Source organism: Carassius auratus, chromosome 19, assembly GCF_003368295.1.
Source record: "Carassius auratus strain Wakin chromosome 19, ASM336829v1, whole genome shotgun sequence".
NCBI classification, from domain to species: Eukaryota; Metazoa; Chordata; class Actinopteri; order Cypriniformes; family Cyprinidae; genus Carassius; species Carassius auratus.
The window spans coordinates 11,738,718-11,956,750 of NC_039261.1; the positions used below are offsets into that span (position 1 = coordinate 11,738,718).

The 218,033-nt window shown below is 39.2% G+C and overlaps 7 protein-coding genes across 37 annotated transcripts; 5 read left to right on the forward strand and 2 right to left on the reverse strand.

Annotated features, from left to right (window-relative positions):
• Window positions 1-1,558: 1,558 nt before the first annotated feature.
• Window positions 1,559-168,950, forward strand: LOC113119418 (microtubule-actin cross-linking factor 1-like). 25 transcript variants are annotated; one of them, XM_026288897.1, is made up of 104 exons: window positions 1,559-1,760; window positions 6,754-6,988; window positions 67,630-67,691; window positions 69,712-69,801; window positions 70,458-70,553; window positions 71,953-72,030; window positions 72,680-72,772; window positions 80,778-80,944; window positions 81,051-81,163; window positions 81,288-81,394; window positions 81,507-81,626; window positions 82,326-82,421; window positions 82,691-82,818; window positions 82,903-82,996; window positions 83,334-83,488; window positions 85,091-85,511; window positions 85,717-85,794; window positions 86,164-86,325; window positions 86,640-86,744; window positions 87,439-87,534; window positions 87,619-87,744; window positions 92,479-92,631; window positions 93,404-93,415; window positions 94,154-94,308; window positions 94,893-95,019; window positions 95,110-95,293; window positions 95,375-95,541; window positions 96,865-97,043; window positions 97,149-97,287; window positions 97,690-97,883; window positions 97,961-98,120; window positions 98,205-98,288; window positions 98,414-98,521; window positions 98,632-98,730; window positions 98,869-98,988; window positions 99,122-99,213; window positions 99,492-99,627; window positions 101,359-108,987; window positions 109,078-109,239; window positions 109,339-109,554; window positions 109,652-109,801; window positions 109,883-110,173; window positions 111,172-111,321; window positions 111,443-111,676; window positions 111,751-111,921; window positions 112,008-112,349; window positions 112,437-112,628; window positions 112,709-112,885; window positions 113,055-113,178; window positions 113,436-113,635; window positions 113,743-114,060; window positions 114,174-114,340; window positions 115,570-115,726; window positions 115,825-115,936; window positions 116,493-116,555; window positions 118,693-118,931; window positions 119,452-119,581; window positions 119,878-120,077; window positions 120,333-120,840; window positions 121,146-122,140; window positions 123,188-123,688; window positions 143,688-143,849; window positions 143,943-144,113; window positions 144,280-144,446; window positions 144,611-144,770; window positions 145,207-145,533; window positions 145,789-145,873; window positions 145,959-146,185; window positions 146,322-146,528; window positions 147,162-147,389; window positions 147,615-147,833; window positions 148,371-148,574; window positions 149,094-149,102; window positions 149,866-150,091; window positions 150,186-150,412; window positions 150,930-151,052; window positions 151,137-151,238; window positions 151,327-151,428; window positions 151,532-151,705; window positions 152,063-152,218; window positions 152,306-152,503; window positions 152,756-152,884; window positions 153,727-153,909; window positions 154,040-154,195; window positions 154,801-155,007; window positions 155,090-155,209; window positions 155,301-155,470; window positions 155,568-155,727; window positions 156,504-156,698; window positions 156,793-157,065; window positions 157,173-157,361; window positions 157,464-157,575; window positions 158,149-158,303; window positions 158,425-158,587; window positions 158,672-158,826; window positions 158,912-158,986; window positions 159,704-159,721; window positions 160,804-160,921; window positions 161,308-161,370; window positions 161,996-162,028; window positions 163,539-163,750; window positions 165,085-165,198; window positions 165,612-165,717; window positions 167,327-167,565. In XM_026288897.1, exons 2-104 carry the CDS (start codon window positions 6,766-6,768, stop codon window positions 167,563-167,565), a joined length of 24,966 nt encoding a protein of 8,321 aa, XP_026144682.1. In that variant the 5' UTR covers window positions 1,559-1,760; window positions 6,754-6,765. The 25 variants fall into 25 exon arrangements, with proteins under 25 accessions (XP_026144682.1, XP_026144683.1, XP_026144685.1 ...); XM_026288898.1 differs by lacking the exon at window positions 70,458-70,553; XM_026288901.1 differs by lacking the exons at window positions 1,559-1,760; window positions 6,754-6,988 and adding an exon at window positions 12,547-13,433.
• Window positions 168,951-171,167: 2,217 nt separating this feature from the next.
• LOC113119420 (bone morphogenetic protein 8A-like) lies at window positions 171,168-180,347 on the forward strand. Its single transcript, XM_026288911.1, has 7 exons — window positions 171,168-172,340; window positions 178,025-178,217; window positions 178,379-178,527; window positions 179,103-179,294; window positions 179,389-179,468; window positions 179,759-179,869; window positions 179,959-180,347. The coding sequence occupies exons 1-7, from the start codon at window positions 171,845-171,847 to the stop codon at window positions 180,106-180,108; spliced, it is 1,371 nt and encodes a 456-aa protein (XP_026144696.1). The 5' UTR covers window positions 171,168-171,844; the 3' UTR covers window positions 180,109-180,347.
• Window positions 180,348-181,193: 846 nt separating this feature from the next.
• Window positions 181,194-187,326, forward strand: LOC113119423 (proteasome subunit alpha type-2-like). 2 transcript variants are annotated; one of them, XM_026288914.1, is made up of 8 exons: window positions 181,194-181,279; window positions 185,272-185,348; window positions 185,629-185,761; window positions 185,902-186,024; window positions 186,106-186,187; window positions 186,291-186,364; window positions 186,454-186,511; window positions 186,594-187,326. In XM_026288914.1, exons 1-8 carry the CDS (start codon window positions 181,209-181,211, stop codon window positions 186,708-186,710), a joined length of 735 nt encoding a protein of 244 aa, XP_026144699.1. In that variant the 5' UTR covers window positions 181,194-181,208; the 3' UTR covers window positions 186,711-187,326. The 2 variants fall into 2 exon arrangements, with proteins under 2 accessions (XP_026144699.1, XP_026144700.1); XM_026288915.1 differs by lacking the exon at window positions 181,194-181,279 and adding an exon at window positions 184,397-184,502.
• Window positions 182,311-183,968, reverse strand: LOC113119424 (zinc finger protein 706). 2 transcript variants are annotated; one of them, XM_026288919.1, is made up of 4 exons: window positions 183,887-183,968; window positions 183,173-183,315; window positions 182,948-183,078; window positions 182,311-182,854 (listed from the first exon to the last, which is right to left on the reverse strand). In XM_026288919.1, the coding sequence occupies exons 2-3, from the start codon at window positions 183,305-183,307 to the stop codon at window positions 182,983-182,985; spliced, it is 231 nt and encodes a 76-aa protein (XP_026144704.1). In that variant the 5' UTR covers window positions 183,308-183,315; window positions 183,887-183,968; the 3' UTR covers window positions 182,311-182,854; window positions 182,948-182,982. The 2 variants fall into 2 exon arrangements, with proteins under 2 accessions (XP_026144704.1, XP_026144701.1); XM_026288916.1 differs by having other exon boundaries at window positions 183,173-183,393; window positions 183,887-183,952.
• A 1,668-nt stretch (window positions 187,327-188,994) lies between the features above and the next one.
• LOC113119421 (forkhead box protein Q1) lies at window positions 188,995-190,188 on the forward strand. Of its 2 annotated transcripts, XM_026288913.1 has the most exons (4): window positions 188,996-189,287; window positions 189,367-189,462; window positions 189,556-189,883; window positions 189,947-190,188. In XM_026288913.1, the coding sequence occupies exons 1-4, from the start codon at window positions 189,087-189,089 to the stop codon at window positions 190,096-190,098; spliced, it is 777 nt and encodes a 258-aa protein (XP_026144698.1). In that variant the 5' UTR covers window positions 188,996-189,086; the 3' UTR covers window positions 190,099-190,188. The 2 variants fall into 2 exon arrangements, with proteins under 2 accessions (XP_026144697.1, XP_026144698.1); XM_026288912.1 differs by having other exon boundaries at window positions 188,995-189,287; window positions 189,556-190,188.
• A 6,989-nt stretch (window positions 190,189-197,177) lies between these two features.
• Window positions 197,178-207,341, forward strand: LOC113119425 (protein NDRG1-like). Of its 2 annotated transcripts, XM_026288920.1 has the most exons (16): window positions 197,178-197,322; window positions 200,210-200,281; window positions 200,389-200,424; window positions 202,831-202,936; window positions 203,038-203,158; window positions 203,267-203,329; window positions 203,409-203,469; window positions 203,694-203,780; window positions 203,864-203,920; window positions 204,013-204,116; window positions 204,208-204,270; window positions 204,349-204,400; window positions 204,509-204,556; window positions 204,946-204,981; window positions 205,253-205,304; window positions 206,033-207,341. In XM_026288920.1, the coding sequence occupies exons 2-16, from the start codon at window positions 200,225-200,227 to the stop codon at window positions 206,239-206,241; spliced, it is 1,152 nt and encodes a 383-aa protein (XP_026144705.1). In that variant the 5' UTR covers window positions 197,178-197,322; window positions 200,210-200,224; the 3' UTR covers window positions 206,242-207,341. The 2 variants fall into 2 exon arrangements, with proteins under 2 accessions (XP_026144705.1, XP_026144706.1); XM_026288921.1 differs by lacking the exons at window positions 197,178-197,322; window positions 200,210-200,281; window positions 200,389-200,424 and adding an exon at window positions 201,792-202,152.
• LOC113119426 (WNT1-inducible-signaling pathway protein 1-like) lies at window positions 207,036-211,959 on the reverse strand. Of its 3 annotated transcripts, none has more exons than XM_026288923.1 (5): window positions 211,879-211,959; window positions 209,624-209,915; window positions 209,108-209,362; window positions 208,264-208,457; window positions 207,036-208,169 (listed from the first exon to the last, which is right to left on the reverse strand). In XM_026288923.1, exons 2-5 carry the CDS (start codon window positions 209,880-209,882, stop codon window positions 207,870-207,872), a joined length of 1,008 nt encoding a protein of 335 aa, XP_026144708.1. In that variant the 5' UTR covers window positions 209,883-209,915; window positions 211,879-211,959; the 3' UTR covers window positions 207,036-207,869. The 3 variants fall into 3 exon arrangements, with proteins under 3 accessions (XP_026144708.1, XP_026144707.1, XP_026144709.1); XM_026288922.1 differs by lacking the exon at window positions 211,879-211,959 and adding an exon at window positions 211,644-211,842; XM_026288924.1 differs by lacking the exon at window positions 211,879-211,959 and having other exon boundaries at window positions 209,108-209,568; window positions 209,647-209,718.
• Window positions 211,960-218,033: the final 6,074 nt, after the last annotated feature.

A 218,033-nucleotide genomic window follows, 5' to 3' on the forward strand; every position in this document is an offset into this window, starting at 1 on the left:
GTCTGCGGTCCAGCTCACCCCTAAACCATCTCGATTGGGTTCAGGTCCGGTGACTGTGGAGGCCAGGTCATCTGGCGCAGCACCCCATCACTCTCCTTCTTGGTCAAATAGCCCTTGATGCCTTCAGTGTGACTCTACAGTTTTCATAGTCATGAAAATAAAGAAAACTCTTTAAATGAGAAAGTGTGTCCAAACTTTTGGTCTGTACTGTGTGTATATATATATATATATATATATATATATATATATATATATATATATATATATGAAGAGTTAAGATGCAAAAGCCTTCAGCTTCCAAAATTGTAGACAACATTTAGAGGCTTTTACATCTGAGCTCTTCATATATACACAGAATTCATTTGATCTTGAATTTATCCTGTAGGTAGCATGAGAGCATCTGATTATTTGTAACGTTTGGTACAGAATATTCAATCTGGTTTTAAGCCTGAACTGAATGTAACTGTCTTTAAATGGTTTGCTTAATCTTCCCATGGGACAGCTTCCATCTGAAAGCTTAATATGAATACATCAATCCATTTGACATCCCAATCACATTACCAAGCCAAGATTAGTTATTTGGTATGTTGCTCAGTAGGTGGCAGTAAAAAAACAACACGATTTTTGAGCTTCAATAAACTTGAACTATTGATTTAAATCTAATAAATGAAGCATCACACTAGTAATAGCACAACTGGGAAATTACTTTTATACTACCGAGACATTTCTGGAAATAATTATTCATAAACTGCTAGATATTTCTGTTAAATATGATAGATCAGCTGAGCTGTCTGAGTAAAGGTCAAATCAATGACTGTAAAGTCGAGTGCATCACATGAGTTCAGTTTAGCCTATTTAAGGTCAAAAGCTGCCTTTATACAAACTGACGTCATTTTAGATATTGTTTGTCTTCACGCTATAATAATCATTCTAGAGTTAAACTTGGGAAAGAGTGCCCACAGGATGTCCACTGGTGTTTTTAGCAGGGCTGCTCCACTGTGAGGGGTTTTGTTGGATCAGTTAATCCTTCACTGTCACACTGAATACACTGCAGCTCAATGAGGACAGACAGATTCATTATTATGCTTTTATTATTTTATGGGTAGCTAACTACAGTGTAGTTTCCCAGTGTTAAAAAAACATACTCGAAACCCAGTCAAGAGTCCAGAATGGGAGACCAGCAAACACCCTTTAAAACCATCACTGGTTTAAGTCAAGATGCTTCTTTTTTTTTAACAGTGATGGCACAAATGCAATCTTTCTCATGTTAAAAACTACATTTAAAGTTTGTGCATCCTGTTGCGTTAACAAGAATTAGAGGTATACCCTTTCCTTTTATTGAATTTAAGATGGAAATTAGATTATTCGATTTAACTGATAGGAATTTAGATTGAATTTGATATGCCCTGTGTGATTTTTATGTAATGCTCATAATGAATCATTATTAAAACCATCATCATTGAAGAGGGATGGGCTTAAGGGTGGATGAAAAAAAGAAGAGAGTGAGGAAGAGGAGGAGGAGGAGGAGGGGGCCGGAGAAAGAGAGAGCGGGAGAGAAGGAGGGATATGAAAGGAGGGGAACAGACAGCCATTACCGAATCACGGTCTCCATACTGCTCCTCTGTCTACCGGGTCTGTGCAGAACGGACCGAGAGTCAGTGTTTCTGTGTCCGGCTGAGAGGCGTGTTTGTCGGGATCGAGCGCCAGCGCATCTCCGCCTCTGTCACGCTGCGTGCGGTAACGGACTCCGCCGTTATACGGTAAGAAGGTCCAAATGTCCGTCATTATTTTGTCCGTCAGCCTCAGGGTGTATGTGTCTGATAATCTTCGTTTTTTTATATATAATATGTGTGTCACCATGCTTCTAGTGCTTGTTACAATGATAACGTTTGAATACTAAACGCTTAACCATCATGTAAAATCACTATTTCCTGCAAGCATCCTCTTTTCCATTTAATAATCGGGCATCGGAAGTGCTTCTCTCTGCAGGGAGAGAGCCGAGGCGTTAATTTCTCACGTTAATTAATTACAAAAAAGGTAATGATTTATTCATCTCACGCCCGCATGAATGGGTCTTTATAGACAGACCGTTATTCAGTGTGTTTGGACAAAGAGGCTCTGCACACCTCTGTGGTCACTCTCCTCGGTTTCCGCCACATTACGATGTCTGATGTGTGAACGAATCGTTCTTTGGAATCGGATCCTTTAGTGGTTCTTTTGAGCCGATTCACAAATTCGTCAACGAATTGGACTGAATCCGCCCGAGCGGTTCTCGAATCAACAACACACTGACAATGTTTCGAGTTTAAACGTAAGGAAACATTGTTATTGTAAGTTTTGACAGTTGTATTAGAGTTTTTTTTTTTTTAGTAAATCCTATTTTTAGAAACAGTACACAAAACGTTACATTTAAACTATGGTGGTTATAGTATATTAACTTTAGCGTTTAAAATGTAGATCTTTTCTTTGCATACAACTGACTAGTTCGTGAGCTAAATGCAGAAACTCGAACAATAATTCCGTCATGACGTAAAACGCCGCTAAATTCGATTCATTTAAATGAACTGTTCGAAAGAACCGATCCGCGAAACGAGTCAGATTTTCCATCACTTTGCAGTAGTAGTGGTAAGTGCTGAAAGAAGGGGCGTTTCTAGGGAAATATTTATGATTCTATGCAAATATCTTTCCTTTCATAAATGGTGAATATTCATTCATATCTCCGAGAGACTAACAAAGGCTTGTGCTCAATGTGTTTACATAATCACAACCATTCAGTGGCTAAAATGGGAAAGTACAGAAGGTTGAGTGGGTAAAGGCTATTTCTAACATGATCCACAGATGGTTTCCTGCCCTGTGCTCCTGTAGAGATGCACATACACCATGTTTGCCTGCTGTGTATGTGTAATCATTCTGCTCATTTCAGTTTCAGACAGTCCGTTTAGATTATGGTGCAAGGTTTGGGGCACTAGCCCTTAACGGTTTTTGCTACATGCTAAGTCTAAATAATAAGATACATAACAAATATATATATATATAAAAAAAAATCACAATTACAAGATAGTTGCAACTACGGCATCAAAGCTGCAGAAAAGTGTTCAGAGGCTCTGATAATATTGCAACGTGGTACTTCATTTACATCACATTCAGGCATCGTCCATGAATGAGTTTGACATCTCGAGGTTCCTGACAGTTGGAGGCTTCAGGCACTGGCCACATTGGCCTGGTACGTAATCCATCCTTGATCTGATCAGATGGGGCTTATTGCAGCTACTGCCCTTTGGCAAACTTGCAAAACCTCAAAAATAGGACAAATAGTGTCTGTGATTGCAGCATGTCTCGTGTTTTTTTTTTTTTTTTAGACTCCAGCACTAATTAAATCCAATCAAACATTTTAGCCAGTAATCAAAAAATGCTTCTACCCTTGCAAGCAGGATTGTCTGTTTTAGCACTTTATATTTACTGTATCTGTCTTTTGCAGGCTGTCTTTTTCCCAGGTCAGATTTTTTGAAATAGATCAGTGGTTTTCAGCTGGTGGGTTTGTTTTGACCCACTGTCCACAGAAAAGACCTGTGGCTCAAAACAAAACTAGAAAGTAACATAATACAGCTAACCACAGAATTACAACAACCTAGACTACATTAAATATGGGTTCACAACAAAAGTAAGTTGGTGTTTACCACAATGTAATTTGTGTTATATTAATGCATTTTAGTGATTTATTTAATCCTCGTGTTGTGTTTCGGTCATACCTTTTTTTATTGTTTTTTTTTTTAATGTGATTTATCAGCCATTTATATATGTGCTTATAATTATGTTTATGTTTGTATTTCTTTTTAGAACTCAGTTTTGATTGAATATTGCCAAAATGATCATTCCTACAAAAGAAATGTAAAACCTCAAATTAGGTAAAGGATTCTCAGCACAAGGCAAGGTTTTAAAGGGATAGTTCATCCAAAATGAAAAATTCTGTCATCAACAGTTCACTCTAGACATTGACTTGTGGAACTTAGCTACCGTTTGGTTTCTCTTATGTTCAACAGAATAAAGTAACTCACACATGTATGGAACAACTTGTGGGCGAGTAAACATGACAGAATTTTCATTTTTGGGTGGATTGTTTTTGTTGGTTTGATGGGCCCTGAAGCAAAACCAATTTAGAGCCCCTAATCTATAAAGACACGAACTGCTCTAAACTTGCAGAATGCTTGACCATGTGATATTACGCCCAGATTAAATGTCATATTTTCCAGAAGAGCTAATACCTACATGCCCACAGTTCTCTGAATAATGCAAAGCCATTATTTATTGCTATGATAAGATCCCCTCCTCCATAACCATTCCCAGCAAGTGTCATTACTGAGTGAGTGTGTCTATAGTGATGTGTCAGAGTTACTCATAGCAGATGCTTCTATCTTCATGGGTGAAAGCGCATGAACACATCTTTGCACACATTGTATAAACACAGCAAGAGAACGAATGCCACAAGCCTCCGTTACACAAACTTATCATTTCTCTCAAAGGGAAATGGAGCAATGGTGCAATACTAAGGCTGTTCTGGGACACGCTTGGCAAACGTTGTGGGAAGCCAGACTCTTTGTGCAAATGCGGACCCAGTTGCACACAGACTTTAAATCAACACAACAGCACTCTGTCAGTGCACTGGGTGCATTCAGCTGTAGTGAACTTACTCAGTGTGGTGGTAGGAAAGAAATGAGAGATGAAATAATGTAAAAGAGAGCAGTAGTTTCCTTCATAGGCATAATGACATAGCAAGACTTTGAAAGCAGTATTGCCTCTATTTATATCTGTTGGCTGCCACTGAACCACCATGCTGTCAGGCAACAGCGGGATGGCACAGAGATCTAGCTTCAGCAACATGGTTTTGAGTGAACTTAGTCCTGCTTTCGAGAACCAGTAATGGACATATATGATTATATGCAGGGAATATACACTTTCTGATGTATAGAAATGGTTTCCAGGACAGACTTGTTCACATCAACATTACATTTAAGCATTTTACTGACACTTTTCCATCCAAAGCAACTCACACTTCATTAATACAACATACAAAGATACCTTTTGTCAAGTTATTTGTTATTTTGAAATCAAACTAATGACACTTAAGTTGCATGATAACAAGCTAGATGATATTATACAGATTATGTATAATGTTATGAACATACCTAAATGGCAAGAAAAACTAAAAGAATCACTGAAAGAAAGAAAAATGCATGAATACATAAATATAAATCAAGAAGTAATTTACTATTTTCTTTTTTATTATTTTTATATTTTTGAGGAAATAGAACTAGTAATATTTGGGGGGAAAAATATGCATCCATCAATCCATCCATTTATCTGGGTCACAGGAAAAAGATTCATTAAAAGTAAAAAATTAAAAATAAAAATACATGCATGCGTACATACGTATATCTATAGATATACATTTAGTGTATGGTAAAAAATTACAATTTATTTGAACTATTTTTAAGGAAATAGAGGATAGCTTTGATAAAAGTGTTTTTTGATTGTTGTGGTTAATGTCAAATTAATGAAAATGAATTTAAGAAAAATATTTATGGTTACACCCAAAGCGTTGCCTCGAGAGAAAAAAATAAATGTGTGAATCCCCTTCCCCCTCTACTTAATTCGTAGGCTATATACTATAGAAAACCCACTCATCACACGGCCTGGGACAACATTCCCGGCTGTCCCCTCGACAACGACCCTGGTCCCACCACATTTCAAGAAGTTATTAAATCAAAGCTTTTGTTGAAGATGGTATAAAAGCTTTTAAAAACCATATGACGCCAGCACAAATACAGAGAATTTTACACAATTTCTTTATAAAATAATTACATATTTTTACATAATTTTGGACACCCTTATTTGTCATTAATTAAGATCCTTTAATTAAGAATTTAAGTGAATAATAAAATAATAAAAATAATTGACATTTTAAAATACAGTTACAATTGTAAATATATATATATATATATATATATATATATATATATATATATATATATATATATATATATATATATATATATATATATATATATATATATATATATATATATATATATATATATATACACACAAACACACAAACACGTATATAATGTCTATCAATACATAAAATATATGAATATTTTAAATATATATAAATACCATTCCAGAGTAGCCATAGCTCTTCTAGCAAGCCTTTCATGAATGACGTGAGTAGATTGGAGAACACAGAGGCACATCCCCAGACAGCTTTCACTGAGTTCACTTGTATTGATGAGTTCAGCTGCTGTGGAGTAATGTGACGGACAGGAACCTACTCTAGCCCCCTTGGGCCCCATTCCTTCCAGCTGATCACAGAGGAATGCTCATCAGAGAGGTACTGCCCAGCCAAATGCAATGTCCTATACTGATCAGGAACAGGTCTCTCTTCAAAGAGAGTTCGATCCTCCTGCCACTTTTCCTTCTCGTCATCATTGTTGAAGTGATTCAGCGCTGCTCACCTGGTCTCCAGAAGCATCTGTCTTTGTCTCGTTTACTTTCATTTTATTGCAGAGTGTTCAAATGAAATGTTCTCACAAATCCAGCCTTATTTTCCACTCATGTATTCTGGTGTATGGTAGTAGAGCGTCGCCCTATGGGTGATGAATTATACATCTCGCACACTTACACGCTTCTGTTGCCGTCCTGACCTTATTTCTGTTTCCCTTTTTACCCTGCCGCCCCTCGTATACCTCCTCCCAGCCCTCTGGTGAGATGTCTTCCTCAGACGAGGAGAGCCTGAGCGAACGTTCGTGTATGAGCGAGCGTTCATTCCGCAGCGAGAGGTCTGGGGGCTCTCTCTCGCCCTGCGCCCACAGCACAGCCGGGCCTAAAGGGGACACTCTGCCATGGAACCTATCCAAACACGAGAGACGCAAGCGCAAGAGCCAGGACTCAGTGCTGGACCCCGCAGAGAGGGCAGTCGTGCGAGTCGCAGGTAAGAGATTCGACTATGATACTGAAAAGTGTGTTCAGAAAGTGTTCTTTAGGATATCATTGACAAACCCTTACGTCGTTCCAAAACTGACCCTCTTTCTTCTAAAGAACACAAAAGGAATGTTTCAACTCTTATAGGACCACGTTGACTTGCATTATATGGGCAGAAAACACTGATACTTTTTTTTTTAAATGACCCCTTTGAGCAAAATAATGAAATCACTTTAAATCAAATCTAAACTTGCCGAGCAAGTGGCCTTTGTTTTGTGTGTCCCGAGGCCGTGATTTGATTTAAAGCAGTCTGGAAGTTGACTGAAGTTGGAAAGGAGGACATGCAGTGCTTTCTAGATAGATACTGTCTAAACATTAGTGTTCTGGGATTCGGCATTGATACATACAGCTGCATGTGGATCAGGTTCTGTGAAATAAACTGTGATTGGGCTCGTGTGGGAGAAGAGAGGCCAAACGTTGGGAGCCAAACTCTTTTTAGACACGCTGGCTGTTGGTCTGGCTTTTCCTGCTGATTTCATTACTCCTGACAGACTGTGTCTGTGTTGCTGAACTGAACAGTTGTTGAATACAGAGAGAAAACTGGTTAAAGGGAAAGAGGTTTAGTTACTTTTTTGTGACTTGGTGTATATGCGATTAAAAGTGGGAGAATACACTAGTCACTGTTTAAAAAACGGATACAAGTATATCCAAGGCACATCTGGAATGCTTTGCAGACTGTCACGCTATGGCCTCAACAGAGTTTTCCTGCCAATCCTAACCTCACATTTTTTACGACCATGTGTCGAGCTTGTGTCCCTCTAGATTTGCCTTCTGTCAGACATGATCTGTGTTTGTTCCAGCAACGTTTGGCCTTTTTTGTTTTTGGTCTGGAAACCTTGTTTGTTGTAATAGGGGAATGCGGGATGAAACTGTAGAAGCTTTATGATTTTTTGCAAAGTCGTAAAGCCAAAATACTGCGACTTGACAGCAATAACCATTTTTGAAGTCTATATTAGAGTCAACGATATGTCGCACAATTAATTTCTATTTTTGTCTGGATTTATTAATTTATTAATTTATTAATTAATTTATTAATAAATACAGGTACATTAAAAATAGCGCTGTCAATAGATTACAAAAAAATTAACTGATTAATCACACATTTTTATTGCAATTAATCTCACCTAACATTAAAGTTTTTAAATAAACTTTTATATAACTGCAATAATTTCATGTGCAATCTTCAAATTAATGCAGAAACAACATAAAGACTGTATATTTGTAATATTTGTTTAATGCCATTATTTTCATGAATGAAGGTGAGTATCATTGATACAAATACTACTAATGTCTCTAGGAATGTTTTCCCCCGAAATGTAACCATCGACTATAGCCATTCAATATTACAGTGTAATTGAAAGCTATTCATTTTAACATTTTTTAGACTTAAAAAAATAACAACTTTTAATTTAAGTGAACAATCTTCATGTAAAAACCCATTAACCCATCGAAGCCATTAAAGAGGAAATATACAGAAATTGAATAAAGTTATCAAATACAAAATTCTAAATTAAGTATATGTGAATCCTTAAAGCTACAAAAGTTATTGATTTCCTTTTTTTTAAACTGCTGCTGCTGAACATGTATTAAATACTAAATGCACTGTTAAACCGGAAGAATTAATCACCTGCATTAACACGCTCATTTTGACAGCACTAATTAAGGTACATGCACACAATTACTTGAATACACCTCTTCTGTGATGAACATGCATTCATTTTTATATTTCAAATAAAATATGCAAAATTTGAAATGATATGAATCAGGGTAATATAGCTGTCCTGATATTATAACAAATAAAAAGCCTCATTAAAAGGATGAAATCCTTGAAAACCGAATTTTATTGAGTAGTTAAGGAATCCTTATTATTATTATTTATTATTTCTTAGGGAGAAAAAATATTAAAAAAAAAAAAAATTCTACAAAAAATCATTCTTTTAAAATCTGATAATTTGAACTTTTTCAAATGATACAATAAAGGAGTATGACATGTCAAAACTGACTCGGACCTGTGTCCATTAAAACTGCTCCTTTTCCAGGCAGCTGAAAGCGTGACTCAGCCTGAATCCCACAATTCCCTGGTTGCCTGGGTTACCTGTCTGCTTCTCCAGTCCCCCTTAGTTTCCATGGTTATGAAATAGGAGGGAAAGGGAATTAAAAAGCCCGAAAAACAAGTAGTGATATAGTAAGCAAGATCATTTGAATTTCAATTTGAGTTTCAGAAAAGAAAGAGTAGTTTTGTGAAGCTCAAATCATGTAAAAGAAATGATTGTAAGAATAAAGAGAAAATAAAAAGAAGGTGATGACAATGGATGAGAGAAGAGAGAAGCGGCAAAACAAAAAGGAGAAGGCAAGTGATGGCGTTTAAAGGGACGAGGTAAGAGAGACAATGAGCATGGAGGGAATAACTGGAAGCAAGGCAAGTGTGTGTGTCTGATTTACTGCACTTCAGTCTTGGAATGCCATGCTGCAAAACAGTTATGACAGTTGCCTAGAAAACATAGCGAGTTTCCAAGCACATGCACACAGATCTCCGCTCTGACCACCTTTCATTTGATGTGTGCGTGCAGGTGAAGCCGTTCGAACCCGAGCTGCAGTCCAAAGGCAATAAATTGGCTAAATGAGTCTGGGTGGCCGTTTACTGTTGTGAGCGGGGTCTGAATCAGTACACACCACAGAAAGAGGATGAAGCCATCATTTCACACTGTTTAAATGAGTCATGACAGGGAGCGGCACAATGGAAAAACACTTTCAAAGATCTTCCCATCAAGGTTTATTGTTGTTGCCCACCTACAGAGTAAGACAAGAAACAAAATGTGTGCTGTTTTCCATTGGAAAGAAATTGTTTGTTCGTAGAGAATTAATGATATTTCACAATACATATTTTTGCCCCTCGTGTCATGTACAGGGCTCCGTAGAGACAATTTTTTATATTCATAATACCTTTGCCTTCATTTACTGCTCACTTACTGTAAATCTTTAAAAACAAAAAAATTTTATAACACTGAAACATAATCAAATCTCAAAATGAGCATTTTTTTCATTCTGTAAGTTGTAATATTGTGCTGCTAAAAATGTATTGTAGCATTTAACATGATTGAAAGAATAGTTCACCCCAAAATGAACATTTGCTGATAATTTACTCACTCTCAGGCCATCCAAGATGTAGATGTTTGTTTAAAATGAAAGGAATTGATGGACTTCAGTCCATCAATTAATGTCTTGTGTAGTGAGAAGCTGTGGGTTTGTATGAAACAAATCTATCAACTATTCCTTCACTTCCAAAATATGAATCCATAATCCATAATTAAAATCCACAGACATTGTTTAGAACTGTTTTGGACTGCTTTTGCTTGTAAACGGTGCTTAATCTGTGCTCAATCTTTTTCTCCTGATTTAAACTAGATTACTTTTTCACTTGAGAAAGCAATATTGATAGAGGACTAGAGGATTTAAAAGCAAAGATGGATTTTATTCTTGCAAACACACAGCTTTTCACTTCACAAAACATTAACTGGAGTCATGTTGTGGACTATTGTGGTTTTTGATCAGCTGTTTGAACTCTCATCCTGACGGCACCCATTCACTGCAGAGAATCCATTGGTGAGCAAGTGACACATAATGCTAAATTTCTCCAGATCTGTTCTGGTGATGAAACCAAATCATCTTTATCTTAGATGGCCTAAAGGGACCGAGGCCTGAATTTTCAACAAATTTTCATTTTTGGGAGACCTGTTCCTTTTAAGTTGTAGATTCTAATGTTTCATTTCGACTTCATTCAGACAAAACAGTATTTTAATAATGGCCTTGTATTGGTTATGACTCATGAGCCAAAACATGACAATAATAATTGTTGATTAATAATCTGTACTGGTCAAAATTTTATTGGTCCACCCCAATGTGAAAGTATAGGAGTCCCAAAGATAATATGGCATGTTTTTGAAAATGGTCGGAGCTTTAATGCACCACTTCAATCCCAGAACTAAACTCCATTACTTCTGCATATTTCATATTACTCCTGCATATTTTATAAGGGTATCTGTTTGGCAGAGACACATTTATGTGGTTCAGTGTAAACAGAATGTGCATACCTAGTCAAATTGCAGTCCGATCGATCAAGCACTTGAAGTGACTAATATTAAAGAGACCCTTAAGAGCTTTTAAATGTAGACTAACTGTGAATGCTATAATGTTATCCTCTTATTCTGAGCTGGATGAGAAGAGGGTTTTATTTATATATAAATCAGTAAAATGAGCCACTGTCACTGAAGTCAATTGCCAGAAACATAATCCATAATAATCGTGAGCCTAAAAAATATTGTGCTTTTAAAAATGAGTTTTATGATAATTCCACCTGCAAGAAATGAATGACATTATAGTTATTTTATTAGAGCCAGAATACTTAGGCAATCTTGCTTTATTTAATTATGATGCCCTCTTTTCCCGGAGATGTGTTATGTGTCTCAGTGGTGTGTGTTTAGGGACTCATTGGGCCAAAAGTAATATCCGCTGTCAGGCTAGCAGTTGTTAGATGTTCTGTGGGTTATGTGTGCCTTCTAGGTCTCACACACTACTTCGTTTTTTTAGTGCAAGTGTGTGTATCTTTGCTGTATTAGCCTGTGGTATAGGATATAGAGGAATATGGTCGGATCTAGTTTTGGAAAGTCTGGTCTTCTTATGAAACTGATATGTTAGGAGTTTGGAGGGGTTGTATGTATTTTTTTCCTCACTACTAGTGCGTTAATGTGGGAAAAAGCCTATCCACTGATTTTTGAACACTGGGACAAAAAGAGGCTACAAATTTGAGAAAAAAAGTCAGTATATAAAGGAAGTATTCTGGGTTGATCTGTTCAGCATGCTCTGAGATACTGACCTATTTTTGGATGTCCAGCTACTTCCATTTTCTAATAAAATATTATTTTCATTGCCTACCACGCAATATATTTGTGTTAATAATATAATGTGGTTCAGCACTGCCAAATCCACAAATGATGTGGTTATAATAAAATAAAAGTATCTAGCATTCCCTTCAAATGAATTAATTATGACTAATCAGTTCCATCTATCACCACAAGCAAATCTAATGGCATAGGCAAATAATCATACATATTATATTCAGTAGACATGTTATTTTACCAGTGTACTATGATCTACATATATTTATGTTACTAATAGGAACATTTCTCAAATCCCACATGATTTATTTACAATTTGTGTGACAGAGTTGATATGGCTGTGACAGAAAATATGACTTAAAACAGAGCCTGTGGGCGTTTTTACATAACAGTAAGAATATAAAAGCTGCCTTTAATTTTTCCTGGTTTTATAAAGGTTTCCATACATTTCTGACAATGTTGATAAAAATGAATCTGTATCAAGCAGGTGGTTGTAGTGGTAGTAAGAGATGCGCCTCTTTGCTTTAACCAGTCGGGGGCGACAAAACCCAAGAATCAGACTCAATAACATCAGCCATCGTCACCGTGAACTTCCTGCGCTGGATCTGCCTGGCGTGGCTGTGGAAGGAAGGGAGGGATGGAGGAGAAGAGCGCAGGCACTGCGGGAAGAATAGAAGAAACCTGAACCCCATTCGCACTGGGGGAAAGCGAGGGAGGAGTGAGACACACGCCGTGCGATTATTATAGAAGCGGCCATACCATTGATCAGCACGGATGGAAAACACATAATATAGCGGGTACCGGCAAACCAACAGCGCATTGACAAAGGAATATAAGAAGCACTGTCCGGATACCGTTTCACCGAGGCCTCATATCTGCTTTCGGTAGGAGCCGAACGGACCGCCCACCGCACAGAGACACACACAGACTCGAGAAGCGCACACATATAAACCCAATCACCGGCTCGCACGCGCTACAATGGACTTTAAATTCGATAACCGTCTGGATTCTGATCTACACCAATGAAAGATGGGTTTATATGGCAGTACATCTAGATTTAAACCGTTTCAGATGTTTAACCGTCATATATGATGCGAGATATTTACTCTAAACATAGATGTTTACGTATTGTTATTTATCTTATCTTTTTATGACGGCACGTTTATAGGAACCGCCGGTCCTAAGTAGCTTTATAACACTCGCTTTATTTATTTAATCGCGTTTACGATCACCAAATATAATATAATACGCTTTAGAAACACAGTGAAGCGTCAATAAGTGCTTATCCACTGTGAATATTTAACGCAAACAGACTTGACAGCTGTTGTCGGAGGACCGAGATCCACCGTCCTGGATTACTCTATCGGCGGGCCGCTGTAAGTCGGCCAGCGGGACTGAGAGACGCTATGGCCGGCTACATCCCGGGCTTACTGCCGACGAATCACTCCCAGGAGAAGGAGTTCGCACAGGCGTATGAGGATGTGCTGGAGAGATATAAAGGTAAAAGACTCACTAAAGCTCCAGTTTTTTTTTGTTGTTTACTTTGGGAAAAGTCTGTATGCGGTTGCTGTAGCTGATATTTTGTGCCTGCTTTACTTTTGCCATTTGTTGTCAATTGTCCAAGGACAGTGAAGATGGTAGGTCTCTTTTCCCACGGGTTTGTGACAGGACAGAGGACATCAAGTGCCTCCGTGCAATGTTAGATACAGGGAATGTTGTTAATTAGCAAATTTTCAAAGTGAAAAAAAGAGGTGTTTTTTAAGAGGCCACACTAAATGGTGAATTAGTGAACAAATAATAATAATAATTTATACCACAAGCCTATCCAGTATTCCATTGCTTCCAGTTCTGGTTCAGATTTCCACCGTTGTCGGAGCTTGTCCAGAATCCTTCAGTGTGTCTAGTTGTGATGAGTTTGTCCAGTTTTCCACTAGTGCAGGGTTCCCAAACGTTTTGTTTTTGTCAGCCTGAAACCTTAGATGAAAAGGGAAGTACCCCCTGAGATTTTGTGTTAATGTTTCAATAAATTAACAATACATTCAGATGTTAATTTAATTTAATTTTTTATATCAGTTAATGAACCCACAACAAATATAATAATAATAGTAATAATAGTAATAATAATAATAATAATAAGTATTATTGTTCTTGTTAGGCATATCATATTATTAAATGGAACCCTAATTAAAAGTGAAATTTCAATTTTACAGTAAAATACAAAATAAATATATGACAAAATATATTTTTTTAATTGTATTTAGATTTCTATATATTATAATGACATATAAATCATAAATGTATATTATTTTAAATAACATTGATCAGGTGCTCATTATGTTCCCACAGCTCATGCAGAGATTGATTTCACTGTATTTACTGTGGACCAAGCAGCTGTGTGACTCTGAAAACACTTGTGCGTAAATGATCCCAGTAACATGCAGCGCAACATACAACATGCTTATTTAATTAAACCACAGTGTTTGATTTGATCAACTGAAATATCAGTTTATTTAGTTTAGTTAAGCTGCTTCATTTATGTTTGCAATAGTTTATTAGCTTTTCCTTAACTCTCAAACCTCCTTTAGAGAAATCTTTCCCTAGTGTGTTAGCTTGTCCACTGCTGTCTGTGGATGTCCAGTTGTTGGGAATCAGTGAAGGATTGTCCTCAGATGGACAGCAGTGAACCCCAGAGGGCCTCAGACGGCTCTTGTGTACTTCTGATGACAGTGTTCCTGTGAAATATGAATACCTCAAATCTAATTGAGCATGATGCGAATACAAGGGAGAGCGAGTGATGTCAGTTGATTCGAAGAGCATCTGTGATGCAGCCCTGATGAAAAGAGGCCTTTTAATTATTGATTATTGTAATGAAATGCGATTCTGTCGGGCCATTGGGACAGGGGCCTAAGATAACACTGGGAGCTTGTTTTGTAGACCGTGATCTTAATGGATCCTCTGTTTATTAACTGTTTCGTCAATCTAACACTTTTGAAACAACAAGGCTAATATGAGCATGAATGCTGCCCTCCACAGAGAGCATGGTAAATCAGGCTTAATTAATTGTATGCATTACACCTACATTAGCCAACAGAAAGTTTCAAAGTGGTTGCTAAGGGAGTTGTTTTATTTTGATGAATGAAGGACTAAGGGCAGCAAGATCTGAACTTATGCAACCCTCGACTTCCTTCTTGTAATCTGTTTATGCCTCTCATTTATTCTTATTCTTTATGTATTGACGCAGACAGCCTAGCTCTTTTCTTCCCAGGCTAGCTTTGTCAAAGGTCAATTGATTTAACTTTATACGCCCCACTGACTCTCAATTGGACGTATGTCTACGTATCTTTTGTGACATGTACTTTGTTTAATGCTGAGTAATGTTTGAATGTGCAATTATTTATTTTTTGATTCATTAAACACAAACACACTATCAGTAAAAAGTTTGGACATACTTGAATAATTCATGGTCTTTTGATTCTAAAAGCTTAAAATTAAATTACTAGGTTCGTTGCTAAAACATTCAATTTTTTAAATGTTTAAATAGGTTTGCTGGACTGCATGTTCCAGAATCTTACGATTAAATCCTTGAAATAGTTCGATAAATATAGATTGCGATTAAATTTAATTGCTACAATATTTATTTATTTATTTATTTATTGGTTAGTTGATAAACTTGGCTGCATAGTAAAAGAGAAGGACACTGGAACTTTAATACTGTTTAAAATACTTTTTAATGCAGAACTGTTGAGATATTACGTTTTTGATTCACTAATCGCTACATTATTTTAATATATGGAATGTGTCAAATATTACACATGGGTGTCAATATCTTGCAGACTTCCCCTGCTGTATACAAATGTATATATTCCTTATTATTTTTTAAGGCTTTCAGTTGTGTCACTTGTGGCAGTTTGGCGAAGAATAGGAGAGGAAATGTGAGAAATGTGGATTTGGTGGCTTGTGAAGGTGTCACTTGAAGCTGTAATCTGAGTTGGACACATGAAACTGGATTAAATAATTCATGTACATGAGTGCATGTCTGTTTATAAGAGGGTGGTGGTTATTTGGACCATATTTGTATTTTGTTTTGAGCTTAAGTTGTTTTTCCGTATGCATTCAGTTAACTGAAGCTCAGAGACAATTGCAGGATATGGAAAACCGACTACTGTCCAGAATGAGAATGAGACAGAACCTAGGGTCAGAAGAAAACAGACTCGTTCAGGGTATACAAACCACAGCAGCTTGCAAACAGCAGACAGGGAAACAGCCCTGGTACCGGTGGTCTGCTGTCGCTCCATAAGATAGATACAGTTGATATCCTGTATTTTGTACACAAGTCGAATTCTTAATGAAATGCATTGGAAATGTGCTCCTTTATTTTTTTATGTAGATGCTTGTAACTGAAGGTTTTATTCTGTATCCACTGCAATGCAGTTTTTTAATTTGGCTTTGTCTCATGATTTCTCTTCCCCCATAATATTTCCCTCGCTCAGTTTTACTGGCCTTTGGCCCGTTCACCCTGTAGTCCCTGATCCCAGTGACCCTCAAACAGAAAAAAATCAGTTTCCTCTTGTGAGCCAGAGGAAGTGGCCGTTTGGAGGGAAGCCTCTTCCTGCTGTCTCGTCAGTTTCTTTGTTTGTGCTGTAAATACCCCAAAGATATTCCTGCTGCTTTTGTCTTTAATCCAGTTAGAACGCTTGTCATGTCACTTTCATATTAAGTCTTTTATTTTGAAAGCTGTAGTTGTGCTTTCAAATCCCTAACTTTGGTATTTATGTTGCAATGAAGTGAAAGTAGACACAGATCAATTTTGTCCATATTATGACGGATGTCTGAGTGAAACAGATTATTGAAAAAGAAAAATGTAGAGGACTAGGTTGTATCCATCAGTTTTGACTGGATGGAGGAAGATCTGAATGTCTACTTGCCATCAATTGGTTAATTGTAAGAAAGAGGGCGGGTTTAAGTGGATGAAATTACTGAACAAAATCCACCATACGTCACCAGAAAAATGTCTGTCGGTTCAATTAAGATTAGGACATTTTGTTCTCAAATGATTGTTTCACCAGTTAAACTACTAAAATGAAATTAGCTTTCTATTTAAAAACTTCCTATTTTCAGACGGAAAGTCCCAAAACCATTCCAGTGTTTGTTTATAGAACCTTCAAAGTTTTGCTAGTTTGGAGGGGAAGTGTGAGCTTGAGGCAGTGCACAGAGGCAGACAAATGATCAAGGATGGATCGGTACAACTGTATTTTTCCACATGGCCTAGTTTCCCCTGAATCCTTGACATTCTTCCTCTCACGGTAGACTGCGGTGACCATGAGTACATTCAGCCTTGGCCTCTGTCCTCCTCCCTTTCTCTCTTATTCTCTCTCTCTCTCTCTCTTTTCCTCTATACTGCAACGCTGCAGGATTTCCCTCCTTGTACTTCCTGTTTGGCCACATTCTGCACCGGCACCTGACTGTGTCAGTGGGGAAGAAGCCGTCAGAGGGCTGATCCTCTTTGGTTCAGGATGTTGGGTTTCATGGCGGAGGCGTCCTGTCAATGCTAATTAGACATCTTTCCTACGTAGCAGATCTGACATATTAGTGTCTAAAGTCTGGAATACATTACATGACTTTTAAGATCTGAAAACATTTTATAAAACTAGGCATCAAACGACTTTGTAAATAATGACAAAGGAAAACTGTACATCATACAGTACACGAGCGAGGATCATACAATACCAGATTTTAAAGTCATTCCAATCAGAACAAACTCAGAAACGTGCGCCATATTGCCAGTAGACAAATGATGACACATGAAAGCAATATGTGCTCTAAAATTGTCTGAAAATATGTTTGATATCCTCCGACTGGATGGGATGAAAGTCTGGAGCTACAAAATCGGTGTCTGTGACCATCATGCACTATGTGATTTTTCTTTGTAACCTGTCAGCTGAAATCTGCAGACTGGCTCTGACTTTCGGCATATAGCATCAACTTCTCCAGACTGTAAATCGGCAGGAAATAGGGTGAAAAACTGCGTAGTGGATTCCAGTGTTAACATTGCATTCATTACAAGTAATGGTCTGAAAACGTCATGCTCATTCAAAAGCTATTCTTGATATGTTTGTAATGGAATACATTTGTGCTGCTTGCTGCAGCATGGAGCCAAAATAACATTTGGCTACAGTGTTGTCCATTAATGGCAAAATATTGCATGTTCAGTTATACAAGTCCCTTCCATTCATTGGATATATGGATATTTGGATCCAAATGGACTATGCGAACAGTATTAAAGTTATCATTAAAAATATTAACATATTGACATTAACTAATGGGATGCTTTTAAAAAGAAAATGGGAAAAAAAGCTTTAACTATGCAGAGGGAGAGATTTACCTCTAACAATGAATTTTATATATATATATGTGTGTGTGTGTGTGTGTTTAAATATTTTTTTGTGAATAATCAATTAGGTTTCATTCATTCTCTGTTTTTTTTTACACAACATTAAATGCAAGGTGTTTTCAATGTTACTTTGAAAAATTATTTAAAGAACTAATTAATTTATCCACTGAGCCACAGATTACTGTAGCTGGCGTGAAATTCATGAAAATTGATTCACAGAAATGATGTATGCAGAACATCTCCAATCATTTTGCTTGTATTAACCCTGCACTTTTCTTACAATCGACTGCTAGCTCTGCCTCCATCCAATCAATAACTAATGTACAGAACCTAGCTCTACATTCTCTTCTCCTTCCATAATTAACACATTGACTCTGTGTTTCATTCCAACTTTAAACACTCACATCATGTTGACAGATGCTTGATTTGAAAGTAACTTCTGTGAGAACTACTTCGTACATCTTTACACTGTTAACAGTGGACAATGGACCTGTGTTTGAATGCAAAATTGACTGCACCTTAAGCCTCCTATATACTGAGCATGACTCAGTTTTCTAATTTTGTGCTAGTCTGGTCCTGTATTTAAACTCTTTGTCCTCTTGGTGCATGAGCAAGCTGACTGCCCCACTCTGCAGTAGTCGGCCTATGAAGAGCTGTTGTGTAATGAATCCTCAGCTGACTTTAAAGGATACCTTTAACTCCTTCAGTGACTTACTTTTGCACTTAAGTCTCACAAACCTATTGCTGAGCTGTGTTTGACATGGTTCCCCCTTACAAAATGTCTCTAGCCCTTCTTACACAGACGTCCTGCTGGGGGGAGGCAGTGCTGGTGGGCACTGGGTGCTGAGCTTTCAAGACAATCACTGATGATTCTCAGAGTGGCAGGGTGTTCAGATTTGAGACTGTAGCCGCTGTGCTCTAGTACCAGGCTCTGTTAGACACACACACACACGCACACACACTCATTGCTGTGTTATACCTCAGGGGTTGCTGCCAAAAAGAAAAACTGTGAGGAAAATGAGCAGGAGCTGAAGAGCTGTTTTTGAGTTGAGGGTGCAGTTGAAGATGGCCAGATCTGCGATCGTGAATTAATCATGAAGGTTGTGTTAAAAGCATGAGGCCACGTTGGCTTGGAGAGAAATTGATTTATAATAGATTGACAGAGAAACCCTGCTCATGTTCCCCTTTTATACATTACAAAAAGCAGATGACTTCTCAACATTACACACTGTGAAATCATCCTACCTGGAATATTTCCTGCTTCGCTGCTTTTCTACAAATGCAGCACTTTTATTTTTGTGATGATTTATGTCTTTTAATACTTTCAAGCACCATTTGAAGGATTTTCTGTATTCCAACTCCTCTTTTTCTTGTATTGTCTGGTCAGATTAGCTCAGTAAAATATTAAGGGCTGATTACAGTAGATTTTAAGCATGCAGTATTACCTCAGAACTCTGTTATACGGTCAATTGGAAGTGATTCTGTTTTGAATGAACAATGAATTATAAATTCAGAAAATTTAAAGAGCCACAAAGGTAGGAACTCAAAAATTACCTGTATTACAGTGTATGATGTAGCTGTCCATCAGTGTAAACAATGTCCAAAGTAATTAAACCAAAAAGTACACGATTTATAAAGTTATTGGCTTCTAAAGTAAGGAGTCGACTCTGAATCGCTGAAACGAGTCGTTATAGATTTCAAATCTTTTGCCCATCTCTATGTACGTCACTAGGACACTTTGCATAATAATCTCCGCCTACCGTCAGTATGTCGCGCTAGCACCCTCTGGAGTCGATTAAAGCGGATACGCGTTATGAGTCATTTTCCCCTGATAACCCCGAGAAGAACTTAAATTACACTTTCAGTTTTAATCGTACAGATAGAGCAATACATCAATCGAATCTGTAAAGGGTCTATTTCTTTGGATACAGACATAACTTTGTGCACTAATAAAATAAAGATAACAAACAAGGTGTGTTGTCAGCAGCCTTTGTCTGCGCTGATCTTCATTTACAAACACGTCATTAAAATGAAGTGTAACTCAGTGAATACTCAACGAAGAGACATGAGAGAGATATCTATAGAAAGCTTGACATGTCTTCTTTAAAACTAAACAAGTGCTGCCGAACGCGCTGAACGCGCTATTCAGATTCAAACTGAAGCGCGCGGCTTGAATACGCCCAGACAGAAGAAAAAGCAGCGAGACTGTTCTTCAAGTTTTTTATTTTACTGTTTGCTTCGCGATGAGAGGAATAAGACATAATTCACCCCAAAAAGATGCTAACGCATTGTTTACCATGAAGTTGTGTGCGGAACAACCAATCAAAACTGACTATGTCAGTTGACCAATCAGAACACAGTATGCTATAGAAAGATGCTGAATCTTTTGAACAGCTTCGCGCGAACCGTTTGGGGATCTCTGAGAATTGAGGTAATTTTAAAATGATATTTTGACAAAATGACAATGTTTTTTAACCTTGGATGGATTTAAACCTGTTGTACAGGACTTATAAACAGTGATAGGAAGCTTAGAATTTTCTTCTTACTGGCTCTTTAATTATGCAATCTTCTGTAAACCTTGCAGCCTTTTTAGTCTAATTAAATTATTTTTTCTATGGGTGAGTCTTTTCACTATTTTGATTTGCAGGGCCAAGTTCACTAAAACTTTGCAATGTACAAAAATATTAATAAATTAGTTTCTCCAATCTCCTGAGTTCATAATAATGTGAAAGGAAGTGAATTTAACACAATCTAGTGTGACTCTCCAGACGTAAGCTATAAAACTGAGATTACATGACATTTCCTTATCCTCTTCAGGTGGTGGGAAGCACCTGTGTGTGTGTAACAAGGACATTCACTTCACTCATCCTCCCCTGCTCTTGAAAAGAGTGTGTGCATGTGTGTGCTTTTGTAGGAAACCCTGTACAGAATATTTCCAGTTCTTTTAACTCCATCCGCTGTTTTAACAATTTCTGCTGTCCCTTTTGGAAGAGTGAATGTGTACTGGTGCCGATTATTAATTTAAGTTTAATAATGTTTGATAAATTAAGTTCAGTAATACAGTTAAGGGCTTGAGGTACGGTCTCAAATTTTATTCAGAAGTAATGTACTGATGAAATTGATCAATAGTGACAGTAAAGACATTTATAATCTTACAAAATAATTTTATTTTGTCCGTGTTCTTTTAAACTTTCCATTTATCAAAACAAAAAAGCAGTTTGAGTACCTGAAGTTTTAAAATATATTAAAATACAAATGGTTATTTTAAATTGTAGTAATATTTCACACTATCTACTGTATTCTTAATCAAATACATGCAGCCTTGGTGAGTATTACAGACTTCTCTAAAACTTATGAATGATGATGTGCAATGAATCCCCGTGTGCAAATATTTCATCAGATCAAGGTAACCTGATGACAAGTATTTTTGTTTTTTTATCCTATATTATTTACATTTTGTTAAGGACGGTTAATAATGGTGAGGTTAAAATGCTGGCTCTAATGCTAATAGGGTAGCTTGGAAGTATCGTGCTTTATTGAAATACCTTGGAGCACCATGGAACATGTAATATGGTAATCATTCAACTCTTGTGAAGAATTATGATTTATAGCATAGCCAGGCTCTTCACAACCAGATGAATGTTTTTGATGTTCTGAAAGCAGTTAGGCGCATGACTCTCAGCTGAGAGTTGCAGTGGGAATGTTGCCCGCTGATTGTGGTGGCATCTGATTCTTTAGCCACACCAATGAATGCTGGGACTGTCTCGCAACAGGGTGTGGATCTTAGAGAGCTTTATACCCCAATTAGATTACAAATAGTTTCCACACAGGTGAGTATTTTAAGCTTTAACATTACCTTATTAGTTCCAAATGGAATGCTAAAGAGGAAATGCTGAATGTGGTTAATAGAGGATGGTAAAGTTTCTTATAATTAAGACTTCCATTAAATTTTGCATAGATAGGTTTGTCACATAAAAGCCAATGTATATAATTCTTTAAAGTTCTTACCTCTCTGTTAATGATTAGTTTACTTACATATTCATGATTAACTTTTCATTATACTGTTACACAGAACTGTCTTGTAATACTGTAAATGAACAGTTGATGATCCAGAGAGAGAATGAGAGGGCATTTGCCTGAAAGCTGAGAGATTTGCCATTCAAATCAGTCCTGTTTGCTAATCTCTCTTGCCGGATATGTGCCTTACAGTCAGACCTCCTGCAGGGGCAGCACTAATCTCACTTATCCACCTACTGCACGTAATTATTGCCATATTAGAAATAAGACCAGCATCTCTACTCGCCTGCACAGTGGGCCGACCCACACTCTATTGCTCTGTCTGTGCTTGAAGTTTTTGATTGAATGCCCTGGTAAAGAGCTCCACTCTTAGTGCCTTTTTGTGTCTTTTTTTTTTTGTTTTTTAAGGATTTCTGTCTTTCCTTGTACAGATAAGGGCTTCCACACAAGGTCTATAGAGTCTGCTGACAGTGAAGCAACACATTCAGTCAGACCTGTGAATTTGGAATGTGAAGTTAACAAAACTGGACAAGAATGTCTGGGTCATATTTAAGGCATTATTTTTGCAATTTTGTTTCACCATTAAGATTAGGGGTGCTCCGATCACGATCGGCCGATCGTTAATGCGCATCTCGTCAGTAAAGCCGGTTCTCTAATCAGCGGTTAATTCCATCAGGTGCGTGATTTCTCATAGAGCAGCTGTTACTACACAGAGCCGTTGTTAACTGAGAAGATGCACCATAAAACGCTGAAAATGAAGTGGATTTGCGCATCTTTTCTATTAACCACAGCTCTGTGTAGTAACAGCTGCTCTATGTGAAATCACGCACCTGATGGAATTAACCGCTGATTAGAGAACCGGCTTTACTGACGAGATGCGCATAACGATCGCCCGATCGTGATCGGAGCACCCCTAATTAAGATACCTAAAGGCGGCATACACGGTGCGATTTTTCGCTGTTGTAGGAGTTTCAATCGTGTGGAAATCGTGTATGCTCGTATGGTCGCGACTCATATCATGTCCGAGGAATTGTGAGCCGAGCAGAGTGCCTTACGAGCACTTCTGACCTCCAGATCATTTTTAAACCTGTCTAAAAAGTTTGTGAGCTATCGGTTTGAATTTATGACGTGTGCGGTTGAACGAGCTGATTTGTTGATCTATCTGAAGTTGACAAATCACAGACCTCATATAGTGCTGTCTTCTTTTCTGTGTGAGGGGCACTTACCATAGACACTGAAGGGATATGATTCTTCTTTGTAAGAGCTGGGAACCAAGAGTCTCCAGTTTTGTCTTCTCATCCTTACACTTTTTCAGTGACTCTGAATAGTAGGTCATTAGTTACCGGGAGTTGTAATCTGTTTTGACGAGAGCTGTGTTAACAAGATTTACCCCTAACTGACGTGGCTAAAATTATCAGTTTACGAGACACGGACGTCTGTGAAAGGCGGCAAAATCATTTTTGCCATTGAAGCCCTTTTCAGTCAGTGTTTATCTCCTTAATTTTGGTTTTTGGCTTCTTTCGGGTTTTGGACAATATTATTTATTGTTCCATTTCAATGAAGAATAATGGAATTTGGCTGCAGTGTTCTAAAATCTTTGCATTTTTTTGTTTATTATATTAGATGTTCCTTACCTCCCTAGCCTGTCCTTAAAAGTGCTTTTATAAAAATAAGAGGTGGCAGATGGAACAGACGTTTGGTGACGTGAATGGAATAATACATTCGCATATGTCTGCAAAGTATCCAGCTGTTCACTTTCAGATGTGTTTCTCAAATATGCTGTCTTTGAACAAAGGTGAATTTGGAAGAATATCCACAAATTTCAGGTCACTGTAAACCTGTTCCATGCAAGATACCATTAGCCTTTAAAATGCAAACATAAAAAAAAAAAAAACAATGACTGTTGTAACAGTCCGTAAATCAGACCTTTCTGTAACGCTAACGCTAATAGCTTAAATGAAAATAATGAATTGTGTAGCGTAGTATTTTTTTGTACACAGTGCCGCGTACTGTCAATCACTCCTGTACGCGTGCATCACTGTCCTCGCAGCTGCAGAAACTTGCGCTCTCTTTATCAAACTTTAAAACAAAAAAGGGGACAAAAAGGTCATATTTTCTTTGTACCTATAGATTAATTAGATAAATGAATATCTAAATTCGTGCCTAGCCACATACAGTATTTTTTTTTAGAACTTAGAAAAAAGATGCTGCAGCCAATGAGCAGCCGGCGGGGGCTGGTTGCAGGATGACTCAACCTCCGCAGACAGTTCTTAATGTTTATCAGACAATAACTACTCAAGATTTTGCTTAAGTATAATTTTCGGGACAATTAGGGACAGATTCGGGATTCGGGACAACAGTTTAGATTTCGGGCTGTCCCGAATTTTAGGGACGTCTGGTCACCCTATTCAGGTTAAACAGCTATCATGCTCACTTTGTCGTTTGGGGTCTTTTTTGGTAATGTGTTTTGCACATCTGGCCCTGTCAATAGAGAGGAAAGGGGTCAGTCAGCCCTTCTGGTGAAGGATGACCCACTCCATCTGTCTCCGGTCAGGTGGGTGTTTATGGTAATTCCATAAACTTGTTTGGGGGGGGGGGTATTGGGGGGTATTGGGGGAGTTGTGCCTGAAGCATGAATCCTTATAAGGGAAAACAACTAACGATTCCTAACACCATGTCTACACCGGATGCGAGCGGCGCGGCACCACAAAATACTATAGAGATTCATTATATACAGATCAGTCAATAGAATTCATTTTAATCAGTGATGTTGTCTACACTGGATGCGGTGTGTCATGACAACACAAATCCCTGACAGTAAACTGCTGCTGCATTATTTATGACGTGCTGACACAAATTTCAAATGAGTTTCAACAGTGCCTATATTGTGTCCAGGTGTGGTGCCATGCCACAAGACAACTTTTGCATCCAGTGTAGACACGGTGTAAGGAGAGATGACTGAGGATGATAGCAAATGATTTTAATATACTCGGTACCTCTGAAAAACATATAATCTTGTAATATGTGTGGTAAGTACTGCATGCTCCATAGTATAAACAAATTTTGTGCGATCGCGAATCATGAAAGTGATAGTGTAACTAAAAAGCGATCATGCATTCTAAAAGGTGGGGTTGGGGGGGCGGCATCACGATGTTGCGCTGGCATCGTGATGTCTATCAGCCATCGCCATTGGACAATGGCATTGTCTGTCGGCCTAAAACTACTAAGAGTATTTTTCTAGTTACTATTATGACTTAGTGTGAAAAGTTTGTCAGTAATGGAAACTCTCAATAACCTTTCAGTTTCAATCTACACATCATTTACTGTCTTTTTTGCTGAATGTAATAATGAAGTGACAGGAGGTAGCAAGAGAGATTTATAAAGAAAGTTAACTAGAAATAATTTTGACTGAAATATATCCAGTGGAAGGCTGAAAGTAAGATGCCACTCGGTCACTTTTCCTGTAGCATGTGTGTGCCTGTGACACACTTGTTTTTGAGTGGGCTGTTAATGAAATGTGATGTGCTTGAGAGGGATGTAAATGGAGGTGTCTGTCTAAAAACAGCTCTGCACACTGTATATTTGTCCTCCAGCTGAAGGAGTAGGAGTGGAGGAGTGGTCAGGGTGACATAGCAACACACAGCTAGAAGCAGAAGTGGGACCAGAGCTGCATTCCTTAAATAACAGCAAGTTTTGGGAGGTGACGGGAAGGAGGAAGTCACTACATAGTCCTGTTTCTGCTTGGGCCAGTATAAAAATACCGACTAGGATTACTTATCTTGACTGTGTTTAGCAAACTGGCTGTCTAGATAGCGTTTTTTGGCATGTTTCAAGTCAGCTAAGATCACAAAGCCTCGCGTTTAGCTGACACAAAACATGCCTCCAATGCCAAAACATGCTGTCTAGGTAGGTAGCTCACTAAGTTTTAAACCCAGTCCTTTCACTACTACCTGGCCTCATTTTGGAAACTTTTAATTAAAAAATTTTTCTACCCTTACTGCTTTTCTTTTTCTACACACACTTCTTATTGATTGGTTTATGCGATGACTTATGTTTCATATTCTTCTTGTAAGCAACAGCCATGTCAAGAGCTAGTCTTAGGTCTACCCAGAAACAGATCTTTTGTAAGCACCCCAGACCCTGCTGATGAAATTACTTCCATCCTGATGAAGCTGTTTTATGGAGCCAATCCAATCCAGTGTCTCTCCATCACTCTGTCCCACTTTCGACCCTCAACCTTTCGTACTGCTCTATCAGAGACAGTTCTGTTCTGCTCCATTGCCCCTGCTAATAAACACGCCTCGAATGGATCTCAAGTTTAGCAGTCTGCATGGAGTCTATGGACCGAAATGGATGGTAATTCTTTATGATGTAATGGGTTGAAACCAAATATATTCTGCTTCTTAAAAATATCAATTTCTCTCTTTTTTTTTTTTGTGGGATTATGTCCAGGGTCAGAAACTTTGGGGATGTCTAATATTAGCGATTCTAATATACATGATATATGTCTGGCCTGGACCTTTCTTTTCAACAGGTTCCTGCAATATTTTATCAAGTTTCAGTGTTATTGTTCAGTATTTATATATAGATTTTTGAGGCTCTTCCAAATGACACATAAAGCTGTATTTGTTTATGTATTACTAATTGAACAGATACAGTAAAAATTATAATGTTGTGAAACATTAGATTTTGAAATAACCGTTTTCTATTTGAATTTTCAGCAGCAATTTTGCCAGTGTATATCATCAGAGAAACCATTGTAATTTACTGATTTGTAGTGCTTTCACACTTAGTTTGCTTGCCTGGTCCGAACCAGAGTTTGTTTGCTTCCCCCCTTCCCCCTGCCCCGTGCTGGATTTTGTTCATATTATTTTATTGGGTCCGAACCACAGCTTGTTTGTGTCATCAAGCCATCAGCTGTTTACCCAATTGCTTAGTAATGACAGCGCAGGAATGGCACAAGGCGGCAAAATGCAGTTGCTCTCTTCATTTTTATATATTTATGTTTTTGAACCATTGGTTTTGTTTCCAAAGCTTCAGTACATAACTCCATTTAACTGGCGTGACCACTGTGTTGTTCAACTCATAAGATCTGCCTTTTCTGTTGCCTTTGAGAAACATCAAATGGCAAACGAAATGAAAACGAAACTAAATCGCACTACATTTCAGCTGCACAGCGCGGACCTTTTTATCAGCTCGGACTGCGATGCAAAGAAACTTGTCCAAGCTCAGAACAGCTTTAGGGGCCAAAGTTGATTTTGCGATACAGATGCAACAGTGCTGTTAGATGCAGTGAGAATCATTCAAATTCTGCACAGAAATCTCTGTTATAAACAGTGCTGACATACGTCAGGAAACCTGAAGCAGTAACGCTAACAGTAACCATGGTGGTGTGGTAGAAATAGTCAAATGCATTATATAATTAATTTCAGGGTTTGTACAACCTTTTGAGAGAGAAATTCAAGCTCTTTTCAATGACTTTCAAGCACAAGCACAATGATAACCAGTAGACAGCAGCAGAGGAGCACTTATTGGCTTATTAGTGATTCATTTCTACTTTTTCTCTATATTTTGAACCACCATCTGTAGAACTTTCTGGCGCTGGTGCCACTGCTCTCAAATATTAGTCTGGAGCCCTGCCCTACCTTTAATAGTGGTTCACTTCTGCAATTTGGTACGATTGTGTTCACATCAGCAGCAAACTGTAGAGTTCACATGAACTGTACTCCAGACCACCCTTTTTAAGCGGACTCGGATACGGTTCGCAGGTGCGCACCCGAGTTCGGAAGACAGTGTTTACATCATCCAAACGAAACGAGCTCTGATGTCACTCGAACCCAGGTGTGCACCAAAATTGCTAGTGTGAAAGCACCCTTAAATTTGATGTGTTTGATGGAATTGAATCTGTCTGCATATGCATTTTTATGTTTTGACATGTTGGATGTGGGTAGTGGAGTGACTGCATACCCGAGAGAGACGCCCAAAACACCTGCTCCTGCTTTTGGCACACCTGGATGGGCTGCTGTCCTACAGCATGGTTATCTACACACTTTCTGTGTATCTCCCAGTTAGTTTATAAGGAAATGAAAAGACAGGGTTCGACATTAACACTTGTCAGCTTGTCTGGGACAAGTGGATTCTGTGACCAGGCAAGTAAACTGATTACAATTTGAATAACAATCAGTAACTAGGGCAGTACTGAAACTTTGGCGAGAATGAACGAATCTGTTGAATCTGATTCACTCATTAAGACAATGACTTGCCACCGCCTACTGGAGGTTTAATTTCATATTTAAAAGTATCATTGCATTTTTCCAACATTTCATATTTGTATGTCAAAAATGGAAAACATTAATCTAATAACATTATTTATGCATTTGCAATTTTGAGTAATTTAATTTATGTAGCCTTTTATCTTCATTAAACTGTCTGAGTAAATACATCTAAATGGCACTTTCGATGCAGCTTCAGTTGTTCCACTGCAGTCGAAAGATGGAGTTTGTTGATACAGATTTCATTTGAATAGTAACAACCACACAGTGTGTTATTGTTCTAACTTTATGTATTGATCAAATTTAAGAATTTGACGTAAATGGTGACATGTACATTTAAAGTTTTTGAAAATATTGTCCTGCATAAAGTTTAAAAGTGTTACAGCAATCAATGTAAGGCAGATATCACAAATATGCTAAAGTAATACCTGAGCACTGATGAGACCATTGCTTCAGAATAAATTACATTTGCGCAAAAAAAACAAAACAAAAAAAAAACACACCTTTTTTCCCCCCGGACAAGTAACTTTTTTACTCTGACAAGTGAATGACTGATGTTTCAAAGCTTAATTTCGAGCCTGAAAGAGAAAGTACAGATGTTGCTTTGAGCGGTTTGCCACTCCCTTTAACACACACCTTTATCAGCCACACCTATAGTTGAGAGTGTAGACAGTTATTTCACTGTGTTTGTTATTACAGAGACCGAAAGATGTGGTTAATGGAGTAAAATGACTTTATTGAAATGTCTTTATTGCATTAACATAGATTAATGAAGTTTCATTTTATATTGACTTGTGCTGACATGACAGTTAGGAAGATAGATGGGAAGGGTTAAGCAAAGGACCTCCCTGATCTTTGACCTCTCACACACTGATCCTGGAGATCTGCCTGTGTGGGTTTCCCTGGGGCCCCTGTGCTCATATAGAAATGTGCAAATAGTGCTTCATGGCTATCTAATGACCGTCCGTTGATGCTCAAGTCTTTAATTTAATCTGCCCCTCCTTTCTGTGTCTCTCTAATGGAGTGTTTTTTTCAGATTTATTCTCCATTTCCCCCACACCTTATCAAGTTATGTCCATGCGCCTGCTCATTTGATGACACAGAGCATTCTCTTCAGTTGGCATTGTTTCCCACTAAAGGCTTATTTTTGGATCATCTCCCATTCTTTATTTGCATCTTTGAACATTTTTTAATTGTAGTTCTGCTGCCTGCACTTGCCCTAATTAAAATGATAACCTGTAACTTGGAGGTGCCAAAAAGTGATTCTGCCATTTGTCAGTTGTGTGCCAGTTTTCCTAAACTAGAAATCATTATGTTAACAATCGATTAAAATGGGGGAAATAAGCCACTGATGATTTATTAATGGATGTGATGTAAGAAATTAAATCTGTTCCCTATTCCAGAGGGATGTGGGTGGTGTCCCTTATGATGGTAAACTACTAGATGGTCACTTGCCTGTTTGGTTCCAGAGTTATAATATCTTGATGAAAAGATCTATTAAATAATCTATTTAACCAGTAATATGCACTAGTATGCAGTAATGGATTATGCAACATAACATCAGAGGCATTCATTATTAGGAAAGTAAAATGGATTGAGTTTAATTAGTTTTTAAATACTTGAAGACGTTATCTCTTCATCTGTACTAGTCAAGCAGGCTAATAGTGGTTTGTTTTGGGATTTGTGGCTGATTGGGCTGTTTTGCTGCCAAATTGTGTGTGGGATAGAGTGCAACAGTCGGATTCCAGAAGTAAAATCTCATTCATTTTCTCCATAGGGGAATTGATTATTAAATGTATTAACCATTAAAGACAGACCTGCTTTGAGTGCTGAGGTTATTAATCAATGATATATGCTTTTGTTGAAGCCATCAGTTTGCGATATTTTAACTTATTTTTTAAATATATTTTTTTTAAAGCAAAATTCCTAGTAGAAAACTACATTACCCATGATTTTGCAAAGAAATATCCAACAGTCAGTGAACTTAAAAGTCATTTTGCAATGATAAACTTATCACCCATCCACTCTCATGAAGCACTGCAAATGACATTTGAAGTGACATAAATATTTGTTTTTGTGCGTGTGTGTGTGTGTGTGTGTCTGTTGATGGTCCACTTTGGACTTCCATAGTATTTTTTCTATACTGTGGAAGTCAATGGGGACCATCAGCTGTTCTTTAAATCAATCATTTAGTTGAATTGCATTATATTGTTTGCAATGTTTCACAGGATTGTAGTTATTTCCCTCATTGTAGTAGTTTCCCCTCATGCCATAGTTTTAGATTCATACCTCCATGTTAAGATGAGCTAGAGTTAGATCTAGAGCTAGATCTATGAGCTTGATGGCCTGTCCTGCTTCTTCCTGTTCTAAAAGTCTGATTGAGAGTCTGGGGTCTTGATGCAGTTACTCACAGTGTTGGAAGAGTAAACCAGTTCCACATCATTACATTACAGCACTGCATTCACCTTAAACCGCCCTTAAATCAATACAGAGAGCGAGGGAAGGAACAAAGGCAGTGAAGAGAAGAGGAGGGGGGAGAAAGGAAAAGGGTTGCTGTGTTTTTCAGGGGACAATGAATGAAATCTTTCTCTGGATGGATGGAGAGCTGAGAAGTCTTTATTTCTCTCTCTTGTTCTTGTACCTTCATTCTCATCAGGCCCTCTGCTGGCCTACACTGATCTCTCACTCATCTGCTGCATGCTTTTTAAACCATTTCCTTGTTCTGGATTATACCATGACTCCTACAATGCTTGTTTATAAACTGTAATGAAAACAAAACCGATGCAGCTGTTTAATGAGTGGTGAAAGAGTTATTGTAATTTATTTATATTGTAATAATGCATCGGTGGAATGTGTGGGCATGTACATGTCAGTAGTGTGAGGCACTGACAGGAAACCAAGGAATGTTGTAATGTAAGAGGTGTGTCCTAATGGGAAAAAAATAGTTACAATTTACTGGAAAGGAAGATAAAAAGGACAATGTGAGAGAAAATGGCAAAAGTTATCACCGTTACAACTGAACTTTGACATTTTCTGAAGAAAATGTAGTAAATGTTTGCCTATTTGCTACTGTTTTGTTAAGACATTGCTGTGTGTTTGATAACGTGTTCTGGGTGGCTGCTTACAGGTTAAAGGAGTCCATCCCCAAGTTCGATATATAACGGTTCATAATAATTTTTCATGAAGTGAATATCGTGAGTCTGATCGCTTAAAAAGGTTTAAACTAAAATGTTAAAACTAAAACTGAAATTAAAATAAAGACAACAAATAAAGATACTGTATGAAAATAATCTAATTCAAAATATGAGTAAATACTCATTATGAATGAAAATGCTAAAATAACACTTGATCATTCATGTATGTTGCTAGAGGTGTGAACCTACACTGGTCTCACGGTTCGGTTCGATTACGATTATCAAGTCATCGATTCAGTTCGATTCAATTATCTCGATGCATCACGATGCATTGATGATGCACTGCATCCTTATTTTTCAATTTTGCTTCACATGTATACAATTTTGTCAATAAATACAAGCAGTCAGATATATGAACTGAACCTTTCATTTTACCTGATACACGCTTCTTGAATGAATCAAACATCAAATAAAACTCAAGTCTGGGCACAGAAGACAACAGCAGCATTAGATTAGAACACACAAATGTAAGTACTAAAAGTGCATAATGCAGGGAGTGTACTTAAATACTTATATAGTGCAGTGTACTTTCTTGTAAAACATTTAAATATTGACAAATGTATAAACATGAAATTAATTTACTGCACTGTGATTCAGCCCAATTCTGCCCAAAATCCTGGAGAGCGCGCCCACTTTAAGCGCGCGCTGGGATGCCAGATTCAGCGTATGCGCAAAGCATGTTACGTGAGGAAATTTTCCGAATTGAGCTGCGGCGATCATGTTCGACGCATTATCTGTTACAAGCACTACATCCTTATGTGATAGCTGCCATTCATCCACGACATGAGACAGTAGCTCTGCCAGATGAGCACCCGTGTGAGACTCATAAACGGCCCTCGTTTGCAGCACATGAGACAAAATCTTCCAGTCATCGCTAATGTAATGAGCCGTTTTCCACTACAGAAAAGGGCCGTATATCCTTTGCAATAAAAGATGCCACTGCTCTGGTAATTCTCTGCCCTCTCACTGAGTTTGGCGGCAACGTTGATATAAGTTGATCAATTTTTGGCTGAGCTGGATCCACAATGGCACTGACAGGCGTTTGCAGCTCGGGGTGAAGACGACTGACGTGGTTTCTCATGTTGGTGGTATTACCCCCTGCATATTTTATTTTTGCGTGACATGATTTGCACACAGCGTGTGTCTTGTCAAGGTCGGGCTTAACGTGTTGTTGATAAAAGCCGAAATGTGCCCAAATGTCGGCTTTTAAAGTGGTTGGAGCATTTTTTATTGCACGCTCAGGCGTTTCGCCTCCCTCTGCCATTGTATGCCGCGACTGAGCACGCGGTGCTGACGTCAGAAATGCGTCAGTACATTATAACCGGTTATGGGCTATTACTGAACCGAAACCGAATCGTCCTCGTCTGCATCGCGATGCACCGTAGAAACGATTAATTTTGACACCCCTATATGTTGCACAAATTTTATGAGCTAATAATTATGCTTGCCTTGGCAGGTGTAATTGATAAAGTCATTATTCTCTTTTCTATTTTAATTTTAATGCTTTGGATTTGCATTCCGTTTTATTTATAAATAAAAAAAATTATTAAAAAAATCAATGGCCACTGTACACCAGACACTCCATGATGCTGTTATAATGCTGATCCAGTTCATTTACTAATGTTGAAGCTTTATTGAGTTTTAAACAATGGGGAGAAGTGCAAGTCCGTTAAAAATGCCTGTGAATGAAGAACTGTCTATTTGCGCTACACCTGCCGGTTTGAAGTGTTTATTTAAACTACTTTTAGTAGTGAGAGCTATAGACACTGAGCCTTTACTCTGAGAGGCAGGTGATCGACGGCCCCTGTGACAAACACATCTTCATAACAAAGTCTTTTTGTGTGTAATTGCTTTAACCCTTCCTGGCTTTTGTAGGGAGTACAGAAAAACAGACAGGTGCAATTAGAAGTGGATCCTAGGCTTAAATGAGAGCGTGGATGTGAAGTGCATGTGTGTAAGGAGAGATTTAATACACTTAGAATTTTCTCTCAGCTGTCACCCTGCCCATCTCTACTAGAAACAGTTGTTTCATAAAATGCATGTCAGCATTTTAAGGGTGCCTTTGGATCGACTGTTTCGTATTGGTTTTCTGCATCAGGGTGTGGTTTCTCCTAGTATGGTGTGGTTGCACAGAAGAATGACAGCTGCTGAAGAGAGGAGAACAGGAGATGGAAGGATGGGTGGAGAAAATGGAATTCAGGGGATGGTCGTCATTAAAACAATCTGCTGAGATGGCTGCACGCTGTCTGGAGTGTTGAGTGGAGATGAGGTCATGCGTGTCATCCAATCGGAGATTGATTTTCGAAGGTTGCATTTGTGAGGTCGATGTGATCTGCTGCCCCACTGTTAATCAAACGTTCATTCTCGCGCATTAGCACAGTGCTGTTAATCGTCTAAATGAAGCGTGGCCAAAATAAGCCTAAGCGGTCATTGTTTGTTATAGTGCAAATGTAATATGTGAATTTCTGTAAACACAGAATTTGAAATGAAACCTATACACTACCATTCAAACATCTGGGGTCAGTAGGAGATGTAAAGACATTCACATCGTTGCAAAAGGTTTCTGCTTCAAATAAATGAAAGAATACTAAAAAGATCTAGGTTACCATCAAACAAATAAAGGTTTAGGTCACACAAAAATGAAAATTAGCCTGTTTTACTCAGCCTTGAGGCATCCTAGGTGTATATCTTTCAGACGAATCCAGTCGGAGTTATGTTAAAAATTGTCCTGGCCCTTCCAAGGGAAATAATTGCAGTGGGTGGGTGAGCCTCGAGGGTGAGTAAAACACAGGCTAATTTTCATTTTTGGGTGAACTAACCCTTTAAGCACCAAAATTAAGCACCAAATTTAGCATATTAAAATGATTTCTGAACGGATCATGTGACACAGAAGACTAGAGTAATGGCCATTGCAGGAAAAAAAGTGATATTGTTTTTAATATTAAAAAAGCGAAAAAGTAATATATATATATATATATATATATATATATATATATATATATATATATATATATATATATATATATATATATATATATATATATATATATATATATATATATATATATATATATATTACTGTTTTTACTGTATTTTTTATTGTATAATTGCAACCTTTGTGAGCATCAGATATACACACAGAAATAGTCATATTTTTAGAAAATGAAAATGTATATACTTTTTAACCACAAATGCTTTTGGCAGTTAAAGCTGAAAAGCAGCATCCTGTCAAGAAGTAGTAAGTAACTTTTTTAATATTTTACTGTAATATTGCCCAATCAACATTTGTCAGTTTCTCTTACAGTTCTTCACAGTGAGTTTGTGGAGCAGGTGTCACCTGTTCGTTTTGAGCAGACAGCTGTGCAATTGAACTCCACGGATGACTATGAACTATGTTAAGATACATTCCTGTATATGGCTGACACTCCAGCTGCCCGACGAGATTCTGTCACACTAACGTCTCTTGTCTGTTACTTATGTTGCTGTAAACCATATGTGACCCTGGACCACCAAACCAGTCTTAAGTGTCAATTTTTTAAAACTTAGATGTATACATCATCTGAAAGCTGAATAAATAAGCTTTCAATTGATGTATGGTTTATTAGGATTGGACAATATTTGGCCAAACTATTTGAAATACTGGAATCTGAGTGTGCAAAAAAATCTGAATACTGAGAAAATCGCCTTTGAAGTTGTCCAAATGAATTTTTAGCAACACGTATTACTAATCAAAAATTACGTTTTGAATTATTTACAGTAGGAAATTTAAAAAATATCTTTATGGAAAATGATCTTTATTTAACATCTTAATGATTTTTGGCATAAAAGCAAAATCGATAATTTTGACCCATAACATGTTTTTTTTTTTTTTTTGGCTATTGCTACAAATTTTGTGGTCCAGGGTCACATATTTTTGTATTTTTATACCTTGCTTCACCTGTTTCTCAGTCTCTGTCATTCTCTCTCTTTCTCTCTGTCTACATCACCCATTTTAGGTGACATCTCTCGTATTTCTCCTCTTTATAGCTGCTCAGTCTTGACAGCAAACGGAAATCTCTCAGTTTAATCAGTTTTATGGTTGGTGTTTCTCCCCCCATCCCCATGTGCCACGACACATCTGCTGATATGTGGGGGCTTGTCAGGGCCTGTGCAGAGTATTTGGTCTGTTCTGACCCGTCGGTGCTTTGTTCTACCCCCTGGTGTCTGCAGAAATGGGTCAGTGTCTCGAGTTGTATGTCTCAGGCATGTGTCTGGGTGCCAGGCTTTGAATTGATTCGTGCACAGGAAATCACAGCTTCTGTTACAGAAATCCTAAATAGCAGCAGCCCAGACACATCATTGTATGTGTGGTGTGTGTGGATGCAGTATTTATTTCACAGTCACTCCCAGTGGTTTTCATCACCGGCGGGCAGCTGTTCACAGTCCATAGAACTGAACAATATGCGGTTTCTAATCAACATTTGCACATGTACTGTTTATATACTGTATTGTATTCTTCATTTGTATGGTTTAGAATTTTGTTCGCATGTTGCAATTTTAATTTGCATTTGTTTTCTGTAAACTGTATATTTACAAAGCTATTATAAACCTAGGCTGGATTCCAATTTGCATATTTTTACTAAAGAACAAAACCTTCTGTGTTGATGATGGGAAAGCACACAGTTTCTGCACGCCATTTCTAGAATACTAGATAATAATGTCATCTTGATAGAGAAGCTATCAAGAAGCTTTGCTCATCTCCGGAACCCAAATTAAGATATTTTTGATTTCTGATCGGCATAGACAACAATTCAACTGATATGTTCAAGGCCCAAAAAGTTATAGGAGATCGGTAAAATAGTCCAACGTTAATTTTCTGAAGCTACAAGAATACTTTGTGTACCAAGTAAACAGAAATAATTGTATTCAAAATGTTCTTTCTCTTCCGTGTCAGACTTTGATGCATGTTCACAAGTACCATGACACATTATTTTACATTTAAAACAGTAATTTGCATTGTGCCTAAAGTCAAACTTAGAATTTTACATTGTTTCAAAATTTACTTAAGTGTATAAAATGTATTCTTCTTTTAAGCACACTTTTGTGGCTAATTTCATAAATATTTTAATATCATCTAGTACAGTTTTTTTTAAATGCACTTTTGCTATTTAAAGTACACTACAAGTGCACATTCAGTGTACTTTTTAATATATTGTAATTTGGAATACTCTGTCTAATCAGGATGGATATTGGATAGTATATGAAATGATGTTAAGCCCTAGCATGTTTTACCCTTTTTTAGCCCAACTCTTTTTAACCATTTTAAACTGTGGAACACAACACCATACTGCAGCTGTAGTCTTACGTGTGTGTGTGTGTTTTCATATGCACACAGTTATAGACTAGACTGGGGCTGCTTGGATCTGTGCAGGTAAGCAAAATAAATCCTGAGTTGGGCAGTTAGTGGACAACAAGGGGTTTCAACACCTAAATGTGAGCAGCCAAGCAAACCTGCCACTTCTGAATCAGCATTACTTGACCTGCAGGATGCTTCTTGAAGACATGCTCCTAAATGGACTCATTGCTCACTTGATTGTGTAGTTCGCTTGCTACATTCCCTCCAACCCGGTGAGCATGAGTTTATATGTTTATGAAATATCAGATCATCTGAAATGAAGACAGCAAGAATGCATACGCTCATGCAGGGCCCCTAATCCACAGCAATCTGCTCTGGGTGGGATCTGAGGAGAGACTTGGCTACTCGCTCAAACGAGATTTCCCGAAATGCGTCTGAACAGACGCCCACCCTGACAGCAGGTAGCCCGCTTAAATAAGCGCTCATTCTTCCGTGCCTAGGAGTGTTTTTACATAGCCATGTCCTGTTTGAGATCAGCTTGATCTTTTGTTATGCTTTTCAGTGAAGCTTGATAAGACTATTGTAGAGATTTGTGTGGGCCAGAACAGCTTGGAACCTCATAGGAACCCGCTAAAAACACTCAGAACACCTTAGCAAACTTATAGCAGAAAATATTGAATATTTTTTAGACCAGTCCAGCATCACTCTTTGTTTTTATACAGAAAATGTATCAGACAATTTTTTTGATACACCGTTCTCTGTCTTTTAGTATTCTTCATTCTCTCTCCGTCTGTCTTAATCAGGCAGATCTTATCGGCTTCATCGCCTCACCGTTCGTGACCTACATTTTGGTGTGGCTTCATGTCTTTCTCTCTCTCTCTCTCTCTCTGTACCTTTCAGTATTTTTCCAGATTTCACTCCATCCCCCTCTCATCTCTTACTGGCCATGTGAGACCTCTGCTTTGCCTGTCTATCAAGAGGTTTTATCATCCTTGTCTGTCTCTTAATTTTTTTTTCTTTCCATCCTCTTTTCTGTTCTCTTTTCAGTTCTTTATTTTTGAGTTTGGAGAAGGCAGCATTGGGCTCTTTTGATGAAAGCTTCTTTGTATTTGAGGACATCTGAGTTTGTCTCTATGCATTTTTAATGTATATGACATACTTACCTCCCATGTCTTGTGTGTCACTGAAGCCGATGTTCGAGCTAATGCATAGAGATGTCAGGGAGTGCTGACTGTGTTTTCATTATGGTATTTTCGTATAAAATTAAAATCAAGCCTAGAGCCTTTGGGTGTGTATGTCTTTAAGATGACAATCACTTTATCACTTGAATCTGGCACCATATTGTCAGACTCTGCCCATGATTCACCTGTGTACTAGTCAAAACCTGACATTTTATAATGTCAAGCAGTTCTTAGAAGTGGTGTTTACAATTGCAGTGGAATATGTGTGTAGTGTATGTGCAGCATTGCATGCTTTGCTGTGGGGAGGGGGGTGTTTCTCTACATCTGCACTGATGCATTGTGGGAGATCCAGTCCAGCTATAGCAGAGAATATTAAAGCAGAATCCAGTATGTCACACCATTACTCTTTCCCATTAATGTCTGATACCACTGACCTCTACCAAACAGAAAAAATCAATGATTGGTTCAGTGGAGCTTAAAGGCTTGCCATAATGGTTTGATAGGTTTTCTCCGTCTGAATTTTTAATTTTAGGTTGGTCTGCATCCAGACGACATCTTTGCAACATGCATTTTGACAAACAATACTTCCACACTGTGTGGAGGCTGTGGCTTTTTTCCCAGACAGATGAGAGGTTGTCACTTGGCTTTTGCAAGAGTTCAAGCGTGTTTGCATATGTCTGTGTGTGTTTGACCTTATACAACCTTTAGGATTCTTCAGTGTATGCCTTTGTTGTCATTTCTAATTTAATGTAGTGATAATTCTCTTATTCTAACATGTTTCTTTTTCTGTCTTTCTTTCATGTTGATGCTGCGCTGTTGCTCTAAATCAGGTAAGACAGATCTCCTACACCGCACATGAGCATTCACATTTAAGCCCCAAATGGTTTCTGTAGGGAAAGCAATTTCACTGAATTGTTGGTTGTTTTGTTTTTTCCTGCTGTTTGTAATTATGTTTGACCAATCTATTAGATCCAATTTGGTAACTCACCCATAAAAAAATAAAATAAAATTGAACAGAACGAAACAATGCGATCTGACACACCTGTCAGTAAATGTAACATAGTACATAGTTATATAAACAATAAATTGTATTGTTTATATTAAACCAGGAGCTATCAAAAACTCAACTTCCGGTATGCTATTCTGACAAAGTATGCTACATCGACAGAACACCGGTCACCGATCCCAGCCGATCATGAAGAAATGGCATCTCTACCAGTGGCTAATATTAGACATAATATTAGAGTGAAGATTTGGTCGGATATGCTAATGATTTACTCTCAATGTGTAGGGTTGATTTCCATAGATATAATTACAATAAAGATGCGTTTTCTATTTATTTATGTTTTATTTATTCAATTTCCTGCATTTGAATGTAAAGCTTATCACTATTAGTTTAGGCAGTGACACAGCTTTCGGTGTTTACTCCAAAGCTACCATTTTTGTAAAAAGTGTCAACTTTTTCTTTTATTATATGGTTTTATACAGTGGCAGTTAACCAACAATTATATATAAAAAACACATTGTGGCTATACTTTTAACATTGTAATGTTTATTCTTACATTTGCCCTCTAGACCTCCATTTTCAGTGTGTTGCTGTACATTTATTTTTTATTAGTTCTTTATAAATTAATGGGGTGTTTTTTAATAATTATTTTTAGTGGGAATTAGAGCATTCCTTGAAGACTTAAGAAAGTATCCAATAGTTGCAATAAATTTGGAGCTTGCAGTCGATTGTAAGAAAAAGGTTTAATGGTCAAGTCCTGAATATGTCAACAGAGAGAAATCTGAAGACATCACTTGAATATTAAGTTATGACATTTTGATTAAACATTACATTAAACTTCATTAAAAGACAGAAAAATACAAATGTAGCATATTGTACATGGATAATTCATTCACAGTAATAGCTACAACAAATTAGGGTGAATTTTTATCTCATGCCGACTTAAAAATGTAATGAGACACCTCTTATTCAGTATTATATATTATGGAGTTACACTTCATATATTTGCTCTCTTCATTGCACTCCTCCTTGGGCTGTTTATTTGCATCCAAGCTCTCTTTCATTACATGATGAATGGTGTAATGTTTTTTCGGTCCTTTTTAGCTAATCACTGCTAATTGCAGTCAGTCTTACATACTACATGAGATTTTCATTCTCACAGGCATTAGCGACTGCTGGTTGTTCAAGAGTGCTTTTTGAAACCGTGTGTTGTGAAAATGTTGAGGTGTTCCGTCTGTGAAGTCTTTGACTTTAACAGTTTGTTGTGTCTGCAATAGCTTTGTTGTTTCTGTTGAAAGTTCACAGATTACAAGGCTAGCGGATACCTTCAAAGGCCATTTTTTTTCTTTTGTAGATTAGGCCTCAAGTAAAAGTGTTGTTGTTTTGGAGTGACATTTTGAATCTTTTTTTAACTATTGAACTCCACATAGAAGGTTAAAGCACAGGCTGTCGGGTCTTTCGCTAACTTATTTACCTTCTACCAAGATAAAAAGTAACTAAAGGGACTGCAGTCAGTTGTTACGTAACCAGTTTGGTGGACGAAGAATGAGAGAAAGCCCTTTCAAAGTAGTTCAGTTTTAAATGCAACTTATTTATTAAAAATGTTAGAAGTGTTATTCTTACATTTCACACTCTTGAATTAAATTATTCAGTGCGGTCTTAGATATGCTTTCTCATAGATTGATAAAGCCAGAGGACACAATGACTACCATGAAATAGAGATAGGATTTATTTGTTCAACTACACACAGCCCAGCTTATTGATGCAAAAATTTCCTTAGAGATTAAACACACACAGAGCCTGAGTCACGCAGGGAGAGCAACACATGCTCGAGCTCTGGTAGTGACATCACCTGTCTTGTGGTCAAAGTACAGTTCCTCTATCCGGCTCTAAAACACGCTGCTCTCTCAGAGCTACCAGGCAGCCGACTGGCACACACACACAGTGACTTGAGAGCAAACTTCAGCGGTTAACTCAAAGAAAAACTTCAGAGAGAAAAGAACAGGGAAGTGAGCGAATGGATTTCCCTGCTGGCTTTGGATTGGTGACTTGTTGGATTCCATGGAGCCTTTATAGTGACCTCTCCTGCTTCTTTGCCTTTTAAACAAACTTGGAACAACCTCTTGGTTCCTTTCACTTTGAAACCTTCCATTTCTGCCCTTAGAGTCCCTCTCTGCAGTTCCTTTAGGTTTGTTGTTTCTTTTGCCGTGGCAAAATGAGCGCCACGGCATCATACCGACAGTATCTTCAGGACCTCGAGGGAAAAAAAGGTTGGTTTCATTTGATTTTTTTCTTTTGTCACTGGTTGGTCTTTTGCCATGTATAAAATATCCCACATAACTTATACTCTTAGTCTGTGCATTTATTATAGTTGTTTGCAAAGATAGCTCACATTGGCACTCCGTAAATTGAAATCCTGTGTGTTTGTGCCTGGCCTCGGGTGCGTGATAAGTGCTCAGTCAATGGTACACTGCAGGCAGGATTCAAATGAAGAGGTCGGCTGTTGTACATTAGCTTGTTAACTCTATAGTAACCGTGTTTGAATGCAGATACTTGAAGACTCTAGTCCTTTGTTAAAGGGAGATTTTTGGTCATATTGAAATACTAGGGTCACTATTGGGTTTGAGCAAATGCACCAACATGTGAATCAAGGCTATTGAGATTAACATCAAAGTAAACTCATGCCTTTCACCTTCCCCTAGGCACTCCAAGGCATTCAAATACGTTGCTATGGTAGCTTTGAGTCATTCTCCAGTTATTAGTGGTTTTGAGCCATGACATTTGAGGTTGTTTTGGTAATTGATGCTTTGCGCGTGTCAAAAGATGGTGTCGTTCATCTTATTATCCTGCCCTCAATAATGGCTTAGTGGCTGAGTTTATACACGTGTATGAGTGTGTGTTTTGAACAGGGAGGGTGTATTCCTCTCCTGCTGTGCTGAATGGTCATAATTTGGTTAAAAGGGAGTAGTTCGTCTTCATTCAGCACCCATCTGTTTGAACCTTCGTATGACACCCGTTGTCTTGAATGAACACAACCTAGGCTTCCTGCAGACGGTGCCAAAGAGTCACCTTCCATTTTTTATATTGTTAATTGAAGATAGTATGGTATTTATTTCCTCTGAAATTCAATCCCAGATCATGGGGCCCACATTTGCACAGGCTTTTAGTGGATGGAATCAACTGCAAGTGTGTTGACCATATGGAGCACAAAGGGGTGGGTGGGGGTTAGACCTATTAATACCTAGACAGTAATGCTATTGTCTAAGGCCTGCTAGGTCCTTTACAAGGTAAATTCCAATATTATGTTGAGAAAGGTCATTGTATGAAACTTAACTCACTGAAATAATAGTTTTATCAGGGTAAGCTTCAAGAAGATTGTTTGAGGATACTACAGTCTACTTGGTGTCAGTAAAAGCCATATACTGAGGCCACTAAAGATAGCAATGTGTTCTCTATGGTATTCACTCTTAGAATAAAGTTTCCAAAAAGGGGGTTTAAGCCATAGAAGAACCAGTTTGTGTTCCACAAAAACTTCTAGTGAACAGATCTTAAAAGAATCATTATTTTCTTAGTGTTAACAACCTTCTTCCACTCTAAAGAACCATTTGTGTAAAGGAAATTATTTGTGTATGTTAAAAGATTATTTGTAAAACCATAGACACGTTGTAGAAATAGGCAATGTATAGGCTAGCTGTGGTAAGTTGTTGTGGTGGATGATGTTTCAGGTTGGAGCCACTGGACTGAGCTTGAAGACAGATGGTAGATGAATGAGTGTAGATTAGAGCAGCAGGTATATATGCGACGGCTAGTGTTTGTCTCTTGAAATCTGGTCACCGTGGCTTGACTTGCTGTGTTGTCTCCCCCAGAACTATAATCCACCTAACCCTGATTAGTCTCAATCCCCCTGAACCCTGGCTCAGACTCTGCAAGCTCACCACCAAGCTGCAGATAGTCCATTCTCTAAATCACTGAGGTTTTTGTTGTGGTGCCTTTTGGTCTTCTCCAAGGTCTAAAAACAGATTGCATTCTTCACTTGAGTTCATACTCCGCATTTATTCATCAAATACACACCCCACCTCTCACATGTACAGTCAGACAGCTGGCAGAGAATAATAGCTTTGTACCATCCAACTTCCCATTTATGCAAACATAGGATTTATCACATACTGCAAAGCTTTGTGAAGATGCTTCATAAATGTCAACATGTGCCGTAGGCGCTCACACACTACTGAAAACTCGGACACAGTGTTTGATGAATAGGAATGTGTGAGGTCTGTTGTGAGGATGTGAAAAGGACAAGTCAGTTTGAAATCAGGTGGATACAGGGAATTGGATTTGGGTCAGTGATATGATGCTCTTTGTGATGCTTTAATCATTTTTATTAGAGCCCTGCACAGGCCTCAGATTTAGGCCCTAGCCTGGTCCATGTACATGTACGTCATTTTTACTCATAAAGGTAAGAGTAATCATTCGTAACTGCAAAGGGTCTACTTTTATTTGTGTGCACTCACAATATCAACAAAATATTGTGCTTGTATAAAATAAAGAAAACAAACATGATGCGCTTTCTGCCGTCTAGTCTTTAACCCTTTCGAGTCGATTAACGCGTATACGCGTTAGGAGTCATTTTCTCCTGATAACCCCGAAAAGAACTTAAATCACACTTGCAGTTTTGATCGTACAGAAAAGAGCAGTACATCAATCGAATCTGAAAAGGGTCAACTTTTTTGTATACAGACATAATACCAACAAAACTGTGCATTTATAAAATAAAGATAACAAACAAGGTGTGCTGTCTGCAGCCTTTGTGCCTGAGGTGATCTTCATTTAGACACGCGTCATTAAAATGAACTGTAACTCAGTGAATACTCAACGAAGAGACATGAGAGATATATCTATAGAAAGCTTGACATGTCTACTTTTAAACTAAACAAGTGCTGCCGAAAACAAATATTCTGTGATAAAGTAATCCATATGAAAACAACGCGATGTCCGTTTACACGTCTCCCTTCATTATCTCCTAATACGACCACAACCCCGCGCTGAACGCGATTTAGTTTGAACTAGTTTTCACATCATGTGTAAATTTCTTACTAGTTAGACTTTTTCCAAACTATAATTCCTGACTAAATGTATAATCAAGTGAAACATTATGAAGTTTCAATAACAATATACACTACTATATCATTCAAAAGCTTGATGTAAATAATATAAATTTAACAAATAAATGTAAATGTAACAAATGTAGCAAACAATGCTATTCTTTCAATTTATCCACCCCCAAAAAAACTGAAAAAATATTCTCAGCTCTTTCCAACATTAATAATAATAATAAATGTTTTTTTTTTTTTGTGTAGAAAATCAGATTGTTAAAAGGATTTCTGAACAATTGTGTGACTGGAGTAATGATGCTAAAAATTCAGCTTTGAAAGTCAGCTTTGATTGTTCCTTATAAACTGTTTAACTGCACTCGCAAGTGGATATTAAATTACGCTGTGGGATAATTAAATATATTCTAAATAAACTACAAACATATAAATAAATACATTTATTTTGTCCTCACATTTTTTCTTGTAACTCCTCCCCTCTCAGTGACAAACCTGACTGAAAGGCTCATTATGCAGCTCATTATGCAGGCCTTTGTTTTCTCAAGTGCAAATCCCAATGATATTCATGATAGTTGACACCTACTCGCATATGACTTTTACAAACAAAAAGTGTCTTAGAAAATTTAAATCAATATATTGTTTTCTGTGAGTGAGTAAACAAGATGGTTTTCACATAATGTAGAAAGAAAAATTCTAGGATACAAGCTCCAGTTCTCAAAAGTCACAGGAACCAATATTCTGTATGTGTTTTATAATCTTATTCAAGTGATTTTTAACATTTTTAGTTTTTTACTAACCACGCATAATATATATATTTTTTTCCTCAAAAACACAATCATGTACATATATTATTATAGCCATGTTTGTGCTCATTACAGTGATATTAGACTTTAGCCATTTAGACTTTAGCCATTTAGCACAAATGTCAGGGCATGACAAAACATCTCCAGGCCCGAAAAATACCCTTAGACCTCAGAGGGTTAACCGGAGTTAAAAAATGAACCGAAACTTAGCAAATACATGCCTCAAAGACATGACAAATATGTTTAAAGAAAATAAAAATTGTTCATTATAATCATAATCTGTAAAGATTCACGTATCTCTAAAAGTGCTTCTAATGAGTATATGACGATTCAGGATCGGCAACTTCATCCTTACGACACCAACTCAGAAAACACTAGTTTATTAGCAAATAATTCAAATATCTTCATACTATTTTCCCCGTCACATTTATGGTAATTAATTTTGCCGGTGCTTTGCAGAAAGCTTGAAAGGAAAATTTTAACACATTGTTTATGCACACTGGCGGCGCCATTCAAATTCCTGCCGTGCCACAGAGCTCCATATGCATAGTTTTATATTAAATAAGATGAAAATATTTAGCTAGTGCGTATAGAATGTGCGCGTCTGTGTGCGATACCTCAAGATGTTCTAGACGCGGCACAGCGCTTCTCGTCAAATGTGCAACCACCTTAAGCTTGCTGCCTAAAACAGGCACAAAGCCATGCCCGCATCTAAACTATGACGTGAAAATTGTCCCAAAGCCCAGACCGAGGGGCTTAAAAAGTTGCAGGGCTCTAATTTCTTTTTTTTTTTTGTGTTTTTTTTAAAATGCATTTAATAAAATGCTATTGACACATGATGTGCATTTCTAATTGGCCCGTTTATGAAAGCAAAACTGCCTCTGTCTGTTTAAAATTGTCATTCAACAATAAGTGCCTACATCAGAGTGTGTTAAAAGTTAACAGAGCGTCACTTTCACCTTCTTTTTGACTTTTACCAGAGGCCATCTAATTGGATCACCTTGTAACATTTTATTTCGGTTAGTACATGACCTAATATCACATGCTGCTCCCTGTTTGTATTCAGTAGTATTTCTACGGTCTCATGTAAGTCTGTCACACATTCTGAAACTACAGAAAGCACTGACTTTAATTGCAGGTTTCCTGGCTGTTTCAAGTAAACAGCCCTGATGTGTTTCTTATTCTTGATTTTATCATCACATACCATAACGATCCTTTCATCTGCCATCAGACCTCACGGCAAACCAAATTTACTCACACAACCTCTCTGTCATTGGTTCTTTGACTTCATGCCTGTTCTGGATCATGGTAGTTACATTAAGAGTTATAAAATATGAGGTAATTTGATAACGGACACACAGCTGGTGAATGAAGGATGATTTCATGTCATCTCTCACTGATTTCACAGTGTTGCAGTTCAATTGTTTTTCGCCATTTTTCCCCCATAGAGCAAAGTTCAGAGTAGTTTGTTTATTTGTGTATGCATGTTTGCGTAATTTTGTGTGTGTGTTCGTCTGAGATATGCAGATTATTTATTTGCTTAATTGAAATATCCATAAAGAAAATATAAATAATTACCATGATAGAATTCTACATTGCAGATAGAATTGTTCCCACAAATGACAAGTTTTAATTATAAAACACAGATTCAGTTTAATGTTTAACAACACATTTGGTTTTGATCAGTAAAATTTTTCTTCCACTCTGGTTACATTTGACATTTCATCTGCATGCTCTAGTTTGAAGTTTGACAAGTCAGTTACACTTTAATACCTTTTTAATTTGTTTTCACTATTTTAAAGCAACCACTGGGGAAGGTTGTCTGTATGGATAGCACTGAATAATCATAATGAAGTTTTTGATTGTTATTTGCCTTTTAAACGGTTGTTGTTGCAGTCCTAGTGGAGATGCATAGAAGGCGCGAAGGAATAGTATGCCAGTGCATGCAGGCTCAGGCAGTGACAGAGATAAGCACTATGCATATCTCCTGTGTGCCAGCTGGGTGTGGCAGATACAGATGAGAAACCAACTTAAAAACAGCAAAAACACTGCTAGTGAGAAGATGAAGGTGTTATTACACAGTCCTGTCATGCCCTCTGTGGGCATGACCTAAGTTTGGCTTAACTGTACATTTCGGGGCTGATTCTGCAGTCCTGTTTTACTGCTGTTCTTAAAGTTGATCTCTTTTAAAGTGTATATTTCATTACCTTCTCTGTGTATCCATTCATTTGCTGTGTAATTAGGGTGGATCGTTACTACATTTTGGCTTGAGTAGGACAACAGGCTCTGGAACTAAGGCAGCAATTAAACTGCTTCACTCTTGGCTGATGAAATGATTTAATAGATTTAGTGTTAATAATTTAGGATTATTCGAATAGTTCACCCAAAAATGAAAATCTGCTGTTAATTTACTCGCCCTCAGGCAAACCAAAACTGTTGTTCAGCAGTTAATTTGTGCGAAACAAAGTCAGTATGAATTTTTTAAAGAAATGAATACTTTTCAGCGAAGGAATATAAATTGGTCAACAGAGACATTTAAAATGTTACGCAATATGATATTTCAAATAAATTATGTTTTGAGTTCATTTATTCATCAGAGAATCCTACAAAAGATGTCACAGTTTTCAAAAATATCAAGCAAGTTAAATCATGGATGATGGATGATGTGATGGCAGCCAAAGGACCAGTGCGCTCACCATACACCAGCTACAGATAGAGGAGAGAGCGAGATAGAGCCAATCAAGTGGTTGGGTATTATTAGGAGGCCATGATTGACAAAGGCCAGGGGGGTAATTTAGCTAGGACCTTGGGGTTACACCCCTACTCTTTACGAGAAGCTCCATGGGATTTTTAATGACCACAGAGAGTCAGGACCTCAGTTTAATGTCTCATCTGAAGGACGGTGCTTTTTGTAACTACAGTGTCCCCATCAGTATACTGGTGCGTTAGGACCCACGCAGACCACAAGGTGAGTACCTCCTGCTGGGCTCACTAACACTTCTTCCAATAGCAACCTAGATTTCCCAGGAGGTCTCTCATCCAGGTACTAACCAAGCTTAACCCTGCTTAGCTTCAGTGAACAATCAGTCTTGGACTGCAGGGTGATATTGCTGTGAGACTAAGAGATAAAATCATTTTTGATATATTGCTTTTTAGTACTACACTATTATACTTCTAAGCTCTACTATATAATAATCTTACCATATAGTGGTAATCTGCTATCTCTTAAGGTTGTACGACCAAGTTAAGTGACTGGTTGCTGTCTTCATAATCATAGAGGATAGTTGGAGGGTAATTATGGGTGTAGAGATCGTGGTGGGATGATCTATTGTTCCAGGCTTGTGATATGCATATTGGGTGTGTTTGTGTGTAGGAGTTCCCAGCAGTCCCCTGAGCCTTGCTCATCTTCATAGTGCAACTCTGTTCCTCCCCTACTGACTCAAACGAGGCATTACTGATAGAGCCTCCTCACGCAAACGTTTTGTCTTTCCGCCAGTCCTCCCATGTTTCAGCTCACAGGCTTTGGTTTCAAAACCTGTCATTTCCTTTTCAGACCAGTCTTTGTTGTTTTTAAGATTTATTTTTTGTGAATTATAGTTCAGTTCTTATTGGTTGGTTTAAAAAAAGATTTAGGCTTGCATGTGTTTTTGGTGCTTTGATATTCCATTTTGTCTGTAGTGCATATTTTTCCTAATCATAATTCAATTAAGTTCAGTGAATGTGGTTTTGCTTAAATTGACCCAATATGATAATTCTAAAAGGTCACCTGATGTACGTTATCTTGAATGTGGCTGATTTGTTAAAAGTCCTTCAGGGAAGCTAATTTCATGAATCAATAAAAACATGTCAATAAAAACATGTTTACCACACCTTTGACCTTCTGGCTTACACATTTTTATTCTGTTCCTTTATGTTGGTTCTCCACCTTGACATTTGGTCTTTGTATCTCGAACTAAATCACTTATAAAGCTATCAACTGATACTAGCAGATGTTTATTACTGATAAACAATGAACTGCAAGTTATTGCTCTGGGTTCTATTATGGTGGGTGATTGATTAGTTCTCACTGCATTGTTATTACCTTCAACATTAAATTTTCTTGGCAGTTGACTTATCAAATCATTCTTATACATTTTATTTGCTTGCTTGTAATTTCATTTCTATTGGTCAATGTAAACACCTACTGAACCTAAAGTTTTTCAAGAAAATTTTAGTAGGCTATGCAAAACTGGCTGCAACAGCTATGAGTTGCCAAGGTGTCTTGAGTAATCTTAGCTTAGGAAAACCCCCTAACTTCAAGTATGAGCAAAAATAACATGCATTGCGCCTTCACCAAGATTGTAGTCAATTAGTCAGAGCTTAGTGGCATCGCTCGGCAATTGATGAACAAAGATAGAGAAGTGTCTTGGTAGTAAGCACCTTTCATTTGAGGAGAAGCAAAAGACAGATCATCATCCATCAACAATCCACCATCCTTCCCTTCTTGTCAAGTAGAAATATTGCTTTGGGTAGCAGCTTTATTTTGGGAATCATCATACTTGCTGTGTTCCAAAACCTCGGCAGCTATTGAAAGGTATCATAGTCCATTTTCTAAATGCATTTGAGCATACGTTTCTCACGTCAAAATTCATCTTCCAACTAGGGGTGCGCGATAAATATCGTCCGATAATTAATGCGCATCTCGTCAGTAAAGCCGGTTCTCTAACCAGCGATAAATTCGATCAGGTGCGTGATTTCACATAGAGCAGCTGTTTCTTCACAGAGCCGTTGTTAACTGACTAGCTGCGCAAATACACGTTCATTATCAGCATTTAATTCATACAACTGACCTGATGGAATTTACCGCTGATTAGAGAACCGGCTTTACTGACGAGATGCGCATTAATTATCGGACGATATTTATCGCGCACCCCTACTTCCAACGTCAAAGATTTCTCTCTGGTGAAGCATGTAGGACATCTCTAATCAATTAGTCTGCGTTAACCCTGAACCTTTCTTACAGTTGACTACAAGTTTGATCACAAATCAACAGCCATTGTATAAAAACAAATATCCCCCTTATTTTTCAACAGAGACAGTAAATGAATATTTTTCAATATTCAGTTTCACTCATCAGTTATGTCAGAAAACATCTGCCACCTATTTCTGTTACGTTGCTGCTTGACACGCTCTTTTCACAGCAGCGTGGGAAAGATTTTATCACTTGAGCTGAACCATCCCAGTAAATCATTGCAGACATACCTTGCAGTAGGTGTGTAAAAATGGAGAGAAAGCAAAAGTTACTGACCGTGAACATTAAAGCAGGAAGTTGTGCCGCATAAGAGTTAAATAGTGGTAATATTTTATGGTTTTCTTTAACCTTATGCCTGCTAAACCATTGCCTTTAAACATGTATTTTTTTATCTGTGTTAGAGAGTTATTCATGGATATTTGTTTGTTTCTTCTGTACTGGTTGGGGCCTGTTGATCAAATGAATGGATGTTGGGGCCCAATGCTTCTCTCATTCAGTTTCCCTCTCATGGCAATGTCTCACTTAATTCTCTTTCTTCTCACCATTTTCTCTGAACTTTAACTTTTCATAATGGATAATTTCATTTTAATGCTGACAACACATGCAATTAAAACACTGTAGAACCTCTTCCCTTGTTCTTAGCTTCTATAATCTTAGTCTTTTCCCCTTGTTGCCCTATGTCTCTCCTGTCCTTTATAGTTAGTCAGTGTACTAAACTTCAAACAAGCCAAATCTCTCAAGTGCCCAGTCCTTCTCAGCAAGTCTTGGGCTCCAGGCATAAAGTGGCTCGTTAAAAACGGATTACCTTTCCTTAATGAAGCAGCTGCTGTCAGACTCATTAACAAGGTGACTGGTCATTCAATGCGTTTTCATTTTAAGAAAACCTGCATTAGTGTTCGACAACATTTAGACCTCTTTACTAATAAGATTTTTCTTTTCAGGAAAATCTGACAACTTCGGTTTTGTCCATCCTAATAGAACCAAGTGATCATACACAGGATAAACTAATGCTAATGGACACAAGGCCTTTCTTCTTGTTGAAGTGGACACTCTTGGTGGCCCTTTCCCAGGGTCCAGTGCGTGACAGGCTGCACTGAGCACACACAAAGCTCAGCTGTGAATCCCCTCTTGCTAAATGCTTCCCGCACTACACCATTTCATATCCCAGTGAAACCTGTCTCAAACACCACATTGCATTTAAGTTTAGCCACAAGTTTCTTAACCCTCTTTCAGACAGAAATTCTGGAAAATATACATAGATAATGTGTCCTGGGATTTGTCCCGGTATCGTTTGATTGTGGTTCATTCACACTGCCAGTGATTTTCCGGAATCTGTGTGTGCGTTCACACATTCACACACATCCTATAAAGGCACGTGACATTACGATGTAATTTGTAATGTGATGCGTTCACTTTAGGTGGCGAGCGATCACAACTTCAGCGCAGATAGTGAGGAACCACCTGATCTCTGCTTCATCACAGTTTACCCATATTTTTTTGATGCAAACGTTGATCTGCTTTCAAAACACCCGGTAAAAGAGTCACAGGATAACATGCGTCATCTCTACGACACACCCTTTATGCCATTTTGGCTTTTGTTCACACAGTGCTCGTTATGTTATTAGGGCCTCAACCCGGGATTGATCCCGGAATCAATCCTAGGACATGTTTGCGTTCACACAGAAGGCACTCCGGCACCATTTTCCGGGACCATTTTGCAATGTGAAAGGGGCCTTAGAGACCAATGCAACTGAAATGCTCAGGCCCAGAAACGTAGTATTTTCTTTTTTTAAGGATTGCACACACAAAGTGTCATTCTCACTTTTGAAAACATTGACAAAATTGAGCGTCAGTGATCTGTCAACTTTCCTAAGTTACCGCCACTGGAAAAGATTAATCAACTGGACTCTTTTGGGTCCCTCACAGGGAAATAGAGGTCTTTAATGAAGGGTCAAGTAGCTGACAGAGGGCAGGGCGGGTACCTAATTTAAGGGTTACCGTGGTGATGACAGGAGCCGGGGGAAAATGGAGGTGATGGTAACGTTCTTTCTTTAAGTCTTCTATTTGTGTATCCCACTACAGTCCACCCCTTCTTTTTATCTTTTCCGTCTTTCTTTCTTTCCCTGGTCTCTGTCCTTTCCCATCCTCGACCTCTTCTTGAAATTTGTCTCTCTCACGACCTTCTCTTTCTCCACATCCCCTCCCCTACTCCCTCTCTTCCATTCTTTTCCAACTATTAACCTGTGATTAAGTAACCCTGTCGTCAGCTTGGGAGATTTGGCTCCTGGGTAAAAGAAGGATGAGAGACTTGCGCTCTTTCAACACAGAGGTGTGAGAGTAAATCTCTTCTTTTTCCCCCCACTTCATTCCTACCTTATGGACCGTCTCTCTGTGCTTGCCTAATGACGTTGTGCTCCACTTCCTGGCTGCAGAGGCAAAGTGGCTCAATAAAAAGCACCTTTTAAACAGCATTGAAGTGAGTCCTGGCAGCTCAGCCATCGGCTCTGGCGCAGTCATGGTGTCAGTGTCTACACACAAACACGTCACGTTAGGTTCACTGACTTCATGGCAGATGAACTTTAAAGACGAACTTTGTGTTGACAGTTAATGAAAGGGTGACCCCTCAAACTGATGCTGGAATAGTTAGGTTGGTTTATTTATGTTAGTCCATTCACATTTGTCTAAGAGGCCCAATCCTGCTATTAGCTCACATTGTATCTGTCAGCACCAGCAGTGCATGGTCCACCTGGTGGTCACACTGCGATTATCAAATTATTTCTCCTTTATAATTTTTAAGAAATAACCATCTTTAAGCATAAATGAACCCAATACTTTTTTGGAGAGATGTATTCTAGAGAATCATGTCTTCAGCTCTTAACTGTCTCTGTAGGTTCTACAGTGGTGGTTCATTCATGTAATATTTAGAGTATACGCAGACTGTCCGCACAAAGTGTTTGTGAAGAATAGATGGTCTCATGCGCTGAGAGTAAACCTGTGTATCCTTTCCCCTGTACCGTGTCAGTTGTGTTTGTTTGTGTTGGAAGCATGTGTGCTGTCTGCTGTGTAGTATCATTAGATCAGCCCTTGTCTGAATTCAGTCCACAGATCAGTTTGATGTAATCTTTTAATGGCACCTTCAGGCATATTTAAACAGGGCTGGGTTTCACTTGCTGAGTGCTGCCCATTCACCTTGTCAAAACAAGCACACTCTACCTGTTACTCTGCAGCACGCCAGTCAGTATAAAGAGCTTCATTTAGACTAAAGACTTTTTTATCAAAATCTTATTGTCTTCATCTTATAGGTGTGTTACTTGAATTAGGCTGATCTCTTTAAATTCCAAATGAGTAGTCTTGTGGTTTTTCCTGTTTCAATGTTCAGCAGTTTCATCATCATGATACCTGCCTCTCAGCACGTGAGTTTCTGTGTTGCTTCACCTGTGCCATGTCTGGCACACTACTGACGTCTGTCGTCATTATCAGGCGGGTGAAAAGCAGCAGATCGGAGTGAGATCAGTTGAGAACGGTCATGTCAGGTCTTGTGTGACTATGGTTGGCATTACAAGTGGCAGGCACTGGCAGTGCAGCCTTTGGCTTAATAATGAGAGGAGTTGAGCCATGCTATTCACATGTTATGGCTGTTACCACACTGCCCCCTGTCATTATTTCTTAGTATTACAGAGAACTCTGTCAGCACTATGAGAACATTATTTTCAATTCACTTTTTGTATTTATTATTCATTTTTATTATTGTGTGTATTTAGAAGGTTGTTATGTACTTTCCATTATCCACAAGCAAGAATGTTTTCATGGAAATTACCCCCAAAAATTCGACCAGAAATAAAGATCCAAACCGTCATTTCTTTTTTCTTACCACAGCTGTCAAGCTCCTAAAATGAGAAAAAAGTGCACCATAAAAGTATCATAAAAGAAGATTTATTTTCTAAAGCTACGCCTTATGACAATATTATTAGTCCACATTTGTTTTTGAATTCTTTTAGACCGTAGCTGAGATACAATTTATTCTTAGGGGTCCATCACAAAAAATTTATTTTTCCATTCTGTTGTGCACCTTATCTATTTTTTTTCTATTCACACGCTAGATGGACATGTTTGAGCATTGCATTTGCATCTTTAGTTCGAATCTTGAGACCTTTTTTTTCCATTCCACTAGCCACATCTCATGTTTTTTCAAAGCATTCTGTGTGAATGGCACCTTAACGGGTTGTGGACACAGGTGGAGGAAATGACTGATAAACTAGCAATCTTACCAGGAAATAATGTTGTCTGTGACCAAAATTCTATTTTTTGAGCCATATTGTTCATGAATGTGCTTTATCACAGTTGTATTTTTTTCCATCTCCCTACGCCCTGCCTTTGTTTGCGGTCAGCATATTTCCTGTGACCTTGTGTTTGATTTGGAGGAGGAACTCTATGCTGAAATGGTGATGACATATTCTAGTGCAAGAACCAAATTATATTTTAGACCTCAGGGTGACCTTGTCAGCTTCCTCGTTTAATTTCATATGTAAATTTGCAGGAGATCTCTCGGTTTCTCCATGTTATCTGTGCCTGACCCTCAGGGGAAACGCCTTTTCCTACAGCTTACCTGTGATGTCATGCATCACATACTGTTTGTCCTGTAGATGTGCCTTATGCACTGAGCAAACAGACTTCATTGTGTTTCTTCTACCTAGCAGCATTTGAACCGGACCTTCAGGAACACCTGACATCTTATGACTTGGGCTTTCCATGTTGTCTGCTTCTGACATTTTGTTGTGTTTAGTTGACCTTGACCTTTCCTTTTTCTGGCGTTTTAGAGCTGAAATTTTGATTCTGCAGATCATGTTGCTGTATTGATGTTTGTTGCTTTGTGGTTCACTGTCTGTGTTTTGGTCAATAATGAGTTAGTTGTTGGGTGAATCTTTGCAAACTGAAACGCATGAACATGAAATGTATGAGCATGTACAGCACTCAATACTTAGTTGGGGCTTCTTTTGCCTGAATTACTGCAGCAATGCTGTGCGGCATAGAGTCGATCAGTCTATGACACTGCTCAGGTGTTATGAGAGCCCAGGTTGTTCTGATATTGACCTTCAGCTCTTCTGCATTCTTGGGTCTGGCATATCGCATCTTCCTCTTCACAATACCACATAGATTTTCTTTGAGGTTAAGGTCAGGCGAGTTTGCTGGCCAATTAAGAACAGGGATACCATGGTCCTTAAACCAGATACTGGTAGCTTTGGCAAGTCCTGTTAGAAAATGAAATCTGCATCTCCATAAAGTTGGTCAGTAGCAGGAAGCATGAAGTGCTCTGAAACTTCCTGGTATACGGTTGCATTGACCTTGAACCTCAGAAAACACAGTGGACCAACACCAGCAGATGACATTGCACCCCAAACCATCACTGACTCTGGAAACTTTACACTGGACCTCAAGCAGTGTGGATTGTGTGCCTCTCCTCTCTTCCTCCAGACTCTGGGACCCTGATTTCCAAAGCAAATGCTAAATTTGCTTTCATCAGAGAACATAACTTTGAACCTCTCAGCAGCAGTGCAGTCCTTTTTGAAGCGAGACGCTTCTGACGCTGTCTGTTGTTCAAGAGTGGCTTGACACAGGGAATGCGACAGCTGAAACCCATGTCTTGCATACGTCTGTGCGCAGTGGTTCTAGAAGCACTGACTCCAGCTGCAGTCCACTCTTTGTGAATATCCCCCACATTTTTGAATGGGTTTTGTTTCACAATCCTCTCAAGGGTGAGGTTATCCCTATTACTTGGACACTTTTTTCTACCACATCTTTTCCTTCCCTTCGCCTCTCTATTAAAGTGCTTGGACACAGAGCTCTGTGACGGTCAGCCTCTTTTGAAATTACCTTTTGTGTCTTTCCCTCCTTGTGCAATGGTCGTCTTTTGGACAACTGTCAAGTCAGCAGTCTTCTCCATGATTGTGTAGCCTACAGAATTAGACTGAGAGACCATTTAAAGGCTTTGCAGGTGTTTTGAGTTAATTAGCTGATTAGAGTGTGGCACCAAGTGTCTTCAATATTGAACCTTTTCACAATATTCAAATTTTCTGAAATACTGAATTTGGGATTTTCCTTTAGTTTCCTTAGTTTTTAAAATAAATAAACATTATAATATGTGAGTCTGTATGTAATGAATGAATATATTATAAAAGTTTCACTTTTCGAATGGAATTAGTGAAATAAGTCAACTTTTTGATGATATTCTAATTATATGACCAGCACCTGTGTGTGTGTGTGTGTGTATGTACATGTGTATATATATGTGTGTATATGTGTATATATACATGTGTGTGTATGTGTATGTGTGTATATATTTATATATGTATAAAATAATTAAATTCTCTCCTTCTGCTTCATAATTAAAGCCGATAGCTGAGTGCACAAAGTGCCCAATATTGCACTCTTAGTTTTTTTTTTCAGTAATTTTTTTTTAAATTATTAGTATTTATTTATTTATTTTCAGTGTGATCACAATATTCACACTATTTAAAAAAAAAGGTTTAAATAGTGCTAAAGCATGCAAATTGGGATGCACAGTATGTTTCTCTTTTACATTTACATTTCATTTTCTCTGTTTTCATTTTAGTTAAGGTCATCTTGTCACACTTGTTGCCAGCATGTAAACCCCAGAGCCTATGGTTCAGCACTGCTGCCACAGATTTGCAGTTGTTACTGATTTTTAGCACACATGCCCTCAAACACTTTCTTCCTATCTCTTCTTGTCACGCTAAACTTTCATTTTGTAAAGTCCCCTTCTCTCATGTTTCCCCCTTTAACTTTTTTAAGTACATGATACGACAGCAGAGAATGTGCAGACGATGAATGACAAAATGTGATTGGACAGAACTATAACACTGGAAAAATATGATTGGATGTCCCCGAAATGATCATGTGACCTCGTATGACACGTCCCAGTTAGTTAGCGTGCTAATGTACCCACCTGTCATCGCAAAACCACAATGATTCCACTGATAGCTTCATGCCGTTGCACACATCTTTAGGCACACCAAAAACGACATGCAGTTGGGAGTCACAGCGCCATCTGCACAGAGTGTAAGGTCAGCTAAAATACTTCTATTTACAGTCAAAGGCACTAACCGTAAGCATTCAGCATTCAGCATGTAATGCATACAGCATTCAGTACGGTCAAACTTCGTTGATGCCAGAATGACTCTGTAACATCAAGCACAGTTAGCTCTCATGTCATTCACACATTCAGTGAATGCAGCTTGCCCCAGATGAGATCACGGGGTCAACGGTCACACACCCGTCAATGCTATTTGCCTCTTCCCCCTCAGACAAGTGCGCAGGTCTCATGTAAATATGGAAGAGATGACAGAGCTTACTCATAGCAACAGAGATACACACGCGTAAACATAGTCATCCACGTCGCATTAACATGATACACTGTCTCATACAGGAAGGATAAGCAGCCAGCCTTGTGGTCAGATGTAGAGAAGAGAAACCTGGTTGCTCATTTTAGTTTTTCTGTTTTTTGCTCATGTTGGGGGTTTATAACGGCTCATGGAGCGATAGCTAAAAGCATGCTGCTTGTTTCAGAGGAAAGGAATTCCAAGTAAGCGTGTCAGAGAGAGAGGAGGGAGTTGAGACAGAGGAAGACTGACTTAGATGATTCGTTTCAGAAGTTACTTTTTCAAAGTAGGTGAAGCTGAGAGAAAAATAAAACGTTTTGTTAATTTCCAAAGTGCAGATTAACTTCTGAAATCGGAGAAGAGAAAAGAAAGGATGCTAAAAGAGGGATCCAAGTTATGCTGATTATAGTGGACAAGAATTATAAAATTCAATTTTGATTTGACGTGATAGAGTTTGAGATCAAGTTATGGACCCTTTTGATCCAGAAGTCTTTTTGCCGGTGCTCTTTGTGGCAGCTCACCTTCTGACGGCAACTGGAGTGTGGTTGTGCTGTAGACGCCGGAACGCTTGGAGAGCTGTTCGTCTTGGTAATGCATGTGTCTTTCCCTGTGACTTTAGCTGTCTTTGGTAGGGGATCTCCTGGCTTCTTGTTTCCTTTTTTGGGCTCCGCCTCTTCCTATTACATTAATGCTTTGTAGAGTATGTTGACATGAAGTCTAAAGAACGTTAATGTGTGAAAAAAAAAAAAAAAAATCTAATTTATTGATTTGTTTAACCCTTTCTATTTGCAAACATTATTACATTAGTGTAATATTGTTGACATTTCTGCATTATTATTTTTTTAAAGGAACACTCCTCTTTTTTTAAAAAAGTTCATTTTCCAACTCCCCTAAAGATAAACTGTTGACTTTTACCATTTTCGAATCCATTCAGCCGAGCTCTGGGTCTGGCGGTAGCACTCTTAGCTTAGCTTAGCATAGATCGTTCAATCTGAATAGACTGTTAGCGTCTCGCTCAAAAAAGACCAAAGAGTTTCTATATTTTTTCTATTTTAAACTTGACTCTTCTGTAGTTACATCGTGTACTAAGACTGACGGAAAATGAAAAGTTTCGATTTCCTAGGCTGATATGGCTAGGCACTGTACTCTCATTCCTGCGCAATAATCAAGGAACTTTGCTGCCGTACCATGGGCCTGAAAGTAAGTGTGAAGGGTTATGAGGAAGCTACAGACAGGTGCGGATTAATTAGGGTTGGAGCTGAACTGTAAGGCTGTGGCTCTCCAGGACCGGAGTTCATCACCCCTGATCTAATCCGATTCAATGATCTATGGTAAGCTATGCTAAAAGTGCTACTGCCAGACCTGGAGATCGGCTGAATGGATTCAAAAACAGAAAAACTCAAATGTTTAACTCTAGGGGAGTTGGTAAATGAGCCTATTTTTAAAAAAGGGGGAGTGTTCCTTTAAGTTGTTATTCATTAAACGGGATTTCTAATGCTATTTCAATGCATTGTGAATGATTTAATCTGCTAAAGAGTAGGATACTCATACTAAACATATAAAAAATGAAAAAGAAACCGAGTTGGACCTATGATAGTGTTTCTGTGCCAAATACACTCTTTCAGGGTTCATAAAATCTTTTGAAAGTTTTTTTTGTAATTCCTTTTATGAGCACTTCTCCTGCACATGCACACATCAACCAGAGCAAGAGCAAACCAATCAACGTGCTTCGTTCGGGTTACAGAAGTCATTGCGGCAGCGCTGCATAGGTCTTGCTCAAAAAGGATTTGTCTTTTTGTTTTTGACCACAAAATCAACAGTGTCCAAAGTTTGTTAGGGAAAGATAACCTTGTTCAGCATCCCAAAGAACCCAGCGTTATCAGCGTTGAGGGAATTATTTATGTCAATGTTACTGATATGTGTTGTCCTACGCAACGATGTGCATGCTTGTGACTCGTTAGCTCAACTGTTGTCTTTTATAGATAAAACTGAAGACTAGACTTTACTTTAGTACAAGGAAAGATCTGTCCGTGTCCAGTGACATTTTAAGAGTTTCTGTTATGTTGAAGTTTTTGTGGTTGCCATAGTTGCATAAGCAATGACTGTGCAAACACCAGTGACTAGTAATATCTAACGTTTTCATCAAATTTACATAACTTACATTTAGCATGTACTAGGTTAGCTGTTTATTTAAATTCAAATAGATATTTATTGGTTCTAGGGCCATTGCTCAGTTATGTTGAAATTAGCTGGAACAACATTTGTGTGTGTGTGTGTGTGTGTGTGATCGACTTAAACTTAATTTGTCTTTGCTACATATTAAGTTTCTGTAAATCAATGTACTTTATTTCATTAGAAGTTGTTATAATCAAAAAAATATTGATGCAAACCTTTAAAAATGTATTTTTGTTGTTGACTTCTAAGAGTTCCAAGGTACTTTTTATATTTGTGCTGCATGCTGTACTGTAATAAACCTGTCAGCATATCACAGTACAGCATGTTATTTTACATTCTCACACAGTACTGATGCTCATGATCCTTACACAAGCTTATACATTATAGCTCAGCTGTAATTTATACAATCAGCTCACTGTCATGTGCCACATTACATACTGTAATACTGTTGTAAACATGACAGCAGTCTGAGCATGTGAGATAGGGATTTGTGTTTTGCACCCATGTGGCTAGTTTAGACTTTGACTGCAGAGCTTTTGGGTGAAGGACAGAGGTTGCCCTGGGTAATGTTGAATGTCCTGGTGAGCATTATTGGTGATTGCTGTGAGTCAGGATGGATCAAGTCAAATGGGGACGGTGCAGGCTTGTGTTCCCATGCAGGTTGGGCACAGTATTAGTATCTATACTTCACTGGTGACAGCATAGGATTCTTTGAACAGTAGTACTGTAAATGTGCGGTGTTGTATTAGGGATGCACAATTTATTTGTACTGTTAGTTATGGGCCAACAATGCAGTTTTTAATTTAATTTAATTTATTTATTTTTAACACTATTTAAAAAGATTGGGGTATTTTTTTATGTTTTTGAAAGACATCACATATCAAGTCAAGTCAAGTCTGCTTTATTGTCAATTTTTCCACATGTACAGTACATACCTGTACATACAGAGATTTGAAATTGCATTACTCTCAGACCCCCAGTGCATACAGATAACATTAACATTAAAGCCTAAAAATCTATATATCTATATTATCTATATATTTCTATATAAATTTGATAGACAAGAATAAATGGTACAAGGAAATGCAGGCATCACAACATTGTCTAACATAAAAAATGGATATTAATTTGGAGATTTGCTAAAGATTACATTTAACAGTGTTCTTTAATTGTACAAAACAAAATATTTGGCAATATATCAAATATGAACCGATACACACCGTTTAAAAGTTTGGAGTCTTTAAGATTATTATATATTTTTTTAAGATATTAATACTTCCGCAAGTATGCATTAAATTGATCAATCATGACAGTAGAGACATATATAATGTTACAAAATACTTCTACTTGAACCGGCGTAATGAAACTGAAAATTCAGCTTTGTCATCACAGGAATAAATTAGATTTTAAAACAGATAAAATTTTATATAACTATAACAAACTGTTATTTTAAATTGTAATAATATTTTAAAAAATATTAGTTTTTATTGTATTTTTATTAAATAAATGCCGACTTGGTGAACACATTATGGAACCATTTATGGAACCCGTCTCACTCGCAAAGCCCTCTGCATCACAGGTGATCCCACCCACCCATCACACAGCTTCTTCAGTCTGCTGCCATCAGGGAGTAGACTGTGTGGTCTCCAGGCCAGGACAATATGGAGATTTTATTTGATACATTTATGCTAACTTTGACAAATTTTGTGACTGTCCATATTAAAATGTAAGTGTGATTTTCATGACTGGATTTTGAGATTCCGTCTGCCTTTTCTGCTTCACGGAAATCATAGTGTTGTATGCGTCAAGAACCGGGTTGACTCAGGCACCACCGGTACTTAAAGAAACATGGTACCGTGACATTTTAATTTTTTTAGTACCGACTTGTTACCGAAGTACCGGCTCTTTTGACAACACTAATTGTGACACATTAGCTGCTATTATACCGTAAGATGTGATTAAGGTATCATGAGAACCTTAAAGCAGAAATTGTTAAAATCGGTTTGTCTGTCAGACAGACAATGACTTACTATGTAACTCTCATGCGGCCTGAGCTGTTGAAATGTCTGAGTGGAGAGGGGAGGCTGTTCTTTTGGATGATTTGCACCCATGCATATGTGTATGAGGGTGAGCAAGTGCTCGGTCACACAAGGTCTGTTTCTCTAGTGTATATGCTAGCTTTCATAGCCTGTGTGTGGTGGAAGGATTGAAGAAGGAAAGAGATGCAACACTGCTCCACAGAGGTTATTATTAGCAACAGCAGGAAGTGTAGCAGAACATGGGTGTGGGTAAAGTGCTGGGGTTGGGCACATTCCGTTATTAGCTTTTGTATGTGTCTGTCTGTGTTTGGTTTGCACTGGCAGCCTCCTTTTGTCCTTGCGGTAAACCTCAAGTCTAGGCAATTAATTTGGAACGTAAATACAAAACAAACTCCATGCAGAGTTCTGCCCACTGTTATCCATCAATCCCAGTGTCCTCTTAGGTTAATGCTTGTCTGAATTCCGGTACAACACCTCAATTCTAATAGAATTTGTTTTAATGGGTCTTAGTGCTTTGGCTCCTCCTTCAGAGGCTTACTGTTAGTTACAGTCCCAGCACTTCTTTATCCCTGAGAATTGTCCTGAGAAGAACATTCGGCTTTCACTTCCTCTGCCAGATGACATTAAATATTCAGGACAAACAGCATGAGTTTGTGATGGGTTTTTTAACTGCTAAATAAAAGTATAAAAGTACAACCTTGCATACTAAATACAAGCAAAAGAACCTCGGATATTCTTGGAACGCAAGCTGTAAATGACTAATGGTATTGTAAATGGAAAAGTATGTCCTCCAGATTGGTGACCAAATATCAGATGGTTTTTGGCACTTTTGGGTCGCTTCAATTTTGTTAAAATAAGCTTCTTTTTCTCGCCAAGGCTGCATTTATTTGATTAAAAGGCAGACAAAACGGTAATATTGTAAAATATAATTACACTTTAAAATAACTATTTTTAAAATATAATTTATTCCTGAGATGGCAAAGCTGAATTTTTAACATCACCAATCCAGTCTTCAGTGTCACATGATCCTTCAGAATTTATTCTAACATGCTGATTTACAGACCAAAAAACATAATATATAGATTGCTGAAAACCATAATATACAGATTTTTCAGGGTTCTTTAATAAGCATAAAGCATAAAAAAAAAAAAAACATTCTGGAAATTTCAATCTTTTGTAACATTAGTCTTAACTGTGTCACTTCTGATTAATTTAATAAATGTTTGTTAAATATATATATTTTTCCAAAATATGTGCTACTGACCCCAAACATTCATACATACACAGTATTTAAAATATTCTGCATAAAAATAATATATAATATAAAAATACAGATATCTATTTATCTGTCCGTCCGTCTGTGTCTGTGTCTCTGTTTCTAAAACATCAACCATCCATGTTTTCACCAAAAAACTGTGGTCTCTACACATCGTCATTGACCATTTTAATAAACCCTTATCGGTCAACCCCTGTTTCAGATGTTACTGTGCTAACAAAGTTTTTGCTCATTAGAGCACTGTGGTCACATGGAAACCAAATTTAATATGGGCGTAATCGGATGAAGTGGGCTGTCTGGGGGGGAGATCAGTTAATTGCATGGATTATACAGATAACGGAGTATGAAGAGCCTGGCTCTTATGCTTTTTCTCATTCCTCTGTCCGGTTTAAAATGAGGAGCGTTATCCCCCATTTCCCAGAATCCCTTGGATTGAGCTTGTTGTTCATGTGGAAAGACAAACGCAGAAGAACAGAAGTAGTGCGTGAGGGAGGGAGCGAGTGAGGAGAAGAGGACACGAGCTGTGCCAGCCTCAGAGTGCCACCATGAAGAGAGAGAGAGAGTAACAAATCTAAATATGAAATGAATGAAAAAGAAGAAAAACTGGACTCAGAAAACTGCAAAACAGGAAGAAGAGAACACACGGAGGAGGGAGCTCTGTCCAACTGGACCTGATGAGAGATTAGACGTGATAACCACGAAGAAAGAGAGGGAGGGAGAGAGAGGACGGATAAACACTCTGTGTGGCATTAGGAGTGTAAGCTCTGTCTGGTATTTATAGTTCAGAGGGCCGCAGGAGGAGAGAGCAGCCGAACAACGGTGTCTTCAAAAAAACCAGATGAGAAACTGGGAGACGGGAGTAGAGAGTTCATTCAAAATCAGCTGGAGGAAGAGACAAAGATGTGATAAGTGGAAGGAGCACTAAGGGAAATCACCTGTCTTCTGTCCCTTCAGGAAGGAAGAATGAGAAAAGCTGGCATTGTGAGTGAACCAGTACTCTCAAAGGATAATCGGGGTCTTTCCGTGCCTCCAGCATCATTGCAGGGATTTACAGACCTGTTTAAATGGGACACCGTGGGATCAAATGTCAGATCACTTCTGCCTGCCGATTGGCTGCTGCTCTCTGTTTGGTTGCAGCTTTATGAGATCATGCAAGCATCGTGGTAGTTACTTCACTGCTTGTTTTATTGACTCCCATGTCTATCACCTCGTTTCTGCAGTTGGTGATCATGTGACCGTGACAAATGGAGATTGAACTAGGGCTGCACATTTAATCACATTCTAAATGTGATCACAATTTATGTTTCTTATGTTCGTCCACGATGTTTGTGTGTGTGAAATCCAAGCATGAATCTTACCTAAACCGCTGTTTTAATAGATAGATATTTCACTATTTTGGCTTTTGGAGCTTCTTACCAGTGTTCATAATGAGAGAACACTGGCAAAGAGAAATTAGGTAAAGTTAACATTGCGCTTGAGTTGACGTTTTCTTTGTGCTTCACGAAAGAACAATAATCGAATGAATCAATAAAAGAAATTTAAGGAGAAACTTCTTCATGAAAACAATTATTAGTAATTGTGATTTATCATTTTTCAGGATTACTTCAACCGTTATCATGCAGCTCTAGACTTTCCGTTGTTTTCCTTCATCCCAAAAAGCCCCCAGGATTTTCCCCCACCTTATTTCCCCCTTTTACATTCACTCTCATTTTCACTTTCACTTTCATTCCGTTATGTATACTTGTAGAGCTCTGCAGTGGAAATGATCGTGTAACATCTCATCATCCACTTGTTTATTGACGGGTGGATTTCTGAAAACAGAGACTATTCCGATGACATCATCCTGCATGGGCGCTCGCTCATCTCACCGTGCTGTTATGGAGTTCATAACAACAGTTCAGAGAAACATGATAGTCTCTCATTTGTAGGCTTGCTACAGAGACTCTTGAAGCTGGATTGCTGCATTCTCCATTAAATCACAGGAAACTGAGCAACCACAGATTGTGAGAGGTGGAAAGGACAGCACTCTTTATCGTGTTTACGACACATCTCTTCTCTGAGAGAGCGAGTGTGGCAGTGGTCTGAGGGAGGAGGGGAACGTCACTCCTTATTAGAAGTGAAGGAGGAGCTCTTGTAGAGTTTGACATGCACGTGTGAGCCAAGCTGCATGTTTGAGCTGAGCTTGATATGGCAGCAAACATGAAGACAGGCGAACGAGGAGGAAGAACGTGGGAGCTGTAGACGTGAAAACATCTGTGCCCTTTTTCCCCCCGAGTGTGGACTTGAGAGATTTCTGATTCCTGGCAGAGTGTGTTTGGACTAAATGTGCGAAACGCCACACTCTGAGACATGACAGGAAGACAAAAGGAAAGGTAGATCGTTCTGGAAGCCAATAGGAATTCGTCACCGGCAGCATGTGGCCTGAATATTGCACCGAACGGAGCCTGAATGCTCATCTGCACGCGCTCATGTGCTGCGCAGGTCAGTTTCTATTTGAGTTCCTGTGCGTGTGTCGTCACCTAGTCACATGGCCACTGTGATTTGTGTGTCAGTGGATGTGCGGTGTGCTGATTTGTTTGTCCACTATTGTTGTGGTGCCGGATCAGTGTGTGAGCCCACGTGGATGAGCTGTGTTAGGTTCTGTACCATGTTTGCACAGTATAGGGTGTGTGAACCAACACAGTAACTCAGTGTAGTGAGGAACAAGAGAGCGTGCCTCTGTGTGACAGTCACAGACATGTGGAGGAAAGGGAATGAGATATTCTAAGAAACTACTTGACACACACATTTCCTTTTAAAATACTTTTGCAATAGTGTGTGTGTGTGCTTGAATCAGATCCACAATGCCAAAGTGGGTGTGTGAGATGTGTGGAAAGCATAAAAGGTGTGTTTGCTTCACTCATTAAAGTATCAACTCCTATTTAAAAGTCGCATTGGATTCCCACAATTCTCATGCTAGTAGAGAACTCTTTTTAATTATTATTTTAATTTAGGAAGGAAATATTAAGTATGCAAAAATATCACTATCTTTTTTTAATTGTAGATTTTTTATATATATTTATATGTGCATATATTGTGACTTTGAGAGTGGGATCTTCCGTGTGTGCATATGGGAGGAAGTGGGCCGTCTGCACCACATGGTTGCTTAGTATTGCTGTATCTCTATAGCAACCAGATCAACTGAAGCCTCACAGGAAGAGGCCAAAAGAAAGTGACAGATAAAGCAGGAGTGTAATGAACTCATAGAACTGCAGGGTTGTGCGATCAACTTCTATTCTGTGCCTGGTTGTGTCACTAGTCTGGCATGTTCAGATTGTTCAGAATAAGTCTCATTTCAAAACTTCCTGCCCATAATTTTTTTTTTGCAGTTTTTAGATCATACCAATATCTGTGGCATCAGGTGTCAAATCAGGGCTGTGATATGTCAGCTGAATTGCATAATGTTCAAGATATTTGTGCATTTCTGAGTGTGGTGGGAAGCTGAAGATTGACTTGTCATGGTTTTCTGAGCATGTGTTCATGTGTGACCTCCTACATGTTATAGTACGGTTTGGAGAATGTAGGTCAGGTGACCGCGGTAATGAACCTATTAACTGCTCTTTTTTTAAACTTTCAGCCTAGTTTCCAATTTTACCAAACCTCTGCTAATATAGCAAATACTGATGCACTGTATCTCTATTACCTGTTTTGCCTGACAATTTTATTTGTTAATATTGTGGATTTAATATAAGTTTCTAAAAGGCATAAAAATATATTAATTATAATAGGTAAAAAAAAAAAAATATCATGGATGTTTAAAAAATGACTTACCAGGAAAAAATGATCATGTTGTATTTTAAACTGGTGTGTTATTTCGATGATAATAAACAAACACACACACACTGCTATTCAAGTTCAATAGTTTGGAGTTGGCAAATATTTTAAATGCTCTTAAAAATCTCTCATGCTCTCCAAGGCTGTATTTATTTAATCAAAAATACAGTAAAAACTGTAATATTTTTGTAGCAATTTAAAAGAATGTTTTTCTAATGTTTCTTTTTGTCCTGAAGAAACATTTCATATTATTATCAATGTTGTAAACAGTTTTGCTGCTTAATATTTTTGTGGAAACCATAATACCTATTTTTCCAAGATTCTTTAAATGGAAAGTTTACTGTCACTTATCAAATGAAAAGCAAAACAAACTAAAATGTTTTAAATTGTAGTGTATTAACAATATGGCTTTCTATTAAATCGTGTGACCATGGGTGAAATGTATTATTTATATGAATGTATTAAACATTAAAATACATGATTTTGCATTTTACGGTCCGTGTTTGAATTCAGGCTATTTAAAGCAAGACTGGAGGGAGGCTTGTTAATAATACACAGCATGATGCTGTTTTCCTCTTGATGCGTTACATAATTAATCCAATCTCTCTTCCTCCCCCCTCTTCACCTCTTCCTCTCTATCTCTTTCTGCTGTTTCCTCTTCTATCTCTCTGTTCACAGATGAACGAGACCGGGTGCAGAAGAAAACATTCACGAAATGGGTCAACAAACATCTCATAAAGGTACAGTCCAGCACGCAGGGTTATTTTTGTATTTCTGCTGCGCTGCACAATGATAAGGCCTGCTGGCCGCTGGGCTTCAGTCCTGCTGAACACACAGCATGCATGCTCACGTGTTAGACTCAGGGATGGGTGCGGTATTAATATTAGGACACTTGCAGTGGGTACTGAAAATCAACGATTGTCCAGAAGCTGTTAATGGTTTAATACTAACACAATGACAGCGGTATCTCCCTGGTGTTTTGTCCATATGACTCTGAAAATACATTCAGCATGTTGTCATGCTCCAGAACTATATTTGTGAGTCTGTTAATCCTCTGTAACTCCTGCCCCACTGACTAAAGATCATGAGAGCAAAGAATGCTGGGTATTTCAAGGGCAGGGCAGAGGACCAGAGTTATGGGGTTAGAGATGGTGGCCACATAACTCACTCAGCCAGTATTACTGTAATGTAGACTGACCATAGGAAATGGGATGGGTTATACCGTGCTGCTGTAAGGTTAGACTTTACAAGTAGTGAGTTATATATACTAGACCTCTGTGACTCTTTTGAGACCTCTTTATATTGTATTAGAGATGACAGACTGTTTGTTACACACACATAACAAAAGACAGACTGTGTGTCTTTAATGCTGCAGTGCACAGTAGGGCTGCAAAACGATTAATCATGATTAATCGCATTCAAAATAAAAGTGTTATATTAAGGACAATTTTATTTTATATAATATAAATTATATACGAATATAAATATATACATGCCATTTTTTTAATATATTTATATATGTGGATATACATAATAAATATACACAATACACACACACACACACACATATAGTATATAAACACAGACTTTTATTTTGAATGCGATTAATTGCGATTAATCGTTTGGCAGCCTTTGCTTCAAAGTGACTCTGCGACATTCTGTTGTGGTTTAGATAGTGGACAGGTCTAGAAATATAAATTGATAGTCGACAGGTCTATAATTCTGGAATGATTCATTTTGGAAATTTGCAGGCATTCAGTTGGCTGTTTGGCTGTTATAGCATAGCTTGTGTAGTGTGTCATGAGTCTCATTAGCAGATACTTAGTAGGTGATGAAATTGTGTTTACGCATCTCTCTCTCCATCTCTGGCAGGTGAACAGGTGTGGCGTTCCCCTCAGGCAATGTTGCACTGACTAAAAGCAGTGTGTAGATCGTGTCACATCCGTTTGTTTGCCCTTTACACAATCCTAACATAAACAGTGACCTCATTGCAAACTGGTTTAAGAGGGGTTGTACAACATTCCTGTCTACAGGAATGACTGCTGACTACAAAGAGGGGAAGCATTTGAGTGTGACACATTTTGTTATTTAATACTCCAGTGCTTGGGTATTACTCTAGTGCCCAGGTATTGTTTGTTATTCTCTCAGTCCATAGCAACAGTGCATCCCTTGGTAATATACCTGTGATAAACACTGAAATGACATGGAAGAGTCAGAGATGGATCGAAATGACTATGTTTTTGGATTGTGAGTCTCACAGTTGTCAGGATGTTCTTTTATACTCAGCAGACGGTTCCTCTGTGGCCCTGTGGGGAGGCAGCTGTGTTGGATTTTGCTGTATACAGCTTAGAATCTCTGACTCCACACACACACACACACACACAGTCTCTCATGTTAGCGCAGAACGTCAAGATCCTCCATGTTTTTCTTGTCGCTGGTTTACTGGCCCATCTCAATGAGTCTGGCGCCCTCTGCTGGTTAGAGTTAGTGCACTGCAGTTTTCTTTCTATGTAATTTACTTCACCATTTTATCCAAGCTGCTTTTGTTAATGCTTTGCAACCAACCTAAAAAATTAGTTTGCCAACTGTTGTTTAAATACAGTTTAATTTATACAGTCAGACGGTAACCAAACATGGTAATTGTAGCACAAACCTTATTGAAGCTATTGCTTATAATACAAGCGGTTACACACAGGCCTCTCAATACTGTAAAGAACTCAACATCTCACTCTAAATGTATTTCTCTCTCTTTCTCTCCAGGTGCGGAAGCACATCACAGACCTGTATGAGGATCTAAGGGATGGGCATAACCTCATTTCCCTGCTTGAGGTGCTGTCTGGCGTCACATTGGTGAGAAAGCAACTACTGTCACCTTAACACACACACACAGGATATACAAGGTTGTACACAAATTTGATTCCAATGCTTTAAACAGTTCTCCCAGGTAATTCATGTGGCAGAGATCTGCTTTATTCTCCATAATGCAATTCAGAGCCACATGGTGCCGGGGATCATGTCACATGAGTTGACCTGGGGTTAGGCTGATGTCATGAAGTGTCCTGGCTTGTTGCTGATGTTGCTGAATGCAGATACAGGCCTTGCTGCAGAGAAATAGCTGAGTCTGACATGTACTGCAGTGTGTTGTAATGACATCTGCATTAGTACATTATTTCTGCACTCAATCTTGCCCACTCTGATGGCTGGGGACCATGATGCACTGGGGCAGACTGAATGACGGGTGGATTAACAGAGACAGACTTCTGACACACCACCTGTCCTCTACAATTGCTCTCTCACTCAGTCTTCATTCCTTTCTATTACCTCATCTTTTTATGATTTATTTATATATTTATGTCTGTATATACAGTAGTTTTTTTGCACTTTTTTCACTCTCTTCCACCATCTTTTTATTTGTTTAAACTGTTGTTTTCTACATATATCATCCCTTCAACACTGTTTCTGTCTTCATCCTCTCTCTGTGACCCTCTCTGTGATGATGTCATCAGCACAAGGGCGCGTCTACTCTGCGGAGGGCGTCTGTGTCACGCGCACCCCCACTCATCCTGCTGGGTGTGGAGGATGAGGAGGATGGAGCTCAGGGAGTATGTCTGACCCCCCCCCATTGAAATGAACACAGTCACACACAGTCAGCTCTGTACACTGCATGGCGTGGACTCAATGACAGGGCAACTTCGTAAACATGCAGAGGGGAATGTCTAATACACCGATGCGTAATTCATGATGCCACACGTAATCGGATTTATTACATTTAGGTGTTTGAGAGACCTCGCCTTGCGTACACATTTTATATACACGTCACGTCAGTCCTGCCAACGCTCACATCACATGCCCACATTGAATCTGATGGGTTTGACACATCTGCCCTATTGTGGGGGTTTTCTGGTCGCCTGTTTGCAGGTTTGCTGTGCACGCTGCTGCATTTGTGGGTGTTAATGAGCATGCTTTGCATGTAAGGGTGTGTGAGTCTGCTTCATGACCTCATTAGAGAGTAGTGATTGACCGATATATTGGACAGGCCAGTTAATTGGATGATATTTGGCCATTTTGATTATTGGCCATGTCTGGATGATTAATAAAATTAGCCGTTCGGCCTTGTCAATAGATTTGACATTTTTGCCTTATCGGTAGATAGAAACCTGAGGAAATTTTGGTGCGCCTTATTTCCTACTGTTACATGTGGAACTTACAGTTCAAAGGTTTGTGGTCAGTAAGATTTTTTTTATCAATTCAGCAACGATAAATTACATTTGATTAAAAGTGACAGGAAATATATTTTCAGATTTCCATTTCAAATAAATTCCTTGAACTGCCTATTTATTTAAAGAAAAAAATCAGCAACACAAAAATATTAAGCAGCACAAATGTTTTCAACACCGATAATAATAAGAAATGTTTCTTCAGCACCAAATCAGCAAATGATTTCTGAGGATTGTGTGACACTGAAGACTGGATGTTGTAAATTCAGCTTTGGCATCACAGAAATAAATTACACTTTAAAATATATAGAAATAATATTACAGTTGTTACTGTATTTATTTATTAACAAAAACATTAAAAATCTTACCAACCCTGGACTTTTGCATGGTATTGTATAATGACATATTATATCGGCCATCTACTGCTGTGCAATCTAGATATTGCTGTTGGACACCCACTACTAGACTGATGTTAGCATTAGCAAGCAAGATAAAGTGTGTGAGATATGATAATTACATAGCATTCTGTTAAAATGTCAGTATTAGCAAACCATTCAAACAGTTAAGCTAACTATTCCCTGTAACTCTGAGACAGGATTATTGTTTGCTGACAGTCCAGTGAGGCTCTTGTGTTATTTTGCAGTGTGCTGCTTTTGCTGCTTTCAGGCTCGTGCTAATGAAGCTGTCCTGTTTTCACACAGACCTCCAATTTTCCCAGATTACCAATGCACTCATCTGCATTCTCTCTCTGTTTTCTCTCTGACTCTCTTCATGTCTTCAATAGCCCAGGGAAAAGGGTCGCATGCGATTTCATCGACTCCAGAATGTGCAGATCGCCTTGGACTTCCTTAAGCAGAGACAGGTATGAATGTCTAAAATGACACTTTCTCACTCTCAGAGTTGCTATTTACAGATCGTCAGATCTATGTTTATAAATGCAAGGATGTAACCAAATATTTAAGATTGGGTGGGGTAAAACAAGAGTTGAAGAAGTCTCATTCATCAACTACTCCTCTGAATATTGGAAAGGATGTGTCCCCTTTAGTGTTTAGGCTAGTAGACTAATGTAATGCACATGTAGTGGAAGTGAATACAAGATGATAGCTTTGTGCCCTCAGTCTCATTGTGCTTCAGTTGGCAACATGGCTCTGAGATAACATGACCTGGAGTTGATGGAAGTGTTCTGCCCTATGCAAGTCTGTCCAATCCCCTCTCTGTTGTCACCCCAGCCCAGGGTCCCTAAACCAGACAAAATGCCGACCAGCGCTCCTCTCCCAATGCACAGTACATAGCTTCTGACAGCTCTGTAAAGAGGACAACAAACGCCAAAGCTGTCCTGAAATTACTTTACATCGTCAGTTTTCAGTTGTTTAGTCTCTAGGCATAGCCTTTTATTGGCAATCAGTTGTTTTTTAACACCTTTACACCAAATTGCACCTTTAACTCATTCAGATATTTTCCACTAAAGCAAGTCTTTTTTTTTTTTTTTTTTTTTTTTTTTTTTTATGCAGGTCAAATTAGTGAATATACGCAATGATGACATCACAGATGGGAACCCAAAGCTGACACTGGGACTGATCTGGACCATCATCCTTCACTTCCAGGTAAGTTCACCTTAGTCACAGCTGTGTCCTACTTGAAAATGTCATGTTCAACAGAACATGCGAGAGGTCAGAGGTGACTCTGCTTAATGCTAATAGCGGCTGTTTACCAGCCTCTCATGTCCGCAGCTGTCAGTTTGAGCAACAGAGATTTGACCGTTGTAAGAATATGTGAACTCAAGAGGGAATGGTTCACAAGGAGAATGTGATGGATGGAGTACAATCCTAAACTCTGCCTCTGAACATGCTCAGGAAATGGTTTATATGGTGCTTCAATAGAAAAGACCTGGCAGTCTGCCTGTTTTACAGAATGACAGACTTTCTAGGCAGGTACTGCCAGCCTGCATGCTGATAAAGAAACAGAAATCTGTGGATATGGGCCCTGCAGAGCACATTTGTGAAATGGCCTTCAGTTTTCTATACTTATGGGTCAAGCTAGAGAAGTAAGGTCTGTTGGATGAATACTGTGTGGCTGGATGGTAGAAATGAAATGTCCCATTTATAAAAGCAATTTAAATAACTTGCATGATAGTTTATCAGAAGCAATAAAAAGAATTTTTCGCCCTCGCTCCAGAATGGAATAATGGAGCACAAATTGTCTAATTTAATAAAGACTAGCAAAAATAATAAAACAGTTATGATGTATTTTTAGCAAACTATCTGCTGATAATTTAAGAGAGTTCTATTAAATGCTCTTAAAAATACGTAGTTCTAATTCACTGCATACTAGCTGCACTTCCCAGGATCATCCAGAAGAGGACACTGTTATTGTCAACAGAGTGGTGACATCACTAGGGGACAAATGCAGCTGGTTGCCAAGGTGATTAGTATGACCCCACAGCCTTTTTCAGTCAGCATGATTCAGCAGAAGAGAGTGGAGGAAGCACAGGCCTCATGAAATAGCAAATCAATTCTAACGAAAAAAAGAAAAAAAACACCTTCAGAAAAATATTACAATTAAGAAATATAGTGAGAAACAAGGACTTTTAAAACTTGCATGCTTAATTGCAGTACTTAACATTGATTAATTATGAAACGATGGCAATCAGACAAACGTACACAATGCTGAGCATGCCACTGACAGTATGGAGAAGTTGCTTTGTTTGAACTTTTCACCATTAACTTTGTTATTTTCTGTCAACCAAATAAGTAATGGAAGGAGAATTAAAAGGTGTGATAGTAGACCACTGTAGAAATGCATTGTTATTGTTGTGATGAACAAGTGGCAGCCAAAATGACCATATCCCAATATAATATAGCATGACTCATGAAACATCGTCCAATTTAATCATTTCAGAAGAGGCACATTAGGAGGATTTGCTAGTAGTCAATAGAAGCATTCAAAAACCACTCCTCTAAGTGCCATTTTGATCCATACTGTACTTTCACTTCAGACAGCCAACAGAGACTAGATATCCATCCTCCCCCACTCTCAATCTGGGACACTTCCCTCTGTTTTGAAACCTCCGCTGTAATTGAGGCTAACAGCAGCCTTTCGGAATTGTGTTTTGTATATCCTCATATTGACCTCACATATTTTTGTCTTAAGTTTAGGATCCTGTGGGAAAATACCAATCAGGCTTCAGTGTGTTAGTCTAGGCTGAATTTGCACCAGCTGTCTCTGTCACAAAAACAACTGATCTGATTGGCTATTATTTTAGTCACATAAAAGGTGTGGTTGTCTGGCCAGCTGGGGTGTTTGGCAAAGATTGCAGTGTGCCGAAATGTTATGCTTTCTGTCTGCAGGGTAAAGTTGATAGGTGCTGCTCTCTGTCGGTCAGTAAACAGAAATTGACCCCATCTCAGTTACAGTACAGGAGACTCTGGATGCATGACAGTTTTATTATTGCTTCATAATTCATAACCTTCTTTTGCAATCCTGCTTGTGCATGCTGCTTCTGATCACATAATAAAATATCATCACAGTCTTGTAATATGTGTAGGTGTGTCTATAGAAGAGGGTTATCTTCATCTTCATGTCTACAGCCTCTTAAGATGTGGTCACATTTACTTATATGTCCCAATTTTCCAAATCCAATAATTTCAACAGGAATTCACATGATCGAGAGAAAGATTGTGAATTGAGGGTTGGGTTCAATTGGGTGTGTACTGACCCATGTCAGTATGTGCAGTACTGACCCAACAGCCTGCAAATTTTGATCCAAATTTAATTAATGTGAATGCATCTTAACAGCTGGCAAGATCTTTCATTTGTATCTCCTTAACTCTTTACAGATTGATCATGTTCTTCAAACCCGTTAGTGATACATTTATCCGTTCTGCCTTGTTCATCTGTGTCAAAATGTCTTATGGTTGGTGTGCTAAAATGTATAAATATGTATATATGTAAGAGAGGACAGGCAATAATATCAAGTGTTAAGTGACATATATGTTAAGGAGCAACAATTAAAATTTCAGGTTCATTCTTTTCTTGCAGTCTCAGGCTGCCATCCAGATTGATTGGTGAGCGTGTGTGTGTGTGTGTGTGTGTGTGTGTGTGTGTGTGTGTGTGTGTTGAGCTCTGAGCTCACCAGGCATCAGAGCAGGGAGGGAGGGATGAGCACGTGGATAGGAGGAGAGAAAGAGTGAGGAGGAGGGAGAGAGGGAGGAGGAGGAAGCTAAAGCAGCAGCGTTTTCTTTGAGGCTGCAGCAGGCTAGAGATGAAGCTCTTTTTCCGCTGGTGCCTACCAGTGAGAGCAGAGGAGCTACCCAGCAAATGAGAAGAGGACACATGCAATCTGCTGTTACTGGAGCCCCTGGCTTCCTCTCTCCCCTGCAGGCCTCTTGAAGCACACCACATATACAGCGACACATATGCTTTCAATCTCAAAATCGGGATCGCTGAACCCTGCAGGCTCACACATGTAAGTCGCACATTTTAATTTGTACCCAGGTTGTGCAAAGGAGAGCACCGTATCAATCGGATCAATTTCGCCATGCTTGACTGATGGAGCCACGCTTTTTTCAACACTGGGGCAACCACTGTTCTCCGAGGCCAGCAGTGCAGCTCCAGGTTGGGGGAGGATTCCTCTGGATTTCCCTCTGTTCCTCTTCCAGCCATGGTTCAACTGCCCAGCCCAGTCCTATCCTGGCGGCGTTCTAATTAGATTCCACAGCCTGAGAAGCCGACAGTATCAGGGAGCGGCACCTTGTCAGTTATCACTTTTTCTCCCATCGACTCACCCAAATTGAGGGACGTACACTGCTTAGTGGCGGAACAAGGAAGACAGGATGGCTTGAAACCATGTCTGTTTGATATATGAGACTGGACTATGTCTTAAACCACTTCTATAACCAACCATGTCAGCAGGGTGAAAGTGGTTGTTGAATTTTGCTGGCTGAAGGTGAGGTCCTCACTCATGGTAGTCACCGTCCTCTTTATTGACTTGAATGTGCTGGCGTCAGTGCATGGGATGCCAGGTTCCGTGGCAGCAGTGGCGAGACATTTAGTACCTAGCCCCTCCCCTTCTTTCTCTTCAATGTCTGGAGACTTGTTTTAATGGAGTTTGCATGCCTGGGACGTGAAACACTCATAGCTACAGGTGTGAAAACCAAACATCATCTCACATAGACTGGTTATGCTTGGGTGATGATAGGAACAAAAGATATTCAGCTTTGATGGGTTGTGACTAAATAGTAGATTAATTACTTGACACTGCTCTTTCATCCATTAGGAGCTGATCTGGGCTTTTATGACTGCTTCCCAATACGTTACATACCCTATGTGATGTTAGCAGAGTGAAGTGATCAGTAATGTTTACTAAAGATATTCAGAAAAGCAGGTGTTTCTAGGAGTCTTACTGTACACGCATAAATACATATCCCGACATGGTTTTCTCATGTTTTTAGTTGCATTAAAGCTGACGATTAGTGCATCCTAATGATGCATCCTAATGCAGAGTTATTGAGCATGTGTGCTCGCATGAGTATGTCTCTCTATGTCTGCAGTGCAGTTTTATTGTCGTTCTCACCTTGAGGTATATCTACAGTGGCTTTAATAATATTGTGTCTTTGAGTACCATTACAAATGGCCTGCTATTTAATACATAGCTTGTGAAATGGGATAAAAGGTACCAGTTTTTCTTCAGTCAGTGCTGCATCATCTCTGCATCAAGAGCGAATGGAAAAAACATCAAATGGTTTGCCGTAGGATTTTAATATTTTATAAAGGACAGTAACCTATATTCAGCATCATGTCCTAGAGGCTTACTAGGACCTAAAGTGATATTTGGTTTAGGTTAACTGCAACATTGCTTGAACGACAGAAAGAGAAAACTAAGCAACGGGAGATATGACTGGTGTCCACACCTGAAGTTGAGACATGATGTCCTGGGAGAACCTCACCCTGTACCAAACCATTTTGTCATGGTTAATACTTCTTGTCATGATTTTCACTCCAGATCAGACATTAACTTAATATTTTAATTAACCTTACCAGCCTCAGGCTGACTTATTTGCTCCCATTGTGGACATCACTTTATTTCCTTTTGGCTCATATTTATTTGCTCTGTCTCTATGAGATATGGGGAGCTCCCTTGGTTGTGTGAAACAACCCAGGGATGCTGGACCAGGTGGTGCTGCACCACTATCACCCAAAAGAAAACTTCGCTTCAGGCGAAAACGAAAGGCCAAACAGAAGTTAAAAGGTGCCGAAGGGGAGGACAAGAAAAGCTGTGTCCTTGAAGAGAAGGGGAGTGGAAGTGTTGAAGTTACGGAGGGGTCTATGACAAGAGCCCCTGATTCCGCCAAATTGGTATCTGGACAGATAACTACAGAAACTGAAACGCCCACCAATGTTGTCCTTGTTCCCGGTATGGCCCCAATATTTGGAAGCACAGGGACATTGCGGGGCAGTAAGATGGCCATTCTTTCCCCAGATCCTAGTCCAGCCTGGCTGGGGGCACTTCGCCAGTTTGAGGTAGAGGGACTCAGCGAAGAGTCTCATGCTGAATTAGAGCAAGGCAGCACAACTCCTGGAGGAGGAAGAGTCTGTAAGGTTCGAGAGCGAGTTCAGGGGGTATTAGAGAGACCCTGTCTTTTACGCTCCAAACGTGGTGACCTGGAAATAGAGAAGGAAGGTGGAGATTTGCATGGGCAGAGTGAACTGATATTCGGTGAACCCTCGGAAACCGAGAAGAAGGGAGTTGTTCACATTCGTGAGTTTGGAGGACAACTTTGTGTGGTCCGAACTGTGTATCCAAGGGACTATGGGTCGCCCATCTGGCGTGACAAAGAACTTGAGGTCCATTCCGAACCTCCAGCTGCATCTCCTATTACTGGAGGCATTACGAAAATACAAGTGTCCGTAACTCAAGGGCGACCACCCGGGAAGAAAGACCCTGCCAAACCAGCAACAGCTGCAGCTCGGGGAAAAAAAGGGAGAGAGTTCCTGTTGGACCACTCTGCTCAAGTAGCTGAATGCATTGGTCCCCCACCACAAGACCTTCAGTCTTCAGGTTATGCTAGCGATGTGCCTCTCATCTCACCCGAGACGGGAGGTGCTGTTCAGACTGACTGGGAGAGCTCCTCTGATGTGCTTGATTCTTCTATGCTTGAGAGTCCCATCTCCCCCCAAGAAATACCTGCTCAGCCTTCCACACAGGTCAGATTCCTTTCTCTCTGTCTTCTTAAAGACCTTTTTATATGGCTTTTGTAGTATAAGAGAGTAGAGATTAAAGCTGACAAGGCTTGGGATTGGGGTATAGGTGTCTTCATTTTATTTCTTCACTACTATGTTTCGCGTGGCTTTTTTTTCTCTCTCAGCCAATCAGCTGTGCATAGAAAACAGCAAATCCTTCTTGAACCTCTCCCAGGAGCCTAATCAGTACTGCCCAGACTATCTCTCACTGTCTGCCTCCTTCCCTTCCCTCCGTTCCTCATTATTTCCCTTCCCTCATACCACCCACTCTCTTTCCTGTTATTCCTGATGCTCTAGGTTCTGTATTCGACTGAAACTGTCTGGCAGTGCCAAAAACACAATCACAAATGATGTACACATACATTTTGTCAGCTATTGATTTTTTTTCTCTCTGCACCAGTGGGTTTGCTGCAAATTTGTGTCTGTTGCCTGCCCTCCCTTGCCTAGTGCTCCACCTGTACACTTAAGATTTATGGCTGGTGGAGAGGGATTTCATGGCCTCATTTCGGACATTCCAGTAGTGTGCTAGCTGCACTTGGTTTATCAAAATCTCAATATTAAGCATACCCAAACCCTGACTGTTCATGCTTTTTCAGTGATGTCTACCTAGCTATTTTCCTGCCAGTGTACCAGAAATGCAGCATTAATGTGGATACGAAACAAGCATGCACACACCCAGAAATGCACATCAAAATGTCAGTGGTGTGTATAAATGCAGTCTTAATGATCTCTCACCATAGAGCAAACTGTCTTCTGTAGAGTTCAGTACTGTATGTGTTTGTTGCAGTCATGATGGCATGCAATTTGCGGAAATATTTGCTATCTGTATTTTTGCTTTCCTTTCTTTCTATTACATACCATTGTATTTTTTTCTTTCATGACACCACTTGGATAGTTTAGCATGGTAATATTTATTGCAATGTTAATGTGTTTCATCTTGCATGTAGTAAGTACCTACTACTGCTAATACATCCAGAGACATGCTGCTGTGAGCATGAAATAATGCTGCTGCACATATAACATATGAAATAACGGCCATAGACAACATACTTGAAATTACCCTGTAGAAGATCTATACAGGTGGAGCTGGGGATGGTGGAGGCTTTCTGAAGCATGATGCAACTGCAACACACAAGTACTAACCAAGTATTTGAATTTTGAGCAGCAAGCAATTTATCGGTGTGTGACATCCAGCGTTTCAAGACAAAACATTGTATTTACTTTTAATGTGTGTTGATCTGGTAAATATGTTGATTTAGATTTTTTTTTATTGGTTGGTTTTGCATTTTGTTTTTGTTTTTTGTCTTTATGCTATGTTGTATTACATACAGTATGCTATTTTTTGTTGTTTTATATTTTTTGTTTTGTTTGATTTCTCTTACTGTATATCACTTATTGCTTTCATCATCAAATGCCCTTTTACATTGCTGATTGTAGCACTTCCTTCACTATCATTTATGCCCACAATTTTTTTTAATTCTTACAGGGCACATTGGTGTGTGTTCATCTGCCAGTAACATGCTTGTGTTGACTGTGAAGTAATTAGATTATTTAAGGGTTGCAGCTCATCACAAAGCACTGTCCTTACTCTATTATAATGTCACAAACTCTGTCATCTGCATTCTATTGGAAATACCAGCGTGTGTACAGTACCACAGTATGACCTGTCCACTGTTTTTATGACATACACAGCATGTCGTCAAACCCAGATTTATATCTGCTGTCATGGACGGTTCATCTTGAGGCTGATTTGACGCAAGTGTTCTTGTCAGGAAAACATGTAAGAGGAGGCAATGTTTAGGTGCATTTTTATTGCTCAGAGCCTGGATGATTGGACTAGCATTAGAAATCTGTCTGAGTTCACCTTCTATTTATATTTAGAGTAAGAGGCTTGGGCTAGGACACTTACTGTTCTTTTTCTGTATGTAACCAAATTTGCTCACGCTAATCTTGGCCTGCATTGATTTTGTGAAGATTCATTTGCTCTTATTTCTGTCCTATACTCTTAGAACTGTCTGCATTCATGCCAGAATTTAAAGTGCTCTTTGCTAGCTAGGCAAGAAAAGAAGCAGGCAGGGATGTGAAGAGCAGCATATGAGAGGAATGACAAAGGAATACAGATTAGAGCCTGGCACAGACAGATACTGCAGATACTGACTCCCTTTGTCAAGAGGAAGAGCGAGTGAACGTAGAGGAAAAAGATAAGTGAAAGGTCCATGGCCTGGCTGTGGCCTACAGAGGCTAGCCCTAAAAATATATATTTGCAAACTAGCAATGCTCAATTTCTTTAGTGGAAGTCTGACGTCAGTTCCCCTTTACATACAAAAACCATGAAGTCTAGGTACAATGTAAGCTCTTTCTATTCAACAGATTTCTGAGATCTATGTGAGCGGTGAGTCAGGTGACCTCACGGCAAAAGAGAAGCTGCTACTATGGAGTCAACAGGCAACAGAGGGCTACCCCGGTCTCCGTTGTGCCAATTTCTCCTCCAGCTGGAGCAATGGACGCTTGTTCAATGCTCTTCTGCACAGATACAGGTTCACACACAAACGCACATTAAAGCATAATGCATTCTCAGTTTAAAAATACAGACGAACATTAAGGTATGTAACCCTCATGATCTCATGGCATTGTGATTTTTAGGCCAGACCTGATTGACATGGAAGTGGTTGCGCAACAGAGTAACCGTGACAACCTGGAACAGGCCTTTGAGATTGCGGAGTCGTTAGGTGTAACGCGACTTCTAGATGCTGAAGGTAACATTGTTGTCGTATCTGTCTTTAGTTTTCATCCATTCTACATATAGGAAGTTTTATGTGCAAAAATCCATTTGTCTTAGATCATCATTCGCTAAGACTTTTTATTCTCTCTCTACATCAGATGTTGATGTGCCGTCGCCAGATGAGAAATCTGTCATCACATACGTCTCCTCCATCTACGATGCTTTCCCCAAGATCCCAGAGGGTGGAGAGGGCATTACAGCTCATGTATGTTCACTTTACAATGCACTCACTCTCTTCAAGCTGTACCTTCTTTCTCTTATGTACTTGGCTTTCATTCTCTTTCCTTGTTTTCTCTCATATGGTTTCTGTTGTTCAGGAGGTTGACCAGCGATGGACAGAGTACCAATCTGGCTTCTCTTCTTTGCTGCAGTGGACCAGGCAACACACGGCCCTCATGGCCAACAGGAGCTTCCCCCACAATCCTGTGGAACTCAAGGTAAGAAACACAAGGGAAGGAGAAGCTGAGAGAAGAGAGCTGGATTTCACGAAGAAGGGAAGGGTTTAACTCTGGGTCAACAATAAATGAATGTTTTCATTTGGCAAGAACACATTTAGATCAAAGATGCCATTCATAATGTTCCAAGAGATTGTTCTTTCTGTTCATCAAATAATTCTGAAAAAAAAAAAAAATAGCATGGTTTCTGCATAAATATTAAGCAGTGCAAATGTTTTCAACATTGCTAATATTAAGAAATGTTTCTTGAACACTAAATAAGCATGTTAGAATGATTTCTGAAGGATAATGTCACACTGAAGACTGGAGTAAAATATATAAATATAAAAAACAGTTATTTCAAACTTTATTCATATATTTATTACTGTTTTTATTATATTTTTGAACAAATAAATACAGCTTTGGTTCTGATTTCGAACAATCTACATGATTTCAGTAGAGTTTGATGTTAAATCATCCAATACTTTTCGGTATTGAATAAAAATGTTTATTTAAAATACATCATTATTTATTTTATGCATTCTAGGATTGCTACAATTTGGCTAAAGAAGTCTCTTACAAGGCAGCGTATTCACTCAAACATCCATTGTGTCTGGAACAAACCTGTGATGCCTTAATTTGCTAATTACAATTTGTTGTGTCCTTTACTTGGCTGTTTACCAGTAATGTTGTCATCCCCAGGCACTTTACAATGAATATGTCCACTTCAAAGAAACCGAGATCCCTGCGCAGGAGAGAGAGAAGAGCCACATCGAGCACCTTTACAAGCTTTTGGAGGTGAGATAGACTGTTACGAAGATAAAAAGAGAATGACAGAGAGAGATTGAGGCTGACCTTGATTCTGCAGCTAAATGCAGGCGACACTGTTCACAAGAGGCACAGTGGAGCTGCACATGAACAGATTCAGGCTAATGTAGAGTGCAACACTGCCATGTGGGAGAGGTGGAAGACTGAAAATATAAAGGGATCACACATGCACACACTCAGAAAAACTAGGAAAGCTGCTTTTCATGTTAAAATGATTGATGTCTGTGGTTGTTGTTTAGGCTTGGATAGAGTTCGGGCGCATTAAGCTGCCTCAAGGGCTACACCCTAATGATCTGGAGGAGGAATGGGGAAAACTGATCCTGGAGATGTTGGACAGAGAGAAAGCAATGAGGCCTGCTGTGGAGAGGTTAGTGAGTCCACGTCTAGAAGAGATGATTGCTGCATTTAGAAGAGCTGTTTGAAAGGATTTTTTGATGCGTGTTGTTCTTAGGTTGGAGCTACTGCTACAGAAAGCCAATAAGATCCAGAACATGGCAGTAGATTGCGAGGAGAAACTCACGCTGGCGAAGAACACTTTGCAGGCTGTAAGTATGGGAGTAGAGTAGGATGTTAACTACTAGGCTAAATAGCACACAATGATCAGTTTTAATTAGAATTAAATATTTTGATTTCAGTATTGAAATAAACATAAATTGATTAGTACTACGTGCCTATTATTATCATATTGGCTGTTTATATAAAGCACATATTCTACATCCCTAATCCTACCCAATATTTAAACTTAACAAATACAAATTGGGAGTTTATTGAGGTAAAGGTCATAGTTAATGGGTTGTTAATGGCAAGAATTGGACCTTAATATAAACCTTGCTTGAATATTTATCATTCAGAAATGTGTTGTGCTTCATTGTGTTTTCTCAGGACATGTCTCAGCTAGAGAATGGGCAGCCGGTGCGGTGTGAGAATGAATTGGGGATGTATCTGCAGGACTGTGAGGCTTTAGTCAGACAGCTTCATCTTGACCTGCAGGTCCTCCGAGATGAGAAGTACTATCAAGTGGAGCAGCTGGCTTTCAGGTAAGAGAGAGAAAAACAGGCCACAGAGTGGAATTAGAGGCGAGAATGAAAATGAGTGCATTTCCATTTAAAATGTTTGGGCCTGTAAGATTTTATACAACATTTCTAAACATAGATCAGTTCTCACATTATCACAGTTTATTTGCTGTGGTTTAGAAAATGGTAATAAAATATGACTCCGTTAAACTGTGTCAGTAAAAATTCATCTTGATAATGTCAGATCATTTCGATAGAAAGGAATGTAATGAATTAAGTTGAATAACTATCAGCTGTTAAATTTTAATAACACAATTAGATAATACCAATTTAGGTCAACCAGTTGCCAAGCAATGCTTAACTTTGCTATGTCTGAGGTGTAAAAAGGTAACCTGGTAATACCAAACTCTGCTACTTCGCTTTGATGCGTAGACAGAATCTGGAAGGGCATACTTGACAAGCGTTTACTTTCACATGGTGGAGGCGCTTGTCTGAAGTTTTAAAATCATTGGTTACCCGTAAGCAAATCACATAACGTTTGGTTATGACGTGTTTTATGCGCCGGCTCAGCCGCTTCACACTTTCACTGTAAACACAGGTATGCAGTGGGAAAAAAAACCATAGAGCGAGTTTTGTTGGCTTTTTAACCTGATCCTCCGTGAGAGCAACCAAGGTGGACACAATCACAATTATCGCCTTGCTGGACTTTGGCCTTCCCAGTTTCTCGCTCACGATCAGTAACAATTGATAAATTAAACTTTTCCAAAAACCTTAACATCATCTCTATTCAAAATGTGAAACAAACACTCTTCTTGTTCAGGCTTCAGTTGGCAAATGCCTGGAATATTCTCAACAACAGAGTGAATAGCATCCCGTGTCTCCATGTCCGCTGTCGTTTTCGATTTCCCTAAACTAAAATCCTAAACTCGGTGCTATGTCACGACTCTCAGCCCGTCCTCTGTTTGTTGATTGGTCGGCTATGTTGGAGCTGGAGGAAAACTGGGAGATGGTTTGCTATCTCAGACCGAGTAAAGAAAGCGATCTGAAATTGAGTGGAATTATGAAGTCTGGCGTAGTCAGGCTAGTTAAAAAGTTGCATTAGCAATTGAAGAACAAAACATGTTAGCAAAATATGGTCAGGTCAAAGTGTCCGAATAATTTTTGATCACAGTTTTTTTATAAATGTTATACATTTTAACTCCATTGTGTAATGAATCTTCTGGTATAATTTGTCACAGTTTATTTTGCTATCCTCACATAAATAGTGTATAAAAAATATATAAATATAAATATCTGAATGTCTGAATAATCTTTAGTTTGACTTTATATTTATTTTTGAAAGAACTCCCTGTTTTGACCAAGGTTGTATTTAAATAAACAAAAATACATTAAAAACATTGTGAACTATTACGATTTGATTCATGTAATTTATTCCTGTGAATTTATTCCTGAATTTTCAGCAACCATTAGTCCTGTCTTCAGTGTCATATGATCCTTCAGAAATGATTCTAACTGGCAGATTTGGTGCTAAAAATGTCTAATTATGTTGAAAACAGTTGCTCCTTAATAATTTTTTGTGGAAACCTCAATACATGTTTTTCAGGATTAGTTTTTTCTCTCTTGTAGGGTGTCCTGTTTGCAGGAGGAGCTGGTCTCAATGCGCCTGCAGTGTGCCAGTGTGTACAGGAAGGGTCATTTCTCCACTGGGGGTCTGCTGGGAGAGCATGCGGGTCAGAAGGGTTCCTCAGGAGGTCTGGCTACGCTGGGAGCACAGACGCTTCTGGGTGCAGTGGGTGCTGCGGCGTCCCTGCTCAGACGGCCGATGTCTCGTGCAGACCTGGTAGCCATGTCATCATCTGAGGATGAAGGCAGTCTGCGCTTCATCTACGAGCTGCTGGGGTGGGTGGATGAGACGCAGGACCTGCTGGAGCGAGCAGAGTGGGGTTCTGATCTGCCCTCTGTAGAACAGCACCTGCAAGAGCACCACATCATTCACACGGCAGTGGAAGAGCTTCTGAATAGCCTCAAAGAGGCTCGAAACTATGAGGTACATGAACTGTCACACACCTCTCACACAAGTTCTGATGTAGTCTCAGCAATGCAATACAATTTGTGACTGTGAAAAAATATTTAGGCCTGAGTAAAGCTCATGAATGGTTGTATGCAGGGTCTAGTGTGAATAGACTCCAGGAACAATACTGCACGCTTTTGCATAAGCAGTCATTTATTTAGTGATCTTCTCTCTCCCCCAGTCAAGGGTCTCGCCTAATCTACGTAGCAGTTACTCTGAGACTCTATCCAAGCTGGAGAACCAGTATTGTAAACTGCTGGTGAGTATTTCTGCTTTAGCATTATGCTAAGCAGGCATGTGTGAGTGTATTTGAGTTCATTATAGAGTGCATTATGGATATTACTGTTCTCTAATCTCATCAGGGTGTGACAGAGTGCGTCCTTACAAAAGCAGAATACTGAATGCTTGAGTTTGACGTGCATAAGAGTGCTGTAAAACACCTGCTCTTGACAATAAATCCACACCCACACATGTCTCCTTAATTCAACCGAATCAGTTTTCCATGAAAATCCTGCAATTGTTCAAAAGACCTGTGAGGGTGCTTTGCTGATCTCGGGAAAATCCTCAGACTGAGCGGTGGCCCGTGTCATATGGCCAGTGTTATGTACGTTGTTTTGTGTTGTCGCAGGAACATTCGTCATGGCGACTGCGTTGCCTAGAGAGCCTTCGAACTTTTGTGTCCCACTGCACTGAGGAGCTGATCTGGCTCAATGAGAGGGAGGAGGAGGAGCTGGCCTTCGACTGGAGCGACAGCAACACCAACATGGCTGCCAAAAGAGAGCAATATGCTGTAAGACTCATCATACTACCACTGGCCACTACATGTTCCTTTACTGATATTGAGATGGTTTTTGCTTTTTGACATACAAACGAGATTATCAAAAAACAAGAAAATGTAGAGCAGTACCTGGTTCTGTGCGTTGGTTGTTTATTGGATTTTGGAATGGATTGGAGTGGAATAAGAATGGAATAAGATCAATAAAATGCATTAACAAATCAGATGAGGTGATTTTTCCTTCCATTCTGACTTTGATGTTGTTACAGTTGGACATTACGTTATTTTGGTTTTGAGCAATATCTCAAATTCTCCTTACTCTCTCTTAGGAGATGAGGTCAGAGCTGGAGGTAAAACAGGAAGTGATGCACTCTCTCCAGGAGACAGCTGATCACCTGTGTCAAGAGAACCACCCAGCCAAGCAAACAGTGGAGGTGAGCTGTTATACCAATATGAACAATCTACACTCAACTGATCTAAGAATAGGCTGCATTTACACTGTAAATCATAATGATCTTTTGACCATATCCAATTTTTTTGAAACACATTTTTACATTAACTTCAGACAGAACTGGTATCCAATATCTGTGTTTACATTAATTCCCGGAAAAAAAAAGTGTCAGTGATCACTTTAGTATGCACATGGAAGACCCTCGGGTTTTGATTGGCTGTTCTATTAAAATGATTTATATAATTCAGATCGAGTGGCCATTATTATTTACCAGCATGGACAACAGCTGTCATCTTTTGCAGCACAAAATCTGACTGAACAGATACAGACTGGAAAATAACAATAATTTTATTTTATTTTATCTACAGCTCGAAAAGGTAGAGTTCTTATTTGAAATAAAGTAGCGCCAAGGTGATATTTATTTAAATTAATTCCAATGAATTAATGAGAGAGAGAGAGAGAGAGAGAGAGAGAGAAATTGGATATTTATCCAATTAAAATACTCCATATAGGATTATAAAATGATTGTATCTAATGCAGATTTTTGTGTGCAATATGTGTGCAACAAATTACAGTGTTTCAGATGTGATCAAAAATCTTTTTTTGTACCAGTGTAAAAACATAGTTTGATATCAGATTTAGAACACAGTCGTGACCTGTTGACCTTCTGATCACAGGCTTACAGTGCTGCCCTGCAGACGCAGTGGCAGTGGATCAAAGAGCTCTGCATATGTGTGGAGCAGCATCTCAAGGACAACACTGCCTACTTCCAGGTACTGAGTCAAGCTTTTCAATGGAATTGCATTCAGAATTGCATTTGTAACACAGGGTTTTAATGACATATTTTTGTTTTATAGTTTACGAGTGATGCACGGGACTGTGAAAGCTATCTGCGTCAACTACAAGACACCATTAAGAGACAGTACACCTGTGATAAGAACAGTAGACTCGGTAGACTGGAAGACCTGTTGCAGGACTCCATGGTGGGTCTTTCCTATTTATAAAAACAGCTTTAAACATATACAGGTGCTGGCCATATAATTAGAATATCATCAAAAAGTTTATTTCACTAATTCCATTCAAAAAGTGAAATTTGTATATTATATTAATTCATTACACACAGACTGATATATTTCAAATGTTAATTTATTTTAATTTTGATGATTATAACTGATAACTAAGGAAAATCCCAAATTCAGTATCTCAGAAAATTTGAATATTGTGAAAAGGTTCAAAATTGAAGACACTTGGTGCCACAATCTAATCAGCTAATTAATTCAAAACACCTGCAAAGGCCTTTAAATGGTCTCTCAGTCTAGTTCTGTAGGCTACACAATCATGGAGAAGACTGCTGACTTGACAGTTGTCCAAAAGACGACCATTGACACCTTGCACAAGGAGGGCAAGACACAAAAGGTCATTGCAAAAGAGGCTGGCTGTTCACAGAGCTCTGTGTCCAAGCACTTTAATAGAGAGGCGAAGGGAAGGAAAAGATGTGGTAGAAAAAATTGTACAAGCAATAGGAATAACTGCACCCTAGAGAGGATTGTGAAACAAAACCCATTCAAAAATGTGGGGGAGATTCACAAAAAGTGGACTGCAGCTGGAGTCAGTGCTTCAAGAACCACTGTGCACAGACGTATGCAAGACATGGATTTCAGCTGTCGCATTTCTTGTGTCAAGCCACTCTTGAACAACCGACAGCGTCAGAAGCGTCTCGCTTCAAAAAGGACTGCACTGCTGCTGAGTGGTCCAAAGTTATGTTCCCTGATGAAAGTAAATTTTGCATTTCCTTCGGAAATCAGGGTCCCAGTGTCTGGAGGAGGAGACGAGAGGCACAAAATCCATGTTGCTTGAGATCCAGTGTTAAGTTTCTAAAGTCAGTGGTGGTTTGGGGTGCCATGTCATCTGCTGGTGTTGGTCCACTGTATTTTCTGAGGTCCAAGGTCAATGCAACCGTATACCAGGAAGTTTTAGAACACTTCATGCTTCCTGCTACTGACCAACTTTATGGAAATGCAGATTTCATTTTCTAAAAGGACTTGCCAAAGCTACCAGTATCTGGTTTAAGGACCATGATATCCCTGTTCTTAATTGGCCAGCAAACTCGCCTGACCTTAACCCTAAAGAAAATCGATGTGGTATTGTGAAGAGGAAGATGCGATATGCCAGACCCAAGAATGCAGAAGAGCTGAAGGCCACTATCAGAGCAACCTGGGCTCTTATAACACTTGAGCAATGTCACAGACTGATCGACTCCATGCCACGCCGCATTGCTGCAGTAATTCAGGGAAAAGGAGCCCCAACTGAGTACATGATCATACTTTTCATGTTCATATTTTTCAGTTGGCCGAGATTTCTAAAAATATTTTCTTTGTATAGGTCTTAAGTAATGTTCTAATTTTCTGAGATATTGAATTTGGGATTTTCCTTAGTTGTCAGTTATAATAATCAAAATTAAAATAAATAAACATTTGAAATATATCTCTCTGTGTGTAATGAATGAATATAATATACAAGTTTCACTTTTTGAATGGAGTTAGTGAAATAAGTCAACTTTTTGATGATATTCTAATTATATGACCAGCACCTGTATTACGGATTCTATTTTTATTTACTGAATAAGAATTCTGATTATGCTAAAATAGTACATACCGTATTTTCCGGTCTATAAGTTGCACTTCTTTTCATAGTTTGTTTGGTCCTGCGACTTATAGTTAGGTGCGACTTATTTATCAAAATTAATTTGACATAAACCAAGAGAAATGAACCAAGAGAAATGAACCAAGAGAAATGAACCAAGAGAAAACATTACAGTCTACAGCCGCGAGAGGGCGCTCTATGCTACTCAGTGCTCCTGCAACTGTTAATCTGTTATGTAAAACATACCGGGTGTCCTGACATTTTATCCTATCCTACCGCGAATATAACACATAATTACTGTATTTGCAGTACTGTAAGGTTAGGTTTAGGGTTGTGGTAGGTGTAGACGTTAATAAACCATAACTTTACAGTAGCATTTTTCGTTGTCCAATTGTACTACCCACTGTTTTAATGGGAGGTAGGAAAATCTGACAGTGTAGGACAAATCTACAGAACACCAGGCACCTATTCAGCCTGTTGTTCTGTGTACTATTGTGTACCGTTAGCTGAATAACTTGCCTTTCCAGATTACCTATATCTGTTCTTGGTCTTGGATTTTGTTAAATAGATTAAGTGTGGTGAAGTAGACACCTCGCTGGGCACGCACGCACACATACACACCCCTGCATACATACCCCATTCACTTTTCATTCCCCTCTCCTTACCTGCTATTTCTGCTGACGGCAAAGCGGGTGCACACGCCAGGCCTATGGCACACGGACATTTCTCCACCTAGCGTTTCCCTTTAAACCCGTCTCTTACCGATCATTTCTCACACACACACACACACACACACACTCATACACTGTCCTTGTCTTTGTCTTGTTGTATCTATAGTCGATTAAATGTTTGTTAGAGGAGAGTCGACTGTCCAGCGGGTAAATGTTGCGTCGGCCAAACAGAGCGCACGGAGGGCGCCCTTTTATGACGTATTGATTAGTCGCGTCGGCGCAGCACCGCTGAAAGCAGGCGAAACCATTGTCTTCTGTGTGTGGGGGGGAATTATATTTAACAAATGTGTCAAATATTTTTACTTCTATGTAATGTGAGTAATGAATAGGTGCTCTTTTGAATAATTGCTGGAAATTACGTAATGTTGTTTTTAAGGTGTCTAGAAATGTGTGAAAGATCAAAAGGGTGGGAACCTGTTGTAATTACTTACCCTTGAATTAATTATGCCGAAAAGGGGCGGAGTCTGGAATATAAAAGGGGAGGCAAGACTCCATTCGGGACTTGTTAACCAAGTCAGCAAGAGAGTTACAGTGGAACCTCGAGCCAAACACCAGTGTATTGTATATTGTGGATACAGTTTTCATTTTGTTTTCTTGTTTTGTTGTTCTTTTGATACTTTAGTTTTTTTTTTAGGGTTTCATGCACTTGTAAAGGTTCTTCACTGTGGACTGTCTTGTTTATTGGCACTGTAAATAAAATACACCCTGCACGGAAGTGCTGTGCGAGTAAGCCATATTTTTTTCTCCCTCATGGACTCCCACAACTAAAAAGTTGAACCCTTCCCCCCCAAAGCGAGTAGTGGTGCTCGCTTTATCACATTAAGTTACTGTATTTTCTGGACTATAAGTCGCACTTTTTAGGTCTTGCGACTTATAGTCAGGTGCGACTTATTTATCAAAATTAATTTGACATGAACCAAGAGAAATGAACTAAGAGACATGAACCAAGAGAAAACATGACCGTCTACAGCCACGAGAGGGCGCTCTATGCTGCTCAGTGCTCCTGTAGTCTACACTGAGCAGCAAAGAGCGCCCTCTCGCGGCTGTAGACGGTAATGTTTTCTCTTGGTTCTAAATAAATGCGACTTATAGTCCAGTGCGACTTATATATGTTTTTTTCCTCATCATGACGTAATATTTCAGTTAACAGTTTTCATGTAATGTTTTCAGGAGTAAGCTACAGGAGCACTGAGCAGCATACAGCTCTTGGTTCTTGGTTCTAAATAAATGTGACTTATAGTCCAGTGCGACTTATATATGTTTTTTCCTCATCATGACGTATTTTTGGACTAATGCGACTTATACTTAGGTGTGACTTATAGTCCGAAAAATACAGGTACTTACAGTAGCTGATTCGGGAGCGCCAGACTGTCGTAGCAAAGTCAGAATTACATCCTCTCCTAAGTTCACAAAACGGTTGTCCATAAATTGCATTGCTGTTCTGTTGTAAGTAACATTAATCTTAAAGATTCCTAAATGCATCTACTTTCGGAAGACCAAATAAAGTGCTTTTGCATTCACCTAGATACACACAGCATCTCCCTGACACGGCTGCTTCAACACTAACTGTGGTTACTGAAACCACGCCTTCATTCTTTGCGTGAAAATTTGGGCGGCATTACGCAAATATTTCCACATAGTGACGTAGACATGTGAGGGTGTGTTTGAATGAGCCGTTTTGGGGGGCGTGGCAGTCTTAGGTTTGATAAAGAATATCTCTTTGGATTTGAGACAGATCTTCTTTATGCACCATGAGCTTGTAACACTCCAAAGAGAAAGGAAAAACTGAAATCGCATTATATGACCCCTTTAAACATTTGATGTCTCAAAAAAAAATTACATTTGAGATTTGGCATGTTTTCCATAATTTCACCTTTTGTAGTTCTGAAAAATCCTCAGCGGTTTTGATGAATTTTAACCACATGCTGATATGCAGTCAAGTTTAATATCAGATGTTAAATTCCTGCAGCGAGTGTAATGTTATTAGCTCTTCCTGTCGGCCTCCGCTTGCCAAAGTCAGAACTAATGACGGCCTTTCATTTCCCTAAAGCTATTGCAAAAGTCATTAATCCATAATAGTGAAAGAAAACAAATATTTATCATCATGAAAGCACATTTGTGTTGAGTTTAACACAGGGCAAGGAAATATGAGTATTAATGGAAGAAAATATTCTGATTAATGCATTTAAATATTTATTGAATTAAGAGTTTATGGAAGTTTATGTGTTCTGACTGAAAAAATTAATTATGGCCACTTATAGTGCAACATTAAGTTACTCTTCATATTTTAGTGCTGTTATCTGTTTTGCTGCTTGATTAACTTTCTTACGTTTTATTTTTCAGGAGGAGAAAGAACAATTGATTGAATACCGCAGCACAGTGGCCAGCCTTGTAGGCCGAGCCAAGTCTGTAGTCCAGCTCCGTCCACGCAGTGCAGATAGTAACCTGGTCACCACCACGCCAATTCGTACCATTTGTGACTACCGACAAATAGAGGTATAACATGCTCCAGATATCTCCCCATCACAATTTGCTTTGCCTTAATTTACCACATCTCAACCCTGCATTGATCTTTTTGCTCTTAAGAACTGAGCTAAGATCACATCTGGGAAATGAAAGTGATCCTAATTCAGTTTTTCAGAGTTTTACGTTTGTAGCCCACTCCTACCCCACCTGAACAGAAAGTATTTTAGCTTTTACATCACTAGCCAGAGTCTGTCCACACATATTTAGTCATAAACCGCCCAGAAGCTGTGAAGGCAAGTATAATGGGAAAAGCTGCCATTTACTAAAATATATCCAGAAGGTCTGACCTCTGTTTGCCTATTTAGCTGTTAGCAAAGAATTCTGGAGAAGTGGAGGTGTGGTATATCATGAGTGATGAACAGACATGCTATAGCATATCTAATCTGTTAATCTGAATGTATGACGCTCTTCATTCAAGCATCGCACACTCTGTTTAAATGATGAAATGAGATGCTGTCGTTTACTGAATATTCATTTGAATGCAGAATACTCATAAACGCTCATTCACTCTCCCAGCTGCGGCCCTGTTTCTTTTCCTGATCATATTATCTCAGTCAGACGAGGTCTGCTAAATGCCCAAAAGTAATCTTTTTCTCCCTCCTTATCCCCGTCCCACCCCCCTTTTCTCTGCCCTCCCCCACTTTTCCTCCTTTTCCTTTTTCCCTCCATTGATCCCCATCTTTCTCTCTCTGTTCCCCTCTTTTTCCCTTCCTCTTTATGTGTGTCTGCGGGGCTGGGCAAGGCCAACTCTCAGGTACTATTGCCGACCGTCCTCCTCTTCTGACCTTTGCTCTCTGGCCTGGTCCTGCACACAAGGGACCCCTGCTTTATCTCAGGCGTCCTGTACATTGTTAATGTGAAATAGCACATATCTATTTTGTATTTGGTGCTTTTCCAGCCCAATAAATCATTTATTTTCAATGGTGGGAGCATGTTGACTTGCGATGTCATTTTAATGATAATAGATTTATCAGTCACCAGCAGGTGGTAACCCTCTGTTAGTTAAAATGTTTACCAATATGTGATGTACTGAGATGCATATTGTTCTCTGTGTGCAAGGGATAGGGTGAGAGTTGAGGTGAGACACTAGAAAGTGCTCTCTTATTTATTTGATTTTAATATGCTTAAATCACCGGCTTTCCGTTTTATGTTGCCTTGAGGGTTATTGATGACTTTTAGCTTTCATGTTAGACTGGGCAAAATTAGGCTGTAAAAGCAACTGATATTAAAATGAAAAAAATTGCCAGGTCGGTTATAAAGATATGTTAGTGCAGTAAGGCATTATTCCATGAAATTCATATTCCACGTATTTCAGCTCATATGAAGGCCATTAGCATTAACATTTTATTCCTCATCCTTTAGTTAATATTTTGAATCCCTTTACTTTTTAATCAACATTGACCGTCAGCTCAGTGTTTCAAATCCTCTCTCCCTTACCTGTTATGTTTTCTCCATCTATTTTTCTGTCTCTCCATCTTTTTCTCTTTCTCAGATCACGATCAGCAAAGGAGAGGAGTGTGTACTGGAGGATAACTCTCAGAGGACTAAGTGGAAGGTCATCAGTCCTACGGGAAATGAGGCCATGGTGCCATCTGTGTGTTTCACCATTCCTGCTCCTAATCAGGAGGCCATTGACACTGCCAGCAGGTACAGCACACGGAACCTCACAGCTTCCTTACAAACACGTTAATAAGGATCTCATGTACAAGTAGGAAGGGGTCTTCAGTAATGTGGTATATTTTCAAATCTGAAAATAAACAAAAATATTAAATGAAAAACATAAGTTAAATATTTAAAATGAAAAAAAAAATTAATAAATGTAGGTTGAGGTACAGTTCTAAAATTACTCTAAATAGAAGATATAAAACAAATGAAACAAGACAAAAGCACATAAAAAAATTACTAATTGCATTAAATTTAAAATGAAAACTGAGAATACAATAATAAAATCTCATTCAAAATATTAATTAAAAAAACTGTTGTATGTCCACAATATTAAAATAAAACTGGGGCAAACACAACTTAAATTTTCTTATGGAAATACAGTTTTGTTTTTATTATTTTATTTATTTAGAAAGAAGAATTGTGCACTACAACACAAACACCTATTATCAAGAACAAAAAATTTGCATACATTTTGTATTGTATTTGTATTATATTATATTGTCTTTTTCTATTGCATAATCAACTTTGTAAACTATGTAATGTGATTTTTTTTTCACTTTCCATAGAATGGAGCAGATGTACCAGAATGTCATGTCTCTATGGCACCAACTGCATGTTAACATGAAGAGTGTGGTCTCCTGGAACTACCTGCAAAAAGACATAAGAAATATTTCCTCCTGGAGTCTGGACACAGTTAGTTACACAAGTTTCACCAATTTCCCATATACTCCCTTATCACAGCACTTTGAGAGGTTTATCATAAACATGTTTCTGTTTCTCTAGATGCGCTTGCAGGCTCCAGCAGAGAGGCAGCAGGCTTTAGACAACCTTGAAGCCCACTTGTCTGACTTCCTCACAGACAGTCGCGAGAGCTCCCTTTTCACTCCAACTGAACGGCGTGAGCTAGAGAGAGAAGCTGAGAACTGCCGTGAACATTGCCAAACACTGCGGGTCACTTTGGAGACAGGTAAGTTGTTATTGTGTGTATTAATTACTTATGAAAGCATACGACATGGTGCTAATTTATTTTCTATGTTTTGTCTTTTAGTGGAGAAGGATGAGTTGGCCTCTCGCGCTTACCTCTCCGAGCTGCAGAGCATCAAGTCCCATCTGGAGGATGCAGAGAGCAGACTGATGCGTGGCATGCAGACTCCACACCCCAGCACAATATCAGGAGATGTGGCAGACAATGCAGTTCACATAGCAGAGCAAGAGGTGAGGAGTGATCAGCACAACTACTCCCTCTACTGGTCGATCACCTCCATAACCAATCTGCATGACACATTAATAAAGCAATCCATAGTATCTGCAATTATGGAAAATACTGTAAATTCTACAAAAATGATTTTAAAGTTTTAGTTCGCAATAACAACAGTGACCTCATTCATTGTTTTTACAAACACAGTACAATCACTTTCAGTCATTGAAATATGTCACACTAATATAAGTTCATAGTATATATATATATATTTCAGTCAATACGATATAATTCCAATATCGATATGAACACTATAAAAAAATCATAAAAACTGCCAAGAACACACACAAGAGACGTCTGTACATACATTACAAATTTATTTTCCAGGTCTATGACACCTCATAAAAAAAACATATAATATTTTAGAAAAAAACAAAAACCGCACAGATAAATTAATGTTCACCTTTTATTTGGATTTAGCCTTTATACAAACAATGTGAAATCACTTCTTCAAAGCATTCAGTGAACTGTAACATTTTTAATGTTTCTAAAGAATTATCTTCTACTCACCAAGCCAGCATTTATTTGATCCTAAATTTAATTTATTTCTGTGATTTCAAAGATATATATTTTTGAGATGATTACTCCAGTCACATGATCCTTCAGAAATCATTCTAATGTGCTGATTTGCTGCTCAATAACAATTTATTATTATTATTTAAAACATCAGGTTTCTTTGATGAATAGAAAGTTCAGAATAATAGCATTTATCTGAAATAGAAATATTTTGTAACATTATAAATGTCTTTATCCTCACTTTTAATAAAGTTAAAGCATTTTTGCTAAATAAAAGTATTAATTTCTATAAACCCCCCCCCCCCCCCCCCCCCCAAAAAAAAGAATCATACTGTCTCCAAGTATTATATATACATTTATGAATATAGATATATCGGAAATGTTTAAAAATCAAATCACCGTTATTGAAGAAAATTATATGGCGATAGATATTGATATTGAATTATTGTCCAGCCCTAATCATGACTAGTAGGCTGTTTATGAATGCACCTCTTGACTCAAGTTGAGTCATCAAAACTTTTGTAATTTTTTGCTAGAAGAGAAAGACTGGCTAAAATGTGCATATTGGTTTAATTTTCAGTCTTCTTTTTTATTTCATTCAAATTAACAGTTCATTTTGTCAGGTTTTAGGACTAGCTACATTACCGAATGGATATACCTCAAATCTAACAGACATGGACTAAAAGCTGCAAATGACATTCAAATTTCAAGTAGTCTGAAAACAAAAGAAATGTAATTGGACCAATCTTTCATTGGTTTCCTAGAAGCTGCAGCAGGATCTGAAAGGTCTTCAGTCAGATTTGGGTGAAGTGTCCCGTCGCTGCGTGAGCTTCTTTGAGGAGAAGCCTTCCTCTTCCAGTGTGCCTGTCCTGCGCTCTGAGCTCAACCTGGCCGTAGAGCACATAGAGAAACTCAACTCCCTCTCCTCTGTGTATCTGCAAAAGTACGTACACAGTCATTTCTATTCATGTATTCTAATTAGTCATCAAGGCTTGTTTAGCCTTAGGGACAACCATTATTTGAGTGTCTGTTTCTCTGCATCTGCCAGATTGAAGACGGTTGATGTGTTGATGAGAAGCCTGCAGGCTGCAGAAAGTCAAGTGAAAAAGTATGAGAGTCGACTGAGTGAAGAGGATATTGTCCCCGCTGATACTGCTGCAATCCAGGCCTTGGGAGAGCAGTTAAATGTGAGACACGCAGACACTTCAGTACTCTTCTCTGAGGTCCCCTTATAATTTTTGCATCAGAAAATATTTATTTTTTACATTTTTTATAGAAATATCAAGATTCTCTGTCATGCTGGTTTTACTATTTTGCAAGTTGTCTGAGCATTACAGCCAAACTAATAGATAGTTCGTAGATAGGCCAAAGTGGGCAAAGAAACAAATCTTTGTCATTATTTTTGTCTTATTTATCAAAAAAAATAAGAACAAAGACACAAATTACAACTACCCATAATATATAAATAAAACAAATAGTGCTTTATTCACAGGCCCAATAGGTGTATTTAGCAGGGGCATTCAATAAACTGAATGAAAAAATAAAAAAAAATAAAACACTAGCATACTCTGTATGTCACGCTATTGCAGAAATGGCATTCAGAGCTGGAGGAGCAGGATCACATATTCAACAGTCTGAGTTTAGAGGTCCAGCAGGCTAGAGAGGTCGGAAACCAGCTCAACCAGCTGCACCCTGACCGCAGCCCAGAACTGGACCGCTACCAGGAGAAAGCACAACAGCTCACAGAGAGGTGGAGCGGAGTGCGCAGGCAAATGGAGACACGGTGAGTTGTTTCAAAGTCAAACTACCGATATTTTCTGTAATATTCCAGATTATAACAGAAATCATAATGTCCTACAGGCGAGCAGATCTGGAGATGCTGGGTTCGGCGCTGCAGCAGTACAGAGAAGGCCACTCCTCTCTCATCCGCTGGATAGAGGAGACCACCGATAAACAGGAGAACACACAACCCGAGCAGACGGACAGCAGAGCTTTGTCAGAGCAGCTCGCACAGCAAACGGTAAGAGGCCACACTTATATTGATGAATACTTCCACGTGTTGTAAAACAGATGAGTGTTTGATTCAGTATCTGTTCTTCTGTAGGCCTTGGTGGCTGAGATTGAACAGAACCAGGTCAAACTGGATGAATGCCAGACGTACTCTAAACAGTACTGCGCTGCTGTTAAGGTAAGCACTCTGTCAAAGTGACTAGTGTCGGCTACTGCTTACTGCTAGTCATTATGGAGAAATGGAAACACAAACACTTGCTACACAATTTTTTTTTCTTTTCTTTCTTCTATGTTATGCACTAGGACTATGAACTCCAGCTTATGACGTTCCGAGCTTTTGTTGAATCAACCCAAAAGTCTCCTGTGAAAAGGAGGAGGATGCACTCTTCATCTGATGTCATTACACATGAGGTGCATGCAGAAAAACCCGGCTCATATGACATTCATTTGATATATTTATAAAATATTAGTTTGCATCTTGACTTCGGATGCTTTAATCTAGGTTTTCTACTGTGTCTTAGTTTATGGATTTACGCACGCGCTACACAGCTCTGGTTACACTGACAACACAACATGTCAAGTATATCAGTGATGCACTGCGGCGACTAGAGGAGGAAGAGGTATGTTATGGTTTTCTAAGCCTCCTACTTTAAGTATTTTTTAACCTACTGTACACAAGTATTTGCATAATAAGGACAACAATCAGATTTCATCATAAAATGTATGCTTAATGAAAATGTTTCCGCTTTATGGTACAGAAAGAGGTGGAAGAAGAAAGGCAGGCACGAGTGGGCCAGGTCTCAGAGCTGCTCGGCTGGGTCAAGGGCCTACAGGAGCGTGCTGGCAGATCTGCCGAGCCATCACTTGCTGCACAGCAGGTACATTTCAAGTGTTGTCTATTAGAATATGACCTATTTTTAAATGCTCAACAGACAGTAGTGTATCAGTCAACACCGAGTAGATTGGTTGTGTTAAGTGCATTTGAAAATACTGTATCTGTCTAACTTCTAGGCTATTAGTGAGCAGCTAGCAGCTAAAAAGGAGGAAGTTGCTGAAGCTATCAGGAGCACCCAAGTCTTCCTGATGTCAAAACAGGCCAGCAAGTGAGTTTGCAATATACGACCTTCATCAGCGGTTCTCAGACTCTCCATACCAAGTGCTGCCAAGTCAGATCACTCAATGTCAAAGCATTTATTCCAGTTCATTCTGCAACAACTAAAAAAAAGTATTAATATTTACAGTAACCCCGGGCCACTTGAGGTTGTTTTGTATACAATAGTTTAAGAACAACTGCACTACATCCATGAAAATGTTAAATATGCATGCACTTACTTAAACACAAATGCATACATTGTTATTAATGAAGCACATTTATCTGTAGGCTGTCTCCTGAAGAGCGCGCGCAGGTGGTCTCCCAGCTGGATGAGCTGACGGCCACCTACACTCAATTGTGTGACAGTTCTGCCGCACAGTTGCAACAACTGGAGGAGCAGCTGGCCAAAGAGGAGAAGCGCAAGGTAGAGTTAGAGGAGCAAGAGAAAGTCAACAGTGGCAGAAGTGTTCAACTTTGCCAAAGCGTGCTTCAACAGCAAAAAGCCTGTCTTGAAATGCTTCTGAGTTATATTGCTTTGAACAGCTGTCTTCGTTACGGTCAAGCATCGTCAGTGTGCTAGAGATTTGCTACAGCAGTGTGTATGCGTGAGCTACAGCGAGTGAATCATTTTTGTGTCTTTTTTTATGTTGCCTGTCACGTGTGGTTTAACATTCATCACCACGTTCATACATCTCACAGACATCGTCTTATTTAACAGTTATAAAAAATTAATAGCATGGTGTGAAAACTAAATCATTCCTATTTTCTACAATATGCCTGATATCATGTCATCAACATCATCCTTATTGTCATTATTAATCGAGCACATCTGCTTAAACGCAACTCATCGGCTCATTAGAGTAGAATAGTGTGACTTTTTTGCATCAGAAACTGCTTCTTTAGCCACTTTAGTGTCCATCAAAGCCCATTTGAGCTCATTTCATTTAAATAAGGCACATATAAACATATAAATGTAAAGGCATACTTGTCATTGCATTCATATTGTTTAGTTGTCACATTTGGTCACGAACATTGTGTAGAACTGTGCACCCATACATACATCAGCATTATGTAGTGGTTACTGTGTGAAGAATGCTATGTTTGTGTTTGAATGGCTAAAAGGTAAAGATATAAACAAGATCGATTCATAAGAAAGCAATCGTTCAAATATTTTTCCTAGGGATATTGGTATAGACTGAGCGCAAAAAGCCAGCTATGCACCTCACTCTTTGAGCATGATGTGTCCAGATCACAGCTATGTTTGTTTGTGTGTTTGTATGTGTGATATTGTCTGTTTTGAGTCCATGTCTTTAATACTTTAATTCTTTGTGAAATTTAATGAGCATTTTGCTTCAAAATCACTAACAGCTGCACGGAGAAAATGTAAGACATCTCAGGACTGGGTGTGAGAATAAAATGTGTTAATAGGAACGCAGGACTATCCTTAGTTGACTAGTAACTTGAACTTGAATTGAATTGAACTAGTAATAAGAATTCATATATGCCAGCCAAGATCTTCACACATTCATGGGTAAGTCTAAAAACAAATATTTAGAAAAACTCAGTGTATGAAATTCAGTAATAGAGGTATGAAAATGTAGATAGTCAGTCCCGGGCAGCATATCAGGCAGCTGGAGTGTGGCATGCAGATCGCTAACATCCGGCTTCTCACCCTATCGCGCCTCAAATCGCCGAACCCTCGGCCTGTCAGTGTGTGTGCGTCTAAGGACCACCTCACACGGTAAGTAGTGCTTGCTTTCTCTTACCGTTGCTTTCTTTCTGACCTAGCAATATATTCTCAAGATCCCTTTTCCCTTTTCTTTGGCCTTTTTCTCTTTTCTTTGGTGTAGTTTAAATGTTCAGTTTGTGCATTTTTGCTTTTTTTCACATTGCAGTGCTGTGCTGCCAATTGTCTTTTGCATGTTCAAAATGTAATGTTTTTAATGATGAAACTTGATATCTGTGTTCTTTTGTGAATAAATAAATGCATGAATGTTAGTATCAAGATGATTGCTTTTTATGCTGATTTAATTTTCTTCAGCTATGGTGGTGGGCAGTTTTCTCTTTCCCTCCAAAATTAAACTGTGAATAAAAATACACTGCAAATTCAAATAAGAAGCATTTTTAAAATGTATGATTATTTTTATTTCCATAGGGCCAAGAGATCATCGCTGGAGTAATTGACCTTGGCACCATGGAAACCTTTCCAGTTTTCCAGGCAGCACAGCGTGGCCTCATAGATCAAGATACCTGCTTTGTACTGTTGGAGGCACAGGTCGTCATGGGTGGTCTATTCCAGCCTGACTCCCCTGATAAACTGTCATTAGATAAGAGTCTTTCCAGTGGTTTGATTGATCAACATACCTACCAATCACTGAAAGAGTTAGAGACTGCCCTTAGTCTTGTCAACACAGTAAAATTTGCAGAGGGTCAGGAATTACCTGTAGCCACTGCTGTGAAAGAAGGTGTCATAAAGGAGCTGATGGGGCTCCGTATACTTGAGCTGCAGATAAGCACTGGGAGCCTGAAGGCTGGTTCCAGTGGAGAAATAGTCAGCATGGATAATGCAAGGGAGAGGGGATTGTTATCCCCTGATCTTTGCCAAAAGCTACAATCCTGTCTTCACCGGCGAGAACTTATTGATCCAAACACAGCAGAAAAACTAAGTCTGGTTGACTTTCAAAAGCGATGTGTTCTCAACCAGAAGGGTCTGTGTTTATTTCCAGTTAAACAGAAGCCAGGAGGAACTGTCTGCTTATGCTCTGGCAGAAAGGTGGGAATATTCCGAGCTGTTCAAGAGGGGCTTATCGATCGGCATGTCACAGTTCGACTTCTGGAGGCTCAGTTGTTTGCTGGGGGTATCTCAGACCCCCGCTCAGGACACAGATTGACTGTTAATGAGGCTGTCCTGCATGGCCTGATGGATCAGGACTTGGCCTGCACCCTCATGACACGACAGCTACAAACAGGAGGAATAATAGATCCTGTCAGTGGGGAGCGTCTAGAGTTGGATGAGGCCATAAAACGAGACCTTCTCTCTCCTCGCATAGCCTTGCATGTTCTGGAATCTCTCCAGGCCTTTACGGCAGTAATGTGGCCAGAATCAGGCGAGCTGCTTCCTGTAAGCGAGGCACTTCAGCAGGGTGTTGTCAGTAGAGAGCTTGCTGCAAAAGCCTTGAGAAAACGCCATTCTGTTGGTGCGGTATATCTGCCTGAGACTGGACAGGTGGTCCCTCTCCGTCAAGCTGAGAAGATACTTAAGCCACAGGCAGTGGAGATCCTAAAACACATCCAGGTTCCAGATGTCCTTCCCCATGTGTCTCCCTCAAGTTCCTCATACATAAAGCGATTAAGTTCTGGATCTGCGTATTCTTCATCACCCCTTGCCTCACATGCAGATATCAATTATGACTTTCCCATCATGGAGGAAAGCAGGTCAGAAGAGCAGGTTCAAAACCAACTTCTCAGTCAAGTGATGACACACAGCTACATTAATGCTCACTCAGGAGAACGCCTAGTCTTACTAGAACCAGAATTGGTAGAACTAATATGTAGAAATGTCAAAACTGCAAACGTTGCCAGACCAGTTAGAGTTATGCTGGACAGCAAAGCTATGAGTGGGATTGAAGAGGAAAAAAATGAAGAACTCAAAATTTCACAACAGGAAATTGCCTGCAGGGACTCATATATGGAAGAGACTGTAGGAATGACAGGGGAAAAACTTGCACCCTTGATGATCACCAACAGAACCTTTAAAGAGCCTTTGCATAAAGTCGTTGTGCAAAAGAAGGTTCTATCATCAGAAGAGTATGAACAACACAAGATAAAAGATAAAATTGCTGGCAAGATAACTGATAAAGGAGAGGTAGTAGAAATAACAGAAGATCTAGCACCATTGACGGAAACAAACATTACAGAGCTTTCAAATAAACAGATTCAACAAGAAAAGGTTTTGTCATCAAGAGACTATGTAGAACCCAAGATTAAAAAAGATGACACTGACAGCAGAAATACTGACATGGGTAGGACTATAGAAGGAGCAGGGGAAGAACTTGCATGCTTGACAGGCATTGTCCGAACTTCTATAGATCCTTTACATGCAGAGGTTTGGCAAGATACATTTCTATCATCAAGAGAATGTGAAGAACCCAAGATTAAAAAAGATGAAATTGAGAGCAATAACACTAATGTGGGTGAAAGTATCAAACTGGCAGAGAAAGATTTTATAGTGCCTTCACATAAAGAGAACTTGCAGGAGAAAGTTCATTCACCAGGAAGACATGAATCACCCAAGCTTTTGAAAGGTAAAATTGCCTGGACAAACACTGACACAGGTGAGACAGTAGAAAGAGCAGAGGAAGATCTTGCACCCTTGACAGGCACAGAAGAATCTTTTATGGAGCCTTCACGTGCAGTTTGGCAAGAGAAAGTTCTGTCATCAGGAGAATGTGATGAATCTATAATTTTAAAGGGTAAAATTGCCTGGACAAACACTGATATAGGCGAGACAGTAGAAAGAGCAGAGGAAGATCTTGCCCCCTTGACAGGCACAGCTAGAGATTTGACAGTGCCATTACATAAAGAGAACTTACAAGAGAAAGTTCTGTCATCAGGACAATATAAAGAACCCAAGATTAAAAAAGATAAAACCTCCAGCAAGGAGACTAACATAGTTGAGACAAAAGAAAGACCAGAGGAAGAAGCTGCAGCTTTAACAGGCTCAGAAATAACCTTTATAGAGCCTACATGTGAAGTTGTTTGGCAAGAGAAAGTTCTGTCATCAGGAGAATATGAAGAACCCATTATTAAAGGTAAAATTGCCTACAAGATCACTGGTATGGGTGAGATGAGAGAAAGAGCAGAGGAAGATGTTGCTCCCTTGACAGATGCAGGCATTGCTTTTATAGAGCCATTAAATAAAGACAATTTACAAGAGAAAGTTCTTTCATCAGGACAACCCAAGATTAAAAAAGATGAAACTGTCAGCAAGAAGACTGTCATAGGTGAGACAAAAGAAAGACCAGAGGAAGATATTGCAGCTTTAACAGGCACAGAAATAACCTTCATAGAGCCTACACATGAAGCTGTTTGGCATGAGAAAGTTCTGTCATCAGGAAAATATGAAGAACCTACGATAATGAAAGGTAAAATTGCCTACAAGATTACTGGTATGGGTGAGATGATAGAAAAAGCAGAGGGAGATCTTTCACCCTTAACAGGCACAGAAGAATCTTTTATGGAGCCTTCACATGTAGTTCGTCAAGAGAAAGTTCTGTCATCAGGAGAATGTGATGAATCTGAAAATAAAAAAGATGAAATTGACAGGAAGAACACTGAAATGGGTGAGACTAAAGTAAGAGCAGAGGAAGATATTCCACTCTTGACAGTCTCAGAAAGAACCCTTAAGGAACCTTCACAAGAAGAGTACTGGCAAAAGAATGTTCTGTCATCGCTACAATATGAAGAACCCAAGATTAATATAAGTAAAATTGCCAGCAAGAAGACTGATATGGGTGAAACTGTAGAAAGGACAGAGGAGTATCTTGCACCCTCAACAGGGAAAAGCCTCAACTTAACAGTGCCTTTTCAAACAAGCTCAACCCTACCAAAGACTATATCAGATATTGGGGCACCCTCTCAAAATCTATTTATAGACTCAACATTAAATGAATCTAAAAATAAGCAAATACTTGACCTGGAACAGTTGGGGTATAATAGTGGGGTACCAGAACAAAAGGGCGAAATCAGTGCATGTACTTCAAATCAAGATACTGTAAATATAAGACAATATGATGAGCTAAATGTCAATCCAGATGAAGCCAAGACAGCAAAGCAGTCAGATGAACTGAAGAAAATCATTGAACAAAAGGAAAATAAAATTATATTTGAACAACCTGGTAAAGATAAGAAATTATACCCTTCAGAAAATACTTTGTCAGTGGAACTAAGTACTGATGATGTGAAGCTTGAGAGTATGGCTTTGGAACTGCAACAAAGGGGTTTTGTAACTGTAGGTGGTCAAAAAGTCCTTCTGGATGAAGCTGTGGATCAGGGTTTGCTTCCAGGGCACACTGCTATTAAGCTTATGGAAAAAGCTGGTCTCTTTGGTGGTTTTCTGGATATTAATGCCTGTAAGTCACTTAGTGTTGAGGATGTGATGCAAGAAGGCATGTTGGATGAGGACCTGATGGCCAGTGTGCTCCATTCAGAAAAGATTTTAGCCGGTGTGATTGATGTGGAGCATGGGCGGTACTGTTCAATAAAGGATGCTGCTGAGGCAGGCCTGTTGGACTCCGATACGGCTGCTCATCTCCTTGAAGCCCAGGTTGTGTCAGGGGGAATAGTTGACCTACGAAGAGACAAGAAGTTATCAGTTACCCTTGCAGCCAACCTTGGACTGATTGAAGAGGGTAGAAAGGAGAAGCTTCTTGCACTGGAAAAGTCATGCCGGGGAAAATGTTCAGATCCAAATGCTGTGCAAACCAAGTTGGCACTACAGTTACAAATGAAAGGAGTGGTGGACCCAAAATCCAAAAAGCCTGTCCCTCTGGAACAAGCCCTTAAAACTGGGTTAATTGGACAGGATGAGGCTCAGACGATTCTATGCCAGCAGGTTGCAGAAGGTGGCATTGTGCATCCTGGCTCTGGAGTTCGCCTTGCTGTTGTTGATGCTCTGCAACTGGGTCTCATAGATCACACAGTTGCTGCAAAGTTGATGGAACTTGAAAAGGCATTCAAAGGCCAAGAACAAAGTAGTTTGGATCAAAATACTTCACTTCTTCAGGCTTCTACAGGTTCTATTTATGATGATGCATCAAAAAGCAGGATTACTCTGAGTGAGGCTGTTTCTAAGGGCCTCCTAGGTGAAGAAACAGCAAATAAAGCTATGGACTCATCCAATGTGAAAAGTGGATTGTTGGATCCTCATAGAGCTTGTATTGTGTCCTACTCTGAGCTGATAAACCAGGGTAAAATTGACGTTGAGAAACGACAGAGATTCCTTGAAGTGAGACCTTTCAGGGGAGTTGTGCATAAACAAACTGATGAAATGATGACCCTACCACAGGCAATTAAGGCAGGCCAAATAGATCCCATACCAGCAGTGAGAGTATTGCAGAGTCAAGCAGATACAGGGGGTATCATTAACATATACAGTGGAGAGCGTTTGGCTCTTCCAGAGGCTATAAATAAAGGCCTAGTTGACAAAGACATGGCTAAATGTATTGCTAAAAATCAACTCTCAAAGGGGGGGTTGCTCAATCCAGCAAGTGGACAAAAGGTCTCCAGCATTACTGAGGCGATTGAATATGGGCTTATTTCTACTGAAATGGCTGCAGAACTTCAACACAGTATGGGCCTTGTTGATGTGCGTGAGAAAAGTTTTAAAATATCAGCTTCCTCAATGACAGGAACTTCTAGTTCTTTTGTTCCTGAGATGATATCTGAGCATGTCAGTCCTAATGAAATGTCACTTGAGAAAGGTCTGTTGAGTATACCATCACCACCATCATCATATCGTACAGAGGCTGAAATAAAAGATGCAGATCTTCATAAAAAAGAGGAACGTGAATCTTTTGACATCTGTCGTGATTTAGAAAGTATGGAACAATTTGTTGATGCCGTGACGCAGGACGGCAATGATACATCATTGAAGGTTCTGACAGAATTTACCTTGAAAGCTGAAAAAAGACTTCAGCAGGCCATTAAAGAAATAAAGCCCACAGAAAGAGAACATTTCATATCTCAGCCAATCCAAAGCCCTGATCGACCCGAAGAGATGTCTGATTTCAAATATCAAAAGGTGGAAGATAAGAACTCAACAACTTTACTTGACCACACCCCAGGGACGGAAATCAAGAGACAGAGAGTCAGTGTATCTGCAGTTACTACTGCCATTTTATCAGAAAGCAGTGATAACAGCAAAGAGAAAGTCCCATCTACCGAGCAAACAATAGGAGAGACAGGGATCCAAAGGCAGACAGTAAGTAAATCTGCAATCTCTGAAGTCAGTTTATCAGATGCTAATGATGCCTTGCAAAAAAAGGAACAAACCCCATTTATAGAGCAAATAGAGGGGCATAGTTTCAAGTGTGAAGCAGATCAGTCTGTGTCCAAACCAGAGAAAATCAAGGACAGCCAAGAGACTGGATTGGATCCTAATGCTTCTACAACCACAAGGTCAGTTAAAGTATCAGGAAAGAAGAAAGGCAGAGGAAAAAGTGACAAGCAAGCTAAAATGGAAAGTGATGTAAAGCTACAAGTTTCAGAAACCTCAGCCAGAATTTCACCTTTAGAAAAAGCAGAGGTTGATGGACAAAGTGGCTTTACCACTAAACAAAAGCGTATTATGAAAGACGACAAAGAAAAGGTGGTTGAAGTACAGCAATCAGAAACAACCCATGGAAGTGGTAGCACTGCACCTTTGACAGGGAGTGAGAAGACTGTGCAAGGCAAAGATTTGGAAATGGGGGTGGATAGAACTGCTAAAGAAACGGAGACCCCCAAATGTGAGTCTGATCATGAAACCAATGAAAAACAAAAAGAGAAGACACAGAACAGTGTCACGACTTGCATGGCAAAAACAGACCAGAGTCAGGAAGCTGTTGTGGTCTCTAAGGACCTTGGCACTGAGGTATCAGAAAAGAAGAGAAAGAAGAAAAGCAAAAGTAAAAAATTTAAGCAAGTGTGTGTTGTTGAAACAGAAGTTGTAGAGAAAAGAGATGATGAGACTGAGCAAGAGCAAAAGACAGCAATCCATGAGGTTCAACCTCAAAGCAATCAATCAGATGAGAAAGAAAGTATGAAGAAACTTGAGAAAGCCAGTCAGGCAATGGCACAGAAGGAAATACTTTTAATGAAAGCTAAGGAAAGCATTCTTAGGAAGGTGTTTGAGCGAGGAGTGAGTGAAAAACAAGCTGCTGAAGAATTAGAAGCGATGCGTCAAGTAGCCAGTATTGGAGAATACCGCATTACCACCCAAGAAGAAACTGTTGTAGAGAAGACAAGCACTAAGCCTCCTCAAAGTAAGAAGAAAGACAACAAACCACACCAGACGAGGCAAGAAATTAATGAAAGTGTTGAAAAGTCAGTGCCAAACATTGCAGAGAATCCTTTAGCTGGGTCTGATATTGATCCATACTTCTCAGCTAAAGCACAGCTTCAAAACCCAGAAGAAGATGTGCATGACAATCTTACAAACACAGGATTAAGTGGAGATGATATGAATCAGAATATTCCATGTATGAAAACATCTGATGACATTGTGGACATAAACCAGAAAGAACAGGCTCTAATCCAGAATTTAGAAGGGGAAACCAAAGAAAAAACAGCAGAAGAACACGGCATTGAACAGTTATATACAGATGAAAAGTTGATAGACCCTATGATTGAAGTGACCTTGCCATCAAGCACTGCAGTGACTGACAGCCATGAAATTGCAAAATCAGTACCCCTCAAATGTGTCTTCGACGTCCCAGTGAAGAAGGACTCCAAAGCACTTCTATCAAGTGAAGTGTGTATTCCTTTACAAAATACCAAAACAGCAGTGAAAGAGGCAAGCAGTGAAGTTCATCAAGAAAGAATCGGGGAGCCCCCTTTCAGTGATTATGAGACCACAGATGCACCTTCAATCCAAAAATGTAAAGTTTCTGGTCTACCCCTTATGGAGGTGATCTCGGAGTCTGATACCAAACAGAAAGAACAGGTGGAAGAATATGCAGAGGCTTTAGTGGAAAGGCAGCCTGGAGCTATTCCAATAAGCAAAGACAATACAAGAGTTAGCAAGGTAAACAGTAGTTCTGAAGAACTTTCTTGAGGTTTTTCTATATTGTTTACTGCAAATCTATTCTTTTTAATCTTTTCCTTTTCTTTTCAGTCCTCACTTGCTCGCCAAGAGTGCTTAGAACATGACCAACAGATCGTGTCCTTGCTTTCCATGGTGAGACACATTGAGGTCCGCCTAAAACAGCAGCAGCAGCACCAACAGTCCGTTGGTAGAAGTCTCTCCACACTTGATGACATAATCAAACAGACAGAGGTAAAGAGATTTGTATTACAGCAAATGTATGATATGTAGCAAATTTAACAGGTTCTTTAAGCTTACACATGCTGCTTTTTCCTTTAATTCTCTTTTCAGATGCTTTTTTTGGAAATTAGTGACCTGGAACCAGAAGTGCACAAGAAGACTGAAGCAGCCACCCAGCTGCTGGAGTCTTGCCCTCAGGATGTTCCACCTCAGCTGCTTATAGCCCTGGAAAAAGATGGGCGAAGCTTAACTCGGGCTTATAATGCAGCCAGAGAGCTTGCCCAGAATACTTTGCAGGGGTTACGAGAACAACGTGATGCACAAAATGTAATAAAAATTCCTATGATGTTTAGTTTGGAGAGTTTGTTTTTCATGACCAAAAAGTATCTTTTAAATATCTTTGTATGACATATATGTTTTATAGAAAGCTGTAAGCTGTCAGCTGAAATCTTTACAAGAGAAAGTTGACAAACTTCTTAGCTGGCTTAAGGATACTGAGATGCAAATGCAGGAAGAAACAGGGGTAGATGGACAAACGGTGGCCGAGATCACTCGTAAGCAACAGTTGTGCAAGGTAAGACATCAATTTATATTTGCATTTGTAGTTACAGTGATGGGATCTTTTTCAAAGTCATTCTTTTTTTCCCCCTTACAGATGTTGCAGAACTCCCTCGCTGCCCGATCTAATGAAGTCAGCAGTGTGGCATTCAATATTCAAGTGTTTATCTCTGAGCATGCTCAGGACCTGTTGCCTGATCAGAGCAGGCATCTCCTTGGACAACTGGAGCAGTTACAGAAAGTCTTTCACCAGGCTGTTGGTCTCAATCATGCCAGGGCAGAGGCACTATCAGCCCAGCAGGCAAGAGAGAACGAACGAATGAGGAAAGAACAGGAAGAAAAAGAAGAGAAAATGGAAAAAGAGAAACAAACTACAAGGGATAGAGAGGTTTGCAAACAGAAGAATAAATGCTTGTGCTGCCAAATTATAAACAAGAATATTACAATTTGCTTTCGACAGACTCAAATTCATTCAACTGAAATAAAAGAAAGCTTCTAATGCATTAAGAACACAACATTTGTGGTAACAGTTGACCACACTACTGATGCATGCATGAATACTTATTAGCACGAATGCTGCATTTAAAAAAAAATGAAAATAATGTTCACATGCATGTAACCATCAGTATGGTCTACTACTTCAGTTCATTTTACAGCACTATAATAATGCTGATCTGTTGTTTCAGTAATGCTTCTGCAGGACTCAACAATAACGACTTTTGTCTGCTGGCCAAGTCAAGCCATAGTTTAGATTTTAGTTGTCTTACGCAAAAGTCTAATGCCTAAAACAATTTTTTTAAAAATAAATACATTTCTATATGATGTTTATTTAGAAATTAAAACAAAAGCTCATGAATGTTATCCAGCTAGATAACATTACCTTAAATCAATAGAATTCCTTATTGTTGAGCTCTCTTCTCTTGCCACCTGCATTTTTAAACTTGAGTATGCTAGCTGCATTGATGAACATAACGTGTGTATTAACCTGTCTGCCTTGCTCTTACAGATTGCCACTGAAGACACATTTGGAAAGCACTAAAGATTTAAATGTAGCCTCACTTTATAGCTTGCTTGTTTTTTAACCTTTCTTTTTAGTAAAAGAAGAAAATATCTAGCTGAGTTTTATCATTTGTCCTAAGGTCTTTGTATGTCATGTTTCTGCTTTACTGGCCTGTGTTTTTTTTGTTTTCGTATTTGTGCTTTGTGTGATGAATTTGGACACATCATGCTCAACCAGTGTATGTTTTTTACTTTGTGTGAAATCTGGCAAGTAAGAGTTTGGTGGGGAAAAATGATTAATATGATGAAGTTTAAGAGAATTAAGATTATGATTGATCAAATGCATCTTTATCACTGTTTCTTCCTCCTTTCTTACCATGGATGTAGGTTGTGCAGCAGAAGAAGGCAGAATGCTCTCAAAAACTGGAGAATCTCTCAATGTGGTTGGCTGGTGCTGCCAGCCTCCTGGCCAATCAGATAGTTGGAACCGAGTCAGATGATGTGAATGAGTTACAGCAGAAGCAAAGAGAGCTTAAGGTGCGATAAAGAAACACATCTGACATTTATTTAATGCAGCTTTATTACACAATGTCTTAACGAAAGACATTACTTTTAATGTTTGGTAAATTGTTGTTGTTTTTTTACCCTATAACTATAGGAGGTGGAGAAGGACCTTCAGACCAAAAGTGACTTGTTGAATGAAACTATACGCTCAGTGGAGGAGTTCCTGTCTGATCGGGGTGATAGTTTAAGTCCTGAAGAGAGGGCCAAACTACAGGGGACTCTTTCACAAATGAAAGAGCAGCACAGCTCACTTACAAACTCAGTCCGCTCTTCACTAGCTAAAGTAGACACTGCCATTGTCACAACAGTGCAGCAGAACACACAGAAAGTAAGCAGTTCATATTTCGTTCTCTTTAATTTGTCAGCATTTGTTATTCATCGTTGCATTTTCTTCTACCCAAGGCTAAAGCAGAAGAGCAGATGCAGGAGACACAGGAAAAAATAGACACACTTCTCAGAGAATTGTCATCACTGGATGACTCAAAGAGGAGGTCGCTTGGCAGCACCGTCACTGACACCCCATCATCTGGACCACCAGAGAATGCTCTGAATTCTCACAGTGACATGCTTCAGGTCAGATTCTTAAATAGATGTTGATCCTCATCAGTTTTACCAGTATGCCAACTCAGTTCAGTTTTGCATTTTGTTGATTCCACCAGACGGAGCTGCAGCAGTTACAAGCTCAACAGGCTCACCTTCAGCAGGTGGCCCAGTCTGTCCGCTCTCTCCTGGAGCAGCCCGACTCCAGTGTGCCACCAGAGAAGAAGGAACGCTTACGGGCAAAACTAGACCAACTACAGAGTCAGCATCAGGAGCGCCTTCAGAACTGTCAGGACCGGCTCAGGCGGACAGATGCCCTCAGAGATGAGTTTGCCAAGTTTGTGCAGGAGCATGGGAACCTGGAGACTTGGTTGGATCAGAGTCAACAAGAACTACGTACACTCGGGGAAGGGGAAACTGATGCAAAGGGTCTACAAGACAGGATAGAGGAGCACAAAAAGGTATCAAAATATGGTGTTGTCTAACATAATACATTTACTCCGTGGAGAAAATAAAATACTTAGAATTTGTTTCTCTGTGTTACACAGCTTGCAGAAGATGTCATCTGTCACAAAGCTGATCTACGCTTTGTGACAATCTCTGGGCAGAAGGTCCTGGATTCGATCCAGGGGGCCTTGGAGAAGGTGGGCAGTACGGATCCAGCTTTGGAGGAAACCAGACACCTAGTGAGTGGCAAGCTCCAAGATGCCACACAGCGCTACAGTTCATTACACAGCAAGGTGGGTACAAAACAGCTTGGTTTTCTTTCAGTCAGCAATGGGCTGAAGACATACTGATTCCTGTGTGTTCATTCTTTCAGTCCTCAGAACTTGGCACCCGTCTCTCAGGTCTCCTGGAGCGATTCCAACACTACCAAGATGAGGCTGGTTCTTTAGGATCCTGGCTGAGCACTCAGGAGCAAAATCAGACAGTATTTAAGCCCAGCGGAGAGCAAACGGACACTCAGACATTGCAGCAAACTCTCAGTACTCTACAGGTGGGATTATTAATGCTTTTCTGACTAAAATATTGGAGGAAAGCTTATAAACAACTTTACCGGATGGATAAATGAATGGAAATGATCACCTAAGCAAAATGTAGTTTACGTACTCTTAGGAATAATCATAATTAATCACCTTTTTCTTTCTTCTGCTGTCTTCTCTCAGCTGTTGCAGGATGAGTTGGCAGAGCGTTCGGTACAGCTTGAGAAGGTCAAGAGGGCAGGAAAAGAGCTGGTCAGCACTCAGGAGTCCCCAACTCTCAAAAATGCAGACATTAACAATCTTACAGGTAATTTCGTTCTCATTATCAGCAGATAACTTTGAAAGTGTGTCATTTTGTAGGTTCATTCCACCATTCAAGTGTGGACATGCACTGTCCTTGAAAACTTTTTGTTTTTGAAAGAAGTCTCTTTTGCTCACTGAGGCTGCATTTATTTGATCAAAAAAATGCAGTTAAATAATATTAATACAGTTCAAAATAACTTAATTTTTTTTTTATGTTTTATTTTTGAGATGGAAAAGTTGAATTGTGCTTGGTCATTTCAGATGCTCTGGAGAAGCGCTTTGAAACCCTGTCTAATTCAGTGTCAGTGAGAGCTGAACAGCTTCAAACCGCCGTTGCCCAATCAGTCAGCGTCCAGGAGGGGCTTAAAGCACTGCTGGCATGGTTAGATGGACTACCTTTATCACCTGGCGAAGTCCAGCCCACTGCTCAAGCAGTTCAGGATGCCCTGACACAAAATCAGGTATTTTGTTAAACGTACCATCACAGTCATCAGTATCAGACATAAAAAAAAAAAACTTTCCTTAACCTCGAATTATGTTTTCTTCACCCATGGCACTTCCCCCTCAGAAAATACGCCAGGAACTGCTTTCAAGGCAGGGCAGCGTGGATGCGACTCTGGACTCTGTGTCCAGGCTTCTGAAGTCTGCAGATGCATCGACCGCGTCTGACCTGCATGGGGCACTTCAGGACCTGAGTCAGCGCTACACAGCGGCCCAGGCCAAACAGACTGAAAGAGAGACTGAGCTGCGGGGACTTTTGCTCAAGTTGGAGAGCTTTGAGCGCCAGAGTGCAGACCTCCGGGGCTTTACGCAGAGTCGAGAAAGGGCTCTCAGCCCAGTAGGCCAACCTGACTGCAGCGTTGATGACTACAAACAGACCATAGAGGTCAGAGAATTAGGTTTTTGTTATCTTTGGCCACAGATTTACGTACTTTCTGAAAGATGACATGTTTATTGGCTGATGTCCGATTGTCATCAATTCTGTCTTTTCCATTAAAGGAGGTGAGATCAGAAATTACCCAAGAGTCAAGTCAATTAAAGTCATTTGTCGAGCTTGGTTCAGACCTAAGCAAGTCTGGGATCCTTGCCAATGCACAAAGCCTTCTGGACACAACCAAAGAGGTTTCTGAGGACTTTGCACGCTTGGAATCCAATGTCAATGAGAGGTCAGTGGAAAGAGTTGTGAAAACATTATATTAAACCAGTTTTTTTTAGAATTGTTTTTTTTTATGATTATAATTTGTATTCATATTTTGAAATATGCATTTTATTAGTTATTTTAAATAGTGTTATGTGTTTTTGTCAATTTGAATAATAGTAACTTGGGAAAGGTTTTATTTTTATTTTTTCTGTTTAGTGAAAGTAATTCTTCAACATATTTGACATTTATATTTAATTAGTTGCCATCTGATTTTTTTGTTAAGTTTATGTATATTTTTAAATCTAAAATGTATATTTGATTTAATTTCGGCTTTATTATTCCGTTGACAAAATGTTTTCAATAGTTTTAGCTAGCAATCATAACCGTCTTCCACATTTAACTTCATTCTCCAGACTGGTAAAAGAATTATTGCTGTAATGAAATATTCAGGAGATTGTAATATTGTCCCCCTTAATGTCTATGGCAGTTACAGTCATGAGTAGAACAGTTAGTCTGTTCTAAGCGATTCTCTGTGCCATAGTTTCATCTTGAAATGTGATGCCCCGCCAACTCTAATTGCTTTGACATTTGACATGTGACAAAAATAAAGACAGTATGGACAGGGTCAGAATACTCTGCGCCATAAAAAATAGCATCATGCTAACCCAGTTTGACAACACTGTATCCGCCGTTATGGAAACCATTTGGCCACATCCCTCCTTAAGATGCCAGACTGGGGCTCCAAGCATTTCAGATGTCCTCAGAGACGCCTCATAAACCAGTTGGTCATGTGCTCAAGTCTAAATCCACTCCACATATCTCTAGGAATACTTGTAAGTGGGAAGTGGGATTATTGTAGTATAAACTGAATGTAAAGGGTAGCATGTTGGGACATGACTTCTGACCCTAACTGCTGCTAACAATGGTAGAGAGGCATGCTGTCCACATTAAGAGTCTGGAGTGGAGTCTGGCTCTGCTTAATATTGCACACAATGTCCTGATCTATCACCGTGACCTAAAATAGCAGCATGTAGTGTTGACATATTAATAGGAGGTCAAAGATGTCTGGTTGTGTCCTTTTACAAGATATTTTAGTCCTCTGGTGGTTTAGATTAATTGTTACGAAAAATTACGAAAGCTGATTTATTTTACATGGAGCAAGTTGCCTCATTGGAGCCAGCATTGTGTTACCATTAACGAAATAGAATCTTTTTTTGTTGATATTCATCAGACTTTTTCCTGCATCCTTCACAGTTTTGATTCCATCCAGAGCTGCGTCCAGCAACTGTCCGAGTTCCGCTCTCACTCCGGCTCCCTCCTCAGGTGGCTGCAGACCGTACAAGAACAACTTCCTGCTAAAGAGCCCACCCTAAGCACAGAAAGCCTGCAGAGAAGAGCACAGCAGCTTAAAGTAGGACTGTAGTCCCCTCTATTTACAGTGCTCTGACATCAGTTTCTGATGTTAGTGAGGTGAGCTGTAATTAACACGTCTCATGGATTTACTTGTAGGATCTACTCACAGAATGGGAGACCCAAGGAAGCCAAGTCCAGGAGCTGAACAAGACCAGTTCACAACTGGAGAACTTGATTATCAACATCACATCTCCCAAGAATAAGACTGGTAGGCAAAACAACATTGTGGAGGTTCAGGGCCAGGGCTCCTTTTTTGTTTGAAGCTAGTACTTCATGTTTCCACTATGAATATTTTTGGACTCCAAAGATAATTCACTCAAAAATGAAAACTGCCACCATTTACTCATCTTCATGTCATTCAAAACTAGTAAGAACCCTATAAGAATATATATGAATATATGAGCAAAAAAGCTTGTTTTGTGTTCCTGATTAAAACAGTTTTATGGTGATTTTGCACCCTTTCCCAAATAATTTTGTTACTTTATGGAAAAGAGCAACTGGTACATTATTAAACTTTTCTCCTTTTGTGCTTCCAAAGTCATGCTGGTTTGGAATGACATGAGGGAGGGTTTTTGAGTGAACTATCCCTTTAAGCATCTGCCACCTTCCAAACTACCAATTTTCAGCATATTATGTTTGTGTCTCTGTGTGTAAATCCTCTGTGTTGAGTATGTCTAGCTGCTTCTGTATGTGTGTGCTGCGCCAGCATGCCTGTGAATTATTGTGGCGTTGTCTGAGCGTGTGTCTGTGTGTCTTTCTCCCAGGTGTTTCCCAGCTCAATGGTGCTTCCAGCCCCAACAGTGTTAATGGCATTCACACCTGTAAAGGTGAGCTTCCTCCATACCTTTAGCCAGTGAGCTGTGCAGCATCCACATCACTGGAGGCTTTTCTCTATTAGACATTTCCATTCCTCTTCACCCTTTTACTCACTCGCCCTATTTTTCTTAGCATTGCTTCTTGTCCTGTTCTGTTAGTTTGCTCTCAGAGTTTGTGCAGATTGGTGTCATCTGTCTTTGTGCATATGACCAATGTGTCCAATCATTTAGGCTTTCTTTCACACCAACAGTGCATATAAATATAGTACAAAGGACTGTTGACACTCTGTTCACATTTTGCAAGAATTAAGTTTGTCCAGTCACTGTTGTCAATATCCAATGTATTGGTTCCCATTGTAATGCATCAACAAAACTGCAATAGTATAATATAATGTCAAAAATAATATTTTAAAGGGTTTTTTATGGAACTTCACACATGAGTCATGGGATGGATATATATATATACAGTGGGGATCGAAATTTAGTACTGTCCTGAGTAAGATATTGTACATAAAATATTTTAACATTTATTCCACAAGACAAAAAAAATGCTGAAATTATTAAAATAACCCCACTCAAAAGTTTGGGAACCCTTGGTTCTTAGTACTGTGTTCTATTACCTGATGATCCTCGACTGTCTTTCTGTTTTGTGATGGTTGTGCACGAATCCCTTGTTTGTTCTGAACAGTTAAACTGAGCAGCGTTCTTCAGAAAAATCTTTAAGGTCCTGCAGATTCTTCAGTTTTCCAGCATCTTTGCATATTTGAACCCTTTCCAGCAGTGACTTTATGATTTTGAGATACACCTTATCACACTGAGGACATTTGTGGGACTCAAACACAACTATTTAAAAAGATTCAAACATTCACTGATGCTCCAGAAGGAAACAAGATGCATTAAGAGCTGGGGGGTGAAAACTTTTGGAATTTGAAGATCAAGGTAAATTGTACTTAATTTGTGTACCGGGAAACATACAAGTATCTTCTGTTGCTTACGAAGGGCAGAACTAAATGGAAAAATTTGGCCAAATTTGGCCATCTTAATTGTGTTCAAAAGTTTTCACCCCCCAGCTCTTAATGCATCTTGTTTCCTTCTGGAGCATCAGTGAATGTTTGAATCTTTTTAAATAGTTGTGTTTGAGTCCCTCAAATGTCATCAGTGTGATAAGGTGTATCTCAAAATCATAAAATCACTGCTTGAAAGGGTTCAAATATGCAAAGATACTGGAAAACTGAAGAATCTGCAGGACCTTAAAGATTTTTCTGAAGAACGCTGCTCAGTTTAACTGTTCAGAACAAACAAGGGACTCATGCACAACCATCACAAAACAGAAAGACAGTCGAGGATCATCAGGTAACAGAACACAGTATTAAGAACCAAGGGTTCCCAAACTTTTGAGTAGGGTTATTTTAATAATTTCAGCATTTGTTTTGTCTTGTGGACTAAATGTTAATATCTTTTATGCACAATATCTTACTCAGGACAGTACTAAATAAAATATAACATGCATTTAGTATGATCTCTCTTATTTTTTGAAAATTACTCATATTTTCACAGATTCTGCAAGGGGTGCCCAAACTTTCGAGCCCCACTGTATACGTGTATATATATATATGTATATATATATATATATATATATATATATATATATATATATATATATATATATATATATATATAAAAATTTTGGCCATTAATTTAAGAATTTGTTCCAGCAGCTTGCTAATCTGTTCCCTGTTTTTAGAAAAACTAAATTTTTAAAACAAAATTCAATAAATGAAAATAAGGAAACAAATTAGTACAATGTGGCAATGATTTACCTAAAACAAAGTAAGGAATTAATCAAACATCCTTGATTTAAATAAAACAAGGGCATGAATTAATAAAACATGTCCACACGACAAGTCGTGAAGCATATTCTTAATTTGTAGCCACAATCAATATATTATGTTCCGCACATCATGTGCAGAACTCAAGATTTTGTTCTTCACAGCTGAATGGATTTTACTACAGTCAAAATCTAACCTTCAGCTTCTATATCATTGCTTGAAAAATAGCACAAACATGATGCAGTTTTATAACTATGTGGGCTTGTCATCGGCCTGCTGGGACTGTACTTACATCAACATTTCTTCACTCTTACCCTCAGACTTGACAGAGATCCAGGTGGCAGTGGCAGATGTGAACTGCAAGTATGAGCAGCTGGGCAGTGACATGAGGGAAAGGAAGGGTAGGCAAGAAGCCTCTCTAGACCTGCGGCAGAAGGCCAGGCAGGCCTCTGAGGCACTCATCCAGTGGCTGAGCCCCCGTGAACAGAGCCTGGCACAAGGGCAGAGCGCCTCACCTTCTCGGCCCGAGGCGGTGCGTGCTCAAGCTCAAGAAACCAAGGTAACTTTCTGAGAGAATTTAATACATCTGTAACAGAGGTTTCAAACTACAGGCCCCTACAGAATAAATATCTGTAATCCGGCAATTCATTTTCTGTAATTTAGTTTTGTCTTTAATGTCATCCCATCACTAAAGGATTGTTAAAGGGGTCATGAAAAGCAATAGTGATCACGTAATAAAAACAGTTACTCACACTTGTGTGTCGCGTCATGACTGTCGGATCCAAAATAGACAGCACAGCATCGTCTTTTAGTTTCAATCTTTTTGAAAATTTCACGTCAAATTGGGCCTTGTTTGTAAACAAATCCGCGTAAGGATGCCTTCAATATAAGCTGTTTTTAGAGTAACTACAAAGTTTTGAGTTCTGAAACGTACAGGATGTTTTTTATAGTACAATGACCTCTTAAAAGATCAAGGGAATTAAGATTTCTCAGTTCATGACCCCTTAAAACAGTAGCCCTAGCCATCATTCCATGTGATTACATTGTGACAGACATCTGACAGACAGGACTGTGTCCAGGTTTTACTTGCTGAGCTTGCCGACCATTCTGGGAAAGTGGAGGATCTAAAAAACATTCTCAATCAGCTAATAACCGATAATCCTGATTCTCCTGATGCTGAGACTTGGAAACGTCAGCTTGAAGACATAGGTCAGTGATGTGTTTTAAGTTCATTTTCATTTAATGAGCTTCGTCCCTGTACCAATAACTAACTATAGCAACAGAATAGTACATTAATATTCATTGCTGGTCACAAGGCGAGAGCTGGGTGCAGGAAATGTAAGGCTGGAAATAATGTATGCTCTAAGAAAAGCTCTTGACCTTCATATCAAATATCCTTTTTAAACTTTTATTCTGGTTTTCCATGTGTTGTCAAAGTGCAAATTTATTGTGTTTTAATATGTTTAAGAATACATTCAGAATGTGGATAATGCTCTCTCTCCTAGACTCGCGGTGGACGAAAGCCAATCAGACTGCAGCACAGAGGCAGACTGAATTGGAAGCGTGTGCTGATAGGCTGGGAAGTTTTGCTGCAGCAGCCAATCAGCTAGGACCATGGCTACGAGAGAAAGAGCTGATGATGAGTGTATTAGGCCCACTGAGTATCGACCCCAACATGCTCAACACACAGAAACAGCAAGTGCAGGTAAATTAATCTTCTTGCTTTGTCTACCAAATTACAACAAATCTATAAATATCACTTTAGTAGTAGTCCTACTTCAAAATGCAAATCAATTATTGATCCATGAAGTTATATTTTATAGAGTACAATGCAAAAATTAAAATCTTGAAACTACAGTTGCTTATATTCTTCTGTATTTAGTGCATTGATGTATTTTTCTACTCACATAATAAAAAAAATGGTTATTGACATCATGTGTGACATCTCTTTCTTTATTAGTTCATGCTACGTGAGTTTGAGACGCGGCAACCCCAGTTTGACCAGCTGTCTCGAGCGGCAGAGGGAATCCTCTCCCCGTCTGGAGATGAGGGTTCTGGAGATGGACAGGATCTAGAGGAGGTGAGGCAGGAGCTGGCAGACATTTCACGGCAATGGGAAGACCTCACTTCTCGTCTCACCGGCCGCTCGCAGAAGATCGACCAGGCGCAGGGAACCAGCGAGCGCTACCTGGCCCTGCTCAGAGAGCTGTCTCAGAGCGTGACCGATCTAAGCGAGAGGCTGGATGCGCAGGCCTCTCTAAGCGCTCAGCCTGAAGCCCTGCGCCGTAGGCTTCAGGAAACTGGGGAGATCCGTGCTGAGCTGGAGCAGAGACGGGGTCAACTGGCCCAGGCTGAGCAGCTGTGTGCAGAGCTCAGCACAATTGTAGCCGAACTGTATCTCAGAGATGAGTTACACAAGAGACTGGAGAGTGTGAGCGGCCCCCTCAAAAACCTAGAAGAACGGGCTGGTGAGTAACAGTTTACAGTTTGGAAATGAAGAAATTAAGACTTCAATATGTTAGTATTTTACAGTTAAATAAATTTTTTTTACTTAACACTTTTTATGCAGATGCACTCTCCAACAAATGTATTAATTATTTCCAAATATAGCTACTCAAATCAAAACTCCTGTGTCTTTTTATTTCGTGGTGTATATCACAGAAAATAAAAAATACGGCAAAGTCAGTTTTTACCCAATATTGTTCGCCTACTGTAATGTGCTTTTTTGTGCATGTACATAATAGTAACTGCCCCCGTCACTGCTGTCTTTCAGCTGATGGCTTGTCCCAGCTGCAGGCCGCCCTGTCCAGCACTCAACAGTTCCAGCAGATGTTTGACGAGCTTCGTGGCTGGTTGGACGGGCAGGCTGGGAATCACACAGCTGGGGTTTCTGAAGCCCTTCCTTGCCAACCTGATGCTCTAAAGACCCTTCTGGCCCAACAAGAGGATCTCCAGCGAGCCATAGCACAACAACGTGGATCCTATGAGCTCATCCAGGCCGAGGGGGCATCTCTACTGGCATCCCTCCCCGCTGGAGATGAGCGCTTAGCCCTACAGACTCGACTGAACATCTTACGGCAAGACTGGGAGGGCATGAACCAGCAAACCTCTAATAAACACAGTCGCATAAAAGAGACGCTGTCCCGTGCTGAGCTGTACCAACAACATCGCAATGAGCTTGTACCTTGGGTTGCAGAATGTGAGGAAAGGGAGGTGGAGATCCACCCATCACTGGATCCCGCCACCTTAGACGAGGCTTTGCAAAAGGCTAGACAGTTAAGTCTGGACTTGGATCGTCGTCGCCCTCTCTTAGAGTCTCTGAACACGGCAGCAGATCAGCTGCTGGAACAGAGCTGCACTGGTGAAGAGGAAGTGAGGGATGAAAAAGCCCAGCTTAATCGCAGGATAGACGGTCTCTCTGAGCGACTACAGGGCCGCACGGCTCAGCTAGAAGAGTTGGGAAGCAGACTGAAGGAGTTTGAAGATGGGAGACTGGCCGTGGAGAGAAGACTCGAGGCAGCCAAGCATCAGATCGAGGTTCAGGAGGCGCTGGGGCCGCAAGCTTGTAGCAACAAAAGCCTGGAGCGTCTGCGTAGCCAACAGGAACTGTTAAACTCTGTACAGTCACAGGTGGTGTACCTACGAAATCTGGCGCAGGGGCTGCTGCAGGATGCGCCCGAGATCTCCAGGGCCGGTGAAGATGGTGGCCAGAGGCTGCTGCAGCAAGCTCTTGATACGGAAAAAGAGTTTGAAGAAGTTACTGAGAAGGTGAGAGAATCTGCATATGATCAGGAGCCTCTGGAAAGTGTCAGGACTGAGGCAGTATTTCGGATGTTATATATATAACCTGATTTGTAGTTTATGTCTGCGCTCCTGTCGTGTTTGCTGAAATAAGACACAGTCTTTTTCTGGCTGTTGGTCTAGATTTGTCTCGTTCATTTTTAATAGCTTGTATTCATGATTTGTAGTCAAAAGTTTAAGTATTTAAGAAGCATTTGATTTTGGACGTTTAATTTTTTTTAATAAATATACTTATGTTGTTAGTGTATTTATATAAATGTATTGAGCTGACTTTCAGAAATATTCTGTGGTCAAGCTCAGACACCTAGCTTTTTTTTTCTTTTTTTTTTTACAAAAATAATTACACAACAAAAACAAAATTATTTGGATAATGTCTCTAGTTATAGAAAAAAAGTTACCTGTCAATTATTGAGGGGTTGCAAGTCAGCCACGTCAACTAGAAATTAATTTTGATATCACTTATTACACTTTTTAAAACTGTTATAAAACAGGATTATTAATTTTTTTAATTTAGAAACCAAAAACACCAGAAAATTGATCAAATCCATTATCAAAACATTTTTTTTCTTGAAAACAATGTCATATCTTGAAGAATGTTTTAACTGGGGAACTGCATTTAGTTAGTTAAGGGGACATTACAGTCTGACAGGATGGAAAGTGGAATTTCAGAAATGGAAAAAAACTATATTTTTATAAACTCTTTTCTCAAGAACACTTGTTAGAAACATCTTAGGAACGATTGAGCATTTCGTAGTAAACTGACAGTACTTTATGTTAAAAGCCCTCAGGGATGCGACCAAACTGACAATATGTGCTTAAACCAAAACAGTGAAATTATTCAAGTTTGTTCATATTCCTATTCAAATATATTAACATAGTCATATTATGAAATATTATGACTTATTATATTAATATGTTCTCCAGTATGTTTAGCAACATATGATTGATATGTTATGATATGAATATAATTCCAGCTTCAGTTACCTGCATGTGTCCCCTCTCTTTCCCCCACAGACTGAGCAATGCTGTTCATCTTTGGAGTCCCGGCTGCAAGGTGTGGGAGAGGTCCAGTCACGTGTGCGAGATGTTTTCTCCCGCCTGGCTGATTTGGACGATGAGTTGGACAGCCTTAGCCCTGTGGGGCGGGATGCTGACTCTTTGGCCTCACAGTCTGATGCTGTCAGGGGCTTCCTGGGTCGACTCGATGCCCTCCGTGGCGAGCTGGAGAGCCATGGTGGAGAATGCACGACTATGCTCCGTAGAGAGGGGAGCTCACCTGATCTCCTGGCCCTCAGGAGAGAGACCGAAGCCCTGAGCAGACAGGCAGGCAAGCTGGCAGAGCGGGGCCAGAACCGTCTGGCACTCATAGAAGCAGCAGAAGAGCGTGTGAAGGAGTTCTACGGCCGTCTAGCTGACCTACAAGGGTTGTTGGGACGAGCAGAGGAGGCGCTGAACACACAGGCTGTCGTGGGCACAGAAGTGGAGGTCATCAAACAGCAGCTTCAGGAATTCAAGGTAGGAAAAGAGTTTATTTTTGTATGTACCACATTCATGATTTGCAATATCAGATTTCATTCTGTGCAAACCACTGTGTTTGTGTACCACAGGCGATTCTAAAGTTTCAGTCTTTAGTCTTCAGTCTCTAAACATGAGCTCATGTGGCACGATGATTACATCTTGTTTTTTCGCTGATATGTAAACAAGGTATAGCAAAGCTTATGATGTGCACCCTGTGGTTTACCCAAGTATGACGTGTTCATGAATCAACCACCTTACCCCTGAATTCAGTGGACATTGATTTGCAGATGATGCAGGATGATGTTCCAAAACCAGTCAGGAATGCTGTTTCAGAAACATGTACTTATTGTGTAAATCACATTAAGCCAGGGTTGCAGGATGTGGGATAATAAATCAAATTGCAATTTTTATCCGATTAAAAAAAAAGTGCATGTTTGTTTGTGGAAATTCAGGATGCACGATATATATCACCCGATATTTAATGCGCATCTGGTCAGTTAAGCCGGTTCTGTAATCAGCTGTTAGTCTCTGATTTCACGTGGAGCAGCATTTACTACACAGAGCCGTTGTTCATTGACAAGCTGCGCCTAATCGCGATCATATTTTGTGCATGTTTTGTGCAGCTTGTCAGTGAACTGCTTTGTGTAGTAAAGGCTGTTTCACATGAAATCACGCAAGTGTAGAGATTTACCACTGATTACAGATCTGGCGTTACTGACAAGATGCGCATTTAATATTGGGGCGATTATTTATTATGCATCCCCAGTGGAAATCTAAGTCATCTCCAAGTTTTTTTTTTTTTTTTAAATGGTTTGCTGAAATGGTTTCGGCCCTCAAGCTTGAAAGGATATGTTTCTCTAGAGCGGGCAGATTAAAGATGTTTGACAAAATCTGGGGCACCTTTCTCAGGTCTATATTTAATGGATATCTTTCCTATATTGTTACTGTGCTACATGTCATTCGATCTTGTTTTTTGCTTTTTCTTTTCCCTTTGCCTTTTCTTTTCCCTTTTCCTTGGTCCGGCTGAGCTTCTTCTGATGGTGATGTGTGATTAGAGTACTTTATCAATATTTGGTGCATGTTCGTGTTGGGGGGAGGGGAGAAGTGTGGCATGGGGTAACTAGGTTGGTTATATTGTATTAATAATATACATATATAGTATGTTATAGAGTGTTATGTTTTTGAAGAAAGAAGTTTTACAAATAAAATTTTTGTGGAGTGGCACAATTTGGTTTATACTGAAAATCAATATTACTATAAAATAATAATAATAATAATAGTATTTTAGTACAACTAAAAAATTACAATGCTAATGTATGGCTTTATATGCAGAGATGAAATTAATGTGGTGCATTTGATTTCAGTTAATTGTGCAGTTCTTTTAGTCTAATGTTTGTTTAGAGACGTTTGCGAGAACATTTTCACACGTTACTTCATTATACACGCTCTCTGAAATCTTGTCTCTCGAGTGTGCTTGTTTAAAAGCAAGGAAAATGTGTTGAAATCTGCGTGGTACTTTTAATTTCTGTTACTGCAGGGTGAAAGCACTCCCTCTTAATGAATCCTTTTTTGCCAACATGTTCTTGCTGTTTTCTTCTCATCACGACCTCTGTGATGGTGGAAGGAAAGAATAAGGAGAGACATGTCAGCTCTTACTCCTCAGAGTGGGCTGCTCGAGTTCACCTATCTTCCCCTGACCGTCTGATGAAATGTCTGAATCTCTCTTACTCATGCCTCTTGAGGGTGGTGAAAGAAAGGAGAGTGTGAGAGTGAAGTGGTGTAGGTGGAAGTGGGAAGGAGTAAAGCTGAGGAAATGACGGATGTGGTGGGCATCAGAGACCTCCAGGAGCAGGAGAGTGAATCAGTGCTGTTGAAAATAAGCCTTGCTGAGACTGAATCATTCCTTCCTCCGCCATGTTTGTTTGCTCAGCAACAACAGTATGACTAGTTTATAAGGCTTTGAGTGGTATTTTGGTAGTCCAGTGAACTTTAACTGAAGGTTTCAAGATTTTAAATGGCAATGAACATTTAGTACTTTCTGAAGTTCTTGGAATTTTGGAAGGGTGAAATTTTTGTCAGTCGACAGTGTCAATATGGGAGCATAAAAAGAGAAGGGGTCAGGTGCAAGAACCCTATCTACTGTAATCCACCCCCTTCCAGCTCTACCCTATGTATTCTGTATATTAGAATGATTTCTGAAAGGTCATGTGACACTGACAATTCACTTTGGTTATCACAGAAATAAATTAGATTTTAAAATATATTAAAAGGAGCTTTAACATTTCAAAATATTAATGCTTTGACTTTTATTGACCTAATAAATGCAGCTTTGTTTGATCAAAAACATAAGAAACGTCTTTTAAAAACATTTTTACAAATCTTACCAACCCCAAACTTGTGATTGGAAAATGAAATGGAAAAAATCAACTAGTAAGGCTATCAGTTTTAATCAGCCAAGCAGGCTGGGTTATTGATCAGTGCTCAAATATGAATTATGCATACCCAAATATGGATTATGGACAATTTATTGGTCTGTCATTAGTTAAATGTTTTATTTTTAATGAAATGCCCTTGATTTGTCTTTATCATGAATTGCTTTGTAGAAACGTACAATGAGGAAGTCTTGAGAAAGTATTTTCCTCAAACTTTTTACATTTTTGAGTATTTCTGCTTTTCTACTCGTTGTCTACCCACTTGCATGTCTCATACCTTCACTCCTACCTCATCTCATCATAGGCATAGCGGTCTATTAAAGCTCCCCATCAAATCTTTAACGATATGGTGGACTGAATGCACACCAGCAATCACCATCCCCATTTCTGCTTTTCATTCTGATATAAATAAAAGCAGGTTGTATAGATGTGTTTCAGAGCGCAGGCAGACAGCGCGAGGGCCAAAAAAGGGAATGAATAGAGAACGGAAGAAGACGTAGCTGAATAAGAAGTGGGTGTTGTCAGTATGGTCTGCAATGAAGCTCATGTGGATGTCTAATCAATACAGGGGTGAAGTAGGGTTAAAGAATTAAGTCAAATCCAGAAAAAAGTGGTGAATGTATAAAATATAAAGTGCAGCGGGCTTCAAAAGTCTTGTTGATGTATTGATGGTTTACACTTTTATAAGATCCAAGTTATTCGATTTTTCTTTCCATCAGGAAATATAACTTTAAAAATAATAATTAATAGATGCTTAATGTACTTAATACTCTTTGTCATGTCTTTCTAAATGCCCAGTCTGACTCTTACTGACAATTACTGCTTCTTAACATTGTCTCATGGCCTTGAAGACCTTAAAATAAAGACAACCACGTATCTCTAACTCACAAAGACAATACAAGTTGCAATTTGGGCTACAACACTAAAAGCAAATCATTTTTATACATTTTCTTATTTTTATACAAATAAATATAAATGTCATTAAATTTTTTTTAATGTTTAAATAATGTGTATATCAATTTTATTTATTTTTCATTAAAACTAAAATACTGACACATTCAGAGAATGTAAATTTTTAATGGAAACTATGCTTATATTAATGTTATGCTGAATGAATATCATTTGTAAATTTGAAAAACTGGACTTTTGAACCCCACTGTATGTTTTTGCATTCTGTAGGTTATTTTTAGGAAGCTACAAAATGGGATCTCATTAATTACAAAGGGGAAGAAGAGAGAAAGACGGATAAAATGTTTTCAGGAAGACATCTTTGTCAGCATTCGTCAATATTCCTCCATCTCTGCCCCATTTCTCTCCTTTCGTCTACCACTTTGCAATAAAACATTGTAGGATAAATTTGAGTGCAGCCCGTTCGTCTGCCACAAAATAGTCTGCTCTCATTTTCGACCCGCTACACGCAAGCCAGACTCCATTTCAAAGACACCAAATCCAAAATGATGTCATTGCTTAAAGGGGAGGAGAGGGGAGGGTGATCCCGTGTGTGCGTGTGTGTGTGTGTGTGTGTGTGTGTGTGTGTGTGTGAGAGAGAGAGAGAGGTTTTTTTGTTGTGTAAGCTCCGTTGGGGCAGCTGCGGGGGGCATGGGGTATTAAGAGAAGGTGTCAGATTAGTCAGTATCATTGTTTAGCTTCTCAACAATGAGTGTATTGAGATGTCGTGGAAATGCGCTGGAGAGAAACAGGGAAACTTGTCGCACTTGTGACTTCATTGTGAAATGTCTTGCTAGTGTCGTCCGGTGCTTCCTGTCTGGATATGTTCTCAAATTGAGCAGCAGGTCGGCGTGTGCTATAGGGTGATAATAAGACACAGAAGGTGTGTTTGTATGTTGTGGGAGTGTGCCCGCAGGTCCATGTGTGAGAATGTTTCTAATTCCAGTCTGTGTGGAGCGTCCGGCATCCCAGCTGTCTCCCCACCCTGGACCCTGCAAACACACTGACACTCGTTCACATAAGCAGGGTGTGGTTGCCCCCTCTCCCTAAATTCCTGTCCCTCATGTACCCTTGTGCGCTCCCATGTCGCCCAGTCCCCGAGCAGCTGAAGCTTGAGCCGGCGAGGTGGGGTGAAGTTCTAGACTGGAGTAAAAACGAGGGCCCCCTGTCCAACTGGGAATTCCTTCACAGGGCTGTTGGGATGAAGGGAAGGGCTTCTAAATCACATCAGGTTGTCCACACTGTCCTCACCCTCGCCTCTTATATCTTCACTCCCTTTATTCTTTCCATCCCTCCCTCAGTCCTGCCGGTTTGTCTTTTTTTATCAACCTCTTTTTACGTAGTTTGTGATCACAGCTTTTCCTCCACAATAACAACTGCGCAGACAATGTCATGACCTTCCCCTCCTACTCCCACCCAAACCTTTGGGGTTTCCCTCTAACATCATCAATCTTGTGACCTCACAGACACATGAAGCAGATTAGCACTGATTATTTTTCATGAAGATTTTATTTATCACTCTCGCAGTAAGATAAAGCCAAGTTCTTGCATTGAAGTACAATGATATCAACATTGTGAATAAAAATGAATCAAATAAAAATAATTTGTGTTAAATCTGTTGCATTAAGGCAAATAAATTAAGGCAATCACTTCAGCTTTTTTTATATTACTATTTTACAATTAAAATTGTTCTACAATTATTTTTTACAATACAAATAAATTTGGCACACAAAATGAAATGACAGACAGATTCTCATTCACCATTTAATTAGTCTTTTGTAGCTTCATACAGCTTTTATGTTTAAGTATTTCAGTGCTACCTGCAGTCTGCTAATTTCCAGTTTATTTTATTTTTTTACTAAGGGGTTGATCAAATTAGGAATACATGGTTAGACAAATTTAATGACAAATTTTCTCTAAATTGACCCTGTTCTATACATCACATGCTGGCATTAGAGTGTATGTGCACATGTGTGTGTTATGTCATGCTCTAGCTGTTCCCATTCAGCTGTTGTGCATTACTGTGGCATTCCATAGAATCGCCCACTTTCCCTTCCAGTTACTCTCACCAAAAGAAATAAATAGGAACTTTAAGTAAATAGGGTGACCCCTTTGACATTTGGAAATAATTACAAAGATAATAATCGGTGCAATAACTGGGTGTGGGAACAAGAGGTTGCTGAAGCAGACATTTATTGTATTTAATTGAATTTATTTGATTTACTTAACAAATAGTTTTAATAATCTAAAAATATTAACTAAGTGTGAAACTAAAGGTCAATGCTGTAAATGTGTTTAAAACTTATTTTATTGCTTTAATTTTGTGGCCAGATCAGACTCCTCTCTCATTCTTAGGAGAGGTGTTTGTATTCCTGTCTGTGCTCCATATGTCTTTGTGTCGGTGGTGCTGAGAGAGAACAATGCACACATTGAGTCATTCAGGTAAAGCCTGGTGGTTAATTATAAATCTACTGCTGAGATAGAGAAAATGAGAGACATGCTACCTAGTAACCAGTGTGGCAAAGGGAATGAGAGAAGAGGGGGGTAGAACCATAACAAACATATGAGGCTTTCGGTACCTTTTACTTTTAGTGCAATCAGGCAGGGAGAAAGAATGAGTAAGAGTGGTCAAGTGACAAAGAAAAAAAACCAACAGGTGCTCTGCTGAGGCAACAAATAGCCCTCTAAAGTCAATAATGTTCTCGGGCCTCGTGCTTGTTTTGCTGAGTGACAGCCAGGCTTTACATGGGGGCCATTTTAGCCACAAAGAACTTGTAGCACTTTACCTATGCCAGTCAGTTCAGTTCCAAAGACAGAGTCTCTTTAGGGGATTTTGGGGCTTTGAACCCCTCCCTCTTCCTGTCTGATTCAAGACTGTGACTCTTTAACCAGGCGTGACTGGCCAAATGACCAGTCACTGAAAGAATGAGGAAAAGCAGAGTGGGGGATGCACCAGTCAAGCAGTCATGAATTTAATTAGTATCAGGAAGTGCGAACATTTAGATGAATTACACCGGTTTAGATTCATTGTTATGGCCTCTTGTTTAGTTTTATTTTGTGTACAAATGTATTTGGTATTATTGTTTATTGTCCAGCTTCTAAGATGCACGTGTCTCGTTTTAAATGAGGCAAGTAATACACTGCTCACTGAAACCTAGTTTGATGTGGGTCGAGGGAGAGAGTACAAGCTACAAGCACCAGCAAAAGGGACAACAAACCTCTTTTGTTCCTGTAGGGAGGTTTGTGTTGGAAGCGGCCATGACAGCTGCAACCCAACTGACACAGAGGGGGAAAGAGTTTATAAGAAAGACAGAGTATTTAGCTTGCTTGACATGCAGGCCACGGGGAGCATGGAGGTTCAGAGCAACAGTTAGATCACTGAGGACGAGCAAGCCCCTCCCCCTTTTCATGCGTGAGTGTGTGCATTTTTCTGCATGCATTTGTGCTTCTTGGACTGAGTGCTAGGAAGAATGGGCAGACATGCTTTCAGTGTTTATTCTCTGCTGGAACTTCTTAAAGGAATAGTTCAAAATTGACTCTCTTCATTTACTGACCCTTATTGAGATCCCAAACCCATATGACTGACTTTCTGCCAAGGAGCACAAAGGGCTATTTTTCTTTTAATCACAAAGAATGGGTACTGAAGCCTTTCAGTAGGGACTTTTGAGCTTTTCCACGTCTTCTGAAATGTATATTAAATATGTATTAAATTTATTTTTTATTTTTATTTTTTTAATGAAAGTTCATTACAGAAGTAGTAATGTCCAATATGTCAGGGAATAATGATTTATATATCAGTCTTTTGGCCACACAAAGCTGTTGTATAACTTCAGAAGGTTCAGAGCATTGCACACCAGTTGCATTGGCCTTTTTACTAGGTGCTTTTCCATCATTTTTAAACGAAATTGAATGAAAAAGTGCCTGGAAAAAAACATTCTCCTTTTATGTTGCAATAAAAAAAATCATGTGGGTTTGGAATGCCAGGAAGAATGAACTATACTTTTACACTTGTGAAAAAAAGGATAGACCGATTGTGATCTGTGCAGTACAACAGTGAAAATTAGGTGTTATAGCACATAAAAATATTAAAAGCTCACACTTTATATTTCTATTTATTGTTTGTCTGGGTCGGTGGTTCTTTTAAATGGAATGTTCATTCATTTTCATGTTACGTTATCCTGGAGCCCCTCATCAGAGGCCCCAGCCCCCACTTATGGTCTCTCCTGACAGGATTGTGTTACAGAAGAGTAGCAGACGGGAATGCACAAGTGGGGTGTTTGAATATGGCAGACTTTTGCATGTCCTCCTGTATTGTTTTGCTTTTACAGAGGACCTATCTGAAAAAGGAGGGAGGGAGGGGACAGAACAGTAAGAGGGAATGTGTGCAGGGGATTTTTGCTTCCACGTGTGGCACTTTATTTGAGGGGGTAAAGAAAAGCAGCCGTTATTTCTTTAATTCCCTCTCAGAAGCTCCCTCCTCTTTCAGTATGACCACTCCCACTTTAGTTATCATTTTCACACTCACTTTTCCTGTCTGTCTGTCTGTGTTTTGTAATGTTGAGTTTGTGTTTTGCCTCAGGCATTTGCTCTTTTTGAGTGGGAGTGTTTATCCCAGCTGATTCAGGTTTATATTACAGCAAAGTGATGAATATAACAAAAACAAAATGAAAATGAGCTGTATCAGTCACACAGTTGACTCGTTGAAGCTCACTGGACACAAAAACTCTTACTGTAGCCACTCGTTTCTTCCATACTATTTTGCATTTACAAAGATGGATTTTATAGTGCTTAGTATGTGATAAGCTGCTCCTGTTATCCAGTGATTCTGCAGAAACGCGTCAGATCCCCGGCTTGGTCACTCCCACTGGCTCCATGGTCCCTCCTCCCACACACTTTATCTTGGGCTCACTCCTCTAGCCTTGTCTCGTCTGTTTTTTTGGAAGAGGAAACCGGCATGATTGGACTACTTCCTGTGTTTTAATACCATAGCAGGAAACTGAACAAACGGAGCTGGATTCAAACAAAAACAGAGAGAGAGAGAGAGAGAGAGAGAAAGGAGGGAGAGAGAGCAAGAGAAAAAAAGAGCTGAGAGTGTGTAAGAGAAAGGGGGAGTGAACGAGAGAGGAAAACTGGGAGATTTTTTTAGCAGCTGCAAACCATTTGAGCTGTGTAGTGGCTATAGAACACAGAGAAAAGCGTGTATGAGAAAGAAAGTCTGCACAAGAAGAAATCAGAGAAAAGAAGAGCAAGGAACTTTCATGGAGCCTAGCTGAGCTCTTGTGTTTGGAATACTGAAAGAAGAAAATAAGGGAAGAGGGAGCGTGTCCGGGGATTGTCTGGAAATCACAGTGCCTGAAGTGCAAGGCAGCACTTGGAATGAAGCTCTGTCTGAGTCTCTGCCTTGTGGATTCAGTCCCCTGACTCTTCACTATCTCCCCGGCTGCACCGGACTCATTGGATCTCCAAACCCTCAACCCTCCTGGACACAGACCTTTTGGACCCTCGGATTTTTCCCCAAGCTCTGGATGAAAGGATTCCCTAAAAGAAATGTTTCATGTTCAAATAACATCTTTTTTACTTTTAATATGAGATGAACATGTCACAAAGAGTGTTGGGTTTCATTGATTTCAATCCCTCGTGCTCCGTCTGCTGAAGAGGACTAGATAAAAGAGGAGGATGAGGTATTTCAGGACAGATGGCTTCTCTTCCTGACATGCTCTATTAATGCTTCGTTATAGGATTAAAAGAGGAAGCAGAAATTGATAAAGAATACACGGCTGGAACACTGGTAGGACTGTCGGAAGCGTGAGTCCGTTACAGTTTTTATGACTGTTTCTTTAAATATACTCTAGTGTTATCAAGTAAGTTTACAGCCTAATTTTTTTTTTTTTTTTTTTTTTTGTCAAGATGCTTTTGGAAATATTTCCAGGGAATTATGGCTACTACATTATGTACGTAGAAGAAAAAGGGAGATGAGAGACAAAATCTCTTGACTGGCACTTTTTGTTTTTCTTTGCTGAACTCAGTTTTATATAACAGAGTGTGGAGTTCTCACCTTAAAAGGAGCCTCATACAGCTTTGGCTGCTACTCTTGAAGATGGTGAAAGTAGCTGAAGCCCCGATTTGATTTTTCCTGTTGTTGCAGCGGGAAGGAGAGTCAAGAGGAAACCGCACTAAGGAAGGAAAGGATTTCGGATTTTGCCCTTGTTTTGAGGGTTTAGGACTCAGCGGTTCATAAAGGAAACAAAGGAATATTGTTCATGAGGGATGTTATTATCCTGTTATGGATTTTGCATGTCTGATTCAGACACTTACCAGCGTTTTTGTATATTTTTTGTAATATTTAGTATGTTACTTCAAAGATTCGTCTGTGGAAAAGAGACACTTCTAACGCTTATCAGCATTGCACGTGCAGATGCCGCCATGTAGCTCTGAGTCGAGGGCTTGTACCTTTTCTTACTCTGACATTTATGCTAGATGTTAAGCATCGTAACGCATTGTTTACTGAGAATTCAGTGCGTGACCTTACATGCCTTTATTACAGGACTCATGGGTGAGCTATAGAAATAGTTTAGAACCTCACTATTGCTCACAGCAGGCTTTGTTTGTGGAATAGTAACCATCCCATCTCAGCCTCTTGAGGGCGCTGTGGTTTGGGATGGGAAAACCTCTAAGCCGCCCGGACTGCTTGCGGCAGAACCCCAGGTGCCTTGGGAAGGGTGATGATGAGGAGGCATATATTGAGGACTGCTATGTACCCCAGCGCTCAATTTACGATACTATGCGCATCAATGAGCAGATTGATCAAGGCCCAAAGCTCAGCCAGCCTTCTCGCAGCACTCTGGCCTCAGGGGGCGGAGAGGGAAGTACGCTCTCCAGCAATGGGACATTGGGAGCCGACATAGGTGGAGTTTTTGTTGCACGCGGAGGGACTGCAGATGCAGGTGTGAAAAAACTGGATGAAAGAGTTATTTTTGATGCTCTGAAACTCACTGGTGACCCTCAGAGTATGTCACCTGTCGGAGGAGTAGGCACTGCAGTGGTCATTCCTGCATCAAATTCAGCTGCCGTTGGGGCAGCTGTTGTGACCAAAAGGCGACACCAGGGCAGTGACAAGAAGGACAATCCAAATCGGCGCTCCTGGAAAGCTTTCATGCCCCCTTCTTACCCTGAGTTTGCAGAACGTTTAGAGCTTTCACCAGGAGAGAGTGGAGAGAAGCGTCTGTCTGGGGCTGGAATCCCAGTCTCCCCTCTCCATCCTGTACCATCTTTACTAGCCTCTTCTATTCCTTCTACATCATCGACACCTTTGGCGCCACCTTTTTCACCTTCCCCTGCCTCATCTGGAGGTCCTCAAACTCCACCCGTCTCCAGCTCTCCCTCTTTCACTCTCACAGTTAGTCCTATACCTTCCCATCTTCCGCATCTGCTCAAACAAAAACAGCCCCTTCAGCTGCACTCTCACAAACCGGCTACTGCTCTGTCTTCTCCCTCGAAAGAACAGCCACCCTCAGAGACTACTGCTTTTGATCATTCAGACTCTATACAACCTAGTCCTAGTATCTCTCAGGCTGAGAGAAACAAAGGTGAGCAGAGCAAACAAACTCAAGCTCCAATGTGTGTAAGAAGTATATCTGAAGAACCACCACACAACTGGGATACTACTGCAGCTAAAACCTCTGATAATGAGCGAGACTCACCCCTACTGGAACACGACCAAGACACTACTCCGTTAATACCCCCAAAACCGGTATTTTGTCCCCCCACTAAAGCCCGTACCTGGCCCCGTAGTATGAGGGGTAGTAAAAGGTCACTGGGGCATGGGAGGGTTCTTCCTATCCTGCCCCCACTGCCCCCAGTTCTTGGCGAGGAGAGTGATGAGGAATCTTTGTACCTGCTGGATCCTCCATCGCCTTTCCTGCAAGAAGGAGAGGGACTTAATTATGGGGGGTTGCCCCTGTCTCCCTGTATTAGTCAAGAGGGTGGTGAGGAAGGTTTATTGGGCTGGCCTCCTCCTGCTAGTGGGCTAAGGGAAAAGACTGCCTCAGAACTTTGCTTTGAAGAAGATGAACGCAGAATCTTGGAAGAATTGGAGGATGAGAAGAATAAAGAACAAGAAAAGACAGAAGAAGAAGAGAGACTAGAGATGGAGGAGAGAAACTGGAAAGCGGTGTTGAAGCTGGAGAGCAGTGAAACAAGTGGTATATCTTGGGAGGTAGAAGAGGAGGAATCGCAATTGCAGGACTGGGAGACGCAACAACTTGCATCATCAGGCCACTGGCCCCTTTTGATGCCACCTGTAGGATTTGGAGGCTCAGAGGCCCCCAGTGCTTCTCCCTGCCCCAGCTCAGAGGCAGGTTCAGATGAACTCTTTCTTGAGCTGGAAAGACAGTGTTTAGAAGAGGACACAGATAAATCAACTTTTTCTGAGCAGAGGGATCTTTCTCATACTTCTGAATACTTGGATACCTTTGACAACCTGCTTGTGATGAAAATGGATCAAGTTGATGCCAAACATGAATTTGACATCAAAGAGCTGTATGATGAAGATGGTGCTGTGATGTCAGCACGTAGTGTCACCGATCACGTAGAGCACACAGTTCCGACTGAGCCATGTGTAACACAAATGAATCAAAATTTAACAGAAAGCACACAAAGCTGTTTTTCGGTTGAAGATATTGACCAAAGACTAGACCAACTGCAAAGTTGTCTTCCCTGTAATAGTGAGGGTAATAATCATGACCAGGATGATTGTACTTCATGCATTGTTGATGCAGATGCTTTAGATTCTGAATCCAGTGGCATTCAAACCTCACACCAAGATGGGACTGTGCCATCTGATGCATTTCAAACTGTGAGCTATAAGCAACCACAGAGTGATTCAGATTTAGGCAGTGGAGCTTCAGATCATGAGCAGCAAGAGGATGAGGGGGTAATGAAACAAGATGAGACATCTGACATTCATATGTCCTTACAGCATGGACTTCTCCCCTTAGAGAATTTGAATTATGCTGAATGTAATGTGAATCTCAGCATCTTTATGACAGGGGTGGAAATCGAGGACAGTATTCAACAGTCCCCAGAGGTCCCTGTCTTGGAAGATGAGGGAGAAAAGGAAGTTAAGAACAGTCACTATGAGACTGTCTATCATGAGGATGCTGTTTCCTCTGAGCCTGCTCAAGTAACTCTGGAAGTGACCTCTGACCAAGAGGGAGCTTCTTCAAAATCAGAGAAAAAAGAAGAGATTTCAGTCTCTGTGGAAGTATTTGTTCAAGAGGAGGTATCTTCACATGAGTGGGAAGTAACAGAGGCTGTTCAGGGAACCACAAGTACACCAAATTCAAGTGGCTCATACACCCAGTTAGACTCTCCGAATATCAGTATTGAATCTGCTCCACCTTCCCCTCTGTCCCCGTCGACCACTAAACATGAGTCAAGAACAGCAGGACTTGACAGCAAAGATGCTGATGCTTTTGTCACAACAGATAGTTTTGTTTATTTAGCTGTGGCTGCGCCACCTCAGTATCCTCAGGAATGCCCCTCATCTCCATCAGTAGAATCATCCCCTCCGAGCCCCCTCCCAAAATGCTGCCCTGAGCCAGAGGAAGGGGCATTTCTCTCCTCCGATAGTTTTGTTTACCTGGCAGCCCCTGAGCGGCTTGTGTCCGATGGGGGCTCTGCTTGTGAAGATTGTCAGGATTTGGACTACGAGTCAGAGGAAACCCGATCAGGTGTTGATTTTGTACTTGGATCAATGACTGGGGATAGTGAATGGGACTCGGATGGATCAGGCTTAGACCCTGTATACCAACAGAGAGACCAGTGGGAGGAACTAGAGCCAGGTCTTTTACATGGTCTTTTTAACGAGGGCGAAAATGAGGCAAGCTCCCAGGAGGCTGTGGAATCACGTGAAAATGACTGTGAGGACCCCTGTGAAACAAGTTCTGTGGAAGAAATCTCACCACAAAAACATGACCTTGATTTGAACACAAAGGTAAAAATTTATTTGTTTAATGTGGTCAAACAGATATCAGGTCAATACAGGGAATTAACTGATTGTATCAACATTTAATTGTGAGTTTTTCTTTAGTCTAAAAGACATTTAGACCAGCTTTCTAGCTAGCAAACATTTAGCTCTTGACCTGGTAATGGTTGGCAATAGTTGATGATTTCCCCTCAGTTTTTATTTATTTAATTTTTTTCTAAGTGCTCCTCTACCTGAAATTGTTTTGGGATACACTGATTTAGAATCACCTTACCACTATTCCTGTGAAATCTACTAATGTTAACCTTGGGGGGCTTTCCTGAAAATAGTTGTACTTCACAAAGCTTTGTGGTTGTTGTTCACTAGTGTTCAGTCAGTGAAATAACATAATTTAGTGCTGCAGTAAATGTTGCCCTAGTTTTATAATAGGGATCAGTTGGGCTAAAGTTAGCTTAAGTTAATTGTGCTTTTCACTGCTCCCAGTATATGATTGGAGAAATGTTTATTGAATTTACTGAACATTAATGGAGCAATATGTTTTGAAGGAAAATTTAAATGTTGAATTCAGCAAAAGTATTTTTCAATGTAAAGATTCTAAAAGAGTATTAAGAATACAAATTATATTTTATAATATGGTATGATTAGTATAATATTTTAAAATATTATGGTTTCATTATTATGGTGATTATTGGACACCAAAATTAATTCATGTCATGCCAGCCGATGGAAAAGTCTCTCAGCTATTTATTATCATGTTAATTATTTTGCCTTTAGCCCCAACAGCAGGGGTGCTTTTACCCCAAATACCATACTTCTACATATTCTTCAGTTACCGAACAGCTGTTGATTTAATTACCTTGAACAAAACTGAATATCATTTACAAGTTCTATGTCGGTATATATTTTATAAATTCTTATTTGCTACATAAATCTATAATATATTATCTTTAGCTGAGAAACAAGATAAATAAACATTAAATATAAGATCATATTAGCAAAGAATCAACTGTGTTGCGGCTTGTGAGCATCAGCCAGGGATCAGACAGATATTTATATGCATAGTAAAAGTGCTTTTGGTGCTATCTTGAGAATAAACTCAAATTTAGCCTGCTGCACTTTTAGTCCTATTTTACACTACAAAGGAGCACAATATTGTCTGATCAAAGTACTAGTGAATGGGTTAATCTTCCAGCATATATCAGCATTGATCCTTCCGGTCTGTAAGAGGGTGTTTGTGTTTAGATTGAAGGGATATGTGTGTGTGTTTTTTTTTCATGGAGATCCAAGCACAGTCTTCTTTTGAATGACTGGTTAATTCTTGTTTGTTAATGATAATACACATAATTACGATTGTCTGGGATGGTTTTGAGTTCATAGTATGTGTATGTATCCTGGGATTGATTGTCTATTGCAGTGATGGCACATGAAACACAAACATGCTTGCTGAGTTAAAAAGCATGCTTTCTCCAAAGTATTCAAACCCTAGCGAACGTTTGTGTGTTTGGTTACAGGCAAATGGATTTGTGCACACATTTGCATGGGTTTGCTTTTTCTGCCTGTTTGAGCACTGCTTTGTCTAAGCGAGCACACCGTGTATGTGTTCGAAAGAGATTTAGGAGTCAGAAAACAGACAGGAATGTTTTTTTGTAAATGCGTGTTAGATTTCTTGACATAATGTGTGTGCGCGCCTGACATTCTCTCTCGGCTGCCGTGATGAGGCCTGTGTCTGCTCTGTTTCACAGTGACAGTGGTGGGTGGCCGAGAGACTGCCTGTAAGTTCTTAAGCTCACTGGATAGTTATTGCATTACTGTCTCTATCAGTCTGACTGGTCATCCACATCTCATTTGACCCTCAGCCTTAGCCAAATCTGCCTTTCTGCATGGTCACTCTCAATACTCCCTGTCCCTTTAGATGTAATCAGATGCAGGAACCCTGTCAGGCTGGATTTGGGTAGAGAGGATTATAGCAACTGATGGACTGCAAACAATATTTAAACTCAGTTGGGATTGAAAACTTTAAAGAACAGAACAAAATGCCTGATTTGAGTGGTGGTTATCGTCCAGTGCCAAACAAACTTCAAATCCCACTCCTGCAGTCTCATGGTACTGCAATTGAGATAAGGAAGTGAGAAATAAACATCAGCCTCTAAAAGAGGAGCCACAATTGCCAGTAACACACAAACACTGTATAAAGTTGTTAGAAATATAAATAGATGATAAGGACATGTCAGTGCTATCAGTGCAAGGACAGACTCTCACCCCCGTTATGCTCAAAGCTGAGGGAGTCCACCACAGACCTCGGGAAAGATCTTTGTAATCTTTTGGAGCAGTTCTCCTTTATGGGCCGTCTCCAGTGAAATCGCACACTTGCAATGGAGGCTGTTTAGAGGGCAAAGTTAGAAGATTTTGCAACAGCCTGATCATGTATGAACAAAGAGTCTCTATGGCAGAGCACCTGGTAGTGCTCAAATAAGAGCTGCATATAACATTCAATAACATCTGAGACCCACAATCAGTTTTGAGTCTGTCCAGGGTAGGGTTTTAGTAACGGTCAGGTAAACAAACGCACCAACTGATATGCACAGTGGAAAGGGAAGAGGAATCAGGGAGGGAGTGAGCACCGATATTACGGCGTATGGTAACAGCGGGTATATTTGATTGTTTGGATAATGATGCCAATGAAAGACAGTGCGCAGGAAACACCTGTGATGAAAGACTGTTGTAAACAAAAGAGCTTGAACAAACTCTGCAGCTCCGTTGGCACAACCACAGCCATAACAAAGCAGTCACAAATGTTGCTAACTCATTGACTATGTTTTTAACATCATTTACTCAGTATTTATTAATGGAACCTTGTGAATTATGTTTTTGTTAGAACATTTAAGTCAGATCAAATTAAGCCATCCAAAGTCCTTTAAAAAGGAAGAAGAGATAAAGACGAGGAACTGCGAGGCCGGAAAAACACAGGAGGGGAAAGCAAAGACAGGAAGAGTAGGACTGGAGAGTGTGTTTTGGAAAGTCTCTGTAGAACAAGAAGTTTGTTAATGGCTATGTTTTCACTGATTCAAAATAAATCTTATTCCTGTGATTTCCTGGGATGTCCAGAAATTTTACATTTAAGATTTTCTCCGCAAGACAAGATAGACTTTTATTAGTTTTTGCTGTTTTTAGACATTTATAGTATTTCATTTTTTTATTGTATGCTTTGATTATTATGCTTTCAAGAGGAAATTCCATGCCTTGATTCTACCTATGCTATATTTGTCGAACATAAAAAAATACCTTAAAAATACCTTAAATCATTCACAAAGTATAGCCTACATTACGGGCCCTATTTAAACGATCTGAAACGCAAGTGTCAAAGCGCGAAGCGCAAGTAACTTTGTGGGCGGGTCTCGGCGCTGTTGCTATTTTCCCGGCGGGATAAATGGCTCTTGCGCCCGGCGCAAATCTAAAATGGGTTGGTCTGAAGTAGCTTCATTATTCATAGGTGTTGTTTGGGCGTAACGTGAAATAAACCAATCAGAGCGTCATCCAACATTCCCTTTAAAAGCAGGTGCGCAAGTTCCATTATGGATTGCTATTATTATGGCGTATTTACCAGGCGCACGCCAGGAGCGGTTCACAGCCGAGGAGACTGATGTTCTTGTAAGAGCAGTGAAAGACAGAGAAGTTGTGTTGTATGGGGATGGGAGAAACCCACCCAAAATTGCGTCGGTTAAACAGGCGTGGGAGGAAATAGCCACAATTGTTTCATCGATTTTTTTTCCTGGTTCTTGACGGACAAACATATTTGTCAGATGTCCTTACATAGCCTATATGTCTTGCCACTATTGGGCAAACAGGTCTGATCCTTAATTACTACAATTAGCCTGAATAATTTGTAAGCTAGATTTATGCCTATTTTTTCACATCTTCGTGGCACACCAAAATGATTTCCGTCATCTCATGTGTTAATATTTTTTTTTAGTGTAACAGTTTATGATTTGCAAAAATAACTGTTGCATCTGTGTAGATTACAATGAGGAAAGTGTATGCGCGTTGTGCACGCTATACATTATGGTCAAGCATGCGCCCTTAAAATAGCATAATGAACAACGCGCAACGCGCCACTGACTTTAGACTAGGTTTTTTCTGGTCAGTGGCGCAATTGTTTAATGGAACAGCAAAATAGCACCAGGGATTGTTTGCGCTGGAACACGCCTCCTTTTTTGCGCTGAACCGCCCAGGGAGCGCAAGTTCATTCACTAGTTTAGCGACGTGCTTCTGTGGAGGGAAAAGCGCGCTTTGCGCGGGTGCAAAATAGGAATGACACATGCGTCGGTGTACAAAGTCAATTGCGCTGGGTGCAAGATAGGGCCCTACGTCTAGCATTTTAACATGCATGCATTTTTTTTTTCTATTCAGCAACAGAAATTTCACATACAGTACCAGACAAAATACACTTGAGAATAGTAATAAAGCCATCCAAATTATGAAATAATGCAAATGGATTTATGGAAAATATGCAGAAGCCAAATGGTGTTTATAACATTGAGTCATTCATTAAAAAACTCAACTGTTTTGTATGAAATTCATACATAAGCACAATTTAAGTCTCAAAAGACCTTTGAGATAATGAAAAACATAAATTCATTTGGGTGTGTCCAAATTTATTACTATACTATAATTACTATAATTTAGTCTGATTGATTTTATCTTGCCTTAAGCAAAAATTGCATGAGAATAATTTATCTTGGTGCTTTCAGATACAGAACAAGGTTTAGAAAGCTCAGCAAAAATCAGCACATAGTGTGGGGGATATAGTCTAGCCAGCTATTATAATATTTTCTTTACTAAAATCTGGGCATACACGGTATGGAGTTGTGGTTTGAACTGAAGTGAGAGAAACAAAAGACTCCAATGGCAGTGATGTTGTGGGTTGGCGGTAGGATGGAGTACTGCCAGTAACTAAAAGTGATCTGTGGGGGTTTGTGTGAGAAACAAAAGAGTTGAAAGTTTGGTGACAGAAGAAACTGAGAGTGTTGGAGACATACGTGTGAAGCAGTTGCGTGTGTGTGTGTGTGTGTGTGTATGTGTGACCGGCCTGCTGGCCAGATTGGTCGAGAGCATTTGAGTGGAATGACAGGCATCCTAGATATTTTCCAGAGGCCTGCATTACAAGAGTCAAATGCTCTCTGAGAGAATGGGTAAGGAGAGAAGAGATTCTTGTTTGCACTGACCCCTTTCTGTTGTATGTATGTTTATAGCTACTTACATATGGACATGAGCATCCTTATTTAGATTTCAGAGTTCTGACAAACTTAATTTTCTCTCTTCCTGTTGTGAATTGTTGGTCTTAGCATATCTAATATAGATATATAATGTCTATGAAAAATTAACAGCTTTCCCTTTTATTTGGCAACACGAGTTGCGCCACAGATGCAGATGAATGGCTTTATTTCTGTGCTGGTGGCTGAAAAGTGCCAAATGTGATGAATGATCAGGATTAAAAACGGGAAATGGCTCCAAGTATATACACTGAGGATGAGGAGGAGGCCTAGATGATGGATTCAGGATAATGTTAGACAGGATATAGAGAGACAAAAGGGGACCAAACACTCTTCGTTGCATAGACACGGACATTCTCACAGTCACATATACTGTCGACAAGAGGGTGGAGCAGGTTGAAGCTGTGGTTCATTGTTTTGAGGCCGACAGACATCCTGTTTGAAGCAGGAATGAAGCCCCTCGCCACAAGGCAGCTGCAAACAAACACACACTCAAACACAGGATTTAGGACTTCCCCTTAGCTTTATAGATGATTACCTTTGCTATCATCTAACGCTCAAAGTTAATCTTTAAAAACTAATTCAGTTACACTGTTAAATTGTATTCTTTATCTTGAAATAAAATTATTTTTTTCATAATATACATTATATGTTGGGATGCCTAAATTTACATTTAAAATCCAATGGGACTGAGGGCATAGGTCACATGAATGTAGTACTTCAGAATTTCATTCATGCTAAATACTTTTTTATTGGTTGTGGTTTAATAGCAGCCATGAAAATAACTATGTGCTTTAATGGTATAGAGTATAATTTAAATAATGGTGCATGTGCATCCTAGTGCTGAGAGTAGTGAAATTGTACAATCCCCTTTGACTTCCAAATCCATTCTGGTATATAATGCCCACTTCATGTGATCCAACTAATTCCAATTGGTTGCACTAAAGTGCCTTTCCTGTTTAATAGTCTGTTTCTTTGAGATCAGTCACATTACAGGATTAAAATGGATTTTATGTTGACTTTGGTAACTGCTGGTCATGGCGTTGGTCAGGGGTGTTTGGCAACCTGTATGTGGTGAACCACTGTGTTGGATGTTCTGTCAGAGCTGAAGTGTTGGGCTGTTGGGGAAATAGAGCTGTAAAGTGTTGCTGCCAAGGCACTGTATTTAATTTCAGTTAATGTGTGGGGGCTGAAATCTGCTTCCCCATTTATAAATGGCCATGCCACCATTATCATGTTGTTGTGTTTGTACAGCCTTGACCTGTTTAGACACATTCTATCATATCACATGTCCAGTAGCAGAACAAGTGTCCAGTAATATACTCAGGTAATTTGTTCTCTTCCTTTCGTTCACTCTTTAGGCTGTAGAAAGGGAGCAGATAGACAGCATTCAGCCCAAACTGCAACATGTCAACGCTGTGGGTCAAGGTCTTATCCAGAGTGCAGCCAAACACACTGACACCCAGGCGCTGGAACATGACTTGGAGACCACCAACCTGCGCTGGAACTCCCTCAACAAGAGCGTAAGCTTTTAGCCTTTTATTTTAGCTGACTGATAGGATTAATTAAATATTATTATTATTATTATTATTATTATTCATTTTTTTAATTCACAGGTTGCTGAAAGAATTGCACAGCTGCAGGAGGCCCTGTTGCATTGTGGGAAGTTCCAAGATGCTCTGGAGCCGCTCTTGAGCTGGCTGAGTGACACAGAGGAGCTCATAGCCAACCAGAAACCCCCGTCTGTTGAGTACCGTGTGGTCAAGGCACAAATTCAGGAGCAGAAGGTTAGATTTGAATCAAATTTTAATGGTATCAGTTTTTTAAAAGGAAATTTAGTTGGAAAAACTTTGTGATGTCTTGATTTCGTAGCAGACTAATTAGAATAATTTATCATGCTAGATTAAAAAAAGAATTTTAATTTAATTAACTGAGGTTCCATATTATTCCTAGCTGCTGCAACGGTTGCTGGATGACCGGCGTGGGACGGTAGAGATGATCAGGGCAGAAGGAGAGCGTATCGCTGCTACGGCTGAGACACAAGATAAAGACAAAATCCAGAAACAACTTAAGAGCCTAGGAGAGAGATGGAAAAATCTGCTGGAAAAGGCCAGTGCCAGGTAAACTCCATAATCAGAGCAATATGGACACCCAGACACAGCCATAAAATCTCTTAATCGAATCTCTTACTCAGAACTCAATCACTTGGTTGCTTTACAAGGCCATAAAAACCGAGTAGTCATAAGAATATAACACAGATTTCCTCCTCACGTCATGTCCTCAGGCAGCGGCAGCTAGAGGAGCTGCAGGTGTTGGCGCTGCAGTTCCACGAGGCAGTGGAGCCGCTCGGTGAGTGGTTGAGCGCCACAGAGAGACGCCTGAGCTCCGCTGAGCCAATGGGAACCCAGACCTCCAAAATCACACAGCAGATTGTAAGGCACAAGGTAGAGTATACACAGCACCTGGGAGTCTGCTGCCAGAATCATTGCTGCCGAACCAAGATCTGTCATTTTAGCAAGCGATTTTCAAAGTGTCAAGCATCATTAGACTGACTAGAGATGCAGAGGAGAGAACAGATTGTCAGTCTCCTGTGGTTTTAAATGGACTAGTAGGAGTGCGGTTATCTAAGAAGGCACAAAATTCAGGTCGTGATCCTGCCCACGTTCTTTCCATTTTGCAGTTTAATTTCATCATGATTTTGTGTTTCTCATCTCATCTCGTGTTGATTCACATATCATTTTTTGCTCACATCAGTTAACTATGATTTGTCATTATTCGGCATTGTCATGTTTGTTTATGTTTGCATTGTTTCTTTTTGTTTCTTTTTCTCCTTCTACTCATTCAATCACGTCTCCTCTTGACTCTGGGCTATAATCCCAGGCTCTCCAAGAGGAGGTATCCTCTCGGGAGAATGGTGTAAAACATCTTGAGACTCTCAGTCAATCACTGCACCCGCTCAGCTGTGCGGCTGATCGTGATTGGCTGGGCGAACGTGTGGCGGCAGTGCGCAACGGGCACACGGAGCTGCGCGATTGGTGCAGTCGAAGAGAGGTCATGCTGGAGCAGGCCCTGGCCAATGCACAGCTATTTGGAGAAGAAGAGGTGGAAGTCCTTAACTGGCTAGCTGAGGTGGCCCAGAGACTGGATGAGGTCTCAGTGCAGAGTTATCAGCCGGAGCTACTAGAGCAGCAACACAAACACACACTGGTATGATTCTGAAGGTCATAGCTGCCCAGGATCAACAATAGTGTATAAATCAGATTAGAGAATATTAATATGTCACTCAGTAAGGTCAGAGCTATACTAGGTCTGTCATTCAATTAAAATGAATGATGTGATATTCTGATTAAATAATAAATTGAATAGCATAAACCAATGCAGTGTATTTATTTATTTATTTATTTGTTCTTGTCCCCTTGTATTATGTCCAGTGTTAATGTTTCTACTGCTGGCTCCCTACAGGCTCTTAATGAAGAGATTATCAGCAGGAAGAAGACAGTGGACCAGGCCGTTAAGAACGGACAGGCTCTGCTTAAACAAACCACTGGTACTTTTCCATCCAGCTCTTTTGGTTCATTGGTGTATCAACAAATCCCTGCTTTGACTGTGATCATGTCTGATCTCTGTGACAGGTGAGGAGGTCCTGTTGATTCAGGAGAAGCTTGATGGCATCAAAAGCCGCTACGCAGAGATGACAGCGGGCAGCAGCAAAGCCCTCCGTACTCTGGAACAGGCCCTTCAGTTAGCCACGCGATTCGCAAGCTCGCACGATGACATCAGCCAATGGTTGGATAGCGTGGAGGCGGAGCTTAGCAACATTGAGTCAGACACAACACCAGCCTATCAGGACAGACAGAGGGTGAGGATATCTACCGTTTTATCTTTTTTTAAGTACTCATGAATCACTTTTTACTTTTTTGTCTTTGCTAAGCCAAATACATTATTTATGCATTCTGTGAATTCATTGTTTTATGTCGTGTGTATGTTTGGCTCAGGAGCTGAAGTGCGTGTCTGCTGAGAAGAGGTTAGTTCTGGATACAGTGAATGAGGTGGGCAGTGCTTTACTGGATCTGGTACCCTGGCGTGCACGAGACGGCCTGGACCGCCTGGTCGCCGATGCCAATCAGCGTTACCGCCAAGCTGAAGAGACCATCACACAGAGAGTGCAGTTAGTACAGGCTGCCATCCAAAGGTCACAGCAGGTACTGCAACAAATACACACAGCCAAAAACATACTTGACTTCCTTGAAATGGAATATTAATTGTTGTAAAAAATAATGGTAACACTTTAGTATCGGAACCAATTCTCACTATTAACTAGTTGTTTATTAGCACACCTATTAATAACCTATTGACTGTTAATTAATACTTATAAAGTGCATATAGGTAACAATTTAGTATAGGGACCATTTCTCACTATTAACTAATTGCTTATTAGCATGCATATTTAACATGCTGGCTGTTTATCAGTATTTATAAAGCACATATTCTAAATGACCATATTCTACATCCCTAATCCTACCCTATACCTAAACTTAACAACTACCTTACTAACTATTAATGAGCAGTAAATAAAGAGTTTATTGAGGCAAAAGTCATAGTCAGTGGTTTGTTAATGGTGGGAATTATACATTTAAAAATAAAATCAGTCCAAAATATAAAGTACATTTACAATTTTAACATACATTTTAAAATATTATCAATTTTATAAATATTTAACATAGGCAAAGTTTGATTTAGGATCCTCTGTCCATATTGCCGCCTTGAATTTTTTAATATTTTCAACATACTACCTTTTTTTTTTGACAGTGTATTTGTGTGTGTTATTGTTTCAGTATGAGGAGGCAGTCGATGCAGAGCTGACCTGGGCCGGAGAGACCGAGAGGAAGTTGGCGTCTCTGGGGCCTCTGAGTCTGGAGCCTGATGTGACTGTGGCTCAGCTCCAGGTGCAGAGAGCCTTTAACATCGACATCATCCGTCACAAAGACACCGTGGACCAACTCCTTAAGACACGAGAGGACATCCTGGAGAGCTGCAGCGAACAACAAAGAGAGGCTTTGAAGGTTAGAAGCAAAATAAAGAAGCGAGGGAGGGGGGGGTCAGAACGAGCCATGTAATTATTCCTCTGCAAAATGTTAGATCTGGGAAATTGAATTGATGTGATTTTCTGGTGGAGATTTGATTTGTTGAGTCATGTTTGGGACAAACAACAGTGCAAGCTTGTTGTTTCAGTCTCGAAAGATTCATTTGGCTGACCCGATAAAACCTCTTTCTGCTTCCTCCTGTAGGTGAAGACGGATTCTTTAAGTGCTCGTTATGAAGCAGTGAATCAGAGTCATGCTGAGCGCTTCTCAGCTCTAGAGCAGGCTCAGGTGTTAGTAGCACGTTTCTGGGAGACGTATGAGGAACTTGAACCCTGGCTGGGTGAGACAGAGACACTGATTACCCAGTTACCCCCTCCTGCCATCGACACAGAAGCACTTAGGCAACAGCAAGACCAGATGAGGGTGAGTGGGCAGTATGTAGACAAAGGACTTGAGTCCATTTCACTCCTTTGTGGCTATTTGATGCATTCAAATAATGTCAGAAAGATCATATTTATTTGTTGAATGCATATGAAAGTCACCACAGTCTAAATTAAAAGTGAGGATTTTCTTTGGATTTTCTAAAATCAGAGTTTGGGGTATGTAACTGAGAAAGTATTTTAGATACAGTGAATGCAGCATGTGTATTAATAGTACATTTGTTAAAATGAATGCCGTTTTTAATTTAAAATAAAAGTATCATTCTTGCATGCACAAAATCCAATGTATTTGTGCAATTAGAATATATAACGATTCAATTTACAGTTCTAATTGAATATAAAAAAGCAAAAATACAACCAGGAGGTTCCCAAACTCATGAATATGTACTTCCCAGGACATCTTGAATGCACCATTATACATGAACTAAGACCCACAAAAATCACAAACCCACAAAACATTTTTTATTTCATGTAATAACGTATTGACATCACATAACATTTTATATGCATTCCTTCCTAGCTTCTGAGAGAGTCCATTGCTGAGCATAAGCCTCACATAGATAAACTGCTAAAGATCGGCCCACAGCTGGCAGAACTGAGTGCCCAGGAAGGGGCAACAGTAAGACAACGTTATAATGAAGCAGAGAGACGCTACCTCGGCATCAAAGAGGAGGTCAAAGGTCGAGCCACAACACTAGATGAAGCAGTGTCACAGTCTGTTCAGGTATTTGCTGCGAAATGTTTGCATGCTTATTTTGAACTGCTGCCCAGATTGTGATTTATTTAAAGGTTGTTACAGCCCACAGCATTATACAGCACATTATCAACTCATTTTGTACATTCAAGCTATTTTAATGACACACATCACCTTTATTTTACCCATTGTTTTGGACTAAGGCATTTTTTTTTAATAACATCACTGACATCTGACATCAGGTGCATTTTGGCTTACTGTTTGTGTTATTACTTCCGGCTGGCCTGTTGCATGCTATTGAATTAACACATTGTTCCATTTCTCCACCTCCATCCCTTCAAACTCTACTTTACTGTGACTCCACCTGTCCCACCCCCGTACCTCATTTCCTGTCACCCTCTCCTCTCCAAATCCTGTATTCCCTAAACTTCCCCCATTCCTGCTTGTTGCACCTCTCCCTCCCATGTCCGTTTGGTCCATCACTCACGTTTGTGGATGTGCTGTGTGTGTCCATCCCTCCATCATCACTGCTCTCTGCAACTCCCTCAGCTGGTAGAGGTAAGAGCATCATCACCCACTGATTCGACCACTTATATAACATCTGTATCGGATCGAGAATCACGAATTTTCAGAAATACTTGAATCCAGTGTTTTATATACTTATATTCTGAAAGTAGTTTTAACTTACTTCAGTTGACCTATAGATTGTTGTTAGTAAAAGAAATTACCGTATTTTTCGGACTATAAGTCGCACCAGTCCAAAAATACGTCATGATGAGGGAAAAAACATATATAAGTAGCACTGGACTATAAGTTGCATTTATTTAGAACCAAGAACCAAGAGAAAACATTACCATCTCCGACTTATAGTCCGTAAAATACGGTAAATTAACAAAGGTTTTTATCTAGATGAACTACCAAAGAGTGATTTGCCTTCATTTATGAGAGTGATAACTGAAAGTTAACTTTTTTTGCACTACCGTTCCAAAGTTTGGGGTTGGTAAGATTTCTACTCCAGTTTTTGGTGTCAACGCGACTCTTCAGAAATCACTTTAATACGTTGATTTGGTGCTCAATAAACATTTCTTATTATTATCAGTCTTGATAATAGTTGTGCGGCTTTAATATTTTTGTCGAAAACATTTTCAAGATTATTTGATGAACAGAAAGTTTTAGAAATCTTTTGTAGAGTTATTATTGTAGTCTTTACTGTCACTGATCAGTTTAATGCATCCCAGACATCCTTGCAATGCTTGGTGCTTCTGCACTTACTTTTGTGTGCTGTATTTGTTCTGATTGTTGTCGTCTTACTCTCCATCAGTTCCATGATAAGATGGACCCTCTGTTGGAGACTTTGGAAGGTGCGGTCCAACGCTTGCGGCAGCCTCCTCCAGTGGCGGCTGAGGTGGAGAAGATCCGGGAGCAGCTTGCGGAGCACAGGGCTACAGGGCTAGAACTGGACAAACTCCTTCCGTCTTTCAGCGCCCTGTGTGCCCGAGGAGAAGAGCTCATCGGTCGCGCCCCACACGACGATCCTGCTGCCCAGGGTAACGATCTTTAACCTGAAATGAAACTTTGTGGTTGTATGAAACGCTTTATCCAATGTGTTTTGGTAAATCTGTAATCTGTTCCCATCCTCAGCGGTGCGTTCACGACTCTTGCGGCTGCGCTCTCTGTGGGAAGAGATCAGGCAGAGGGCAGAGGAGCGAGAAGGAAAGCTTCAGGATGTTCTAGATCTCGCCGGAAAATTCTGGGCTGACATGGGCGCTCTGCTGAGCACACTCCGTGACTCTCAGGACATTGTGAAAGATCTGGAGGACCCAGGGGTGGATCCTTCACTTATAAAACAACAAATAGAGGCAGCAGAGGTCAGTCCAAAAATAGAGTCACTAGCAAGACATGATTTCTTTTTCGGTATAATCCCATTTCCAGTGGAGATGTGCATACATGACATATTTTCAAAATTGACTAGGAAGTAGGATAAATCAGAAGTCTTAAAGAAGCTCTGTAACGATCAGAAGTGTGCAACCACTGGAAGGACATCAGCAAAATTAAAAGGGATCTGTTAAAAAAAATCTATGTGTAAACTGAAAGTTATTTCTTGTGTAATGTTATAATATAAGAACTGTTGTTGATAATTGATTGAATTCTCGGAGCAAAATGTAACTTCTGAAATCACAAAATCACTCATTAAGTTGTTTAAAAAGAAAGTTAGAAAACAATCAGCTTTGTCATTATTACAGCAGAAATACTGTGAATAGCCTTTGAATAGCCGTGTACATTTTAATAAAGCGCTCCTTTATGGGGTTCAGTGCAGATTAAACTACATAATCAAGAGGTTGATCTCAAGAGAATGTAGTCATGATGTTTTTGTCTCAAACTCAGGCCATTAAGGCAGAGACAGATGGGCTGAGGGAAGAACTGGAGATCGTACAAACACTCGGTGCTGACCTCATCTTTGCCTGCGGAGAGACTGAGAAACCCGAGGTCAAGAAGACCATCGATGAGGTAAGAGGGTAGAACAATGATCCGAGTGAGTTTCACTCACATTTAAACAAATTATCTCCAAGTTGTTGATTTTGTTCCTCCTAGATGAATGCAGCCTGGGAAGGCTTGAACCGCACGTGGAGAGAGCGAATGGAGAGGCTGGAAGAGGCCATGACTGCCTCTGTGCAGTACCAGGATGCTCTTCAGGTGTCTGTCACCCTATTGCTACTACAAAATCTGCCCTGATTGGTCAAGCCAACTGTGTGTTCACAATTATCACTTTATATCTCCCCAGGGCATGTTTGACTACTTGGACAACGCTGTGATCAAATTGTGTGACATGCCAGCTGTAGGGACAGACCTCAGCACTGTTAAACAACAGATCGAGGAGCTCAAGGTTTGAAGCAGACCTTATCTACTCGTATCTAAAAAAAATAAATAAATAAAAAAAAACACACATTGAGAAAAATGTTGACCCTTTATCTTTTTACATGGCACAGCAATATAAAGTAGAAGTCTACCAGCAGCAGATTGACATGGAGAAGCTTTGCCACCAAGGAGAGCTGCTGCTCAGAAAAGTGAGCGACCAAACAGACCGAGACATGATCCAGGAGCCTCTCACTGAGCTACGCCACCTGTGGGACAACCTGGTGGACAAAATCACTATCAGACAGGTGAGGAAATACAGACCAGTTATTATCTCAGTCTCCTTTTGCATTTACAAAACAATTACTTATGAAACAGATCATTTAGATAACTAAAATGCAAATAAACACACACTGAAAAGAGTTCAATTAAAACAGCCTACCATTAGGCTAATGAACTGTGAATTAATGGGTTATTATTGCTATTAGCATTATTTTTTATATTGCTATCATTATTGAATATTGGCTATTGTAAAATTTGAATTGTAAAATGGAGTATGCAAGCTAATATCAAATAAAATTAAGTTAAATTCTTCTGCATTTTAGAGGGCAGACAGGAAATGCTTTTACTGTTGATTGTATTTGACTCTTTTCTCTGTCTCTCAGCACAAACTGGAGGGTGCACTGTTGGCTCTAGGTCAGTTCCAGCATGCTCTCTCTGAGCTGCAGTCCTGGCTCAGTCACACTCACGCCACACTGGACACCCAGCGACCCATTAGCTCTGACCCCAAGGCCATCGAAATTGAGCTGGCTAAGCATCACGTACGGAATATTTGGGACATTTTAATGTACTCTGCTTTTTTTATTTCCTTTTTAAAGCAGTTTGCTGTAATCAAGCTGTCTTTTTAGGTTTTAAGAAACGACGTGCTGTCCCATCGGGCTACAGTGGAGACGGTGAACAGGGCAGGTTCTGAGCTGCTAGAGTCCAGTCCTGGAGACGAAATCAACCACCTGAGAGACCAGCTGGATGAGCTGAACCGCAGCTGGAAGAACCTTCTGCTGAAGACTGATGAGAGGCAGAAGCTTTTGGAAGCTGCCCTGCAACAGGTGCTCTCTAGATATTACTACTGCATCTTTATACAGAGAGATCTGATTGAAAGCACCAATAAAAACAAGTGCATCTGCATATGGTTGTAGCCTGAAATGAGCCATTTGCAATGGATTAGATTCAAGTTGATTCAATAAAATGGATGCAGTTTGGAGGGTTACTGTGCTGCGAGAATGGTTCTCTGTAATATCGTAGTACAGGTGTCGGCTCAATTCGCTCATTGTCTTACCCTTGCATGGTTTCTGTGTCAGGCGGAGGGTTTCCATGGAGAGTTGGAGGAGTTTCTGCAGTGGCTGAGACGCACAGAGAGTCAGCTGTCTGCTGCCAAACCCACAGGTGGCCTGCCTGAGACCGCCAGAGAGCAGCTGCAGCAACACATGGTACGCAAAATGAGTTCACCTCTAGTCCACTTATTAGATATGCAACCACTCTCAAATATATTGTTATTGGAGCATTTGTTTTGTTTTATTTATTTAGAATTCTTTGTAAATGACAAGAAATGACATTAAATGAAGACCATCTGTTGCCTTTGCATTCTATTAGAAAAAGCTTAATTGTGTTATATTATTATTTGTGACCCTGGACCACAAAACCTTAAGTAGCACAGACACATACATTTGTATCAATAGCCAACAATACATTTTATGGGTCAAAATTCTATATAATATTTTATGCCAAAAATCATTAGGGTATTAAGTAAAGATGATGTATATTTTTTTTTATTTCCTACTGTAAATATATTAAAACTTAATTTTGGATTAGTTTTTCAGATTTACAAATACTTGTATCTCAGCCAAATATTATCCCATCCAAACAAACCATACATCTATGAAGAGATGATGTATAAATCTCAATTCCAAATATTGACCCTTATGACTGGTTTTTTGGTTCAGCGTCACAACAGTGATTATTTAAGTGATTTTTGAATTCGATTTTTTTTTTTTTTGGGGGGGGGGGGGGGGGGGGGGTTCTAGAAATGTTGTGCTTTCGTCATTTTTATAAGTCTTATTTTTTAAATGTCTAGTGAGCTTTCATTTTTTTGTTTGTTTTATTAATTTACCTAAATGTTCATTTCACTTAGTTGCCTGCATTTTTAATATTCAATTACGTTCTTCATCTGTTAGTTATATTTAACAAAACAAAAACAAATGAAGTAGTTCATAGTTAATAATAGCAACGCTTTTTATATAGACCAACTTATCCTGCTCTGTCCTGTTTACAGGAGCTCCAGGCTCAGTTGACCCCGAGGAGTGAGCAGTACCATCGACTACTAGATCAGGGAGAGTCCATTCTGCTGGCCAGAGGAGGAGAGGATGCTGGACCTGGTACCACACAGACCCAACAGAACCTGGCCATGCTACAGAACAAGTGGGCCAGTCTCAATGCCAAAATGGATGACAGAATGGTGAGATTTATGTCCTTACATTCATGTTTAAATAACAGATTTGATCATTAATGAACATATGAATGAAGTATCTCATTCTGTCTTCCAGTCTTAAGATGCCTCTGCCTCTGTATCCATCTCTTTTCCACAGGGTAAACTGGAGGAAGCCATCTCATTGGCGACAGGGTTCCAGACCTCCCTGCAGGACACCATAAACTGGCTGACGCAGGCAGAGCAGACTCTCAACATGGCTCAGTCACCCAGCCTCATTCTCGACACCGTCCTATTCCAGATAGATGAGCACAAGGTTGGTCAGAAAATGTGGCTTGCTTAAAGCTGCAGTCGGTAACTTTTGACGCTCTAGCGGTTAATAAACAGAACTGTTTGCGTCTTGCGGAAGAACATCGTAGCCAGAACTACTTCTCTCTGTTTATGTCTATGAAGAATCACAAAGGTACTGGGTTACTCCGCCGCGGTACCCCCGAAGCAATCTAAAATAGTCCGAATATAAACACTTATTATAGGTGCACCCTAGTGATTCAGGACAAGCTAAAAACACGGTTTGGAAAATGGATTCATGGTGTACTCGCTTATTATGTTCATTTTTCTACATTTTGAACACAAACAAAGTTACAGACCGCAGCTCTGATTGGTTGTTTTTTACCGGGAGCAGATGGATTTCTGCAAATGGCAATAAGACCACTGGGAGGAGCCAGAGGAGCTTGATTTTTTTCACAGATTATCTGTATCATATTCTTCTGTCTGGACATAATGACAGGTTTAACAAATATGTAAAAAATATATTTTTTACAAAAGTTACCTACTGCAGCTTTAAGTACACATTTTTTGCTTTTGTTAAGAGTTTTAATAGAATGTAACTGAAGTCCTTGTCTTTATTCCTGTATGTTTCAGGTGTTTGTGAATGAGGTGAACACTCACAGAGAGCAGGTTCTGGCTCTGGAGAAAGCTGGCTCTCAGCTGCGGTTTGCCAGTCTCAAACAGGATGTGGTTCTAATCAAGAACCTGCTGCTCAGTGTACAGGCCCGCTGGGACAAACTGGTGCAGAGATCACTAGACCGAGGACGGCACCTGGATGAGGCCCGCAAGAGAGCCAAACAGGTATATTTTGGTTTACCTCACTCGGTGTAGCTCTGATCATACCTTTCTCTGTGTCTGAAATTGGCAGTCCTCTCTTGTCTAGTTTCACGAGGCCTGGAGGAAACTGACAGACTGGTTGGAGGAAGCAGAGAGCAGGCTGGACTCGGAGCTGGAAATCTCTAATGAGCCTGACAAGATTAAAATCCAGCTGGCCAAACATAAGGTACAGCCTAGATGCATTAAAATGCTTTGTGAAGTTGAAAACTTTTAGACTTGTCTCTTATGCCCTCTGTCTGTTAATCACTGTACTGCAGGATTTCCAGAAGTCTCTTGGCTCCAAGCAGCCAGTGTATGACACCACAGTGCGCTCTGGGAAGGCCATGAGAGACAAGGCCACACTGTCCGCGGATACACAAAAACTGGACAACTTGTTGGGTGAGGTCCGTGACAAATGGGACACAGTTTGTGGAAAGAGCGTGGAGAGGTGAGAAGTTCTGCCATATGACTTCACCTAGTTGCGTAATGATTGAATGTTTAGTATAGTGAAGAAAGAAAATAATTGGAAATCTTTTTCTCCTCAGGCAACACAAGTTGGAGGAAGCCCTCTTGTTCTCAGGTCAGTTTGCGGAGGCTCTCCAGGCACTTGTTGACTGGCTGTATCGTGTGGAACCTCAGCTTGCAGAGGACCAGCCTGTCCATGGAGATCTGGATCTGGTTTCCAACCTAATGGATTCTCATAAGGTACTATTGGGCTCATTTGTTGCTTTCAAAGATTTTAAACATGAAATCTGAAGACTTGCATCAACAAATTTCCTTTTTAGTCTATATTATTACGAGGTCTATAGTATCTCTGTGAGTCTGTGAGTATTCATTTATAAAGATTTGAAGGTCTGAAAATGTCAAGCTAATACTTATATTTTTCACATTTCTTTGATTATTAGTAGTCAGTCACATATAATGCATTTAATTTGTTACCGCAGCTGTCTGAATAATGTCAATTCCATCAGGAAAACTTATATTCCTTTTTTTGATTTTAGATTTATAATTTATAATAACGATTTATAATAAGCTTTCCTTGCCATTTATGCTTGGGAAAGAAAAACCTTATTTACACTGCATATGTTTGCGGCACATTACAGCTTCGACATGACCTCGGTCAAGTCGGTGCTTGTGCTTACAACAGCCACTCCACGTTTCAGAAGCCGCACTCCTTCTCTAAAGATATGCACATACATCTCCTTTGATTAAAATTAATGGCTAGTGCAGTGGCTGTAATATACATAAACCTAACTACATCTGTTGCCATGACAAAATATTTTGTTTTTTGTCGCATAACATGGGTGAATGGAAATGCTGTCATTTCGCAAAACATTTTTTTATCGACATATATAAAATATCACAAAAGCTTGCACAAATCTCAAATGGAAATGCACCTAGCAAGACTTGAATGAGGCTTTTACTTGGAAGGACATTTATGAGTAGGTCAGAGATTTAAGCTTTATTTTATCGCTCCTCAGGTCTTCCAGAAAGAGCTGGGAAAAAGGACCAGTAGTGTGCAGGCTCTGAAGCGGTCAGCCCGAGAGCTGATGGAGACAGGCCGCGACGACACGGCCTGGGTCAAAGTTCAACTGCAGGAGCTCAGCAACCGCTGGGAGACAGTCTGTGCGCTGTCCGTTTCCAAACAGACCCGGCTCCAACAGGCTCTCAAACAGGTACGTCTGATTGTTTTTCAGATTTTGAATGAAACCAAGAGAATGTAGTGTTAATATTTGCTTCTGACTATCTATTTTCTCTCTCTTTCTGCAGGCAGAAGAGTTCCGCACAGCTGTTCAAATGTTGCTAGAGTGGCTTTCGGAGGCGGAGCAAACATTACGTTTCCGGGGCGTCCTGCCAGAGGAGGCAGAGACCCTGCAGGCACTACTGCACACGCACCAGAATTTCATGCAGACGGTGGAAGAGAAGAGAGTGGATGTGAATAAAGCTGCTGGCATGGGTGAAGCCATCCTAGCTGTGTGCCACCCAGACTGCATCACGACCATCAAACACTGGATCACCATCATTAGAGCTCGCTTTGAGGAGGTATGAAGCCTGTCTACGCCAAAAGTTAGATAAATGTCTCCGCCTACTATAATAGGTCTGAAATGTGTATATAATACGAAAGTCATATAATAATGTTTGCTCTACAGGTGCTGACGTGGGCCAAACAGCACGAGCAGCGCTTGGAGACGGCCCTGACTGAATTGCTCAACAATGCTACACTTCTGGAGGAGCTGTTATCATGGCTACAGTGGGCCGAGACCACACTGGTGCAGCGTGATACCGAACCACTCCCCCAGGACATTACTCAACTGAAGACACTAATCTCAGAGCATCAGGTGAGCGGGACAGCTCCATTCATCAACGGCCCCTCAGTCTTTTAGATGAATTGCTTTGTTTAGTGCAGAGAGGTTTCTTATCGTTTTGTTCTCTTCCATCAGATGTTTATGGAAGAAATGACCCGAAAACAACCTGATGTTGACAAAGTGACAAAGACTTACAAGAGGAAACCAGCAGAACATCCCAGCAGCCTTTCAGACAGGAGAGGGTCCCGTAAGAGACTTCAAACACAAAACCTTTACATAAGCTACTGTTTAAATATTTGTGGTCAGTGTTTGGTATGTTTTAAATGTTTTTAAAAGATGTATCTCACGGTAGTCAGCATTTATTTGTTTGAAAAAACAGTAAAATAGTGTGAAGTGTTATTACAGTTATTGCAAATTTTGAGTGGTAGTGTAGATTTGAGGTTCAGTAACTGCTCACTGCTTAATATTGCGTATTCAGTGTATATTGTATACTCCCTTTTATTTTTTTAAAATAGAATGATAAAGGGATTTAAAATGTATGCATTTAGCAGACGCTTTTATCCAAAGCGTCTTACAGTGCATTCAGGCTATCAATTTTTACCTACCATGTGTTCCCGGGGAATCGAACCCCCAACATTGCGCTTGATAAGCAGTGCTCTACCAGCTAAGCTACAGGAACTTAGAGATGAAGCAATTACAAAGGATTAAAACCAAGAAAATAATGTGTATGCTATGCACAGTATGCATGCTAACATACTTAAGAATTGAATTAGTACAGTAGTGTGCTATTCCAAACATGTGATCTGTGCTCTCCTTACAGGAAAACACCAGCAGCAGCAGCAACAGCAGCACTCAGTATCAGTAGCCAGTGGTAACCCTCGCCTCACTCAGCTCTGCTCCCGCTGGCAACAAGTGTGGCTGCTCGCCCTCGATCGCCAGCGCAAGCTGAATGATGCTCTCGACAGACTAGAGGAGGTAGTGCATCCCACTATTCTTTCCCACTCTTAATTGTGCTCTTTGTATACTAGTAGTAAAGTGATATCAAACTCACAAAATCTGAACAGTAGAAGTAATACTGATCTTTCTTCACCCTCAGCTAAAAGAATTTGCCAACTTTGACTTTGATGTGTGGAGGAAGAAATACATGCGCTGGATGAACCACAAGAAGTCTCGAGTCATGGACTTCTTCCGACGCATCGACAAGGACCAGGATGGAAAGATCACCCGCCAGGAGTTTATCGATGGCATCTTGGCATCAAGTACGGCCTCTTGGACTTGTCTGCTGATCTTACTTTTCATGTACCATTTTAAAATGCCACTTTAACTATGCGGTTTGTTTGCAGAGTTCCCTACCAGCAAGCTGGAGATGACGGCTGTTGCTGATATCTTTGACCGTGATTGTGATGGCTACATCGACTATTATGAATTTGTGGCTGCTTTGCACCCCAACAAAGATGCTTACAGACCCACAACAGACGCTGACAAGATCGAAGACGAGGTACGGACGATGAATTATGTAGATTAGGCATGAGAATGTACTTTTAATGTGTTTAAACTGAATTAAATCCATTTTTTAATCTCAGGTCACCAGACAAGTGGCCCAGTGCAAGTGTGCCAAGAGGTTTCAGGTGGAGCAGATCGGAGAGAACAAGTACAGGGTGAGAATCTGCACCATCAATCAAGCATGAATTTAAATCTAAAAGTTTTAATGCATTTAATATGACATTTATATAAGTATATAAATGAGCTGCTTTATCTCACCACACCTTCTCATTAGGATCATCCCTGAGCTTGCCACTTTAATAATATGACTCTAACCAGAATCACACTCTTTTAGTTACATCAGTATGACTTGTTCATTTTGAAATAAAGGTGCCTTGGTAGTTTTGTTTGTGTATGCAATACCACCATAATACTTCACACCCAACTAACGATCAACCCATGAGACGTGGCTGCTGCAGTCAAGATCACCGAGTGGTCTTCCATTCCTCAACATCATTATCCATTGGTTAATGATCTTTGACAAGACTGTTTACTAACTTGTTACGTTGCACAGGCTACAGATCCACGATGCTAACTCCACATCCTGGTGTTTGTCTGTCTCTTTACTACCTCACCTTCTGTGGTGGCCTCATTGTGTTTGTTTTCAAGCAACCATTCACAAGCACTCTACCCTGCTTATAGCAACAAATCACCACGCTCCCTATGGACATTTCCTCCATTGTATGCTATCTTTAGGAATAGTTAAAAGGAAGTTAATCATTATACCAGCATAAAAGTTAATGTGTTTATGTATGTATGTGTTATTTCACTCTTTTTTTTCTTTTCTTTCCTCTTGTGTTATTCCTCCTCCATGTGCACCGGACTTTTTATAGTTCTTCCTTGGGAATCAGGTAAAGTGAGCCGTGTGTTTGTGACATGTCCTCTGAAATCTGTTGCCTCTGTAGAGTTCCCATGAGCTCCCCACTGTAGAAGCTGGTCTTTTATTCTTGGGTTTTTCAGAGAGCCAGATCTAAATCAGTTATGGGACGGTTTCTGCATGGACTAGCTATGAATTCCCTGTGGACAGCCCACATTCTTGGCTGCTGCTTGAAATGGGGATTTCTTTAGTCCCTTCCTGCTTTCTCAGTGGGCATTTCCTGTCTGGGAGACAAAAATTGCAGTACTATTGCCAAAATATTAAATGCATTTATATTCACCTTTCAAATCCAGAGGCAAATTTCAAAGGTTCAGCTTATGTGCTGTGGTTGGGATGTGCTTGTTTTTTACCTAAAATGATTTATCATGATTTTTTTTTTACAGGGCTTTTTGTTATGATTTAGGTTTTTTTTTTTTTTTTTTTGGCTTTTGGTGGAGGAAAACGATCCAATGGCTGATTTCTTGACTTAGAGAAAATAAACCTTCAACCAAAGCAGTTCTTTGAAGTAAAAAAGGACAAATGTTCAGGGAAAGATTCCAGAGAATTGCTGTGGTGTGGTGTTTATTGTAGAGATGGGATTTGAACTGGGCAAGCTTTAACATAAATCATGTAGATTTGGAAAAATGTGGTTTGCTGCATGTCACAGTGTGATTTCCTTTGACTCGCCTGGGGCTTCATAATATAATTAGTATAATAAACTCATTTGAATATGATCTTAAAGCAATAGTTCACCCTATTGTAGTTCACAGTTATTTGCTTGACCTCATGTCATTCCAAACTTCAGTGTTACCTTTTTTGTGTGTGTGTGGAATATAAAAGGAAACATTTTGAAGAATCTTCATGCAAATCATTTTATAGAAAAGTTTTCCTTCAGTTTTTTTACACACACAAAAAAATGACAGCATACAGGTTTGGAACAACATGAGCAGAACTGTAACGTTTGGGGTGGACTGTCTCTTTAAAAAACGATAATCCTTTATCTCTCTCTGTCTGTCCTCTTCTCTCTCATATCTACGTTTGTTCCTCTTCTCTCCGCTCTTCCACTTCTTTCCTCAGTTCGGAGACTCACAGCAGCTGCGTCTTGTACGAATCCTGCGCAGTACAGTCATGGTCCGAGTTGGAGGAGGGTGGATGGCGCTGGATGAGTTCCTGGTGAAGAACGACCCTTGCCGAGGTAAGTCTGACATAAGCGCTGGAGGAAACTTGCTCTTCAGGGACGTGAAAAAGAATTCCAGGAAGTGCTCAACACTGACAGACACAGCATTATTCATATTTCCACTCAATACTTTTATCATTATCTCATCATCTTTCACTTCATTATTTTCTTTGAGTGCTCTCATCTTTTCAGTACTATCGAAGTTCACTCTCATCTTCCATCATTTATCTCTTTCCAACTGTTTTTTTTTTATGCATGGCCTACACATTTTGGCCCTTTCTCTCTTTCTCCCTGTCATTCTCCTTTTTTTTATTTTGTGCAATTGTAGTGCATGATGCATGTTCCTTAGGTCTCTCCCTCCCTCTTTCTCTGCCCGTCCCCTATCTCTCTTTCTCTCTCCCCAGTGCAACATCCAGGACTTAAAATCTTCCGTTCTGACTCCAGCAGCTCCATATCATCTCGCATAGGTTGGGTTTTTCTCTCTCCTTCTCGTTCAGATATTCTTCTCTTTCACTCGTTTGGTTCCCCTCTCTTTCCCTCCGTTTCACTCACACCTCGTTTGGTTCTTTGTTGCTTTGCTGTGCTTTGCTGACCGTGACACTGATCTAATCGGCCCTGACCCTCACGCCTGGAGCTCATAATGGATCAATGGCGCTTTGAGAATTCTGGCTCCGTTTTTTACATCGCTACATGCATATTGATTTGAGATACAAAATGCATATTTATATTACAAAAATGGTGTTTGTAGACAGTTTGTTCCCTTCTGCTGCCAAGCAAGATGTCTTAATAGAAAAGTTCACCCAAAAACATTTGATTTTTTTTTTTTGTCTTCTTTCGTGAAACATAAAAGATGTTTTGAAGAATGTTTAAGCTGCTGTTTTCTATACAGTGAAAGTAATTTAATGTCAATCAATTGATTGGCATATGCTAAATTTTTCATTAGTACATGTTTGGAAAAAATTGAAGGTGAGTAAGTGATAACCACATTTTTGGGTGAACTGTCCCTTTCAACAGAACGTGAGTGTGTGTATGCGACTCTTTCTGTGGGATGGTGTGAATGCGTGTTTTCATGTTGTCTCTTGTGTCTCTCAGTGACGGTCACTCCTGGCTATTTCTGCTGCAGAGGTACCTCACCTTCTCTCCTTCTTCACCTCTTTTTTTCTGTTTGACAGCATCTGTCTGATAATTTCATTCTGAGCCTCTAAACCTTTTTGTCCAGCTTCCTGTCCATCCCATTACTGCTGTGTCTTTTAGTATGTAGTGTGTGTGTGTGTGTGTGTGAGAGTGTGTGAGGACTATGTGAGGTCTATGTGTCAGCTAGCATCATGCTAACCATTCAAACCAGGCTTGGCCAGGCCTGGACTCGATTCCTTTCATGTGTGTCCTGGATGAATATTGCAAGTTAAAAGCATCCAGGACCAGGGTGTGGCCAGGCTTGGGGTTTCTAATATTGCTTAAAGAGCAATTACTCATGGAGAAATGAATTACAGGCCCCACCTGGTTTGTGGGGAGGAAATTATATGGTGCGGCAGTTATCAACAGCCCTGCTCTGTCTGGGTTTGATGGAAAAGCGAGTGTCATGCAGTATTGGGGAAGCTGCTTTGAAACCGTAGCTTGCCAAGCAAAAAGCTACTTATAATTTAAAATAGTTCAACTACAGTAAAGCCACATTTTTGGAAAATGAATTAGCCACACTACACACTAATAACAAAACAGTAAAACTTGCTTTTAAACTATTTATATATTTCATATATAGCTTTATTTCAGTTAGGTTTATTTCAACAAAAAATCTTTATTTTAGTGTCAGTTAATAAAACCAATGCTAGAAACACTCTTTATTTATATAACTTAATTGAATATATTGATGAATAGCAGCATTAAAGTATCCAAAAATATAAAAACATAAAATATTTTGCTAACATTAGACTAACAGTAAATGTTATGTAGGGACTTTGCGCAATAAATTATTTAAACGATTGTCTAAAGCAAACCCCATTTACTGAGCGTCTGTTGCACTTCGCCCATCTGTAAGGCTACATTCTGTGTCCTACTGTAACACTACTGAAAACTGTAACTGAATTGTCTGTGCATGTAGTTAGTTACTCACCAAAACTGATGTCTTGAAGACATAACAGAGAACTTCTGACCACAGCTACTGCTGCCATTGTGCACAGCCCTCCCTCTCCCTCTTTTTCTATCTCTCTCAGCTGTCCGATCTGGTCTGTGTGTTGTGCAAGGGCTGCTGCATTGGGTATCTGTTATTGAGAATGCTCCGTGGAGGCTTGCGTTGGTTTTCATTGTTTGCTAAAAGCATTATCAGGCATGACCCTCAGGTGTCTGTCCATGCAGTTTATGCGTGTGCACACTTTTACATGGTGGGCTGAGGGAAACTGTGCTTTTGGTTTGTTTTTTAGTGAGTTCTTGTTTTGAAGATGCTTGCTTTGACTCACTTCACTGTTAACCCCCTGCATCGTGTCCACCATGTGCACTGATCACTTTTAAAGTGGGTAAACAATCCCTCTGTCTGCCTCGAGTCAAAGCAGTGGTCCGGAGCCACATTAGCACACTGCTCTCCGATCATCGTCCCTTAAGGCCAAGCAGCTGATCTCATTTCTCCTCCTTTCATCTTCTGCAGCTCGTGGACGTACCAACCTGGAGCTTCGAGAAAAGTTCATTCTTCCAGAGGGAGCTACGCAGGGTCTGGCGGCCTTCCGGTCCCGGGGTCGTCGATCCAAACCTTCGTCGCGCACGGCTTCGCCTACCCGTTCATCTTCATCCGCGTCACACAGCGCCCACAGCTGCGCCTCTCTACCCTCCGCACCCGCAACACCCACAGCCTCCTCAAGGGTGAGTGTCACCACAAACTTTTGAACTCTAGTGTACATTTAATCAGTTTATCTAGATATACAGTTGTGCTTGTTTACAAGCATTTGTAAGGACACCATTTGCAGAATCGATAATGATGTTTAGCATTCATAAAAACACGTGATAAAATCATATATATATATATATATATATATATATATATATATATATATATAACTTGTATGTTGTACAAAATATGAGACAAAATCTAATAGTAATGATAGAGCTCTAGCAGACTCTTTACAGTTGAGCATATCTGTAGTTTCTCTTGCAAAAGTTTTGGAAATAAATGTCCTTTGTCACACAAAGCATAACATCATACTTCATATCTGAATATTCATGGTCCTCGTCTACATCTGTATGTTTCATGAGTATTTAAACGTGTAAGTGCATGTGTTTTATGTTTTCATCTAAAGTTTAAACATTAAAAAGATATATCGAAGAAAATATTCCCATGAGCTTTTATAAATTTGCTGGCATTTAATGCATTAAGTCCTATATTAAATATGAACAAAGTTTGTAATCCTGGTTTAGTACATGGATCCTGGTTTAGTAAATGGATCAAAGGCATGTAGAATGTTACAAAATGTTTCGTTCGAATAAATGCTTTCATCTAGAAAAAGTACTGAAATAATAGCAATTTCTACAAAAATATTAAGCAGCACAACTATTTTATATTATAAAATAAGAAATATTCCTTGAGCTTGAAAACAATATTGTAGACTGCTGAAAAATCTGCTTTCCCAGTACATGATTAAATTTCATTTTAAAATATATTCCAAACAGAAAATATATTTTAAATTGTAATGTTTTACTACAATGTTTTACTTAAATTTTCTTATGCTTTTGGTGAGCATAAGAAACTTCTTTCAAAACATTAAACAAATATATATATATTTAGACACCCAAAATTACTTGGCCATGCCGACAATTTGAGTCTTGTCACTAATCCTTGAAATCAGCGGTGTGATGTTTCCTTTTTGGTGGATGGTTTCCTCTGTCTCTGATTGTGGTGTTTGTTTACATTGTTGTTTTGGGATTAGAACATGATCACTACTGTCTCTGCATGTCAAAATCATATTGTCATCTGTGAGATTTTTATTTGTTCTTTGTCTTTTTGTCCCTCTCCCCTCCCTTGCTTGGAAAATGTGCCTTCCTCCCTATTTGTGCTCATCTCCACCTACAAAAACAACACGCTCTGCCATGCTGCATCGCCCTCCCTGCACTTTACTTCTTTTTCCGATTATCCTGGCTTCTTCCCACTGATATTTTGCTACTCCACTCTTCCTCATCCTTCCTGCTACCGCATTTCCCAGTCCTCCCAATCCCAATCTCGTGGCTATGCCAAGCCCTGGCTGGCACACAGTAAAACTCCAACACCAACCAAGTGCCAGTCCTGCCCAGAGCACAGCCAGACCCCTGGGCATGAGGTAACACACTGCCCCCTCCCAGTGCCCTAGCACACTAACAGTAAAAGCTTTAAGTGCAGCCTGATCTCAACAAATGGGAAGGACCTGAGGTAGATGACTCACATGTCTACTCTGTGGCCCTTATATGTTGCTCAAGAGTGTAAACTGTTACATGATGCAGCTTAGTCTCCAGTGTGAGAACAGACAGATGTAGCTGGCTTGAGAAACAGTTAATGTTAAACCTTCTTGTTATGACAGTTTTCCCATGATAGAGCATCTGGTAGAACCTTAAAAGTAGCTGGATTAAAAAAAAAAAAACATATTCCAGTTACTTTTAGCTACGTTTTACCAGATTTACCCGTTGGTTTTATGATCTGTAGCTTCACAGGGAAATATGCCTATTTGAAATAAATGTTCTCCTTTTGCTTTTATAGGGAGGCTCCACATCTAAACTGAAAAGACCAACTTTCCATTCCAGCCGTGGCTCCTTAACCGGTGAGAACGGTGGAACACCAACCGCTGCTAAACCTGGACGCTCCGGTACGAAACCCTGAACTGCTTGACTCAGACATTTTAAACTGATGTGAATTAATATAATCTCCAGTGGTGGGGAAAGCTACACTGAAACTATAACATCAAAAATGTAACAAGCGTTTTCTGTAAAGTAGCTTTAAAACTGTATGTATTGTGAAAAGAACTATACAAAGAAACATGACTTTAAGTGTTATTGAAAGTGCAAACAGACCCTTCTGGAAAACAGAAAAAGCACTATATTGAAGCCATTTAAGAGGACGATATATTTTAGGGCAGCAACCAATAAGTTTATGATTTTTTCAAGTTCAAGATAATCTTCACAAATAACTTTTATGAATTTTGAATCCTAAATACAGTTGACAGAAGTAAAAAGCTAAAGCTAGGCTATAAATGAACTATAAGCCGGAGACATGACTTCAACACCACCAATCTTTCTAACTTTAAGATGCACAAGTTGGAAAGTTTGAGTTGTAATTGTTTGCAAGAGTGTGATTTTAAACAAAATGTGGCCGTAAAAGTGGACTAACAAGTAGATGAGTTTTCCTCTTCTGGGTAATGATGAATAATGTCCCAGACAACCTCTATAGTCGCAATTAGCCAGTTGTTGACAACAAAAATTAGGTTTTACTGATATACACTGAACAAAATTATAAATGCAACACTTTTGTTTCTGCCCCCATTTTTCATGAGCTGAACTTAAAGATCTAAGACTTATTCTATATACACAAAAGGCCTATTTCTCTCAAATATTGTTCACAATTCTGTCTAAAGCTGTGTAAGCAAGCAATTCTCCTTTGCGGAGATAATCCATCCACCTAACAGGTGTGGCATATCAAGATGCTGATTAGACAGCATGATTATTGCACAGGTGTGCCTTAGGCTGGCCACAATAAACGGCCACTCTAAAATGTGCAGTTTTACTGTATTGGGGGGTCCAGGGGCTCCAAAAAACAGTCAGTATGTGGTGGGACCACCATAGAAACTGTTCAGTGTATTTTATGTCATAGAATAAATATCTTCAGCTTGTGTTAACCACACAGACCTAAACCAAAACCCATTAACCCGGATATGTCTGGTATTAGGATGCATTCGTGCAGTGCCCTATTATGAATTTATACTTTGGCATTGTTTTTTTGTCTAGCATTATGAAACAATGTAACAATTAATTTACACAAAATTCACTGAAACTAGAAACCACCAAAATGTATATTAGTCAAAGATACAGTGATGAACAGAGGGAGAAAGTCATCATATCAGTAAAAAAGAAAGGAAGAAAGAAAACCGTTAGCAAATTGGTTAATATTTGATGTTGCTGTTTGTTTTAAACAGTTCATTGATCGAACCAAACAAGCCTATTTTCTGATATTAATAAACTTGCTCTGCTCTAAATCACAGGCACAAGAAATGTCCCATTCCACTTCTACATGTTGAATAAACTAGCCAATCACTGCTCAGTAATTAGTCAGATACAGCAGTAATTTTGCTATTCCCAACTCTGCTAATATAACATTTGAGATCGTGGTGGTGTTTTGATCTGGCTTTCCTTTATGTGTGTAATACACCCTGATTTGCTATATTGCCAAACCCTTAAACTCGAATCCTCTTCCTTCGTCAGACACCAAACGCACTCCGTCCTCGACAAGCGGCCCAGCCAGTCGAGCAGGGAGTCGCGCTGGAAGCCGAGCCAGCAGCCGGAGGGGCAGCGACGCTTCAGACACGTCTGAGCTCATGGAGACACGCTCGGCTTGCTCCGATACCTCAGACACCCCTCGCAGGCCTGGGGCCAAACCCTCTAAAATTCCCACCATCTCCAAGAAGACCCCCAGCCCCAAAACACCAGCGGGCAAGAAATGAAGCCTCCACCCTATCTATCAGTCTAAGTGACTGACTCACTCTGAGGTGGTTGTGATTTAACCAGCAGGGGGAGAACATCAACACCTTCCTCTCTCCAGCGTCCAGCACAGCCGCACACTGCTACACCACCCAGATCAATACCTACCATAATGCTGCCTTATTTGTGTTCTACATCATGTCCTTAATTTGACTGACATTGCGTTTTCTTGAATGTGTGATGGAGAACATCCACATATCTACACAGACACTCGGGAGGGACGTCAGTCCTGCACCAGGGGTTTTCTCTATTCTTCACTATGAATATGCAACCGCCCGTTACTCTCCAAACCACATGCATGGTTGTCACTTTGGTTGGACAAACTCACCCCTTTCAAGTGTATGCAGACCAGTCTCGCCGGAGTGTCTGTGCCACCGCAAACAAGAGGAAATCAATTAAAAACAGACGTTTTCCTCCTGGACACTTGAGACTTTTTGGACTCATGTATGTTTATGTGTGTGCCTGTGTGTGTGTTTGTGTGTGTGTGTATGTGTGGCAGTTCCTGTCATGGTAAATTAACACAGTGATACGGAGAGGAAGTGGAGGATACATATCTCTAGCCTTCCCACGGCGTGAAGATTCTTGAAGACTAGATCCCTCACGTCACACGTGATCCTTTCAAAGGAACTCCTATAGCACACATTCGCACCGACAGTCTTCTCCGCCGTGTGTCCACGCATTCTAGTTGTGTCCTTTTGTTACAGACATCATGTTTCAGAGCTTCTCCACAGTATGCAAAAATAATAATTACCAATTGTGAATGTTTGTTTTGTGGTTAATTTATAATCCTGACGTTTTCTTTCTTTTCTAGAGTAAAGAGCTGTATTTATTTGTGATTGCAGTATCATATCAACTCTTAAGAATGACTAGTATTAACACAACCGGAACCACTCTGGGTATGTTTTTTGTACATCCACTCCTGACGTAATGAATTTCTCCGACTGATGTTATAACTGACCAGGAAGCTTACTGATTCCAATGGTGGCCTTTTTGCCGGTGACTACACACTTTAGATGCCGTCAACAGTGGCTTCCTTGTTGTTCTTTCGTGACGGAAGCACCCTAAATAATGAATGATGGGGGCGGCTCGCGTAGCCCCTGTTAAAAACAGCGCTTTGAATCTTGTCTTTGACAAGCTGAAGTATATGAATACCTGAAGAAAGGTGATTTTTATTTATTTATTGTGTCATTGGGAGGGAGGTGAGGGCTGTGAAAGTATCCACCTTTTGATTGTGTTATTCTTTTGACATGACTGAGCGAAACAGGGGTGCAATTGTGTAAAAGTAAAGACGTTATGATTATAATTCCTTTTTGTTCTCTTTTGTATTAAAACAATGCTTGCAGTAAAACAGTCTGGTTTTTGTGTTGTCGAGTGGTGTGTGTGTGTGTGTGTGTGTGTGTGTGTGTGTGTGTGTGTGTGTGTGTGTGTGTGAGCGTGCAGGGATGCCACAGTTAACAGGAAATGGCACAGTCATTACAAGCAGCAGAGATAATGACACACCCCATTACATCTTCAAATTGGGACGAGGCTCCGGTGTGTGCAGACATCTGAACACACTGTGCTTCTGTAGAAGATCTACACATTCATTTAGTAGTTCAGAAATGGCCCAGGAGTGTATAGAAGCACCTTTGTATGTGCCGTGTGTGTTGGTCACACGTAAGTAGTGTGTGTTTGTACTGGACTCTGTGTATGTTTGGTGGTCAGATGCAGCGGATGGGGTTTGGGAAGGGTGGTGTTCCATCATCTCCATTCTGCAGCTGTGCGTCTGTGTTTATATACAAATATTTAAACCCACTCACATCCTTTCCCATCAAACACCATCCACACCACTGCTGAGCTCTCATGGCATCTCACAGTCCTGTCGTCTCATTTGAGTTTCATAATCAACTACTCCTAAATACACACGACCACTCACTTTTTGCATTTTTAGTGGTTCTTATCAAACAACTGTTTTTCTTATTAAAAACATATCAGTAAGTCTCCTTTATATTGGTGTATTTGCACAGTTGACGAATGGTATCATTTTTTATTTCAAATTTCAAAGAGATTTTAAAAAAAGGAAATATTTTGAATATTAATATTCTTACATTTTATATAGGATTAACTCGTATTTTAAAAGCATCTGCTAAATGTAAACTGTACATTCGCTAATCTCCTTAGTTACTGTTGCTATGTCCGACAATGCGCTCTCAGGCCAAATGCCAACAACATTAAGTTCTCACATCGCCGAGCGAAGAGGAAACTGATAACAGGCCAACAGACAAGACAAAGCAGGCTACTTTAGGTATGAAACAAAGTCTCTCGTTTTTGAAGAAATTCAGATAAGTGAAGAAAAATACTCTTTAATGTTTGAGACCGATGCTGTAGCGCCTCAGTTAAAGCAGCACGTGAACTGATCATCTCTTCATATCTACTTATAACAAGAAGAAAACATATATGAACATCAGAAGGTATTATATTTCAAGATGTCACACTAATTTTCAAGTTTAAGTCCACCCACGTAAATCTGTTCTCCTGACGGTTTGTCGGACATAGGCCTAAGGCGGTTTCGGCGTTATGATTGGTCAGATTGCCTGTCAATCAAGCTCCCTGCGAGGGTGTGTGTGTGTGTGTGTGTTTAAGAAAAAGTATAAAATGGTTTAATAGTTTTAGATTATCAAAATCAATTCTGTTACTGGTTCATATTGTGACCCTGGACCACAAAACCAGTCACAAGTAGCATGACTATATTTGTAGCAATAGCCAACAATACACTGTATGGGTCAAAATTATCAACTTTTATTTTAGGCTATGCCAAAATCATTAGGATAAGTAAAGATCATGTTTAATTAAGATATTTTGTAAATGTTTACTACCGTAAAATATATCAAAACATAATTTTGGATTAGTAATATACATTGCTAAAAACTTTATTTGGACAGATCCTAACAATATTGTCCTATCCTTTCCTAATGAGCTTATTTATTCAGCTTTCAGATGATGTATAAATCTCAATAAAAAAAATGACTCTGGTTTTGTGGTCCGGGGTCACATTTTTATTACCTGTCTGCAAGGACAGTTTTAAGAGTTAATTTTCTATTCACACCAAGCAGAACCCACAAATTTCTTGAAAATTGCCATCTTTGTATCTTCAGTAAGAGAGCAGTGATCTGTCACTACTGTTGAAACCACAGAATATAAATATAGTTTTCATATTACCATAGCCATAAGAACTCATTTCTAGTCTGTGCTAAGGCTGGATCACATCTGAGAACATCTTTATGCCAAACCACATGATAATTGTCAGCAATTTGTGAGGTATGTGTAGAAGATGAGACGGTTTGATAGTAGATGGAGATTGAGGTGAGAAGGGTTTTGGGAAGAGAGGGCGGAGGAACCAGTCGTTGGGAACACTCCCTCTGCTTAAGCGTGTATCTTGGAGGGAAGGAGGTCACCCGTGTTCAGATTATGCCTTCAACGCAAGCAGCACACAGGCTAAGAATACCTCAGCTCACTGGGATCTCGCAACTTTACAATTCGGAAAGACGTTTGGGGTCCATAACACTGCTCTGGTGAACAAATCATTTAATTTTGAAATATATATATTTATTTATTTTTCAGGAGTCTTGGCTGTTTCCATACATTGGATTAAATTGATTGATTACTGCAAGGAAGTTTTGTAGCTTTTTGTTTTTCAATTAAACTTTGAGGATTTCATCAGCTTGGAGTCGTGACTTATCCTCTCAAAAGGAGCATAAACGGGTGTTGTGTTTGATCCAGAAACTTTGAAGAAGAAAAAACATTGCAGCCTTGTGTTTGTGAGGCCCTGTGTTTTTATTTACTCTAGCTAAAGACTTTAATTTCACATTGTGCTTAGTCCTTAGTCCTTCGAGGTCACAGCTGAAGGGAGTTGAGCTTCTAGAAAGATCTGTTTGTTTTCTCTTCCAGTTTCTAGGATATTGTTTGTCGTCCATCTCCGTAAGCACACTGTAGTAGATTATGAGAGAAGCCCCGCGGTTTGGTAAATAAAGTGATAGCATGAGGAACGACTGTCAAAAGGTGATAAACTGAGCGGCTTGTAGCAGTAAACATTGCACTCTCCTAAATAACGATGACTGCTGTGGAATCTGAGTGGCTTGGACATCTGAGTGTCATTCAGAGTTGAACTTCAAGACGGTAGTCCGACCATTCCAGAGAAGACCGACATCAGGTAAACACCCAGAGGTTTTGGAGGGACAAATACGATCTTTATAGACTGCTGCAATGGAGCAGAGCTCTTCTGCGGCACCAATGGACAAACAAGAGTGTGTGGTTGAGTTTGTGTCCTCACACCGCAGCAGAGGGAGGGAGGACAGCTGTGGCAGCCGAACCCGAGGCCGCCAGCGACTATTTCCTCTGCCTGTACTCCTCCCTCTCTGCATGCTGCTGTGTTTTTGGGCTCAGGTGGAAGGAGTGGTTCATTCTAGCTTCCGCAGACTCAGTGGTCGGGAAAAGAAGGAGATGCAGAAGGAGATTTTATCCATTCTGGGTTTACCGGGCCGGCCTAGACCTCACCCACCACTGCGGCCCCCTTCCTCTGCCCCGCTCTTCATGCTGGACCTTTACCATGCCGTGTCGTACGAGGCTGATGATGGACTGGGTTTTGGCTTCACTCCGGAAGGGGTCAGTCACGCGGCGCTGCCCACCTTAAGCACGCACACGCCGCCCCTTGGCACAGTGGTTAGCGAGGCAGACACGGTTATGAGCTTTGTCAACCTGGGTAAGTGACAGCTGGCAAGGGCTAAACACACTTCACTTACACAGAACACATTTATTACTATACAGCGGCTCATGTGTGAACATAAACCACGTTTGAAAATGTAAATGTCACTGTGTATTAGACCAAGTATTATTTATTTTAAAGCAAGATGAGGCAATCTAAACATTGCACAATGAGAAGTTTGTTGCAACAACAAATACTTTAACAAAAAAGTATTTTGGACACTTTCTCTTTATCAGACTGGAACTGGAACTTAATGTCAGTGTTATTTTAATATTATTTATATATACTATATTTGATTTATAGATTATCTTTATTAATATTTTGAATTAACTTTTAAAGTTTTAGTAATTTTGTTGAGTGCTTTTGTCATTGTTAGTTTTTGTTTTGTTTTAATATTTTGATTCAGTTTTGTGTGTGTGTGTTTCAAATTGAGCTTATATTATTTTAGTTAGTTGCCAAGGCAATACTTCTATTTTTATTTTATTTTTTAATCTACTATTTATATTTGAGCTTTCAAATTAATATTTATATTTGAGCTTTCAATTTATTTCAATTTTATATATATATATGTATATGTATGTGTATATATATATATATATATATATATATATATATATATATATATATATATATATATATATATATATATATATATAATAGATTTAACTAACATTAAAAACACCTGTTTATATTAAAGCCCATCTGCCTTATGCCATGTGAGATCAATTTAATAAACTAAAGAAACGTCAGGTGCGCTCCCCTCTCCTTTTATCCCCCTAGGTCATTTTGCAGCCCATTTGGGATCCTTTCTTTTTATCCACGGCCAGTTGCTGTTTTGCTCAGCAGCCTCTGACAGCGACCTAATGGCTTGTCATAAGGCTGTTCTCTGACTCCTAACCCCTTCAGTAGCCAGGTTGTTGTCATGGTTACAAGACCTCTGCACCCAAACTCTATGGTGAGCAACTGTGTTCACCAGCCCCATTTTACTGCTTTGGTTAATAATTCTGAATACTTCAGCCTTTTACGTTTTCCGTTTGCTTCACTAATTGCAGCCTCCCATGGCACAGTTAGTTCCACGCTGAACACCATTTTTTGTGAGGTTGACCACAGTATTAGGTCTGGCCTGAGATTAGTTGTAATTATCTCAGGTGGAAAGCTGACCTTCTGGTCCAGATCAACCTGCATTTTCCAGTCCCAGGCAGTATCCAGCAAGGTTGTTTTCATTTTTGTAGTTGGCTTTCTTGGAAGCTGTCCTGATCTTACGAAGGTGGTGGCTTTTGATAATCCAAGCCTTGGATGAGGGAGGGCATTGATGGTAATTCTCCTTCCGTCCAGGATAATTGCCAGCTGTCTCAGAAACTGATTGTGCCTCCAGGTATAATGTCCTTGGGAAAGACTGGTTTTGCAGCCAATGCTTCCTTCCATCCCCTAAAGATCCTTCCAGATAAGTTTACGTTGCTCCAGATTTTCCCAATTAGTCCACTGACCATGTTTGGACTGTGAGACAGCCTTTGTGCATCTCTCTGCCTCCTCTTGCTGCTACCATATACATACCATTGCAGGAAGTCATGGCCTAGTGGTTAGAGAGTTTGACTCCTAAACCCTAGGGTTGTGGGTTCGAATCTTGGGCTGGTAATACCACGACTTAGGTGCCCTTGAGCAAGGCATCGAACCCCCAACTGCTCCCCGGGCGCCGCAGCATAAATGGCTGCCCACTGCTCCGGGTGTGTGTGTTCACTGCTCTGTGTGTGCACTTTGGATGGGTTAAATGCAGAGCACGAGTTCTGAGTATGGGTCACCATACTTGGCTAAATGTCATGTCACTTTCTTTTTCTTTTTTTCCCATATGGGTTGGCTTGTCCCAAGTCCAAAACTCCCTCTTCCCTGCTACACCTGTCCTACAATGTCTCCATGCCTGAGAGTGGATTTTGCCTCCTGTATGGCCTCAGTTGGGGTACACTTGCTCCCAGTTGCCAATCTGGGAGCAGTCGCTTGTATTATAGCATCTTGAGACTCGGTTAGAGTCATGTCCAGTATCACTTTGGTTCATGAACTTATAATATTCAATGAGGGTAGAGACAGGCAGTTCCAGGGCACTTTTCCCATGCAGGACGATATTGCTGAGGAATCGCGGGAGTCCGAGCCACTTCTTGATATAAAAACTGACTGTGCTCTCCAGCTTCTTGATTTTAGTAATGGGGTCCTTGTAGACCGTTAGAGGCCACATTCGATGAGCGATCAATCCAAATTGCAGGCAACCACAGTTTCAGCTTGCCATGAAGCAAGGTATTATTTATACTGTCAAGGCCTTTAATGGCTTCTTCCCTCAATTGTTCACTCTGATCTGAGTCCATGAGGCTTGCATTGTACCATCGCCCTAAGCTCTTGACTGGTATCTCCAGTACCGATGGAATGGGTGATTCATCAGTGTGGAATCTCTGGTCCATGAGTTTCCCTCTGACAATGGAGATTACTGGGTTTTAACTTCATACACACCGATATTATGTTGGCAAGAAGCTTTGCCAGTAGACATTTGGTACACGCAATGGTTGAGGTCAGGGTGGTCATGTCATCCATGTATGCACAAATAGGAGGAAGACACTGTCCAGACTGCAGACTTTGTCCTCCTACTACCCATTTGGTCAAATAATCAATTCCATTGCCATGGTAAAGGCTGGGGGAGATGGTACACCTCGCCATTATTCCCACTTCCAATGATTGCCACGATGTTGTAGACTCAGTTGTTGTAAGGCAGAATTGCATATCTTTGAAGTAGTATCTGACCAGATGTGTAATGGTCATTTGCACTTGAAGAACTCAAAGGCTGTCCATAGCAGAGAATGGGGGACGGATTGGCACAGTCCAGGAATAAGATATGCAGACATATTCCTTCCCTTTTTCGAGGCATCATTTTCATTTGGGATTAGCACTCCGCCTGCTTTTCGCCATGTTTTTGGGATGGTTTGCTTTTTCCAAACCACTTTCACTTGCCTCCACAGGAACTGAAAGACCTCTGGAGCATTCTTGTACAGCAAGTATGGAACTCAGTTTGGTCCAGGAGCTGAAGCTGCCCTTTCTTTTGTCACGGTTTTCTCAACCTCGCTCCACCTTGGAAGGCTGACATCTAATTGATGTTCTAGCTGAGGAATGGGTGGCATGTCTGGTGGTATCACCCTCTGCTCATATCTCTGGCTGTCTGTGTGTGTTGCTTTCAGGTTTTCCTCCAGCTCAGTCTTTGACGCTTTAAGTGACCCACACTTTTTCTATGCAAAGAAGCCCTTTCCACAAATCTGAAGGGTTCTTTGTAGAAAGACTTTCTTGTTCTCTCCTTCTTGCGTCAGGTTCTGATGTTTTCTGCTCTCCGCAGTATTCCCAGGTGTTCCTTTAGATATACTTGCAGAAGGTTTATGCCAGCTCTCTCTTCTGGTGAGGATTTCTTCCACTGTTTTCTCAAATCCCTTCTCTCTTTGGCCAGGAACGTTATTTCTTGCTACCTTCTGGACTTGGAAGGGGTTGTTGTTTCCTTCTTTCCTCTCTCTTTTGCTCAGAATCTTTCCACCCTGTATGACTAATCCAGATCACTCATTTACCCAGCTTCTTATCCAGAGTTCATTCAGGATCTAAATCAGGTCTGCAATGGCTGTTGTCTGCTCTTTCTTGCTGCCGGACTTTGGCCACTTCACTTGAGGTCTGTAGCCTTAAGTATTCTTCTCCGTAGCAAGCTGCATCTGGTTGGGTTCCAGGTTCTCAAATGTTGTGCTCAAACTGGATTGTGGGTTTTGTCCTGCCACTGAGCTTGCTTAGTAAATAATGATTTATTATTTTTATTCACTTTTTAGTTTAGTTTTCAAAGAAATACTAAAAAGACTTCCATGTGTCCACAGAAATTCACCTTGGCTTAAATGTCATTGCAAAAATGACTAGAAAGTGGTTAGTTATGAGAACAAGTGTAATATAATTTGTTTGCAAAAGCCACTTGGTTTAAAATTTTAGCTAATACAATGACATTTTAATTCTGCCTTCGGTGCCCTAATGTTTTTTGGGGGGCCAATTCTAATAATACATAGCACAAAAAGCCAGATTGTTATTCATTTGCAGGGACAATTGCCAGTGATTTTGAGAGGCTGACAAGGCTTGTAGTGTATATTGATAATACATTCTGTTCACTGAGACAGACCCACAATCACTTCATCATCTCTTCCTGTCTCAGCCCAAACACAGACGATACTTATCTGTCACGAAACAAACAACAGTTTAACATCCCATTTACAATTACTGCATCTCTTTCCACGTCTTTCCTGCCCCACTTTTATTGGTCAGTATCACTCCTTTCTCAGATGTAACTAGTGGTGTTTACGAAGGCAGGCATCTCTATTATTATTGCTCATACTTGGGTTAGTGATTTAAACAAACCAGTTAACCCTATGAAACTCTGCTGCAAAACTGTTTGTGCTACAAACATTAATGATGCCTCAAATCATATGGAGAGGGTGTGTTATTGCTTTTCTAAGTGATTAGACACTCTTAAACAATGGGTCTAAAGACATGAATTTAAGTTAACTTAAATAGTCATTTTTTACTAGTGTAGGGAAGATTTCAATAATATAAAAAAAACTTTCTCCAGTAGTCTCTTGAAAATAAAGGTTCCAAAAGGGGTATATTTGCTGTGGTGAAAGAACCATTTTAAGTAAAAAAAAAAAAAAAAAAAAAAAAAAAAAATTAAAAACAACTATAATAAAAGTGGTTAAAGAACATTTGATTAACCTAAAACAGGGTCTTCACAACAGTTCCATTAAATAACTATTTTGGTTCTCTAAAGAATGTTTCAGTTCTTAAAATAACCATTTTTATTTGCTTTAAAGAAAAAAAACCTTTTTCCAGTACATTAAATGTATGTTTTCTCTCAAAAATAAAGGTTCAAAAGGGGAATTATACAGTTACATATATGAACCATGTTTGGCTCCTCAAAGAACTTTTCAGTGATAACTTTTTTTTTCTTTTTTCTAAAGAACCTAAAGTTTCTAAAGTTCTAAAGTTTCCATGGATTATAAATGTTCCTCATGCAACTATAGATGCCAGTAAAGAACCTTTATGTTCAAGAATAGACTTTTCACATTACAGACATATTGCAAAATCACTCGCAACACTCTAGCATCATGGCCTTGAGTTCATGATGTTCTTCAAAAATCGTAAAAGTCAAGTTGTTTCTCCTGCTAGTTGCTTTAATATAGTGTTTTCCTTTTCTCTATGCTTTTCTAAAAGTAAATCTTGATTATTGTGGATCTACAAAGGCCAGTCCAGATCACGCAGGCCATGTGATGTTGTAGTGGGCACACAGCTGTGGGGAATTACAAGCCCCAATGAAAGGCAGAAAAAAGATGAGATGAAAATACCGTTGGGCACTCCTCTAAAAATACAGTGCTGGACTGTAATTAGTGGTGGTGCGCTTAGCTGCAGCAGCTCCACAACGCCTCTAATTACCCCACTGCAGAGCCCCAGCCGTGGGTGTCAGTCCAATCTGCCGAGCTCCACCAGAACAAATGTTCCATTTTTTGTCTCCCCTTCTTCTCCTGCCAATCAGTCTTCCAACATGTCTTCTTCATCTCAAGTGTCTTCACACATTTACTCTGTGGTAGTTGTTGTTTTTTAATTCTCTCTCTGGCCTCTGTGTCTGACTGTAGTGGAGCAGGAGAAGGATCTGCTGCAGCCTCGGCCGTACTGGAAGGAGTTCCGCTTCGATCTTACTCCACTTCCTCAGGGAGAGACGGTCACTGCTGCGGAGTTTCGCATCTATAAAACTCTTACCATGGGTTGGCGTGCAAACCGCACCCTCCATATCTCTGTCTATGAAATACAGAGGGAGAAAAGACACAGGTCACAGTCATATATGATCATTTATACAGATTTGTAGTACTGAATCTGATTCTTTAATTGACATGAAATACTTTTTTGGTAATTCTACGTTCATCAATGTCCCCGAGATCCATTGTCTGTCATTATAATGGAAATTATATTAAGATCTTGTGGTTCGACAGGGAGCCTGAGCTGGTGTTGCTGGACATGCAGAGTGTGCCCGCGGGTCAAGAGGGCTGGCTGGCGTTTGATGTGACTTCTGCGAGCAATCGCTGGCTTCTCCACCCTCGGAGCAACTTGGGCATCCGCCTTTATGTGGAAACTGAGGAGGGTGAGCTATTCCTTATGCACAGCATGGAGGCTAACTAACTCTGAAAGCAGTCTAACATCATTGGATGTTGCTTCTCACTACAGGTTTGACTGGTACTGAATTCTGTTATAGCAAGCAACAAACATTTGGTCTAAAGTCATGAAAAACAGGCTCTTTCTTGGCAAAGCTTTGACCTATTGATGCAAAACATGTTCAGTGTCCAGGGTCAAATGGTAAAATACAGAAGTCGGTAACACTTTAGAATAAGGTTCCATTAGTTAATGTATTAATTAACATGAACAAACTATGAATAATACATTTATTACTGTATTTATTCATCTTCGTTAATGTTAGTTAATGAAAATACAGTTATTCATTGTTAGTTCATGGTAATTCACAGTGCATTAACTAATGTTAACAAGCACAACTTTTGATTTAAATAATGCATTAGTAAATGTTGAAATTAACATGAACTAAGACTTATAAATGCTGTAGAAGGATTGTTCTTGCTTAGTTCATGTTAACGAAAGTAGTTAACTAACATTAACTAATGGAACCTTATTCTAAAGTGTTACCCAGAAGTCTTGTTTTCACAGACCGTTCATTGTCAGCCGCATGGGTAGGTCTGGTGGGTCGGCGCGGGCCGCGCTCTAAACAGCCTTTCATGGTGACATTCTTCAGAGCCAGTCAAGCCCCTTGCCGCCCACCTCGTGCTCTGAGACACAACAATTCACGCAAGAAAAAACCCAAGTACGACCTGCCACACCCAAACAGACCCGGCATATTTGGTGAGCCACAATAAGCAGTTTAAGAGGCAGATTGTGTTTAAAGGAGCATATGAAATGATTTGTTTTTGAGCTATGATCATTTCACTTGTTCCAGACCAAAATCATGCAAGCAGTGGACGCCAGGCCTGTAAGAAACATGAACTCTATGTCAGCTTCAGCGACCTTGGCTGGAAGGTGAGACATCCTGGCTTTTATACATTACGCATTCAAACACAAAGTTACAAAGAAGTCACTTACATTTTAGACCGTATTTAAAGTTGATCTGTAAATTTTTGCTCTGCCACTAGAAAAAGTTATAAAAAAGTTAAAGAAGAATGAACTGAATCAATTGTTTTTAAACGAACCAATTAAGTGAATGATTCAGTGATTCACTTATCGCCACACATACAGACAAGATAGTCTCTGTCCTGTGCTGAGTGTTTAAATATTTAATTTATATATATATATATATTTTTTTTTTTCAGGACTGGGTTTTGGCCCCGACAGGCTATTCTGCGTTTTATTGTGATGGGGAATGTGATTATCCTCTGGGCTCTTGTATGAATGCCACAAACCACGCCATGATCCAGCTACTGGTGTGTAATCTCTACTTTAGATATTTTTGTATGCATTGCTAGGAAATGTCTTCATAATGAACTAATTGTTAAAACGTCTCCTCTGGCAGGTTCACCTTTTAAGACCAGATGAAGTGCCCAAAGCCTGCTGTGCTCCAACTAAACTCAGTCCCATCTCAGTGCTCTTCTATGATGACAACAACAACGTTATTCTCAAGAAACATCGAAATATGGTGGTCAAGAACTGTGGTTGTCTATAACCTCTAGTACATTTCATTTCATTTAATTCTGAAACCATGTATATGTATTATAATACTCAGAGGCACCATATTTAATATACAGTGATTAAAATTTTATTTAGCCAGATTTGAGCATTCTTACCTGTCCCAAATGATTGACAAATGATAGTTATTGATGTGTCATGATGGTTTATCAGCATATTTGTACATTTATTGTGAGTGGATTTAGGACTGGAATCCATCCCATAATAAAAAAAAAATACATATTTTACAGTTAAACTTTCCAAATTTCTATATTTGTGGAATGTTGTGTTTCACAAAGTTGCATTGCTTTGACTTTCACATCACTTTTTCTTTCATCTAAAACTGGTACAATGCTTTTAAAAATAACTTATTCCACCCACACCCAAGTGAAGAAGAAAATAGACTAATTCAGTTTCAGCAGGCTGCACACATGGACAAAATCATTTTATGCATTCAGTAGTTTGGTGCTAATTTAGTTCACCCAACAATGAAAACAATGGCAATCATACTTCCAAACTTGTAAGAGTTTCTTTTTTTTTCAATTGAGTACAATAAAAGATATTTTAGAAATTACCAGAGTAGGCTACATAGCATGTGGGGACCAAAAGTGGCTCCAGTCAAGGTTTTAGTTATCCACATTCTTCAAAATACCTTCTTATGTGTTCAGCAGATGAAAGAAATATATACAGGTTTGGAACAATCAGTAAATGATAAGAGAATATTTATTTTGGGTGAACGACCCCTTTAAGAAATAAGTTTTTCGAAATGATTTGAGAAAATTCTCATCTTCATTGTCTGCGGATTCTTTAGATTGTGTAATTTGGTGATGCAAAAAGCGAAAATTAATGTAGATAAGCAGGGGCGCTGCACAAGATCCCGGGCCCTATGCATTGGCAGTCCTAATGGGCCCCCTCCCCTTGAAAATATATATTCCAGACTTTTCAAGGGCCCTCTCTTCCTTTGGAGCCCTGGTAATCAGTACTAGTTTTACCCCCAGTCCAGTGCCCCTGTAGATAAGGTAACAGCTTATTAAATTGATTTACCAACAAGAGCCGATGAAGCAGAAAACAAAGAAAAAAAGAACGTAAGCGTTCGCAATGTATGAAGATTTGCTGACGGAGAAAATCTTGAATAGTGATGCCAAAGCTGCTTCTTTCTTGTTGAACGGGTAAGGGATTTTTGTTTATTTTTTAGTAAACCGCTCAATAAAAAATAGTATCCGTGTACGGAGACTGTGGTATCAGTTATTAAAGGGTCATGAAAATTATTCATGAGACTGCGTGTTCTTATCCTGTGAGAAGGCGTTTCGTTTAATTATTCACAGCAGCTTGTGTCGATTTGTGAGATCGCATACTAATTAAACGTTAATGGATCGAAGGAGAACGTTTGATTTTTTTGCTTTGTAACAAGAATTCGGCACAAACGCGATTAATTCACTTGGTGAGCATAACAGCTCTGTAACACAACCCGAAAAGAATATAAACGCCACAGCATAAGCCTTAAACGTTCTCAGAGGTGCAACAGTGCGTTCATATAAACGTTTTCGATGCAGCGTGCAAATAGCTGTGCATTTATTTGTTTTTAACTCGATAGGAGCGAAACGAAATTAAACCGTGTGGACGAGCAGATGTGTGTGATGTCTGTCTGCCTCACTTCTTCCCCGCCTCCGCTGCACACACCACGCCCACTTTTTAGCACTTTCTTTTTTTTAAACGGTGGTGAGAACTAACCAGTGCTGAAACATGGGGTTTCATAACCCTGAAAAAAGGGTGCAAATGCACATGTTGACAGAATGGTAGGGAAGTCCTACATCAGGACATTTTTTTGGTCCTAAGCCTTCCTTCAACAATATATACACACACACACAGAGAGAGACATTAATTTAGGCCACTTAATGATAGCTATCGGGATGTGAAGAGACTTTCAACCAGCATAACAAAAAAAAAAAACATTTCTGGAGACGATCGCCTAATGCACCTTTGAAGTACAGGAAGATCGGCAATGCAAACAATTACTGAATGCCGTTTTAACACAAGTATTTGTTAACCAAATTCCCTTTAAATTTTTGCAAATAGTGTGGAAAAATCCAATGCTAAGAGCTATTTTCACATTTATAGTTACCATTACAGCCTTTTTACAATTGTCAGGTTAATAACACCAGTGCTCTTGATGTTGTTAAAAGTAACCATGACACACATATGGACTATATGCATATACATTTATTGAAAACTTTAGAAAACAAAGTAACAAAAGTGTATCCATGGGCCCGGACTCATTATTCTGACTTCTTTAACAAGTGCAGATTTACAGAATTTGTAATCAATTTGAGAATGTCAATCAATGAATATCAATTCCAATCCTGGTCTGTACTAATAACAACACACACATTGGTGGACCTCTCCATTGTGGTTCACAGTTAAAAGATCAGGGCACATACAGTTTGATGCATTGTAGCACCTAGTCCATTAAAAAAATAAATCAAAATGGGGACAGGGACATATTGTGAAGTGGGGCATTGGTGAATAAATGTGTCAAGTTTGAGCACATGACAATGAGACGGTTTTAATTCACAGCACACTCGAAAATGATGGAAGCAATATGCACATATAAAAATACAAAACAATGTGTGCGCTGGTGTGCTCGAGTCCGTCCTAAGATCTCCTTGTTGTTGTGTCCACATGATTCATGGTCAATGTTATACAGCAAGTCAAGCCAGGTCGAATAATTCTCCTTTCCCCAGGGTCTGAAAATTGGACCATAATTATGAGATGACTATACAGCCATATTGACACGTTTACATTTTTTGGCTTGATCCTGATGTCTGTATAAGACTCACCCCTGTTTTAGGTCCATGTTGGTTTATTGCGTCCTTTAGGCTTGAACATCCACCAGCTCAGGAGGCATAGGAGATTTTGGGTGTTTGCTTTCAAAATGCTGTTTAAAGGTCTTGGGGTCTGGCATCTGTGTCTACATGAGGAATTACACGGTTTCTCGTTAGTTAAGAGAAGTTTGAGGTACGGTGATACCTCAGAGAATCAACTCAAACCAGTAAGTTTCTCACCTTGCAGACAGGACACGTGTGGACCAGAGCTGCTTTGGCTGCGGTCTTCTGATCCGCTCCTTGAGCTTTCTTCTTCTCGGCTGCTTTCTTTGCGTTCTTCTGTTGAGACTGGATCTTCTGCTGCCCTCGAGCCATGGCCTTCTCTGAAACACATACATCAGGCATACTGACTCACTCACCTTTCATTGTTTCTCTCGATCCATAGAGTGTATGGTGACGGACTGAGGAAAGTCATAAAGGATTGAAACATTCAGATGAGTAAATGACAGAAGTTTCATTTGGGGGAGGGAATTATCCATGAAAAATTCGCCTAACGCGATAATCTGATTTACACAAGTGAAATAAATCGGACAATCTAGCGACAAGGTTTACCAGAAAATTAATCATCATAACAATAATAAACGTTAGAAATGTTAAACATATTTATAAACAATGTAAAAAATACACGTTCAGAAATGTATAAATCACGAGAAGCGTCTTTCACAGGAAGAGAACCCAAAAATCGCAAGGTGGGACACCGCAAAGATCACATTAACGTTAGCTGTGAGCTAATCCGCTTTTATCAAATCTGATTCAAACAGAGTAGTGGCGATGTATAACACCGCCAAGATAAAAAAAAGAACACTACTGTTAACCACAAACGCATTTAAAAACAACAAACGTGATATTTATAAGGTGAAGTGTGGCAGATTGTTCAATATTTAAACACAATACCTCGGCGTTGAGACAGGGTAGGAAGTGTAGTTCGACTGAGGCTATTCAACAGCTTCCGCCGGAAAGACGTACATAATAAAGGTTCCCCTCAAATGCTCAAACTCAAACAAAGATGATGATTTGAATAGATCATCTCACTCAGGCCCGAGATTGATAAATTGATGTACTTTTATTTATTGTATTTTGATTATTGTAATAACTATACATGTGACTTTTCACAGACAAACATGAGCGAGGCTATATATATATATATATATATATATATATATATATATATATATATATATATATATATATATATATATATATACACACACACACACACACACACACACACACACACGCACAATTCGTGTCCATGTTAATACAATAGTCGTGTTTTATTTAACACAGCTATTAAATAACGGTATTTCTCAAAGAGGTACGAAACGATTGATTCTCTGATACAGAATGAGTGGTCAGTTGTCTTTTTAGTTTAGTACGCTCTCTGGTACGCTTTTATTTTGACGAGAGTGTTCTGTTCACAAAAAGTTAACGGAAGTTGCGTTGGTGTACTTCCGTGGCAAAAGACAAAAATGGCAGAACGGGGATACAGTTTTTCTCTCACAACATTTAGGTAATTCTGCGATTTACTGATTTTTAGATGGTTGTAATATTTCATTTTAAATCTCTTGTTGCATGCATTCAGCGAAAATAGTTGGGTTTTGTTCGAAATGTGTGTTACACGTACTTAACTGTAAGTCACATAAGAGATGCAGTGTCACGATGTTAATTGCTATGGAGCTTTACTACTTTAGCTTATTTATCTACTTTAGGGCTTTGTTGTTTTTTTACTAAAGTTATTTATTCCTCTTTACTGTTTTATATCGTGTATTATTCACTGTACTTTTGTATTTTATTACGTTTTACGTTGCAGATTTTATTTACTTCTCTTTGTGATTTTTTTTATTATTAATTAATGTTTTGTGGTTTGTACTATATTCAGTTATATAATATTTAAAAGAATGTAAAATTGAGTGTAAAGCTTTTGTTGAAGCTGAAAATCACAGTATTAAACTATAAAAATTATTATGATGATGGCATTTTAAATTATTTAAAATTAAATTAAATTTATGCATTTAGCAGACGCTTTTATCCAAAGCGACTTACAGTGCATTCAGGCTATCAATTTTTACCTATCATGTGTTCCCAGGGAAACGAACCCCAACCTTGTGCTTGATAGCACAAGTTCTACCAGTTGACCTACAGGAACTGTACTGTTTTTTCAACCAGTACAAATTAAAATTATGTACTGGTTGAGAAAAAAAAAGAAGCTATATATTCAGGTTCAGATGATTGCAGATGTATTTCTGTCAAACTAATGCATTTTTTTCTTCCCAACACAGCCCCTCTGGCAAACTGGTGCAGATTGAATATGCTCTTTCCGCTGTAGCAGCCGGTGCTCCATCTGTAGGAATCAAAGGTGTGTTTATATATAGATCAGTGCAATAGAAACTTCACAAACCATGATAAAATGAAAAGGACATGGTTATTTTTTTAAATAACCTGATGCATATCAAAATTACCTGATGCAGAAACACTCCTGAAAGGGCATTTAAGTGTCATTGCCCAGACAGAAGACAGAAATGCATTTAAACAGGAATCAAAACTATATACTTTGATACTAGGGCTGTGGTGGATCAGAGCTGCTTATTTCCAAGGGTTTGACAACCACATCAATGACCTTTTTTTATTATTTGCAGCATCAAATGGAGTTGTGCTTGCAACTGAGAAGAAACAGAAGTCCATACTGTATGATGAACAGAGCGTGCACAAAGTTGAGCTCATAACCAAACACATTGGCATGGTGTACAGTGGCATGGGTCCTGACTACAGGTATGAAACAACAGGGCAGTGTTTATTTAAAAAAATGGCCGATTTGTTCTAAAAATGAAACCCTTTTAAAATAAGTTTCCTTAAAGGAAAAGTGACCTAGAAATGGAAAATCTGACTCTGGGAATGATCTCTCTTGACAGGGTGCTGTTGAGGAGAGCAAGGAAGCTGGCGCAGCAGTATTTCCTGGTATACCAAGAGCCAATCCCCACAGGCCAGCTGGTACAGAGAGTGGCTTCTGTTATGCAAGAATACACACAGTCAGGGTATGCTGAGTCCTTTCTATCTTTTATTATAGCTTACTTTAATTACAGCTCTTGTAGTAATATAAGTGTCATGTTTTGTAGAGGTGTTCGGCCGTTTGGAGTCTCTCTTCTCATTGCCGGTTGGGATGAGGACAGACCATACTTATTTCAGTCAGACCCATCGGTACAGCAAAAACCAATAACAAGCTTTTCATCACTGTTTATTCTTAATTCAACATACAACCATTTATTTTATAAAACCATGCCTGAATGGTGATATCCCGCAGGGAGCATACTTCGCCTGGAAAGCCACAGCAATGGGAAAGAACTATGTGAATGGAAAAACATTCCTTGAAAAAAGGTATAAAAAAGTAGTCCTCTCATTGAATAATCATAGTGTATAAGATGGAAATTATATGGCAAAAGATTTACAGCACAGTTTCAATACAGATATAATGAAGATCTGGAACTTGAAGACGCTATACACACTGCCATCTTAACTTTGAAGGTGAGTTCATCTCTAAAGAAACTCGTATATCAGATTGCTCAAAACAAGATCAAGATATAGTTTTTTCTTATTTTTCTTACAGGAAAGTTTTGAAGGTCAGATGACGGAGGACAACATCGAGGTGGGGATCTGTAATGAGGCAGGATTTCGCAGACTGTCACCTGCCGAGGTGAAGGATTACCTGGCAGCAATCGCTTGAACAACAGCACTACAGCTGCTTACACAGTTCATTGTTTCGGTTTGGTTGTTCATTTGAATGCTGAATTGATATTATTTGTACATCTGTGTAACTGATTTCTCTATAAAAGGATGCATATTATCGACAAATGTTACATCCTGTGTATTTCACTGACATTTCTTTGTGATTTTTGTACCTGACTGTAATTATAAATTACCTTCACAGTACTGTCAGTGCTAAGGGGATCTTTCCTTGAGGCTAAGTTCATGTACATTTTTCAAACATAAAGTGTTGGCGTAAACAAAAAAAAAACAATTATTTCAATCCAAAGTGTTGAACAAAGTCTTAAGGGTGGTAAACCTCTCGACCTCCCCTAGCGCATTAATGTAGATGAAGTCCTCGAGATTCATTTTAGAATCTGTGAAAAGAACACATACAGTGTAAGAGGAAGAAGAACTCCAATCATGATACTTACAGAAGTGTGGCAAATAACTGACCAACAATTTTACAACAAACCTGATGTCTCTAAACATGGGTATGGTGGGGGAGGCATGCACTCCTAAAGGCAAGTGCACAAAAATAAATCTTATATTAGTAAAAGTAATTTTTCCTTATTAAAACAATGCTTTTTCCCAGATTACTGGTTGATCCCCTCGACTGGATTTTTTTCCACATGGGTATCTGCATTAAATGTAAAATGGCACACAAATTTCTACATATAAACACGGTACACTAACATAATTGTTATATGTGAGTAGAGACGTCAATCAGCCTAACCATTTTTCTTTTATTAGATATAAAGACTCCATACACTTCATCTGAGGATCAAGTGCCCTGATCCTTGACATATTCACACAATTTAATTTCATTTAATTTAATAAAAATGAAGGTACTAATGTGATCTTGCACTTCAGTAGCAGCTGGGCGCTTTATTCGTTCATTCTTCCCATTCACATGTTACACTAGGAAGTATTTTTTATTATAACGATATTACGAAAAACAACATATAACAACACTAAAGCTATTCACAATGCATTGCAACAGTGAGGATAGGTGTTTGTTAGAGTTTATTTGTTCCGTAAGAAACTTTAGACAGATTTCTCGTTCCGGTGTGTCAATGGAGTGATGCGTGAACAGTCCTCATGTGAATTGCAAATGTAATGTGTACGATTATCACTGTACTTGTTGAACTTTTTTTGCTAGTTTAAAAGCACAATTAGAAAAACACGTTAGCGGTAGATAATGAGCAATTAGACATCTCTTTCAAACAGGCCTAAAATGGTTGATGGGTTAAACCAACCTAATTCTACATTTTCACAACAAAGAGGCGTTTCTCTTATTATTTACATGTTGGCTTCTTTTTAAAGTTTTGAGATTTATTTTTATAATAGGGTACATCAATAGGTTATGATACTACAGTTGCATTAAATTAGTTGACAATTACCGATTATAAAGATAATACATTTTGTACACTGTATTCAAATAATCTTGACTAGAATGTTCAGTGGTTTCTACAAAATTATTAATCAGATAATAATTATAGGCCCTAAATGTTTCAAATCAGCATATAATGATTTCTAAAAGATCACTGAAGACTGGGCCTGATACATGAATTAATTAAATTTAAACATTTTTATAAATTTTCATAATATTTCACAATGTTCCTTTATTGTCATCAAATAAAGTAAACTATGGTGAAACTTCCTTTGCAAAATCTCAAAACTTTTTTCCCTCGCAATTTTAAAGCTCACAATTAGGACTCAATTATGCTCAGAATCGCGAGCTTATATTCAGAACTGTGCGATTAAAAGTGGTACCTTTACGATTTTTATCTGTAGATAAAATGATGTGCACTGGCCTTTTATAAGGATGTACACACCTGCTTCAGGTAACTGATATGCGTTATTTAAATTCTAACTAATCTGAATACAAACTTTGGCATATAAAAACACCGTGTGGTGGAAATATTCAAATGATATATAGGGTTTAACACGTAAACAAAGAAACAATTCTGGGGCTGTAGATATTTTTAATCGGATCCTTTTTTCTTATAGACTTGCTTTTCAACTCAAATAACGCAGTTTAGCTAACTGAATTAATTTACACTGTGGACCTGTTTAATTAGGAGGAAAATTTACATTCCACCGCTATTTGCACTTTTGGTTACCTAATTTTGTAATAAAACAGGCCCAATGTTTTAGACAAAAAAAAAAAAAAACACCAATAACAAAGTAGGCTAAATCAACAATTAACCTCAATTCTAGTTGCAATGAGTGTTTTATTGAAATAAGAAACCGCCCAGCCATTAACAGCTCGTTTTTATGAACAGCACTTACAAACAGAATGCAACGCCTTTAGAGCCATTGAAAACTACAGCATGGCTATAAAGAAGGCCTGATGTCCTCAGTGTTCAGTCTGAGTCTGGACCAGGAGCTCATCATGACTAACGGAGTGAATGGAGGACTCGGTGGTCTGCTGGCAGAGAGGTCAAGTGGAGCTCCGAGGAGGAGATTCAAAAGATACACAACAGGAACTTACATCGGACTTATTGCTTGCGCAATTCAAGGTTCACCAGACAAAATGCTCACGTTCAAACAGGTAACATGACGTAAACGTTGTAAATGTGCTACATATAAGACGGCGTTGACGCATGCTAACATGTTCCCTATTTGTGCAGATAATGAAAAAGCTGGAACCATTTGTCTTCGGGGACAAAAGGGGAATTGAGAACAACATCAGAGTATGTCTTTCATCAAACAGGTGTTTTGAAAAGGTGAGTTATTTTATTTTAAGCAACGAATCACAATCCACGTGTATAGGCTAGTGTTAGTAACATAGTTTTTTTTCTATGTTTGTGTGTTTATAGGTGCCATTCGATCCGAATTATCCAAATCCTAAAAAGAACTTCTGGAAAGTGAATGAAAATGGCATTACTCCAAAAATGTTTCGCCGGCATTTCAAATATCTAATCAACATATTCCCTGGCCTGTCGATTCCGACACAAGCGGTGGATGAGTGTAAAGACAATTCTCATGCTCCTGAGCCCCTTGCCTGCAAGGTCGCAGAAAGCAAAAGTGTAGGCAAATTTACAGGCCCCTTTTCCATAGATTCATTATTGAAGAGCGACCGTGAAGTGAAGCGCATGCGCAGCACGAGTTTGGAGGAACGTGTGCACTACGGAGACGCACAGCGTGGTACGGCCAAGAGAAAAAATGTTTATGAATATGAAGCAGTGGAGTGTTATAACCCTGTTTCAGTTGTAGGACGTGAACTAGCCTCAGCGAAAATACCTCTTCTATCTTCTGGACCTCAGCACGGACACTCTCTGCCTCCACATATCACATATAATCACCATGTTCTCTTCAGCTCTCCGTTAATGTATAGGCCTACTAGATATGTCAGCTGGTGAACAGCCAGAGTGACCACATGTAGCCAAATGGGAAGAAATTGCACTTTATTTTTGTTTTGTTTTTGCTTTTTAATAAACCAATCCATTTCACATTTGTTGACTTTTGCTTTGACAGATTAAGGCAGTTTTTGATGGCATAAATGGGCTAGTTATATAATATAATCTATTAAAATATTCACTATTTTATACCGAATAATACTTCAGATTGCTATCTTTGACTTATTTATAGAATATCACTATAACATATATCATGTGGAACACATCCAAAGGCTGACATTAAATGGTTTTAAACTCACAGTTTGATGAAATATAACGAAGAACCATAAAATGATTTATATGTAAACAATGTCAGCTATGCTAGATAATCTAAACTTTTCAAAGTTTATAACTTAAAGTGAAAAAAATCTCAAATGTTAATATAATTTAGGATATCTTTAGGGGAAAACGTATAGCCTATGAAAAAAGAAAATAATCATGATGTTCGGGATATGGCTAACAGTCACAAACATTAACATAACCTTTCATTTAAAGTGACATCTCAGAAAACAAAGTAGCAAGCCTATTTCAAATACATTAGCATTAATATAATGTTTGTCCAAGTCAATCAAAACAGGTCGATAATTGTGGTAATCGGTGATTAGTACATCATCCAAGATAATGTTCATATAATAGGCCTAGTGGAGCTACATTCCAGTAAAAACATTTGCCACGGGGTGGCGGTAAAATGCTGTGGTTGGATATTGATGTAAATGACATTAAAACAACTAAAGAACATTGAATTATGAATTCATTAACTATATAGAGATAAACTCTAATAGTATAAAATGGTTTGGAGATTGACTATTTGTGTTATTTCTATTGATTTCAGTTCTAGTTTTTTAAAAGGTGATGCCAGGTTTGACCTGTTTTCAGAAACCCGCAGTAACTGATGGCTTGAAACCTTTTTTGTCCAACAACTTTCCATTGTTCCCAATAACACAATGATTCTGCATTATTTACCCAAAACACACACTGTAAAAAAAAATTGTAAGGTAAAGTTGTAAATGAATCAAAGATTACTATAAATATAAGCTTGCCTATAAAAGCATTTATTATTTTTTTTGAAATATATCAAATCAAAAAGTAAATAATATGTGACCCTGGACCGCAAAACCAGGTCGTCATTGATATATTGTTTGTTAGGATAGGATTCTATTTAGCTGAGATACAACTATATGAAAATCTGGAATCTGGCGTGCAATAAAATATAAATATTGAGAAAATCATCTTTAAAGTTGTCCAAATTAAGTCTTAGCAATGCATATTACTAATCAAAAATTAAGTTTTAATATATTTACAGTAGGAAATGTACAAAATTTCTTCATGGAACATGATCTTAACTGAATATCATAATAATTCTGACGCACCATAATTTATTGTTAGCAATACAATGGTGGACTGAACTGACATAAAAAAAAGTGATTTTAACATCTACAGAAATATAAGGACAGAAACATTTGAGTAATAATCACATAATGAAGTGTTCTTCACTGCACTGAAAAAATGGTATAGAAACAGCTTTCAATCAGAAACTGGTAGTAAATGTCACAGTTAGTTACAAAGAAATGGCAAATAGCTAACACAGTGAAAGTTTAGGCAGTACATTTTATTTCAAATGTATTTCATTAACCTTTGATTTCAGTAATCTTTGTTTTATATTACAACTTTGGATTGTTTTTATTTTTTAGAGATTGTGTGTTTTGGGCAAATACATGCAGAATCATGATGTTATTGTAAACAATGGAAACTTGTTAGACCAAAGAAAAAAGAAAAAATGGGGTTCAAGCTATCAAAGTTACTGCTGGTTCAGAAAACAGCTCACATCAGCTTTTTAAATACTAGAAATGAGATTAATAGAAATAAAAAAAATTACAGTTAATTTCCAAAGAGTGTGTATAGGTCTATATCGTTAATTATTTAATGAGCTAATGTAAGTCAATGTTTCCTTTAAGTCAAAGCCATTTAATGTATGGGCACTTTCAGCGGGAGATATTACCTTCCAAGATATCCAAATTAAAAAAAAATAAAAATAAAGAAAATGTACAAAAACAAAACTTTGATGGCTTGAACCCTTTTTTGTCTAACAAGTTTCCACTGCTCCCAAAAACATCATGATTCTGCATTATTTACCCAAAACACACACTTTAAGAGAAGATTTTCTGAAGTTGTAAATAAAACAAAGATTACTGGAATATGATTTACAAGAAATTACCGTTTCAGTACTGTTTTACACTTTTTTTACTCTTTCGCTGTTTCTTTGCATTTAATTGTGAAATTTCTGAGTGAAAATTGTTTCAGTTTGATGCTTTTTCCCCACTTGCTTGTACAGTGGTTAGGAGAAAAAAAACCTATGTCAGCAGTTATATGTAAGAATGTATGGTACTTAACAAACTGAATTATTTTTGAAACTACAGTTATGCTCTCTCTCTTTCTCTTTCTCTCTCTGTGAGTGTGTGTGTGTATTGTCGTCCATTACAGACAGTAATTACAGGCATTATAAAATTCTTTCACCCCCTCCATTATGATAGTTGTACTCTGGTATTTAATGCAGACAGACAGGTACACTAAACATAGGTGTTACCAGGAAGTAGTCTTATTGTTTAATCACATAATTAATATTTGTCTCAGATGCTTAGTTTGTTAAGAGTGCTGTTGGAACTGATGTTACATGCTTGGATGGTCGGAAAACAAGCTATTTGTGTGTCTGCTGTAGAATTGATCTCTTTGTAAAACGAGCCAGCAACAACAGGCTAAATAAATGAGACAGAACCGTGTTTCGTTCATTCGAGGATTTGGAGACACCACAGCAGGATCTCTCTCTATTGTGAAATCTATGATTAAGGTTTCACATCACCATATATACAGGAATAGGATTTAGGTTACTGCTTCTCAGATTTTAGACTTCAAATTTTCACATTATTATTAACAATATTCACAACATTTAAATTTGACAATCTTTCGCTTCAGCTTTGCATATTAAACAGCTCAAACTACTTTAAATATGAATATTAGACAATATAGAAGTTTATGCTGTATTGCATTTAGAATATAATTTTTACAAATTTTCTCACATAGTCTAATTGGGTATTTTGCATATTTTTGCAACATTAATTCCTCTTAAAACAGTCTTATAATCTAACCAGTCATTGACACTACGGTCTTGATGACCAGCGACAATAATGATAAAAGAATATCCAAGTAAGCTCCGCCCATTACAGACGCAGCAGTCACGTCGGCCACGTCTTCTTGAGTACGTGAGGTCATCCACGTTTGGCTCCTCGCTAGTGTTTAGTGGTAAACTGTTCAGGTGGTTTACGCTGTGTTAGTAGGGCTGAGTCAGTGTGATGCTTAAGCTCTCTTCGGTGTTTCTACATCTCATGGGTGGGCCAAGAGCTTTACGTGACGGTTGCATCAGGTTAACCCTATGATGCCCGATTTAAAACGGCAAATTAAAGGGAAAAAAAGACGAGATTATTTATTTATTCATTCATTTATTGTCCTCAACATAGTTTCAGATAAGATCAGATCAAGATCAGACTTGACCTTTCATTGGAAAACAACTTTTGGTTTATGGTCATGTGCTTTTGTTTTGATGCTGTGAGCATGTTGTGTAGACAGAGAAGAAAATGCCCAAAGTCTTATGACTGATTAGAAGGTCAAAAGGTGGATAAAATGATTAACAGAGACACTGCCATAGCAAGGCAGCTGTGTCCATTATCTAGCTCAGCAATGGAGTAATTATTACCACCGCCTTTGGCTTAGGTTTAACTTACTGAAAAAAAAAAACAGTGGGCAAGTAATTTCTTCATTGTATACTTATTTGGCTATGAGACATAAAATCTTTCTTTCAGTGTGTATTCTAATAAGCCCTGTAAATCATGAGCTTTGAAGAAGAGAAAAACATCTCGGCACCATAAGGTGTTACTTTCAACACTGGATTTTTCAGGCACTCAATCACTCAATTTTCAATCACTACACAGGCCTTGCCAGAGAAGCCTGCGATGTGAACTCAGCCTCTCCAGCAGTGGAAGATGAAGCTGAAGGTGAAAATCTGAAATGTTTTGACAGAAATTCCAATCTCAGTTTTCCTGTTTCTAGTAATATCGATATCTGTGGTGCAGCGGTCCTGCTTGCACCACCAGAAAAAATTCCCCATCTAATAAAATGCATGGAAATATGGGTAGGCCTATACTATACTCTGTTATGTATGTTGTCAATTCAAGCAATATTTGAAACCTAAAGATTCAGTTTGGATGGGATGGTGGCTGGTTACCTTGTACTGTCGCCTTCAGCAATTTGTTAGTGAGTGAGTTTAGGTCCTGTTTTAAAGGTTATTTTCATGGAAAACAAAACAAAGTCAGGTCGGAGTAATTTTCCACTTCAGTAATTGGTTGCATCTTATCAGCAGAGGCAATGACCTGTAGCAGGAATGCTACCATGTTGCCAGGTCAGAGTAAAGTGGACATGGTGGAGCAGGAGTTTTCATGCGGGTGATCCCTCTGTATCAGGTGAAAGTACCTCTGATACAGTGACTCTTAGGAAATCAACTCACTTCCACAAATTTGTGAAGATGAAGCTGCAAAAATAATTCATGCCGAATGTTTATTATTTGGCTGAGGAACGGCCCAGGGTGTGTCTAGATAAAACTGCTGCGAGAAACCAAGAAACAACTGGAATATCTAGCACTTCTCAAAGAAAATGCATAAACCCGGAGGGAGGGAAGTCTTTATAAAGGTTTTATGATTGTTATGGCTGTAGTTATTGAGTAACTTTATCATCCTGAGCATCAAAGTGAAATGAGCAGTAAAGTGCAATTCTAATTGTTTCTTTGACAAGGACTGATAAACTGATACAAAATCTGATACAAAAGTTTCAGTCAGAAACGGCCTCTAAAAATATTATATATATCACAGTGACACAAATAAAGTGACAGCAAAAACCTTCTCACAGTTGATAAATGGTTAAGATTTTGTGTAATTGTATGCTGGGGGTAAAACGTAAGTTCTTTTGCACTTGCTTGTTTATATTGTCTGTTTATGAGTCGCACACATTAATGTATAATCCATAATACTTCGATCATACTGGTAAGATTTTTTTTGTTGGCACATCATAACCTAGTTCATAATTTATTGACCATCTACTTCATGACCATTATTAAACCAACTATTATCCATTGCGTAAAACGTACAAAAATGACCATAAACTGCTTTAACAGTCCCATTATGCACCGCAAATAATGTTTATTATCACTATGTAACTTTTAAGTTGTCCTATTATCCCTTTTAGTAAATCAGTAATACATGACATTGAACTGAGTAGCACCCGCTCTGAGGAACTACGTGATATGTTGAGGTGAGGCCTACATCTCAGACAGTCCTGAGCACTGTCTCATGTCATGTGCATCTGAATCATGGCTTAGTATGATTCATACTACATCTGACTATACGGATATTGCATCACATACTGCCTCGGCACTATTGCAGTTTATTGCAGTTTAACAGTAAAAGGTTTGGTTTGTGAATAGATGGCACGTTTTAGACCTAGACAAGTCAGCAAGGGACAAAAGCTAGAATCTACTATACTCTGTCAGTCAACATTTCTACGTCAAACTAGCCTCCACTGACCTTTCATTACCTGAAAGGAAGGCGTGTAGGCCTTTTATAGTGTAACATAGTGTGCCAATACCAGCAGTAATGTTCATTGGGATGATGTGGGCACGTCTGTGTGGTTAAAATTATAACATAATGACTATTTTGTCTTGTTCTTGGATGGCCACTATAGAAACAGCCTTTGGTTTTGAACCTCCTTTTATTCTTTTGATTTGTCTGATGCCAAGAGCCTCTAGGGAGACGGAGGTCAATGTTTATCTGTTCTTTTCGAGCCATCCAATAACCTACATGTTGTGCAAACCAGATATGAGGTGTTTAAGATGAAATCTGCTCTGTATTTCAAGTACAAGGACACGAACATAAGCCAATGTCATGAACCCAGATTCAGTGAAAAACAGAGACTTGGCAGAAAGGTGAGAAATTGAACCCTTCAATAAACCATAATTTAATTCAAATTCTGGCATAACAGAATGACATCCTTTACGATTTGTGGTATCATATTTCATTTAAAATGGCTGCAAGTAAGATAGTATTTTGCTGTTTATATCTGTTTGTGTTAAATTTATTGTAGTTTATTTTTCCAGATTTGTGCAATAATTATAAGAATTAAAAATCTAGGTTGATGAAATGTGTGTAGCACCAGATTCCATGAGAAACACTGTGAGTACACAGACACATGAACCTGTCAGGTGAAAGTCCACAGTCCTTATCAGTTATTATTCTCTTTAACCCAGTTTATTAACCCGAGCACTAAGCAGTCAACTCTTCGATTCAATATGCATTTTGCCTATAAATTTTAAAGTCATAAAAATGTATCTAGTAAACAATGGTTTCAGTATTTTTCCACAACACAATTTCACCTGGCCGAATGCCCATTTTTACATCAAACAACCTAAAAATAACTCTCATCTAATGACAGTTTTGATTTATGAAAAGTGTCTCATGCTGAACACAACTTTAGAAGTAAATTCTATCTGTATTTATTCTGCCATCGGATTCAGTTTGTGGTGTAAATTTTGTTCGAGAGTTGATCAGCATAATGGTAGTTTCGGTGCAGTGTGTCCATTGTGAATGTGCTTTTTATCACTGGCTCACATTAGCTAACCACAGTGAAAGCATTGTGTTGTTAGAGAGAACACATACGCATAGGCATGCACTTCTCTGACAAATACTTTATTGATTTAAAAGAATAACCAGCTTTTAGATTATTCTGTATTATTTTTTTATTTAATAATATTAAGGGACAGAATAATACATGTCTAAAAGTCAACTTCACTATCTCTTCACTAATAGTTTATTTTATCAATTTTGTTGTAATGTGAAAGATTAGTCCTATAAAATAAGACGGTTTGTCATATCTCATGCAATGCTTTGAAAGGAAGGCATTACTCAGTGAGGTTGCCCAATAGAAGGAGGAGTGGGCAGGACTGCCTAAACACACATCTTTATAAAATTGCGTGCTAGGCTTCTACATCCTGTCGCGAGCAGCACGTAGTCAGTTGTATCTCTCAAACTTTGCAAAAAACTTGTTAGTTTTGTCGGACACTCTTGTTTCCATTTAGTGGACAATTAAACGGTAAGTCATAAAAATGTTATTTTATTCTTTCAAATTTATTTTTAATGTTACTGTTGCCTATTTCTGTGTCTAATAAAACCGCAGTCCGAATCTAAATAATTTCTGGCGTGATATCGAACACGGTATAATATATTTATCGCCTTTCAACTAAAGCTATAAGTTATACAATGATTAAATTCAACATCTGACACCAAGAAACACTAGAATATAGCCACTGTTTATGATTATATAGCGAAATGCGATCGTTAATGTGGTGTCTGTTTATCGTGATATGCGCGTGCGTGTGGGTGCACGTGCATATGTCAACAAAGCAGAGTAAGTTGAGTTGGAAAACAAATTGGCTACGAACAGTGCGACATATAAAAAAACTACACTAGTGGTTTTCTGGCCTGCGTGAGAACCACATCACTGCACATTTTGTATGTTTTTAGTATAACTCACACTTAAAGCTCAGTTTATAGAGCCCTTTCTTCTATGAGCTGATGAAACCACTGTACTGGACTAGAAGCAATTACTTTCAGGATTACATGATACAGGTGTGTTTGCATTATCAGACACAATTTGCTATCTTAAATGTGTTTTGTTTTAGTTTTTAGTCTGAGACATCATTTCAGATCTTATATAGATTCACTACTTTGTTGCAATAAAAGCATTGAATTTGTTTTGAGATGAAATGAACATTTAAAATATTAAATTAGCAATATACTAAATATACAAATAAATCTGAAATGAAAACGAAAATATAGATTATTATAAATGATATATGTAATTAAATAGAAGTTCATACATAACAGTGGCAAGTTTAGCACTACATTGTTGCATTTCATTTGCACAAAAGCAAGAAAGCATCAGAGCCGCCTCAGATCCAAGGCACTGGGGTGCATCAGAGCTGGTTCATTTTATTTAAGAATTTCCTGTGTGGCGTCCTCAAAGCAGACTGTGTAAAGAAGACACCTAGAAACATCAACTGAATACACAGCAAAATAGTGTATGCATGCATGTAAAACATAAATAGGAAAATCAGAAATGATCTTCTATTTTTTTATGTAGGTCGACAAGTGTTATTGCTTAACTGAAGAAGAAATTTTGTAGGATCCCTGCAGTGATTGGTCTCGTATACATTGAGTTCAATACCTTAGTATGAAAATGTAATCCATGAATTGGATTTCAGAAAAGAAGAATAAAAAAAGTGGTTATGGGAAGTGAAACAAGCATTCCCCCTCCTTTGCAGGGTGCAGCTGCAATGATGGTTATGTTCCAACATAAATATTTTACTTACTGACATTGATGCAACGGCAACCACAGTAAACCTTTGAATCTTTATAGTGTCTCAGAGGTAATGAAAACAAATATACGCACATTCATACAAATATACAATACGCATCTGTTACAAATTTGTCTGAAACATTCCAATATTGATAAATTTATAAATTAGTATTTAATTTAATAATTTAATTAAATTTACCATTGTAAACTGTAATTGATTCCAGGTCCTTTGGTGAATTTGGAGGTTTTGAAGTATAGTGAGTATTCTAGGGCATGGAAAGGGCAGGATCTGTCCTTATGTTGCTCCGGTTTATATCCTGTTGAGATGACACTCCCAGGTAAAAGATTGCTCAAAAGAAAGTCCATAAGGGCACACAGCTTAAAAACAAGCAGATGACCTACTTGCCAGCTAACCGTCACTTGTTAACATCTCTTATATTTGATTACATATTAAAAAAGTCTCATTAAGCTGATTTCTTTTAGCTTGGTCTGTTATTCATGAGTAATTTTGGTTCCCACACGATTCTGGTCAGGAATTTGTGTAGGGGTTTGCTGTAAAGACCTCAGCAAATGATGGACTGCACAATCGTGGTTTTTGAACTGCAGAAATTCCTCCTGATGAACAACTTGGCTTGGTTTTCTAGAGCTCGTGTGTGAATCAAAAAATCAATCGCTGCTTTTTTATAGGGGCTTGGTGCAGGAACGCTTCTTGAACCTGTAGGACGATAAGACACAAAGGCTGTGGCTGTGGAGCAAAGTTGGGAAAAAATGGCTAGTGTTAAAGGGGTGGAGGGACTGACTGCAGGAGCCATGGAAGCAGCTGTGTCAGTGGCTTCCTGTGTGTAGCGTCCAGGCCCACTACACAGGAAAAGCCTGACATGTGACCTTTAGAAACCTCAGCCAGACAAAGAGCCTGTTCAAGCTCCCATTCCATTTACATGCGCATCAACATTCAAACTGTCGTCTTTTGAAATGCATCATCCAAAACAGATTAGACTCTCTTGAAGAGCTAAGGATATAATCAAATAACAAAATTCAAAGAAATGTATCTGAAATGTGTGCCAAATGTGTGGGAAGCCGCAAAAGAGTTCAAAAGCTGCATCAAAAGCTGCATACACATTGCATACATTAATGCTATTTAATAATGCACAGCATTTCATAAATGTCCCCTAGATTACAGCGCAAAATAATGTTATGAAATTGATGAATTAATACATTGTGTAGTTTTGAAAACTACTTTGTTGTTCTTTTTTTGTAATATATTAGTTTTACATTTTATTATTTTCTTTTTATTAGTCATATCATATTCTTGATAGTCTATTAATATTATTCATGTTGCACTGTTGGACGAGAAACTTGGTCGAAGCATTTCTGTAACGTTAAAATAGATTTGTAAATTATGAAATAAAAACACCACAAATGGTCCAGAGAAAAATCGACGAATGAGCTCCAATAATGCTGTTGTACGTAGTCACTGCCAAAGCTGAATTACGCCACAACACAAACAAGGAACTAGTAATTTGATACTTCCTGCTGCGACCTTGAAGGAAGACAGTGGTAAATTATTTGAAGTGCACCAATGGTAATATGTTTGTATTTATGTCACCTTTCCTACCTCTAGGTGTCCTAGTTGAGAATGGATGATATCCAATTAGTTGAGTCGAAGCCTCTCATCCCGGACAGGGATTTGCAAGTATGTAAAACTTTAATTGTTAAGATTTGTACTAAATGTACATATTAATGTATGGCAATATAGTGAACAAATATTGTGGTAACACACTGTTTTCTTCTCTATTCTAGGGGCTAAGAGAGGCTGTCCAGCGTTTGGAGATTAAGGCAAGCATTTCATGTTTTTTGTATGATATTTATTTATTTATTTATTTATTTTAATTCATTCAAAAATCTAAGAGGTCATTCTTTGCTGACACCATGGCATAACTAGAGTACAGATTTGCATCCAGCAGGCCTCTCGTGCTGATCCTCACACAGATTAAAGTCCTGAAGGATGCAGGTCATGTGTTTAATAAGAGTGTTCAGCCTCAGTGACGTGGGCTGCTGAGGGATACACTGGCCATCTGTCCGAGGTGCTCACATAGGGCTCGTCCCGTTTAAAGAGATTAGTGGCAGTAGGGAGACCGCATATGTTTGTGTTCAGTCACTATACAGAGACGAGCACAAGGTGTTTATGTCCTTGGCAGTGTTAAAGATGTTATTTGACTTTCTTAGCAGCTCGTGCTGCAGCTAGTTTCTGCAGCGTCAGCCAGCTGATCTTTGACCGGTGGCTTATACTCAAAGACTTTTCTCAATGACTTTTGCAGTGCATGGTGGTTATTTGTCATTGATTGTCACTAGTGTTAAATTAACTTTAAGAAAGTTCAATCGAAAGTTAACGTTTAATCCGTTGATGATGATTTATGATTTGTTTGTTTCAGTGGCTATGAAGCTTCGATTTTTAAACATCGGGGAAAAAAAAATCTAAAAATAGAGATGCTCATTGGAAGTGATATTTTCATCAAGATGTGTCTTTTTTTTTTCTTAAGTCAAAAGTTTAATGAGTTGTGTTCTTTAAGACTGAAATGAATGAAAAATTTAAAGTAGCAGCACATATTGGCCTTGACCATGTGAGTCTCTGTTTAGCTTAAAGCTGCAGTAGGGAACTTTTGACGCTCTAGCGGTTAATAAACAGAACTGCTTGCGTCTTGCGGAAGAACATCGTAGCCGGAGCTACTTCTCTCTGTTTATGTCTATGAAGAATCACAAAGGTACTGGGTTACTCCGCCGCGGTGCCCCTGAAGCAATCTAAAATAGTCCGAATATAAACACTTATTATAGGTGCATCCTACTGATTCAGGACAAGCCAAAAACACGGTTTGGAAAATGGATTCATGGTGTACTCGCTTATTATCTACATTTTTCTACATTTTGAACACAAACAAAGTTACGGACCGCAGCTTTGATTGGTTGATTCTTACAGGGAGCGGTCAGTAACTGCAAATGGCAATAGGACCACTGGGAGGAGCCAGAGGAGCTTGATTTTTTTTTTTTTTTTTTTCACAGATTATCTGTATCATATTCTACTGTCAGGACATAATGACAGGTTTAATAAATATGTAAAAAAATATATATTTACAAAAGTTACCTACTGCAGCTTTAATTGCACTTTATTGTTGATCTTTATTTTTCTTTACTGCTGAAAGACAGCAGTTATTCAGTGCAGACATCCATCACATTTTTGTTTGGCTGCACTTGCTTAAGTTTCCGATGGCCTAGAGGTGGCTACTCAAAGCATCTGACACAGACTGATCCAATTTACAGATGTCGTTAACTAGAATGAACTGGTTTTGATTTCGTGCAAAGCAAGCTGGGAGCATGGGGCTTATGTCGAGTGACGGCAACTGGGGTATAAAACCCTGTGCACAGATGAATATTAGCTGAGTGCACAAACAGGAGCTTACTTTCAATCGGATCTAACCTACTCGTTCTCATCACTACTACTGATTACCATCAGCAGCCATGGTTCTGGAGGACTCTGATATGGAATTAGTTTTCGAGATAGAAGTCGCTGTGAGTAGAAATATTCATGCTGCTTTTGGTTTATTCTTTTTGAGCTTTTTATTGGCTGTTTTTAATCATTTTAGTGGTGAGTAAAGAGTAAAGTTCAAGACACACATTCAAGTCAAATTTATTTGTATTGTGCTTTTAAAAAATGCACAATGTTTTAAATGTTGACGTTTATAATATCTTAATTTCTTTGTGCCTTCCAGGCGGATTTAGGAGATTAGAGCTTGGTTATATAGATTAGAGCTTGATAATATTGTTTACATGTAATAGAAGTCTTTTATTTTGTTCCATTTATCTTTTTCATCTCATACAGCACATGTTTATAAAATGGATTTAACATTGTCTGTGTCAGTCTTAATTAGGATTTGATGTTTTGTTAAATTGATGGATGCAGTTGAACATTATGAAATCAGGCAGACCATTTTCATAGACCGCAATTTTACTGATTACGGATAAAAAAAAAAAAAAAAAAAAGTGCATTGAATGTTGAAATGTTTGCAGTTTGTCTGTTCATTTGCAGAACATTTCTAAATTGTGCCTGTCCTTAAATGTTACATTTAAACTACATTGTGAGCTATGATATATGCGCTGTTATAATACATTGTACTGCAGATGAGATTAATGCTGCTTATGATAGTTCAGCAGATGCTGATAAGCGTTTTCTTACCATGTTGCATGTAGGAACATGATGTGGAGACTCCGTATGGCAGAGTCCACTGTACCATGAAAGGGGTTCCTAAGGGTGACCGGCCCGTCATCCTCACCTACCATGATATTGGCCTGAACCGTAAGATTATATCAGTTTAAAATCCCCCATAAATCTCTTCATGTTGAGAGATCCTTCTAAAGGAGATAGGCTTTAATGCATAAATTATGCTTCTCAAATAGATAAAAGCTGCTTTGACACCTTGTTCAGCCATGAGGATATGCAAGAGATCATGCAGCACTTTGCTGTGTGTCATGTAGATGCACCAGGGCAGCAAGAGGGAGCAAACACCTTCTCCACTGGGTGAGTTCTATCATGTGCAGACATATAAGTGGAAGTCTTTTTTTTTTCTTCTTTTTTTTTTTTTTTTTTGTAAATCAATGCAGAAGAATAATAATTTACTTTTTATAGATATGAATACCCTTCCATGGACCAACTCTCTGAGACCCTTCCGTCAATCCTTAAACATTTTGGGTGAGTTGATTTCTTAATAATTTAAATTTTAGATAGATTTCAGATTATTTTCTGTCTTAAACTGTCCTAATCCCCACAGTTTGAAGAGTGTGATTGGCATGGCTGTTGGAGCGGGTGCTTATATCCTTGCTAAGTTTGCAGTGAGTTTGACTTCCTTTTTGATTATTATTAAGTGATTTAAAGTTTTAATCAAACCAGGATAAAGAGCTAAAGGTGTTTCTTTTCCTGTGGATTTTGGTATTTATTTCATTAGTTTAGCTGCTGAGGAATGTCCAGTGTGGAAAAATAAAAAATCTGCTTGATTTGCGGGTTGTTTATTTTAATGAACTGGGGTTTTATATGTGGTTTGTTTCCTTTTTTATAGTTGGATTACCCTACTATGGTGGAAGGCCTTGTGCTAATAAACATCAACCCATGCGCTGAAGGCTGGATGGACTGGGCAGCACACAAAGTGAGTGCTAACCACTTTGTGATTTGTAATTCATATAAAATTCAAAAGTTATATAGAGTTTCACGATTTTTCTTGAATTGCAGATTTCTGGTTGGACTCACGCCATGCCTGAAATGATAATCTCTCACCTGTTTGGAAAGGTTAGTAAATTTTTGACCCCATCTGGATAATTTTTGACTTAATGAATCTATATTAGCATCAGTGTTGTTATAATTATTTCTTATTTCTCCAGGAGGAAATCCAGCAGAACCATGACCTCATTGGCAGATACCGTCACCACATTGTGAATGACATGAACCAGTACAATCTGCAACTCTTTGTCAAGTCCTACAACAGGTAATCACAACACGGCTACTAAAACAACCTGCTAAAAAAACGTTTATTTAGCATTGACAATGTTTAATCAGTGTTTTCCTCCACTTCACAGCCGAAGAGACCTGGAAATCGAGAGGCCTGTACCTGGTGGTCACGTCAATGTCAGAACTCTAAAGTAAGTAGAAAATCTTTAGAAAAACTCTAGACAGTTCAGGATCAATTTTCTGTAGTAACGACTTTGATCTGTTTTCAGGTGTCCTGCACTCCTGGTAGTTGGAGACAGTTCCCCAGCAGTGGATGTAGTGGTAGGTTTCTATCTTCACTCATTATCATTATTCTGCACATAGGTTGCTTCGCCCTTTATATCCACTGCATGTGTATCTGGTTGTTTAACATGTCTGTTTTCTGGACAGGTTGAGTGCAACACAAAGCTGGACCCGACCAAAACCACACTGCTTAAGGTGAGTGGACTCCAGTGAAGCTGGCATGTATTTATAGCCCACATGGAAAAGTCAGGCACTGATAAGATTCCGATAGCTCAGCATTATCTAGTGACTTATTTACCCAGGTAGTGCAGAAGCGGTGCACACTGGCCAGCTCAAGGGCTGAGTCCTACCTCGGCTGACCTAATTTTCCACAGCCCGCCCTCAGGTGGACTAAGAATTAGGTTTATGGCATCTAAAATGGCCTATTTATCACTGATAAGTGCTGAGACTAGTGGAGTTAATGAAGCACTAGGTGTTTTAGACACCTGTGTGAATGGCCGAAACAGAAATGAGAAACAAGCAGTGACGCATTAGAGTTTTTCATGCATTTTAAATAACGTTTTATGTCCCTTCTCTTTCGTCAGATGGCTGACTGTGGAGGCTTGCCCCAGGTCGACCAGGTGTGTATTCATAACGTGTATGGCCATTTAGATTCATTTACAGGTTTGCTCAAGGCACAGGATGATTATTAGGGATGAAGCGCGCCATAATCTCTTTGCGGACAGCATGTAGTTCTCAGTTCTAATACTCTGCTCGCCACCTGCTCCTACCGGCTGTTCGAATCGGTCCGCTTTCACAACATGTACTTAGGGAAATCTGTTTTCCACCTCGACCTGATTACCTGTTTATGTAGTCAAATGAACTGATTTATGTTTTTATTTGTCTCCTTAGCCTGGGAAGCTAACGGAGGCTTTCAAGTACTTCATTCAAGGAATGGGTTACAGTAAGTATTGATATTGTATTTTTGTTCAGTATACTCTCTATTTAACCATACAGCTGTGGCTTTATAAGGAATTCCCACAGTACATTGCCCGAAGTCTTTTGTTCACAACGTTATAACTTTTCGAAAACTAGCAATATATATTTATGCCTGGGCTGTGCTGCCCTCTAGTGGTATGTTTATAATTTTCAACCTGACTTGCTCAACTTGATCACTTGACCTTTTTCTGAAAAAGCTGTGTATAATTTATAAATGGCTGCAAAAACTGATTAATCTTGGATATGCACTACTCTTCAAAAGTTTGGGACAAGAAAGGCTTAAAAAAACGTGTACAGAAATATTAACCAGCACAACTCTTTTCAACATTGATAACAATAGGAATGTTTCTTGAGCACCAAATCAGCATATTAGAATCATTTTTTAGGGATCATGTGACACTGAAAACTAAATTGGCAGCTTAAAATGTGGCTTTGCCATCACAGGAATAAATTTCATTTTAAAACGCATTCAAATAGAAAAGTTTTCAATTTTAATTATATTGAAGTTTTTACTGTGTTTTTTATTCTTGCCGTCTCGGTGAGCATAAGAGATTTATTTTAAAACATAAAAATCTTACCAACCCCAGTTTCTTGAATGGTAGTGTACATACCTATATAAAGTATTTAAACATAAAAAGAAATTACATTTTTAAAAGCATGAAAAAGCTTCAAAATCTGTCCTCTGCCTCTTAGTGCCCTCTGCCAGCATGACCCGTCTGGTCCGTTCCCGCACAGCATCCGGATCCAGTGTGACTTCCTTTGAAGGCAACCGCAGCAGGTCGCACACTAACGAGGGCCGGGCCCGAGCCCACACTTCCGACAACCAACGCAGACGTTCGCACACTGACAACATGGACAGTTCTGTGGACCAGGCTCCCAAGTCCACCGAAGTGTCCTGTTAGACTGGTGACCTCTCTCTGGTCCATCTCACACATGCATTAACCTCTCTGTTCCGACTGTGCTGCGCTGCCACTAACTACACACACAACAGGACTGCTGCATGCCGCTGTGCTGTTTCCCTCAGGGGTCTTGCACTGTTTTATTTGTCAGAGAGCATTTATGCCAAAGTGTCTTGTGTTTAAGACCATATTTCCTGAGGAAACGCTAAGGAAGGAGTTGATGGAGTGAATGAAGGACAGGATAATGGAGATATTTCTTTTTTTTGCAACCTGCGCAATAGCTGTCTTGTTGTTGTTAGAGGCAATGCAGCACAGAGATATTTTGATGGTCGTCATCATCCAAGTAAGCTGGGCACTGAGAAGGGCACATTTGTAAATTTATTTTGATTTCTAGTCTGCAATTAATTTTCTTAATGTCATTATACAACTTTTACACTCTAGTTTAAGTGCATAATTCATTTGTATAATCTGTATATGTTGAAATGGAAATCACTGAATTGAAAAGGGATTGGTTGACCACAGAGTAGAGACTGGTATATTTTTTTTTCATGATGCTAACTTACCTTTATAAAACTAAGGTTTAAACTCATAATGTGTTGATTTTGCATTTTCCTTGTTGGGAGTGTCTCATTATTTTGGGTTATATGTGTAACTCAGTGATCGATGCTCTTGAAAGTGATTTGAAATGATTTTTATGGGATCAAATGTTTTGAAAGAATCTTAACATTTAGTTTTAATTCAACAAAACCAATTTGTAGATATAAGAATACAGGAAAATTACTACAATATTTTTGGTGTTTTTTTTTTTGTAATGATTATGATTTCTATGCAATCAAGCACAACAGAACAAAATGTGCCATGGAATCCTCTACTTGGACTGGATGCTTTTTTTTCCTGAGGGTTTGAAAGAGTAAAACCAAGGACTGCTCAGAAAGAGATAATAAGCAACTCACTTGTTCTTCCACACATACTAAAACAAATGCTTGCAGCTTGGTATGGCATTCTGCTTTGTAAAGATGTAAAACAATCTGATGCACTGCATTTTTAATTGTATAACAGTTTGTATTTATTTAAAAAAGGAAAATAAAAAGCTGGTTACTCAACTTGTTTTTTTTTTTTTTTTTTTTGTCTCTCAATTAGAACTGTCTATACAAAACTTATAAAACTATAGTACATGGAAAGCCAAACTTTATAAGGAAAAATTTGCTTCAAGGACTATGCTTTCATTAAAGAGCATAAATGTAGAAAAGACATGAAGTTACAAAATCTGTACATTATCAATACATAAAATTAATATAGATTTATTTAATAGAATTTGTTTAAATTAAACTGAAGTCAATATGATATTTTCTTCTTACATCATTTGTACAAAAGGATTTGTCGCAATATGACAAAAGCTGGGATACTCTTGGTTGAAACAACTCTACGTACATGAAAATCTTGGTTGCAATAGGCCACATTGTCTTACAATAAAATATATTAGGATGAATTAGTGTATTTCAGTTTTTCCATTTAAAAAACTCCAAAAAAACACTGATGATGGTCAGTCAAATATCAACTCTTGCTCAGGAACACAAAAACTGGCTTTCTGCCAAATCTTTCTATTGACTTTTCTGCAAGGTCTCGTACACTCAGTTTCCAACCTCACCTCTCTCATGGTACAGTTCTAGATCTGTAAATATGTCATTGGGGTTCTTACAGCTCAGGTTGCAGAAGCAGGCATTGATCCACATGATCTGCCAGGTGAAGCCGGATCCGTTCGGGCACTGAAAGTCGATCTCAACAGTCTTAGATTTATAAGGGATGCAGCAGCGCTCATCTGTACACACTCCACAGTACTTGGGCCAGTAATTGTTTGTACTTGTGCAGCCTGAGATAGTGAAGTTATGTGGCCTTTCCTCCCTGTAGATGTTCAAGCACTTCTTTCCAGGCTTGTGGAGGGATGGAAAAAAGGACAAAAAGACACAGGGTCAAAACATATCCTTTTATACACTATAGACATTCATGTCACTCATGATCTGAAACCTTGATGTGTTTTGTGATGTCCACTTTGCAAGGCCGGATGTTGCAGAGTCTGCTCTCTTTGACCATCTGACACTGCTTGTTGTTGTTAGTAATGCGTAAAGACACTCCACGGCCGCAGGTCTTTGAGCAGGGACTCCAGGAGCTTGTCTGTGTCACACAGTTCTTGTGCCAGTTGTCTTTTACACTAGTTAGGGCTGTAAGAATGCAAAGACAATGAATGCTTTTAACATGTTTCTTAATTAAGCCTTGCCATCACAGAAATAAATTCATATTTTATTTTAAAATATATTCAAATAGAAAACTAATCTTTTAAATTGTTATAGTTCACAGCTGTTTTCACTGTAGTTTGACTGAAAAAATGCAGCCTTAATGAACATCGTAAAAAATCGTATCGACCCCAAAGTTTAGATAAGTAGTGTGTACACATACACACGCATGCACGCACACACACACACACATTAATGTGTTTTAGATCACTTCTTTAAAAGAGAAAAGTCCAAATCTTTCCAACCTCAAACTTCTGAACATTTTCATTTTTATAATAATAATATAATATGTACAAACTGGAACTGACTTTAGAAAACCTGACAATAATTTTTTGTTCATTTTGGTTTTGTTAAACCTTTGGGTAAAAGGATGTTTCCTTGTAATATCCTGTTGTACGTTTTAATTAGTTTGTTCACTGTTGTATATCAAGTCTTAAACTGTACTCTCTTATTGGTTTTGTTTTGTTTCTATTTTCAAGTGCATGGTATCACTTAAAGGGACCATTATCAATGAGTTATCTCCCCAGAATGAGTTTCCAGACAATTGCAAGAGGTTTCTGAGACCCTGGAGATCATACCAGCCATTGTGTGTCTTGGTGCTGTCTTGCGTCCCCTCCTGGCCTCATCACAGATCCACTGCTCACAGCAGCGGCCGGGGATTTGAACTCGCTGTGGGTTCTGGCACCAAACCCTGGGGGGCTGAGACTCATTACACAGCGAGACACATCCGATCGCCCCATTCACACACAAACACTGGTATTTGCAATTGGGCTGGAAGCTCTGGCCATTGCGAAAGATCATACCTTTGTGCTCACAGCCTGTGCCTGGCAGATCTGGATAGCAACAAAGACCAGAATGAGTGCAGTCAAGCTCATCAAACACATACTGGATGGATACAATACCAAGAAAAGTGTGTGATGTGTTGCGCTGTGCTAAAAGGTGAAAATAATGTGTTATAATTCTGCTCAGCATCCCCTGGCTTGGTTTATCTGGGTTCCGTCACCTTAATCCACCCTTTAAATCTTCACCGTAATCTAATCTAAGACCGGAACACAGTGTTAATAAGAAAGCTGTGTTAGTACAAGGACACTTACACGCACAGACTCCTTTTTCGTACCTAGGCTTGTCTGCGCTGTAATCACAGTAAAGGCCACGATGATGGTCACAGTTTTCTTTCTCGTTGCAGACCTCTCCCACCTGTTTGGCACATGCTCTGCAGCAATCGCAGCCGTCCATGATCAAGCTCACACCTGGTGGGCAGCTGGGGGGAGTTTTAGGACATTTGCAGGGCCACTGGCAGTACTGGGTGCGATTATAGGGCTCCGGGGTGATGGGCTCTGGTGTGGACTGCATTTTAGAGGAATCATGGGCAAATGCTCTGTGAATCTGTAAGACAAAAGCCCCGACAGATTCTTGTTTCTGACATATTTAGGCTTTTGCCCCCCCCCCCCCCCATCCAGATTCCTCCTGGCTACAGACATTGTGATAGAATAAATAATAATAATAAAATAAAGAGGGATTTTTACCCTCACATTTTCAAGTTTATATCTTATAATTGCAAGTAAAAAAAATTATTTTATTTAACACATTTTTATTTTATTTTATTTTTTCCACCTTACAATCTTGACTTTATTTCTGAATTCTGAGGTAATAATTCAGTTGTTTATTTGTATTTATATAGAACTGTATATCAGCATTGTGAGAAAAAAAAAAGTTGTTTTCTAATACTACTTCTTTTTTTATCCTGTTGTGGAAACAAGTTTTCACAGATAAATGTTTTAATTAGTTGTTCTTTATGTGAGCACATTTCAACCGAACCTCTAAAAGCAATTTATGATGCCATTTATATTTGGAATCAATGTAGATTAATTAATCAACCATACAACCTACCTACATATCTCATAGTAATGAACCAATTCTAATGACACTTTCCTGCATATATCAAATTATAATAGCTATAGACCTGCTGTCAGCTCATGGGCCTGGATATTCATTGCACATCAGGTCAAAGAACAAACACAGCTAATGGGTGTGTAGATTAAATATGATTCATTTTAAGTTTTCCAGTGCACTTTCTTTGTACCTCGTCAGCCACTTTTTATTTTATGGTATGTATCTAAATCTTTCAACTGATGTAAATAATGGGGTTTTGGATGACAGATTATGTTGATAAACGATTTCAGGCCTTTAGGTTCAATAAATAAGACGATTGATTGACTTGCCAACACACTTAAGTAATACACCACACCCAAAGTGAACTGGACTGGTTCACAACTGCAGGGTTCCAGAACCTTTGACCTCTAGTCTTTGTGAGATAAGCAGCAGATACGGATGGTGGAAGAGACTAAGAGCTAAAGATGAATACATTTAAAGCAGGATAAGTATGCCCTCTGGGTCACAGTTATCAAAGAGGGTGGCTGTCATGTTCAAAGACATAATGGAGGGAACTTAGCTGTAAAGCGTAGGCTATGTAGCTTTAATGAGTCAATAAGTGATATCGCTCATGCATTTTGACAAACATGTCTATTTCTGTCCACAGGGCGGCAGTACACTCTCACACATTAACTTGGTTGTTAAGGAATTGCATACCTCAAATGCGTGAAACATGAGGTCATTTGTTACAAATGCAGGTCACATATAATTAAATAATAATCTATAGCGCATTTAAATCTAAAACTTTGAAAATATGGTATGCATTTAATCTGGAATAGAGAGGGGTCAGATTTACTGGTGCAAACACTTACGTAAAAAAACTTTGATAACGTGTCTCATTTTCACTAAAAAGTAGAATATATTTAAAGAATAGGAATAGCTTCATTATGTGGTTTCTTTTAAGTTTATTTTACAGAGCACATTAAATATTTCAATTCAAAATTGTATGTGCAGGCACCAAGCAACTTTTACAGTGTTCATGCAAAAGAAAATAGGCTATTATTTATAATAAATAGTAATCGAAGTAGCCTATTTGTCAAAAATACGGTTTTCCAAAGCATGTTTAAACAGTCTCCTGTTTAAATTAAACTGTAGATGTGTTGCTTAAGCGTTATTTAATTTAATAATTCAGATACTATATTCAAAGAAATATAAATATAAATACACAAATATATTTGTTACCTGTGGTACACAAGCAAATAGCAGAACCCACATCAGAAGCCAAGTCATTACTGATCCCGAGTGATAAATGCATTGAATCCAGAATTAGATGATGCTGGAAAAATCGCCCATACGCGAGCAGGATCCATTCATTTAGTGAGCTGAGTGTATCACTCACTCACTCTCTCTCTCTCTCTCTCTCTCTCTCTCTCTCTCTCTCACACACACACACACACACACACACACACACACACACCTTGATGCCGCTGCAGCTGCTGTAAAGTTTTCATACTCAGGATCCTTGATGACTTCAGAGCCAAGCACAAACCGACCGCGTACAAGGAATTGAACACGTGATTTCGCCAAACTAGACCGTGAGGTGGACTTTATAAGTCTGTCAGTATAGATGCGTCCAAATTGTCCAAAAAAAAAAACAACTTAGTTTTGTCGAAAAAGATAGAGGCTATCGATATATTGCAGCTCTGACTTGTAATTTTTTGGGCTAAACGTAGATACATGCAAGAATAATATAAACATGACACAAACACTAGCTCCACAATTCGTACCATGCAGCACTGAAGCACATTCTCTGTGAGAACTTTCCACTAAAGAAAGATTGGATTGGGTTTAAACAGATAGAAAGCAAAATCTTTTTATACTCTGATATACCTAATGGATTTTACTTGGGCATAGTCTACAAAATGCCATTAGATACATTGAAAAAACATTGTCCTTAAGTATTTCTGTGTGTAACTGACGAGTTTAAATAGCACTATGCCACCTGATCCCACATAACCGGAAACCATAACCACACTGATTACATCATTGTTTCTTGTCAATAAATGCCCTTATTTGAATATATGGAATGTACTCTTTATATTGTCTGCTTAGCTGAAAGGCAGTTATAATTATTTATGCATTTGGCAGACTCTTTTATCCAAAGTGACTTTTACAAATACATTTAGGCTAACATTGTTTAGCTAGCATACATGTTCCCTGGGAATCAAACCCACATCCTCTTGCGCTGCAAACGCAATGCTCTACCACTGAGCCACAGGAACAGTTGCATAGTGATGTTTTATACTTTGGAAACACTGTACCAGGCAGAAAGAGCAATGAACACGTGAGAACAAAGAGACTATTATTTCTAACATAGAGCTACACAAAGGTTACTAACTTGCTGGCATAGTCAGTGAAGTGTACCATTTTTAAGAAGAGGCAGGTGTGGACCTGTTCAACTTAAAGATCTGAGAGTAATTGTAGTCCTGCTACAAAAGGAAAGTGCATCTTACCCTTTCAAGAGGATGAAATGTAATATATGGGTGTAAAGTTAAACATGATGTAAACTCTCATTCTCAAGTGACACCTGATATAGCAGCCTTTGTGAGAAAGATAGTAAAGACAGAAAGTCATAGAAGATAAAGGAACACAATAGATAAGGATGTACATCAGCTAAATCAAAACAGCATTTCCAATCTTATGATTTTAAGTTAAATACAGTATAAAGCCCTCATAAGACTGCCTTTAGCTTTTTGCCTCATTATGATTAAAAATACTGAAAAGTCAAAGACTACGTAGGAAATCTTAAATTCTCTGCATATTTTTTTTCTCTGATTGCTTATGATTAAATGTCCAGTCATATCTTGTTTATTCTAGTGACAGCTCATTTGTCATGACAGCATGAACAATTTAAACAATAACAGTGTGTTCTTTTTGAAAACTCAGATTCCACTGAACATTGGCTTTGTGCCAAATGATTTAGGTTAATAGAAAAATATCAACATAAATCATTAAACTGATCTTTATTTTGTGTCAGATCATTCTTCATTTCTAAGTTTTATTCAGGTAACATTGATTTATGATGAAAAAAATAATAATTTAATATGTGAACCAAAAGCATTGAGCATCAAGCAAAGCCTTTCAATACCTTTTAACAACTCCAATGTCTGGTACTTTCACCCCTTGCTTAGATGCACTTGAAACAATAATAAATAAATGGATGCATGGGGACCACTTTAATTCACTTTAGATAAAAAGCATCTGCTAAATAACATTTTCAAACAGCAACCGTAAAAGTCAATCCTATTTATTTTTTTCTTCAAATAAGTGAATATAAAACACGCACATATACCAAAATGCCAAAGGTCACAGTAAATATGCACTTTCTTGCTTGCACCAGATTGGCAGGTTTAGATGAGGTAGAGAATCTAGGCTGGATGTCAAAGCCAACAAAGCATGGTTGAAATCCACAGTCCATTGCACAACAGAGAGGTAGCACTGGCACTGAAGCCATGATGGCATAACCCCTGACATATTAAATTCTCAATTGCTCTGATGTGGTTCGCTTATGAAAAATAAGTTTATTTGAGTGTGCTATTAATATACTTTTATTAATATACTATACTCCTAGAATTCGTGTTTTCATTATTATACATTAGAGGGCTCTATCCCTCAACAGCTAATTTACAAACTGTCGACCTGGGGCCCAACAATTCACTGTGCAACTTGCTGTTGGACTATCTTACTGGAAGACCTCAGGCAGTACGGGTTGGCAGCAACACATCCAGCACCACCACACTGAACACTGGGGTTCCCAGGGATGTGTGCTGAGCCCCCTCCTCTTTACTCTGCTGACCCATGACTGCACACCGTCACACAACTCCAACCTCTTCATCAAGTTTGCGGATGCCACGACTGTGGTGGGTCTCATTTAGCAACAAGGATGAGACAAACTACAGGAGCAAGGTGAGCCACCTGGCCAGATGGCCACAACAATCTCTCTCTGAACGTGAAAAAGACGAAGGAGATTGTTGTTGACTTCAGGAGAGTGCACACTCAGATTGTTCCTCTGTCCATCAACTGTGCGACTGTGGAGAGAGTGAGCAACACCAAGTTCCTGGGTGTGCATATCACAGAGGACCTCTCCTGGACTGAAAACACAGCAGAACTGGCCAAGAAATCACAGCAGGGTCTCTACTTCCTCTGCAAACTGAGAAGAGCCAGAGCCCCGGCCCCAGTCATGAACACCTTCTAGAGAGGCACCATCGAGAGCATCTTGTCGAGCTGCATCACTGTGTAGTGTGGCGCCTGCAACGCGTCCTGCCGGAAGACTCTGCAACGCATAGTAAGAGCAGCTGAAAAGATCATTGATGTCTCCCTCCCCTCCCTCCAGGAAATTTATGGATCCCGTCTCACCCACAAAGCCCTCTGCATTGCAGGTGATCCAACACACCCATAACACAGCTTCTTCAGTCTGCTGCCATCAGGGAGGAGACTGCGGAGTCTCCAGGCCAGGACCAGCAGACTGAAGAACAGCTTCATCAATCAGGCTGTCATGAAGCTGAACACCCTCCCGAACTTGCCCCCCATCCCTCTTCTGCCCCAGGCACTACTGAACTATGAACCCCCCAGTCACCAGTCACCTTGTAAAGCATTGGTCTGCTCAATACCTCATTCCAAGGAACTGATGTCATTCTACCACCTTTTCAGTCAGTTTAAATAAAATAATTGCTCTTGAGCCCTTTGTCACTTTAATCAGACTGAATAAGCTTTTTATCTGCACTGTTTATTCACTTCACTGATTTGCACTCTATCTACCATGTGCCTTGCGCTGCTTTATTTAAATTTATTTTTATTTTTATTATATGTCTTTTTTACATTCCCTTATTGTATAGTTATATTTTATATTTGATGTAGATTTTTAGACTCTACTGTTATTGTTATCTGTCTGCACCAGGGGTCTTAGAGTAACGCAATTTTTATTCTCTGTATGTACGTATGTACTGTACATGTGGAAGAATTGACAATAAATCTGTTTATTCTGGTGCACACGTGCTCATAACAGGATAGATTCTAATTGACTGTCAATTTTTCCGTTCATCAGGTGGAAAATATAATTCTGAAAGCAATTAGAACAATGTAGTTTCTTTGTGCCTTTATCGTTATAGCTGTGGTGTGGACTCTGCTATTATTTAATACTGAGAACGATTTTTAGAACTATATCTTTATCGTTATCTTTATAGTTATCGTCCTTGGTGTGAATGGGCCTTAATCATCCAGTCATGTCAATCATCATTACAAGCCTAAATAAACAGGACACATTGTGCCATCCCTGCGACAATCATTCCGCCATCCCTCCACCTCCCCAGCTCCTCCTTTATTTCCAGTATTCTTCCTATGGAGCTCATGTCGGTTTGAGTCTCCATCGAGGACAACAAGTTAGTTACCATTAACTACTACTGGATGGGCGGGTGAACTCATGAAATAAAATTTTTAAGGCCAAAGGTGAAGTAAATATTTGCATGGAAATGAATAATTTTTATTGGTCAGCTTCACAGAAATAGTATTTAAAAAGTGTGTTTCTGTTCACTGGGATACACCTTAAATGAGTTTATTAGTTGTAAGTTTTCTTATTTAGAAAAAGTTCTCAAAGGCCTAATTTTCAACATTTTCCTGAGTCAAGTGTTTGATATTCATGGAAAATAAATAAAGCTGTTTAAAAGTAGCAGTGTCTAGGCTTTCAGTAACTTTGCCAAAATAATATTTATCTTTATCAAAATCCAACTTCATAACTACCATAATTGTTTGTTTGTGGAGTTAAATATTTGGACAGATTGTGAATAGATATTCACATCCTTTTCCATTTATAGACACCATTACTCAAAATACGGAATGAGCTGATCTGCACAAAGATCAGAAAACAGTCCCTGTTTTTATTCATTTATTTATACATTCAGCTCCACAAACCTAGGACTAGAAAGACACCATAGACAATACACTCAAACAGCAAGTGTTCAGTTTGTAGTCCTAAAATAAGATTTTACGAACAATGGGTTTTCTATTTTTCACCCTTTTAGAGGAGTGGTTTCCAAATTATGAGTCAAAACAATGTCTGTTAAAGGATTACCTCATTTACAATTACAAAAACTTTACAAAAAACTTTCAAGCTTTAAAAATGATACAAAAAACATGCTCATAAATCATCAAGTTAGTTCATGCAACTTGCATCTTTTGAAGCCATGTGACAACTTGATGTGAGGAACAGCTGGAATTTAAGTTTTACATTTATTTTGTGGATAGTGGTCAACTCTCTCTAAAAAGCAAATCTCTAGGATTCAAGGCTTTGGTAACATATTATTCTTCAGTGATAACTAAAAGTGTTGAGAGAGATGAAAACAAAGACAAATTAGGTTAGATCACTCCCATAGATTTTATTTATGTTTATTTCAATGGACAGCCTTTGTAATCCTTGTTAGCTTTAGTTTAAGAATTAACATTTAAGGTATGTGACTGCTGACAGTCTCTTCAGGTAGTTTTCAAGTACCGTACAAATGGAAATATAAGATAACTATGTAAAAATACATGGTACTGGCTAAATAATAACAGCTATTTAATGTATTGAATATCACAATCATCAATAAAAAAAATATAGGAATGCAAGAATGTGGCAACTGGTCATTCAGAGTTTCCATATCCAAGGAATGCAATCTTTTCATCCATGAATGGTCAAATTCAGCCACTTATCAATTTTTTAGCTCTCACCATACACTTTGGCCAAATGATAGAGCTTGCTTTGTTTCAGTCCTCATTTTAGATCTGATCTGACAGATGTCCTTTCTGATTTAATAGCCCTGGCAACCGAGCAATGCTTCTGTTTGGATTTTTCCTCTGTCCAGCTCCAGAGTGAAATGTTTGGCCAGTTCCAAAGGACATGATTGTGCAACAGTGTGAGTGGTTTTGGCTTCCACAGTCTAAACAGGACAGCATTTAACTTCTAATAATATTTAGTTTCTCATTTTAAGAAAATCGCCATCTGTTAATGCAGAGATTAAGCGCTAAAGTTCCAAATAGTCCAAAATAATTGACTACAGGGCAAGAATATTGGCATAGAAACACAGAAATACACAGAGGTTAATGTAGGAATAATTATGTACAGTCAGTCATTGGCACAAAATAAATCCAGACAGAGTGTATGTCAGCATTCAGGATAATTAGTATTTTTTATTTTTTACTGATAATGTTGGAAATTGAAAAAGAGTCCACTGTGTGATGCGATCAAACCGCTGAATGGCATGACTGACAAATCAGAGTCAAACATATGAAAGACATTAATATATTGTATAATATATATATTCTTTTGTAATCCTGTCAATAGACCTGTGCCAGTGTGTTCAATTAAAGCAAGTTAACATAAAACAGACCATCTCTAAATCCTAGATTAGGCCAGATATTATCTAAATGTCATGTACCTGTTATTATAATAACCCTCACTTATGTGTCATTAAAATACCTGCAGGATCACAGCACTAGAGACTCTGGCTCAGCCTCTCTGAAGCCTTTATTTGCAGCTAGCCAGTAGTATGGGAAATGTAAAAACAATTAATTTATACGTAAGACAGGAATTGCTTAAGA

What these genes read in the sequence shown, in the direction of transcription:
- LOC113119418 (XM_026288884.1), top strand. Translation starts at nt 77,292, where the DNA reads ATGGGGAGCTCCCTTGGTTGTGTGAAACAACCCAGGGATGCTGGACCA. An exon ending in CTGGAAAAGGCCAGTGCCAG is followed by an intron (nt 144,447 to 144,610) that starts GTAAACTCCATA and finishes TCATGTCCTCAG; the next exon opens with GCAGCGGCAGCTAGAGGAGC. An exon ending in TCCAGATAGATGAGCACAAG is followed by an intron (nt 154,196 to 154,800) that starts GTTGGTCAGAAA and finishes TGTATGTTTCAG; the next exon opens with GTGTTTGTGAATGAGGTGAA.
- LOC113119425 (XM_026288920.1), top strand. Translation starts at nt 200,225, where the DNA reads ATGGATGATATCCAATTAGTTGAGTCGAAGCCTCTCATCCCGGACAGG. An exon ending in TCAATCCTTAAACATTTTGG is followed by an intron (nt 203,330 to 203,408) that starts GTGAGTTGATTT and finishes TAATCCCCACAG; the next exon opens with TTTGAAGAGTGTGATTGGCA. An exon ending in GTCAATGTCAGAACTCTAAA is followed by an intron (nt 204,271 to 204,348) that starts GTAAGTAGAAAA and finishes ATCTGTTTTCAG; the next exon opens with GTGTCCTGCACTCCTGGTAG.
- LOC113119423 (XM_026288914.1), top strand. Translation starts at nt 181,209, where the DNA reads ATGTATGAAGATTTGCTGACGGAGAAAATCTTGAATAGTGATGCCAAA. An exon ending in GCTTCTTTCTTGTTGAACGG is followed by an intron (nt 181,280 to 185,271) that starts GTAAGGGATTTT and finishes TTCCCAACACAG; the next exon opens with CCCCTCTGGCAAACTGGTGC. An exon ending in CTGCCATCTTAACTTTGAAG is followed by an intron (nt 186,512 to 186,593) that starts GTGAGTTCATCT and finishes TTTTTCTTACAG; the next exon opens with GAAAGTTTTGAAGGTCAGAT.
- LOC113119424 (XM_026288916.1), bottom strand. Translation starts at nt 183,337, where the DNA reads ATGCCTGATGTATGTGTTTCAGAGAAGGCCATGGCTCGAGGGCAGCAG. An exon ending in ACACGTGTCCTGTCTGCAAG is followed by an intron (nt 183,079 to 183,172) that starts GTGAGAAACTTA and finishes TTCCTCATGTAG; the next exon opens with ACACAGATGCCAGACCCCAA.
- LOC113119421 (XM_026288912.1), top strand. Translation starts at nt 189,087, where the DNA reads ATGTCCTCAGTGTTCAGTCTGAGTCTGGACCAGGAGCTCATCATGACT. An exon ending in AAATGCTCACGTTCAAACAG is followed by an intron (nt 189,288 to 189,366) that starts GTAACATGACGT and finishes CTATTTGTGCAG; the next exon opens with ATAATGAAAAAGCTGGAACC. An exon ending in CAAACAGGTGTTTTGAAAAG is followed by an intron (nt 189,463 to 189,555) that starts GTGAGTTATTTT and finishes GTGTGTTTATAG; the next exon opens with GTGCCATTCGATCCGAATTA.
- LOC113119420 (XM_026288911.1), top strand. Translation starts at nt 171,845, where the DNA reads ATGGAGCAGAGCTCTTCTGCGGCACCAATGGACAAACAAGAGTGTGTG. An exon ending in TTATGTGGAAACTGAGGAGG is followed by an intron (nt 178,528 to 179,102) that starts GTGAGCTATTCC and finishes TTGTTTTCACAG; the next exon opens with ACCGTTCATTGTCAGCCGCA. An exon ending in ACGCCATGATCCAGCTACTG is followed by an intron (nt 179,870 to 179,958) that starts GTGTGTAATCTC and finishes CTCCTCTGGCAG; the next exon opens with GTTCACCTTTTAAGACCAGA.
- LOC113119426 (XM_026288922.1), bottom strand. Translation starts at nt 211,691, where the DNA reads ATGACTTGGCTTCTGATGTGGGTTCTGCTATTTGCTTGTGTACCACAG. An exon ending in CGAAAAAGGAGTCTGTGCGT is followed by an intron (nt 209,363 to 209,623) that starts GTAAGTGTCCTT and finishes GTTGCTATCCAG; the next exon opens with ATCTGCCAGGCACAGGCTGT. An exon ending in ACCAAGACACACAATGGCTG is followed by an intron (nt 208,458 to 209,107) that starts GTATGATCTCCA and finishes GCATTCTTACAG; the next exon opens with CCCTAACTAGTGTAAAAGAC.